General features: G+C 35.1%; 1 protein-coding gene and 1 non-coding gene across 2 annotated transcripts; one reads left to right on the top strand and one right to left on the bottom strand.

Annotated features, from left to right (window-relative positions):
• Positions 1-61,534: 61,534 nt before the first annotated feature.
• On the bottom strand, positions 61,535-179,679 carry LOC128576737 (interleukin-1 receptor accessory protein-like 1). Its single transcript, XM_053578980.1, has 5 exons — positions 179,526-179,679; positions 173,973-174,252; positions 67,305-67,491; positions 64,522-64,675; positions 61,535-61,551 (listed from the first exon to the last, which is right to left on the bottom strand). The coding sequence occupies exons 1-5, from the start codon at positions 179,677-179,679 to the stop codon at positions 61,535-61,537; spliced, it is 792 nt and encodes a 263-aa protein (XP_053434955.1).
• Positions 179,680-246,560: 66,881 nt separating this feature from the next.
• Positions 246,561-246,691, top strand: LOC128578823 (small nucleolar RNA SNORA3/SNORA45 family). The gene has a single exon (XR_008377928.1). It is a non-coding gene; the product is annotated as a small nucleolar RNA SNORA3/SNORA45 family (small nucleolar RNA).
• Positions 246,692-288,358: the final 41,667 nt, after the last annotated feature.

Below are 288,358 nucleotides of genomic sequence, written 5' to 3'. Positions count from 1 at the left end.
ATACAGGATACCTGGATGAATTTTAATTCTATGAGATAGTGCTACATACCTCATTGCTAAACATCACCACAGTCACCTTGGAAGTATTCCCCTTGGGAAGCTATGCATCAGCACCTAGGCCACCCTTCAGTGCAATTTTGGAACTCTTTCTGTGGAATGGCCATCCATCAGAACTGTAGTCATACTAGGTCTGACAATTAAGTTCAAAAACTTGTCATTGTGTGCTTATGCTGGCAGCACTATACGAACAACTTGGTAAGGTTTCATAACCTTTGTATTTCAGTGTCTCACAGCTGTGTTCATGTCAACAGGTGGTGGCATCTTGCTGAGTGGCATTCATTATTATTCTGTGTTTTTGTGTTCCATCCAATGATAGCTCTGATGGTTGTTCCAGAAAAAGAGTTCCAAAATTGCTCTGAAGAATGGACTAGGCGCTGGTGTTGGTACATAGCTTCCCAAGGGGAGTACTTCCAAGGTGACAACAGTGATATTCAGCAATGAAGTATGTAGCCCTTTTTCTAGGATGAGCTCATTAACCTAATTGTCAGATCTCATATATTTAAAAAAATAATTTTTTTAATGTAAGCACATCGAAAATATTTCATGAGCATACTAAAACAATCTGAAATTCAAATTTATCTACACATCCCACTGTCTCCACTGCTTTTTAACACTGTAATGGAAGTCTTAGCCACCACAATCAGGCAGGAGAAGGCAATCAAGGGGATCCAAATAGGACCAGAGGAGATCAAACTGTCACTCTTGGCAGACAATAGGATTATATATCTGGAAAACCCCAGGGAATCACCTACAAAACTCCTAGAAGTGATCAAGGAATATAGTAACGTCTCAGGATACAAAATTAACACTCATAAATCTGTAGCCTTTATATACACCAACAATAGTCAAGGGGAAAAAACAATCAAGGATTCTATTCCCTTTACAATAGTGCCAAAGAAGATGAAATATCTGGGAGTGTATCTAACTAAGAACGTGAAAGATCTCTATTAAAGAGAACTATGAAACTCCGAGAAAAGAAATAGCTGAAGATGTTAACAAATGGAAAAATATACCATGTTCATGGCTGGGAAGAATCAACATTGTTAATAATTGCTATACTACCTAAAGCAATTTACAGATTTAACGCGATCCCTATTAAAGTACCTCTCTCATATTTTAAAGACCTGGAAAAATTAGTACTTCGTTTTATATGGAAACAGAAAAAACCTTGAATAGCCAAGACATTACTCAGAAATAAAAACAAATCGGGAGGAATCACACTTCCAGACTTCAGACTATCCTATAAATCGATAGTGATCAAAACAGCATGGTACTGGCACAAAAATAGAGAGGTAGATGTATGGAACAGAATTGAAGACCCAGACACCCAGACATTAACATCATTTGATTTTTGATAAGCCTATTAAAAATATAAATTGGGGAAAAGATTCCCTATTCAATAAATGGTGCTGGATGAATTGGCCGGCAACTTGTAGAAGACTGAAACTGGACCCACACCTTTCTCCTCTAATAAAAATTGACTCTCACTCGTTAAAGGACTTAAACTTAAGACATGAAACTATAGAAATTCTTAGAGAGAGTGCAGGGGAAACGCTTGAAAAAATTGGCCTGAGAGAATACTTTATGAGGAGGATGCCCCAGGCAATTGAAGCAACATCAAAAATACATTACTGGGATCTGATCAGATTTAAAAGCTTCTGCACTGCCAAGAACACGCTAAGTAAAGTGAATAGACAGCCCTCAGAATGGGAGAGGATTTTTGCAAGCTATATTTCTGACAAAGGTCTAATAACCAGAATCCACAGAGAACTCAAACTTATTACTAAAAAAAAAACATGTGATCCCATTTGATTGTGGGCAAGAGACATGAACAGAAGCTTCTCTGAAGAAGACAGGCACATGGTCTACAGACACATGAAAAAATGCTCATCATCTTTAAGCATCAGAGAAATGCAAACCTAAACTACTCTGAGATACCATCTAACTCCAGTAAGAGTAGCCCACATCACAAAATCCCAAAACAACAGATGTTGGCGTGGATGTGGAGAAAAGGGAACACTTCTGTGCTGCTGGTGGGAATGCAAGTTAGTACGTTCCTTCTGGAAGGAAGTTTGGAGAACACACAGGGATCTGAATGTAGACCTGCCGTTTGATCCTGCAATTCCTCTACTAGGTGTATACCCAAAGGACCAAAAATCATTTGGCAATAAAGATATTTGCACCAGATTGTTCATTGCAGCTCAATGCATAATTGCCAAGACATGGAAGAAGCCCAAGTGCCCATCGACCCATAAATGGATTAATAAATTGTGGTATATGTATACCATGGAATATTATGCAGCAGTAAAATAATGGAGACTTTACCTCTTTTATGTTTACATGGATGGAACTGGAAAATATTCTTCTTAGTAAAGTATCTCAGGAATGGAAAAAAAAGTATCCAATGTACTCAGCACTACTGTGAAACCAATTTATAATAAATCACACTTGCATATGAAAAATGAAACACAACTTTAGCCTAGGAGGAAGGAGGGAAGGGGAGGGCGAGGGATGGGGAGGGGCTGGGAGGGATAGTAGGGGATAGTAGGGGGACCACAACTATGGAGCACATTGAAAGTACAAGTTGGTTCTATCATGTGTAGAACACAAATGTCCTAATGCTATAATTGGGTAAATGAGGTGAAAGCTATGTTGATTAGTACGATGTAAGCACTCCGATTTGTACAAATAATCAACACACTGAAAATGGCATAAATACATTTATGATCTATGTAAAAAAGACTTAATAAAAAAATAAAAATAAATAAATAAAATATTGTAGAAGAAAATCTTGTGTTATATAAAAATAAAAGTTGCTGGAATTCATAAAAAAAATAAACAAACATCTCGTATTTTTTAAATTAATCTAGAAACCTCAGCTATGTCCCATCAGTAATTATGTGGTAACTGTGGCTGAGAGATATGTGTATATGCAGAAAAATTCATTTATAAGCCTGGATAAACATCATATGGATCTCAAATCATGATCACCTAGGGAGCATTTTTAAAAGCACCAAAAGCAGGACCTACCACTAGAACAATTAAATAATAGTGTTAATAGATATTTTTAAAAACTCCACAGATGCTTCCAAAACAGTTGAGTTTAAGAACTATTGAATTAAAAGGAAAACAACTTCTGGGCTGCGCCTGTGGCTCAAAGGGGTAGGGCACCGGCCCCATATGCTGGAGGTGGCCGGTTCAAACCCAGCCCCAGCCAAAAACTGGAAAAAGAAAAAAAGGAAAACAACTTCTGTCATCAGTTGTCCTTAGTTGTGGCTGTCCATTAGAATAATCTCAGAACTTCAAACAATTCCAATGCCCAGTCTGTAACCAGATCCATTAAATCAGAATCCATAGGGGAGGGACTCAGACATAAGTTGGTTACTAAAACTCCCCAGGTGATTCTGATGTACAACCAAGTTTGGAAACTGCTAGTTTATAGCTATTAAACTTTTCATATTCTCAGAAGACACACCAAAGCATTTGAAAATGTAGGAGGGAGGAGGAGGGAGATGGGAGGGGAGAGCTTTGATGGAGGGAGGGTAAACAGTGGGACCACACCTGTGGAGCATATTGCAAGGGTACAAGTCAAATCTACTAAGTATAGAATATAAATGTCTTAACACAATAATTAAGTAAATGAGGTAGGATATATTAACTAGTTCGATATAAGCATTCCAAATTGTATATAAAATCAGCACATTGTATCCCTTAAATGCATTAATGTATACATGATCTATGTGTATATGACTTAATAAAAAAAGGCAAAATAAAATATTAAGAGAGTAGCATATACATTTATCAATGATTGCATAGGCTACAATATAAAATTTTGATTACCTAAATTTCCAAAAATATTCCTTGTTACTTTTATACTCTAACTGGATTTTTTTCACTTTTGTCAACAACAGAGTACTGTAAAGAAGGTTGAAAAAGTGTACAATTTAGTAGTATTCTTTGCATTATTCTGCAGCAATTCCTGAGACACTACCAGCATTAAGAATATGTAGTGCTAAAAAAAAAATTCTTTATGTTATGTCTTTGTTGTACAACACATGGGAGCACAATTTACATAGAATATAATGTGAATGGTTTTGACATTCACAAAACTTTGACTAGAGTTTTGATACTTGGTGACAATGCATTGCTCCACTAACAAGTTCCTCTGAAGGCAAAGACTGTTACTTCGGCTTTTTTAGATTTATGGGAGATAGGTTGAACATGTGCTCCTAATAGAAATTCAATCTTTATTTAAATAGAGAAATGAAAAATCAAATATCCAAAATAAATATGGATCTAATATCCAAATTTCAGAGTGATAATAGTTTTAATATTACAAGAACATCAAAGACATGCTCAATATTTTGTGAGACAAGGATCAGAGAAAGAAATGGTGTGGTACTTCTTGGAAAATTGGAGTTAAATATCAGATAAGTTTGTAGTTATTTGGAGGTTGGACTGGCCTGGACATCTGAGAAGACTTACAGGGCTGGAAGTTGACCCTGGCTGTTGGCTGAAATGCCTACATGGAAGCCCCTCAACATCTCAGGATAATTTCTATTTGGTGACTGGTTTCTCCCAGAACATGTCTCCCAAGAGAACCAGGTAGAAGGTAAATGACCTTTTGTAATCCACTCTTGGAAGTCACATAGCATCACCTCAGACTTATTTTGTTCATGGGAACAACTACAAGACTTACTCATATTCTATCTCTTAATGAGATGTGTGTCAAAGTGTTTGGGAGCCTTGATTATAATTAATGTTAATATTTAATTTCAGCTTTTTTTGTTTTTAGAGACAGAGTCTCACTTTGTTGCCCTCGGTAGAGTGCTGTGATGTCACAGCTCACAGCAACCTCCAGCTCCTGGGTTTGGCAATTCTCTTGCCTCAGCCTCCTGAGAAGCTAGAACTACAGGCGCCCGCCACAACACCTGGCTATTTTGTTGTTGTTGCAGTTTGGCCAGGGCCAGTTTTGAACCCACCACCTTCGGTATATGGGGCCAGTGCCCTAATCACTGAGCCACAGGCGCTGCCCTAATTTAAGCTTTTCAATATGTTTAGCTAAAATTTTATCCAAAATATGTAATTAACTTATTCTCAAGCAAAACACCTTTAAACCTTTTTTTTAAAGCCCCAGGTAAACTCAGAAACAAGGGACCAAAAACACAACTTGTTTAAAACCCTGACTTACTTTAAACCTACATATATAGGACTACTCTAATATCTATAAAATCGGCTGCCCCTACTTAAGTTTGCTTCCGCAGTATATACCAAGAGTAAATGGCAAAGAGAGATACTGCAGAGTTAAAATATCATATCATCTTTCAAAGGCATTTAATCTTCTGAAATTCACCAGCATTTCACATGATAATTTCTCTATCTTTTCCCTAAATCTATATCATCCAGTATCGTACACACTAAGAGGCTATTTGCTTATCCCTTTTGGATGAATAATGTGAGTATTTCTTTTTCGTAAAGCATGCAGCATTCCTTTAGTGTTTCTTGAGTGAATCTCTGTATGCGTATGACATAAAATAAAGTAGTGATCATTTGATTTACCTCTAAAACATCTTTTTCTCTGTACAGCCCAAATCTGTAGGTAAAATTTTAAACACCAGTAAAATGAAGCACACAGATTTCCAAAAACACTGCCTTAATCCACGTGACTGAATCTTTTATTTCATCCAGGTCATGTATAGTGGTGTGAGATGTCAAACTTAATATTAAATGTCAAGCTCCAATATAGCCTTCTCTTTATTCCCAAGGGAAAGATCTTTAATTTACCTCTGGACTGTTAGATCAATTGTCCCCAAAATACCAACAGACACATATACACATGACAGTAACGAAACCATTCATTTTCTCTGTACTGGGGAATCTCCTGTGAGACGATTCCAGTCCATCAATCACATCACTAAGGAAGAGTTTTGAGGCCAAACTAACTATGAGGAGAGAGACAGAAGGGAAGGCAGTCAATATCCATTGTGGCTGGTCTTCAGCAGCTGGGTGTGCCTCAGCTGGCCTGGAACTGTCAACCAAAACTGCAATTACTGACCTTGCTAGAGGCTGTGGCTCCCTGGAGGCAGCAGGGGAGAGAGAAAATGATGGATGCTCATGGTGTTTTCCACAAACAGAAGGAATAATTATGAAGTATTCATGCTGTCACAGACCACAGTGCCAGGCCTCAAGAGGATCATAAGATTAAAATCATAAGATTTGGGAATGAAAATAGGTTCAGTGAAAGTTCACTTCAAGTTCTCATTAAAATTTTTATAAGAGAGAGGGAAAAGCACATGGCTTTATCACAGAGCAATTATAACTTATAAGTCAGTGAGAATGCTGGTGACAAGCAGTATGAAAGAACTCCCCAAGCAATATTTTATTTCATGGAGTTGTTTTTCCCTTCAAAAATGACTATGAATATAGTTTCACCGTAAAAATTTCCCTTTTGTTGGTCATAAAGAGAACCATACAATTTCACAATATGTATGCCTGTGGAAAAAAAATCTTTACTTATGTGTACTAATTCTATAATGTGTCAATTTTATATTTTAGATATTATAAAATCTTGGTGATAGGACTTTGTAAAAAATGGCCCTTTTATATAAAAATCACCTTTTAAATGAAAATAGTTCATCCTATAACAATACTATATGATTATCACAACTTTTCTATTGCACATAATAAAATTCAACCATTTTTAACTGTTCCATTCAATGAGTTTATATAAATGTATACATTTTTGCAACCATATAAATTTATACATTTGGGCAACCATCATCACACTCCAGTATTAGAACCTTTGCATCACCCCAAAGCTTCCTCAAACCAATTTGTAGCCAATCCTTGTTCACACCACTAGGACCCAGGCACCCATTGATTTGGTCTCTGTCTCTAGTTTTGTCCTTTCTCGAAATTTTATATAAATTAAGCCATAGAATATCTGCTCTTGTGTGTCTGCATTCTTTCACCCAGTGTAATGACTTTTATATTCATTTATGTTCTTGCATATATCTGTAGTTTATTACTTTTTTGTGGGGTAGAATTCCATTGTGTGCCTGTATTATATTTGTTTATCCATATACTAGTTGGACATTTGGACAGTTTTCAGTCTGGGGCTACTCTGACTACTGCTACTTAGAATGTTAAATTATAAGTGTTTATATAGATATATGTTTTCATTTCTCTTGGGTAAATATCTAGGTGTGGAGTTACTAGATTTTATATTTTCATATATATACACACAAACATGTATATGTATACATATATACACATATGTGCATATATAGTGTGTGTATATACACACAGTGCATGTTTACATGTAGTTAGATATGTATATAGTGTTTATATATGTCTATGTATACATGTATATACTGTTATGTATGTATATATGCATATATAGTGTTATATATGTATTTAGTGTATTTACTATTTATATACACGTATAAACATTCTATAGATTACGTATATACACTATATAGTATATCTATAGTATGTTTATTCTTTATATATACATATATAAGCACGCTATGCATACATACATATATACATTTCTAGTGTTTTATAAATAGTATATCTAAAGTATGTTTATTCTGTTTGAAATGCTGCAAAATTATTTTCCAATGTGACTGTATCAATTTACATTCACAGTAGCAACGTGTGATAATTTTAGTTTCTCTCCCCCTTTGCCAATATTTAATATTGTCTTTTGGATTTTAGCCATTCTAGTGGGTGCAATGTGGATCTCAATGTGGTTTTAATTTGCATTTCCCTAATGACTAATGATGTTGAACAACTTTTCATGTGATTGTTAGCCATTTGTATATCTTCTTTGATGAAGTGTCTGTTCAAATATTTAGCTTATTTTTTTAAATGTGGTTTTCTCCCTATTAATGCATTTTCTATGTTTTACATAAAAGTCATTTATCTGATCTATATTTTGCAAATACTTTCCCCAAGTCTGTGGCATGATTTTCCTTAATGATACATCTTAAAGAAACAAGTGTTTGATTTTTATAAAGTTTAATTTGTCAATATTAGATTGCTCACACATTTGTGTCATATTTTAGAAATCTTGGCCCACTCCAAGGTCATGGAAATTATCTCATCTTTTTTTCTAGACACTTCAGAGTTTTAGCTCTCATATCTAGTGTTTTTGTGAAGATTTATTTCTGTGTCATAGGCAGGGCTGATATTTCTAGCTGGGAGGCAAGCAGTTATTTATGTTTGACAACTGTTTTGATGGGTGGATGACCAGGTTATACCAACTGTGAACTGTTTTGTGTATGACTTCTAATTGAATATAGTAATCTTAACAGACAAGTCATACACTGGTATTAGTATACACATAAGTGGAAGTTGCTTAAATGTCTTAATCTATTCTTATTCTACAGATTTTTAAAAAAGAGCTAAAGTATGTTATAACTCAGCATTCAGGTCTGCAGTGTGGGTAGTTTCTTAAAAGAGGCTGGAGTGAATAGAAGTAAGAATTGGTATTTATTTGATATAGTGGGACACAATCGTTGTGGGGAAAACTTACCCAACCACAGGTCTAACTGTTAAGATCAATATAATAGGTCAATACAATGGGACACAGCAAATATGAATGTCTCTAGTGCTATATGAGGCAAAACCCCAAGATGCAGTAGGCTGCGGGTGAGAAGATATAAACTAATAATGTCAGGCAAACTAATTCTGATGCTTAGAAATCCATGAACATGGCAAATACTACTACAAGATAGCAAGGCTTGAAATGCTGGGCCCTAGGAAATCTAAGTAGGATTACTCTGGGAGTAGTAACTTAGCAAGAAAACAAGATTCATAGAAGACAGGGTTTTTTTTTGGTTAACAGTTTTCTAGAAATAGGAACTAGGCAGCCTCAGTTAAAGGCATTGGCACATATGATAGGACCAGGACTTGTGAATAATTTAGATTCTCAGGTGTTAATCATTAAAATGTTAAACACAAAGAAAGATAAATGTGGCACGATCTCACTTATGTATAGATCAAATATTCAAAAGTTTAACTCATATAGTAGATAGTAAAATAGTGGTTACCGGGACCTAAGGGGAGAGGGCAGAAATATGTTGGTCTAAGGACACAAAATTTCAATTAGGTAGAAGTAAGAAGTTCAAGACATATATTGTACAAGACGATGATTATAATCAATAGCAATGAATTGTATTCTTAAAATTGCTAAGACAGAACATCTTCGTATGTATTCTCATCATAAAACAAGAAGTATATAAGGCAATGCTTATGTTAATTAGCTAGACTTACACATTCCACATTGTATGCATCATTTCAAAACATCATGTTGCACACAATAATTCTATACAATTTTTGTCAATTTAAAAATAATTAATTTTAAAAATTCACCTCAATAGCCCCTTATTTCCAAATTCTCTTGCCCAAGTAAGCTGAGCCTTCATTATGTGCTTTCCAAGCTATTAACAATACTCTACTAATCTGTTCCCTTGTTTACAGTCCTTCATTTTTCCAATTTATTCTGTACACTATCCCTAGCAGGACTGTCTTTCAGAGTACTTTCTACCAAATCCCTCAGTGATATGAACTACTGAATGGTCTACCATTGCCTATCAAATTAGGTACAAATTCCTCATCCGAGCACCTAAAACTTGAAAAATGAGCAAACCTACATTCCTGCCTCCCCTAGATTTGCTCCTCTGCAGAGAGCCTACATTTCTGCCATAACAAAATGCTTGATATTCATAAAACATCTACGTCTTAAATTATGCACATTCCCTCCAGAAATCCCACCATAATCTAAGCTTATTGCAACTCTCCCAGCCTTCGAGAATGACCCTATACTCTCCCTCTTCAATGAAATACTTTCTCATTGCCCCAAATTGACACCTTATCTTGTTCCTTTGAATCTTTATGTTGTCTAGACAGTGTTCTGCAAACTATGGCCCACAGGCCAAATATACCCCATCCTGTTTTATTGGAACACAGCTATGCTCATTCTTTTACTTAGTATTCCTGGCTGCCTTCTTGTTACAGTGGCCTAACTGTGAGTAGTTATCACAGAGATCACATGGCCCACAAAACCAAAAACTTTTACTATCTATCTCCTTACAAAGTTTTTTGACCCCTGATCTAGACCATACTGATAAGGAAAAGATTAGTTATTATATCTGAATATCCTAATAAAAAGAAAACACTTAAAATACCAATTTTTTGTAATATAATTTCACCCTCATATAATTACCACCTATAGTATGCTTCAATATTGTTTGACATGTTCCAAGGGCCCGTTTGAATTCTGTGAGTAACATGACTGCCCAAGTAGAGTTATACGCACTCTTGTAACAATCTGGCAGTGATCCAGACTTTAGGAGCCTATGTTAATTATTTCAATGGAAGTGAGTTAATTACCTAACTTACTGCAACAAAATATCCATAGTATATGAGTGAACTTTTCAGAATAGAGGCAAATAAAACTTGGTATAAATTGCATAATAAAATTGTATTTTAATGGAATGGCTTGGGTTCAGGATTCTTCCATACAACAGTGTTTCAGTGCAATTTCAAGTATTATTAGAAATATATATTATTATGTGTAGTGATAAGAATATTCATGTAAACATTCTTTCATTCTTCTTTCTTAACCAAAATGAGTCAAGAAAAGTTCAATTAAAAGTGGGTGGAATTAAAGCCTTGCAAATATTGAGGCCTCTTTAAGAGATGAGCCCCCTTTTCAATCCCCTGACCAGGAGTGGCATGTTTTGCTGCTGTTGTTACTGTATTCTCTGCATCTAGCACAGATCACAGCATGTAGTAGATGTTCAATAAATGTCTTTTTACAAATGACTAAATTATCTATTTCTTATATTTCTATTTTGCTTCTCACTTGTTAATCATTAAACTGTTATAGGCAAAGAGCCTATTACAGGTTAATTCCTGTTGAAACACTTCCATGCAAACAATTTTTCTTCAACCAAAGTCTTAGCCCATATCCAATTGCATGTTATCCAAATGAACAGCATCAATGTAAGTTTTCCAAGCAGTTAGAAATAACCACCACTCTCCCCCTCATCTCTCTGCGCCCCCAACCCTGAAAACTTGTCCTGGCTTGCACAATGATCATAGTTCAAATAACTGTTTATCTCTTTCATTTCCTAAAGCTGGGATTTGAACGAGGAAGATGTCCTACCATCTCAAAAATGTGCAACAAAACATTTTAATGAAATCCAACTTAAAGTATAAGATGTTATAAGGTGTGACATCTTATGATGTCAGGCTTATGAATAAACACTTTCTTCTGTTTGGGGCATATGAAACAAATTTTATTGTGAATTTTTTAAACTTTTGCTAAAAAGAAAAGAAATATTTTGGTTGGCTGTTTTCTATTAATTTCTTCAAAGTGAGTAAATGCCAATTTTTACAGTCATCTATTGCTCTTAAAAGAAATTAATACATTTTATTTTCTGTCTAATCTATAATTTTGGAAGGCTCATGATCACCCAGTAAGTTGTACTAACAGATTCTTGTAGACATACTTTCATCAGTGATATGAATAAATAAATAAGGAAAGAGTGACGACTCAGGATTTTCTTTAACTTTCTTCCTCTCATAATTTTCACATTTTCAATTAAATTGAAAGGAGAAATAAAATTACTTTTAAATAGGAAATTAAATTAAAAAGCCTATGGCAATGCAATAGAACTGTTTTTTTTTTCTTAATTAAAAAGACAAATGCAATGCAATATAAAAATGTAAGGGCTTCAAGTGTGAACTCACTTTATGTTATATCCATGATAACATTTTGGATAACTACTCCATTAAATTAATATTTGGATTTTTTTTTATAATTACTCTTATTTAGATTTCCAGGGTAGAGACAATTTAAAATATCCACCCCTAAATACCACAGAACTTACACATTTATTTTGGTGCTAAAGAGTGAAGCCTTTCAAGATAAAAGTTCCTCTGTCATAATAATTAACGATTAGCTCTCCTTTTTCTTTTAGAAAAAGTCATTGAAATGTTTATTATAATCTCACTAAGTTGGAAAAAAATCTTCTGCTTTAAAGATTTCAAGTATAGCTTAAAGCTTAAAAAAGAGATGCTTTCAGTTATTCAAGACATAACTGCTGAAACTGTGGGTTAAAACAAGAACGAAGAAAATTTATTAAAAGGGAAAAGTCTCTGTAAAACATTTTATTAAAAATTATTCCAGCTAAAAAAAAAATCTATAAAAAATGTCATTAGCTGCAGTCATATCTAAGCAGCCATTGCCATGTGTAAATTGGATGCTGTGTGGCTTTTCAGTGAACAGAAGCACGTGTTCTGTGCAGTGTACTTCAGATATCAGGATGTAGGCTTTTTTTTCCTGCCTTCTGCTTCCACACCAAAAAGAGAGAACTATCAGATGCCTGCTTTCGCCTACAAGTGTCCATCTATGATGCATAAAAAGTTGTTTTTACTTTAAAGGGCAAATTTGAAAAGTTTTGTTTTGTTTTGTTTAGGTAGGAGACTCCTCGCGTATTGTCACGTGTTTGGTGTGGGTATCTCTCATTGATGGTCTTATCGTGTTTATCATATTCTTTTCTTCCTCATGGTTTTGTTGATTTGTGAAAAATGTACCTACTTCATTCTCCCATCTTCCTTTTTCTTCAGAATTTTTTCCTGTGGATTCTTGGCTACCATTCTGGTTTCTCTCCCACTCTTGAACTTTTGCTGCTATGATTGTGCTTAAATTGCCACTTGTCTGTTTAGTTTTTAACTTCTACTTTGCTCTGGTAAGTGATACACCCATGGCCCTAATTTAAAAATACTCACCTCATTCTCAACCAACAAACCAATTTGCTGGGCTATTTTAAGGGTCACCCAAGGATTGGCCAATTCCCATGTCTGTTCCATAGTCTCTCTGCTTTCCCAAACTATCAGCTCCAAGTTTAACTCGGCTATATTGTAACTCGGGTATACATAATACAATTTGAGGACTTTTCAGAGAGTACACAGACATGGATATATTTAAGGGACTCAATTTCCAAATTGTTAGCTTCCAGATGTGTATAAAACTGATCTGTTAATATGCCTATGATCAGCCGCTCCTCTTTCCTAACTTCTCTTTTCTTGCTTTCAAGAAGAAAAGACATACCTCACTATGGCAAATCTTATCAAAGCACATTGCTCCAGGGAGCATAAACTTCCAGGGCATCAAACAAAAGAACCATTTAATAATGCATTGGTCATTTGGGGTAGTTCATACAGGGCATAGTAAAGAAAATATTGAAAGAACCCTTAATTTCCTCTGTGTAGCAAACTCAGGGCAAGGCTCTGTGTTTTTTCTTACCTTAGGACATATCCCATATGTCAAACGAATTATACCCAGGTTCAAAGTCTGAACAAAAGTATATTTAGAGCACATATATGATGCAAAGGAATGTGTATTTTTTACAACTGTTTAAATGTACAATGAAATGATTTATATTAAAATATGGGAAAGGGCACATAATTTTTCAGAAGTCCTTTAGAATTATATGAGAAAAATGTAAAGACTACTAGACCTTCTCAATCATAATTGCACAATAGAATCATTTGGGTTCCTTTAAAAAAGTACCTATGTTTGGGCACTTCTGGGGAATCTCTACAGGCAAGGGGCTGGATCTAGTAATAAAATTTCCTAAAATTTCCCCCTGGTGATGATAACGTACAGCTAGAGCTGAGAGCGGTTGGACTGTGATCTGCTACTGAGGATGATCATACACTCATTTTAAGGTCAGTAATCCTATTATTTCCCTCGGTGCAATGTTGTGGTGATAGTAATTGGTAATGGTTATTTCTTTCATAACTGCTTACTAGTGTTGCAAGTACACTACAAACACAATAACCAAAAATCCAATTAATTATGCTTTCTTTGGAAGTTTTTTCCTGGTTAATGACATCCTGGAATATGATCATATAGTCATAAATAAACGTAAACCAAAAGTACATTTTTCTTCACAGATAGACATGGAAAGTAAAAGTATCTTTTGTTTCCTCCCTTTAAGGTAATAGTCATAAAAAATTAATAGTCATAAGACAATATTAAGTAAGGATAGACCATCCTTACAGCATTTAGAGTGCACTCACCATCCCATTATGTGAGAAGGAAACACAATCTCCTTCTCTTGTATAAATTCTCAGAAAGACACTTTCAAAGACAAATTCTGAGACCCATTTTGGGGTGTGTCATGGTAGGTTTTTGTTTATAACTGCTCCTTCCTCTTAATAGGTGCTTTTTTTTTTTGAGACAGAGTCTCACTACGTCACCCTTGGTAGAGTGCTGTGGCGTCACAGCTCATAGCAACCTCAAACTCTTGGGCTTAAGCGATTCTCTTGCCTCAGCCTCCCAAGTAGCTGGGACTACAGGCGCCCGCCACAATGCCCAGCTATTTTTTGTGGCAGTTGTCACTGTTGTTTAGCTGGTCCGGGCTGGGCTCGAACCCACCAGCCTTGATGTATGTGGCTGGCTCTGTAACCACTGTGCTACAGGCACCGAGCCTTAATAGGTGCTTTTTGAGCACCCACCATAGCATTGTCCTAGGTATTTGCTGAAATATAAAGCTTAATCCTGTCATTCAAAAATATTATTGAGCACCTACACTGAGCCTGACATTGTTCTAAGCACTTGTGATACAAGTAAGAATGAAGCGAACAAAAATCCATGCCCTCACTGGGCTGAAAAAGGTGGTCCCTACCCTAAAGAATTTTAAAACTGGGCCAAGCTTGGTGGCTCGCACCTGTAATCCTAGCACTCTGGGAGGCCAAAGTGGGTGGATTTCTTGAGCTCAGGAGTTCCAGACCAGCCTGAGAAAGAGTGAGACCTCATCTCTACTAAAAATAGAAAAACCAGCTGGGTCTCATGGCACACACCTATAGTCCCCAAATACTTGGGAGGCTGAGCAAGAAAATCGTTTGAGTGCAAGAGTTAGAGGTTACTGTGAGCTGTGATACTGTAGAACTCTACCTAAAGGTGACGGAGTGAGACTCTGTCTCAAAAAAAAAAAAAAAAATAGAACTTTAAAACCAAATGTTAACAAAGCTAGACCATTTCTGAGGAAAAATACATATCATTTGTTGCATTGCTAGATAGAATTTCTGAAATTGACAAGTCACAAAACCTCCTCCCCAAGTTATCTTCTAATAAATTAAAGATAAATATACTCCCTCAAGGCTTGGCACCTGTAGCTCAAGTGGCTAAGGTGTCAGCCACATGCACCAGAGCTGGAGGGTTCAAATCCAGCCCGGGCCTGCCAAACAACAATGACAACTACAACCAAAAAATAGCCAGGCGTTGTGGTGGGTGCCTGTGGTCCCAGCTACTTGGGAGGCTGAGGCAAGAGAATCACTTAAGCCCAAGAGTTTGAGGTTGCTGTGAGCTGTGATGCCACAGCATTCTACCCAGGGCGACAGCTTGAGGCTTTGTCTCAAGAGAAAAAAAAAAAAAAAAAAAAAATATATATATATATATATATATATATATATACATACTCCCTGGAAATAATTTCAAGGAAACTGCCACCCCAAAGAGACGTTTTCCCACTGACCTGCTGCAATATGTTACCCACACATGTAATGCAATGAAATGAGCACATTTTCCACCCACAATTTCCTGCCTACACCTAACTGAGAGTTAGCTCAAAATAATCTGAAAACTACAGAGAAAGAATTGGGTAAGTTAGGCACATTCTTAAGTAAAGCACATTCTATGCATACACTACAAATAATTTGATATTCAGAAAAGCAAATATAACGCTGCTTTATTTATAATGATAGCTTTTTGTAGTTTAGAAATGGTAGACATCAGACATGCAGTGCAATTTGTTATCTTGATTTCAAAATGCCTAGGTTTTATTTACTTACTCGATAGTTCTTATTTTGTTATTTTGTCTTTGACTAACTGAAAAACATTTCCCATGGCAAGTATTTCTCTTTTCCTTTTCCAAACATTAATCAAGATCGTGACATGCATACAGGCCTTAAAACAAATGCTACATTGAAACCTATACTCTGCTCTTATTAAAATAAACTATAAGACTAGTGGGAAGATCATACTCATTAGGTTTATTTTCTTGTCTATTTTTAAAATTAATTTTCTATTTTGTTTGAGAGCCAAATCTCTTTTGTTCTGAGTAGTGACAAGCAAAAATGGGAACTGTTTTCAATGTGGGCCTCTGTTTGACAAGTCATTGTTAACAGCTATGTGTTCCAGGGTATGTAATAGAATAAAAAATGTAGAGCCACACGTAGCATGTATATGAGTGTGTACATGTATATACACAGATAGATGGATAAAAAATTCAAATTCCTAAATAAGAACAAATGACTCCTTAGAGATTATTACATAAAACAATTCAATTCAACATCCCCAATTACTATAAAATTACCAATTAAAATGCCTTTTAAAAATATGCTACAGTTATTTTCTTTTCTATTAGGCATAAGAAGACTCAATCATTTTCTGTCTTGCATCTAAATAAATTTCTCCTATCCTTTTTTCACTTGGTTCCTTTGAACTTGACTGTTCCTGACCAATTTTAGTGTCACTGTGACTCCATAAGGACTGACCCCTACCATCTAACTTGCTATTATACACCAATACTGGCACTTTAGGTAAGCCAAATCACATATAGGAAATTGAAATAAATATTCTGCAATTATTTTCCAAGTTTATTTGACATAATTCAGGACCTATTTTATGAGAATTGTTCAGAGATTCTATTTAAGGCAACAAAAAGCATGAATATATTTGAAGCAGTTTTGGATATGAAAATGCCACTTCATTTTAACAACTTACACCTGAATTAAACAATAATGGGAAGAGTTGTATTTTTATGAAGTATAAAATACATAAATGTTCAATTTTTTTAAAAGGTTGCAATTTGACATGAATGCATTTATCTAAAGGCTTAAAATTATGCCCACACCCATTATTATTGCTTGCTAATAGAAAGTATACCTCTATATGTAAAACATGAATATATTTTATATGAGGGCTCATCAAACCGTGGCCTGTGGGCAAAAATCTACCTCTTTTCCTATGGAACACAGCTATACTCATTTGATTATGTATTGTATGTGAGTGTTTTCCGGCATCAGCAGAGATGAGTAGCTGTGATAGAAACCACATGGCCTCTAAAAGCCTAAAATATTTCTTCTCCAGCCCTTTGCAGATAGCTGAAATTGCGTGCATATGTGTAGACACATGTCCACTCTTCTTTTAGAATCTTAAGAGATGTCAGCACACTGCTGCCATTTCATCATGTATTAGATAGTAAACTATTAAGATATTTTTTACTCTAACACTAGCTAAATGTTTTTAATTGATAACATATCTTTCTATCACAGTAAAATAGACTTTGGCAAGGCCTCATGACAAAGCAAAAAATTGGGAATTTTCCTTTCTACTTTCACACTTCCTATCCAGTTTGCATTTCCAGAGTCATTAAGATTATGATAGCAAAACTGATGATATTATCAAGGAAGGAGAATTAGAAAAGCTAAAAGTAATATTGATTGTCAAGTGAATTTCCTAGTTTTGTTCCCCCTTTGTGTTCATTTTTAATTTCTTTCCCCTTTGTTATTGTAGTCAATTAAATGTTTTTTCAATACAACACTGAAACACGATTACGTTTTTTATAAAATAAGATTAGTTTATTCCTCCTTTTTTATTCTGTGGAGGTGTGTATGTTTGTATGCATGCATATGCATAAGTTACTCTTGTTTAAAATAAGCTTTCTTTATTTGTCAACACTGCAAATTGTTTCTTCATTGTTAGGGGGAGATTCCTGGAAGAAAAAAGATGCATTATTAGTAGGACTTTGCCCACAGTGTCCAATATAGATTTAACAAGACTTTTATACTGTCTATATACACTGTTACAAGGGCTATGGGAGTCTACAAAATGACCACCTAGTGGGCATGCTTAAAATAATCAGATTAAAATTATTCCTCTTAGTTACACCTCTAGAACAAAATACCCATCCACACCTCATAGTAAGAGTAGTAAATTGGTATTGTATGTATTATTATTTTTTATGCTCTCTCTCCTTTCCTCTCACTCTTTCATTCTCAGCTAAACACATTCACATGCTCATACTTATAAATATCTGCTACCTCATCCTCATAACCTGCTAGTACTCTACTTGGACACTGAGAATGGGTTATAAGTATTCTTCATAGGAATCTGGCTTCAAATCTTGCCCTCTTTTCAACCCCCCAGTCCCATAGCCATTGATCTCGGGTAAGTATTTTACCCATCTCTGATGTTGTCTCTTTATCTATAAAATGGTAAGAATAGTGCCTATCATTGGATTGTTTCAAATATTAACTAAGATAATATCTGTTGTTATGGACTGAAAATGTTCCCTCAAAATTCATATTGAAGTACTAACTCCCAATGTGATGGTTTTTTGAAGGTATGGTCTTTGGGGGAAAATTAGGTTTACATGAGGCATGCCCTCATGATGGGATTAGCACCCTTTCAGTGGACAAAGAGAAACTAGAGCCCTCCTTCTCTACCATGTGAGGACAAAGAAGGCAGTTGTTCACAAGCAGGGAAACTGACTCTCATCAGGAAATGAATCTGCCAACACCTTGATCTTGAACTTCCTAGTCTCCAAAACTGTGAGAAATAAATCTTCATTGTTTAAGTCACCCAGTCTATGGCATTTTTTTTTTTTTTTTTTTTTTGTAGCAGCCCTAGGTAAGATATCTGTAAATGACAAGCTCTACACTTACTATGTAGTACTGGGGGACAAATGTTAGTAGTCCTCCTTGCCTTTGAGAAATGAAATACCTGAAACAGCTTTTAAAAGTCTTTGTCAACCACCTGGTATATATTTTGCTTCTCTTTTGCATTTACTTTCGAGACTCTAATTCTCTATTAGGTTTGTCAAAGAGTCTCAGTACATATTAGTATATGCGTATGTTTAAAATTATTCAAATCACATTCTTCACATTTTTGACTGTTCCAATCAATAGATTTATATTGACTAGTGATAAAATTGATAGTCCTTACTATACTCAACCCCACTGCGAACAAAGAATCAAGAAGCATTTTTTTTTTCTGGGAAGAAGGTCTAAAACAATTTAGTATTTAGGAATAATTTTGCCTTAGGATTATTTTTGAGCTTTGGACATGGGGACTGTGGGTACATTTAAATAGCAGTGAATTTTACGGCGCTAATAGTTCAGGCTTTCTCACCCTTCTCCAACTCTAATTTTACCCCTGTCACAATCTATTTATTTCAGAGGAATTTTTCTAAATCAAGTGTTTAGGCAAAATCTCAGCGGTTCCCTGTAACCAACAGGGAAAACTTTTAAATCTCTCCCATGACCTAGTGTTACTCAAATTCTCTAGTATTGACTTCTGAGAATCTTGGCTTGAACCAACACTAGCCCATTACTAAACTTCAAATGCATTTGAAGTTACCCATCAGCATGCTTGCTTATGCAGTTTCCCCTGCCCAGACCATGTTTTTTTGCCCTTTCCATTTATGAAACATTTTTTAAATGTTTCTGAAAGTCCTGCCAATTCAAGTACATACTGGATATTCTCTTTTATTAATGAATATCTTTCTTATTTATACCACCAATCTTTGCTCTTAGTATTCATTCATTTATTCTCCAAATGAGTACTGCGTGACTTTTCTATGCCAGACACCTAATCTCTTACAACAACATATAATATACACTATGGTTTCTATCACTGAGAATTGAGAAAAGAGTAAGTCAACAATTATATTGCAGGGTGTAACAAAATTGTGTTATTAGAGATAAAAGGAGAAATTTCTCTGAATAAAACTGTTTGAAATTTGGAAATTGTAAGTTAAAATAGGAGATAAGGGCTCTTGCTAATAATTGCTATAATAAACTTCCTGAGACAAGATACCTGCCTTATGTTGAATCCTGCAGTAAAATAAGTAATTCAAAAGCAAAGCTCTCTGACCTACAAACATTGTTCATTCTTTAATAATGGTCCTTACATGCTTATTTATTCTTGATGCATAATTACAAAGATATCTTATCATGAAAGGTGTTTCTAGGACAATTATAATATACATATAAGCTGTAAATTTCATGTAAAAATGCTGAAATTTGTGTCCCTAATTTTGAGGAAATAAATTATTTTGCTTCATTTTAGAAAGCAATTAAACATTATATTTTTAAGAAAATATAAGCTGCATATAATTGTATCAATATGAAAGTGTAAAAGGCAGCCTTACATTAAAAACAAATCAACTCAAAATTCAGCTTTTGTAGGCAAGATGAAACCTCTGTTATTAGGGGAGTAAAAGGGTTTCAATACTGGAATAATCAAAATCCAGGTACATTAATTAAAATCCAGGGAATCTAACAGGAGGCATAATTTGACAAAATAGCAAATATGCGCAAGGACAAATGGAACATACTTTTTAAGATAAATGATGTTTTAAACTTTCTTAGTTGATCTGACAACTTAAACTGAGAGTCCATAGTAAGAACAATGAAAAGGTAAATATTCATTCAAAATAAGATGATATGGAACCTAATTGTTTTTAAAATGTATACATGTATAGTCTAAAATTCACCGTCATGTTGCTGAACATTTAACAGCTTTTTTTTTTTTTTTTTAAGCTAGGGGAGTGGTTTGTGTCATTTACCAGGCTCTTGCAAGCTGGTAAAAGTCAGCTTCAGCACACTACTGATTTAAATGTTCTGAGGCCATTTTAAATGAGATCCAATATTTTTTCTTAAGAAAATGGCTTTATCGTCAAAGTGTAACTGGTTTTTCCCAGACATACTATGTGTACCATTACTTATATGATGCTAAATGGTGATTGATATGTTCACTTCCATAAACTGTCAGCACTTATAAATCCTAAAAAGCATTCCAAGTTTCACCTCATAGAAAGAAAACTGCTACCTGAATTCAAGATATGTGTTGTTCCTTCGCCATGAGACTGTATTGGCTATATTTAACCAAGTATTAGGAAATATCAGAAGTGAAGCTAGTTTTTATTTCTACATGATTAATAAATATAGCACATATTAGTCCTTTTCCCCCTTAAATTTGGTTTTATTAGTTTCTAAACAGAATAGTCTGCTTTGTCTGATATATCCTAATTTCATAGTATATGCAGCATGACTTATTAAAAATAAATTATAAACATGTCTATCAAAAGTTTGTGGGTTTGGGCAGCACCTGTGGCTCAAAGGAGTGGGGCACTGGCCCCATATGCCAGAGGTGGCGGGTTCAAACTATAAAAAAAAAAAAAAGTTTGTGAGTTTTGCTTTTTTTTTTTTTTTTTTAATCACAGATGCAATACAGTGGTGAGTATTGCAAAAATGAAGTACACACTCATCAGGGAGGCTTTTAATATTTCACAGTTCTTCAAGGTTTGACCTCATTGCTCCTTTTGTTTTTCAAGATAAGCCTTTATTTTGTGGAGTCAAAAATTTCAAAGTAAGTTTTTAATTAAAAAAGTACACAGGCAAAAATGTCTTAAGAAGCACTGGGTAATATATTATAAATTTTGGACAACTATACTGTTTTCCTATTATCTCAAACTAAAAGTAGTACTTACTCAACTGACAGTGACTTCTACTTCAATTTTCTTTCAATTGAAACAGTTTTCCATGATAGTAATATATGAGAATTATTAAAAAGTTCTCAAAGATTTTCCAATTCATTTTAGAATTAATCAGTAATACCTCAAAAACTAACTTCAATACAGGAATGTACTCAAGATAAAAAATCTCCTTTGAAAGCAAATGAGTACTACCCTTTTTAAACTCAGAACTCAAACCCTTTAGGACAGATGTTCTCAGGGCTCATCTGACTGAAACAGGACCAGAATAACTGAAATATTTCATTCGAATGAACTTACATAGCTATTATTAACATACAGAGGTCAATTACTGTCTACTTCCTTGTAGATTTCTCTGGTACCAACTACCTCTGAGAAATAGCAACATATCTCTATATGCAATTCTATTTTAAAAAATAAGGGCATTTCTGTATACTATATAAAACTCCTAACTTAGAAACAGCAAAGGCTTGACCCTGCTGGTGAAAAGGGAGCTAATGGTTAGGTCAGCAGGATTCCAAAAGAGATAATGGTGTCCTACTGGTAAGTAAAACATAAAGCAGCTCCAGAAAGTCAGCAATTGATTTTCTGCTCACTAGTGGGATAACCTTCTCTCCCTAAGAAGGAATCTAAGCAGAGTGAAGACTGGAATGTTCACTTTCGGAAAGACTACCAAGCCTTTTAAAACCAAGGTGTACCTTTTAGTGCACAGGAAGAAGTATGGCATCCTGCTGACTTCATAGAGAACTATGTTTCATCGATTTGTCCAATTCTAATACAGTAGCACCTCTGTAAATTGACCACCCACGGGAATATAACAAACTAGTCAATATATGGAGGCGGTCAAGTTAAGGAAGTAGGCCTATTGTACTGATACATACATGTAGTACGTGTCTGGTCTATAAAAATTCAGTCAAATTACAGGAGGTGGCCAATGTAGTGAGGTGGTTCTACTGTATTTGTATCTTAGGACTATTCCAGAAGATAGAGGTTCACATGACTATGTTTAAATGAGTTGTCCATTTTCGCACAGCAAAACATTAGCTACTGAGAATTTACTGATTCTGCTTTACCCCTTATAAAATCACAAAGTGGGCACTATCTGTGCAATTTTCAAGCAAAACCAAAAAAATATATAACATCAGCCCACTAGGGCCACTAAGAAGAAAGGGAAGCTAGAGTACATTCCCATGTTTCCAGCACTGACTTCATTAGTCTTAATTAGTGACGGTATTTTTTATTTTTTTTTTCTGTAATGTAGGTTCTTTCATTCTGTAATACCGAACTGCTATCAGGGACAATGGTATTCAGTCACTGTTATCTAGTCTGAATTCGATTACATTCAAAGGACTGACTGTAGACAGGGTATGTGCTTTGTACTTATACACCTTTCCTCAAACTATTTCCATAACTCTCTTGTTCATATCATTAAAATTATTAGTAAAATAAACTGCATTGATATAAATAAAGTATAACACCCTTCTGACCTCACTGTGTCAGCAATATTCTAGAACTGCGTGCATTCACAACCCTAGCTGGGGAAATGCTTGTCCACATTGTCTTTCATTCTAAATAGCTGTGTTCTACATTATAACAGCTCACTTCCCTAGATTAGTGTGACAGATTTTTCAAAAGGCCATAAATTATTTCATCTTCGTATACCTGTCTCTGTTCAGTGTGATGGTGCAACTTCTAACATAAGGTAAAATCTACTTCCCCATCACTTGAATTTGGGTTTGGCCATCTAACTTGCTTTGGTCAATGGGACATGAACAAAAGGAAGGCAAGGACAGACATAAAAAGTACTTGTGTATTTGGGATGGCTCTCTCTTGCTTTTTCTGTTACCCCTTTTGTCAATATATAAATGAGTCTGGGAGAGCTTTGAGGGTGCGGGAACATAGGAACGAGCCCAGCTGACCTCAGGCAGACCACAGATAAGCCTTTCTAGCTAAGCCAATCCCAAAGTGATGACCCTCCTAAACTGTTAGCAACTGAACAATTATTTTTTAAGTTACTATATTGGGGGTGGGTAGTTGCTACATACAAAAGACTATTCTGGTTTAGTCAGAGGAAAGGACTTAACTTAAGGAGTGAAAGGTATTTATACACAAGCCTGTGACACATCTGTGGCCTGTCCTCCAAAAACAAGTAATATTTATCAGTTCCTTTTTGGCTTTATGAACAAAGAGTAACAAAGGGAAGTTTCCAGGCTATGATGAAAAATAGAGGAGAAAGATCACCTCGTTTGGTTGTGGTGGTCATTATGTGGTCATTTGTCAGGAGACAAAAAGTTTTGAATAAGAGAGAATGTTGCGAGAAGAAATATCCTGTTGAGTATTGAATAAGTCATCAATTTATTAAATGTTCAGTAAGTTAATATTGAATTGGTTGTGACTACTGAAACTGAGAGAGAAGGAGGCAGGCATAGAGAGAGACAGAGACAGAGCACATTCAGTTCTATTCTGAATGAGGCGCATTACACTTTGGTTCCTATGCAAGGATTTCTATATGATTCCAGTAAGGATTTTTTTTTTTTTCAGAGTCTTACTCTGTTGCCCCAGGATAGAGTGCACTGGCATCAGCTTAGTTCACAGTAACCTCAAACTCTGGATTCAAGCAATCCTCTACTAAGGATTCTTAATCTTTAGGTTGTAAAGAACAAAATCCTGCTAAGCTCTACTCATATTTAATATAAAGGCAGAGATAGCTCTTTGCAATCATATAGTCCAGTAGAATAAACAGTAATTAGACAAATAAAAATAGCATGCTAGAAAATGGAAATAGAATGAAAAAATATTTGCATATTTTATTATTTTACTTGTTAAATGTTAAAATTAATCACTATTTTAAGTGTAAATTTTATTTGTTTTAAAATAAGTAAAGACAGCAGATTGCTCTAGGTGGAGTTGAAACACATTCTTCTTAGTATCTCAAGAATGGAAAAAAAATATCCAGTGTCCTCAATACTAATATGAAACCAATATATAAACAATTACATACTCATATGAATGATAAAACGCAAATATAGTATAGCAAGGGGACAGGGTGAGGAGGGAGAAGTAAGGGAGAAGGGGAGAGGGAGAGTAGTGGGAGGAGGACGGCATTTGGCGGGATCTCACCTAATGTACACAATTTCAGGATATTCAGCATGCCTCCTGGGTGAGGGGCTCTTCTACAACTTAAACTTTACCTTGGAAGTGAGAACAATGTTACCTAAAAATTTATACCCTCAAATTATGAAATAAAAAAATGCAAACTAAATAAAATAAGTAAAAACAAAACTGGATAAATATAGTCAATATGTTAATAGTTAAACATTGCATTTTACAAAGCAGGATTTACCTATAGATTAGTTAATGAATTAATCAATTAGCTAATTAGAATCAATACTAATTTTCTGAATTTAATAATTGTACTATGATTAAATTATTAAAATATAGAGAAGGCATACAAAGGGTACCCAGAAACTCTATGTTACATTTTTGAAACTTTTTTTCTAAGTTGAAAATTATTTCAATATGAAGATATTAAAAATACAAAAAATATTAGAATAAGGGCATTTATGTATGTGTCAAAAACTGTACATGAGAATCTTTCCATTTTCACAATAAAGTAAATAATAATAGTTGGCATCAGCAAACTAGAAAATTTGAGAATTTTATAGATAGAAGAAGCAGGTTGGATCATTTGAAGAAACAGTGTTGAGAAAAAATCCATGCTAAACAGAAAGAGGAGAGGTCTGCTGCATAGAAATGAGCTATTCTTCCCAGCAGATCTTTGAAGATCCTCCAAGACTAGCATCAATGAGCATAGGGACACAATTGTGAAGCAGTAATCACATTAATTCATTAATCAGGGCTTCCCAAACATTTCTGCAATCTTACTATAATCGCCTTAGACCTTTTGAGACATTCTATTGGATTTCAAAGCCATGTCTAGGCACAATTGGAGAGAGTATGAAGGTGAAATTAAATTTCTTCCAAGGATCGTGTGTCACCCACTTACTTCTTTTGGCCTAGGCACTGGGAAGTAAGAATTTGAAGCAGGTAGGTGTGGTGGTACTATGAAGCAGACAATAACTAAAACTACTAACATAATTAATAATAAAACATTAAAACTCTGGAAACAAGTCATTGATGTTAATTCTTCCTTCCCAGCTTGGTCTGGTAACAGGATTTTAAGTTAAAGGATAGGAAAAAAAAATTATAATGGAGATTTTGACTTAGGAGTCAGAATTAATTAATTAGTAAATCAAAATACAATGAGTTCATTTGGGTTACTTAACTTAGGGAAAAGGGACAGAATGCAAAAAAAGGGAGGGGAGATGGTGCAACATGAAGCTATCCTAGCAAATATTTTATGTAGGTACTTGGGCATATGGGATAGGTTCTTTAGAAGAAAGGGGAAGTGAAAGATATTCAGGGTCAGGGAGGCGCCTGTGGCTCAGTCGGTAAGGCGCAGGCCCCATATACCTAGGGTGGCGGGTTCCAACCTGGCCCCTGCTGAACTGCAACCAAAAAATAGCTGGGCGTTGTGGCGGGCGCCTGTAGTCCCAGCTACTCGGGAGGCTGAGGCAAGAGAATCGCTTAAGCCCAGGAGTTGGAGGTTGCTGTGAGCTGTATGATGCCATGGCACTCTACCAAGGGCCATAAAGTGAAACTCTGTCTCTAAAATAAATAAATAAATAAATAAAATAAAAAAAAAGAAAGATATGCAGGGTCAGTACTGAAGTTGCAAAAGTAGATAATTGTGAAAGGAGAAAGGAGAAAGGACAGAGGAGGAAAATCAACATTGAATAAAGATGAAGAAAAAAGAAGCATAACACAGACATCAGCAGAGAGAATGTTTCAGCTATAGCAACTGATCCCACTTAATGCCAACCTCCCTACATATTACTTAATGCAATACTCCAGGGAATCAGAAGGCATTAAAAAAGAGAAAATTAGAAAAAAAATAATAACTTTAAGGTCTATTTACTGCCAGTATTTCAACTATTTCCCTTTCCTGCAACCGACAAAAGTTAAATAGCAATAAGCATGTTCTAAATTGTTTTCTTCATTGATTTTCTTTAGTAAAATTTGCTCCTTTTTATTGGACAAATATTGGAAAGGCTCTAATTGAATTCTAATTTAGCTGCTTTTATTTTGTTCCAGCAATTATTTCAAATGTCATTCACATGAATGCTTACAAACATAAATAATTTTTTAAACTGTTCTTAATTTCTCTTGATCTTGACCCAAGGAAAATATTAATGAGGTGGTCTTTCTTTTCTGGATTATTGGTTTGAATTCAAATAAATCTGACAAGAAGTGATTGACTCTCATGACTAGCTCCTTCTGTGCTAAATAGTCTGTGTTAATGTCTTAGTGGCCCCAGATCAACTCTTGGCAAACAAATGTTCATATCATTAAAAGTACTACTTCACCTGCAACCCAATTAGTATCCTGAATGGGCTCTGAACAACCACTGTCATTCTACCTAAAGGTAAGGATGGTTCTGTCATCCTGTGAATACACAAAATATCAGTTTCTACGTGCCTGCTGCAAATTTAAATTAAAAATTCTGTCCCAGGGTTCTTTCTCATTATATTTGTGTTGTATTGTTAACAACTATTGTGTCCCCCTAAATAAATTTGTGACTTGAAAAATCTAGAACATATATCATCTAGTAGGATTCTGTGATAATTATCTAAGAGGCACCAAATAATTTATAAATTCCTGATTCACAAAATCTTTTGGAAATTTTGAAAAGTTAATGACAAATGCAAATGTTTTCTTAAATACACACACATTAAATTTATGTGATTGAGCCCTATTTAAGTCTTTGTATTTAGTTTTGTGGATTTACAAAGGATTCCATAAAAATCCTCTGAATAAAATGCCTATCTATAGTTCAAAATGAAAAAAAAATCAGAGAATATAGCCTGAATTTAAAAATATATTACCTTTGATGCAGTATGAAGTTCTTAAGAATATTCTCGTTATATACTAAAGCCTTGTCTTCAGATTCTCCAAAATATAATGTGTAAGACAACTGTATGTCAAGGAAAACATTCTTTGTAGTTTGCTATCCAAATAAGGATTTTTATGTGGAGGGTTAATTCTTCTATGGGGAGTTAATTTTCATTTTCCTGACCCCTGTGTAAAGTAGAAAGTACTAAAGATTTGAAAAGTCAGAGGAATACTGAATCATTGCTTCCAGTTCTTCACTACTTCATTGTAGTAAATACCTATGACTTTTAACATGCAATTTTGAATTGCCTCCTACTGGAATAGGAAGAATATACACATATAACACATTAGCTTTAGACTTTACTATGACTGGCTTCAGACAATGGAAGATAAGTAAAAGTGAGACTGTGTCTTTAAGAGATATTCCAAGTTTTTGCCAGCTCTCCTGGAGCTTAAACCCTTTGCTATGAGAAAAATATGGTCCAGATAGCTATTGCTCTCTTGGCATGGATCCCAAAACTAAGACATAAAATATTTTTTAATCTCAAAATCTAGAATCCGGCATAGCCCATGGAAGCACCACTGACAAGATCAGTTAAAACACAGCCAAACTCTAGACCTTTGACCATGAAATAAATGATCAGTATTGAAAACCTCTGAGCTTTGAGTTGTTTGTTATGCAGAATTATCACTGTTGTCTGCCTGATTAAGTGAATTTTTCCTGGAAATTTTAGCAGACCATAAGAGAGACACATGTGGTAACAGGAATAAAGGTAACAAGATGAGAGTTTCAAGCAGTTCAACAAATCCCATTAGGCACCAACTACATACAGGTCCAGATTCTTTAGGAACTGGTGATCTAAATCTAGGGACTGGGTACCATATCAAAAATCAACTGCATTTATTCATTATAATCTACCTAAAGACATCAGAAAACCTATTATTTTTAAGTTTCCATGGAATGTATACCTAGAATGGCCAGAAAACAAACCTGAACATATATAAAATAATTAAAATGATACAAAGGATGTTCTTTGACCACAATAGAGTCATACTCAAAATCAATAACAGAAAGATGATAGGAAAATCTCCAAATATTTGGAGATTAAACAACTAGTTAATAGGTTGGGTACAGTGGCTCATGCCTAGAATCCTAGAACTGTGGGAGGCCTAGTAATGGGAGCATTGCTTAAGGCCTTGAATTAGAGAATAGTCTCAGCAACATAGCACGACTACATCTATACAAAAACCACAAAAATTAGCCAGGTGTGTTGGCACACACCTGTAGTCCCAGCTACCTGGGAGGCTGAGGCAGGAGGATAGCTTGAGCCCAAGAGTTGGAGGTTGCAGTGAGCTATGATGACAGTATGGCATTCTAACTCCCCCTGTCACAAACAAATAAACAAAACCTTATTAAATAATTGATGAGTAAAAAAGAGTTTTAAGAAAACTGAATGGAAATAAAAGCACAATATAACAACATTTGTGAGATACAATGAAGGTTAATACTAAGAGGAAATTTGATAGCACTAGATGCATGTTAGAAAAGAAGAAAAACTTCAAATCAACGTTCTAAGCTTCCACCTCAAAAACTTAGTAAGAGAATAGCAAAAAAAGCGAAGAAAGCTGAATGAAGGAAATAATAAGAAAAGAGAGTAGAAATAAATGAAATTAAAAAAAGAAAAGCAACAAAGAAAGTGAATGAGCTGTTTCTTGGAAAGATAATAACACTGACAAACTGCTAGTAAGACTGACACTGCAAAAAAAGGTATAAATTACCAATATCAAGAAGCAAACAAGCATCATCACTATAGACCCTGCAGACATCAAAGGAAAATAAGGGAGTAACATAATTCTACACATATTCATTTTGACAACTTAGATGAAATGGACCTATTCTACCAAAAATGCAAACAGCCACAACTCACCCAATATGAAATTAGTTATTTGAATAGCCCTACAACTATTAAGGAAACTGAATAGATAATTAAAATACTTCCAAAGAGGCCAAGCGCAGTGGCCTCTCTGAGAGGCTGAGGTGAGTGGATTGCCTGAGCTCAGACATTCGAGACCAACCTGAGTAAGAGTGGGACCCCCATCTCTACTATAAATAGAAAATCTAGTTGGGCTAGTGGTACATGTCTGTAGTCCTAGGTACTCGGGAGGCTGAGGCAAGAGGATCTCTTGAACCCAAGAGTTTGAGCTCGCTGTAAGCTATGATGCCATAGCACTCTGCCCAGGGTGACAGAGGAAGACCCTGTCTCAAAATTAAATAAAATACTCCCCCCAAAAGAAATCTCCATGACCAGATGTTTTTACTGAAAAATTCTACCAAACACTGAATGAAGAATTAGCAGCAATTCTATACAATCCCTTTTTCACAAAATTTATACATTGTTGATGGGACTGCAAACTAGTACAACCTCTATGGAAAGTAGTATGGAGTTACCTCAAAGAACTAAAAGTAGACCTACCACTTGAGCCAGCAATCCACTACTTGAAATTTACCCAAAAGAAAAAACAATATATAAAAAGACACTTACACTCAAATGTTTATAGCAGCACAATTTACAATTGCAAAGATGTGGAAAGAACCGAATCTCATCAACTTATGAGTGGATTAATAAAATGTAGTATATGCATACCATGGAGTACTACTCAGCCATAAAAAATGGTGACCTACTATCTTTTGTAACAACTTGGATAAAGTTAGAGCCCATTCTACTAAGTAAAATATTGCCAAGAATGGAAAAACAAATACTATATGTACTCAATATTAAATTGGAAGTAGTTGGTCAACACTTAAGTGCACATATGGAAGAACCCCAAATGCAAATAAATAGACACAGAAAGGGGAGGTTCAGGGAAAGGTGATAAGTGACTGCTAATGGGTATGAGGTTTCTTGTTAAGACAATGAAAATGTTCTAAAATTAACTGTGATGATGTTTGAACACCTCGATGAATGTACTAAAAATCATTGAATTGTACACTTTAAGTGGGTGAATTGTGTGGCATCTGAATTATATCTCAAAAAGGTTGTTTTGTAATAAAATAGTAGAGGTTAGAATGTTTTACAATTAATTTTATGAAGTTAGTCTTAACCTGATAGCAAACATCTCTCATTAGCATACACAAACATCTTTAACAAAATATTAACAAATTGAATTAAGCTAACAAAATATTAACAAATACAATTAAGAATTTTACACCAGGACAAGGTAGAGTTTCTTTTCGGGATGAAAGGCTGGTTAAGTATTTGAAAATTAATCACTGTAATCCACCAAATTAATAGGCTAAAGAAGAAAAATTACATGACTATTATCAATTGATACAGAAAAGGAATTTAACAAAATTCAACACCCATTCACAAGTATTGTTAGAAAAATAAAAATAAAGGGATAGAGGAACACATCTAAACATGATAATGAGCACCTATAAAAAACCTACAGCTAACACGATATTTAACAGTGAATAAAATGAATGCTTTCTTCCTAAATTCACGATTAAGAGAAGGATGTCTATTCTTACCACTCTTATTCAACATAGTAATGAAAGATCTAGCCAGTGCAGTAAGGCAAGAAAAGGAAAAAAAAAAAAACATATAGGTGGGAAAGAAGGTAATAAAACTCTATCTGCAAATAACATGACTATAATGTGCTAAAAGACACTCGTCCACATTAGAACTGTGTCCTAACTTTTCACTATTTCAATGTAACTTAGTATCAGTTATAATGATTAATAGCTATGTATTGTTAAACTGAATGTAATGACTGAATCTAGAATCATGAAATTTAAAACATTCTAATTTGGGGGTAGAGAGGCATCCCAGCATTTATAAAAAGGCCCACAAATAAAATACTTTCTGTTCATGTAAGACTAAAGAGAAAATAATTCTGTTATTCACACTTACTTGAAAATTTTGCATTTGCAGAGAGATTTTAATATCTTTAGATGTATCTTAAAATGTCACTGTTAAATGGTCTGCTTGCTGCTTGGAGGAATTTTTGTCCAAGTTGCACAGCTACCTTGCTATCATGCAAGGTATTGAAAATTGAAAGCAAGAATATCCCACAAAGTATAACATCCACACATATACGCTTTATTAAAACAGTCGAACATAAAGGCACTTTTCTTGCTTTATTTTTTGCCAGACCTTGTGAAGACAAATATAAAGGTAATTTTAAATAACAGCATACTAAAACAACATTATATCTAGAGTCGCCTTGGGACCTTTTGGAATAATCTGTATATTTACCTTTTTTAACTCTCTAATCTATGATTTGCCTTCAGTCATTCCAGGAAATTTTAATTTCACTGTTGTGTAGCTCCCATACAAGTGAAACAGAAATGGAGGAACATGGGAATTATTATAAGATATTTGTAGTTTTTGCATTTTTTTCACTCAGAAGTCCTCAAAGCTTTGGTGAATACTGGTTAAGCCATGACTGCTGGCTAGATAATTTAAAATATGGGCAACATCATTGTACTCAGTGAAATCAAAGCCACATTTGCAAATTTGCAAAATGCCCCGGTAGAATTCCTAAGAAAATAAGATGTTCAATTTGTTATTACAAGTAAACTATTTTGAAAAAAGGGTTTTGAAAAGTGATTAAATCTCTATAATAAAACCGAAATGAAAGAAGTGATTTCTATTCATCAGTAAGACAAATCAAAACATAACACTGTTACAAGGACTTTCATTCTCCCTCTTCCCCGTATTGTTTTAATTAGTTTTACTTTCTTTTCTTATCTTGCCTGTATGGGAGCAAAATGTTTTATAAAAAATATTTAATTTAATGACTATGACTTCTAATAGAGTTAATGGCATTACTAGATGTGTTTAGCTCACCTTGAAAGAATGGTTTTTATATTGGTATTATGGAAATATTTTTAAACCAGAAGCTGTGTTTTTCTCCTAATGGAAGTTCATGTCAAGAAAGGTTATAAATAAATGCAATCTTTTCCCCTTTTCTGAGAACTTTTGACACTAGTAAACCTAGTCAAAAGCCAAAGTGGCCATTCCATTAGCATAAAAATCTATTAGTACAATTCTTTTAAAACTACTTTTGCAAACTCAGTAAGGACAGATCTTCAAAGGTTGAAATACTCTGCTATAAATAGTCACTTAGGTTAAAGTTTAGTATACACAGTCATATCCTCAACTTTATCAGAAAGATTTTTCTTTCATAAATGTAAAGCAGAACCATCACCAACTTTCGGTAGTACGACAAAGACAGATAGCATGTTTCAAAATAGTTTAAATAATTTTGATATTACCAATTCCATTTATAAAACTGTAAAGGCATTTATAAATTGAGCAATTTAAAACAAACGTGCAATGAAATGTCACACTCACTAGGACACCCACAATGATAATGGAACAGAAAGAAAATTAAGACAGCAAGAAATGTTGGCTAACATGTAGAAAAACTGAAACCCTATAGTTTGTGGTGTTTGAGTGTAAAACGGTGCAGCTGCTGTAGAAAGCAATTTGGTATTTCTTCAAGAAGTGAAACAGAATTACCTTATGATCTAGCAATTCCACTCCTAGGTATATACTCAACTGAACTTAAAACATGTTCGCAGTTAAATCTTGCATAATAATTGTTTACAGCAGCAGTTATTCACATTAGCCAAAAGTGAAAACAACATAAACTTTCATCAATTTAATAAAATGTGGTACATCCTTATAGTGGAATATTATTCAGTCATGAAAGGAAATGGAACACTGATCCATGCCGCAGAATGGACAAACCTTAGAAACATTATGCTGATGAGATAAGCTAATAAAAAAGTACCATCTGTTATATAATGCTGTTTACATGAAATACTCAGAATAGGCAATCCACAGTTACAGAAAGTAGATTAGTTGTCCGGAAATGGGATAAAGGGCAGGCTGAGGGGAATTGGAAGGTTTGGGGCTTATTTTTAGAGTAATGGAAATGTTCTGGAATTAGACATTGGTGATGGTTGTACTACACTGAGAGTATGCTAAAATGTACCAAATTGTACACTTTACAATAGTTAAAATGGTGTTTTATGTTAAGTGAATTCTATCTGAATAAGAATTATGCATTGCGAATCTAATGCATAAAACTATAATTGATAAGTATTTTTCAAAGCAAACTCTATAAGGTTTAACAAAATATTGTCAAATTATATAGATGTTTCTACATCAAAATCATCAAATCTAAAGTATAATTATTGGCTTTCATTTTTCTTTCTAATATAGACTTTTCCAAGTTATTGAGTAAAATGTTGCTATTTATATGAACAAAGCATTAAAATACTTCAGTAACAGCTTCCCTGAACAAATCTAGAGAACTAGGCAATAGATAGCATAAAACAATGTGCCAACTATGAAAACAGGTACTGTTCACATGATCAGCACTTAAAAATATTTGGAATGAGCCTAATCGGAACTAGGGCGAACTATTATCTGATGTGCTCAGACCATCCTTGTTATCTCCTTGATCCGTTCTTTCTATAAAATCTCTTCTTTTAAAGATGTACCTCTTCATGGAAGCATGTTATATTTTTCTCAGCCTAATGGTACTTTACCAAAGAGATAAAGGCAAAAAGAAATCAAACAAATATTTCAGTTCAAAGTCTATAGAGCAGAAGTAACAGAAGTGAAGGGAACTGAGAAAACATAAATTTCAGTATGAAAAGAAAACATTAGCATGTTAGCGCTCTTCTTAAATAAAAGGGAATTAGCTGATCTATGATAATTAAGGATCTGTAATTATTTCAGATGCTTTTCCAAAATGCCTATGCATAAATTATGAAATTTATTTTATAAATCATAACACATATACTAATAATAAGCTTATATTAACGTATCTACAGTCATCATAATCTTTAATTATATATACTAAGTCAATTCATAAGGAAGCAAAAATAATTTGTGAAATGAATGGGCACAGAGTCCTGTAAAATTCCCAAAGGCTATACAAAAGAGTGATTATGGTACACAATGATTGTATTCTGAGCAATGTATTTAATAAGGAAGGCAAAGAAAAAAACGTAGAAAAAATGGCTACAAGTTACAAGATCAGGGAAAACCTTCCTTTGAAAAATATGCAAATAGTCAATATTCTTATTAAGAATCTCAACCCAATTAGTTATCAAAGAATAAAAAAGTAAAACAATACCAGAGTTCACTTCGTTTCTGCCAAAGATTAAACAAATTGATAATGCCCTGTGTTGTAAATAGGCATTCTCATGCAGGATATGAAAGAATGTAAATTAGCAAAGCCTTTTGAGAAGATAGTTTGGAAATTTTTAGAAAAACAAATTAAATGGATGTATCTCTTGAGACCCAGAAATTTCATTTTGAAAAATTATTTCTAAAAATATTACATCAAATTCACAACTATGATATGGCATGATGTTCACCATGGCATTATTTGAAATACAAATAGAAGACCGTATATCACAGGAAATAAGTTAAATTATAGCACATAGTGAAAATGGATGATTTCTATTCATATTAATATAGAAACATTTCTACACTATGTTAGGAAAACACAAGAACAAATTAAAGAGAGTACATAAAATATGGTTAACCAGATACTTAAAAGGACATTTGTCTAAAGATGAATAGCAGTCACCTCTGCGGTGTGGGATTTTAGATGATTTGTACTTCAAGTTTTAATCCATGCATTTTCAGAGAAGCAATGTCATCCTAATAGTGCAAAAATTGGTTTTCAGGCCAGGGGTAAACACATCTTAAAAATTACGGTGGTTTATGGAACCCCAAGGGGCCAAAGTACATGAACAAATATACCATATATTTGTGGTATTAAAGTCTCATGGGGGGGGTGAATAGAAAAACCATCTAAAAGGCTCCTTAAAGGAGCAATAATGACTTTTAAAAGGTTCAGAAACACTGCTCTAATCTATGGTTTACAGTGTTTGAATTTTTTACATGAGCATATTTGTTTAATTACACAAACACACACACACACAATTTTCAATTTGAGAAACAAACAAATCTTTCTTCATTTTGAGAAGAAGAGAAGCAGAAGACTTGCTATTACATTTTAAGAGTATTTCCATCATGAATGATGAAAGTAGGAAGAAAAGTGGTGTGGCTTGAAAGGGTAAGGCAAGCGATGGCAAGTAACCAAGGCATTGCTACATCTTAGTTTAAGTCTTAATTAGAATGTTCATTCAAACCACTTTAAAAATCTTTTGCCCTTAATCCAGATTCTTTTACTCTGTACAGTAAATTGCGGGTCTAAATAATGTCTTGAAAAACTACACTAGATAGAGTTACATAGTCAAGAAATATTTTATTAAAGACTCAAAATAGGTGTGAGAGACAGAACTTTTGGGAGGCCTTTTAAATGCTGGGTGAGTTAGTGAAAAATTATTAGAGTTAGTGAAAAATAATTAAAATTATTATTGCCTCAATGTGATTAGGCAATCTGGGTTTGCTAATTGTTCCTTATCTATTAAAGTTAGGTTCCTAACTTCGTAGGAGGGGCACTATCTTGCTTGATGTTTACATTTCAAAGGGGTGGCTCCTAGAGGCTGGGGAAAGGAAGACTTTACAATGGCAAGTACTCTAAAGTAAATACTTTAAGAAAAGAAAGGTGGGGGGGGGCTATAATCAGGAAGAAAGTACCGAAATTTATTCAAACTGAGGATAACGTTGAGATTGCTTAACATTGAGCATTTCTGTAAACGGCTTTCATCCATTATTCACCTAAGTTATCTTGCGGTTTACTAAATTTTGTTGTTGTTTATTGTTGTTCTGTGGCTAACAATGCAATGCTCCTCATGACTTCCAAAGGGAGCAGTAAAGTTTTCATCTGTTATGAATAAAATGAATTGTAAAACTTTCTATAATTTTTAAAGAGTGACACAGGATACTGTTGAATAAAAACTTCAAGTAAAAAACATTTTATTCCTTTAATAAATAGCATTATATGGGTATTTAAAAAATCTCCTTCTGATTGCCACTAATGATAATTTGCTGTGGTAGCATTGAACATAATATTCCTTATTAGGAAGACTTCGTTTTTCCTTTTTTCATCTGCCAAACCCTCCTCTACTCTTTCTAAAAAGAGAAGAATAATGTTAGTAAAGAGAAAAAAAAAGCAGATAATTTGAGAGACTTTAAAATATTTTCTCCTATTTAAGCATAGAATGTGTGAATTAGAATTTTATTAAAGTTTTAGACATATACTTAGACAATGTGAACCAAAATATCAAGAGAAAAATAATAATATACTCTCTTGATTACAAATAGACAATTGAATAAATGTGTGCTGATAATTCTAGCTAGTGTGTTCACCACTAAGTACCTTGGGAGAGGGTGAAGTACTGATTAACATGTGTATAGCAGCATAAGAAATCTACTGGACCAAAAGGAACCCATTAACATAGCTTAAAGATCCTTAGGGTTCCATGTAGTTCTTAGCTTACTACAGCCATTTAGTTTCAATATCCTATATGCCTTTTTATTAGCATGGCCTTTCCTTAAAAAAAGGAAAATAGGACTATTTTGAAATAAGAATTGCTGTGGTAGAGAACGTTCACATCAGACTTCATACACTGTAAAGTTTGAACACTCAAATGGAAAACTGCTGAAAACTGCACTTGGAGATTCAGGACGCTGCATCACCATATGCTCTGCTGCCTTTGTGATTTTGAAGGCAGCAGAAAAACTGCATTGTGTTATGCGGCAGACTGAATCATAATGAAGCACCACTGCTGTGTTTGTGGCTTCCAGAAAAGTTAACAACAAACTCTATGTCAGATAATTAGAAATAGGGATCATGCAGATATGTCTTTTAATTTGCTAGACTTCACACCTCTGGTGTAATCATTCTATTCTCTTGGTATTTGGGAGATGTTATATTTACTGTGAAATGTATAGTATATCTCATATATTAATAATAGATAAATTTACACATTTACCAAGAGTTTATCTTCTGATCTCTTTTACACCTTAGCTGTTTTATTAAAAGAAATGAAAATATAGGTTTGTGTGTATACCCAGACATACAGATGTAAAGTGCATATATATAGATACAAGGTATACATTAGATTTATACACACACATACATATAACACACATACATATAACATATACCACTCATGTCTATTAGGTAAATACAGACCACATCAATATTACATATATAACATACATACGTATATACACACATATATATAAATATAATGTCATATATTTTACATTAAAAACCAAGCTAACTGGTTATTTTTCTTTTATTGTATCTTTGGTAAATAAAGAAACTCAAAGCCTAACAAAGATGTTTATGTACTAATAGTACAATTATCCTGTAGTTTTTAGAAGTCTGGGGATACATTTTCTCCTACAAGCAGCATTTTCCCTGAGGGTTTTGTCTGCTCAGAAACCCCTTTAAACTTAATGGAGGAGAGTAATATCTATTCTGTCATAAGGCCTGTGCACCTAGTAGGAAAATTTTTTGATGAAATGTTTTTACCAGTTTCTACCTTGGATGGGGTGAACTATGCCAGAGCACCTGTTCTTCGAGATTCTGTCTACATGTAGTAGGTGAGACAAGGTCTGGGAATATAGGTGGCAGTAAGGGGACCACAAGGAGTTTGTGTTAGTTTCATTTTTTCATTTTCACAGTCCACGTAGCTATAAACATTTGGAAGAAATTACTATACGTCGTCTTTGCCTGGAGTCCCAGGCATATGTGCATTTCAAAAAAATATTACACAAGCCTGCGCCTCAACACACGCATGTACATTGGAGGCATTCAAAACAAGTTTCTACTTAATAGTTTTAAAATTTTTATCTTATTTTATGTTATTTTATTTTTTTTTGAGACAAGGTCTCACTTTTGCCCGGGCTAGAATACAGTGGTGTGATCATAGCTCACAGTAACCTCGAACTCCTGGCCTATAGCAATCTTCCAGCCTGGCCTCCCCAAGGGAGCCCAAGGCTGGTACTCAATATGTTAAAAGCCAAGTCTTAGTATAAACAAATGACTGACATAAGGTTCGCCTCCATTTCTGAGGAACACTGAGATAAACACTTGCTGAGCATTACAACACTGAAGAGGAGTCTAGAGATATGGTAGGGATTCTCTAATAAATAGTCTGATGGAGTCTGGAGAGGTGAGATCTGGAGGAGGAACAGAGTAACTGATGACTGAAGAAGAGAATAGGAGTTTTTCTTCATCTCTCCACCCTCTTTGTTTTTCATTTTCATAGGTACTATAGTTGAAAATGCCTCAAGGGTTGACTCCAGGGCATAAAAGGAAAAGATGATTAAGAGGTGCCAGCTGATCCAGAAACCAGTGAACTTTGAAGCAACCAGAAAGATTAAAAAAAAAAAAGAGAGAGAATACAAAGCTACAGAAGGCAGGAAGAAATACAACAAGAGCCTTCTTAAATGGCTGTCTGTAAGCACTGTTTGTATTTCAAAATTAAATTGTATTGCTAAGACTCTACGGCTATTTAAATTGATTCAGTAGCTATTAATTTAAGCCCTAATATAAGTGCAGCTGTGAGGTTCCTGCCCACAGGTCTAGTACAGCAGACGCACGGCTACTCACTACATTGTTTGGGGACAGGCAGCAGGACTGGCATCACCCTGAACCAGAATCCGCATTCTAACAAGATCTCCATGTAATTCCAATTTGCACTGAAGTTTGAGAAACACTTCTTTAAATACATCACTATAAAAGTGTTTGAAACAGAATGCACCCTGACATTATGAGAGCACAAAGGGGGGAAGCACTTAATTTGAGGGTTAAGAGAAGACTTCACCTTGGAGTTGTAAATTAGAATTGAAGAACACTTTGGAGTTAATCAAGTGAATTTGTGTGGTGAGTCTGGATAGGATACGGTGTAGCAAATATTCGGTATACACTCAAGAAAGTTCAGTTTGGGGGAGTTAAAGTCTAATAAAACAAAAGAGATGGATGATGGTACCAGGGGTGGTGGGAGTGGGGGCTGACAACTGATGGTTTCGTAAACCAACTAAGGATTTGGAACTTTATCCTTTGGATAATGTGGAGTGAGTCACTAATGAGTTTTAAGCATCTGATTTCCACAGTGTGGAGAATAGTTTTAAAGCGGGTAAGGTAGATGTAGAAAGATACATTAATCTTGGTCCATGGGATTGAATTTCTTCGGGTCTAGGATTGTGTAAAATAGTATCTTAATTGTATTGGTTTCAAAAATACATAACATGTCAGTATAGTCCTTACATAGTCTTGGAAAGTTTTTACTCATCTTTTGCTCTACAGTAGAAAGACTTTATTAAATATTAGTTGTCATTTAGGTGATTACTTTTTTCTAGTAGCATGAACTGCAGAAAGAGATCGTTACTTGCTCTTTTCTTCTGAGCATCAAGGCAGCAGCAAATAATAGCCACAGCTGCACAAAAGGCCATAGTTTAATCAGTTCAGTTTTAAGACAAGTTTTCCAGTATTCTACACAATCCCTGCTACAAACTTTTAAAGTTAATCTGCTTTAAAAGTCACTATAAGGCTGGGTGCAGTGGCTCACACCTGTAATCCCAGCATTCTGGGAGGCAGAAACAGGATGACTACTGCTTGAGCTCAGCTCAAGACCAGCCTGAGCAAGAGCGAGGCCCCATCCCTACTAAAAATAGAAAAATTAGCTGGGCTTCTTGGCAGGTGCCTGCAGTTCCAGCTTCTCGGGAGGCTGAAGCACGAGGATTGCTTGAGCTGAACAGTCTGAGATTGCTAAGATCTAGGCTGACACCATGGCACTCTAGCCTGGGTAAAAGAGTGAAACTCTGTCTCAAAAATAAATAAATAAATAAAAAACACATACAAACCAGAACATAAAATTGTTGCCAGTTCCCCCATATGTTTAAAGCTTTTGCTGAGGTAAATGAACACTCCACCACTATCTCCCAGACCCACTCCAACCTTTCTGGCTTTAAAATAACTTTTACTTCAATCTAGGTTTGAATCGTTGGATGGCTGTCCCTTTCCATATATCCTTGCTTCTGGATTCTCCATAAGGGAACCATCTTTGTTTTTCTGCCTCAGTCTTTCCTCTATTACTTCTTTGTTGACTTATTTGACCCCTGATCATTTCAACACATATTTCAGTCAGAAACACTCAAACTCAGCTCAAGCTCCATGGAGCCCACAAACACATGGAGCAAATAGGTCAAGACCTTAGTAATCTTGCCATGTTCCACACAAATGAAAAATACCAGAAAATGTTTCTTAGTATTTTCAGTATCAGGATTCCTTATACTAGGGAAATGAAATGCAAATCATTTTTTTAAAGTTTTCCAAAATCCATTGTCAAAGCTGCCATCTTGTGCTCTCAAATAAAATGTAAATTTTATTTTGGCCAGGTGCTATGGCTCATCCCTCTAATCCTAGCACTCTGGGAAGCCAATGTCAGTGGATTGATTGAGCTTGGGAGCTGGAGACCAGCCTGAGCAAGAGCAAGACCCCATCTCTACTAAAAATAAAAAAATTAGCAGGGCTTCTTGGAAGCACCTGTAGTCCCAGCTACTTGGGAGGCTGAAGCAGAAAGATTGCTTAAGCCCAAGAGTTTGAGGTTGCTATGAGCTATGATGATGCCATGGCACTCTAGCCTGGGTGACAGAGCGAGACTCTCTCTTTCAAAAATAAATAAATAAATAAACAAACAAAATAAATAAATAAATAAATAGAACTGTAAATTAAAGTTTAATGAAGGACACAAAAATATTTCCAAATTTATAATCAAAAAATTTACATGCAAATTCAATGAAAAGTAAACTATAGTTCTAATTTTCAGTAGTATTTTTTAGCATACAAAGTCATATTGAAATCTTGAGTTTAACTACGCACTGAAGAAAAAGGTTTCATTGTCATCACAATCATCACTAATCATTGTAGTTACATAAAATAGTAGCTATATATACCTTTTACATAGTTGGCACAGATCAATTCATTTAATCTTCACAATTATTCTATGAAAAAGGTATGATTCCCCTCACTTTTCAGAAGAAGAAACTAAGTCAAAAAGTATAATTTTGTCCCGAATGTTAGGTAGACCTGCTATTGAGTAGTCTTGAAAATTTGAATAATTGATTCGGAGTGGAATGGTTCAGAGTACTTCTTACTTTGTTTTGCTTTGTAGAGATGGGGGTGTCCCCCTGTTATTCAGGCTGTTCTCAAACTCTTAGGCTCAAGGGATTCTCCCACCCTGGTCTCCCAAAGTGCTGGGATTACAGGTGTGAGCCACCACACCCAGCCTAGAGGACTTTTAAAGTCAGAGAGGTTTGGGTTCAAAACTTGGCTCTCAGGCATGAGGTACAAGTGCTTGGGCAAAGTGATTAACTTCTCAGAACTTTAATTTGGGCATCTATAAAACAGAAACCATATCCTCTACTAATAGGTTCTCAGGAAGGTGACATAGGATGTGAAAGTGCCTACCGTCAGTCCAGGGTCATACAATGGACTCAATAAAGGTTAATTGCTTTTAGTATTATATTACGTATCCAGTCAAATCTCTGTTGGTTAGAGCAATCAGTGTTTCTTGATAAACCATGTTTTCTAGATGGTTTACTTAGTTCAATTCTTTAAATGTCAAATAGTTCCGAATGTTTTCAAGAAAATTTACAACTGTAATAGTGTTAAGGTTGACCATGATCTTCACCCCCTCCCCATTTCATAGAGTGAGAAAGTAGACACGCAGTGTGGCTTCTATACTGACTGGCTCAGTGGTTTTATCCCCTGCCTCTATAACCTTTCCTGTTATCCATCACTCTCTTCTGTTAAGCTCCACTGGCTGCTACTGTTTCCACAGCACTGCATCCAAACCAGGACTCTCTGATTTTCTAAGTTATTTTGTCCTATCATTTCTCTCTCATGTGTACTTGTTGGAGTGAATTTCTTTTTTTCTTTTTTGGAAAGTGGAAAATGCATGCCTGTCCTCTTTCTTATTTAAGCAATTTAATCTGGTCTCACTTGGGGGATGAAAGGAAAGTTTGAAGTCATGAAAAGAGGCTAGACCAGTTGTTGGGAGACATGGGCTTCATAAGTTAGAGCCCTAGTTATACTTCTTATTAGCAATGTGATCATGTTACTTAGCCTCTGAGGATTCGTATTCTTTGTCCATAAAATAGGGAGAATAATTGTACTTGCATCATTGGATTGTTATGAGGTTGGATGAGCTGGTAGTTGTAGCATGCTTAGAAATGGACCTGGCAGTTAAAAAAGGCTATTATTATTATTTATTAGTGCATCCTTTTCTAATCTCCACATCTGAGGTAAATGAATCCCTTCCCATGAACGTCTCACTCCTTAGAATGTCTTCACTGATCTCTCTTCCCACACCCTGAACTTTACCCAAACCCCAAGATGCTGAAAAAGAGTGAAAGTTAAGAAACCTCCCATTCTTTTCTGTTTAGGGAAATGGCTCACTACACAGGACCACCCTGCTTCAAACATGACTTAGATAAGACTCATGGATGTTCACTTTGTTTACCTAAGAATAGGCCTTATACAAGCCCTCAAAGTTTCCGTTCATTTCCTCATAAATAATTGAAGTTTTTTTGTTCGTATTGATCAATCAGAACAAAATACTTCTTAAGGAAAATTTGGGTGAGATTATCTCTTTCCCCCAGACCCCTGGGATTTGGCCCACCTTCAGCCTGAGCCAGCACACAGACCTTCCTTAATGGCTCTTGGGAGACTAGGTTGGCCTGAGAGTTAAAAATTCTCTGCTCCTTTGTCACATTGCCACTCCCTTTCATCCTACTTCCCCGCACCTGGTTCTTTCTTTTTATCCTTGTTTACTCCTTCCTATGGAAAAATCCTTTTTGCCTAACTCATCCTGTGCCTAATTCATCCTTTGATTTCACACAGTGTCCAACATAGTATATGAATAAGAACTTAATGTTTGTAAAGTGAATGAAGACTGGACTTAGTACATTTAACAGAGTCTATCAAATGGAAGCATGTGGTAAAATGCAGTCAACAAACAGGGCACTTTAAGCTATCAGGTCACATATGAGCCACTTTAAACTAGATAATATGTGAAGTATGCTTAGAGTCGCGCACATAGTAGGCATACAATACATGTTAGTAATCATCATCATCATCAGAATTATCTTTTCTTCACATCTGCATTAAAGAGATGCTCACTTACTGGAGAGCACCCAAGTTACATAATCATTATGGCTGAAACTAACCGGGGGATATTAGCTAAATTGTTTTACAGCTTATAAATTTTTTAAAAATTGTAATTTTACCATGGTAATAAAAACTGTGACAAATTCTTGTAGTGTCAGCCACTTGACATGAAAACAGACACATAGCTAATCCATTCTAGCTTTTGGCTTTTCAATTTCTTGTTGTTTTATGTACCAGAGGGAGGAAAAAAAGCATTTATAGAGAGTCGATTACAGGCTAGTACTGTACCGGGTGCCTAAATATAACTCTCATCACAATATGTGGATAAAGGAAATTAACTCTGAAAAGTTACCTTGCCTAGGGAACCACCACAGAAAAAAGAAAACATTATAGTGTAGATTGGAACCCAGGCAGTACTGGCTTTCAGAGATTTTGCTCTTTCAAGAATAGCTTGCTGCCTTACCCAAAACTACAAAGAGATACACCATTCGGGAAACTTGCTAAACTCAGAACAGTGTAAACTTTTAAACATTTGATTGCATGACAAAGTTTCAGCCCTGGAAGGAACTGCAGGGTTCCCTAGCATATTAGTAAAAGTTAAGACATTTGTTTACATCCTGTGCCAGGTTACAAACAGGACTATAACTGAAGTCACCGCACTTTAATTCAGACTCTTTCCACTCAATGGCACTGTCATAACCTCCTATAATCTATAAAATTCTTTACCATCTTTACAGGATTTGAGTTGTTTTTCATATTGCATTATGCGTATTATAGATACACTACATTAAGGAACAGCTTAATGACAATTGCTTCTTTTTCTGTCTCTCTCTCTCCTGCTCTTTTTCTCTCTGTCTCTCTCTCATTAATGCTTAGAAAACCACCCATTCTCCAGAAAACCAGAATTTTTTTTCTTTCCTTTGGCTTTGTCTCCTTCCCTTTCTGCCTTCTTTCCCATATTTTTCTCTGTTGGTCTCTTATTTTGCCTTTGTGTGTCTTCTGCCAGCATTAGTCTTTCAAGCTGCCTGAGTGTGATTATTTAGTTTTTTCCACATTGTAGTTTCTTTGAAGTTTTTGACTTAGAAATACTTTCCTATGTGTTTTATGAATGAATTACAATTATGCATGCTTTTACAAACACTTAAATTGACCATATATGAGGAATATATTTTGTGCTGATTTTAAAAGAAAATCCTGGTGTCAGAATTATTGTGAAGAAAGAACAGTTGTCATAGCTTATTAGGATTATTACATAGTAATTCAAGAATAATGAATATACAAAGACTTTCAAACAAAAAAGTTAACATTTTAAATTATTTTTATGAAGAAACTGAGAGTCCTTAAACAATTACTTATATAGAAGTTCACAATTAAGACCTAAATAAACACTTAGCTGAGTTATGCAAGCATACATTCTTAAAATACATACTGCATTCAATACGTATTCAAAAGTGCTTATCAGTGATCTTTTTTCTACATGCAAATTATTGCTGAAGATACTGGTAAAACCAAAATAGACAAGACAAAGTTTTATCTCAAGTAACTTAGAGGCCAATATAATAGAGTGGGAATCTATCTAATTAGCCAAATAACTGTATAGAAAGCAAAGTGTCCCCCTCCCTCTACCCACTCCCCCTTCCCACTGTGATAAAAATGTGTCAAATGGTTTATGAAGCGAGTGTATGATGCCCCATGATCATATCAATGTATACAGTTATGATTTAATAAAAAAAAAAAAAAAGAAAGCAAAGTGTCAAAAAAAAAAAAAAGAAATTGAATTCTATGAAAGAAGTGACCGTCCAGATGTGGGAGGAAATAGTGAAGGCCGACAGGAGCAAATGGGTTTTTGATCTGCCAAAGAAAGGTGTGTAGACTTTGAACATTTAGAGATCTTGTGAGCGTGTATGGCAGATGGAGAAACAACATAGAAGGAAGCATTGGAGCAGGAAAGTAGCAGCTGTATAGCTTGGTAGTTTCCATTTTAGGCTGTTTGTGACTTGACAATAAACTTCTCTTTTATTCAGATGACTTTGCTTTGGTAAAACTGTGCCACTTAGCATAAGACTAGCTGCCATCCAAGTTAACCCTATGATTTCAGGGGTTTAACATAGTTGAGGTTCATTTCTCTTTCATGAAGCTGTGCTGTCCCCCTGATATGATTTACAGACCTGGGTTCCTTTCAACTGTTACATTCTTGGCATTTTCTGCATTCAGCAATTGATGAAGGAAGAAAGACAGGGAGGAAGTACACCTGCTTCTTCACTCCTTTGCCTCAGAAATGACATTTATTCGCTCACATTCACTGATGAGAACTCATCACACGGCTCTGCTTAGAAGCAAGAGGATCTAGGAATTGAAATTCCTGGCTGAGTGCTGCATCCCAGCAACAACCCTATGCTATGAGAGTGTGCTCTGTCTCATTTACTCACTATGCAACTGCTTGGCAAAGTTCAGAAACACATATAAAATCATGTTATAGACTCCAACTGAAGGTATGCTTAGTATGAAGATGTGGTAGAGCTTCCCCTCTGCTGAGAACTATGACCCTAGAATCCATAGTGAAGAACTGACCACTACTAGTGGAGCACCGCTGAAATACTGTGTAATTATGCTCTAAGACTCTGAATGTTATAACCAGAACGAAGTAGCACAAATTCAAAGAGCAAATTTACTCAGAATCAATGACCGGAGATTATCTAAATGAGAAGCGTATGTCATTCAGTGTATGGAATCTCATTCTTTTGGCTTACCACCTACATATATACATTAATTCTATTACCTTTTTCCAAACTAACTGCCTTCACGATACTCTGCTTTCTCTTCAGATTGCATAAATCTTTCACTTTTTACCAACTGCCTTGTCCTCTGTGTCAGCTTCTTGCCCACCATCCAGAACTTTTTGAGGTAAACATACACCTTACTATCTTATTTCCAATCCACGCTTTGAATAGCACCAGTCCACAAAGCAGCTAGAACTTTTTAACTCCATCATAAACAACAAACACACATATTGTAACTTAAGAGCATATTCATTTATACAATTAGACATTATAAGTAGATTGCATAATTATAAAATTATTGCTATGAGTGTAATTTTATTTTTTACTAAATGTTTATTGAATGATTGTGAGGAAAGAAAAAATATGAAAAGGCAGGTCAACAGTATTGAGTTTATTTAACTCAAAGAGAAATTAGATAAACATAAAACGATCTGATTATATACCCCAAATGAAAAACATCATCCAAACGATTTCATTATATTTGCATTCAGCCTTTTGCTTTAATCTAATTTTAGCAATGTCATAAGCAAGCAGTGAATAATAAATAGCTTACTATCTGTTTGTTGCTCCCATAACATATTGTCTTAAGATTAATGGATATTTTTCACATCTCTTTTATTTCACTCCCTTCATGTTTGGTGGTGACAATCATTATTGATTTTATTATTCCAAAAGACTCATATCATTAACTAGCTCAACAATACCATAGCAACAATATTTATTTGGAAACATTCAGTTTTCAGGTTACATTTTGAACAGGTGACTCATAAAAATTGATGCATAGAAACATGATGCATTGATGCCATCTACAGCGATCACTTCCCTTTAAAGTTTTAAATGTATTTTTACATTTTAAAAAAGATAACACGTGTTTCTGTGTCTTTCTTTCATCCTTAAATTGACAGAGCAAGCTTCAGTTTTAAAATAAAAGCTCAGCATGAGCTTTGTGATCATAGCTGATATAATAAAACCCAAAATCTTTAAGCAAATATTAAAAATTATGAGACTTTGAAGGCAAGTGATAGAAATAGCAGCATTTAATATCATGTTTAGAATATTCTTTAAGGTTTAGTGAATAAAGCAAATGTGTTCTTCAAATGATGGCAGTATGTAAACAAAACATAATCATCTAATGGAACATTAACAATAAGTGCTTATCAAAAGTCCCCAAATTTCTATTGCTGACACCAGAACATAGCAGTGACTACATATAGCACTTCTATTTTTTGTTTTGTTTTGTTTTATTTGCATTTTCTGGCCAGGGCTGGGTTTGAACCCACTACCTCCGGCATATGGGGCTGGTGCCCTATCCCTTTGGGCCACAGGCACCGCCAGAGCAGTTCTATTTTTAAACTAATACCTCTTAAATGTTTTTATTTTTTTATTCTCTGAAAAACACATTGTGATCTATCATTTGAGAACTTTGAGTATCATTTGGATATCTGTAACATTAACAAAGAATCTTTGAAGTTATTTTATATACCAGGAAGTCCTCGTTGATAGGTTGGAGTGGAACTCAATGGTCAACTCAACAGATGATTAAGAAATATGTAGTAAGATCTTCCAATTAAGGCAGAGAGTCAGCTACTTCTTTAAACTGACACAGAATTCATAAAATATCTTTAATTTGCATATTCATGTTGAATTGTCCATTTACAATTCATTGAATTTTTTAGGTCCTCCAGCTGGAACAACAGATGCTAATATAATGACTAAAAGCATTGGTCAAGCATTTTAAGAAATGAAAACATTAAAAAAAAAAAGAAATGAAAATATTAATTCTCTTATGATGCAAAAGTCATATTTTGATATGAATAGAACCGACTTCAATTTCATGCAATTTTCTCAAAAAGTTGTAAAAATTCTTCAAAATATATATGATATCCATGTCAACTGCAAGTTAAGAGTTATCTCAGTTTCATCGTCAAGAAAGAGCCTTCAATATTGTGGAAGAAACCAGTAAAAACTCTGGAATATAATTAATGGACTTTTCATGTTGCAAAAAAATAATAAAAGCTCTTTCAACTAGTTAAAACACTTTTAAAATATCATTTTTTATTTAAAATCTTATTATGTAATTATTAAACTGTCATATCAAAACCTAATGTTTTGATTATTTTAATCACTTTCTATTTTAAAATAATTAAAATATGTTTGAAAAAATGAGTAATAAAACACTTAACATAATGAAAAATCACTAGTTTCGATGACCTTTCTCCAGCTTGTATATGCCTGAACATGCTTCAGATGGGATTCTGTCATATTTTAAAAACTTCCAAAGAAGGCATCATCAGAATTCTTTCCCAGTATAGAGCAATTTTTTTTTTTTTAGAAACCATTGTCAAATGTTAAAATCACAGAGCTATACTTTTAATCTCCTTATTTGTCCACAGTATAAGATGAGATCTGGAGAAAATAAGCATACTGCCATGTACACAGCAGACAAATTTAAAAAAGAAATTTTGAAATCCTCATCAAATTCATTACCTATCGCATTTTTAATGCAGTCACTGCTAGTTGCTCTGCCATTATTCTAAATTCTTCCAATTATTAATGTCTTATTATGGCACATTACGGTTTTTTAAAATCCAAGTAATAGTAATATTCTCAGTCCCTTTAACCTTTCCTATTTTCTAAGTTTCTAATTATCAGCATGCTTTTATGTTCTCACTGCCCCTTTTAATTTGGTGTCTAGAAAAGAAGAAAAATAAAACTGGGACTCCATTAAGAATAAGATACAAAGTGAATATACTAAGAAAGCAGCTTGTGGTTTTAGTTTTTTTCCTTGGTCCTGTATACGGTAAGCTGTTAGAGTTCAGTTTATTAATAAAACCCCCCATAGTGAAGTAGCAGCATGATTATACTACTTTTGAAATGATTCAATTGTTGGTTCTATGTATAATTATTAATTAAAAAATAAAATAATAGGAATTTATTCAAACTAAAATATTGGGATGATATAATATGACTAAGTCCAGTAGGAACCTACTGCTTAAACAAATCGCTTTTGTTTTATTTATCCCAAGTGACAAATTTCTTGCCACTAAATGGCAACAATAAAATTAGGACTATAACAGCTGTGTATAAAATGGGTTTGATGATTCTCTATCCAAGACAAATATATACAGGGTATCCATAAAGTTTGTGTGCAATTTAAAATAGACAACTATTTTCTACATTTATTGAGAGAATAATATGGTCTTTGTTTTTGCTTCTGTTAATATAGTGAATTAGGTTTATGGATTTGTGCATGTTAAATCAGCCTTGCATCCCTGGGATAAATAGACAATTATTTTACATTGCACACAAACTTTATGGACGCCCTGTATATGTATATTTGTATATGTATATATGTTAAATATATACATACACACCTATATGGGTATCATCATACTAAAACTCTAATGTAGAGAACCATTAAGACATTTATCTCACCCAATACCACATAAATTTTAAATAGGTTTTAGTGTTGACATTATATGCTAAGTTTGGTCTTCATATTTTAAAGAGTTTTCATGGAATAAGGTACCAAACGCTTTTAGCACTGAGGATATAGCCACCTTTATTAATATTGCTCAGAAACTTAATTGCTTTAAAATATATTGGAATCTTTCCTCAAGATTCTAGATCCTATTATATCACCTTCTTTTGCTCTTAACAGTTTTACTGTTAGAAGTGTGGTCATCTATTCTCACCAGAAATGCATCATTCTAGAGTACATTTTCGATCTTTAATTTAATGAGACTGACAAGATGGAGAATGGTGGGCAATAGAGTTCTCTTTAGCTTGTTTTGCTAATCCTTCCACACCAGAAATCTGTACTGAGATAGGTGCAATGTTGAGTTCTCGGTCAATTTTGCTGATGTCAAAACTAAAAACAGTTAATATAAAGTGTGACATAATGGCTTGAGCTTTTTAAGTTTTACGGAAAAATCAATGCCTGTCAAACTGGAGAGCCAACATGAACTAGGGAAAAGATGATCCTTTAAAAAGAAATCTTTGATGTGATAATTTTTAAAAAATGCTCCCAACTATTAAGAGTAACCATTTATTTTCAAAGGGGCTTTTTTTCTGGTGGCAAAATATATGACACACAATATACCCTTTTAACCAATTTTAAGTGCACAATTCAATGGCATTAAGTATATTCACAAGGTTATACAACTATCACAACTACCCATTTCCAGGACATTTTTTATCAACCCAAACTGAAATTCTGTACCCATTAAGCAATAACTCCATGATCCCCTGTCCTCCAACCCCTCATAACCTCTATTCTTTCTATCTCATGTAAGTCCATTCAGATGGGTCTTTGGAATTTGAACCACAAAAAGAGAAGCAGGTTTCTAAAGTAGCCAATAACACTATTGCAAAAAAACTATAGAAAAATGTATAGCCTGATTACTGGGAGAAAAGAATGATCATAGCCAATAAGATATATATATATATAAGAACATATTACCTTATATATAAACACATACACATATATGTGTATGCGTGCATATGTGTATATACATATATCATCAAATCGAAAGTAAAAATACATATATTCATTTTTAGTTCATTTATAGACATGAACTTCATTTGTTAGTAGACTGCATACAAATAAGACATTTTGAGATTTCTCCACACATAGACCATTATGCAGCGATCATGAATATTAATCAATGAGTTGTATTGATGATAATAAATGTCATTCGAAAGGCTGGATTAAGATGATAAATATTAACAATATATTACTTAAAACAAACTAAAGATGCACAAATCAGACCAAATCATGGCAGTTGCCACTTCCATTTGCATGTTCCTTTGTAGTCTGCTTTTGCCACTCCTGAACTAATTTGCTCATCACCATAGCACTGTTGAATGACTATTCACAGTCCCAATACTAACACTTAATGGAGCCAGATTGACTCAGTTAAGATCTTTTAGCGCAGGCATGGCAGATCCATCAATGGAACTCTACCTTAGATTCTTAATCTTTTACTAACACTTTTTGAGCCTGAGATCACATTTCATATTCTAGAGTGGTGCTACACAACAGAAATATAAGGGGAGCCACGTTTATCACAGTAGTAGCCATATTTAAAAATGTGAAAAGAGGTAAAATCAATGTTGTAATATATGTTATTTAACTGACTATTATCATTTCAACATTTAATCAATATAACAATTTACTAAAGAGATAATTTGCATTATTTTTTTCTAAATCTTTAAAATCTAGCACATTTTTAAAATGTAGTAGCACATCTGCCTCCAGTCTAGAAAAATTTGAAGTACTTAATAGGCACATTTTGCTGGTGGCTACTGTATGGGATAGTCCAGTTCTAGACATTTTACTTGTTTCTCTAATTAACTAAACCAATCACTCTATTAAAGAGAATTTGTTGGACAGTTCTTCTACATTTGAGTTTGTTAGATAATTAGAAGCAGGAAAATACAAATAAAACAACATAAGTTCATTAGAAATAATGATGATGATTTGTATTTAGAAGTATAAATACATGCCCAAAATGTACTTCAGTGTTTCTCTTTGGTGAATGAAGAAAATAATGCCTATAAATCATCATTCACAGTACCTGTCAGGTAGTTAGCAGACCCCAAAAACAAAGGAGTGATTTTCCTAACAATGAGATGGGTATAAAGTTAACTAGGCTATAGGCAATTCGGCTCTAACACCTGGGTCAGGCAAGAAAGGTGACTATGTCATTTCTAAGAGACCAGCAATCCGGGGCATTGTGCCAGCAGGGTTATCATAATGAAAACCATCTCAGTAGGCTTGAAAGGTAGTGCTGTCAAACAAAAGCAGCAAAAAATTAAAGACCAGTTCTTGCTGATGAACTATGTCAGGCAACAAAATAACACCAATAGTATGGCCAGAAAATTCAATCAAATCAAAATGCATTTACCCCTGGAGTAAAAAGTGCTGCTGACCAAGTGTTCTCCTTAATGTTTTTGTTCTCACACTTACATCAAAAAACAACAGGATTGTTTTAGAATTTTAATGCCACCTATCATTTTAGATATAGCTAATTTATAATCTGTATTAATGCATTCTAGTATCTGGCATTTTTAGAGATATAACATAGTTGTTTTTGTTTTTGTTTAATGCTATTTTGACTCAGTTTTTAAATGATGTCTTTTACCCAGGACTCAGTTGCCTGGCTGGAAGGCAGTCAGTTCTCCTTCCTGAGCAGTGTATTAAGCCAGTACCATTATGAGGGTTTTGGGAAGGGGGGGGTGCTATGCACCCACCCATGCTGTCTGGGCTCAGAAATCAGATAACTAGGGATAATACCTATGCCTTTGAGCCTGTGAAATTGTTGAAATTAGCCAATTCTCAGGGAGCTGAAGTAAATTTAGCTAGCCTCAATCCACTTGTTATATGTAAACCAGTCCCTAAACATCCTGTTATCCTGTCCCTTAGTACAATCCCAGGCTTGTCCCTGCCTGACAGCCTTCTTTTGTTTGGAGCTGTAAGTAACAAAGAGTTCTGCCTTTCATCTATTTCAGTGTCAGTGCTTGTGCCCCACATCAAAAGCATCTTTACATCTTGTAAGACAGGGTTCCTAGCCTGCTTTGTATTTCATCCCCAGACACTTTCTCAGGGGCAATAATGTCCCTTTTAGTCTTGCAGTCTTCAGTGGGGTTTCATGCCTAGGAATCTTGTGCAGTGTTTGTTATAATTTTATTCCTCTAGAAGTTTTGCTTTATATTGCTCAAGGATAATGCCAGATTAGTTATATTTTAATGTTAATTTTTTACTTAAGGGTTTTTAGGCAACATAAGTGGGATAAATTCAAACACCTAAACCTACAAAAGTATAGATTACTGGATCTTTTAAAAAATGAAGTTCTTAGATCTGGGCAGACCCTCTGGCTTGTCTTCCTCCCATACCTGTGGTCGTATTTTTTCTAGTTCATTTTCATGGTAGCCCTTCGAAAATCTTTCCTTTAAGTAGGACCCTGAGTTACAACACTCCACCCTTTGAGGCCCAAGTCCTACTCTCATTTCCCCATGTAACCATTAATATACAAGGCCTTGGTTGCTGATAATGACCATCGGAGCACATCTCTGACCTTCCCTACCCCATGGTGGCCTCAGAGATGGGTTTCTTTTAATAGTTTTAATTTTTGTTCCTTTTTTTCCCCTTTTGGCCCATGCCATACATATTTTTAAACTTTCTTGCAAGCTCAACTAATCATTTAAAAAGGCATTTCTATTTTATTTCATTCAGCATTTTTAGGTATTTCAGAGCAGAGAATGGAGGTATTTAACCACATTTCATACAGTATATGCCCAACGATTTTTAAATTCAAAGGTCCATAAGAAGTGGGAATTGAAAAAACATGGATTATTTTCAAGTGCAATTTATGAAATCTAGAAGAATATCAGATACTCAGCAAGCATTAGAAAAATTTTCAAGACTGAGTAAATTGAGGTTATGGAGATTAACTAAGTCATTATAAGTAAGAATTTAGAAGAGATTCTGTCACATAGTAAACACTCAGTAGGTGTTAAATAGTTTTATTATTAATATCTATTATTGTTTATATTAATGAGTATCATCTACATACATGATGTCTTCTTTTCCCTATGGCTAAAAATGGTACATCTCAACCTTCCTATGGTTATGTTTTAAATTGTGTGCTTTCTCTTTAAGAATGAAAACATCAGCTTGGCACCCATAGCTCAGCAGTTAGGGTGCCACCACAAGCACCAGGGCTGGTGGGTTCAAAACTGGCCCCAGACTCCTAAACAAACAAACGAACAACAACAACAAAAAAATGGCCAGACATTGTGGTGGGTGCCTGCAGTCTCAGCTACAAGGGAGGCTGAGGCAAGAGAATCTCTTGAGCCCAAGAGTTTGAGGTTGCTGTGAGCTGTGACGCCATAGCACTCTACCGAGGACAACATAGTAAGACTCTATCTCAAAAAGAAAAAAGAGTGAAAACATCATGCTTTTTATTCAAAGTTATCACATCTTAACATTAAATGATTACTTGATTCATACAGATTTCGATGACCCATTCAATATACTGAGAGATTAAAACAATACATTAAGGTAATTAATGTCAGTTGTTTCATATGAGTTATTAGAAATTACTTATGAGAGAGGTTTTCTGCTTTATGGCTTGAACTCCAAATCAACATTACATAGCCAAATTGACTAAACTCAGTTTCATCATATTAATGAACTTACTCTTTTAATTCAAAAGTTTGAATTAATATAAATGATCTATGAGTTACAAATTATGACAGATATTTACTCATAAAAACAGCTAAGACTGCAATATGCTTCAATTTATCAAAATCAATATACATGATGGTTGTTGGGGGCCTAGATCCTGGTATATTAGCAAACATACAAAGTAAAGTCTGGAAAGATCTGCCCCTGTTATCAATTTCATCAATTTCTACTAGGCTATAGTCAGTAAAAAGTACACGTGAATCCATGAAGTAATTTAACAAAAATAGTTTTATTTAACAGAAGATAAATTATACTATTTTTTTAAGAAATAGAAAAAAAAAATGGAAGCAATCACTCCACCCCCAGGCCAGACCACAAATACACCATTCCATTACATCAGTGGCAGAATAATTAAAGGTCTCAGTAAAATGTGTTTCAGTTGAACTTAAAAGATAAATCTTTCATAGCGATCAGTAAAAGCTAATATGAAAACTACAATCCCTTGCTATTAATTATACAGTGGAGTAAATCATAGACCGAAGTTCAGGGAATTAAATTTTATTCCTAAATTTGTCACTATGATTCTTTGTAACCTTGATAAAGCCACTTAACCTTTCTTTGCCTCAGCTTCCTCATCCATAAAAAGAAGAGGAAGATATACCTTCTCAGAGCATAAATTCAGCCTCCGGTTGACTGGAAAGTAGTTTAAATATACTGTTGTACTAACTCTGTTAAAAATGTTATACCAAGTATCAAAATGCTACTAAAACTTATCATATCTTTGTAGCAATTGCCTCATGCTTTCTGCCTTTTTTTTTTTTTTTAAGTAAGTTTTCCTTTCCTCACTGTTCTTGCTGACTCTCACATTTAGTCGGGAAAATATTTCCTGAGATAACTTTCACAATCCATTCCCTTACCATTAATTCATTCTATGATCCAGCCCTAGAAATTAAATGGATTTTTAACTGATCTGGCTCATTTCCAAAATTTCTGATGGAAATATGGTTGTTACTTTGTATTAGATCTTTCTTTTTCAAATTTTAGAAAAATGTTCTGTTCAGAAGGGGATGTAAGCATTAAACAGAAAAAAGTGAATATCATGTATTTTAATCAATATTTCTTTTTTTGTTTGTCTGTTTTTCAGTTTTTGGTCAGGGCTGGGTTTGAACCCACCACCTACAGCATATGGGGCCAGTGCCCTACTCCTTTGAGCCTCAGACGCTGCCCAAAGAATATACTTACTGTGCTTTTTTTTTTTTTTTTTTTTGCAGTGTTTGGCCGGGACGGGTTTGAACCCACCACCTCCAGCATATGGGGCCAGCGCCCTACTCCTTTGAGCCACAGGCGCTGCCCTTTTAATCAATAATTCTAAAAAAGGTATAACTCTTTCCTTTTTTCTTAGACCTAACAAATCCAAAAATGTGTACCATTACAAATGTCTATGTTTTTTTTCTCTGTATAGTTTGTATTTTAGGAAAAGACATAGTTCACATTTAAGAAGAGTCTACTTTATTTTTGAATTACTAGGTCATTTATTGACCACATCTAGGTGTCACTTTTCTTCATACCACATTCCCACAAATAATCTGGCAGAGGGCTAGGATTATAGTAATAGGATGTAAGTTAGAGTTGAGTTCAAGGAACCCTAAGATACAGCAACTGATATCAATACAAACTTGAATGTTTTCACATTTTTATTTAGCAATATTAAAGTACAGAATTTTTTTATAAAATCCAAACCAGAATTTTATGAGTATCAAATGAGATTTTATAATCTTTAAGAAATAATAAAGTTTAGAAGTAGTGGACATTTGCTGTTTATATTCCCTTTTATGTTCCCTAGAATACTTTTTACTTCTTTTGGCACCTCCACTTTCCTTTGCAATACCATTCCTCTTCTCCTCTCAGTCCATTTGGTTGGAGTAGGCTCATGACCCAAACCAGCCTAAAGATTCCTAGGAAATTCAAATATATTTATACTCTGAACAAGGAAATCGACTCTTAGGTAAAAATTTTAAAGAAATGTCTGCTTATATGCTCAAGGAAGTATATGTGTCTGCCTGCGCGTGTGTGTACACATAAGATGGTTAATGGCAATGTTACTCACATTAACACAAAGTTAAAATAATCCCAAATGCCTATCAACAAAATGTGAGATTTCTATATAACAGAATATTATAGCATAAGAATAATGAATAAACTGCAGATAAATTGAATAACATGCATGAATATTTAAAACAAAATTTGGAGTTGGAAAAGCCAGATGTAATAGAATACACAGTGTGTGCCTTCAAATTTAGAAGCTTCAAAAATAGATAAAATTTAGCTGTATTGCTTGGGCATGCAATATTAGCCAATAAAACTCTTTAAAAGACAAGAATACAAGTACCATAAATCATGTACATAGCCATTAATGGGAAAGAAGGGGTTTATAATCGTAAGAGCACACAGGGGACATCTGTGGTGCCAGTGCTGTTCTATTTATTCACTAGTTGTGTTATTTTGATAACATGCTAAGTAACTCTGGGTTCATATGTTATACACTCTGTTATATTTCACTATTAAAAGAAACAAGTGAAGAAATATGGGCTAGATTTCAGATTTCTTATTACAATAAAAAACTCTACCTGAAGAGGAGTGAATGAAACATTTTGGTAAAAAATAGAAAATGAGCGTGTAATAGCATGTTACACAGGTTATATGTAGTATAGTTCCTTTTGTGTACAGCATTTTAGATAATAATTTCAATCCAAATAGAAATATCTTCCAATAAAAATCTAGACTTTTGTCAAGAAAAAGAAGCTAATAAAACATCTTGACAGACTGTAATGCCATGTTAAAAACTAACATCAAGCATCTTAGGAAAATTCAGTGCTGAATTTGTATCTAAACGTTTGACCAAAGCTAGGAATTTGAATTAACAAGTAATATAAAGAAGGTGAAGGGCGGTGCCTGTGGCTCAAAGGAGTAGGGTGCCAGCCCCAAATGCCAGAGATGGCGGGTTCAAACCCAGCCCCTGGTCAAAAACTGCAAAAAAAAAAAAAAAAGGTGAAGTTATTTGACTTAAAGTTCAACAGAAATCAGCAATATAACAGAGCAAATGAAAAAGTTCATATAATACTCAATGGTATTAATAAAAGTAGAATGTGAGATCTGGATTGAGGGTATCATCATAAACCAATTTCTCTATTTTTTGATTTTTTCTTTTTGAGACATAGTCTCACTTTGTCACCCTTGGTAAAGTGCTGTGGTGTCATAGCTCACAGCAACCTCAAACTCTTTAAGTGATTCTCTTGCCTCAGCCTCCTGAGTAGATGGGACTACACGTGCCCTCCAGGACGCCCGGCTGTATTTTTTTTTTTTTAGACACGAGGTCTCACTCTGGCTCAGGCTGGTCTTGAACCTGGGCCTCCCAGAATGCTAGGATTACAGACATGAGCCACCACACCGGCCAATTTTTCTATTTTTAAAGGGTCAAGAGTGTTATTGTACCTATTGTAAATACAATCTAAAGGCAATGAATTTAAACTGGATTATGTCAATGACACTGAATTAATACATCTGACAATGCGCATCTGTTGAGTGACTATTATAAGTCAGGCCTTATGCTAGATCCTTATTAAGTTTGGGAACTCCAAATTGAAAATGACATTGCCACTTTTTGGTTGCAGCTTCTACACGTAAATAACTTAGGAGGCATTACTCTGTTGCTATAAGTAAAAGCTAAAAAAATAAAAATAAAATAAAACAACAACCCAAACTAAAGTCTTTTGAGAACAGGTTTTAAGGAAAACTATAACCACACAATTTTGAGAGCAGGAGAATCTAGAAAGTCATAGCTAATGTTGCTTACTTGGAGCAGAAGCCACTAGAACCATAAACTCCGTCTGTAATCATCAGGATCAGACTCAGTCAGACATAACAGAGATGTTGGAATTATCTGAAGGAATTTCAAATAACTACATTTAACGTATTAAGTACTCTAATGGGAAAAATAGATAACATGGTAGAATAGCTGGATATTGTAAGTAGAGAGATTGAAATATTGAAATTCTTAAAAAGGCTCAAAAGAAAATCCTAGTAATTAAAAATATTGTAACAGAAATGAAGAATGCCTTTGATAGGCTTAACAGGACCATGGACATAGTCCAGGATAGAATCAGTGAACTTGAAAATAGGTCAGTAAAAACTTCAACAACTGAAAAGCAAAGAGTAAAAAGAATGATAAAAATAGAACATCCAAGAACTATAGGATAATTTCAAAGGCATAATATATGTATAATTGTAATACCAAAAGTAGAAGAAAGAAGTAGAAGAAGCTCTATTTAGGATAGAAGAAAGAATTATTTGAAATAATAATGTCCATTGTGTTCAAAATTAATGACAGACATCAAACCAGAAATCCAGGAAGCTCCAAAAACACCCCAAGCAGGATAAATACCAAAGTCAGTATCCCTGGGCATACCATGTTCAAACTACATAAAACCACAGAGAAACCTTGAAAAAATACAGAGAAAATATTGTATCTATAGAGGAAAAATAAATGATAAGAATCAGAGTGAACCTCTCATCAAAAACCATGTAAGCAATAAAAGAGTGGAGTGAAATATTAAACATGGTGAAAGAAAAAAATCAAGGATTTTATAGCCTCCAAAATTATCCCCTTCAAAGAAAGAAAAATAAAGGTATTCTCTGATAAGTAAAAAATGAAAAAAATCATCACAACTAGACCTTTACTGCAAATAATAATAATAATAATAATGTTAAAAAGAAATTCTTAAGCTTTAGGAAAACATATAGGATAGAAATTTGGCTCTCTATAAAGAGTACCAGAAAAGAAGTGGGAATGGGGATAAAATGAAATATCTCATTTCTCTTATTCCAAATAGATCTAAAAGATAAATATTTATTTAAAATAATATTATAAGAGTATCAATGTAGTGGGTGAGTATAGCAAATGAATAAGTGAACTTAATGACAGCAATGTCACAAAGGATGGGAGGGAGGAACTAGGAGTACTGTGTAGTAAGGCACCTATAATCCAGAGTGACTTTTGAATATGGACTGAGATTAGTTAAGAAAATATTGGAATATCCAGGGATACCACTTAAAAAATGTAAAAAGAAGAAAAATTTGTATAAAATGAAGGAGATAAAATGGGAGTATATAAAATGGCCAATTGAAATAAAAGAAAGAAGGAAAGAATGGAGGAAATGCATATTGCTAAGTGAAAAAAGCTATTTTGAAAAGGGTAAATACTATGTGCTTTCAATTATTTGACATTCTGGAAAAAGCAAAACTAAAGTTACAGTAAAAAGATCAGTGGCTTCCAGGGATTCAGGAAAGAGGAAGGAGGACTAAATTGGTGAAGCACTGAGTCTTTGTTAGGGTAATGAAACTATTCTACGTGATACTATAATTGTATGCATTTTTTAAAACACCTAGAACTTTACAGCACAAAGAGAACCTTAGTGCATGCACATTTTTAAAGATATCATTCAGAAGGTCTAAGAATATCAGGATGAAATTCAGACAGTGATAAAACAATTTATATTACAAATGTGAGACAATCTTACTAAAGGAAGTCAGGGAAGAGGTACTGATCTAAGGAACTTTGGAAATGACTGGAGTCTGTAAAGCTAAAGGCTAAAGGAACTGTACATAAGCACTGTACTCTAACTGACAAAGTTGTTCCTCACAGGAGTTCAGGTTAACAAATTCTAACATCCCTGTACAAGCACATTGGAAGTAAACAATGAAGTGAATGGATGATAGATGATGGGAACCAGTTTTCTCACTATTGGATTGGCAGGTTACACATCACATAAACAAGGAAGAGGGTAGGATGATCCGTATAGTAATTAATTAGAATTGGAAACATTGGTATTAACTCATGTTTAATTTAATATAAATACAGATGGTTACATATGGAAATATTTAGAGAGATGTGTGTGTATACTAATCTACATATATAGGTTTTTTTCTTACTCTCTCATCTGAAAGGGCTTAGAAACAACTATACCCCAGTAGCAATGAGTACACTCACCATGCAGATCTTAGTTTCTAGTATAATTATTCAATAAAAGAAACATGGACTCTTTAAAAAAATATATCTGATTTAACGACTGGGGCTTGAAATATACAAGATGAGCCTGGAGGATTTTGTAGGGAAAGATAAGGAAAGGCTCACATGCTCACACACTCCCACAAAAACGCACATAAAATGATGGGAGTATGTCAAAGGAACAAAGGAGTCAACTAAAACAACTACCAATGTTCAAAGCTGGGATAATTTCAGCAACAAAATAAATTATCTGGATTTTAAATCTAAGTATAAGATAAATATCCATGAATCCATACTGATAAACAATTGAACAAGTAGATAAATGTGGGAGAATAGACACTTGTACATTTCATGTAAAAGAATATTAAATAATTTATGTAGCTACTCTACTCTCAAAGAGGTGGAGTATCTAGAGTAAATTCTACCCAAGAAGTACAGTAGACAAAAAGTTGGTAGGGTGGAAGAATTTTATAGCAGAAAATAAACCTGCCAGACACTACTCAGGTGCTCAAATCTACAGGGATAAACCATGTTGATAGTAAGATATGCTATGATGTTGCCCTCCGTGATATTCCAAGAACATAATAACCTTAGTCTAATCACAGCAAAACAAACAAACAAACAAACAAACAAAAACTGTCAAATCCAAAATCCTAAATATAGGACATTCTATAAAATACCTACAAAGCACACTTCAAAATCCTAAAGGTCATCAAAAATAAAAAAAAGTGAAATAGTCACAGCCAAGAACAGCCTAAGGATACCTAAACCTAAATGTTATGTTCTATTCTGGATGCAGTCCTGGAACAGAAAAGGGACATGAGGTTACACATCACATAAACAAGGAATTGTAAAGTGTAAAGAAGATCTGAATAAACTATTGGCTTTAGTTAATAATAAATACTGTATCAAACTTAGTTGATTAATTACAACAAATGTACCATATTAATTTCAGTTGCTAGTAATAGGGGAAGTGGATGTGGCTATATGGGATATCTACTATCATGCATTTTTTCTAAAATCAAAATGTTTATGCTGATTTTTTTCTAAAATCAAATGTTTATGTAAAAAATAAATAAGGCATTGGCCTTGGCTTTAAGTAGAATACATTCTTGTGGAAAAATAAGAGTATCGACAAATAGTTAAAATGAAATGTGGTAAGTGCAGCAAGTGGGATGCTAAATGTGCTGTGGAAGCATGAAGGACTGTGCACCTTCAAAAAGAAGGTAATATTTTAATTGTGACTTGAAGAAAGAATAAGAATCAGCCCTTGACAATAGAAAAGAAAAAGCATTCCAGAGGGAGACACCATGAGTAAGGGTTCAGACGGAGGACACTGAAGGAGAACAATGAAAATTCAATTTGGCTGAGGCTTATAAAAGATGATGAAGGCTAGAGATGATGCTGAGAAATCTTCAAATTTTAAAAATAAAAAAAATTGAAATACCAAAAGTGCCAGGTAGGTTTATTATTCTTTTCATTGTGATCTGTTTTCCTGAACTAGTACTTCGCTTCATTAGGCACATACCTGTTCAGTAATGGAAGGATACCCCATAAAAATTCACAATATTGTCTGCACATTTAGCCATTTCATTTAGCCAGAAGTATTCTTTTTTGCATATAGGATTTATTTTATTTTTATTTTTATTATTTTTAAAGAGACATTACAACAAACATCGAAATATTTGTTTATTATCAGTTATTCTATTCCACTAAAACTAAATGATACTAAAACTAATGATTTGCATAATATTTACATTAAATACAATATGATAATAATCTGTAAAAACTAAGATACCAACCAATGATTCATTATCACTCGGAAACTGCTCACCTTTTTGCTTTACTGAGGGATATAATTTGGGTTCTAGGAACTGTTCTATTATTTGGCCACAGTGGAAGTAAACGTGCCATAGGATCACACCATTTAAAGCGATATATCCTCTCAATAGACTTGTAGTTAATACCTAAAATACATTTAAGTTCATAGTTTTTCACTACAGGACATTCAGTTCTCTATTCACCCAAAATTTCATATATAGTCAAGCTGTGCTTTAAATTTATATGCCCAAATCGGTGTCTCAGGTAAGGATACCTAAGATAGAAATATTCTTGATAATCAATTAAATGAAACATTTCACTAAAATTTTCACTAACTCCCTCTTGGATATCAAGACTTTATTATTTTTCTCTTCATATGATGGAAGGAAGATACTTTTGGACAAATGAATCTGGGAAAGTATAGTAACCCTGCAAAGCATCTAGGAGAAAAGAGCTCTATTTTTGGTTCTTTGAGATAGCCTTATATAAGTTGTTTTAGCAATTGCGACTCTGTGTCTAGTTTCCATGGGATTGTGCTCCAATTGGCTCATGTTATTAATAATTGCTTAGAATACTAGTATTTCTAGAAAGGGGAAAGATGTGTTTACTTAGAATTAGTTCCATACTCCAAAGAATAACAACTAGAAATACATTCTATTTTTTGTTCAGAATAGTTTTCCATTATATTTTTAAATTCCTTTGTTTCAATAGCTACTGCTTAGAAAAGTTATGCCACTATAGAGTGAAAGTGCTGAATCCCAGCACTAGACCACTAGGGAGGTCAATACAGATTGAGTTCAAAAATTGAATAATAAATGAAAAAGAAATTTCAATGTTTACCATTTAGAAACCCAAATACAGATAGATGTATTAAAAGAAATTGATTATTATAAGATATAGATGACAATCGCAAAATACTTTTCATATACAGGAAAACTATTTTTAATGAATCAATGAACAAATAAAAATATGTTTAATTTAAATAGTTACTGTCCTTTTTATGCTTTTCTATACATGTTTCACAAATGTAATTATACAAAAAAGTCACCAAGAAGAATCTCTCTCCAAAAGAATATGAAAATGATGTTTTTAACTTCCTAATGTTGCTCTTATTTTCCTTCCCTTTTTCTCATGGAACCACTTTTAGAGAAGTAAATTATAAAGGAAAGAAAGGTATGAATATAATTTTTACATGATCTAAAATTGTGCACATTTACATATAATTCTCATTTTGTAAATCGATCTCATACATATTACCTTACCTCATTTGATCCTTGTAAAAACTGTATGAAATAAACAAGACAAAGTTTATCATTGCCATTTTCTACATGAGGAAGCTAAGATTCTGTAGGTTATGGTCATTCCTCCAAAGGCATGTGACTAGGGAGTTGTAGATTCATGATTATTGATAGGATTCTTGTTCTCCTGAGTCCTTCCACCTTAGCCACTACATATGGAAATGACTCAATAATTATTTAGTTATCGAAGTACCTAAAGTTATTTTATTTCAAGGTTATGAAAATATGTCAGACTCATAGAGCGATAAATGAATAAAAGAGACAAATGATTTTTTTAATTTGGAGTAAGACAGAAAGAGAGGTAGGATTTCATATATTCCATTTCATCACTCTAGAAAATGTTTCCAAACCTGATTCCAGTATAAAAATACATATAAACATAATTTTGGGAAATTATAAACTCATTATCTCAAGTACTTTCAAAAGCTAACATTTCTATAATTTCCTAAACATTCTCTTTAGCCTTTAAAATGTATTTTAGTGGAAAATGATTTAAAAGCAGGGAGAAATAAATCTCACCTGTACCTATAGCAATCCACTTAGCCTTTGGGTAAGTACTTCTTTCATTGTAGAGATTTAAAAAACAATATGAAGCACAAAAACTTAAATAGTAGTTTCGTAACTTGCAAATGAAATAAAGAAGACTGTTTACCTGTAACAGTTAATTCAGTAGTTCTTCTCACAACAAAACCTCCATATTTTAACTCACAGGTATAGTTTCCAATGTCATCTTCTCTGACTTCTCTTATGAGCAAGGTATCTCTTTTGAATACAATACTTGGTCTCCACGTTTTTGTTCTACATTCCTACATAAAGAACATAACATTTTGGTAGTACATACAGTAACTAAAACATAAAGGAAAGTATTTTAAATAAATAAACCAAAAGATATTGAAGTTATCTTAAAAGGAGAACAAAATTGGAATTAATGCTAAAGTATTCCATTCCTTCTTCAAATCTCTGTGAATCGCCTCAATTTAAAAAGAGCTATTCTTAGACAAAGTCACTTTACTTATACGATCAGTGTCTCTATGCAAGACATATATTGGTTTATTAGATATAAGAATAGAAATGTATAAGTAAATATAAGACTACTCCTATTACCATTTTTAGAATGAAAATATTTCACATTTAATAATAAGAAATTAACCAAAATGCATTAATGTATACATATCTATGTGTTTATGATTTAATAAAAAATAAATTAACCATATTGAAATTGACAATACAAAATACAAAATATATCATTGTAATGGAAAAAAGATTAGTTCTACAAAGGAGAATGCTTCTATTTCAATATTTAAAACATCTAATGTGGCATTTAGTAAAAAAAAAAAAAAATCTATTCATAGCACGTGCATTCTAAAATCCATGAAAGAAACAGTCAACATTTATATGCAAGTCTTTATAGTCTCATAAATACCTGTTTTCATTGTTGATAGACCTACCAAATTATGGTATCTGAATTAAGCTTTGGATTACAACGATGTTGGCTCAGGAGATTTCTGTTTTTGCCAAAACAGAAGTTCATTTTCTCCAGCCAGATTTGAAATCAATGGAATGAGGATAAAATAGCTTAAAATCCTTTGACACTTTTCAGAGGTAATATTATTTCTAAAAAATTGCCTTGCCAAATCAAATTTTTGTAGACTATCATTTTATGTGGCTCAATGCCTTTGTGTAATTGAGGGACAATTATCCAGTTATTTCAGACCAAAATATACATCGCCATATTATTTGTATGAATTGTTATAATTGTATAAATTGTACACTGAATGTATAAAATCTATGTTTAGCCAGACTCATTATTTTATAGTATTCTACTTTTGAAACAGCCTTAAATTTCAGCTATTTCTAGAGGCTAAGCCTTAATTATGGAAAAAATAATCTGAAATGTTGTAAGTCTCCCAAATTTTACATATATTGCATCTCCACCACTACTCTACTAGTTTGTATAGCTTAAAGTCAAAATGGCAGCAACATGATTAAGAAAAGATCAGCCATCTTTTTTAATTGAGTGCATATGAGTGTATGTAGTCACTCATCTTTCAGTAAATTTTGAGATGCTATTTGCAAAAGGTGAGAAAAAAATACAGAATTCTTAAAATCAGATTTTAGTGAACAAAAAAGAAATTGTACATCTAGAAGTTGAATATTCACATATGAATATTAGAAAAAAAACCTGGGGGAAAGACTTTGGATCAAACTCCTCTAATACCATTCTTCCTTGTAGCAATCATCAGGGCTTACTCAGAATCTGCCTGTGGAAGGCAAGCAAACCACAGAGTATCAAGGATGAGAAATAGTCTAATAAGAAAAGAGAAAAAATAAAATTCATTCCCACAGGAATAGAGACCTGCTGTTTTGAATGCTGTTTCACATTGCCTAGGATAGAAAACCAAGTAAGCAACAAGTAGGAAAACGTTTCAGCAGTTCCCTTGGTGTTCTGAACTCTCCATTTTTATTATCAAAAATCAAAATTAAGTCTTAGGGAAGAACATTGCTGATGTTGGCAAAATCCTTGAAAACTTGTTAAAAGTTAGTTTCTTGTTCCTTTCTTTTTTCTCCTTCTTTTATTTCTAACAGTTTTTAATTCATTAGTGATCAGTCATAAGGGCCTACATTATATATATCAACATTTGTGGATTTAGTTACAAAGTTTCTGGTTTCCTGAAGTCCTATTTCAAGTGAGTAGACAAAGTAAATGTTACATAAGTAATCTTCAAGCCATGAATGAAATAGTCTGAAGGAATATTTATAGCATCTACACTATTTTTTGATACATTCAATAACAAAAAATTATTTTATAGTATGAATGAGCTTAAAATTATGTCAAATATGGAATGTCAGTAAATGTCAATGATATGATGGGAAAGATAAGGGTTGAATTGTTCCATTTAAGTTTAAAATTTCTTTTGGTTTTTGAAGAAAAGTACTTTAACACGGTTTTTATAAAGTTATAAAAATTTCCACAGATACTATTTCTTTAAGATATGTAGGTTTATGTATGAAAAGGTTTAGAATATGGACAAAATTACTTACATTAAACAGAACATTCCATTAAAAGTTATTGTACCCTCTTAACACAGAATTAAATCAATCCTTTTTCTCCTTATTTAGGGATATTTTTGGAATGCTATTATAATATGAAGAACCCTGAAATGAATCAACTCAGACTATAACAGGTTTGAAAAACTGCTCATACAAGCAAAGTATAAATGTTAACACAATAGTGTACTATAATGGACTAATAATACAAATATTATCAAAGCCACTGGATTGAAAACATAATGACAAGAAGAACTTTCTTTAGCATTCTAGGAAGGCACAGCTGAACTACATCACACCCATTTTTTAAGTTTTTAATCCAATTTGCCCCCGAATAAGATGCACATTAATCCATTTATAAGCAATGATATCACCCACAGACCATACCTTATACCAAAGGATTTCAGGTTCTCTGGTTGGTAGTAAAAAATCCTCTATGTCACGGCATGAAATTTCTTTGCTTTTGCTAAGTTCAGCTTTTTCAAAGTACTTCATCTTGGAATTGTAGCAGAGTCCAGTGTCATTTTCACCCACAGTCAGGGAGATGGATACTTTCATACAGTAAGTAGAGTTTCTGTAACAAAGTAGAATAAATATGGTGACCTAGTCTGAATAAAAAATGCAAGTGCTGTGAAGGCACACTACACAGCAAATTTCTGTGTAAAATTCACTCAAAAAAAGAAAAAAAGAAAGAAAGAAAGAGAAGCAAAACTATATTGTTTAACTCATTTTATGGTATCTTGACTTATTCCAGAGGGTTCTCTGTTGTCACCCAACTAAACAATGTTTGCTTTTGTGAACTCAACTGTATATTTATTTTTGTTTGCCAGGAAAAAAAGTTTTGTTTTATATCTAAATTCAGTTTGAGAAATGTTCAATAGCGATTTTTGTACCTAGAAAAAGAGTAGAAAAATAAAGAAAGATGTAGGTCAGGAAAGAAGTCAAGTCTGGGTTTATTCTAAAATTGGCAAACTTAGAAGAGAAGTAGAAAAATGTAACTGACCCATTAATCACAATGAAAGAAAGGAATAATACTTCTCACTCAAAGTACCAGTTATCTTTGTAAGAAGAGAAGTTATGGACAAATCAGAGCAGAAAATGTTCTTGGATAAAAGTATTGCAAAGTTACTATCTTTACTGACCCCTGTCTGTTTTGGGTTGGTACCTGGAGTTCAGCTTATCACAGAGAGGCATTCTACATAAGGGCAATCCTATCTTGATCAATTCTACAGAATGAGGTCATTAAATCATCATCTCATTTTTTCCTTTGCTGGTTTCTAAATCAAGTTTACAACTTGGAATAAGTGGGAATATAAGTAATGTTCAGAGATCTTTTGGAAAAGTTGGCATCAAATGAAGTTTTTGTGTAAATTCAAGTCTCCGAACATTCAGTGAACACTAATATTGTGTCAGGCATAGTGCCAGCCAGTGGAAATAAAGAGAGGAATAATATTTTGGATTCGAAATTTGATAGAGAACTTCTCATTTGGTAAGTGCCTAATATGGGTTTAGATATTTGCCCTCTCCAAATCTCATGTTGAAATTTGATCCCCAGTGTTGGAGGTGTGGCTAGTGGGAGGCAATTATGTCATGGGGACAGATGCCTCATGAATGGCTTGGTTTTCCCCCTTGACTCTTCTTTTTGAATGAGTTCTTGCTGTAGTAGTACATGCAAGAGCAGGCTGTTTAAGAGGGGAGGAGGGAGGGTGATTGGTGGGATCTTACCTGAAGTGCACAATGTGAGGGTGCTCAGCTTGCCTCTTGGGTACAGGGCTCAACTACAACTTGAACTTTACCTTAGAATTGAAAACAATGTAACCTAAACATTTGCACCTTCATATTAATCTGAAATAGAAAACAAGCTTTGTACTTCTCTCTTGCTCCTTCTCTAGCCATGAGACACACCTGTCCCCCTTGTCTTCCAGCATGATTAGAAACTCCCTAAAGCCCCTCACCAGAAGCAGATGCCATACCCATACTTCTTGTATAGTGTGTAGACTCATGAGTCAAGTAAACCTCTTTTCTTTATAAATTATCCAGCTACAAGTATTTCCTTATAGTAATGTAAATGGTTTAAGACAGTGGCCAACTGCTTATTCATGTACATGGCCATCATATTCCTGTAGTTTAATCTCACTGCTTACTATCTACGCAAGATCAAGAAATTTATGTAACCTCCCTGGGTCTCAAGTGGGGTGTAGGGGCAACACTTGGATAAGTATTAAAGAGGCTACTGAATAGAAATTTGCTTGGCCTGTCATCAGTGCTCAGTGATCTTGATTCCCCTTTGCATCTGTGCACACAGACTGCAGCCCCCAAGTACTTTGCCTTAGTCAGAGAAGACTCTTTGGCATATAAGCAGCTCCCTTATTTAAATTCTTGCTTTCGTTTAATGCTAAAATGACGCAATGAGAATAACCAAAAAATATCTAGGGTGACTACACAGCTTTCTATTGGATAAAAAAGAATATTTACACAAATTAGAAGGTTTATTGAATAAGGATATCTTTGGCTTCCTATAATACCTAGCCCACAAGGGGATAAAAAATACTTAATAGGCGAAACCATTAACCATTAAGCAAACTCAACTGGAAGTCTAGAAAAAAGTCATGATAGTATGTGTTCAAGAATTTTGCTAGAATAAGACACATTTCCTGTCCTGAACCCCTCACAATCTAGGCAAAGAGATACACAAAGAAGTAAACAGTTCAAATTCAAAATGATAATTACTACAAAGATATATGAACTACCACAGTCACGCCAAAGTAAGAAACCAGGAGGCTTCATAAATGGCAACATGATAAAAATGTGTCAAATGGCTTATGAAGCGAGTGTATGATGCCCCATGATCATATCAATGTATACAGTTATGATTTAATAAAAAAAAAATTAAAAAAAAGAATGAATAAAAATTTGGGATGTTTTTTCTTTGTGTTTTTGAAAGACAAGCAGGCAAAGGAAGGGATTTGGCAATTTAGAGAAGATTTATTTCAGGGAATATTATGTACAAAAGCTAGAAAGTATGGCACGACTTGGCGTGTTTAAGATACCACAAATAACGTGAAGTTGCTGGATTATAAGGTAGTTAAAAAGGAGCTGAGGTTGGAGAGGTGTACAGAGTCTAGCATCCTTTCAAAGCCACTTCAAAAAGTTGGGCTTTGTGTTGAGGAATGTTGAAATTTGGATCTTGAAAAGATTTTTTCTGATAGTAATGAGAAAAATGGATTACACTGTAAAAAAGACAAAATGCAGTGAGACAAATTAGAAAACAATTACATTCATTCTGGAAAAAAAAAGACAGGCATCAATAAAGGCAATGCACATTGGGATAAAAACGAGTGATCATGTGCAAAACATATGTAAAATATTGAATCAATGTAACAGTGAGCAAGCAAAGGAAAGAGAGAGGCATTCAAGATGATGAAAAATTTTTCTCAATTGAGTATATGAAAGGTAGAGTCAATCTTTCAGCATGAAAAATACTGAAAAAGAAATAGGTTTGAGAAAAAAGCGAGTATGTTACATTTTACCTTGAGCTTCGCACCCACATGAAAAAGATTTCTCTCTTTGGGGTTGCCAGCAATACTGCTCATGCATTATTTATTAATTTTATTCCAACACAGACTAGATCATGCTCTTTCTAGGCTCATTGTAAGATAATTTTTTTCCCAGAAAAACATATTAATCATAGTTAAGCTCTTACCTATCTCAGGTAAGACACACATTCTAATGTGTCTTAAGAAAATATTTAGGTTTTAGAATATCACATATTTGTAGAAGACATTAGAATTAAAAGATAAACAGAGACCTTTCTAAGAAGTAAATCAGCACGTTCTAATTTTGAGCCTTCCACATAAGCTGCATACTTTTGTTTATCTGTTGTACCACACCTCTTTGTGTCAAATAGCAGACATTATATGACACACACACACAGAGGCAAGGTTGAGTTAAGAGCAAGAACTCCAAAGCCCAACTGCAGGGTGTCAAGATAAAGTTGCTTGCCTTTTTGTTGGCTTCCATTTCCTTATTTGTAAAAAGAGAGAATAATAGTAAAGACCTCCAAGGCTGCTATGGAAATCAAATAAGTTAAAACACATAAAGATCTTAGAACAGTGCCCATCTTGCAGTGAGCACTCAGTAAGTGTTAGATCTTATTATTGGCACTGCAGCTCTCTTGTTTATATTTCTAGTTTGCCATAGACCTACACAGGATTTCTTCAGCAGGTAAATTAAAAAATAGCACCATGATGATTTCAATTCTTTGATGTCTAATTAGTTTGAAGCATAAACATCCAGATAAACCCTTACACTTTTCATTTGGGATATCTGAGTGGGCTGGACAAGGCTAACCAAAATGGAAGAAAATATAGACTCCACCCCCCAGTCATCTCCTCTTCCTCTTCTGTAAAGACAACTGACCTCTAATCCTCCGAAAGTATTCTAGATAAGCATACTTAGGTGTTCTTATTTTCCCAACTTTTATTCCCCAGCTCTGTGAGGTGAGTGATGATTTACAACTGTCTGGTAATGTCTAGAATTCCAGACTCCCCAGGATAGCACTATTTTCAAGTTACTTTCCATGTTTTAATACTTGTTTACCATTTCTGTTCATCAGGAGGTGATTTTAAAAAGCTAAAAATAAAGTAGCATCCAACAAACACTATAGTCCTATTTACTGAGAAGAGCTAATAGGAAAGAAGCAACGTTTGACACATTAATAAACTTATGATCCCCCCAAGGAAAATTTACACACCCTTAAAGCAAAGAGTGCACTCTGCCATCATCAAACTTGAGCATGACTGCTATGGCATTCTGCTGTCAGGGAAATAGTGCAGAATAGGGTAGCTGGGTAAGGAAAATCTTCCTACAAGACTTATTGCGAAACTTGGTAAATGTAGAATGTAAATGTTTTGGCACAGTAACTGAGATAACACCGGAAAGGCTATGTTAACCACTGTGATAAAAATGTATCAAATGGTTTATGAAGCGAGTGTATGATGCCCCATGATCATATCAATGTATACAGCTATGATGTAATAAAAAAAAAAATACTATGGCAAAGTCATGAGAACATATTTACCTCGGCTATTGTTGTTTATGCAGATGGGCTGGAGTCTAGGCAAGAACTTAAACCATAACTACGAGTATCAGTGTTTATAAAACGTCTAGAGAGATAGGACATACATGTATGCAGAATTTTTATAACTCAAGAGTCAACACCCAATTGTTATTTCCAAGGAAGAAAGAGTATTAGTATGGACTTAAAAAAAAATACATAGATGTAGTTTTCTCTGGCAAGGGTAAGTCTGTGGTCCACACTAGGTACACACAGTGTAGTGTACAAATAACTCAAGAGTTACTTCTTTCAAAGTCTGAACATTATAGCAGAGGAACCCAATGCCTAAAACAAGTCAACGAGTTGTCTAAGTTCTATCTATTATAATTACTGGAAGAAATGGGATTAGAATGCACAGATCCTAATTTATAATTCATTGGTATCTTCTACATGCTACTAGAGATAATTAGTGCTAATACATAGAAACTATATATAGATGTATATTTAGTATTGTTTAAAACAAAAGAAAGTTATCTATCTATAGTCTCTGGTTTTATCTTATTTTATAGTCTAAATGAATGTATTATGAAGAAACTCAGAATATGATCTAACTTTATATTTAAAAAAAATAAGTCCTTAAATTCTCGCAAATCTAATAAGAGTTAAAAGGGAGCAAATGGCAGGTTTTAATGAAATACCATGGTTTCTTTATCTTTTCCTACTAGAGAAATCATGGACTTCTAAAGCACTGGCTTTGAGTCTTGTGTTACAAAGAAGAAAAAAATTTAACCTAAATCCAGGACAAATATTCCGAATCTACAAATATTTTTGGACATAATTAAGAAACCAATATGTGACAAAAAGAAAATTTTAAATAATTACTCTAATACAGACTCTGGAAGTCAGTGCAGCGCACAGAAATCCTCCACATGTTTCTCAGCAGTGTGCTACTTTGAAATAGAGGATAATTCTGAATCATAATGCCCAGGAACTATCAGCAATTTAAAAATTCATTTTTTAAAGGATGACTACATAGCTACATAGCATAACTGCAGATCAAGGTGTGGAAATTTGGGTAGTACAGGCAGGAAGTAAGAAAAGTATGTGGGAAGGGAAATTTTATATATATCTTATTAGCTGATAAAGTACATTAAAAACCATGTTATGTGATACCTTAGTATAGCAGAGTTTTAATTATTCTGTAATTATGTCCTCTATGCATAATAATGTGTAATATTCAGTGTCTTCTCTCTTACTATAACAGAATTACCAGTAACACAATTGTGAGATATATTTTCTAATTGCATCAGTAAATAATTGACCTGTATATTTTGTTAATTCTCGGGTCCCTAGGGGAAATAATATTTCCATAATGTTTAGGAACCTTTCCCCATTTCATGAAATGCTGTGGAAGACAGTCAGGGATTTGATCAATGTTTTTAAAGGATTAAGTTATTCCTTAATAACTAAGGATGTTTTACATGGTCTATTGTAACCTTAATTGAGCATTTTTCAAGTTGCAATCTTTTTGTAAAAACAAAAGTACATTACATTTTTGAAGTGTCATAAGCCTTTGGCATTGAAAAGCAGCACAGAGGGGCCGCAGATCTGAAAGCCCAGTTCCTGCAGACCTGAGCAGAACTGAACTTTCTGGAAGGCAGCTTCTCAACCAGGCATTTGACCATAGCGTCTGATCATTAGTTGTGAAAATAAACTGTTGGGAATCAAAAATGTCAAGGTTAGGTTGTGGAGGGAGCATCTTAGAATTTGTTAGGCCTTAGATATACTTTGATAGTTTATTTCTAACCTTAAAGACACCAACTTTTCCTTTTTTATTGTTCTATCAGTGTTTATGGTAATGCCTGAAGCTACACACGTGGCCCCTCTCTTATATCTTATCTTTCTTAAACACACTCTGCTTGTAGCTGCTGACACTAAATGTGAGATTTGTTTGGATTAGTTTTTCTATTCAGAAGAGCTCTGAGGACCTATTGATTTAACTGTGGTAGAAATCAGCCCTTGGTAAAAAGATTAGAAAGAGATCATCGAACAGATGCTGACACCTAAAAACATTGGTTTATTGCCTTCCCGCTTCAAAATATTTTCTTTTAAATTTTATTTAACTGGTTAATTTAACTCCCTCTACAGTCTTTTGCTACCAATAGATTCAAAGTAATTATCTTCCCCTTTTTTGGTAAAAAGTGATCAATATAATATTACTATTTTTATTGTTCTAGTTTAATATTCCTGCAATATTAGAGTTGAGGAAGCTCCAGTATATGAAATTCTAGTCGGGTATTTCTCTGTCTGAGTTGTTCTTCACCATGAGCACTTTCAAACTTCACCTCTGTACACTCCAAGAGTGAGGAAGAGGAAAAGAGGGAAAGAGAATAAGAGTCATGTCATCGAAGGAAACTCAGGTTCAGACATGGGTTTAAGGTCATACACATTGCAATTTTTTTCTTTCGGGGAAGGCTATGGCTGACCTCTTTGATCTTTATCCACTTTATCTTTTGTATTTCCTTCATAAGAATCATAATTTGTAATTGTTTAATACTTATTTTGCTGTGTCTGCTGTTAATAGATATGTGTCTTATAAACTACATGCTGTTTGAATTCTTATAGGTCCCATTTTCAAAAATTAAGGTAAAATTTACATAATGTAATATTAAGCATTAACCATTTTAAAGTTTACGATTAAGTAGTATTTAGCACACTCACATGATGTGCTACCATCACCTCTGTCTAGTCCTAAGGATATTTTTATCATCCCCAAAGGAAGCCTAATGCCTATTAGAATCACTCTCCATTCCCTCCCCGTGCGGTCCCTACTGATTCTGGGTATTTCATATAAATGTAATCATACAGATGTGGCATTTCGTGTCTGGGTTCTTTCACTCAGCATAATGTTTTCAAAGTTCATCCATGCTGTAATATGCTTCAGTACTTCATTTCTTTCTTTTGGCTGAATATTAGCCTCATGTATGGACATACCACAGTTCATTAATTCAACCAGAAACTGACAGACATTTGAGGCTGCTTCCACATTTTAAATATTGTGAATAATATGAATATTCATGTACAAATATTTACTTGGGTTCCTGCTTTCAAATCTTTAGGATATCTATTTAGGATTTGAATTGCTAGGTGATATGCTTTTTCTATGTTTAACTTTTTGAGGAACTGGGAACATCTTTTTTTTTTTTTTTTTTTTCTTAATCTCTCAAGCTCTTTTTCTCCCTTTCTGAACACTCCAGTTTCTGCTAAAACATGGATAATAATCCATTACAATAGTTTATTCATTGGCAGCCAACTGACTGAGGCTAAAGACTTCAAAGACCTAATGATAGCCCCAAATGCCTAGTATTTGCCAGGTATTTAGTAGGTATTCTCAATAAATAAAAATTAAATAAATGAATGAATGACTGCAAAGGTCTGATTACATTTTTTCTTTAATCTCTAAACAATTCCCACTTAAATCCCGCTAAACTAGTTTCTTTTTTTCTCTCTTTCATTTTATGGTTCTCTGAAATAATAACAGTTCTTGACAGCAGATGCAGCAAACAGATGTTTCTTCTAGGCCTGGCAGAAAGTTAAAAAAGAGCTGTAAAGAAACTTTTGGCAGCAAATAGCTCCACACAATCACCTGACGATACCCTTGTTTTATCCTGCACACAACAGATCTTCTAATAATCACAGTTGACATTTTTTATGTGAAAGACAAGGGAAAGGAGGATCGATGTGTGAATCACATCTGTGTAAGCTGCAAATCACTTTCTGCTCTCTAAGCTTTATACAGACATCTTTTTCTAGGGTGGTCGTAATAGTTCCTGCACTATTCATCTTGCAAATGAAGGAAGACATCTTCCAGGCTGTTATGAGGAAGAAGAGACATACAGTGCCAATGCTCAGCTAATCCTGAATGCCACCCCTCATTTAATAGTGAAAATTCCAGAGAAAACGCCAATAGAGTAAAACAAAGTTTTATTGCTCATTAAAGAAGAAAAAAAATGACCAAAGTCCGCTGAAATGTTATGTGTTCACAAATATATTTTTAGAGTTAGATTACTAACTGAAATAAATTGAAATAAATCAAATTTGAACAAGGTCAGAAAATAGTCCCATAATTAGTTTCCTCTTTCTACTAATATTTCTCTATTTAAAAAAATATCATAATGGTATATGCTTTATTCAGTTTTACTTTGCAGGTTAATATTTCCGAAGAATAGCCATGTTTTCCTTGACTTCAAAAGATAAAAATATAAATAGTAAATACAATAAACGGTGAAGATGGTAGATTATAAAGGACATTTATAGCATGTGCCTGATTATATGTAAATGCATCTATTCCATAAAATTAATAGAATCATGTATCTCTACACTCTGGGGACTGAGATACTTTTAAAGATAGAATCTTTACTAAAACTCATGATAAAAATTGCGTGTAAAAAGTGACCTCTTTGAGGTAGGCACATTTAGAAAGTGGTCCCAAATTCTTTAGACAAAGAGGAACCAAAATAGCCTATTCGCATCTGAAAAAATAAAAGATGCCTTACCTGTAAAAGGTCCAGGAGAAATGGAAATGCAAGAAAGAAGTGCCCCCTGAAGAAGAGAATTGTAGCCACCTTCCTCAAATTACACGTTCACAGCACCAGTTTGGTGCTCAAATTGGAAGGCAGCTCATGAGATCTGGCTTGACTTCCCACCACTTCCTAATTTTATAATTTTCAAATCTTTCACCTCCTTTCACATCCTTGTCTCTCATTTCATCCTATGTATATTAAGCATATTGCCCTTAGACTTCTAATAAAAACCCATGATATTTTATACAAACAAAATCAAACCAAAAGACAACATTAAGCCCAGCAGGGAACACACAAAGTAATGTAAGAATAAATACATAATATCATTTATTAAAAATGAATACAAGTATTACTTTTTGAGGATTTAAAATTCATTCATTTAGATAACATATTTATTGAGTGATGACTAGGTACCTAACCTGGCTGGGGATAAAGCAGTGAATAAGCAAAGTACTTTATCTGCTGTTTTTTGTTTGTTTGTTTTTGTTTTTAAAGACAGGGTCTTACCCTTTTGCCCAGGCTAAAGTGCAGTGGCAACCTCAGACTCCTGGGCTCAAGTGATCTTTGCTCTTTAGTCTCCTGTGTAGCTGGGACTATATGGACATGCCACCACACCTAACTAATTTTTCTGTTTTTGATAGAGATGAGGTCTTGCTCTTGCTCAAGCTGGTCTCCAATTCTTAGCCTCAAGCAATCCTCTGGCCTTGGCCTCCCAAAATTCTGGGATTACAGAGGTGAATTATGCCCAATGAAAAGTACCCGCTTTATGGAGTTTATATTCTACTCAGAGGAGACTCAGGGAGGAAGGGAACACAGTGCAAAAAGGCTTATGCAATACCACTTCACACCCACTGGGATGGTTATTTAAAAAAAAGGAGGAGGAGTGACAAGTGTTAGCAAGGAGTAGAGAAATTGGAACACTTGTGTATTGCTGGTGGAAGATAAAATGGTGTGGCCACATTGGAAAACAGTTTGGCAGTTCCTCAAAATGTTAAATTGAGAATATTCAACAATTCCACTCCTGGGTATATACCCAAAAGCAGTGAAAGCAGGGACTCAGATAGTTTTCAACAATGTTCATAGCAGCATTATTCACAATAATCAAAAGGTGGAAACACTCAAACGTTCATCAACATACAAAAAGATTGAAAAATGTGGTTTATACATATATTAGAATGTTATTCAGCCTTAAAAAAATAATGAAATTCTGATACAAGCTATAAAATGGATGAACCTTGACGGCATTTTGCTATGGATAAGCCAGTAACAAAAAAGCACATATTATATTATTCCATTTATATGAGGTACTGAGGATAGGCAAATTCATAAACATGGAACATACAGCACAGTTTACAAAGGGCTTGTGGGATGAAGAAATGGGAAGTTCATATGTAATGGGTACAAAATTTCTGTTTTGGGTGATGGACAGTGGTGAAGGATTGCATGCATGAGCGCGCACACACACACAACATTGCAAACATAATCACTGCCACTAAGTTTTATACTTAAAATGGTTAAAATGGTCAATTGCATGTTATATATATTTCATCACAATAAATACATTGAGTTGTATACTTTAAACAGGTAAATTATATAGCATGTGAATTACCGTATTTTGCCATGTATAATGCATACCTTTTTGCCCAAATTTTTGAGGGAAAAATAAGGATGCATATTATACATGTATAGTACTAAATCTGTATCTATATATATGTTTTTAATTCTTTTATTTATACTCATGATTTAAAAACATAACTCTAGAAAGCAATTATAGTATCCGTATGCAAAATAATTCCCTGGACCATGGTAATTACTTTTGTTGAACTTAAGATGAACTTGCAAGGAAAGCATTTTCAGCCAAGGAAGAGCGGCATATTTCTCTTCATACACTTTAGGTGGGAGCTAGCAATCTAGCTGATTTTTTTTTTTTTTTTTTTTTTTGCAGTTTTTGGCTGGGGCTGGGCTTGAACCTGCTACCTCCAGCACATGGGGCTGGTGCCCTACTCCTTTGAGCCACAGGCGCCGCCCCTCTAGCTGATATTTTTCACAAAAGTTATTGGACAATCCCTTGGAAAATTTCAAAGTGGTTTTCCTACACTGCAAGCTTTAAGATTACAGTTATTAAGCATGTTAAAGAACATGGCAACAGATCCAGGAGACACTTTGGACCTCCTTTCACAGAGTGTCATCAGATTGTGGAAGCAACAGGAAGGAAAGCTTCTTCAGATGCCAAAACAAAAGAAGGCAATGTGAGAGAAACCTCCAAAGTGGCTGGAGGTGGCACACAGGAGCTAAAGACCTGCCCCTAGAGCAGCAGCAAACTGGGATCTCTGTTTTAGCCAATATGATACAAAAAGATAGTAAAAGGATTGCGTGTGCGTGCTCACACACCACACACACACACACACACACACACACACACAAATTGAATTCTCAGGGATACCTACGTGGTACTTTAACTCTATGAAGGGAGAAGGTCTGAGCATGAGGATATGAACAAATCTCGCTCCCAAATTCCCAGCAGCCTATGAGAATCAAGTATCAAGTTTTGAAATTTCATTGTTTTCAATCTCTAAAAAAGTTACAACTTTGAGCTGTCCTAAAGTACTAATATGGATGAAGCCCCGAACAGAACTGTGAACATCAAAAAAGTAAACACTGTGGCTGTTAAAACTAGTGGATATGAGAAAACTCATTTCACTGTTGTTTTAGCCTTTCGTGAAGATGGGACAAAGCTATCACCTATGATTATCTTTTGTTACATAAAATTTCGTGTACTAGGATATATTGAAAAATAAATGCTAAAATTACTTTATAATACAAAAAACAATAAATTCAAACAATAAAAATTTAAATTAAAAAAATAAAGTTATAGTTTTTTTCCATTATAGCTGTTATTTTAAAAAGCTTTATACGTATTATCTCATTTAATCTCCCTCTATGTAATCTCATTTAACTCTCTCTCAAAATGCCAACTCTATGTGTTATGTCTCCTATATTTACATCTCCTGTTCTGATCTCTAGATTTATGTATCCAGTTTCCTATTTATCACACCTCTTTGAAATCTAAAAAAAATTACTTCAGACCTAACATACTCCACAAATCTTCACATATGCCACCAAATATATTCTTACCTTTGCCTCTTCTATCTCACTGACTGCCACACCACCCACCCAATTGTTCAAGCAAAATAGCTAGAAGCCCTTGAAGACACATCATAGGCTTACCCCAATGGAACTAACATGGAATGAATGAGAGGATTCCAAAAACTCAATAAGTAAGATAAATATTTCAATACAACATTAGGAAACCAAATTAATGCAAAACAGCCATAAAGAACAATAAAGGCTCATAATCTTTTAGTACACCACTCTATTTATACTTATCCTATCAGTTATCACTAATTGATTTTTTCTGGTCTTCCTTCTTTATATATGTATATTTTTTTCTCTCCCATAACGGTGTTAGTGCCATGAGAAAAAGAGTATTTTTCTTTTTTTCCTTTGAGACAAAGTCTTGCTCTGGTGCCCAGGATAGTGTGTAATGGCATTATCATAGTTCACAGCAACCTCAAAATTCTAGGCTTAAGAAACAATCCCTCCCGCATCAGCCTCCCAAAGTAGCTGGGACTATAGGCACACACCCCCACACATGCCAGGCCAATTTTTCTCTTTTTGGTAGAGACTAGGTTTTGCCATGTTGCTCAGGTTGGTCTCAAACTCCTGGCCTCAAGCAATCCTCTACCTTGGCCTTCAAAAGTCCTAGGATTACAGGCAAAAGCCATTACTCAGAGCCTTTGAAGCAGGGGGTCTTACCTGCCTTCCTTGTTCACTACTTTATCCCAGACATAGTTTCTCCATTTCCCAGGTTCTCCTCGCAAATGGCTTCACAGTTGGATTTTTTTCAAAAGAAGATCTATTTTTTTCAGTTTCTAGGGTCTGGTAACATCCCTTCTTTTCTGTTTCCCTCCATATGTAGAGTCAGTAGTGACTTCCTGATGTTGCTAACGTCTGGGCCATTTCAGCTCTTCTAGCATATTAATATCCCATTTCCTATATTGAAATCCCCATACTGAACTATCTGGAATGAATTTGCTTAGGTTCTGGCTTACAATAGTTTAGGAAACAAATGTCTGAGTGTTTAATCCACACTATTCATAATTCCTAAAGATAAAATAAAAATATAAACAAGTTATACAGTTGTATATTTGGAAATGTTACAAGTAACAATTGTTAAACATAGAAAATGTAATAAATTAAGGTACTTTTATAATCTTCCTATGATGAAGACTTTTTTTTTTTTTTGAGACAGAGTCTCAGTTTGTTGCCTTTGGTACAGTGCCATGGCATCATAACTCACAGCAACCTCAACCTCTTGGGCTCAAGAGATTCTCTTGCCTCAGCCTCCCAAGTAGCTGGGACTACAGGTGCCCACGACAATGCCCAACTATTTTTAGAGATGAAGTCTTCCTCTGGGTCAGGCTGGTCTTGAACCTGTGAGCTCAGGCAATCCACCCACCTCACCCTCCCAGACTGCTAGGATTTCAGGCATGAGCCACTGCGCCCAGCCGAAAGCCTATTATTTATAAGTGTAAAACCAGGGAAAAAAGGGAAAAGAGGAAAAATGGAGGATTAAACTGTGAATTATTTTGATTTAAACACAGAATTATATTTTTTTGAGGGAAACTTTTATTCTATATGGTTTAGGCACATTTCATAGTTGATTTTTCTCCTATTCCTTTCTATATAATTTTAATATCAGTTCAAGTCCATTGTAATTTTTAGATATTTCATACTAAAAAGTCATCAATCCAAATTACCTCCTATTTATTAACATTAAAAAGGGTTTAAATACCAGCAATCTATTTATTACCAAAAAATAGGTCATTTTCAGAAAAGAAAATAGTCTAATGACTTTTTTCTTTAAAAAAATAAACATGAGGGCAGCACCTGTGGCTCAAAGGAGTAGGGCGCTGGCCCCATATGCCGGAGGTGGTGGGTTCAAACCCAGCCCCAGCCAAAAACTGCAAAAAAAAAAAAAATGATCAGAATATGACAATCATTTTAAGGATTAATGTCAACAAAGACAATGTAGGAATAAAACACTTTATACTTCAGTTGTCAGAATATAATACCATAGTGTTATTAGATGTATGATTGAAAATATGAGGAATGAAACACAAGTGTATCCAATCTTTATCCAAATGTGGTAAGAAATGCTAGAAGGTGAATTTACATCAGGAGAGGAATTTTTTAGCAAGCTCTGTAACTATGCACAAGTAGTATCTTTTCTGAACTTTCGGAAACCTGATCATGAAATTATAGGGATACTTAAATTCAGTTATTGTGAGAAGTAAATAGTATTGTGATACAAACACACTACATTGTAGTACACAAACTGCTAAATAATATGCATTATTGCTGTTCCTATTATTTGTGGTAATGGATTAACCCCTTAGATTATGGTCACCTTCACTACATTTCTTGCATTTTCTCACTTTCACCCAATTGTTGCATATAATCTTCATTATTCATAATATTTCAACACTGGCTAAATATGAAGTTTTTATCAAGGGCACCACTTTTTAAAAAGCTTAATCTCTTCTCCTCCACACCTAGTAAAAGAGATAAATCATATAGCTCTTCCTGTTTAATCTCCTTATCCTACTGTGAATACAGTCCTCTTTCATTTCTTTCTCCAGATTCAACTTTCTCATTTTTATAGAAAGGTTCAGTATGAATAGAGCACCCTTTCTGAGAGTGAAGGCTCCTACATTTCAAATTCAGTTAATCTTGTCTCTTATTATTGCCAGACAGAGCTGCAGTTGACACAGAGGGATAAAGTAGAAGTCATCCCTAGATGCAGTGGTAGGGAGATAAATAAATAAATAAAATACCAGGAATGAGGGCTTCTCTTTTATTAGCTCTGCTCTCTTTTCTTAGTTTTAGAAATACAAGGACACCAAGGGAATTCTATGACTGGATAGTTAAATATTTGTGGATGTCAACAGCTGTGAACATGGAACAGACATTTTGAAATTCAGTATTTTCAGAAGTATGGGTCATATGAAAAACACTTTTCCCTAGCCAGAGGGGAGGTGGAATAGTTACACAGGAGAATTTGCAACAGTCAGCTGTCCAACTACTTTCCCGTCAATATTATAAGATTACTTCTCATGTTCTTTTCATATTAAACAACTGTGATAAAAAATTGAAAATGGCTTTATTGTATACATGATTTCCAGTTATAATTTCTGCTTCTTCCTTAAAAATCCATTATGATAACAGCAAGTAAAAAGATAGAGAATTCTTATGTAAATAGTAGTCCAACTCAATTACATTCAGTCTTATGATGATGCAAAGTCTTCCCAAGTTGTTCTTCATATGCACATGATAAATATCGCCATGATTAAGTGGACATCTTTTTCTTGATGCTCTCCTAAAGCTCCAATTTATGCAACAGTACCGCAATTATTCCCACTCTCAAAACCCTTCTGTTCACTAGTCAATCAAATACAATTGTAATTGACTACGTTGGTAGCTAATTTGCAAAAGCTATTTATTACATTGCTTCTGGCCTTTTGCTTTCTTTTACTAATATGGATTTATTTGGAATCAAAATTGTACAAAGTATTGCTACACAATTTGACTTTGTAGTTACTGATGTCATTATTTACCATTTATTATATCTATAATGCATAAAGTACATAACATGAGTAAGTCATTAATCTGAATTGTGATTTTGAGTGTGTTACGGTCTCATTTGTCAAATGAAAGTCTACATGGAAGCTTATGTCCTTTTCAAAAATTTCATAATTACATTAGTGATAATATCATTATACATGTTGTATTTACCTGATCCATTATTGCATTATTGAGAGACTTTACACAGAGGTATTGTTTATTTCTATGCCTGAGTGTGTTCTTCATTTCTACCTGTAACTTACCTCTTTCCTTTTACTAATAAAAATATTGCAGAGGTAGTTGAAACTACTGCCTTCACTTATTCAGACCTATCCCTTTTTCTACCACGGTTTACATTTTCTCACCATTATTTCTCAGAAAAGGTTACTACATTATCAATAACCTCTTAGCTTTCAATAGTTATCTGGTTTTAATAGTTTCAATGTTTCAGTAGTTACCAAGCTTGATCACTTTACAACGTTTAATATTATTTACTGCCCATTCTTTTTTTTTTTTTTTTTTTGTAGAGACAGAGTTTCACTTTATGGTTCTCGGTAGAGTGCCGTGGCCTCACACAGCTCACAGCAACCTCCAACTCCTGGGCTTAAGCAATTCTCTTGCCTCAGCCTTCCGAGTAGCTGGAATTACAGGCGCCAGCCACAACACCCGGCTATTTTTTTTTTTTTGGTTGCAGTTTAGCCAGGGCCAGGTTTGAACCTGCCACCCTCGGTATATGGGCTCGGCGCCTTTTACTGCCCATTCTTCTTCAGATTTTCTTAGAAGGCCTTTCCCTAATATTACTGCTGTGCCTCTATTCATTTTCTTCCTTTGCTTTGAAGGCTACAACTTCCTTAGGTTTTTGTCCTTGCTATTCATCTCCTCTGGAGTGCTCTCATGCTACCAAGTGATACTCAGAATGAAGCAGCGCTGCCCTAATCATGGATAACAGTGGTGCGCTGGCAGCATACAAAGCAACAGAGTAAATTCTGCACTTATTTTTTAAAAACTTTAGAAAGTAAAGAGAATTTTAATCAGCATATAGTCCAATGGTAAAAAATTTCCACTGACGGGTGGCACCTGTGGCTCAAAGGAGCAGGGCACCAGCCCTATCTGCCGGAGGTGGCGGATTCAAACTCAGCCCTGGCCAAAAACTGCAAAAAAAAATTTTTTTTCCACTTATGCATCTCACCTACCTGGAGTCAAACCTGGGGGCAAATCATTCCCAGGTTCTTTGTTATCCATAGGAATTGGAACATTTAAAACCATCAATATCAATGTTCGAGAGTGTCTGTTTCCCAATACCATTATACAACATGAAAAGCTATGAAATGTTTTTATCTTTAATAATCTAATAGTCAAAAAAGGGTGGTCTCTTAGAATAAAATTCTGTAATTCCCAGCAACATGGATGACGATGGAAGACATTAAGTGAAATAATACACGTGCATAAAGATAAATATCACATGTTCTCACTCATATGTAGAAGCTACAAAATTGATTTTGTAGAATTAGAGAGTAGAATAGTGGTTATTAGAGGCTAGGAAGGGGAAGGGGAGGCAGGGAACACCAAAGGCTGGTTAATAGATACAAAATACAGTGAGATAGGAGGAATAAGTTCTAGTATTCTACAATACTGTAAAGTGACTATATAATTCACAGCAATTTAATGTATATTTTCAAATAGCTGGAAGAGTGAATTTTGAATTTCCCCAATGCAAATGAAGGTGTTTAAAATGATGGATATACTGATTACCTTGAGTTGATCATTACACAATGTATACTATCTCAAAACATTGTGCTTCATAAATATGTACAATCAGTATGCGTCAAATAAAACAAAGCAAAAAAAGAAAATATTATTTGTGAGGTTGAACATCTTTTTGTACATGTAAATATTATTTGCATTCCTTGATTAATTGTCATTTTGATCTATTTTTCTCTCAAGTTAATTTTCTTATTCTTATTAACTTGTGGGTAGCATTTGAGGCCCAATCCTGAGAAATACTCGAGAAAAGACCTGAGACTAGGTAGATTAGAACACTGGATATTAGAGAATCAAAAACAAAACAAAAAAAAGCACAGAAAGAGCATAGGACCAATGGCAAGCATCTCCTTTTAGGAAAAATGAGGCACTTTTAAGGAGAAATGAGTCCTTTGAAGACTTGGTGGATAATAAGGAAAGGAACTAACTAAAGTTAAAGGATCCTAATGAAGAAGATAGTGCCAAAGAATCAGAAGATAGACCTGTGAAAAGGTATATTATTTGTTTAATATATCACCACCATCAATAGCAACAAAATCTGCATGTCATAAAGGCAACAGAAGAAGGTGGTCTTCAACTATAAATTCAGGTTAAGTCATATAATCTCCCATCCTACTGCCTCAAAAAAAAGGGTCTTCTATTCCTTGTCCAGGAAAAGCAAAAGCCAAAACCTGAATATCAGTTAAGAAGATAAAACCTACTGCAAAAATACATCCCTACACATCCGCATCCACACTTGCATGAAGCAGAACAAGATTATAACTTGACATGCCACAAGGAATTTAATTATTTGGGGGTCCGAAGTCTCTTTTAAATTTTTTTATTCTTTTAAATAAACAAACAATTGCAGATGGGAAAGACACCATAGAAAGACTATTCAAACAACTTAAAGTAAAAAAATAACAAACAACAGGAACATGTACAACAGAAATAACCAAAATTAGGAGAGGCAGGCAATAAATAAAGACTCAATTAAAATAATCCTGTGTCACACAGAATTTCTAAAATGGCCAGCTTATTACAAGCAAGAGTAAATACTGGCTCGATAAAATGGTGCTTCAGGAGGTATTTCTACATCTTCTCTGAAACGGTAGTGGGAGCTATCTTATTATCCACCTTCTCCTGAGCTAAGAGTATTGTCTTCTAACAAGGAAGGAAGGGACGAAGCGGATGAAAAGGAGAGGGAGGAAAGGAAGGAAAGAAACTATAAGAAAATAAATTTCCATTTCATATAATTACAGTTTTAGTTTTGTGTTGTAGTAGCATAGCACAGATGAAGATAGCAGGTCCATGCTATGACCTAAAAAATTCTCAAGCAGGAAATTGTGTAAATATGTGGAAACAGAGAGCCTGTGTCTTGGCTGTACCTTCTGAAGTGGATGTGGACAAATATGCTAAAGGATAAAGGTCTATCAAATTCGATGACTCACAACCAATGATTTGGCCAGCTCATGAAGTAAAAGAATCATGTGAATGAATGTGAAGCCAGCAGTCTGTACCAGAAAATGAAGCTGACCATCATGTAATTGCTTAGTGAGCCACCTTTCTTTGGTAAAATATAGTCACATAAGGAAGCCAGACATGAGAGCCAGGTGTCCCCCATTCCACTTCTCCCCAGATGACCATTCTCATGGTCCCAGGCCCAGATAGCAGACTGATGCTGGGTGGGAGGTCCATCAGTACCAGGAGTTGGTCCAGAGCAAAGCCAGAAGTCCAGACAAGGTGTCACACAACCCCAATGGCTCAGCCAGTCTTAGTCAACTCTCTACAGAGGAAAAATATTAAAAAAATAAAAACAGAGGAGTCTAATCCCACGTCTGTCTGGCCTTCAATATTGGAAAAAGGAACAAAACATCTACCTGCACCTGTCTGATTTCCCTCAAGCTCAGGGAAGAGTTTCTTGGAAACAATTTCCCTCCCCTACAGGCAAGCGGCATTCTTTAGTCCCTCTCTCCTGCCCCTGTCTCTGTCCTTGCCCTTGACCCTGTCAGTGCTCCTGTACCTGTACTTGCCCCTGCCCTTGTCCTTACTCCTGCTCCTTCCCCTCCCCCTGCCCAACCCCTGTCCCTGTTCCCATTCCTGCCCCTGCCCCTGCCCTTGGCCCTGTTCCTGCCTCTGGCTTTGCTCTTGTGGCACCAAGTCTTTTGGGGAAGTCCTCTGTTGCTCTTAGAGGTGTCAACATGCCTCTTCCGGCTGTCTGGTCCCCTGTCAGCTCCTCCAAAGAACTCTAGCCACCCAGGCCATGGCAGACTCCACTGGCCTAAAGATCATTAGACCGGTGGGCCCAAACCATGGAGCCCAGGCTTTCGTGAGTGGTTCAAACCCAGTGCTGGGTTGTGCCACTGGTGCCACAGCTCCTGCAGGAATGAATGCATGGGGACTTCTGTCCTCAAGAGGTCAGCTGCCAAAGGCACAGCCTGCTATACTATTCAGCTTGCTTTTTCAAAAATACTTTGGGTCTTAGGCTCTTTACTTCAGCTTCATGGGGTTCCTTCATTTTAAACACCCAGCAGCAGCAGCAGCAACTGCTTTATCAGTTGATTCTACAAGATCTTCAGCAACCCACGACTTCTCACCCTCCACAGCCAGTGCCACAGGCTTCTTTATAAGGTTCAAGAGTAGTCAAGAACAGGCCTCACCTGCTTAGCAACCTGTTCTCATTGACCTGTTTAGGGTGGGAAGTTTTCTGCAGCCCCAGGCACCTGGGCCTTGGCTGTGATCAGAAAATATTCAATAAAGCCTTCCTCAGCAGAGGTTCCAGTTGCTCTCCTCTGCTTTTCAACAGCCACCACAGCAGCAGATACAACAGTTTAGATCCTTGCACCATCCAGTGGTTGTGCCAACAGCAGCAACACAAATAACTAAGCTTCTTTCAAGTTGTGGACACACAGCATGACACTCAAATTGGTAAAATGACAACCACTCCAAATTCCTGACTCTTGCTTTACTTTTTTTCTCTTAAAAATACCACCACCCCCATGAGAGCACTGAATAAAGAGTTTCTGAGTATTTACTTTATATTTATCTTTTTGAAATTTGTCAATATTTTACTTTGCTAGCTATGCAAATTATGAAGTTTGACAACTAAGTTTGCAAACTAGCCACTGTGCACTAACTTTGGCAGCCACTGTACAAACAACATGGTAACGTTTCATAACCTTGGTGTATCAATGTCTCACAGTAGTGTTCATGTCAACATGTGGCAGTGTCTTGGTGTGTGGCATCCATTATTGTTGTTGCATGTTTTTGTATACTATTGACAGAATATCGGGGCTTGAACTGGAGCAAAAAGCAAGCATTACTAAGTTTCTTTTTAAACTTGCCAAGAGTGAAAGTGAAATCAGAGACATGTTATTCCAAGTTCATGACGATAATACCATGAAGAAAATGGCCGTGGACAAATGGATTAAATGTTTTTCTGAGGGGAGATAAAGTGTCATTGATGAAGAGAGGTCAGAGCAGCTAGTTACAAGCAGAACTGATGGAAACACTGCAAAAATTCAATGAATTGTGTGTCAAAATCATTGGCTGACTATGAGAAGCAAAACAGACAAAGTAAAGATTGATAGAGCAACAGTTACGAACATCATGGGCGGCACCTGTGGCTCAAGGAGTAGGACGCCGGTCCCACATGCCAGAGGTGGCAGGTTCAAATCTAGCCCCAGCCAAAAAACCAAAAAAAAAAAAAAAAGGAACATCGCAACTGAAATTCTTAGCCAACAACTCATGGCTCTTGCATCATGACAATTCACCAGCTCACACAGCACTGTCTTTGAGGAAGTTTTTAGCCAGTAAACAAATAACTATAATGGAATACCCTCCCTACTCACCTGTTCTGGCCTCCAATGACTTTTCTCTTTATCCAAAGTTAAGGTAAATATTAAAAGGAAGACATTTTGATGACATTCAGGACATCAAGGATGACAATAGCTTTGATGGCCATTCCAGAAAAGGAGATCCAAAATTGCATAAAAGGTTGGACTAGGCATTGGTGCATAGGTTCATAAGGGGAGTACTTCAAAGGTGACTGTAATGATATTCAACAATGAGTTTGCAAACTTAATTGTCAAACCTCATATGTACAGAAGCATAAGCCTATGCTTTGTAGATTAAAGAAAAGACATGCTATTAAAAAAAAAAAAATGCCTGGACTGTGATGCCAGTAACCACACTGTCAAAATGCCAGCTTTGCACTTTAGGAACCTTAGGCCTATTTCCTAACTTCTCTGAGTCTCTGTTTCTTCATCTGTAAAATGTAAATAGTAATATCTACTTCTTAAGGTTATTACCAAGAATAATGGAATTAAGATGTTTTAAATATTGATATATAAATATTGGAAAGAAAACACAAGTAATTAAACTGATAATAAACTGTAGAAATAGTATCATATATTAGTACAAATAATATTTTTGTTATGTTGCATAAAAGTCAATCTTACTATCAAGGCCACGAAAAATTAATTTTCAAAAACTACTATGTTAGGCTTTTAAAAATAAGCAAAAGTTGGAATGCCTCAGTATATTATACATAGTTTTCCCTCTGTATCTGTGGTAGACTGGTTCCAGAACCCCCAATGGTTATCAAAATTCTCAGATGGTCAAGTTCCTTATATATAATGGCACAGTATTTGTACATAACCTACACACATCCTCCTGTATGCTTTAAAATAATCTCTACATTATTATAATACCTAATACAATGTAAATACTACGTAAATATTTGTTATAATTTATTAGTTACTGAATACAGACAAGAAGAAAGACTGTACATGTTTAGCACACATGCAATCGTTCTTTTTTTTCTCCAAATATTTTTGATCCACGGTTGGTTGAATCTGCAGATGCAGAACCTCTAGATTCTGTATGGCTGACTGTATAATATATATACACAAATGTACATATATAATCAATATAAATATATGAATAGTAAATATAAATATAGTAATACATACTTATATATGCTTATAAGGATCTATTTATTCTTTTAGTCTTCTATTAATAAACAAAATCCTTTTTACTTGATCCAGAAGCCCTATATGGTAAATTCTTTGTGTCTCACTAAACTGGAAGTGTTAGACACTTACTTTTTATTCTTTAGTAACTGAGGGATGATTTGGATATATGACTCTTAAAATTATTTGCCAGACAATACTTTTCAAATACATTATTCATGGGATGCTTATTATTTTGCAAATACTTCATAATATACAAATGTGCCTCCTGTCTGCCATTCATCTTACTCCTCTCTTCTGTCTCAATTACTTTGTCCTCATCAAACAAGGTAATAATCACAAGAGAAAAAAGGTAAAGTTTCTTAGCTTATAGTGAATGAAAAATGGTAAGTTTAGATGAACTGATGAAACAAATTACAACAGGGAATTCCAGAGGAAAGAATGAAAAATTATGATATTAAAATATCATTAAACACATCTACTAATTAAAAATGATTTCTGCAGCTCCTAAGCAAGTATTTTAGGAAAACAGAGTAAGGTAAGAAACTAAATTTCTAGGTCAAATCCCTTCCTCACCTAAAAAAGCTTGAGTAAATTCATGCACGTGGGTATACATACTTTTAAAATATTCCATGCATGAGTATAAAGATTTGTATTACTCAAAAATGTCATCTTCTTGATTTTCTGGAATGAAGGTTGCTTAAGAAGAAGGAGCTATCACAAATGTCAGAAAAATATACTTGTTAAATAGCTATCATTGTTGAGACACTTTATTTTCATCATAATGATATTTTCTATTTAAACCATCTCCTTGGATGACTAGTAAATACATCTTTCATTTCACATGTCCAAATATGATGACATCCATCCCTTCCTGAGACTATCAGAACCTTTAATGTTTGGTGCTAGAATAATTGAAAACATAATTGAATTAATTATGAAGTAATTTCAAAGAACACAAAACTTATTTGCATACTCTTATCATGCCAAACTACTTCCTTCTACTCTGACTTGTAGATCAGAGGGGTCCTTAGAGAAATCCGCACACTTCCTTCTTAATAGCTAAATGACCACCCAACCTGAAATCATAGTATAATGAAGGTGGAGATAGACTGGGTCCTGACACTAGCAAAGGGATTTATGATAAAATATTTTTATCTGTGTCATTTCTAACCATTTCATACTCATTTGATTAATAGTCATCCCTATATCAATATGCTGTGGGAAATCAAGCTAAAACTCTCTTATTTGGCTATATAAGATCTTTCTTGACCTGGACTTGGTCTATCTCTCTTTCCAGTCTCCTACCACTTCCATACTCATATATGTAAGACTCTGGTTATAGATACTATCTGCACCATGTTTCTCATCTTCATGTGTTGATGCAGACATACCCAGGAGCTCCTTTGACCTTCACTACTTAAAGCACCACACCCCTGGAGTCTATTTCCATAGAATCCTTTATTACCACAATTTAAGCTATTTCATAGGGTTGTCTTGATAATTAAATACAGTACTAAATATAAAGACAACGAATGCTTAAAAATGTGTATTAATATAAATATCTTTTCCAGGCATTTTTATTTTCTCAAACATAGATTGTGTAATTTTACATGCATTTATATGGTATTAGTACTTTAACTTGACTGATTAAAGTTTTACTATATATAAGTAACACACACACACACTCATACACAAAACTCATCTAAACAGAGGGTGCCAAAAAAGGCATACGCATTTTAAAAAAGGAAAAAACTGTATTAAAATTGTAATACTCAAAATATACTGGTAACAAGGCCTCATTCCACATAGCCTACTTCAAATTAGGTGGTTGCAGGAATTTGTATGTTTAACGATAACATGATTTGCCCAAGCAAACAGGGAGAAGGTCAGTAAACACGCAGCGTTTCTGAGTCGTAGTGATGCCAGAAAAGCACGCTGCAAGATGGAGTCTGAGAAGCTAAGCTGAAGCAGTACAGGAAACCTAGTCTGCTGACTTCACCTTCTTCCCTCTTGATTACCTAGTTAAGGTTTCTCCATGATTGTAAGGAGGTGTGTCTCAGGAGACTTGAGGAAGCAGTCACACATAGACAACAGGTATTGTGATATTAGTAAAGCTTACCTTGATGATATGATGTTTTCTTTAATGATTCACTTAGATATTTTGTTAAAGTGATAATTACCTTTCTGTTGTTTAAACGTTTTGCATTGTTAGAATGAAGACTACTTTTATGTTACTTCCTATCAGATAAAGTTACAATTTTCTAGGTTTGTTTCCTTATACTTCCTTATAAAAATTATTAGAATGGTAACTGAGGCAGAACATCCTTTGAGAGACTCCACTGGCTGTTCTCCAGAATTGCTGTCCTTCTTTTTTTTTTTTTCTTTTAAACTTATTTTTTATTTTTTTGTAGAGACAGAGTCTCACTGTACCGCCCTTGGACTTTATCCCTGTCTCTGCATCTGGCTGACAGTGACAGGCAGCCGGACCCTCTTCGTTCAGTAACAGTATGGAGCCTCTGGGTACAGTTGCAGGCACCAGCCAAAATCAGTAGTATCCAGCAACTCTTCAATTTTGTTATTGGTATATATTTTTACAATTATGTATACAATGTGTATACATTTTTTGGCACCTTTTATATATGTGTACACACACAGTCATCCTTTGGTATTTGTGATGAATTAGTTTCAGGATTTCTGGATACTAAAATCCACAGATGCTCAATTCCCTGATATAAAATGGAATGTTATTTACATATAACCCATTCATATCTTCCCATTACATTAAATCATCACTAGATTACTGAAAATGCTTAATACTTAATGTAAATGCTATGTAAATAGTTGTTGTATTGTATTGTTATGGAATAATGTCTAAGTCTGTACATGTTCATTACAATGCAATATGTTTTCAAATATTTTCAATCTGCAGTTGGTTGAATCCACGAATGTGGAACCCAAGAATATAAAGGATTAACTACTTTTTAATCAATATTTGAATACAATTTATTTTAAAGCAGAGGTTAAAATAAAAATTACTTTGTTTATATTTAAGAAACAAAACAAATTAATTACAACATTTTTTTTGAGACAGTCTCACTATGTTGCCCTCTGTAGAGTACTATAGCATCACAGCTCACAGCAACCTCAAACTCTTGGGCTCAAGCAATTCTTTTGCCTCAGTCTCCCAAGTAGCTGGGACTACAGGCGCCTGCCACAATGCCCAGCTACTTTTTAATTTTCTTGATTTCAAAGTAAGAAAATATTTCCTGAAGTCAGAAATAGGTCATTATAATGAAGTATAATAGAAAAGTTTTCTTCAGCAAAAGTCCGAGGCCAAACTGAGGAAAAAGAAGAAGACAAATCACTAAGACACCCCTTTTTACTTCAAATCACTTTCTTCTGAAATTTTTTAGAAGTTTTGAATCCTAGGCATATATTAATCTATGCAAATAAAACAACATTTCAAACATTTCTCTTACTTGGTCTGTTAATATATTATTTGATAATAGTCTGAGGGATTCTTACCAGATTGAGGTACTATGTTTGGGATGATAATGGTGTGGGATACAGGGCATGGTTCAATGGGTGTAGAGTTTTTGTTTTGTAAGATACAAAAGTCTAGGAGAGCTATTGCACAACAATGTGAATAGATTTAATGCAACTGAAACCTGCACTTAAAAATGGTTAAAATGGTAAATTTTACATGTGTTTTTTACCATAATTAAACATTTTAAACAACAACAGAATGGATACGGCACACAGAAGACTTCTTTTTTCAGAGGCCTTCGGGGAAGCTGAGTCACTTGTGCACTCAGCATTGCGGTTAAGAACACACCCTCTAGAGCAGTGATTTTCAACCCATGTGCTTGGGCAGTGCTGCGAGAGGATATTAGTTGTGTCATGAAAATTTCTGAAGAACATTAGTTAAATTATTTTCAACAGAAGCTCAAAGCACAGTAAATGTCTTCTTTTTTTTTACTCCCTTTTTTGATCAACATAATGTAAGCGTGCCATGAAGTTAAATGATAGGTTCAAGTGTGCTGTGAGATAAAAAAGGTTGAAAAACACTGCTCTAGAGCCAAACTGTCTAATTTTGAAACCTGGCTCTGTCACTTATTAATTGGAGAACTATGGGTAAGTCAACCTCCTTGTGGCTCAGTTTTTTCATCTGCAAAGTAGAGGTATTTAATAGAATGTTTTTCACATGGCCGTTAGAAGAATTAAAAACGATAGCATTTTTAAGCTTCAGAGACAGTCCACAAAATAAATTCTCCAAAGTAGCTGCAATGGAAGGGTTAATCTCAACAAACTTAAAGGCTATGTTTTAGATGATCTAACACAGTATGGTCTAGCTGGCAAACAAGAAATTGCTCCTGTGAGAAATAGGGACCATCTGGAAATTGTATGAATTCTCTAATGTGAATGAAGTTTGCATTATTGTTGAGTTATAAAATGATGAGTCATCAGTTTCCTGATGCTGTGGTTACTATAAACAAATGGTCATATTTTGTTTTTGCCTTCCCTTCCTTTCCCTTCCCTCCCCTCCCCTCCCCTCCCCTCCGCTCCTCTCCTCTCTCCTCTCCTTTCCCTTCCTTTCTCTCTTTCTTTCTGCAGTATAAGATGATCTTGTTGACAAAAAGTGGTTTCTAATAGGAACTTCAAATCAAACTCCCTAATGAAGACCTCTGAATTGCAAATTAGGGTGCCCCATACCACACAGGGCATGCCTCATTCCACGTAGCCTACTTCAAAGTTGGTGGTTGCAGGAATTTATATATTTAATAATGATATGGTTCATCCAAACAAACCGGAAATTTGAAGTTCCTATTCCAATGAGTACACAGTATTTCTGAGTAGTATGTGGCTATAGTTGCAGGCAGCAGCCAAAGTTAGCAGTACCCAGCAACTCATCTAGAATGTTTTACTGTAACTATGAAGGTGTTGCCATTCCTTACATTCATTTATTTATTCATGCATTTACAAATATTTATGAAGCATCTTTTATAGGAATGACTATATCAAAGCTGTGAAGATACAGCTATAAATGAGTTATAATATTTTCAAAAGTTATAGACTAGTACATTAAGAAGAAATAAATTTTAACAAAATAGAAAAAGCCCTAGCTTTGCTTTCAAATCAAATTGTATTTATCAAGCACAATTCATGCATTAACCTTTTTAATTTTTTACTATATTTCAAGACTGTATGGCATTTGATGATAATTTTTTAGAAACATTGCAATTTAGGATTTAAAATGGAAATAGCAACAGACCTCCAGATGTAGTAGTGATATAATATCACTTTTTTATCACTTGCCCTCATTTCAGCTTAATAAGCTCTCTTGGCTCTCATATTTCAATGTTTAATCCAAAGCAATTAAACTGATATGCAAATGCCATCTCCATTGCTTTAAGAGTGACACTTAACACACAATTTCATTTTAATAGGCAACTGGAATGTTTGTAGAATGATCAGTTCATTTTTATTTTTAAAATATATGATTTTCTTCCAATGTGTGCTTATAAATAAAATGTCCACACACATATTTTATTTGTTAAATGTCATGTGGATGATTATCTGCCTTGTATACTGATCACGAAGTCCAAACTGAATGATCTTTCTCCTTGAAGGACTGCTGTCCTTTTGCTTAGTCTCTATAGAAATGAATATTTTAGCTAATGAGTTATATCAGCAAAAAGCCCCTATAAGCAGAAAATGAACAAAGCTGTATGTGTGTGTAAGGTAATTTTTAGGATTCAGTTCTAAGTAGAGAACAAAAATGTTTAGTGGAAATGCCAAATATAATTTATGAAAATAGATGCAATTAGTTAAGTGTGTGTATGATAGGTTGGTTGCATTAATGACCCCAGTTCTTCCTTGCTTCCTATATTCACACCCTTTGCCGTCTAACCTTATTCTGGGTACGACCCCAGCATGTGATTTGTTTGGGTTAATGGGATGTTAGAAGTTGTAAAGCAGATGCTGGAAGTTGATTCGGGTAGAGGCTTGAATCAGTACTTATACATTTCTCCTTCTTTCACTACACCTGTACTTTTTTTTGAGAGAGAGAGAGACAGAGTCTCACTTTATCGCCCTTGGTAGAGAGCTGTGGCATCACAGCTCAAAGCAACCTTCAACTCCTGGGCTTAGGTAATTCTCTTGCCTCAGCATCCTATGTAGCTGAGACTACAGGCACCCGCCACAATGCCCGGCTATTTTTTTTTATTGTTGTTGTTGCAATTTGGCTGGGGCTGGATTTGAACCTGCTACCCTCAGTATATGGGGACGGTGTCCTACCCACTGAGCCACAGGCGCTGCCCCAGCACCTGTACTTTTAACATGAGTACATGCCTGAGCTAAACTGTGGAAGATGAAAATCTCACAGAGCTAGATTCTAGACTCCCCAGTCATTCTACCTGTGGCCCTCCTGCCTCAATTGACAACTAGTTGACCTACAAAGAAGAGGTCAGCTATGGTTGGCTACATTTAGGAGGCAGTTATTTCTCATCTCAGAGCCATTTTTTATCACTGTAAGTTGGAAAAAAACACATTCTGTAGGATGGTACATACCACTGTCCTTAAAATTACATTGATTTTCCATTAAGCATTCATTATTTACATACATTCAATAACATCCTTAAAAATTTAGTGACTTTAGAATGATACTCTATTAAGAAAAAAATGTACAGAATTTGAGCATTTCTCCAAAGAAATACTTTACAATTAAAAGGTGAAAAAACATTTCGTAGAAAAATTAATATTAACAATAAACATACATTGATCCTAATAATTCACTCAATAAATATTTATTGAGAAACTGGTGCCAATCTAAACTATAGGGATTAAAAAAAAAAGATATGCTTTTGGACTTTGAATTAAGTGTTTTACTTGGTAAACTCAAATTTTACAATCCTTGATCTGACCAAAAGTATAAATACAAATAGAAAAATTATCATTATGAAATTTGTTTCAACCAAAATAATAAAACTACTAAACAAATGGTATTTGTGCACGAATGAAAGCTAAAATATAAAAGAGTTAAATATATAAATTATGACCAATCTGGATTTAATTTTAACTCTGACCTCTATAATTATTTCCTGACTACTTCATTCCAACTGTGACCTAAGAATCATTTAAGTGAATCTAAAACCCTACAGGTTCATCATGTACTCAAGACACATAGTTAACCAATTCACCAAACCCTGAATTGTCAAAACCCTATTCTTCTGTTGAGAGTGCATTAGTGATTAGAATGTGGGTGCTAAAGCAAAACAGACTGAGTTTAATTCAAAGCTTCACAATTTATTAGCTGCCTAACCTTGGGTTAGTTATTTAAATAAACTCTTTAAGTACCAGCTTATTTATTTAAAAAGTATATTTCAACAGAATTGTGATGATGAAATGAAAAAAATTCACTTAAACTCTTTGAAACAGTGTCTGCCACAAAATGGGCATATAAATGTTAACTCAAGATTTCACAATAATGAAACCACATTGACCAAAATAAGGGGTAAAATGGCTCCCGGCATATCAACAGAATTGGTAGCATCTGAAGTCCCACAGCCCTGGGTTTGAATATTAACTCTGGTACTTGATGGAGTTTCATGAGAAGGGAATGGCAACGGCTTCATCACCCACAAATGTTCAGAAGGATTTAGAAACCAGAGGTTAGAAAATGCCCTATCACCACCTTCTTTAGGCAGAATAAGGCAATCATGAGTTTGAATCCTTATGGGGCTAGAGGAAGGAGCATGTATTTTACTGATATTATCTAACTAGCCTCATAGTTTACACAACAAGAATAGGTCATGTTTATGAGAAGCCTTTAAGTGATAGAAAGAGACCTTGTATAGTTGAGAGGGATCATTATGAAGAGCATCAGAGGAAGTGACCTTGAGTAAAAAGGGAAGATAGACATATATCATTGAAGTAAACTTTTATTAGTGAATGACTGATAGACAAAAAAAAAAATCAAATGACTCATTTTAGGTGAGGGGATCAAATGGATATGTCTGTAATTGGACGGGTCCTTCATGTTGAAATCATTTGACACATGATCCTAGTATGGCTAGACAGTATATGGAAGGCTTTGGAAATTATTCTCACAAGTGGTTAGAAATCACTAATAGTGATGGGCTAATACTACTTTGAGATCAATGACCTGTGATTATTTTATTTTATATTGTATTTTTGGAGGAGTGATGGTGATTAGTGTAGCCAGTTAAAGAGGCTGTGGATTGGCGAAAAGCCCTAGTGACTTGATAATTGGATTCTCATTCTCACTCATGGCTGAAGAAATAAAAGTAAATAGTTTGTTCTAAAACAATCAAAATATATTTTGAAATAAATAAAGCAAATTATAGAAGTGAAAAAAACACGTATATTGATCTATTTAAGCGGAAAAAATCGGAAATGACATGTTTTGATTATGTTAGCTTAGGCTTGCATAGTATGCAATGACATACTACTGAAATAAACTTTTTGAGTGTATTTGCCTACTAGATTGAAGGTCTTTTAATTATATTTCAAAATTGTTAAAGAATAGATTTGAAAATTTTCACAACCAAAAAATGATAAGTAGGAGATGTGATGGATATGTTAATTACTTTGCTTTAATCATTCCACAATGTATACATATATCAATGTGTGTATATATGTATATATGTATATATGTATATATGTACACACACGCAAAATACGTCCATGCTCTTTGGTAAGTACTCAATTAATATTTAAGTACTGAAGTGAAATTGCTTCTCTCTGTGTTAGAGAGAAACTTCGTTCCCATGAGTTCTTCTTGTTTAACTTGTCAGGGCTCAGGAAATGATACCCCAAAGTGTGATGCTTTAGCATGCTGAGTACCTTTTCTTTCTTTCGAGCAGAGTCTCACTGAGTAGACTGGGTAGAAGGCCCCAGCGTCGGCCTAGCTCACAGCAACCTCAGACTCCTGATTTCAGGTAATCCTTCTGCCTCAGCTCCCTGAGTAGCTACAGGCACCCACCACTACACCTGGATCATTTTTCTATTTTTAGTAGAGGTGGGGCATCCCTCTTGCTCAGGCTGGTCTTGAACTCCTGAGCTCAAGCAATCCTCCTGCCTCAGCCTCCCAGAGTGCTAGGACTACAGGCATGAGCCACCAAGCCTGGCCATACTGAGTATGTTGAAGTAAAGGAGATTAGAAGGATTCAGAAACAAAGTCTCTCTTTGATCATCTTCTCTTATGTCTCCCAACCTTCTTTCTCCCGGGAAGGGAAATATGTAACAGAAACAAGAATTCCTCTTCCTCAAGGTGGGTATTAGAAACTAAAACCCCTTCTCCAAAGCAAGCCAAAAAAATCTAGAAAGGTCACTCTTTCCCTTTCCCTTAGAGACCCTTGTTTTAGAAAGGTCCTGCCCTATACCCGAGAAGAAGAAATACTAAGCAGAAAGGCAAAGAAGAATCTGGAAAGGCCTTGCTTACTTTCACCTCTCAGTCTATTACCTGCAGCTCATACCCTTTTGATCAATCACACTTCCTTATGGCTGTCCATTCTTTATCAAGTCTAAGCATAAAAATAGTTTTCCCTGGGTCTCTGTGTCTTCATTTCTGAAGGCTCTCCTCCCACTCAAAATTTCAATTAAATGAGTATGTTGGGCTTGTCACTTGCTCATCTTTTATTATAGAAGTATCTGCCTTGACCCTTAGGATGGGTGAGGATGGGTAGCACACCTTTCTACACCAACAAACTTAATACAAACTTAATGATTTTCCTGCTGCTCAGCACACGACATTCTTAGCTACAGTTAACAAAGGTTTTAGGTCAACAGTTAACTAAAAGAGATTTACAACAGTTTTAATTTACATTTTTGTTGTTATGTGGCCGTTTATTTGAAAGAAATAGGAAACCTTTATTTACACTGCATAATTTTACAAAAATAAGTGAAGTATCTGTCAGTAATGTTTATATTTTTTGCTTTGAAAGTAAATGCAAAGTGAAAATTATTTCATTTGAAAGGTTTATGCTGTGCTCTCATTTAGTTTGCACACGACTTACCCTACCCTATAACTTATACAAAAGTGAGTTATAGCATTAAAAATATTTTAAATAAAAATAGAATTTTGCTATTTATTATTTTAATATTCCATGTGCTACCTGAACATTGCTTGGACAACGATTATTGCCAAAAATTCTCTAATTATGAAAATAATTTGCTGTGGTCAAATTAGAAATAAAAAATAAGTAATATAAACTATCACCAATTCTAAAGCCTATAGGCATTAACAAAATATCTGAAAAGGTTTTTCTAAGGAAACAAGCTTATTACTTTCTAGTAAACATATCACAAGTCCCAAATTCTCATGTAGTAAGTGTTCTCTTGAGGCTAGTTTAGGGGATTGATAATAAACATCAGTTACGAGTATAGACTAGAACACCCTTGGAAAGTGTAGTATTTAACACAGATTACACATTTCAACATTTCTCTCTGGTGAAAACTAGAACTCACACACACTCACACAATCCAATTCCTAAGTGCTGCATGGTTCTTCATAGTGGCATTTACCACATTTAACTATATTTCCTCTCTTGATTTGGATAACTAGTTGCCCCTAAATCCACACAGCCACAAGTAATGCTGTAATGAACCTTCTCCTGATACAGGGTTCTCCCAGTCAGGGCTGCACAGGCACCCCTGTTTTCTAGGCCTAGGGGAGCTCAGATATCAATCTCATCACATTTCCCCATATCTAGGCACTAACAGGCCCTTTCCAGGCCCCACTCTCTGGGCTTCAGCAAGGTCACAAAAAAAGTAGCCTGCTCCATCTCTCATCTGGGCAGTTCCTCCTGGAGGAAGGAGTATACACCCTACTGGCTTGCCTAGGGCAAGGACTACATTCTTTTGCTAATTTTAGGATTATTTTCTGCCCACAGGCCCCCTGGCCAATTAGGACCAGTTCCAGACATACATTTCCCAAAACCTCCCTACCTGCAGGATAGGGAAAGCATTAGATAAGCCACTAGAGTAGACAGAAGGCCCACATGGGCTTGCCACTTGGATTCCCCCCTTCATTGCCCAACATTCTGTTCCCATTATTCCCTGATCTATTTCTTTATCTATCAATGAACTCTAAACTCTATCCTTTCATTTACTTGTGTAGTCTGTGGTTTCAGTTTTCGAACTCAGAGATCAAAGACCAGACACAGAGAAATTGTAGCTAAACTCCCCTCATCGTATCTCCCAAAACATAGGATAAAGTTATTATCTGAAGTTCTTTATCTGCCTAAAATTCAGATCTACCTAGAACAGTGGTTCTCAACCTTCCTAATGCTGCAACCCTTTAATACAGTTCCTCATACTGTGGTGCCAACCATAAAATTATTTTCAGGTAGCAATGAAAATGATCTGAATTTACAAATTAGATTTCCCTGACAGCCAAGTAGAAAGAATGAATTGCTATTTGGGGGCTACAGCTTTATGCTACAAATACTCCTTAGCTGTAATCAGTGAAGCACATTGAAAAGAAAAGCATCTTTAATAAAGTATATTTGACAAAGCTAAAGAAACTGTTGAGAAACAGATTGCCATTTATAATTATATAGCCTACTTGTTCTTCCAAGAACTCTTCACACATTGTGTTCATTCCTTGGGTTATTTTAATGGCATTAGATATTAAGACTGTAGGAAACCAGAGTATGCTACACCAAAATATGACACTTCAGCATTAAAATTATTTTGTCAGGTTCGAGCTAGCATCTGGATTTAAAAAAAAAATTATCTTGAGCTAATTATCTTAAAAAGCAGCAGACACAGGTGAAGCTTTGAAAACAGAGTAAAAGTTATCTTTTTATAAGGTTAAATTTACAGTGGCAAAGGAAATATTCATTTGTAAGGGTGTCTTTGCACCCCCCAGCAGAAAAAACAAGGATAAAAAGAAGATTCTTCAGTGGCTCACACCTGTAAATCCTAGCATTCTGGGAGGCCGAGGCAGGTAGATTGCCTGAGCTCACAGGTTTGAGACAAGCCTGAGCCAGAGCAAAAATAAATAGCCGGGTGTTCTGGTGGCCGCCTGTAGTCTCAGCTACTTGGGACGCTGAGGTAAGAGGATCGCTTGAGCCCGAGAGTTGGTGGTTGCTGTGAGCTATGATGCCACAGTATTCTGCAAAGGGCAACAAAGTCAGAGTCTGTCTTAAAAAAAAAAAAAAAAGATTCCTATTAATAAAGAAGGTAATGACTGCATATCAAATCTTTCTCTTTTTTACTGTACTTTTCCTGGTCACCTCCATAACTCCATTTGTTTTTAGCTGGACTGTACTTAAGCCTGAATTCTAAGCCACTTCTTTGAGATTTACTCATTTCCATGGGTATCTCCCATTTCTACATGAGATATGCACTTAAAAAAAACTCCTGTTTGTATATCTCTTATTAATCCGTCTTTTGTTATAGGGGCCTCGGTGAGGAATTTAGAATGGTAGAGGGAAAATTAGCTTTTCCTCCTCTATCAGGTATATAAGATATATATACAAACAGTTCTAGTCTTACAATGTTTCAAATAACAATTTTTCAACCTTAGGATGGTGGAAAAGCAATACACATTTAGTAGAAATCGTACTCTGAATTTTGAAATTGCTCTTTTACCTGCACTAATGATATTCAGTATGATACTATCTCTTGATGCTGGGCAGCAGCAGCAAGCCACTGCTCCTTGCCAACCACAGGATCACAACCAGAAAGGGAAGCAAGTGATACTGTACACTATAGTGTACTGTAGTCAATAAGGGACACAAGAGATTCAACACTTCATTATAAAATAGGCTTTGTGTTAGATAACTTTGCCTAATTGTAGGGTAATAAAAGTATTCTGAGCCTATTAGGTTAGGCTAGGCTAGGCTACAATGTGCTGTAGGTTAGGTATATTGAATGCATTTTTGACTTAATGAGACTTTAAACTTGAGATGGACTTATTGGGACATAACCACCTTGCAAGTCAAGGAACATCTGTATTATTAAGTAAAATTAGCATTGGATAATTTTTTTTTTAATCCCAAGTCCTGTGAAATCTTTAAAATCATTGTTGGCATTATCATGTGTTTATCTTTCAAAGAAGTGTGGCATACCTTGAGATGGAGCCTCTTGATTCCCATGTATTAAGAAAACAAATAATATCTGAGTAATTGATCGGGTTGGCATGAAGATCACAATTGAAATGAACATCAAATCAAATATAGGTGAAATCTTCATAAGCAACAAAGTTATTTGCCACTTATTTTCTATGAATCTCAGTTTTGCGTGCAAAATGAAAATAATACTCAGAAACCCATACACATTTCCTGAGGATTCAGTGAGAAACTACATGCAAAAACCAATATTGTTAAGCACAGAGGAGATGGATTAGTGATTCAGCTAACAGTGGCTGAGCAATTTTAAAAAAATGGAAAACTTAGAAAATCAAAGATTAAGAATTTATTTTTTTATATGTCATAATCTAGAAATTTTTCAAGTATTTTATCCTCTTTCATATGTAGTTCATTAGCATGTTTCAAGTAAGAGAGAATAGCAGGGGAAGAAAATCTTCTGTGAAAATGACATGGTGGGATTTATACTTTCTTTGATTTCTCCTTACTATCACAACATGAAAAAGTTATAAAATTTCAGTTGTCCTATATTATTAACTTCCTGTTTCTCTATTGTTTTTAGCTATTGTTCTGATGAAAAAAATGTACCAAGGATGTTCTTTTGAGTGTAAAAGATCCTTTGTTATAGATAATATCTGTTAATTAGTTCTAAGAAAAGGGAAAACTACAAATCAGCCCTGATTTATGTGGTGTATAGTGAAATGTTCATTGATTGATTTCTTAAAAATATGAACACATGGTAAAATTCTCTAAGATTAACAAGTTCTCTTGTTCTTCTAGTTCCTTCATCATTCTTTCCTGTCTTACCTACTTTAATCAGCTTATTTCTCAAAACCCCTTCCTGGCTTCATTTAATTCTCTGAAAATCTAAATGGTTTGGTCTATCTTATCAATAATGCTCTGTATCTCTCCATGAGTATCTTGCTTTAAATCTTTTATTTCATCCAATTTCTCAAGTCCTCAATAACAAGACATGCACCCATTCCTAGATTTCATAACAAAATAATCTTGAGGGTATTTGTTTAAAGATTATTTTTTGCAAATTTCCTAGCACATTCATGAGAATTAACTATCTAAACATGTTGGAGAATGCTATAATTATCCAAATGAAAAAAACAGAAGCAAACAAAGTTAAAGTGGAGATGAGAAGTAAAGCTGCCAGTAGCAAGAAAGTAAGGTCAGAGAATGAGAATCATGCCAAGAATTTTGAAATATTAAATAGAAAATTTGGCTGAGAAATCTCCTACCTAAGAAATGCCAGAGAACTTGCATTTCTAGTAGTATGGCAAGCTAGGCTATTTGGACCAACCCACCACTGAAAATAAGTAAAAATACTGGGTTAAATTTTTTTCCATAAATTATCAAATAGCTCACAAGATAGGAACTCCTAAGCCAAAATCTAAGTAAAACCAGAGCTCAAAGAGTTAAGTGGCCCACTGAAGTCATTTCTCCTGAGGGCATGTACTGATCCTGGTAATATCTTGGTAATTCCAGGAGCCTAAACATAGGTTTAATGGTAGCTCTGGGCTGAAGAGATGGAGATTGGGGAGAGGGGACTCGGTCAAATCCCAATTAGAGAGAGCCTCTACTCAGTAAAGCTTAGGGCTACATCCTTAAGAAAAGTAATGAAACATGACTAAATTTGACCCTCTCCACCTCTTACATATCCTGAAGGTAGACTTACAGCACAAATTCTTATTACTTGGATAGTCCCCAAAACCTCAAGCTATGAATTTCATTTAATTTATAGTGATCCCAGAGTGGTTATACCTTAGGCATCTGCCAAGGCTAATGGAAATCCTCTCTATAAGAGTTCCCTTCATCTTAGGCCTCAGAGAAATCACCACAAATAATATGCTAAGGGAAATGAGCAGCTCATTGAAATCAAAATAGAACAAAACAACTTAGCACAAAAGGAAATAACATGCCTAGAGTAAGAATCATCAGAAAGAGCAGAGAGCAACTATTATTCTCTGTAATACTAGTATAGGAGTTATCAGCCAGCAATTTTTAAAACAAACAGGTTAAATAAATAAGCATAAAGCTTATATAGATATTTCTACAAAATTAGCTAACTTGAAAATAAAATCATTTGAGCTTCCAGAAAGGGTACATGTGAAACTTACTAAATATAGAATGTAAATGTCTCAACATAATAACTAAGAAAATGCCAGGAAGGCTATGTTAACCAGTGTGATGAAAACATGTCAAATGGTCTATAAAACCAGGGTATGGTGCCCCATGACTGCATTAATGTACACAGCTATGATTTAATAATAAATAAATACATTAAATTAAATTAAAACCTCAATGGATAAATTTAATCGCATATTAAACACAGCTGATGAGAACAATTAGTGGAAGGGGGTTAGTGAAATAGGAGAAGGCCCACCATCTTTCTGGCATTCTTCTTTACTCAGAGTGAGCCAGGACAAATGGGTAATAGAATACTCTTTATAGAGGGATGGATTCTGAAGGTTGCAGATGATGATGGTAGGTCAGCTTTGATAAGACCACAAAAGTATAAACATCAACGCCATGGAGTTCTAGACTACATCCTTGGCCTTGATCACCCTCAAGATGAGTAAGTACTGCTGCTTATATAAAGGATGAAAAGAACACAGAGCAAATCAAAATCTACTTTTAGAAAAAAAAATTTTAAATGCTCACCATATACATTAAATGTTTTTTCTCAAGCATTTAATTATATCATTTCTTTCAGTATGAAAATGAATGCAAAGTACATAAAGTGATATTTTTATACTGTAATCAGACTTTCATCGAAAAATAACAACCAAGCACTAACTGTATACCAACCAAGGTTTTAAGTGTTTTATGCACATCATCTCCTTAACCCTCACAATATGCTAGGAAGGAAGCATTAATAGCCTCATTTTACACCTAAAAATAGATTTAGAAAGGATACAGAAATTGTAAATGGTAAAAGTGGATTTGATCCTGGGTATGATGATCCGACACCCCAATCCTTCAACACCTAAAACGGTGTTATTTTACATAAATAAATTGAGAACAAAACAACAGTGTCATCTTATTTAAAAAACAAAACAAAACACTTTTTTTTTTAACATTTATACCACTTAAATAAATCTCCCACAAATTTCTTAACAGACTTTTGGCAATGTATTAGCCAACTGGAAGAATTCTGCTATATTGATGACACTGCCTTTAAATATGTTCTTTACCATTCTACATTGTAAATGTTGTCTTAGAGGGAGATGTTTTTAAAGGTAACCTGATAAAATTAATTGATACGAGTTCTAAATGACCATGCAGGGAGAGTACTGGTTAACTACTGTATGTCTGGTATGTCTTAACTCATCTATTGGTTTCTGGAAACTGCAATTTTAATTGAAATGATAGAATGAAGCCAATCTTACCATAGGCTAATTGATATAAACAAGAGTTAAGTTCTCATGGCATTTTTCTGGTCACAAAATATCACCAAGCTTCTAAATAAAGGCTAAAACACTTCTAACATTAAACCTTGAAATACACACAAGCTATACATATAGTTTTAAAATATTAATTAAAAAGTAAGGTAATTATTATTATTATTATTTGAGACAGAGTCTCACTATGTTGCCCTCAGTAGAGTGCCGTGGCATCACAGATCACAGCAACCTCCAACTCTTGGGCTTAAGCGATTCTCTTGCCTCAGCATCCCAAGTAGCTGGGACTAGAGGCGCCAGCCACAATGCCTGGCTATTTTTTGTTGCAGTTGTCATTGTTGTTTTAGCAGGCCCGGGCCAGGTTCCAACCCTCCAGCCTCGGTGTATGTGGCTGGCACCATAACCACTGTGCTACGGGCGCGGAGCCTAAAATGGTAATTATTTACCTGCTTATTCCAGTTCACGGTTGCGGGTGGCCGGAGCCTCTTCCAACAGCTCACAGCACCACTGGGACCATTAAGTTCATACCAAATGAACTTAATGTGCACAGCTTTGGGATGCACAGAGAAACCAGAGTATCTGAAGAAAACCCATCATACAGGGGTGAACATGCAAACTCTATGCAGTGACCTCTCCTGGGAATCAATTTTTTTCTCATCAATGTTATATCTCATTGAGCTAAATGATTTTATTCAAGGACCTCATGTATAGTAAGATGAACTATAACAGCAAATATGGGAAAGCCTCTACTCAGTTACACAGTCAGTGTGGCAGAAGATTAACAGACACGAACGGCAGTATGTAGACTATGAGCCAACTGGGTTATGTCTTCAAATTAATTTTAGCTAAAAATAAAAAAAAATAGATATATTCACACACATACACACACATATATCTTTTAAATCACAATATCTAGAACAAGGGAGGCACTAGTCTTGTTCTTCTCAATATTATTTAGAATAAAGACAGTGATGAGACTAGAAACTCTCACATGAACCACTGTGTCAATAGATGTTTAGCCTATAAAAGAATACAGGAAGGAGGAGAGGTGACATAGGTGGACATGTGCCTTCAGGAATCTGTCTATAGGGAGATGCTATTGATTATTGTCAGGGATTTTTAATTCAACTTTGAAGATTAGATTCATTGAGCTATGTAAGTTGTTTTGTGTTTTCTATGAATTCATCTATGTCTAGGAAAACCCTAGCAAAGATTACAGTAAAAGAAGGCATAAAGATATTATATTGCCTCTGAGCAGCATTCACACTCCCTGCATTAGTAGAAAAGTAGGCTAAATAGGAACTTCATAGCTTTCTTAAAATATCAGAACAGTTCTTGTAAGAAAGAAGAACTTCAAATGCTCTGGGGTAGGGTCCCAAGATGTATAACTACACTCAAAGGAAAAGAACTTCGGAGAGCTCAGAATAAAGAGACATTTCTAATTGAATAATGCAAAACAGAAATGCCCATTTCAGGACGTCATAGACTCAAAGTTCAAATATAGGATAGATAACAATTTGGCAGATATGGGGAAAAGGGTTGCAACTCAAGCAAGATGAGTCATTGCATTAATGAACTACAAAGTCCCTCCTTTCCTATCCTAAGACTATTTTACACTAAAACTTCCAAATATTTTTCTCTTTATCTCTCTCAGGAGTTTCCAATCTCATTTTCAAATGCTTGTTTGAAATAGTCACCCTCAAAATTCTTCCAGCAATCTTAAATCCATTGAGTTAAAGACCAGAATACATCATCTGCCCAATCTCTTGTTTCTATTCTGATACCACATTATCCTAGTCATCCAAGCAGGAAAGCAGTCATTACAGGCCCCTCCTTTCCCTCCTCAGTCAGTTGCTAAATTATGTGGATTCTGCTCTACACAATGTTTCTCACACCCACCCTTTCCTTTCTAGTTCATTCTCACTATCTTAGTCAAAGCCTTCACTATTTCTCACTTAGGCCACTTGTTAACAAGCTGTTAACTTGTTATCCCTCCTTCTGATCTCACCTCCATTCTATTTATCTAATATATGACAGATGAATCAATTTTTCTCCAAAGTGGGTTTGATTACACATCTTCCTCTTCAAAAATCATTACCTCATTTGGAATTAAGCACATCCTCCTCACATTGGGATATGATCTAAAAGCTACATTGAACTGTTCATTTTCTCTCTCACTACAATCACAGGTTCAACATCTATGTCTGCCAAAGGTTTTTTGGTTTTTTTTTATCCTTGAATTTACTATCTCTTTATCTTAGGTAATATTAAACCCTGGCCTGGAGTGCCCCTGTCTGATTTACACCTTTATGGTAAATCTCTTTACAGGTACTACCTAATTCCTCTAAGATAGCGGTTCTCAACCTGTGGGTCGTGACCCACAGGAACTGTATTAAAGGGCCGCAGCATTAGGAAGGTTGAGAACCACAGCTCTAAGACATCTTCACATGTGTGGTCACTCTCACACTCTTTTATAGACCTTTGTTTTATGTTTTCTTTAGGCCACAATATAATTCACTTTGTATTATAAGTAGAGTAGTCCCCTTTACCCACAGTGTAGGTTTCTGTGGTTTCAGTTACCCTTGGTCAACTGAGTAACATGATGACATTTTGCACCATCTTGCTCTGTCCTGCAAAGGATGTGAATCATCCCTTTGCCCAGCAGATCCATGCTGTGCCACTGCTTGTTGATGCTACTCATTAGTCATTTAGTAGCAGTTTTAGTGATCAGATTGACTGACTATCTTATGGCAGTGCTTCTGTTCCAGTAGCTCTTATTTTATTTAACAACAGCCCCAAATCACAAGAGTAGTGATGCTGGCAATTCAGCATCAAGAATGCTAACAAGAGGGCGGTGCCTGTGGTTCAGTGGGTAGGGCGCAGGGTCCCATATACCGAGGGTGGCGGGTTCAAACCCAGCCCCGGCCAAACTGCAACAACAACAAAAAAAAATAGCCAGGCGTTGTGGCAGGTGCCTGTAGTCCCAGCTCCTCGGGAGGCTGAGGCAAGAGAATCGCCTAAGCCCTGGAGTTGGAGGTTGCTGTGAGCTGTGTGACACCACGGCACTCTACTGAGGGTGATAGAGTGAGACTCTGTCTCTACAAAAAAAAAAAAAAAAGGAACACCAAAAAGAAGCCAGAAAGTGTTTCCTTTAAGTGGAAAAGGTGAAAGCTCTCAACTTAGTAAGGAAAGAAAAAAATTGTATGCTGAGGTTGTTAAGATCTATGGTAAGAAAGAATTTTCTATTTGTGACACTGTGAAGAAGGAAAAAGAAATTCATCCTACTTCTGCTACTGCATCTCAAAATGCAAGTTACAGCCATAGTGAGTTATAAGTTCTTAATCAGGATGTGTGGACTAACACCAGATTCCTAAGCCCCTCAAACAAATAGAACAGATCTTCTTTGGCTGAAGAGACACCAGAAAAGCTTTTTAAAATAAGACGCCTGTCCCTGGTGAGGTGGATGGAGGTTGGTCAAGTCTCAGTATGAGCCCTTCCTTGTTGACTTTTTACCAGAATTCCTTCTTGATAGTTAAGCAGAAATTAGTCTGGAAAAGTAATAAATGGATAACTCATTTCTCCACTGACTTCAACTAATCATCTGTGGCCAGACTGCCCTTCCCATCTGAGGTTTCCCATGACAGCTGACCAGTTTCCCAATGCATTCTCTCATGAAAAGTAACTACAGTTCCCGGGAGTGATTCTGGCCAGGTAGTGGAGGCTGTGCATTGACTGCCTTCATGTCCGCTGCTTCACCATTGCAGGTATAGGGTCTAATTGTAATTCATTTAAATGTTAAGCATCCACTCCAAAGTGAATTTGACACATAGGTAACATACATACTAGCTTACTAGCATGTGTGTACCCTCCCTTATGAATATTCATACTCCTCCTGTAATCTGTTAAATACTTGGCTAACCCATTCAGCTTACATTCCCTTCTCACCTTTCCTCCTTCGAAGCACCTGCTTTTTGGTTTTATCCGGAGGTTCTGCTTCCTGCCTACAGGTTGTGATACCCCCTTTTAGAAATATATTTCTCTTTTCTAAATTTATAGATTTTATAACCTCAGTCGACAGATGGAAAAGGAATTAAATTTGTGGGTGGAAGACATGATCAAAGACATGGGCCAATTGACATAATAGGGTGTGGTACTATCCACCGTTTTAGGCATCCACTGAGGGTCTTGGAACCTATGGGGCACTAAGATATTTACATACCCAGAAGAATTTGCCCTATTAGACTTCAAAAGTCTTGGGCACAAGTAGTGTCTACTTATCATTAATGCTCTGTAGCATCTGGCACAGTGTATATAAGTGTTCGATAAGTATGGAATAGACCAATTAATACAGCCATTTTTCACCGTATACATTTCACTCTTGACTTTAAGCTGGTATTCTCATAAAAATGTGACAATTAATCATATAATCCATGATCATCACTACCACTGGAGAAACTTGTCAAAGTGTCTTTCTTTGTCAAAGGTGAGGATTTAGCATACCCTGAGGAAAGTAATTCACAAAATCCATTAACTCTCTGGGTCAAGAGGATATATCACATTTGCAAATCAATTCTCTGCTTGAAACACCCTTCTTGGTGGACATTAATTTTTAGTTTTATTTAACAAGGACAAATACGTATATAATGTCTACTATGCTCAGGCATTGCTCTACCTGCTTTACTAAATAAATCATTTAATTTTATCATGAAGTTTGATATGTAAACTCTTTTATTTCAGGGATGATGCTAGAAGTATATATTATGGTGTGTGCTTAGCCACACCTGCTTTTTAAGTGAAACTGCTCCCATTGAAAGCACAGGTTTAAGCTTGCTGAAGTCAGCCAAGGATTCCCCTCAACTCTTACCCTCTAGTTTTCTCCACAGACACTCCTACACTGATGGCAAGTGAGGTGAACTAGACACTATGGAGGAAACAGTATGTATTGTTTGACCCCTAAAAACTGATCCCTAAAAATGTCCACATGCTAATCCCAAGGATTTTTTTATTATTATTAAATCATAGCTGTGTACATTAATGCAATCCTGGGGCATCATGAACTGGTTTTATATACAATTTGAAACATTTTCATCAAACTAGTTAACATAGCCTTCCTGGAATTTTCTTAGTTATTGTGTTAAGACATTTATATTCTACATTTAGTAAGTTTCACATGTACCCTTGTAAGATGCAGTGTAGGTGTGGTCCCACCAATTACCTTCCCTGCACCCATCCTCTCCCATCCCCTCCTCTCCCTTTCCCCATATTCTTAGGTTATAACTGGGTTATAGCTTTCATATGAAAGCCATAAATTAGTTTCATAGTAGGGATGAGTACATTGGATACTTTTTCTTCCATTCTTGAGATACTTTGCTAAGAAGAATATGTTCCAGCTCCATCCATGTAAACATGAAAGAGGTAAAGTCTCCATCTTTCTTTAAGGCTGCATAATATTCCATGGTGTACACATAACACAATTTATTAATCCATTCGTGGGTGGATGGGCACTTCCTCCATGATTTAACAATTATGAATTAATCCTCAGACTTTTTTAATGGCAAGAGGGACATCGCTGATGTGATTAAATTAAAGATCTTGATGTGGGAAGGTTATCCAGGTTTATAAGGTAAGCCCAAGGTTATCATAAGGGTGCTTAAAAGGGAAAGAGAGAGGCATTACATTATTACTATTACTAATGCCACCTGTGGGAGGGTTTAACACAAGCACAAAAGAGAAAAAATGGGTCTGTTATTGGAGCCTTTTGGGCTTTAAATCAAAGAAGTGACTGGCCTTAATAAGCAAAAAAGAATATATTTTGGTGGTAACTCAGAGAAAGAAACTTTTCTTTTTAGAGGAAATATATTAAAGAGCATAAGAAAAACAGATGTAAAACGCTTGCTAATTACCTAAGTAAGCTAATAATATTCTTGATTGAATCATATTTGTAAGGTGATTTAATAATTTAAAGAAAGAATCTTATATTATGCATGTATATACACACACATATTCCTCTACACACCAATTGCTACCATAGACCAGTCACAAAATAAATGCTAGATGGATTATATATCAACTTGCTTTCTTTAAAAAAAGATATAAATGTACTAGAGTTAAAATTTTAAAATTAGCTTTCTTAAATACTAAACAGCAAAGAAAAAAACATGAAGACAAGATTGATGCACTTACAAAAAATTAAAAAATTTTAACAACCTTAGCAAAATAAAAAAAGATAAACAACACACATTAAGAAAATATCTGTGATTCATGAAATCCATAAAGAATTAAAATGACTGATTTAATAAAATAGAAACCAGTGCAAAAGAAAACAAATCAGAAAATGGTCAAAGGTTATCAACAGGTATTTCAAAGAGAAGAAAGACAAAATAGCCAGTAATAATATGAAAAACTGAACTCACCAGAAATCAGAGAAACACATATTAAAACATGTCAATAGCATTTTCTCTCCTCAGCTCTTCTAAAAAATAAGGGGTCTGTGAACTTTTATATGCTACTGGTGGAAAAATAAATTGGTACCGACATTTGGAAGGCAATTTGGCAGTATCTATTAAAATTAATGATGCCTGTACCCTATGACTATCAGTTCCACTTCTTAGTGTTTATCCCTAAAAAATACTCGCATATGTGTACAATGAGGCATAATTATGAATTATAACTAAAGCATTCTTTGTGGTGGGAAACACTTGGACAGTCCTAAATATCAACAGGGGAACAATTTAATAAAATTTTTGTGTAATATAATTGTGAAATATTCTTCCATCAGTTAAAAAGAATGAGTTCACCTGTACTTACTGAGAAGGGAATATCTTCAAGATGTATTATATAAAAATGATCTACGAAAAAACTCTATGAAATTTTTATAAAAGATATCTGATTGATTTTGTCCTAGTCTTAGAACATGGTGACTTCCAGAGAAGTTGGCAAAAAGAGCAAACAATGGACAAGGGAGACTAGAATGTTCTATGTGCATGTTTTATTTTTTATTAATAGGAATAGATTTGTGTATTACTTCTCTAAAATTAACAGTACATGAAATTCATAAGTACTTTTAAAAAGGAAAGAAAAGGATGGCAAATATCTATGTTGAATGAATAGCTAGATGAATAAATTGATTATTGAGGCTTGTAAAATTTTCCTTTTATATGAACAAAAATATATTTCATGTTTATGATGACAAAATTTAATCCCACAGATAAAAATATGGACTTGGGTATGGCCAAAAAGTCACTAAAATTAACAACTAAATTTTATTACTTTTTAAAACATTCAAGGATATATCATTTTTCTGTTTCAATTTATTCTTACTCATTTACATTGATTTGCTGTTCTAGTTGAAATGAAACGATCAGGTCAACCACAAAAGACTGAGCAAAATCTTACATTGGTGAAATTTTATGAGTAGATTTACGACTTGCTTTTGGGAACAACGGAAAGTAATGCATGCTACTGAATAATGAAAACATGAGCATAAAAACTGACTATTTTCATATGCATGGAAAAGCTTTGAAAATGTCTTCATGCAGAGTATGGTAATAAATGTCAATTTTCATACTGTACTTGGCATCTTGTTCATTTGCATTAACCTACTTTTGGTACATCCCTAATGCTGCATTCCTCCTTTGCTCTTCTATCTGTGTGGGGGGTGGGGGGAGGGAGAGAGAGAATGAGAGAGAGAGGAGACAGGGAGAACGAGACAGAGACACTAATGTGTGGCAAGCAGAATGGAAATCTAATTAAAAAGAGTTCCTCACTAATGCTTGTCAAGAAAGCTTAGTCTTTGATTAAATGAATATTATTTACACAGAGAAACATAGACAGCCACACAGGTTTTACGATATAAAACAATATAAGTCAATATTTGCTCATACAAAAATCATCAAGTTGACTAGCACTATGCAGATTTCCTTCTCTTGAAACTGATCATAGAATGCTTTTAACTATATCTCTATCACATAAGGTTATTTCATACTTTCAGAAAACCAGGTATTAAATAAAATCAATCAAAGAGTTTCTACTATGTGTTTGGTTCTGTAGAATGATGAGCAATAAATAATACAAGTGTAGAATATAGCCTTATCTAATTTTTGAGTTATTCTTTGGGGGCAAAGGAAAAGGCTCACCTATGTTTTCCAAAAGAAAGGGGGACCTCTGGGCTAGAACAAAAAGCAGGGACCCATTAGACCTGTACCACTTTTCAGTCCCTGCCCCATCTGTTCAAGACTCACATAGCATCTCAGTTTTTTTCCTGTGGGACTCACTGGGAAAAAATATAAAAAATTAATAGAAGAAAGTAAAAGTATCTGAAATCACACCATGGGAGAAAAATTATTATTTATAACATTATTTATAACTTGGCTATTTATTTTCCAGATTTTTTCAGCAAGCTCTTTTTTTTCTTTTCTAAGTCAGGAAAATAATTAAAGCTCTTTCATTTTAAGTAGTAAACCCAGGGAGGGGGCAAATCAAAAAGTATATTGTTTTGATTATCCAAGTAACTAATATGTTTTGCAGACAGTTTAGAATTTGTCATCTCTACTAGGCACTGAAGGAGACCCCCACAAGTAATGAGGGCTGATCTATCCAAGAGAGCTTTTTCAGTCTTCATCTATCTGAAATTCATTCCAGAAACAAAAAGGCTTCATTCTTCATTAACACTGAGACCTGTGACCCCACGATGGTGCCCTGATTATACTGCTTCTTTGCCATGGCATATTCCACTTGGTTTGTGTCTCTTTAACAATGTTTACTTAAAGAGAAACATATTACTACCATCATTATTTTAAGCTGCATACTAGCATAATTAGACAATTCAGTTGATACCAGCCTACAAGAAGTCATGTTTACAATTTAAAAACTGACAAATAATTAGAAAATCAACCAAGTTAGGCTTTACATTGTTATGTATGTCCACCCTGTTCTACATTGTCCTCTGCTACGTCCACCCTTTGTTGTGACAGAGGACGGTGAAGGCAAAGCTGCCCGAATGCATCACTAATGGCCAGACGCAAATGCACTTGTTCAATGGTTCATCTGGGGAAAAAGTTCCATTCTTGACATCTTTCTTCCAATTATATTTGGCTTCATTTTATCCTGTGTTCTTATTGCTATGTGGACTTATTAATTAAATTGGAAAAAAATATGACACTATTACTAGTCTCTTTCAGATATTTACTTGTTATCTATTTACTCTCCTTCCCAAACAAGAATCCAATATTAATGGGAGCAAAAGCCTTATTTTTAATTCACTATTCAATCTATGCTTAGCAGAGTTCAGGAGCATAGTAAGTTCTTAATAAGTATATTTGAAAGAATGACTTACTCTGGCTCCCAGGTTTAAGCTATGATTAGTTTTCTGCCTCAGTTTATCCTAAAGCCATCATAAAAACACAAATATTGGAGCAACTGTGGTATATCAGTACACATTTTTCATTTAAGCTTATTTTCACCTTTGAAATTGTTCTCAACATGCTCAGTATTTTCATTCACATATCAGCAAATTCCATGCTCCAGTTCCCTCATTAGTCTATCTTCTTCACATAATTGGAAGTGTTCCTTGTATTAAAATAACTTTTTCCCCTTCTCATACTCTTCTTTTCAAAATCCTCATTGGCTTGTCATTGCCCTTCAAAAATCAACCTTTTTCATTTTCACCTTCAAGTTTAATCATCATTACTCTCAACTATTAGCATCTACAACATTGAATTGTTCCCTCCATTTTACTCAAGTACATAACCTATTTTGTGTTCTATAAAAACTATCCTTTTTATACACCAAATAAGTGTTCTAGGTAGCTATTATCTCTGTATCCATCTGTCGTGTAATTTTAATAAAATAATCAACAGATTATATATTCCACATTATCACATTTCATTCTCTCATAAGTAGATATCAGCAAGCAACATGAATAGCCCCACCTTTGAGTGATGGTTGCAAGGGTGCCTTGGACATACTGCATTTATTTTCTGGAAGTGGATGGTCACATATGTTAAGATGAAGTCTATACTGGTGTATTAATAATGAATTACTGAAACTTCTCTGAAGAAGACAGGCGCATGGCCTTCAGACATATGAAAAAATGCTCATCATCTTTAATCATCAGAGAAAAGCAAATCAAAACTACCTACTTTGAGATACCATCTAACTCCAGAGAGACTAGCCTACATCACAAAATCACAAGACCAGAGATGTTGGTGCGGATGTGGAGAAAAGGGAACACTTTTGCACTGCTGGTGGGAATGCAAATTAATACATTCCTTTTGGAAAGAGATATGGAGAACACTTAGAGATCTAAAAATAGATCCGCCATTCAATCCTGTAATCCCTCTACTGGGCATATACCCAGAAGACCAAAAATCACATCGTAACAAAGATAGTTGTACCAGAATATTTATTGCAGCCCTATTCATAATTGCTAAGTCATGGAAAAAGCCCAAGTGCCCATCAATCCACGAATGGATTAATGAATTGTGGTACATGTACACCATGGAATATTATGCAGCCTTAAAGAAAGATGGAGACTTTACCTCTTTCATGTTTACATGGATGGAGCTGGAACATATTCTTCTTAGTAAAGTGTCTCAAGAATGGAAGAAAAAGTACCCAATGTGCTCACCCTTATTATGAAACTAATGTAGGACCTCCACATGAAAGCTATTAACCCAGTTACAACCTAAGAATAGGGAGAAGGGGGAAAGGGAGGGGAGGGAGGGGGGAGGTAGGTGGAGGGAGGGGGATTAATGGGATTACACCTGTGGTGCATCTTACAAGGGTATATGTGAATCTTAGTAAATGTGGAATGTAAAGGTCTTAGCAAAATAACTAAGAAAATGCCAGGAAAGCTATGTTAACTAGTGTGATGAAAATGTGTCAAACGGTCTATGAACCAAGTGTATGGTGCCCCATGATTATACTAATGTACACAGCTATGATTTAATAAAAAAATAAATTAAAAAAATAAATAAATAAAATAAAATTACAAAAAAAAAATAATGAATTACTCCAAAAGGGCTGCAACCTCCAATTTCTGACATAATTTTCTAGGCTGTTACATTCTATCATGCCAGGAATACAGGAGTAGTCGTAAGCTAAGGATGCTAATGGCAATAATTAGTGGACACTTGAGTATTTTATGTTTTGTTTTTTTGTTGTTATTTGGTTTGGTTTTTAGCTAGGACTATAGGCATGTGCTAATGTGCCTGGCTAGTTTTCTATTACTATTTTTTTGTAGAGCTGGAGTCCTGCTATTGCCTAGGCTGGTTTCAAATTCCTGGCCTCAAGTGATCCTCCCACTTTGACTTCCCAAAGTGCTAGGGTAACAGGGATAAGCCTCCATGCTTGGCCCTGAATATTCCCTTACCTAGGTTTAATTCAGAATAGAATAAACCCATTGGCCAGAGAACATCTCTATCTTTGACTGGATTTCTAAAGTATAGTAAAATATGTATTACTATGCAATATTACTATTTTTAAGAACATTAGATGTTCATTTCTATTTTATATGAAAGAAAGGACAGATTCAATGGCTGATGTGGCAGCTGCACCATATCTTCAGAGCAGCTCCTTTCGGCTTTCTACTCTGTCATCCTTGTATTATAATGTTACTATGTTGCTTAGATCTAGAGCTCTCACCATAATTACTGTATTTAAGGATGGAAGAAGTGAAAGGGGAAAGGGCAAAAAAGGGTGCTCGCTAGCTGAACCAGCTCCCTGTAAGGAAACTGCTTTAGGAAGCACTATTCGAGGATTCATAGCCATCTTTGGCCAGACCAGTGTTACATGACCAAATCTAGGAGCAAGAAGGGAAGAGGAATGCAATTTTCTTTTAAGTTGGTCAATGCTATCCCAAATAAAAGTAGGCTTTTACTATAAAAATAAACTAAGTACTGACACATGCTAATTCAGTTCTAAAATAAAAAGTTAATTTTTAATAAAGGGTATTTCTCAAAATTTCTTAACTTTTTCCTCACTTTTGAATTCCTTTTTCTGAATCCTGAAGTATTTTTATGAAGGGTAAGCTATTATTTATATAATATGCCAAATATATAGAATGTCTAGCATGTGCTAAGTATTAGGTTAGGTTCCTCATTATGTAATGTATTACTTAATCTTCACCACAATCTTGTATATTATCCTAAGTTTACAGTGAGGGAATCAATGCTCAGCAAAGTGATGTAACTTGCACATAATCAAAATATAAAAGAATCACAATGATCTGCTTTCCATACTTTTTCAGTATGCCCAGTTGTCTCCCTTGTCCAATTCTTCTCACGGGGTCATTAACATAGAGAGATGCAGTATTTTACTATGTGAGTGCTTGCGCATGCGTGCACCCGCATTTATACCATATATGCCTGGGAGAAGAGAGCACAGTTTTCAGTACATGTGCTTCAGGTGAGCTGGCCCTAGCCCTTGTTTTAGTGGTGGGCACATGGCCCAAGACTGGCCCGTCAGAGTACTTACTATATCTCCATGGGCCCCAGGGTTGATTCAGACCTGTGATCAAAAGTAAAACCAAACAAAAACCTGGAGCTTTCTAAAATGGGTGGGACCCAGGATCATGGAAGTCTAAGGCTTCCAGAGGCCATTTTCCTCACCAGAAGGATGAGACTTACTGAAGAATGAAGTCACCAGAGCACCAGTGGGAGAAGAACAGTTAAGAGATAGAGAGACAGAGCCAGAGACAGGATGAGGATGAGGAAAGATAGAAACAGACTAAATACTGATATTACGAGCTTGTGGATTTAACTCTACCCAAGGGCAGTGACAATCCTACTGCCAGAATGCTCTGTTACTGAGTCAGTATATTTCTTTGAGCTATTTTCAGTTAGATTTCTGTTAGTCATCTCTCAGAGCATTTTTTTTATTAAGTCATATATACATAGATTATGAATACATTTATACCTTTGTGGGATTCAGTATGTTGATTTCTTGTACAAATTGGAGTGTTTACATCCTACTTATTAACGTAGCCTTTACCTCCTTTACTTAATCACAGTGTTAAAACATTTGTGTTCAATACTTGATAGACTTAACTTGTACCCCTGCAATATGCTCCATAGGTGTGGTCGCACCATTAACCCTCCCTCTATTGAGCCACCCCCCTCTCTTCCCATCCCCCTCCCCTTCCCTCCTTCATCCTGGGCTATAGTTGTAATTCATCTCTCATATGAAAGTGTGAGTGATTATAAATTGATTTTATAGTAGTACTGAATACATTGGATATTTTTATTTCCATTCCTGAGGTACTTTACTAAGAAGAATATTTTCCAGCTCTATCCATGTAAACATAAAAGAAGTAAAGTCTCCATCTTTTTTTAATACTGCATAGTATTCCATGGTATACATATACCATAATTTATTAATCCATTCATGGGTTGATGGGCACTTGGGCTTCTTCCAAGACTTGGCAATTATGAATTGAGCTGCAATGAACAATCTGATGCAAATATCTTTGTTGCCAAGTGATGTTTGGCTTTTTGGACATACAGCTAGTAAAGGAATTACAAGATTGAATGGCAGGTCTACATTTAGATCCCTGAGTGTTCTCCAAATTTCTTTCCAAAAGGAATGTACTAGCTTGCATTCCCAGCAGCAAGAAAACCAAGACATGAACCCAGACACTTATCATTATTTGATCTTTGATAAGCCTATCAAAAATATAAATAAATTGGGGGAAAGATTTCCTATTTGACAAATGGTGCTGGATGAATTGGCTGGTGACTTGTAGAAGACTAAAACAGGACCCACACCTTTCTCCTCTAACAAAAATTGACTGTCACTGGTTAAAAGACTTAAGAGATGAAACTATCTCAGAGCATTTTAATGCAGAAAATGTGTGTAAAAAAACAATATTTTTAACAGTACAAGCTTTTTCTTTAGCCAATTGCCTAAAATTAAAAGAAAATATTTAACATTTTAGGTAAACAAAGTTTTAATAACATCTACAGAATTCTCTTAGAAATGTAAAGAATCAAAACCCCTTTTTAATACTTTTAGATTTATTATAAATAGAACAGTCTATGTTCAAATGCATTTGGCTAAGCAGTATATGTACATGTGTGCATGTGTGCATTCTATTTCCCATATAATACTAAAAGTACAAATTTCCTAAATAAATTAAATTCATATGCCTCTCGTGTACTTTATAGTTAACTCTGCCAACAATTTATTCATACAACTAGGGACTCATTTATTCAAGAACTTAAGAATGGAAATTGTGCCAATTCCTAAACCCAAAATGAAAAAAGAAGACTTATTAAGATACGGTCTCTCTGTCTTAAAATGCGCAGTCCAGAGAAAGAAACATATCAAAAAAAAAAAAAAAAACACCTAATTTTAATATAGTATAGATATAATAAACACTTGTTAATTATTGTCTATGTATTAGGCACTGTTTTAATCACTTTGTGTGTGATATCTTATTTAATACAGAAAAATGTCCTATGATTCATATGTCATTATCATGACTCCCATTTTTCAGATGAAAACATTGACGTGAATGGAGGTCAGGTACTTCCTCCCAATGTCACAAACACAATGAGCATGAACTCAAGGGTCATTTTTTTTTTTAGTCAGTGTTATATTTCCTTACCCTATTAATTTTGATTTAAAGTTGAGAATAACTAATTTTTTTTTCTTTTTAAATAAAAAAGCAAAAATATATGCTCTTTTATCTCTTTGATAATGCTTTAGGATAAAATAGCCATAGCTTAAAATTTAAGTTGACAGGGTAGTGTTCAATTTGATTTTTTGTTTTTTTAATTGTTATTTTAACTTTAAAAACCTATATATACTAGTCTATATTTTGATAGAAACACTGAAATATATATATTTATTTATACGTGCATTTTTTTAAGTAAGCAAATTTTCTCAGTTATCTTTTAAGGCAATGCAGTAAAATTTTCAAAGGCATTTTATAGTAAAAGTTCATGTTTGCAGTGTGGGGGGTCAAAACACAATACCTCAAAGTATGACACCATTGTACACTGAGTACTTTGAACTGAAGCAGATTGGAAGGCCTCAGAAGTAAGGTCTATTTGACCTTCTCCCACCTTTCTGTCTCCAGCTCTTCTTTTTCTCCAAAAATATGTCATAGAAACCAGAATTTCTCTCCAATACTACCCCCAGGCAGGTTCTGAAAACTAGAACTCTCCCACAAAGGGAGCCATAAAAAGGTAGTCATGTCACTCTGTGATATTCTCCCTTCTCCCCTGAAAACTCTCATGTGACAGGTATCTTGTCCTATACTCAGATGAAGGAAGGCCAAGAAGAAAGGCCAAGAAGAATCTGAACAAACAGGGCTTGCTGGGTTTCCCCTTCAGACTACTACCATTCGATCACACCATTTTATCCAATCCAAAAAAATTTTATCCAATTACATTTCTACATGGCTGTCCATTTTTCATTGAACCTAAGCATAATAGTTTTCTCTCAGTCTTCGGGTGTTCCTTTTTGAAGACTCCCATGTTATATAAAACTTTGATGAAATAAATTTGTTATGCTCTTCTCTTACTAATCTATCTTCTGTTATAGAAGTATTGGTCATTACCCTTGTGATGGGTAAGGAAAAAGTATTACACTTTTTTGTACCTACAACAGTTGGCATTTTACATTTTCGACTATTTATATTCTTATGTGCATCTTTAAAAACAAAAGGAGACAAAGTTATTCACAGTTAAGACCAAAAAGCAGAATGATTATGCATACACACACACACACACATATACATATATATGTATATATATATATATATATATATATATATACACACACATGAATATTAGGGATTGGTTACGGAGGTCAAGTGTATTAATAAATTACAGCTATGATTCAGATACATTTTCGTGAACAGGCAAAATGTCTGTAGCTATCATGTAATTATTTTCACATATGCATGTGCCTTTAAATACAATGGAATCAAAAAGACTCTTAACCATATATCCTTTTTATTAACTGGTGTTTTTGAAAAGTTAAATTAACATTGAAATTTTTCTAACAAACTCAACATTTATAATTTAAATATACTTAGCAATATAGGCAAAGAATGAAGTTGAAAAATAGCTGTCACAAAGTTCTTTGTCCTTTGTTCTGTAAGAGGTGCAAAGAGTCAAGCCCCTCGGGCTAAGTCCATCAGTTTAGAATGCATAATCAAACATTATGATTGCCTTATTTCTTCTGATAAGTTGTTGTTCTAACAGATTTCAAACTTCTGGATTCCAGATATGTAACAGAATAAAATTTCTATTGTTGTAATCCATAAGATTTGTGGTAATTTGATGCAATAGCCTCAAGAAACTAGTAAAAATGGAAGGTTTACTTTTACCTCTTTGAGGCTTCTCCATACTACTTTCCAAAGAGGCTCTATTAGTTTACAGTCCCACCAACAGTGTAAAAGCATTCCCTTCTTTCCCTACCCTCGCCAGCATCTCCAACTTTGGGACTTTGTGATGTGTGCTTTGTCTTCTTGGGAAAAGTTTCTGTTCATGTCTCTTGCCCATTGGTAAATGGGATTGTTTGGTGTCTTTAGTTGAATAATTTAAGTTATCTGTAGATTCTGGTTATCAGCCCTTTGTCAGATTTGTAATATGCGAATATCTTCTCCCCTTCTGAAGGTGGTTGTTTGCTTTAATGGTTGTATCCTTAGCTATGCAGAAGCTTTTTAGTTTAGTTAAGTACTAATTATTTATTTTTGTTGTTACAAATGCAAATGGAATCTTCTTCATAAAATCTTTCCCCAGACCAAAATCAAGAATTTCCCCCAAGCTTTCCTCTAGGATTTTTATTTTTTCATGTCTTAAATTTAAATCTTTTATCCATCGTGAGTCAATTTTGTAAGTAGTGAGAGGTGTAGGTCCAGTTTCAATTTTTTACATGTGGTTATCCAGTTCTCCCAGAATATGTTCGAATAGGGATTCTTTTCCCCATTGTATGATTTTGTTTGGTTTATTGAAGATCAGATATCACAATCACATTATTAAGTATCCACGCAGAGGAAAAAAAATTACCATAAGGACATCTGTACTAGAATGTTTATTGTAGCTCAATTCACAATCAACAAGATATGGAATCAATCCAAGTGCCCATCAACCCATGAATGGATTAATAAACTGGTATATGTATACTATGGAATACTAAGCAACCATAAAAAGATGGAAACTTTATATCTTTTGTATTAACCTGGATGGAGTTAAAGAATATTAGTAAAGTATACAAGAATAGAAAAACAAGTATCCAACGTACTCAATACTAATATGAAACCAGGAGATGAACAACTACAGGCCTACACAAAAGAAAAACACAATTAAATTCGAAAGGGGGATGGGGGAGTAGGAAAGGAGGATTGGTATGCTCTCACCTAAAATGCATAATGTAAAGGTACATGGCACACTTTCTGGATGGATGAAAGGCTCAACTACAACTTTGACTTTACCTAACAAATGCAAACAATGTAACCTAATTGTACCCTCTTAATCTGATATAAGAAAAAAAGTAGTACAGTATAACATTCTATAATGGTTGGGTATACTTCATAGCTACCTAAAGGTTAAAGAGTTGTTTAATTTAATTAATTCAATATTAGTTGAGTACCTACTATAAGCAAGTCTTACCCTTTAAATCTATGCGAATATTTTTGTGATTTAGTGCTTTTAGGAATTCTCCATGTCATCTTCTATTTCAAAAGACCTTAGACTAGTATGTAATCTGTCATATTTCATACTACTTGGTTTATTTTTCTCATTTTTCTTATTCTATTAATGATTTCGTATAAATATGAAAAGTAACAATCATGGTAATATAATAAACATATTATACATGAAATCAGAAGTAATATACTGTGCTAATTTATTTACATGTGTAATTTTTTATGATTATGATAACAGCCCTCTGACATAAGTACTATTATTGTCCTCATTTTCCTGGGGATGAAGTTAAACCTTCAAGAAGTCGAGTCACTTTCCTAAAGTTGTAACTCTAATAATCTTGGTGTTCTGATTTCAAAGCCTATGTCACACTTAACCACTAAGACAAATCACACATGTAAAAAAATAACTCTCACATTTGTGTGGACGAAAAAAGAATATATATGAAATAAGATGTGAAAATCGAATTTGGAACTAGGCACCACATTACAACAGATGAGAAATACTAGTGTTACAAATCACTAAATAGAGATTTTTAAAGGAAATGTGTAAGCATCTGTTCCTCCCTTTTGAACTCTTTACTGACTTCCAGATTTTAAATGGTTCAGGAAAGTGCAGAGAGAAAATTTTGTGCATATATTACTTTGGAAAGAGCTGTTGTGTGTCTCCTTGAGGAATAATTGAGGGCTCTCATCCATTATCTCCAGTCAAGTGAAGGAGTCTTCTACGGGACCTCATTGAAATCTATTGAATATATTCTTTGCAGTTGGGTGACATAGAGGAATGTGGCTCATTTCATACCCAATAGAAGCAAAGTAGTTACCACAAAAGAATAAACGAGGCTATGTTCCAAAACTTTGAGGCAAGGGATGTGTGTTTCCTATGCAGTGGTTGTCTCTAATACCTGTTTGTCCAGAACAGTCCTATTTTCCGCCTGTTGTCCATTGTAACTGTCATTAGTATCCCCCTTTCACAAAAGTGTTTCAGTTTAGATGATAAATTATATGGCCACTCTAAGCACAGAACACACTGAAAATAGAGCCATCGTTGTGTTAACTTGGGTTGTATCCATTGGCCACCTACAAGAGTCCAAGAACCTCAGCAGTGAGAAACTGGTGGTGAAGCCTAGATCTTTAGAAGAGAAGGAAAGAGTAACAAGTTTTCACATAGAGTAAAAATGGGCCAGATGCTTGATATGTCTGTGCTTTTTGCTGTAATATTCCTGACTGCAGCAGCCTACGCTGGGGGAGGAGACACAATTTAACAAAAAATCAATGCTGCTACCTCGGACTAGACATTCCAGTACTGATTTAATACTTATTAGTTACAGTGACCAGAGGTGTCTCTATTAATCCACATGCAATCAGGGAAGAGATTACCCTCACTATATAAATCTAAAGGAATGTTTGGAAGCAAAACTGAAATTACATTTGATTATGTCCCAGATGTTGCTTGTCAAAATCTTGATTACATATACAATTTTTAACCAGCTTTATTGAGATATAATTCACACACTGTATCATTCATCCATTTAAAGTGTACGAGTTAATGTTTTAATATATTCATGGAGTTATGCAACTACCACTATCATATAATTTTAGAGCATCTCATCCCCTCAAAAGAAAGCTCCTAGCCATTAGCAGTCATGCTGTTTTTTTCTTTTCCTGAATCACTACTACTACTATCACCCTCTGTACCATCACAGTACTACAGCCCACTAGTACTGCCAATATCAGCCCTAGGAAACCACTTTTTTTTTTTTTTGTAGAGACAGAGTCTCACTTTGTCACCCTCAGTAGAGTGCCGTGGCATCGCACTGCTCACAGCAACCTCCAACTCCTGGGCTTAGGTGATTCTCCCTCAGCCTCCCGAGTAGCTGGGACTATAGGCACCCGCCACAACACCCGGCTATTTTTTTGTTGCAGTTTGGCCAGGGCGGGTTTGAACCCGCCACCCTCGGTATATGGGGCCAGTGCCCCACCCACTGAGCCACAGTGCCACCTGGAAACCACTATTTTAATTTCTGTCTCTATAGGTTTGTCTATTCTAAACATTTCATGTAAGTGGAACCATACACTATGTGATCTTTGTGATTGCCTTCTTTAAATTAGCACAGTGCTTTCCAGGTCAACCATGTTGTACCGTGTATCAGTAGTTCACTGTTTTTTAATTGTGGAGTAGTACCCCGTTGAATGTATAGACATTTTGTGTTTTTTTTTTTTTTTTTGAATCTTGTACCATGATCATGTACTATCTCTTCAAAACATAAATAAGATAAAAAATAGGCTGAAATAACAATCATTGATAACATAAGGTCCATAAATACTAAGCAGGTTAACTGATTGAGAAATTTATATGTGAGATGAAACACAAAATGCTTTACATCATGTTATGCTTTTTATATCACAGTTTAAAGCTATTTCATACATTATACAATGAGAAATAATCAGCTCACTAAAGTATCAACCTGTTTAATAGTAAATAATTCTACAGTCATCTAAATGTAAGTGATAAGGGAGAAAAGAATACAAGTTTAAGAGAAAGACAAAACATTAAAAAATATGGCAATATAAATAAAATCATAGAAATAACTTCTTTGAATAAGGTGTGTTGAGAAATGAACAGAGCTTTTCTCCCCATGATGATATTATTAAAATGTCAAGTCAAATTTATTGAATTATACCATTCATAGACTTATCTATGCTCCTTCTCAATCTACTTGTATTATCTATTTGTTGCAGTCTGAACTTCTTTTGGGGATAAGTAGTTTCATGAAGTTGTTCACTGGCTCCATTACAGTCTACGTTCTTTTCTTTCCAATTATTGGATTTCTTATAGGTATTTATCTAAGAATTGGAGAATATGCCTATATCCACCTACCTCAAGACTATATTTATTACTTTATTTTAAATTCTCTGAAATTCCTTTTAATTCATACAGTGTGTATAATAGGGAGAGACACTAAACACGAAATAACCATAAAATTTTAGGTTATCTACTTATGTAGGCCTTTTCATCGGCCTGACTCATCCATTTGCCATTTTCTCCATTATTTTTACTTTATAACACCTTTTTGTTGCTGAAGTCCAGACCTACCTAGGTCATTTCAATAGATCCAAAATAATCAACCTAGAGCATCTGACCACATAACCTATACAGAGTAATCATAGAGAAAATTTCTCCATATACAGTAGATTCATTTGGTTCTTTCATGTCATCTCTGGTCATCTGGAGCCATGGTAAAGTGTGGCTTCCACAGTATCTTCAGAGACTTAGGTTTCATACCTAAAAAAACACCTAGCAGAACAGTGACCTAAATTGTTTTGAGGCATTAAATTTTAGAGTGGTTTATTATTCAGGAAAAGCTAACTGATACCAATCCTTTGAACATAAAATATGCTGAATTTGGAAAATGTGTACCACTGTGAAAGACTACATGCAATAAACATATGAGAAAGAAATGCCACGAACTCATTGTCTGTTATTTTTTTCTATTATGAAGACTCATTTTTTTATTATTTTCATAATATAATTGGAAAATTAGAGGGTTCAGAAAACAATTTTTAAAGGTTAGAACATTAATCAAAAAGCCTTATTTAAAAACAAATGACTAAATTGACTTCTATTGCTTATAGTTTGATTTATGCCTCTACTTTTTCAAACTTTCAGATTGTGAAACATAATTCTTATAATAAAAATCATACTTTGCTCCAAACCCTCTAATTTTCCAATTATATTAGGGTTTTTTTTGGGGGGGGGGTTATTGCAATTTTCAGATTTCTATTTGTTTCTTTTTTTTTTTATTAAATCATAGCTGTGTACATTAATGAGATCATGGGGCACCATACACTGGTTTTATAGACCGTTTGACACATTTTCATCACACTGGTTAACATAGCCTTCCTGGCATTTTCTTAGTTATTGTGTTAAGACATTTACATTCTAGATTTACTAAGTTTCACATATACCCTTGTAAGATGCACCGCAGGTGTAATCCCACCAATCCTCCTCCCTGTGCCCACCTCCACCCTCCCTCCCCTCCCTTTCCCCCTTCCCCCTATTCTTAGGTTATAACTGGATTATAGCTTCCATGTGAAAGCCATAAATTAGTTTCATATTAGGGCTCAGTACATTGGATACTTTTTCTTCCATTCTTGAGATACTTTACTAAGAAGAATATGTTCCAGCTCCATCCACGTAAACATGAAAGAGGTAAAGTCTCCATCTTTCTTTAAGGCTGCGTAATATTCCATGGTGTACATATACCACGATTTATTAATCCACTTGTGGATCCATGGGCACTTGGGCTTTTTCCATGAATTAGCAATTATAAATTGGGCTGCAATAAACATTCTGGTACAAACATCTTTGTTATAATGTGATTTTTGGTCTTCTGGGTACATACCTAGTAGAGGAATTATAGGATTGAATGGCAGGTGTACTTTTAGATCTTTAAGTGTTCTCCGAATATCTTTCCAAAAGGAATGTATTAATTTGCATTCCCACCAGCAGTGTAGAAGTGTTCCCTTTTCTCCACATCTCTGGTCTTGGGATTTTATGATATGGGCTGATCTTACTGGAGTTAGATGATATCTCAAAGTAGTTTTGATTTGCATTTTTTCAGAGAAGTTTTTGTTTGAGTCTCTTGCTCATTTATAAGTCTATAGATTATAATTATCAGCCCTTTGTCAGATTCATAGCATGCAAATATCGTCTCCCATTTCAAAGGTTGTCTGTTTGCTTTAGTTGTTACACTTAGCTGTGCAAAAACTTTTTAGCTTGATCATGTCCCATTTATTTACTTTTGGTATTGCTGTGATTACCAAGAGGGTCTTCTTCATAAAATCTTTTTCCAGGCCAATTTTGTCAAGAGTTGTCCCCACACTTTCTTCTAGAATTTTAAGTTTCATGTATTAAATTTAAATCTTTTATCCAGCAAGAGTTAATTTTTGTCACTCGTGAGAGGTGCAGGTCCAATTTCAGTCTTCTACATGTGGCTAACCATTTCTCTCAACATCATTTTTTAAATAGGGATCATTTCCCCGGTGATTTTTTTGGTTTGTTTTATCAAAGATCAGATGGTAATATGCAGCTGGGTTCATGTCTAGATACTCCATTCTATTCCATAGATCAATATCTCCTTTTTTGTGTGTGTGCCAGTATCATGATGTTTTGATCACTATTGACTTGTAGTATAATCTGAAGTCTGGTCACACGATGCCTCCAAATTTGTTTTTATTTCTTAAAATTTTATTGCCTATTTACTTTTTTTTCTGGTTCCATATGAAACAAGGTACTATTTTTTCAAGTTTTTTAAAGTGTGATGTTGGTGCTTTGACAGGGTGTGCATTAAGTCTGTAGATTACTTTGGGTAGTATGAACATTTTAACAATGTTGATTCTTCCCAGCCATGAGCGTGGTATGTTCTTCCATTTGTTAACATCTTCTGCTATTTCTTGTCTTAGGATTTCATAGTTCTCTTTATAGAGATCCTTTACATTCTTTGTTAGATATATTCCTAGATATTTCATCTTCTTTGAAGCTACTGTTAAAGGTATTGTGTCTTTGATTTGATTCTCAGCTTGACTTTTACTGGAATATATGAAGGCCACTGGTTCACGGATATTGATTTTGTATCCTGAGACATTACTATATTTCTAGAGTATGTCTAAGAGCTTTGTAGTTGAGTGCCTGGAGTTTTCCAGATATAAGATCATATCATCCACAAAGAGCGAGAGTTTGACCTCCTATGTCACCATCCGAATACCCTTGAACTCCTTCACCTGATTGATTGCATTGACTAGGACTTCCAGCACAATATTGAATAATAGTGCTGATAGTGAGCATCCTTGTCTGGTTCCAGTTCTAAGTGGAAATGCTTTTACATTCACTCCACTCAATATGGTATTATTGGCTGTGGGTTTATAGTAGATGGCCTTTATCAGTTTAAGAAATGTGCCACCTATGCCTATTTTCTTAAGTGTTCTTTCCAGAAAAGGAAGTTGAATTTTGTCAAATGCCTTTTCTGCATCAGTTGAGAGAATTATATGGTCTTTGCTATTTATTTTATTTATGTGGTGAATTACATTTTTGGATTTACATATGTTGAACCAACCTTGCATCCCTGGGATAAAACCCACTTAATCATTATGTATAATTTTTTTTTTTTTGAGACAGATTCTCACTTTGTCACCCTTGGTAGAGCGCCATGGTGTCATAGCTCACAGCAACCTCAAATTCCTGGGGTTAAGCAGTTCTCTTGCCTCAGCCTCCCAAGCATCTGGGTCTACAGGTGACCACCACAATGCCCAGGTATTTTTAGATATGAGGTCTCACTCTGGTTCAGGCTGGTCTCAAACCTGTGAGCTCAGGCAATCCACCCACCATGGCTGAGATTACAGGCGTGAGCCACCACATCCTGCCATGATGTATAATTTTTTAATGTGTAGCTGTATTCTGATTGTTAGGATCTCATTGAATATTTTTACATCGATATTCATTAATGATATTGGACTATAGTGTTCCTTTTTTTGTTGGGTCCTTACCTGGTTTTGGAATCAGGGTGATATTTGCTTCACAGAATGTGTTGGGGATGTTTTGGAATAGGTTATGCAATATAGGTACCAGTTCCTTTTTGAAAGGTTGGTAGAATTCTGGTGTGAAACCATCTGGTCCAGGGATTCTCTTTTTTGGGAAAGATTTTGTATCATTGATGCAATTTAGTGCATGATATAGGTCTATTCAAAATTTCTAACTCTTTCCAGTTGAGTTTGGAAAGGTGATGTGCTTCCAGGTATTGGTCCATTTCCTCTGCATTTTCATATTTCTAGGTTATATCTCTATTTATATTTGTTCCTTCCTTTTCTAGACAAGTGTCTGTCTCATAATTAATACAAATATCTTTTCTACAACCCTCCCTAAAATATGCACAAAGAGCAATTGCTAAAAAAAAAAAAAAATCAAGTGGCATCTTAAAGAATGATGGGTTATGGGTGGCACCTGTGGCTCAAAAGGGTAAGGTGCTGGCCTCATATGCCGGAGGTGGCAGGTTCAAACCCAGCCCCAGCCAAAAAAAAAAGAATCCTGGGTTATTAAATCAAGCCCACATTTAATAAATTATTGCCTCAATTTATTACTACTTCATAAAGTAAAAATGTGATATACTCTAACCCAGATTTGCAAAACAAACATCTTTTCAATAATCCTAAACTATTTGTGCTGAAAGAAAATATGACTGTTGAGAACATACACCACCATACACATGTACACATACTTGTATTTTTCAAAAATTTGCTGAAATAACAATGAAAAGGAATCACAGTTATAACTGTGTTTATAAATATCTGTCTATGTACTTCACTGTTAGAGACTTGTTTATTTATATTAAAGATTGGCTTCCTTTTAGCAGTTGTAAACTTCTTTAAAGTGATGTCAGCACTCTAGCTAGAAGTGAGGGCTCCTACTAATAGTTCTCTTAGGAAACAACATGTAACCAATCTCTGCTTCTCTGGAATCTCTCAAACCACTTCTTGAAAGAAAACATTTTGTTCTATCTGTGGGCAAAATTCTCTAATAATCTTTTAGAAATACAGAAAATATTTTTTGTTAGTTATTGCACATATTGGTTAAAAGAATGAAGATCACCCTGACTTTGGTCTTTCGTCACTCTTCGTAATTCTCCACTCTGAGTATAATCAAAACCTCTTAGAAATTCTTTGCCTTCACATCTGGAAATCTTAAAGATTTATTACTTCAAACCAACATTTAAGAAAAATCATACATAAAACCAACATTGTGGCTTTTGTAAACATTATGAAGTTTTAATCATAAATATATTCAATTCTTATTTTTATAAGAATAGGGATGTCTAATTTTTTTAGTAATCAATAATATTAATGACAGTTATTATAATAATGAGTTATGCAACATGAAATGGATAATATTAATTTCCTTTTTACATGATTATGAGGTGTTGAACATGCTCAAACATGCTCAAGCAGTCTACTACTTAAACAAATAATAATCTTCATTCTTATAAGGCTATTTTGGAAGATGTTTTGGTTCAGATTCTTTTGTGTGATTTTTCTCATATAAACCAAAGTGAGTTCATTGATACAGGTTTTTATGATATTCTTTTTTTTTTCAGAAATATGTTTTTATTTTCCATTTGGACCTGAATATAATTAATATGTAAAACAATGGTCTTGAACTTACCTATTTGTTGGTCTTATATGTCAAGAAAAATTTGATAGAAATTATCTATCATTTCCCCATAAAAATTGATATATGCACATGAAAACGAAAATTTGCATGCAACTTTAGGATATTTTGTGACCTCTGAATTCTCTATGGGTTCTTAAACCAAAGGTTAAGATTCCCTGATATAAGGTTTTAAAAATAAACACCATTAATTATGTGGCATGTCAATGTGACTTTGCACTTGACACCAAAATTATTTTTAAATACAAAATACATGTCTTCCTTTCTTCTGCATTCTCCTGACTCCCCTGTTATCCCAGTTATGAGGCTACAAGTATACAGCAACAGTTAGTCCTTTCTAATTATAACAAATTCCCAGCAGGGGGCAATTTTAAGAAACCATTCATTGACTAGTCCCTAAATGAGTGCATTAGAAAAACAAAGTACATTAAAGTAAAATGAAAGTGACACGAACTTTGTGAGAACCCTTAAAATCAGCAATGAAAGGAATTTTTCCATTATCTATTTCTTTATCAGGAGCCATTAAATGAGATAACATCAAAATAGCATTCATATCAACTTCATAATGCAATGAATGGGAGAACCCATTGAGCTTTACGTTGAAGTTCTTTGTTGTTTATAACTACTTTATTAATTATCAAAAAAGAGGCACATGTACCAAAAAAGTGTCATTTAGAAAATTATATTTAGATTAATATGAGATACATACATATAAAATACCATATGTACATGTGTATCCATGTGTCTCTCTATATATGAAATATATGTGAAATATATATGGCATATGGAATATGTATGTGGAAAAAGGTAACATAATATAAAAATCTTTTATTATCACTTAAAAGTTGACATTTGTTCTATTTATTGGCTATAAAAGGTGGCAAAATCCTAAGAGAGGTTAATCTAAAAACAATTGCATTATCAAAATAATTGTTGCTCTATAAATATGAATATTTCCCTGAAAATATTTTTTTAAGTGGGAAAATTCTTGAACATGTTTTACTGGCTCTTGGAAAGTTTCATCTTTGCATATTTTGCCACCAAATTTAGAAAAAGTGAGCAGCATAACATTATCACTTATGGTATCACAGTTATTTCTGTCATATTATGATTAGCCCTGATTGAAATGACATTTCCAACATGTACCAAAATTGTGAAAATGGTAATTACATTCTGCATTTATATGAGTTTATTCTTTTAGCCTACCAATTTATTATACAAGTTTCATAGGCATCTTTCTGTAAAATAAAACAAACATTGAACTCTCTGCATGCTTAGATTATCGTTGTTATTTTGTACTAATACCCTTTTACTTTCTGCCTGCCAATAATTATTAGAGATAGGCAAGTTTATTCTAACAGAAACAAAGAGAAAACACCCCATCAAATTCATGTCAAGTAGTTTTGTATTAAAATGTTTTCCTTCTTTCAAAATAATGGGCAAAAATTATGCATTCAGCATGCATAACTCTTGCTTCTGTAATCCTATATTACGTTGTACTTTCCCACAAATTAGGGTGATGACTATGTGGTTCAAATTAGTCAAGCAATCTCTTCCTGAAAAACATTCAGGCACAAAGAATTTTTCTTGAGATACATTTTCAAAATAATGCCAAAATTCCTTATGGTAGTTACATGCTGTGTCTATATAAACTATGAAGTAAATTTCAGGCATTTATTGTACATTTTCTATGACCTAAGCACAGTGCTAGGTTAACAAGATTTAGTTTATCAGATAATTGGGTGCTGGTGGCTAACTCAATTGCCCTATTTGACTGTCATTTCCTCATTATTTAAATAAATAAAATATTAATATTCCTTATTTCTTAAGTTTGTTTTCTCAAATAAGGCACTGCCTGTAACTGGGGGTCATTAAATAAGAGAGATTAAATAAATATCATACATATTATTGTTACCTAACAGAATTATAGGGAGACTAAAAAGAGAGAACATATGGAAAAAATTGAACAAAATCTTTACAATACCATGCGAATGCAAGTGGCATCATTATTATAGAATAAATTCACACATGCATACACGTGATTGCTGTTGAGGCTAAAAGATTTCTCCATCTTCCCAGAAGACATATTGTATTTAGTGTACAATCATGTCCTCTTTCATGTACATATTACTCACTTCTGCCTAAATATTCACTTCTGTTCCTCAGGGTACAAACAAATCAACAAATATATAGCATGAAATCAGAAGCATCAATTTGGTACATTTTATTTTTATTTCTGATTTAAATTTCTTATCATTCTTTCATGTATCAGTAGATGTTATTCTAAACAAGCCATTATGTACAAAAATATTTTCTAAATGACATTTATCTATAAACCATATTCTCTAAAATAAAATAACAAGGAAAGCAAAAGGTGGCTAATTTCCTAGATGATTTACTAGAAAACATTGGTCCCTCGACCTTTGAGACATTAAAGAAAATCCCAAAAAACAAACTTGATTTCACTGTCACGTTAACATTTCTGTCTTTGACAAAATGCAATATATATATTCACGTTTTCTGGCATTTTTCAAGTTGCCGGTAATAGCCAGAAGCCATGTTATACTTTTCCTTAACTTAGAGTCAGGGTTCCAGCAATTGTGACACAGGAGCCCAAAATATGTGGGGGAAATTGAACAACTCCTCCTCCAATTATGATTAGAGTCATCAGTCCTGCCTACTTATTCTTCTCACTTTCTAATTCAATGTCATGAATAAAAATATACACACTTGGGCTTTCTGCCTGCCTTTAATTGTTATTCTCATAATATGTTCCAGGATCTTTGGCCATGGGGCAGGAGGGAAGTTTTGCTGACCTTGAGATCATCTCCAGAATAGACTACTTTTGCTTTTTTAAATGTTCACTAGAGATAGTTCATAAATACTGTCATTTCCTTTGGTTATGGGATGCTCATTATAGCACATTTCTCAATTCAAAAGGAAGATCTACTCTAACAAAGACCAATACTTGGAAGAGTAGAGGAAATATTGTGGAACTGAGAAAGCAGTCAGGGAATGGCCTGATGGCACTGGGGCAATATACAAAGGAAGAAAGAAGCAGACAGTTAAAAATTTTAAGAAAGAAAAGTGAGGGACCACACAGCTGTGCCTGGGGCTGTGAAAGAAGAAATGGCTCAGGAAGCAGCCATGACTTATTGGGAAGCTCCTTACATACAACGCTTTGAGACTTGTTATCTATATCTCTACCCCATATGCACTGCTTCGTGCCCCTGTAGCTATAAACCCTTGGACTGTTCTTTGCGCTCTCTGTTCTTTATCCCAATGCTTTAGCACATCCCAACATCTACTTCTGTCTTTTGAGTCCATCCCATCTCATGTTCCCTGCTCCTAGCCTTAACCTATGACTCCAACATCAATAGAAATATCTGAAGAGTCTCTTTCATTGTCTGCTGGAAACCAAGCCCTAGCTAAGCAGAAATGACTGAAAACACACTGTCCTAGTTCATCCTCTCACTTCTCCTAAAACTACCTCTGTAACTTCTCTTGACTTCCTGTTTCCATAATCACACACATGAACTTTAAGAATATTATATATGTACACCATGGAATACTATGCAGCTATAAAAAGATGGTGACTTCACATCTTTCATGTTTACATGGATGGAGCTGGAACATATTCTTCTTAGTAAAGTATGTCAAGAATGGAAAAAAAAGTGTATCCAATGTATTCAATACTACTATGAAATCAGTATTTAATTACCCACACATTCATTGGAATGGTAGAACATAACTATAGTCCAGAAAGAAGGAGGAAAGAGGAAAGAGAGGGGAGGGGCGAGGGAAGGCCGGGAGGAAGGAGGGTACTTGGGGGGATCCAACCTAATGTGCATAATGCAATAATACATTTCTCAACTATTAAGAATAGAGTATGAATGTTTTTACCACAACAAATAAGGAAGGAAGGAGATGGTTGTTAATCAGTTAGATGTAAGCATTCCACATTGTATATCAAATCAGCACATTGTACCCCATAAGTGCATTAATGTACACAGTTATGATTTAATAAAGAATTTAAAAAATGGAAAGAAAAGAATATTGTTTAAATGACACACACTGGGCTTGTCACTATTGGTACTGACTTGTAACTGTTTACTGAAGGCAGATTTATATCCTGCTCATATTAAAATCACTAGTGGAACTTTAAACAAAGCATACACTCACAAATATTTAAACATATGGATTCCCAGGCTCCACCCCACATCAATTAAATCAGAATCTTTGGGAGGTTTGAGCAGGACAGGGGTTAATTTTAAAAGTCTTTTCATGTGATCCCAGTGTACAAAAATATTTGAGAACTACTAGACTGCATAAGAAAATGTCTTCATACAATAACTAAGAAAATGCCATGAAGGCTATATTAAATAGTTTGATGAAAATATTTCAGATTGTATATGAAATCAGCACATTGTACCTCTTGATTGCACTAATGTACACATCTATAATTTAATAATAAAAAATAAATAAATAAAAAGATGGAAGTGCAGGGTGGGGGAACTCTTGAGTTCTCTGGTTGGAATTAACTCATGTTTGTTGTAAACATTGAAATCTGTTTTTTATATATATATATATAATTCTTTCAATTTTTATTATAATTTCTTATCCAGACTTCTCTTCTGATGATCCATCTGAACTTTTTTGTGTGAGCACACTGATTTCTCTCCATATCTGGAACCCAGCATGGAGATAAATAGCTCCTAGCCTTTCATACACTTTTTCCTTAGCTTAGAATGATCTTTTGGCCTTGGCTGTCTCATAGAAGCAAATAAGACCTTCTTAAGGTGTTGGTCTTCTATCCTTCAAGGCCCAGGTCAAACATCAGTTTCACTAGGACAGGTTTTTAGACCTTTCAAAATCCCCTGAGCTACTTTGGCATGTCATTCCATTTCTTACTGGAGCACTCTCTGTGTTATAGGGTAATGTGTCTAAAAGTATACAAGTTGTTGAGTGTGTGGCTCTTTCATACATATTTGGTGGATGTCTTAGGATGAGAGAATGAAAAACTGGGTTGAGGCCAGATGTAATGGTTCATGCCTATAATCCTAGCAGGTTAGGAGGCTGAGGCATAAATAACTGCTTGGAGCTAGGAGTTTGAGACAAACTTGAACGAAAGTGAAACCCTGTCTCTACAAAGGAAAAAAAAACAGAAAAATTAGTGGAGCATGGTGACATGTGCCTGTAGTTCTAGTTCCTCAGGAGCCTGAGGCAGAAGGATTGCTTGACCCCAGGAGTTTAAGATTGAGCTATAATGATGCCACTACACTCTACCCAGGCAACAGAGTGAGACTGTCTCAAAAAAGAAAAAAAAAAATGGATTGATATCTTAGGAACAGTTAATTTAAAAAAAGAAGATACTTAATATTCACTGAACTTTTACTAATACTCACTTAGCATCCTGCTAAGAACTTCATACATATTATTTTACTGAATTCTCAAAACCACCAAAAGAAAAAGGTGCCACCGGAATCCCCATTTTATAACTAGGGAAATTCAGAGAGGCTGCCACACAGATAGCTTAATTATCAAGACTCCTAGATCAATATGACTTTATTCTTTGTTCTAGGAACTCTTTTTCTAGGAAATAATGTTGCAAACTAATATATAGCTTCATTGGACATTTCTGGAAATATATTTATATCAATTATACAATGATCAACCAGCTCTGCCTCAAGATAGTCCATTATTTATTGGGGGGAAGCTTCCTTTTCTGAACAATGGATTACTTAATTTGATAAAACATTTAACTTATTCAACAGTTATTTATTTATTAAGACTTATTCCAAAATCCTAGACTCCCTTAGGCTACCAGTCTTGTCTATTACAACTTAGATTTTACCCAATTTCATTCAATCTAATCTCTGCATTCAAAACCACTTGAACCCAAACCCCCTCAAAATTCTATAAATATCTGCCCTCAAACTCTATCATCTGAGAACCAAATAAAACCCTCTCAAGGTGTTGGTCTCCTTTACTGCACTAAGTAATAAACTCAGCTTTGTTTGATCAACAGGTTATATTGGTGGTTATTTTAAGAAGGTAGCAATTGACAATAATTAATGGCCCTCACTTCCAGAGCCAGGAATGAATCCTTTGCTAGATCTGAGTTCATATAAATATCCTACACTGTCTCAGTCAATCAAACAAGTTTGTGAGATTCCCAGCAGTCTTACAGCACCTGTGTTTTATTTTTTTTTTTTTTTTTTTTTTTTTATTGTTGGGGATTCATTGAGGGTACAATAAGTCAGTTATACTGATTGCAATTGTTAGGTATAGTCCCTCTTGCAATCATGTCTTGCCCCCATAAAGTGTGACACACACTAAGGCCCCACCCTCCTCCCTCCATCCCTCTTTCTGCTTCCCCCCCCCATAAACTTAATTGTCATTAATTGTCCTCATATCAAGATTGAGTACATAGGATTCATGCTTCTCCATTCTTGTGATGCTTTACTAAGAATAATGTCTTCCACTTCCATCCAGGTTAATACGAAGGATGTAAAGTCTCCATTTTTTTTAATAGCTGAATAGTATTCCATGGTATACATATACCACAGCTTGTTAATCCATTCCTGGGTTGGTGGGCATTTAGGCTGTTTCCACATTTTGGCAATGGTAAATTGAGCTGCCATAAACAGTCTAGTACAAGTGTCCTTATGATAAAAGGATTTTTTTCCTTCTGGGTAGATGCCCAGTAATGGGATTGCAGGATCGAATGGGAGGTCTAGGTTGAGTGCTTTGAGGTTTCTCCATACTTCCTTCCAGAAAGGTTGTACTAGTTTGCAGTCCCACCAGCAGTGTAAAAGTGTTCCCTTCTCTCCACATCCACGCCAGCATCTGCAGTTTTGAGATTTTGTGATGTGGGCCATTCTCACTGGGGTTAGATGATATCTGAGGGTTGTTTTGATTTGCATTTCTCTAATATATAGAGATGATGAACATTTTTTCATATGTTTGTTAGCCATTCGTCTGTCATCTTTAGAGAAAGTTCTATTCATGTCTCTTGCCCATTGATATAAGGGATTGTTGGCTTTTTTCATGTGGATTAATTTGAGTTCTCTATAGATCCTGGTTATCAAGCTTTTGTCTGATTGAAAATATGCAAATATCCTTTCCCATTGTGTAGGTTGTCTCTTTGCTTTGGTTATTGTGTCCTTAGCTGTACAGAAGCTTTTCAGTTTAATGAAGTCCCATTTGTTTATTTTTGATGTTGTTGCAATTGCCATGGCAGTCTTCTTCATGAAGTCTTCCCCCAGGCCAATATCTTCCAGTGTTTTTCCTATGCTTTCTTTGAGGATTTTTATTGTTTCATGCCTTAAATTTAAGTCCTTTATCCATCTTGAATCAATTTTTGTGAGTGGGGAAAGGTGTGGGTCCAGTTTCAGTCTTTTACATGTAGACATCCAGTTCTCCCAACACCATTTATTGAATAGGGAGTCTTTCCCCCAAGGTAAGTTCTTGTTTGGTTTATCAAAGATTAGGTGGTTGTAAGATGTTAGTTTCATTTCTTGGTGTTCAATTCGATTCCAAGTGTCTATGTCTCTGTTTTTGTGCCAGTACCATGCTGTCTTGAGCACTATGGCTTTGTAGTACAGACTAAAATCTGGTATGCTGACGCCCCCAGCTTTATTTTTGTTACTAAGAACTGCCTTAGCTATACGGGGTTTTTTCCGGTTCCATACAAAACGCAGAATCATTTTTTCCAAATCTTGAAAGTACGATGTAGGTACTTTGATAGGAATGGCATTGAATAGGTAGATAGCTTTGGGAAGTATAGACATTTTAACAATGTTGATTCTTCCCATCCATGAGCATGGTATGTTCTTCCATTTGTTAATATCCTCTGCTATTTCCTTTCTGAGGATTTCATAGTTTTCTTTATAGAGGTCCTTCACCTCCTTCGTTAGGTATATTCCTAGGTATTTCATTTTCTTTGAAACTATGGTGAAGGGAGTTGTGTCCTTAATTAGCTTCTCATCTTGACTGTTATTGGTGTATACAAAGGCTACTGACTTGTGGACATTGATTTTATATCCTGAAACATTACTGTATTTTTTGATGACTTCTAGGAGTCTTGTGGTTGAGTCTTTGGGGTTCTCTAAGTATAAGATCATGTCGTCAGCAAAGAGGGAGAGTTTGACCTCCTCTGCTCCCATTTGGATTCCCTTTATTTCCTTGTCTTGCCTAATTGTATTGGCTAGAACTTCCAGCACTACGTTGAATAGTAAAGGTGACAGAGGACAACCTTGTCTGGTTCCAGTTCTAAGAGGAAAAGCTTTCAGTTTTACTCCATTCAGTAAAATATTGGCTGTGGGTTTGTCATAGATAGCTTCAATCAGTTTTAGAAATGTGCCACCTATGCCTATACTCTTCAGAGTTCTAATTAGAAAAGGATGCTGGATTTTATCAAATGCTTTTTCTGCATCTATTGAGAGGATCATGTGATCTTTATTTTTGCCTCTGTTAATATGGTGGATAACGTTTATAGACTTGCGTATGTTAAACCAGCCTTGCATCCCTGGGATGAAGCCTACTTGATCATGATGAATGACTTTTTTGATGATAAGCTGTAATCTATTGGCTAGGATTTTGTTGAGAATTTTTGCGTCTATGTTCATGAGTGAGATTGGTCTGAAATTCTCCTTTTTGTTTGGGTCTTTTCCTGGTTTTGGTATCAGGGTGATGTTTGCTTCATAGAATGTGTTGGGGAAGATTCCTTCTTCCTCAGTTTTTTGGAATAATTTCTGCAGTACAGGAATAAGCTCTTCCTTGAAGGTTTGATAGAATTCTGGAGTGAAGCCATCTGGACCAGGGCATTTTTTAGTTGGAAGCTTTTTTATTGTTTCTTTGATCTCAGTGCTTGAAATTGGTCTGTTCAGGAGGTCTATTTCTTCCTGGCTAAGTCTAGGGAGAGGGTGTGATTCCAGATATTGATCCATTTCCTTCACATTGTCAAATTTCTGGGCATAGAGTTTCTGGTAGTATTCAGAGATGATCTCTTGTATCTCTGTGGGATCAGTTGTTATTTCCCCTTTATCGTTTCTGATTGAGGTTATTAGAGATTTTACTTTTCTATTTCTAGTTAGTCTGGCTAATGGTTTATCTATTTTATTTATTTTTTCAAAAAACCAACTCCTTGTTTCATTAATTTTCTGAATGATTCTTTTGTTTTCAATTTCATTGATCTCTGATTTGATTTTGGATATTTCTTTTCTTCTACTGAGTTTAGGCTTAGATTGTTCTTCTTTTTCCAATTCCATAAGATCTCTTGTGAGATTGTTGATGTGCTCTCTTTCTGTTTTTCGAATGTAGGCATCTAAAGCGATGAATTTTCCTCTCAAAGCTGCTTTTGCAGTATCCCACAGGTTTTGGTAGCTTGTGTCTTCATTGTTGTTATGCTCAAGGAAGTTAATGATTTCCTGTTTTATTTCTTCCTTCACCCATCTGTTATTCAACAGAAGATTGTTTAATTTCCATGCCTTTGGGTGGGCTTGAGCATTTTTGTTAGAGTTGAGTTCCACCTTTAGTGCCTTATGGTCTGAAAAGATACAAGGTAAAATTTCAATTCTTCTGATTCTGTTGATATTTGTTTTGTGTCCCAGGATATGATCAATTTTGGAGAATGTTCCATGGGGTGATGAGAAGAATGTATATTCTTTATCTTTGGGGTGGAGTGTTCTATATGCATCTATCAAGCATAGTTGTTCTAGGGTCTCATTTAAATCTCTTACATCTTTGTTTAATTTCTGTTTAGAGGATCTGTCCAGCTCTGTAAGAGGTGTGTTAAAGTCCCCTGTTATGATGGTATTATCAGATATCATATTGCTCAGACTGAGTAAGGTCTGCTTCAGGAATCTGGGAGCATTTAAATTGGGTGCATAAATATTTAGAATTGAAATGTCTTCTTGTTGTAGTTTTCCCTTGACCAATATAAAGTGACCATCTTTGTCTTTTTTGACTTTAGTTGCTTTAAATCCACATGTATCTGAAAATAAGATTGCAACTCCTCTTTTCTTCTGAATTCCGTTTGCCTGAAAAATTGTCTTCCAACCCTTGACTCGGAGCTTTAATTTGTCTTTTGAGGCCAGGTGTGTTTCTTGCAGACAGCAAATGGATGGCTTGTGTTTTTTAATCCAGTCAGCCAATCTATGTCTCTTCAGTGGGGAATTCAAGCCATTAACATTTATTGAGATAATTGATAAGTGTGGTAGTATTCTATTCGTCTTATTTGGTGAGAGTCCATTGCTTAATTTTATCTTTTGCATCAGTGTGGAGGTTAGGTTTTGTCCTTTGATTTCTGAGTTCTTACTTTGCTGCTGATCCATTGTGGTGGTCAGTGTGCAGAACAGGTTGAAGTATTTCCTGTAGAGCTGGTCTTGTTGTGGCGAATTTCCTCAATGTTTGTATATCCGTAAATGATTTGATTTCTCCGTCAATTCTGAAGCTTAGCTTAGCAGGGTACAGAATTCTGGGCTGAAAATTGTTCTGTTTAAGTAGATTAAAGGTAGATGACCATTGTCTTCTTGCTTGGAAAGTTTCATTAGAGAAGTCTGCGGTAACTCTGATGGATTTGCCCCTGTAGGTCAACTGGCGCTTACTCCTGGCAGCTTGCAGAATCTTTTCTTTTGTCTTGACTTTGGACAGGTTCATCACAATGTGTCTTGGAGAAGCTCGGTTAGAGTTGAGGCGACCTGGGGTCCGATATCCCTCTGAAAGCAGTGTGTCAGACTCTTTGGTGATGTTTGGGAAATTTTCTTTTATAATATTCTCTAGTATGGCTTCCATTCCTCTGGGGCATTCTTCTTCCCCTTCTGGAATTCCTATAACTCGTATGTTGGAACGCTTCATAAAGTCCCATAATTCTGACAGTGAACGTTCTGCTTTCTCTCTCTTCTTTTCTGCCTCTTTTACTGTCTGAGTTATCTCAAGAACTTTGTCTTCTACCTCTGAAATTCTTTCTTCTGCATGGTCTAACCTGTTGCTGATACTTTCCATTGTATCTTTAAGTTCCCTAATTGACTGTTTCAGTTCCTTCAGGTCTGCTATATCCTTTTTATATTCTTCATATCGTTCATCTCTTATTTGATTCTGTTTTTGGATTTCCTTTTGGTTATTTTCCACTTTATTAGCAATTTCCTTCATTGTTTCCATCATTTCTTTCATTGTTTTCAACATGTGTATTCTAAATTCCCTTTCTGTCATTCCTAACATTTCTATACTGGTGGAATCATCTGCAGTAGCTACCTCATGGTCCCTTGGTGGGGTTGTTCTAGACTGGTTCTTCACGTTGCCTGGAGTTTTCTGCTGATTCTTCCTCATGAGTGATTTCTTTTATCTGTTTCCTTGCCCTAATTTTCCTTTCACTTCCTCTTGCTCTTTAAGTTCTTATGCCTGTGGACTAAGGGTTATAGGACCAGAAGGGTGAGAAGGTTGAAGAGCAAAAAAAGGGGATGAAAGAAAGGAGGACCGAGTGATAAGAAAAAAAGAAAGATAGAGAAAGGAGAGGGGGTGGGTATAAGGAATATTGACAAAAAGAAGAGAGGCACAGAAAGAGGGAGACAGGGCAATATAGGTGTACAGTAGGGTACTTTGACACAACCTTAAAAAAACCCCACCTTCTGGGGGTGCCCAGTTGCGTGGTTCCCTTGAGGTCAGCAGCTCTTGGCTAACCTGATCAGACACAGTACCCCACCTCCACCAAGTAGAGAGGAAAGACAAAAATGCTATAAATCAAACCAAAAGAAGCAAACAGAAAACTTTACGGGGATAAAATTGGGTGAAAAACCAAATTATATCGGTAGAAACACTAGCAAAAATGAAGTTGAAGTTATTAAAAAAGGCAGCAATGGGAAATTATAATTAAACTAGGAAAATTGAGAAAGAAAAAGGGATCTGTGTGGAAAAGATTGAAATTAAAAAAACAAAAGAACATCAGCAACGTCAAAATAAACAAACAAAAAAAACAACCAAACCAAAAAAAAAAAAAAGAAGAAAAAAATACACAACCAAAAACAAAGCAGTTTGTATATGTTATTGAATATTGTCTGGGCAACACGTGGTCTTCTGGGGTATGAGATGTTAGTCACAGTTCTGATACGACTGGAGGCTGCTGATTTCTCAAACCCCAGCAGGTAGACACCCTAAATCTCTCTTCAGCCTACTTAAAAGGCACTTTGAACTTGTAAACTTGCTGAGCAGAAGCTTTCCCAGCTTTCTCACTGGAATCGCTGCTGAAGTGGCTATGCACTTACTCAGTGTGCCAAAACCGATCTCACTCTGCCCCTGAGGGTTAGGGCTGCAAGGCGGCTCAGACCCCACCCTTAGGCTACTTGGTTGCTGGGTTACCAGCTCCCACCCGTTTCTAGCTCTGCGACCCTGAGGGCAGAGCTTGCCGGGGCAGATCACTGACAATGGATCCGTGTGACCCACCGCCAAACACTATCAGCTCCGTCTGGCTCAGCGGCTCAGACTGGGGCCCTAGACAACGGCCAAAGTTCTCCGTACTCCCGCTCAGGCCTTCCCCAAGGCAGTTCAACTCAGTGCCAAGTCCAAGGACATCAAAACAGTTCACAGGTAAGGCCTTTCTGGTTTGCAGTCTCGCTGCTACTGAACTTACAGTTGTGGGCGGGTTTAGATGGATTGAACACACGCGACCACTTGCCGGCTTTCCACTGTTTTAGTCCTCCTCTTGGGGTCCAGAAGTCTCTCGCTGACTCCCTGTATTTTCATAGGAGTGATGATAGGCAGTTCCCACCAGCCAGAGATGCCTGGAGTCCTATCTCCCCAGACTCACGGTGCCCAGATGCAAGGAAGCTGTTACTCGGCTGCCATCTTGCTCCGCCTCCCCCTGTGTTTTATTTATATTTTATTAGATATAGGGTTTCATCCTGTTGCCCAGGACGGAGTGCAATGGGGCAATCAGCTCACTGCAGCTACTAACTCCTGGGCTCAGGTCATTCTGCCGCCTCAGCTTTCTGTGTAGCTGGGAGTACAGGTGTGCACCACCACAAACAGCTAGTTTTCATACTATTTTTTGTAAACATGGGATCTCACTACATTATCCAGACTTGTCTCAAACTCCTGGCCTCAAGTGATCCTCCCACCTTGACTTCCCAAAGTGCTGGGATTGCAGGCATGAGCCACTGTTCCTGGAAGGCAGCACCTGTGTTTTTAATTTGTGGTAGCATTGTTCCCTAACCCTAGGTTCTTTTTGAGAAAATAATATCTACAAGATTGTTTTAAATGTGTATTGATATGTGAAAAATGCAAGGCTTTTTTTTCTTTTCTTTTTTTCAGAGACAGAGTCTTATTTTGTTGCACTTGGTAGAGTGCTGTGGCATCATAGCTCACAGCAACCTCCAACTCGTACTCAAATGATTCTCTTGCCACAGCCTCCAGAGTGGCTGGGATTACAGACACCTGCCACAAAATGGCCGGCTATTTTTCAAGATGAGGTCTTGCTCTGGCTCAGGCTGGTCTCCAACCTGTGAACTCAGGCAATCCACCTGCCTTGGCCTCCCAAGTGCTATGATTACAGGCATAAGCCACGGCTCCCGGCCTAAAAAGAAAGGTTTTGATGTGAAGGATAAACTTCCTTTGCAGTTTGAAAGAACAAAGGCTGAGGGCAGGGTTTGTGGAGCAGATTAGTGTGTTAGGAATGCGGAATTCTTAGTAACAAACATTTATAGGACTTTTATACATCTGCTGCAGTATACCTCCCTTTCTTAATCTTACCATTTTTAAGGCTTCCTGGACAGAGAATTATTTCCTAAAATAATAGCTAACATTTATTGGGTGTTTACCATGTGCTAGACAATGTTCTAGTATCTTTAGCACTTAGATTGGAGAATTAAATGTGGACTGGATCTTATAGGGAATACTAAACTACTCTGCTTGGCTACGGAATTTATCTTGAAAACTGAGAGACCTATTAAGAGTTTTATCTGGGGAAAGATTCTAAGATGAGATTTATATCTTGGACTACCAGTTACTTTGCTGAGAACAGATTAGACAGACAAGAGGGTATGGGGAAATCAGCTGACAGTTGCTGAACTGGGAAAAGACATAGAGCAGGCATGTGTGAGTGCATAAGAGAATGTGTGTGCGCGTATGTGTATGTGTTTTATTGAGGACTAAAACATGGCAAGCCTATTCCTGCTCTCCCATCAAAATTTTGAGGGCTATTTTAAGAACACTGTGGGTTGTACAGAAAAATGTACACTTCTCTGATTAATATTTGTATTAGATCATTTAATCTCTGGACTATTAGCATTAAAGTAAGAATAGCCTCTGTTTCTGTGGTGATGGTGGGAGTGCGAAGGGATTTGAACAGGGAGAGTAGTTGGGGTGGCAGCAAGGAAGTACAAAATGTTAAGGCTGTGTAATTTTCAAACCTATCTGCAAATACAAGATTTATTCCTTTGATTTAAAGGTATAAATAAGCAACCCACAAGAATATGAGCATGAGTTGTGATTCAAGGACTTAGATCAAGTAAGACAGGTAAAGTAGGGAGAGAAGTAAGAGGAATAAGAATGAAAGGAAGCCCTCTTTTTGCAGTTTTTTTTTTTTTTTTTGGCTGGGGCTGGGTTTGAATCCACCACCTCTGGTATATGGGGCCAGCACCCTACTCCTTTGAGCCATAGGCACCGCCCAAGGGAGCCCTCTTTTTAACCAGATATTGTCCTACTTGTCCTCCTGTCTCCCTCTGGAATGTTTCCCCGTGATGAATTTTGATTATGTGCCCACCTCTATATTCCCGTAGTCCTTTGTGTTTCTTGGAATTTATTAGCCTACATTCAATTATCTTTTTATTAATCTGCCTGTCCCATTAGAAATAACTCAACAAATAAACAAGACTGTATCTTACCAGTGCCTAGCACACAGCTCAGTAGATGTCAGTTGAATGGATATATATATGAACAAGTGAATAAAATATGGAATAATGTGTAAATGGCCTGAAATATTGTATTGTTTTTATTGTTGACATATGATTTTTGAAAAATGTACCCTAATGATTTTTCTCACAATATAAAAAGAGATTTCTTGAACAACTATATTTGGGAAATGCTAGGTTTGGCAAAGTTTTATTCTTTAACAAATATATATATATTTCCTTTGTTTTCAAAGGATCTAGAGTTGTATTGTTCAGTATTATAGCCACTAGAAACATATGGCTATACAAATTAATTTCTATGAAAAGAAATTTAAAAGTCAGTTATTTGGTGCAGTAGCCACATCCTAAAGTGCTTAATAGCCACATGTAGCTTTTGGCTACTATACTGGACAACACAGACACAGAAGATTTCCATCATCACACACAAGTTCTACTGGATAGTATTGCTTGCCTTGATCTATCTTTGGAAAGCCTGGTAGAGTACATTGCTCTTGAGATTTCTCTATATGGGAATTTTTAGACTACATATTGTAATGAAACTCCATCATGTTTTTTTACTGTTTGGTTTATATTGATTGCATTAATGCTGAAAAGAAAGCAGGTAGTTGATTTTCAAATTTAATATTCATTTATTGAATACCTATTATGTACAGAATGTCTTTTATATTTGAAATTTGTTAAGAGTTGTTAACCACAAGATAAAAATAATCAAAGCAAAAATCTTTAAGTAACATATTCCAGCTATTTTAAAAACTATTATATACTGTTTAGATTTCTACTTTTGGTAATTTCTAACTGTGAAGGGTCTTTCTACAAAGCAATTTGGCATACTCCATTTTAATCCAATCACTTGGATACTCCTAGAAATTTCATGGGGAAAAATAGCAATTTAGGAAATGGATACTAGATGTTTTAGGTCATTTTCTCGGACAATGAAAAAATAAACCTAGGATAACATCAAAGACAAGGACTTGTATATATTTAAATAAATAGGAGTACCTGGACAAATTTAAATCTATCAAGTTAAATATTTCTCCTGCCAATACAGAATTAAATGCTCCAAGCTCCATTTATGTCTGAAATAGAATTCAAGTGAATTTTGGAGTTTATAAAGACAATTTAAGAAAAGGATTAGAAGCTACTTTAAAAATAAACTTTTTATTCTCTGACTCTTCTGTGTTCTCCTAAATGTAAAAGATTTAGAGGGAGCTAGAAGGTAACAAAGTTGGTCCTAAAAGAACACCAGAGAATAGTCTATAAAATCAGTGAAATTGACCAAGATGGCCTTTAACAAACCCCTCAGCTTGACTCAACTTTAGATAGCTTTCTTTTCTTTTTTTTTTTTTTTTACTGTTGGGGATTCATTGAGGGTACAATAAGCCAGGTTACACTGATTGCATTTGTTAGGTAAAGTCCCTCTTGCAATCATGTCTTGCCCCCAGAAGGTGTGGCATGCACCAAGGCCCCCAAGGCCCCGCCCCTCTCCCTCCTTCCCTCTCTCTGCTTTTCCTCCCCCCCATAACCTTAATTTTTTACTATGAGCCCCCTACCTTCCTTTTCTGACAGCATTTAGTTTACAAAACTTTCAGTTGTAAATTTATTTTCTGCACCTTTGGTATGGAAATTTTCTACAACTCAAGAGTTTCTTTTGCAAACACCTGGGAGCCATCCCTTTGAAATCTAAACATCAAGAAAGATAATGTCCCTAACTACCAGTCTCTGTGGTAGGTTAGGAAATTAATTTGGATAAACACCAATTGGCAAATACACATGTCCTAACCACACTGAGCAAGCTTTTCCTTAACATCTTCCAATACTCTTCCTTTAACTCACCCCAGTGCTTAAAACCTCCCCTGACTTTTGTTTCAATGGAGTATACTATCTGGCTCCTATTGCAATAGTCTTAACCCATATTGCAATGGTCTTGAAGAAAATGTTCCTTGCCATTTTTATCAAGTGTCTGGTACAGTAGCTCTTTGGCTAAAGAAAATGTGACAGAATAAGATTGCAAAAGTACAAAATTGACTAATGTTCCATAGTAGAATACAACTGCATGCAACCTTTGTTGTTTTCTTCTAAGGAGAATTTGTACCCCTTTCAAAAATATATATAGTAGAACCTCTGTAAGTTGACCATCCAAGGGACTATGACCACTGGTTAACATATGTAGGTGGTCATCATAAGCAACTAGGCCTAGTGTACTGATTCGTGCATATCTGGTCTATGAAAATTAGGTCAGTTTAAAGAGGTGGGCAATGTAGGGAGGTGGTTAACATCTCACTTTCCAGATTCTGGGATAGTAGTAACCTTCATCATGTATTTTGCTAATGCTATTTTGAAGTAACTCAATTAATACTCTTAAGGTTTCAGAAACTTCTTGTTAAATACTAGTCAAGCAATTTCAGTGAATTTTATTTTATTTTTCTATAATGTTTGGAAGGTCATGACTTTATTTCCTCTGGAATTTTTATGATAGAATATATGTAATAATTTAGTTACTTGTCTTTTTTCATTGATTTCTAGATTTTATCAATTCTAAGATGTACATTTTGCTTATACTTTATCATCTCTAAAACTGGGGATGTCTTGTATAATTGCTGTGTTAAGAAAGCCCTGTGTCATAGTTTATTGGTACAGATATTGACTGTGTCTCTTTCAGTATCTGGTATCTTATATTCAGTGAAAAATGTAAGGGCCTAGAGAGAATTTAGGAAGGTTTATATCAAGGGGGAAAACGTACAAATGGTGACAAATCTTTCCATTTATCAAAATAAACTTCTGCAATTATGTCCAATTATTTCAAGCATACACAATGACCCAAATTTTACCCTTATGCATTTCCCTTTTATACTATGTATGGTGCTATCTTAGTTCTAAATCACACTTTCTACAGTTTTCCTTAGTTTATGCTATTATGTTTTTATATTTCTTATCTTGTTTCATCTCCTTACTTCATCAAAATATATTTATATTCGTAAAGTTGTTTATACATTTCATAATTATTTTTTGTAAGTATTTTATTTATTTACTTTTTTGAGACTAAGTCTCACTCTATTCCCTGGGATTGAGTACAGTGGTGCCATTGTAGCTAAAGGCAGCCAAGAACTTCTGGGCTCAAATAATCTTGCCTCCGCCTCTCAAGTGGCTAAGTAGCTGAGAGTATAGGTATGCCACCGTACTCAGCTAGTTTTGTTTTTCCTTTATGAGCTGACATCTCCCTATGTTGTCCAAGCATGAGGGCTTAAGCGATCCTCCCAACTTGGCTTCCCAGAGTGCTAGGATTACAGATGTGAGCCACTGGGATCAGGGCTTCATAACTATCTTAATCATAATTTTATTCATAAATAAAATACTGAATACTTTCAAAGGCAATAAATTCATGATTTCTCAAACTTTAGCAACAAATAAAGAAGAAAAAGCAGTGGAATAAACTGCTCAATTAGTATTTGATAAGGTATTTCTGAAACTTTCAGAGTTAATTGAGTTACATCAAAAGAACGTTAGAAAATATACGCAAGGTATCACTAATTCAGACTATACTTAGGAAAAGAGTTCACCAGATGAAGAGGGTAGGATCAAGATTACAGATAGATCAAACAACATAGACACCAGCACAACAGTCTCAAACAACTTAAAGTAGTTCTGTATTGCTGATGTGAAAGATGAGTAGAGGAAAGTAACTTGAGGGGACACTAAAGTAGTAGTTACAGGGAAAAAGACAAAGAATCTTTGTGCTTTAACAGAGTTTAAATATTGTCCTGAAATCTTGAAGAGTTTGAAGGATTTTTTTTTTTTTTTTTTTTTTTTTTTTGCAGTTTTGGCCGGGGCCGGGCTTTAACCAACCCACCCATCCCTTCCCCCTCCACTGGTATATGGGGCTGGCATCCTACTCCTTGAGCCACAGGTGCCACCCAGTTTGAAGGATTTTTAAATGGAGAATAATAAGTTAAGATTTCTAAACAGTGAAGAATAAAAATGTATAAAAGCTGGATTGGAGGCACTTAAACATATGAGGATTAATGTTAGATTAGACTAAAAAGTAGTAGTGGATACTGAGAATCTGTTCTTGTTCACCACCAAGCCAGAATTAAAGAAAAAAAAATTACATGGATTCTATGGTCTGTGGGTCTGCCATTACCCCAACCTAGCGAGTCATCCTCTTCAAAGAGATAGTGAGGTTAAACTCATGATGTCGGTCATCCTTATTTTCACAAATCAATGCCAAAATTATAACCATCCCTACTTCCAAAACACACACCTTCCCTGTGTTAGTATATCTGTAATATTCTGTTATTCATTCATTCATTTATTCATATCCAGCAGCTATACACATGCCATGTTTCAATTATTTCATGGTACCCTTTGGTACAATATTTCCACACTCACACAACTGCTGCATATCCTCCACATCCCCTGTTCTTCCTGGCATTCACCCAATAAAACCTGGCTCCCTCTGTGATTATCACGTCCCCTGAAGCCATCCCAGGTGATGCCTATTAATTTCCTCACACTTTGTGCATTTCAGAGATAGGAGCTGGGGGTGGTGTTCTTCCTTCCTATTAGGGCTCTTAAATAATAACTCTTCCACTCTCTTCTGGAAAATTTTGCCCTTTTGAAATGTATGCCAGTTGGTTCTATAATGTTTTGATCTCTCAGCTCATTTGCAGCTTCCTTCAAGGAAGGCTTTGTTTGATTACCTGGCTTACAGATTTCCTCCTCATCCCAAGCTCCACCACCATCCCTGGTGTCTTCAATATGTATAAGAACAACCAATCATAACACCATGTATGTTCATTAGGACAGACTAGATTATAAGCAACCCCCAAATTCTAGTGGCTTTTTAATAGCAAAAGGTTCATTTTTCATTCAAGCTATACGTATACCATGGGTTGGTTGAGGTTTATGGTCTATTGTTTCCATACACCAAGACCAAAGTTTGAGTTCACTTAAATCACCCCAAACTCAGATAAGCCTGTCTTGATTTCCTAAATCACCATGTCAATCATACTTGATTATAACACATAATCATGTCTCTTTTCTTTTTAAAACTTTTTTTACTTTTTTTTATTAATTTAAATCATAGCTGTGTACATTAATGCAATCATGGGGCACCATACATTGGTTTTATAAACAGTTTGACACATTTTCATTAGACTGGTTAACATAGCCTTCCTGGCATTTTCTTAGTTATTGTGTTAAGACAATTTTACATGTATTTTTTTGTAATTTTTCATTGGGTTTCTTGCTTATTTCACTGAGTCCTATGTAGACAGAGGCTATATTTGTTTTTACTTACTTTAGGTTCATCAACAATAACCAAAGTTGGCATGCAATCAGCATGAAGTAAATATTTATTGAATCAAGTAATGGGTAGAGGGATGAATAGATGAATGGCAAATACATTAATTGTACACACACATATATTGAACAGTAGAAGGTTTTACAAATGGGGTAATAAACTATAGTCATTAAATGTGAGCTGCCTATGGGAAATCTAATAGGTGACCAGTAGGCAGGCTAAAGTTTGCGAGAGAGTTAGGATTTGGAAATATAAATTGGCAAATTAACAGAATATGAGTAGACATTGATTTAAAAGTTGTAAGTTATTATATGACAGATTGATTACATTGAGGGTCCCAATTTACCGCCCCTTTGTATCTATGCTACCAGTGTGATGTGAGTTTGCAGCTCCTCCCAAGAAATAGAGTCTGTTTTTCTTACCTCTTGAAGATGGGCTGACTTTGTAACTTATTTTTGCCAAAAGAATGTGGCTAAGTTTTAGATGGTGTGGCAGTTCTGAGCCTAGACATCAAGAGGCTTTACATCATTATATTGTCTTATATTGTTTTTCTTGGAACCCAGGCCTTCCAGATGAAAATAAAAGACAAACAAAAAAGCCCAAGAGTTACTCTGTGAAGGCTTAGAGACCATCAGGAGAACCCACTTTTAGCAACTGCAGCCATACTAGACTAGCCTATATACAGATAACCACAAAACATGCAAGAGATTCCAGGCAAAATGAATAGAATTGATCCACTGTAAACAGTAGATGCATGAGATAGCCCAGCTGATCTATAGGTTCATGATCAATATATGCTTATTGTTTTAACCTACTGCCTTTTGGAGTGGTTTGTCATACAACCATTGCTAAATGACACATCATGTTAAGAGATAAAATGCTACGAAAATAAAATTGTGAACTGATCTAAATTTTTCTAAGTTTCTATAATCTTCTTAAGTGTAGACAATTTCAAACATATGCAAAAGTAAAGAACAAACACTACATAGCTCTCATATATCATCATCCAACATTTATCAACATGTTGCTGATTTAATTTCATTTATATCCCTACTCATAACCCCAACACCACCTAGATTCTTTCGAAGGAAATTCGTGATATTATATATCTCATTTTTCAAAGCCATTTTAACTACATGTTTTAGAAAAGACAACTTGAACTCCTTGAGGAAGAAAATAACCTAATGCTCTGCTAGAGGCTTGTTAAAGTGATTAAAAGATATTTTAAAACAATTTCATTAAAATGAACTTTTATATAAGCTTGAACTTCAAAGGGCCAGAAAAGAAAGAGAGAGATGAAAAAGAAATCTTTTCCTGACTGATAAAGGGGCAGCATTGGCCTTATATATTTGCATGTGGGGATCACAAATTCTTTTCTTGATAATCAGAAAAGAGTTGCCCCTCAAGCAAAGAGAAGGGAGAATAACTTAACACTAATATGACTTCTGGGTGAAACTCAAGCCTTTCTTGAGACAAAGAAAAAGTAAAAAGTTATTTTCCGTAAGATAATTAGCAGACATATTGGAGGAGATGGGGCAGGGATATATTTCAATACCACGTTCCAATGACCTGAAAATTTTCTCACAATCAAGCATCCCATAAGTGTGTGCCTATGGAAGAGGAGGAGCTCTTGTTGGTGTAGACAAAGGAAAGGCTTACTGATGTAGAAATAAAATTAGACATTTAACCATTTTCCTCATATATTCTCCCCTAAAAATATGATTTTATTATATATATATACATATATATATATATATTTTTTTTGAGACAGAGTCTCACTCTGTCTTCCTGTGTAGAATGCTGTGGTGTCATTGCTCACAGCAGCCTCAAACTCCTGGATTCAAGTGATTCTTTTGCCAGAGCCTCCTAAGTAGCTGGGACTACAGGCACCTGCCACAACACCCAGCTAGTTTTTGTGGAGACGGGGGTCTCACTTTTGCTCAGGCTGGTCTTGAACTCCTGAGCTCAAGCTACACACCCGCCTCAGACTCCCAGAGTGCTAAGATTATAGGCGTGAGCCACCATCCTGGGTCTACAAATATGAAATAGAGTTTAAGTGATTTAGTTGATTGAAATGTTTTAACAAAGACACCTTTTGGTGGTGAAAAAATTGTGTATGAACTATGAAGTACAGATTAACAAACCACTACTTACTTAGTGGCAGCTGTCCAAAATATAGGTGTGGTAAAAATGAAAATTTCTTTAACTAGATTCACTCATAGTAATAATAAACAAATTGATAGGACCTACAGCCAAAATATTTGATTCAATTTCTATTTTTTTTTTTTATTGTTGGGGATTCATTGAGGGTACAATAAGCCAGGTTACACTGATTGCAATTGTTAGGTAAAGTCCCTCTTGCAATCATGTCTTGACCCCATAAAGTGTGACAATTTCTATTTTAAAGTTAAAATTTTGTACAAAGCTTACTGATATTTTGGTTTATGTAACCTGTACAAAAACGTTTGATGTTTATTCCCACTTTTTATAAAAGGCTCTGAGACATTAACAGTATCATCTAAGATTCACACTGTTAGAAATCTGAAGATCTAGGAACCATGTCTTCTGGATGTTAGCCAGTTTTTATTCTGCTAAATCATAATATTTCTCTCAGCCAAAAGGCCAACAGGCAATAAAATCATAATACTTTTCTATACAGGTTTCACATTTGTACTAAAACCTTTTGGTTGTTAAAACACACATTCACACCCACATTTTACAGTATCATCATCTGTCTACTCTCTGGGAAGTCATCTTTGATGATTCATCCCTTATTCAAATCATGGCCAAATCCTATTAAATGAATGACCTAGTGGCTTTCTTGGCTTTCTGTGGATTCCTACTATCATGGCCTAAGTCCAGAACCTCAGTGCCTCCCATTTAGTTGCTGATGATGCCAGTACCCTACCAGTAGTATAAAGGATGATTTCTACAAACAGCTGATACCCTCAATCTGATGGCTTTCATCTGACCTTAAGACATCTACTTGATTGAAGTTTTTCATTGTCTCCTTGTACCATTTAGTGTAATGTTTTACCTCTTTAGTTTTGAATCCAAGACCATGAACTGATCCCTTCCTACATATATAGCCATAACCTAGAATAATTCAAATCATGGGCATTTTGCTACAGTCAGGGACAATTAGAAGGCATATTTAGATTCCAGTCCTATATTATTTCCTCAGTTAGGATCTACCATGAACCTCCTTTTCCATTTATCTAAGTTTAATCCCCATATCATAACTCAGTGCTTGTATCTCCAAGAAGCCTCTCCTGATTTTTATTCTGAATTATATGCCTCATCTATGTACCCATTACACTATATTCTTTCCTCTCTCATAACCTCTGTTGCATCACACATTAATTATTGATAGATTGATTTAATTTTTCCCTCAAAAAACTATAAGATGCTTGAGAAAGAGGTTAACTGACTCTTGACCATCACTTGGCCAACAACATTTTTTAAATCGTTGTCTAAATGACTGAATATCTACAATAATTTTCTCATTTTCTCTATAATATTTAGGCCATCCTGGATTACCATCTCCATTTAACAAACAACAACAACAAAAAAATCATACACTAGAGGCTGAGATTCTGTTCTAAGGTACTTTCCAAATCTGTCCACAAACTTCCTGGTTATACATAAGGAAAAGAGGCATATTTGACTCACAGACAGAAACCTTTCTAGTTTCTGTCTCTTACCATGTACCATTTTACACTTGTCACTCTAGCCATATATATCTGTTGCTCTTCCCTTCTTAAAATCCCTTTCCCAAATCACCATGGCTGGCCTTGAGTCATCTCCACTGTGTAAAATAAAATATCTTTTCCATTTCTCTATCAAGAAATATCTATCCCATGCAGCCTCAATGCTCCCTGTTCTGTGTAACCATCCCTGAGTCTCTCTGGCTGCCATAGCACTTTGTCACATAATCTCCAACAGCATTTACCATACGCTGACACAAATAATCTTTTTCTGAGTCTGTTTTCTCTGGTTGATCATGGCATCTTTAGGCCAATTTATGTTTTGTCTATTTTTCTTTCTACCTGAAGAACAAAGTATAGACTTAATGTATAGTGGATATTCAATAAATCTTTGTTGAAAGTACAAAAAAAAAAACAGAAAAGAACAATATTTCAGTTGAATTATATATATTAAAATATATGTGTATTTACATATATGCCCATAGATTATTATATTGTTTAAATAATATAAATGTTGGATACTTATAAATATAAACACTATCAGTAAATCAACTTTAAAGAAAATGATAGATACCCTGCAGAAAATAATATTTTTATGTAAGCAACAGAAAAGTATTTGGAGCAATGAACATAAATCTTCCCTAATAGGAAAGTAATCCCAAAGGTAACAATAGAAACATGTAATGACAAAAATATATTGAGTCCTTTATTGTGTAAGGGCACCTTTAAAAACCATAATTCTTTTAAGATCAGAGGTCTAGTTACTGCTCAGAGTAAACAAGTCTACAGCTTCACATTGAAACAAAAGAGGGAATTCAGAGCATCCAGTTTTATAGCATCCTTAGACCAGTGAAGCCACAAACAACTCTTGCTGATGAGAAAATTATGGCAATTACAAAAATTGTCAAGGGAAAAGTATGACAATATATACAAATTTCAAGGCTTGACTTTAAGATCAGAAATTAATATTCATGATAAACATCAGAATCAAGGACATAGAGCTTTGCACTCTAGAGTTAAAGGTCTTAAACTCTAATTTTAGAGTAGTCATTAAATACTGTTTAGACAAACAAAAATGTTATTTCCTCCAGGGGGGCTATTAGGGTAAAGAGAGAGCTGTCATATTCCCCTAATTAATGAAAACAACATTCAGAGATCAAGAAGTTTGATATTTTCACATCTTTACTTTGTAAGCTAAAGCCTTTGAACAGACATCCACAGCAGCAATTTTCATTAGAAATACAATTACTTGAAAACTCCAATTTAGGAACTAGAACATTTTTATTCTTTTGGACAAGCTATCTACATGGGGCTTCTATACCATGTCAACAAGGTTCACACACAGGCTGTTGCTCTGCACACTACTGGTTTCCTTAATTAAGAACTTATCAGAAGGTTGACTAATCTGCCTTATTCCTTCATTTGAAGATCACAGCGGTGGAATCTTGCAGGCACTCTGCTATGGCTTCACTATCTATGACTGCATCTGTAAATTTAATTTAGCTCAAGAAGTAAATGGGTTTTTTTTCAAGTAACTAAATAGTACATCTGTCAGATTTGACTTATCTCTTATGTTCATTCTTCTAATATTTTGGAAGGAGGTCTATACCTTTATTTTCATTCCCTTTCAATCATCAACTCTTAAGACTCTACTATGTGCTGGGCTGGGCACTGTGTTAGGTGCTAGATGTCTACCATCAAGAGACTCTACAAGATGTTTGATTATATGAAGTGCCATGTTCCTGAATTTGTATGGGATATAATTATTTAAAAAGTATCACTGTCTTAGTCTATTTTGTGTTGCTATAAAGGAATATCTGAACCTGGTTATATATAAAGAAAAGAGGCTTATTTGACTCACAGATTCTGGCTGTACAAAAAACATGGCACCAGCATCTGCTTCTGGTAAGGCCCTCGGTTTCCATTTATAGAGGAAGGCAAAGGGGTGCAGGTGTGTGCAGAGACCACATGGCAAGAGGAAGCAAAAGAGAGCCAGATGGGGAAGGTGCCAGGCTCTTTTTTACAACCTGTACCTATGGAAACTAATAAAGTGAAAACTCACTTGCCACCAATGGAGGGCATTAATTTTTTCATGAGGGATCCACCCACATGACCAAAAGACCTCCATCAGGCCCCTCTAACAACAGGGTCAAATTTCAACATGAGATTTGGAGGAGAGGATAAACATCTAAACCATCACTATCACCCGAATACAGGCAGTCCCCGAGTTAGAAACATCTGATTGGTGTGTGACTCGCAGTTACGAACGGGGGCTATTACAGGTAATAGTTAAATGTACCCATTCTGACATACATACAAATTCAACTTAAGAACAAACCTATAGACACTATCTCCTTCATAACCCAAGGACTGCTTGGGTAAATTTTCACACTTAATGTAGATAAGAATCAGTTGTGTGTATATTTAACCATCCTTGTTTCCCCAGAAAGTCTAGTTCAATAGATATGTGGTAGGATCCAGGAATCTTTCTGTTGGTTTATTTTATAAGGTGGCACCTCAGTGATTTTTAATATAATTATAAACAAGACCCTAATCTGAGGAACACTGGGCAGCAGTTTTTATTTTTTTTTAGGTCACATTTCCCATAAATTAACTTTAAAAAAACCCTTTATTTAAAGTTAAATAAACCTTTTATTTAAAGTAAATTTAATTTAGCTGAAGAGGTAAATGGTTTTTTTTTTTCAAGTAACTACAGAGTACATCTGTCACATTTGACACATCTTTTATGTTCAATCTTCTAATATTTTGGAAGGAGGTCTATACCTTGATTTTCATTCCCTTTCAATCATCAACTCTTCATTCCCTTTCAATCAACACACATCAACAAAAATGTGTGTTTTTTGTAAGGTTAAAGAAGTTATTTGCTAACAGCCAAGAGAAAATACTATATATTATATAAAGTGAAATAAAATGAAAATTGACTAAGTGAAATAAATATTTCATGGCATGATTTGATAAAATAGGATTTGAATGTTCTTTCTTTGGATAACACTCATCAAATATGAAAGAAAAGTAAAATTTATTCCTGAGTCCTATAAAACATTCCACTTAACACTGAAAGGATCCACTATCGCTACTGTTTACCGCTTTGGTTATTCTGTATTAAGAATATACCAACTTGGATTAAGCTTTAAAAGTATCAGAAATTCCTATAAAATTGGAGAGGAAGATTACTGAGTTTAAGGAGCCTTAGTTTTTTAAATTAATATTTCAGACTGTCCCTTTTTTTGGTACTCTAAGTCCTTTTTACACCCTGGGACAATGTACAATGCTACAATTTTGGAGGGAAGGGAAGTGTGCCCCTTTTTTGTAAAGTGGGAGAAGTGCTATTGTGAGTTTTCAGGCAATTTCAGACAAGAGTACGTGTATAGAAGTTGAGGTTCTTGAGATGAATTTCCTTCAATACTACTCTTGTGGCATTAACCTTTAGAAATTTTTTCTGCAACTCAAGAAGTACTCAGATTTCAGTTGGGACAGTACAGCCTTCAAAGGTGAGCCTATATACCAAGTGGGCTAGGTCAGCCTATTATCTGATGTTAAGGCAGCCTGTTCTTTTCCTTCTTAAAAGTCAAGATTCAAGCAATTACTATTTCAAAGGCTCTTTTCTATAATAGACTTCCTAGTCTGGCTTAATTCTATCCTGGCTTAATTCACTGCTGTGCTTGCACTATCTAGTCCGATGGCTCCTGTCGAGTAGATATTTAAAAATCTACTGGAATTAATTAAATGTGTACAACATCAAAATTTCACAGACAATTTAATAACATCAACTTAGATACAACTATTAATAATTCTAAAAACTTCTACAGTAACAGAAATAGTATCCTTATTTAATGTAAATTAATTGCTGGCTTATCTTTTAGTGGAGTAGAGTCAAGACCAGAAAGAAAACCTAACTTTCAATGTCTAGGGTAGATGGGGTAAAAATTTGTTGTAAGATTATTGTAATCATTCTTTTAATAAAATATCCACTGAAAATAAGTTAAAGTGATAATTATATAAAATTTTGCTAATTGAAATAGAGGAAGCTCTGCCTGAATTATTGAATAAACAATTAAAATATTTTAAGTAAATGCATTTTTGTAAGTGCATTGATTACAGAATCAGGAGATCCAGCTTGATTTGCAGTATTTCTGAACATTAGCTTTGGGTTTCTAGACAGCTTCTACTTAATCTCTCCAGACCTCCTTTGCTGCTGCTGTTCTTATTCTTGTTGTTGTTCATTTATAAGATGAGGGTACCCTTATAGTGAAATCTAAAATCTTTCCACATTTACATTTCATGATTATAGGAAAAGAAGAACTATTTGGGAGAATTTCTACTCAAAGAAATAGCTACAAAATGGCTACAAATGGCTTGTAATGACCATTTCAAAACAAAGACTAATATCCACATTTAACTATTCACACCCTGTAATCCTAGCACTCATGGAGACTGAGGCAGAGGAATCCCTTGATTTAAAAGCTCCAGACCAGCCTGAGAAAGAGCAAGACCCCATCTGTACTAAAAATAGGAAAAAAATAGTGGTGTGCACGTGTAGTCCCAGCTACTCGGGAGTCTGAGGCAGGAGGATCACTTGAACCCAGGAGTTTGAGGTTGCTGTGAGCTAGACTAACACCAGGGTACTCTAGCCTGGTCAACGGAGTGAGATTCTGTCTCAAAAAATTAAAATTCAGTTTTTCAGTTGTACTATGAACATGGAGTGACCTTGGGAATGTCAGCCACATACTAAGAATGGCAGAGCACAAAGCCTTGAGCCTTGCAAAATCTTGAGATTATCATAAAAGTCTAGGAACTGTATAAATACTTAACATGATAGAATAAACTGTCTTGCTTAAGCCACTTTTCTATAACATGAAGACTAACTAATTCAACCTGATGTGTTATTGCTTTGAAATCATGCTTTTTTTTTTTGTTTCTTTGTTTCTTTTTGGCATTAAGATAATATAAAACATTTTCCTGAAATCATTGGACCAGAGTTCAAGTATTCAAATATAACTCACTTACTCCATAACCATGACTCTTTTATAGGACTGTCTCTTATGACCTTCATGGGAGAAAATGGATAGTTTCAAATCTATAATTGTAAGATATAAAAAAATCAGTAAAATGCTTATTCAATGACCTCATTTAAGTTTTTATTTTATAACCTCACATTCTGCATCATGAAGCAGTTACTAAATGGAGATCTGCCTGAAAGCCATAAATGTCAGTGTAAAACCAGCATAAATCTAGGCCAGAACAAACTGATGAGCAAAGTCAAACTGGTTCTTCACCTAGGATTTAAAGAAGATAAATTATAAGGAAGTTGTATGTTTCCCATCATAGTTACCTGACTATTTCTTGGGCAATATGAAATTATCTGGAAACCAGAGTTAGAAACATTTGAAAGTACAAGGATTTTTGCCAGCTAATTCTTCTTCAGGAGTTTCAGTTAAGGAATTCTATAAGTGGTTTCAAGTGTGACTAAAAGTTGAGAAGAGGGAATAGTTACTGAGGGCAGGACATACATGTATGTGTTGGGGGTTGGTGTGGTGGTATGGAGAATATTACCAGTTTTAATCCTTTTAAAAATGTTAAAGAAGGGAAGCTGTGAAACATGAGGATATTTTACAAGAATATGCATTACTCATTCAACAAATATGTATTAATGGACTGCTTCCATGTTTAAAACAAAAAGAGGATATTAAGTCATCTCAGTATATGTGGAGGGACACTTCTTGGCTGTTAGAAAAATACTCGTTTTTCCTACTCAATGTCTGTCCTTTTTCTTCCTCGGTGTAGCAGATGTTTTCAGCATCCCACCCAGAATTTCTTCACCAGCTGTTGTACTCATACCCCAGCTGCTGTGGGTGTGTTGAGTGGTCAAGGCTCACATCTGTACCCTTATAGAATTATCTTAGCATGCAAGAGCCACCTGGATAGAGATGCATGAGACATTCAGGCTTACTTTAAGGCAGGATAAATTCTGTAATGTACTTCATGCTCCAGCCCTCCCTGTGGGGTCAGGCTGAGGCTAAACGTTTGAAAACACATCTTTGCCTGCCTGCTTCCCCTGAAAGTTTATCTCAAGAGTACTCCCTGAATGAATCACTTGCCGAAGAATTCCTGTCTTGGGCTTTTCATTTAGGGATATCAATTTAAATCCTTAGTAATAGCCGTATTTTTTATCAGGCCCATGGGTACTAATTACAAAAATTACATATCCAAGCCACCACTACAGCTTGGTATGACTATGCAAACAAGTTCTGGCCTGTGAGATATAAGCAGGAGTTATGTAAGTAACTTTTGAGACTTGTTCTTAAGGGTAGAGGATTATGTTCATTGTTGCTCTCATTTAACATTTTCCTGCTTATTATAGCATGAATATGAGGTTAGAAGTCCATCTTTTTTTTTTTTTTTTTTTTTGAGACAGAGTTTCACTCAGTTGCCCAGGGGTTAAGTGCCATTGCATCATAGCTCCCAACAACCTCAAACTCTTGGGTTTAAGTGATCCTCTTGCCTCGGCCTCCCAGGTAGCCTCTCTCTTGCTCAGGCTGGTCTCAAACTCCTGAACTCAAGCAATCCACGGGCCTCAGCCTCCCAGAATGCTGGGATTACAGATGTGAGCCACCACACCCAGCCCTTAGAGTTCCATCTTGAAAAATAAGGATGAGGACCATGTCCTATAGAGGGCAGAACTGGAAATACAGAAGAAAACTGAGATTTAGACAATTAGGCTGCTGACATATGATCTCTGAAATGCTTACCTTTACATTTTTCCTTGACAAACCTCTTTTCATGTTTAGGACACTTATTTCTATGATTCTTATTATATACAATAGGCTGTCCCTGAACTGTGACAACTGATCAAAAGATTTTTCTCTTTTCTCATCTCAATTATAGAATATATATGATCAGAGATGCAAAGATGCAAAGTTACATGAGGGAAAGACTAACAAGTAGAACATCAGAGAAAGTACTCCAAACCTCTTCCTTTATTCATTCAAATGCTGAATGAGAGAGCAATGATGGGGTAACTATTTAAATGTTTCCCAATTTAATAGCTTAAAATCTAGTTGATTTTATTTCTTAAGATCCACTGTTTTTCAAAAATGAGTTGTGTATGGAAAAGCCTTAGGATATACCTCTTGCTGTCTCTTTTCCTTTTACTTGTTTCCCACAGCATTGTCCAATCAAACTCAAAATATATTCATTTGCATACCATCCCTGATGAATTTTTTTCCTTCCAATAATGATCCTGAAGCTATTTTCTTTGTTGAACCTACCATTAATATTCCAGCCGTAGTCTCTCCATCACCTACACCTCAATTGTTGTAAAATCTTGTTTTCCATTTCTAGTTTCTCTAAACATTCATGCAATTGCTTCAAGATATTTTGAGAAAAATTGCTTTTGGTTTTCCATTCCCTGCTTGACACTTGCCTGGCATTTAAGTCTTAATATTTTTTAAAAAACTATTCTTTATAGTCATCTTTATAATTATCATTTAGAAAATTTCGTTTTCCAACAAAATTCATTTACTTTATCAGGAATAGACTGTGGTTTTCTCTTTGTTAATAACAACCACAGTTGCTACTGCTGTTTAACTATTTGCAGTTTGCAAGGCATTGTCTAGATCAGGGGTCAGCACACTATGGCCCATAGCCCAAATTAATCATACCACCTGTTTCTATAAATACAGTTTTATTGAAACACAGCCATGGTCTTTCATTTGTCTTTGTATGGATGTTATCTCACCACAATGGTAGAGTTGAATAGTTGTAATAAAGACTATATGACTGGGTGGCGCCTATGGCTCAAAGGAGTAGGGTGCCGGCCCCATATATTGGAGGTGGCAGGTTCAAACCCAGCCCCGGCCAAAAATTGTAAAAAAAAAAAAAAAAAAGAACAACTATACGACCTGCAAAATCTAAACCCTCTATAAAAAAGTTTGCCAATCCTTGGTGTAGACAAGGATTTAATTTTTCTTGCACTAGACCTCCTGAACCATTCATAACAGAGAAATATTTCTTAATTACACTTCCCTAGCCACGAGTTTAGCCTCTAAAGCACTGATCAAATCACGGGTCTCTTTTTGTCTTCCCAGTGTTCATTGAGATTGTTATTCATATCTTTTACTTGGGAACCACGCACAAAATTAGATTTAGAAAGAGCTTTGGATAGTCTTAGTTTCATATTGAATTTTTTCACTTATCCCAAATTATGCTGATCAGGAGCTCTTACTTGATTAGGACTATTTACTTTCTCTTCACGTACTGCATGAACATTAGCAGTTAATATTTTGTTCCAGAATAGTTTTTAGAAATAAAGAGAAAATAACAATCACAGTACAAAAGCATAGCCACCAGTAAAGTCATGCTGGATTGTAAGAAGTGACCTTTATCACTTGTTTTGAATTTAAATTTTTGTTTTGAATTTAAATATTTCCTTAAATATTTAATTTAAATATTGTTTTGAATTTAAATATTTCCTTAAATATTTAATTTAAATATTGTTTTGAATTTAAATATTTCCTCAATTACCAATTATGTCATGTGACAGGCTCTTAGTAATGTTTCCAAAACACGAAAAATGTACATGTTATACCCATGATTGAAAAAGGCCCATATAAATTCATTTTGCATAAAATGTAACAAAAAGAAAGACTATGTAAAATCTCAGAATTAAACATTATATGTCCAATTCTTTTGCAAAGGTATATTTTTCAGTAGCCTACCTACATCATATTAATTTGATACTTCCTGGAGAAAATTTATGTCTCTGTTCTAGACATGATACAATTGATTACAAAGAGTTCTCAAATCTATCTCTCTTATAGGACTTGGAAAGATTAGACAAAGCTTTTCTTAATCCAGTGATCTAAGAAACTACCCCATCATCACTCCAGCAGAATTTATTTCATCTTTGTAGCTAAAAAAATAGCCTGTTATATTGAAGACATGTATTTCCTAGATGGTAAAGAAAATCAGTAAATCAAAGAGGTGACCCCACAGCTTTTTGGCTTTTACTTCCATAAGTTGAATTAAAACAAAACAAAACAAACAAACAAACAAAAACTCAGAAGGATATCAATCTGGCTAATTATTGCCCTGTTAAAAGATAGTTTGGGCCTTCAGAAAATGCTTTCATGTCTCAGACATTGAAAGACAGTTAAAGTTACATTCTTTTCTAGGAAGATCTACCACTTCATTACCATCTCCAGGCATTAACCAGAATTATGCAACTGGAAAATCTCATTGAAGCCCATTAGGGCAAGAAAGATGTTTTCACCAAAAAGGTATAGGAAGAATGCCCAATGTAAAGTACTGCAATTTCAGTTTTCCATCCATAGGAGATTCTACATCCAGATTTCACATCTTATTTTAAAGGCTTTCACTTGTGTACGAGTTTTTTGTTTTTAAAGAGACTAGCTTAAATAGGTTTAATTGGATTTTATAGCCTATAAATTATAGCTGATATTATCAAGGGTATACTATGGTTTCAATTAAGAGAGATAGTTTAGAAATTAGAAAATCAAGATTATGAAACTATACCAGGTCCTTGAAATACATATGCATATGATCATTAAAATTTCTGAGTAGGATATAAAACATTTATATGGACACCGATTGCCCTGGAAAAATTATAGAGATTCCATGGGGCACAAATGTTTAAGACTTTCTAAAATGATGCTGACATTAAATATCCTTTGATTCCAGAATAACTTGATTATTAAATAATAATCACATAAAATATTAATAAATATGAATATTATATTCTATTATATAGATTAAAATAAATTACTTAAATTTTTTACACTATGGTTATAGCAGTTACTTGTTTGGGTCCGTTAGGACATAACGATTTATTACTTTCTACTTATATCTGGTTATAGTGAAGGTATATTCTGTTAAAAGACAGAAAACTGTCTTTGGAAATATCAAAAATCATGATGTAGGATAAGCAGTTAATAATTTGGGTTAGTTTCAGACAGGGGATATCATAAGAAATAGAATTATTTTCCCATGGAACCAAAAAATTGTGTATTTTTGTCTACAATAGTATTTTCCTATCCAGAGGAAGGAAACACTCTGAGGAACACTAAACCCATCTCTCATTATATTGTTAAATAAGTATTTATTGAGTGCTTTCTCATTGACAAATACCTGGCATTGATTTGGATGGGGAGAAATGTCTATAGTAATGTGTTTGGTATAAGGCATCTCTATCATCCAGAGAAAGTATCTAAGAAGGTCTAGAAGGCAAATACTAAGACTAGTAGCTAGGAAGGTCTATGACACATACCCTAAAACTAGGCAAAAGATGTCTAAGAATCTATGGTGTATTGTCCTCCAGAACCTTGACTTGAACACCAAAGTAGGGAAGCATGGTGGGCCTGGTTTATAAAATGGATTACAATGTAATATGTAGAAGCCTTACATAATTTTAAGGAATCACACTATGTTATACTAAAAGGGGCAGATACAGTTCAAGTTGAATAAAAGCTGCTGGGCCATTAACTTTCTCTAGATAAGAAAAAGATGGACCCAATTAAGTGGACTGGGTCCTACTTAAGAAGCTGGTGGTATGTGCCCAGCTGGATGTTAGAATTGCTGTGGGCCAGTGACTGCTTTGTATGTCCCAGCCACACACTTTCCATTTCAAATAGGATTACTTAGTTTAGTTATGTTATCCCTGTCTCACCATTATATATCTTGGCTGTTGGAGAGCTAGATAATACGTCCTTTTATTCACAGAGCTTTGAATCAAGAAGTGCCACTTCTGAGCAGTTGCACTCAGGGAACTAAGGATGATGAAGCTCATTCATACCTAGGACTGATTTATATAAATAAAATCATGAACTTCTAATCAGATCCTGATGCCACCATAGGATAAGACCTTGAAACTCTCAGGAATTGTGTCAGTGTATGTTGCATGTGTAAGGACATGAATTACAGTATAAAAGCCAAAAATCAGACTCTGTTAGACTGTTACTACTTTGGCCCCACCAATGAACCATGCCTCACAGAATTCAAGCCTTTGTAAAGTTGCCTCTCATGTTATCTCTAAACTTGGTTCATGGGACAGTAGTAAGCATGATGCAAGGAGATGCTTGATAAGTATGTATACATTCTGAGTTGCCACACAATAAGATAGGCTATCCTGCTGGAAAGACCATGTGACGAGAGATAGGCCATTAAAATTCTCAGAGGAACAGGCTCAGCAAACCCTGCATTACAGCTGATTACAGACACAAGTGACTACAGGCAAGATCACCAGAAGAACCTTTCAAGTAAGTCTAGCCCACATTGCAGAATTTAAGAGCAAATAAAATGGTGGTTGTTTTAAGCCACTAGTTTGAGTGTTTTCTGCTTACCTTAGGTAACTGAAAAAATTGTCTTTGGAGCAATTTAAGAAAAAGTCAACTGAAAATAAACATAACCTAGATTTTCTTCAAGAAATAAATATGTATTATTCAGGTAGGCAATGAGAAAAATGAATTTCAAATGAAGGAACATGGAGTGAAAAAAATAGTAAAAAATCATGCCTTAATCTATAAAAGAAAGGCGGAAGAGTGAGAACGCAGCACCCTGCCATGCCATTTCTTAAGTTCTTAGTTCTTTCTGCCCTTTTCAGAGACTTTTTTTTTGAGAGAGAGTCTCAAACTCTGTTGGCCAGGCTAGAGTGCCATGGTGTCAGCCTAGCTCACAGCAACCTCAAACTCCTGGGTGGGTTCAAGCTCCTTCCTCAACCTCCTGAGTAGCTGGGACTATGGGTGTCCACTAGAACACCTAGATAATTTGTATATTTTTAGTAGAGACAGGGTCTCACTCTTGGTCAGGCTGGTTTGGAACTCCTGAGCTCAAGTGATCCTCCTGCCTCAGCCCCCAGAGTGCTATGATTACAGGTGTCAGCCACCACACCAGGCCAAGAGACATCTTATGCTTATTTGTTATGTCCAAGCTTTTTAGTTATAAGAGTTACAAGATCTGGGAAGAATGGGGCTATTTAATCTTGGCAGAACACCATTGAATTCTAAACTTCTCATAGTATCTATAGCAATTTATTACATATCTATTTTCCCTTATATAAACTACTTTAGCACAAAAACTTTTACATAGTGATCAGTAGATGTTTGTTAAATGGATGAATAAATAGATTTCACTAAGTACTTTTTGATAGATGTCAAATATATGCTTTCAGTGAGAAAAAAAGATTTTTGGTCTCTAAAGAAAATATCAAGTTAGGCAAAGGAACTATATACTAGATAGAACACATTATAAACATGTCATTTGAAAAAATTTGTTTTTAAATATTAACACACAAAATTAATCACATTTCTATATAGTAGTAATGTACATGTTGAAATTAAAATTGAAATGGCAATATCATTTACAAACACTCCATAGAAAATGAACTACTTAGATATAAATTTAACAAAAAGTGCACATGATTTATATGCTAAAAATTACGAAATTCTGATGAAAGAAGTCAAAGAAGGTAATCCTAAATAAATAGAAATGCATACTGTATTCATAGATTGAAAGACGCAACACAGCAAAAGCCAGACCCTGTCTCTACTAAAACCAGAAAAATTAGCTCCGTGTTGTACTGGACACCTATAGTCTGAGCTACTGAGAAGGCTGAGGCAGGAGGATGGTTTGACCCCACTCAGGACTTTGAGGTTGCTGTGAGCTAGGCTGACACCATGGCACTCTAGCCTGGCCAACAAGTGAGACTCCATCTCAAAAAAAAAAAAAAAGAAAAGAAAGAAAGGAAGAAAGAAGAAGGAAGAAGGAAGACGGAAGACGACGAAGAAGTCTCTGAAAGGGGCATAAAGACCTCAAAACTTACCAATTCTCAGCTTAATGAAATTGTTATCAAAATTCCAGCATATTTTTGTGGACGTAGACAAGCTTATGCTAGAATTTACATGGAAAATTGCAGGTCCTACAATAACTAAGACAATCTTGGAAAGGAAGGATAAAGGAGGACTCATTCTACTTGACATTTAGGCCTACCATACAGTTACACTAACCAATAGAGTTTGGTCTTGGCAAAGGGATACCAAAGACGCAGAATAGGGAATACAGACATTAATCCACTCAAACATGCCCAGTCGATTCTGAATAAAGACAAAGACAATTCAATGAAGGTTGCATAGCTTTTTCAATAAATGGTGCTAGAGTAAGTGGATATCCAATCCCTAAAAACTAAATTTCAACCCAAGTAAACCTTACACTTTATAAAAATTTGAGTATTACGTCAAAATGAATCACACACTTAAATGTAAAATAATCAAACTTTTGGCAATTTTTTTAGCTTTAAAAATTGAAGAAAAAGAAAATATCTTTAACAACTAGAGTTGGATAAGAGTTTTTATATTTCACACCAAAACCATAATCCATAAACAGAAACTTTATGAATTAAATCTCATCAGAATTAAATATGTTTGCTCTGCAAAAGACCCTATTAGGAGGATTGAAAGACAGGCTATAGTCTGGTAGAGAGTATTTGCAAATCACATATGCAAAAGAGTACTACCCTGTTTCCCCCAAAATAAGACAGTGTCTTATTTTAAAGTGTGCTCCCAAAGATGTGCTAGGTCTTATTTTCAGGGGACGTCTTATCTTTCCTGTAAGTAGGTCTTATTTTCGGAGGATGTCTTATTTTCGGGAAAACAGGGTAGTATTTAGAACATACGAAGAATTCTCAATACTCAACAGAAAGGACATAAATAATCCAATTATAAAATGGATAAAACATAAATATTTTACTGAAAATAATAGAGATCGCAAATTAGCCCATGAAATATGTTGATTATTATTAGCCATTAGGAAAATGCAAATTAAAACCAGAATGAGTTATCACAATACACCTACCAGAATGTCTACAATTAAAAATAGTGACAATACCAAGTGCTGCAAAGATTAAGAGAAACTGGGCCACTCATGTATTACTGGTGGGAATGTAAAACAAGTACAGATACTTTGGAAACTACTTTGGCAGATTCTTATAAAACTAAACACATAACCATTCAACTCACATTCACTCACACGTTTATGCCAGAAAAATGAAAACTTATATTCCACAAAAGATTGTATATGAATGTTCATAGGACCTTTATACTTAATATCCCCAAACTGAATCAATCCCATATGCCCTTCTGTATGTGAATAAACACTGTGATATGTCCATACCATGAAATACTACTTAATAATAAAAATGAACAGGCTATGAATATGTGCAACAGCTTGGATGGATTTCAAAGGAATCATATTGAATGAAGAATTCTATTCCATAAGGTTATATGCTGTATGATTCCAGTATGTTGCATGGATTAATTGACAAAATTATAAATATGAACTAAATATAAGTAATAGATTAGTGGTTGTCAGGAATTGGATAAAAGTAGATGTACCAGTAAAAGGAAAACAGGAGAAATCCTTGTGGTGATGGCACTGTTTTGTATCTTAACTGTATCGATGTCAATACCCTGATTATGATATTATATTACAGTTTTTCAAAATGTTACCATTGAGCAAACTGGGGAAAGAGTATATGGAATTTCTCTATATTATTTCTTGCACCTAAATAGTAACCTGTAGTTATCTCAAAAATACAATTTTAATTAAAAAATAGCATACCAAATAACTTAGTATTCAACAATTTGGGGAATTTGGATTGCTTATATGTGCACCAGATAGCTGTTCATGTGAAACTGCTACTGGGCATAACTCTGAAAAGGGGAATTAAAAAGTTGGAGGTCAAGTATCTACGAAAATTTTATTTTTCATAGAGTAGACTTTTTTTTTAATAGGGACAGATTCTCACTTTATCACCCTTGGTAGAGTGCCGTAGTGTCACAGCTCACAGCAACCTCTAACTCCTGGGCTTAGGTGTTTCTCTTGCCTCAGCCTCCTGAGTAACTGTGACTACAGGCGCCCTCCACAATGCCCGGCTATATTTTTGTTGCAGTTTGGCTGGGGCTGGGTTTGAACCCGCCACCCTTGGTATATGGGGCCGGTGCCCTACTCACTGAGTCACAGGCGCCACCCAGAATAAACTTGTTTTTATACATGACCATAAAAAAAAAAAAAAAACATAGAAATTGTTGCACAGCTCTCCTTCATTCTCTTTTTCTTTTAAAAAATTTTTAAAATAGATTTAGGGTACAAGTGCAGTTTTGTTACACAGGTATAGTATGTAGTTGTTGAGTCTGGGCTGATGGCATAACCATCACCCAAATAGTGTACATTTTACCTGTTAAGTAGTTTTCATTCACTTTTTCATGTAAAAAATAAAATATAAATTCTAAAAGTAAAAAGAAAAACTGAATAAAAGTCCAAGTATTATGGTGAAAGAACTATGTGATGTTCTTCTGTCCAAAATAGATAGTAAGGAAAGGGAGTAAAAGAAGGTCTTATTTATTATAATGATAGTGATCTTAGGTGTTTCCATTATTTATCCCATTTAATTGCACATATTTAGATATGAATGGAAATTAGCCGAATAGGTAAGGCTTGCTAAACAATTTCATTGACAAATTAATACCCAGAACACTTATCAGAAAGACTAGAACCTTAGAATTGAAGCTAACATTTTCAAACTTTTAAAATTTGTTGCAAGTAGATTATTTAAAAACTCATGGTGACAGTTTTGTGGCCTGATAGCTAACAATGTGCCAAAATGTCAGTGACTCAACTAACAGCCCTTGGGCTCCCTTCACGTCAACACCAACTCACGCTATTTCAAATACTGTTTATAAAGATTTTGAGTACCCCTTTCCAAATTGGAAAAGGAAACCATGGCAACACTAGCTTCAAATCAATTGGCATATTTGAATTTCAGTGACAAAAGTATCTCTTTCTGGAGTGCATCACTTTCTCTAGAATGCCATTTGACACAAATGAAACTTTACAGTGTTTGTCTTTTGGTTTCACCTGCCATTAAATTGTAGACATATCAACATATGGCAAATTTCATCATTCTGGAAACTTTTCAACCTTTAATTCATTATTGTAACTATAAATTTAGATGCACTTTAATGCAATTTCTCAGAGCAATGGATCACATTGGATATTTATACACGCAAAGAATTGCAACCTCAGTGTTTTCAAAATTCAGATTACTAATGTGAACACATTATTTTCACATCAACAATAAGTGATGATAAAGTTAGACTAAGGACATTCAACTCAATTCTAATCTAATTTGAATGCGAGGACACACATTTTCCTATCTTGAAGAATCACCTCCCATATGCATGAACAATCAGAAATAACGATTTTTTAAAAATAAATATAGCAGATATGAAATTAAAATCAAATTACTATTGGTCAAGTGAGAATGCTGGTCCACAAAGTCCTTTTTAACTGTACCAGTATGATAATCATTTATCCATGCCTCTATAAAGCCTTTATTTATATTAAGAGTTATGTTTAAACATAAAAGGATTAGTAGGGAAAGAATAAAGAGTTGCCAAAGGAATGATCTATTTGTTCTTTCAAAATCCATTAGCCATCTTTCCCAAGTACTATGCTTTCCTTATATTCATTTATATTTTCTAACATTAACTGTAACATAATATATGGTGTCAGTGTTAAAAGGATACATTTCTGTTTAACTTTTACATGACTTTGAACTATTTTACTTGTCCTAACACACCTGTAGCCGTGGATCACCATAAAGGCAATTCTTACAGGTGTCATGATTCTTATAATGGGGGAGTGATGGGTACTGATCAGAATTTCAAAAGTATTAGTCTAATTTTTATTTGAAAAAGATAGTAGGTGATTCTAAGACACCTACTTTTGATTTTTTTTTAATTTTTCTGAATAAGCTGAAATACAGAAAACCAAAAAATAGGTTTAAACATACCCTCTATGTGCCTATAACCTGCTTTGCTAATGTTCTAATAGTCAGTGACATCCATGACCATTCCTGAAGGATGTGATTGATAGTCCATGAAGGGGAAAATGCTTAAACTGAGATTTTTAACTGCTAATGTATTACAGGGATATTGTTTCGATGCATTATCATTAAACAAACTAAGTATGTCACTCCCCAGGATGACAAAGATATGTAGATATACAATGAGTTTCCTTGAGGACAAAGGCAAATAATTTGTTATTAACTTTAGTATTGGTCCTGAAAGGTTAGGGAGAATTTTTGTGTTGACCCAGTAGATTTTAGTTAACAAAATGATCTTGAGTACAAACTTTGTATTCCCCAATGTGGCGATGCTGTCTTCCTCTTTCTGTGCACATACACACATTACCTAAATCATCTTTGCAGATGTTCGTGAACCAGAGGTATCTATGCTCTATCTGTCTGTGAAGGGCAATAACAAAATGTTACAACCCATTTAGCAATAAACTATGCATATTTTCTGCAAGTCTTTGCTTACATTTTATTTGCAACATTTCACCTCTTCTATAAATTTTATTTCATAGTCGTTAGTAATTTCTGGTAACATAAGTAGATACCCAGATGGTATCTCTTTTCTCCATAAGCTAGAAATAATATCTCAACATAAACTCCAATTCCATCTTTTTTATGATTTAGATTCTAAATTCTAGAAAGCAGCAACCCAATGCAAATATTGAGACAATGCTTTTAGGCAAAAGAGATAGCAACAAAATTTAAGGATGGGAAAGCACGTGATTTCTTTGATTCAGCAGTAATAGAAACAAAAGGATACCTGATGACACAGGCATAGAGGCCACTGTCCTGTAGCAATGTTGGCCGGAACCAAATGGAGTCTTCTTCTTTGCTCATTCTGCTTCCATCAAAGGCTATTGGTTCTTCAAAGTCTCCAGGGCCAGAACTTTTGTACCACATCAAACTGAGTCCAGCACTTTGGGCAAGGGAGTAATTGGCTCTGATATAACCATAAAAGAGTGCGCATTTGATTCGAACAGGCTCTCCCACCAAAACTTGATATTTCTTGATATCAACAGACCAATCAGTGCATCCATCAGCTATCATAAAAGAAAAGAGAGAGAAAAATCATTAGAGAAAAATTCAGCAATTAGTTCATTCATTCAACAAATATTTACTGAGTATTGATATTTACTGAGTATCGATATTTTATTCTAGGCACAGAAGATAAAGCAATGAATCAAACTGACAATGACCTTGAAAAGTAGTATACCCTGCTAACAAACAATGTACTCTTCACTTACTCAAGTTGTGCTGGTATTTATTATTAGTTTACATCCATGTGTTTGCTATTGATCTATTGCTTCTTAGTTCTAAATATACCTTTCTACCTTTCTGAGCCTTTGAAATATATTTTTTTTTTGTCTTTGCTTCCTGGCACTGAAGCTTTGCCATTAGAGGGTACTGGACAGACAATGCAGACATTGCAGGAGGAAAGAGTTTTGATTCCTAGTTCCAGCATGCTCACTTGGCAAGTTTACACAGTATGTGAGGCTTCAGCACCTGGCTTCTGCAGTGCATGGCAGCCAGCAGCTTGGTGATGTTTATAGCAGAGCCTCAGGTAAGACGTTTTGTTCCCAAGAACAGCTTTCCCAGGAATCTTAGAGAGAAGATCTCTGTTAACTTTCAGAGGACAGATTTTTAACTAGTTCTGCTAGTGTGGCAACTCAGTGACTTCTACCATTCAGTAAGTCATGGCTCTACCTTCCCAATAAGGTTTGGATCTCTGTTTTGAAAATGAAAAGATAGGGACTTTTTCTTGGATGGTCTATCTCAGTCCTAGGGGTAATGGCAGCCACTCTTCTATTCTTTCGGTTTCTCTTGTCCTATGGACTGAATGTTTGTAACTCCCCTTTCCCAATTCATATGTTGAAGCACTAACCCCCAATATGAAGGTATTTGGAGATAAGGCCTTTGGGAAGTTATTTGGTTTAGATGAGGAAGTAAGGGTAAGGCCCTCCTGAAAGGATTAATCTCTTTGTCTTCTTTTCTTTCTCTGTAAGAAAACATCAGCAAGTAAATTGTCCTTCCATGAAGAGACACCAGAGAGCTTCTTCGTTCTCTCTCTCTCCTTGTGCTCACAAAGAGGAGGTTAAGTGAGCAACACAGAAAGAAGGTAGCCATCTCAAAGCCAGGAAGACAGCCATCGCCAGAAATTAAATTGGCTGGTACCTTGATCTTAGACTTCCCAGCCACCAGAATTATAGGGAATAAATAGCTGTTGTTTTATCTACCTAATCTATGGGATTTTGTTATGGCAATCCCAAGCAGATGAATACATTTTTCTTCCATACTAGCCAATCTCTTCATCACTATAATCCCCTGTTGCACTTAATTCTTTGTATAAACTTTCCCTGTTCAAATTACTATGGTTTTTCTCTCTGATTGGATTCAAAGTGACAAAATTAGGAATAAATGTTTTAGAGCCATAAAAGATAGAAAGGAATAAAACAAAAGTGAGTTGAGCTCTGGTAGGGGATTTTTCATGGCCAGAGATAAAGATAGATAGTCACTTTGCTCTAACTTTTGGGTACATCAGGGGAAATATAAAGACGAAATCATGGTCGGAAATGGGGAGGACAGATGCAGGGTACAGTTGGGTTTCCTGTGTTTCCTGGAAGCACCATCTTCCAAATGGCATCTCGTTACCATTTTTTATCACTCCCCTCCCTGTACACAAACACACACACCCCGACAAGAACAAGTCCCCACAGGGAAGGTATGTCAACGTTCTCATCATCACAGAGAAGCTGTGGATTTGTTGTAAGAGAAGGAAGCTGCTTAATAAATTTGGCATCACTCAGAGTATACAAATTTTAAGCAAAAGGGTAAAGACAGGAGAAAAAAAAAAAAGAACTTCTGACACTAGTAACATCTGAATATCGCGAACAGGGTTAAACTCACTACAAATTCAAAAGATTGAAACCTAAAGGCCCCAAGACCCCAATGCATAAGACAGAATTTAAGAGAAGAAATTTGATCTAGAAAGACAAGATGGAAGACATATAGCAAAGAAGATACATAAGAACATAAGGAATTAATGATTTACATTTGTTATTTTAAAATTATATCTAATATCCAACAAACACTTAACTATGTGCCAACGAGTTTAGAAATTTTCTCTTACCCTTCACAGAAACATCCACTAAGTCTCCTGCATTTGCTATTCTCTCTTCTTGGAAACTTTTTTACCAACCAACTGTACAGCTTCCTCTCTCCTTGCCTCCAAATATCACCTCTTCAAAAAGGCCCTTTCCAATTTCCTTGTATGAAACACTGCCTTCCCAATTCCTGGCCACTTGAATGAGAGACTACTTTAACATTTTTCTTTGGTATTATTTGCTGCTATCTGATGCTGCCTGTATCCATTGCATTAGTTTTCTGTCTCTCCAACAGATGAAACCCCTGAGGTCAAGGACTTAGTCCTTCTCCTACATTCCTTTAGACTCATTGCTTACAACTGTGCCTACTAACCAGTTCAACACACATTTATTAAATGAATAAATAATATTTATTCTATGAATAAATACATAAGAAATTAAACAATGAATAACCAAACAATATAGTTGAAGAAACTCCATTTACTCAGTTACATTTGAACCTAGCATTACTTCTCCCTATCACCTCATATTCTGTTTCTCAGTAAAGGTGCCTGTTTCACAGCATTCTTTGATTTAGTTAGTTTCAATTACAAAGTTTCGTTCTATGATTTTTATGAAAGGGTTGTATTGAGATACAACATGTGCTGAAAGCTTGAACAGCATCAATGTCTGATTATTGCTTTCACGCCTCTCAGAGACTGCTCCAGAGCCAACATACAACATTAAATAGGATGAAAGAATTACATAGAGACATCAGGGTTATGTAACACTTATCTAAACTATTTTGTACATTTGGGCCATCACATAAAAAAAAATTCTAGTGAGATTTTATTTTAAACAGTTATATTTCGTGATAAGCATGAAATTATTTTGTTTTACCACAATATGAATTATAATGTTAGAATCAAGTTATTGTAAGTGAGGCTGTCAAAAAGGATATTGCTGCCAGTGAAAAAAGGTTGAAACACCTTCACGTAGCTTTATGAAGAATAAGATCAAATTATTCAATGTCTCATAAGATTTGTAAGATAAAGCAAAATACTTGAAGGTAAACACAAAAAATATTTAGTCTAGGAAGTTCTAAAAAGTTAGCAACAAATTAAATCAAGAGAACAGAGGGAGAGTTGTGTTGGGAATAAATACAGATATTAGTGCACACTTTCAGAATATGCTAAGAAAAATGTTGGAAGAAAACCATAAATATTCTTGAAAATTAGAGTTATCCGTACCTAATTATGGGGGGGGGGGAGAAAGTTGCAAAAGGTTCAGAGTCACATGTCAAGGAAAATCCTGAGGTGGCACCTTGAATATCAGAGACACTTTGTGATTTTTTTGTTTTTGAGACAGAGTCTCACTTTGTTGCACTCGGTAGAGTGCTGTAGCATCATAGCTCACAGCAACCTCACACTCCTGGGCTCAAGCAATCCTCTTGCCTCAGCCTCCTGAGAGGCCGGGACGACAGGTGCATGCCATCAAGCCGAGCTAGTTTTTCTGCTTTTAATAAAGATGGGGTCTTGCTCTTGGGAGATCAGCCTGAACTGGTCTCAAACTCCTGAACTCAAGCACTCCTCCGGCCTTGGCATCCCAGAATTCTAGGACTACAGGCCTGAACCGCCACACCTGACCCCTATTTTCCTTGGTTAACACTTTGGCTCATTTGTGCACATTGCACCCCCTCCCACTGTGCATACTACAGTTTTTTTCCTAAACCAGTTAAAAACAAATTAGAGAAATTAATGACTTATCCTTAAATACGTCAGTATTCATTTTCTTATGAATAAACAGGTTTTCTTTATATGAGCACAAAGGTTTTTTTTTACCTTATGTAGTGGGATATCACAGATCTTAAGAGGATATGTAATAATTTAAATGCTAAGTCTTGATAAACAGAGTTGCTAGTGTACAGTTTTTTTCTTACTACCACACACAAACTATTTTGGCTTGGGAGCAATCATTCCAGAAACCGATTTCTAGACATTGTCAATTTCATTATGTTAATTTTTATTACACATTTATGAATTATGTGTAATTTTATTATGTAACTTTTATTATTATTATTTTTAAAATTATCATCAAGTAATTGAGTAGACTGGCAGAATTTTATCTGTTTTTCTCTCTTTCGGAATAAAATACCCTTCTAAAAGTTGCTCTCAGAAATTGTGCTATTAGCATTCTCCTTCCTTGATGAGAGAATTTTAGAACTCAGGTTGAATACTCTGGGCAGTACATACTCTTTCACAGCCAACGGGAGTTTATGAAGCCATAAAATTATGCTGGGGGTGGGAGTAGGAAGCACCATGTTCATTCTTGTCACCCCCTCATAAAGTTCTGGGAGCTTATGTGAAGACAGATAGAATTAAGATTCAGAAATCATTCCTCTACAGAGAGTTCATACTGATGTACCATTTCATGAACAAAAGCTACATCCACTGGATAATGTCAATATATTAAAATGAGATTAGGAAAAGTACTTTTAATTAAGTCTCTATTACTACATGTGTAAGAGCTCAAAATATTTCCATGATAATAAGATCAAAGGTTAATTCTTAAAAATAAAAGTCTAATCACAGAACTTATGCGTATTGCATTCTAATATAAAAGTAAAATACTTTACTCAAAAAGGATAAATTATATCATTTTGAAGTACAGGTTGAGCATCCCTAACCCGAGAATCCAAAATCCAAGATACTCCCAAATTTGAAACTTTTAAAGTGCCAACATGAAGCCACAAAAAGAAAATTCTACACCTGACTTCATGTGTTGGGTCACAGTCAAAACACAGATTGTACAACACAGAGTTTATTCAGTGTTCGCAGTTATTATTATTCCAAACAGAACAATAAAATTAACTTCAGGCTCTGTGTATAATGTGTATGTGAATCATAAATGAACTTCATGTTCAGAGTTAGGTCCCATCTCCAAAATATCTCTTTATGTACTCTATCTGCAAATATTCCACAATTGGAAAATATCTAAAATCCTAAACACTTCTGGTTCCAAGCATTTTGAAAGAGGAATACACCACCTGTATCCACTTGTGTCGGTATACTGGAGTGATAGTGAAATAATTAAGACACCTATGATAGTGCAATATATGCCACACCCTGCTACCTTTTACTAAGAAGCTGGTGTATCCATTCTCCAGTAGCATGCCATCGCCTCTTAAACATTACTCTCGATTATTGACAAGATCCACTTTCTGGGAAACTTACATCCCCTGGCATGTGACCCACTGTCAATAACTGACTGATGTGGGTATACAAAAGACTGGTTCCTTTGCCTCAAGTGGGGACAACTATGGTGCAGTTGAAGCTCCAGAGCTCCTCTGGAGGTGATGTCAAACCTAGAGTTTCCATGAGACCTCATCCTCATTCAGCTTTTCTCCCTTTTTGCCCTGCTTCCTTCCCTCCTTCCCTTACAGGTTTGTCCTGAGGAGTACTCCCTCAATCATGAGCATCCAAAACCCTGTCTTGGACTCAGTTCTGAAAAGATGACTTAACACAGATTTATATATTCATATAGTGAGGGCCAGCTTCATTCAAATTTATTTCCTAGGAGTTGGAGATATCAAGGCATCCAAGACACAGAAATTAAAAGCACAACATGGAAATGTAATGATAAAGCAATGTAGGAGCATGCTCTATGAAAGAAAAATGTTTGCGATATCTATTAAAATTTTTTAAGTTAGCTATACAAACAATGGGCTGACAGATCCCAATTTGGAGGTGAATACAAAAGCACAGGAATAAAGGTAGCATAGTTTTGCAAGAACGACCAATGGTTTTTTGTGGTAGAAACAAGTTTAAGCCGGCAATAGCAAGAAGGGGACAAACAAAGATGATTGTGGAGGTTCCTTTAGGACATGTAAAAAATGTTTGGCTTCTTTGGGACAGTTCAGGCAATATTGAAGGGTTTCAATCTGGAGGGGTGGAGGCAGTCTAATTGTTTTAAATATGCTACCCTAGGTGGAATTTTAGCTAAGGATATAAAGGCTTTAGCCTAAGTATGGCAGTGGTGGTAGAAAAGGAGCAAATGGGGTGGATAAGAGAAAGAGTTAAAAAGTAAATTGGTAGGAGTGACTGATTGAATGAATACACGTGGAGAGAGAGGGGAATAACATTAGTTTACTCTGCAACTCATATCTTTGGTCATTGACTAAAATATCTTTCTCAGTCAACTAGAAAACCGGCAACACCATGTCTATCAAGTGGTCGTGTCTTTGAAATGTTTTTAGAACTTTTCAATTTTAAGTTTTGGGCAATGGAATGACATTAAAAAAAGTCAGCAGTTCTAAAATACACATACTTTTTTTTCCTTTTTTATTTATTTATTTTTTTTGAGGCAGTCTCTCACTTTGTTTCCCGGGGTAGAGTGCTGTGACATCACAGATCACAGCAACCTCCAACTCCTGGGCTTAGGCGATTCTCTTGCCGCAGCCTCCCAAGCAGCTGGGACTACAGGCACCTGCCACGATGCCAGGCTATTTATTTTTTTTTTTTTTTTGCACTTTTTGGTCGGGGCTGGGTTCGAACCTGTCCCCCTCAGTATATAGGGCCGGTGCCCTACTCACTGAGCCACAGGCACCGCCTTGCACATATTTTTTTCCTCTTTTGAAATTGTATTGATCAAAAAATAAGTATCTGGCATATTGATATCATTTGATTCTACCCCTAGTGTGCTTGGAAGTACCAAACTAGAGACAAGATTGTAGCTAGGGAGTATAGGGCATGCACCTAAAGTATTGCAGATACTGAACCAAAGGCTGAGGCGAGATCCGAAACCGGTGAATTCTGCACTTTATCTGCACTGGCTGTGCTATTTCCAAATAGGAAGTCTGCAATTGAAAGTCACTGATGCTGGAATCCTTTCAAGGAGAAAGCGCGGAGATGCCCACAAATTATCAACAGCAGTGATAGCAGCAAAGCATCCAATGGATCATCCATGATCCATTTACCCCAGACCATATTCAGCTGGGGTAAAATGTTTCCATAGTCTCTCCTTTCAGTATTTATGCAGTGTAGCAACTTCAAAAGAGCTCTTTCAAATATTTTGGAGAGATTTATGTGGGTGGTAAGAATTGATGTTACTCAAGAGGCCCTGCCAATTATCAGGAACCTAGTTTCTAGACACCTCTGTATCTGAGAAAGCCCAGAAGTTATCATGTATCAGCCTCTCAATCTAGGTCATCTCCAGGTGTGTGCAAGCCTTGGTTAGCTGTTATCATATTTTTTCTAAGATAGGGCTCCCTCTTAATCAGGGGATAGCTGGTCCCAAGGTAAATAGGATCCTGGTAGTATCACTGACCTTCCATCCTATTTTAGTCTCTGAATTCTAGCAAGTATTCCTGACAGTAGTACACAAAAATCCGTGCATTGCATAGCATGCACTTGGTGAGGATTTGCCTTTTAAAGCATTGGTTTTCTAATGATAAAAAGACCAAAGAGAAACTACAGGAGAGTGAAAAGAATAAAATAGTCATTTATAATCTATCCTTTTGTTTATTCAGTTTTTCTCAGTTGAGATCATATATAACATTTTTGCATCATGACTTTTGTACTTCACATCCAGTAATAATTGAATAATATCCCATATTAGTGCTACGTTACTATTTATTTAAATCTTCTGATGTTTGTTAATTAACTTTTAAGTTTGTCCACAGGGTTGACTGTCCTAAAACAATTCTGTGATGAAACAACTTTATATACGAGGTTCCACAGCCTTCCCCTCCAAAAATAAAACAAAAGGTATTTCCTTGAGATAGAATTCCAGAAGTGGAATTACTGGATCAAATAATGCATTTTGAGGCTTTATACATATTTTAAAATAAATTTTCTAAAGCTGATAGCCTTTCACAATAGCTGTCTATGGAAGCGCCTATCTTGCTACATATGCTGACATTTTAATTCATGCACTATTTATTAATAAGAATTAAGCACCAAGTACAAATTGCACATTTTTTCTCTCAAATCATGAAAATATAGCACTAGAATCAATATCACTTGTCTGATAACTGAATGGCAAAACTTTTCAGCAATCGTTTTATTCAAATCTCTGCAGTGGTTCTCAACCTTCCTAATGTCATGATGTATTTTCATTATTACAAAGGGGTTGCGACCCACAGCTTGAGAACCACCGTGTTACAGGTTTCATTATGTGTATTATGCTTTGTTTGAGAACTCAAGGTACATAAGGTACATAATTAAATCCTTTCACCTTGGTATTGTTTTTTCAATGCAAGATTGTGTTAACATGAGCTTTGCACTTCTTTTGGCCCCACTATGCAGAGAAAACTCTTACAGGTGAGAAAACCAGTTGTGCTTGTATCTGCCATAAAGACAAAATAAGGCAGCTAAGTTCCCTGAGACATGATAAAAAGATCAGCTGCCTGACTTGAAACACTCCTTTTGCTCTGACTTAGGAGCCTCCCACATTCCTGGTGCCTCTTTTTCTCATCTGTAATGTCCCTGGCCTATTAGAAACCACATCAGTGTTTTTTCTTTGTCCTTTCCCACTGCTGTTGTTACCTTTCCTTGTACTGGGCCACAGCAGGAGGGACTCGTCCCTCTCTGAAATACTGTTTAGAGTTAGGGCCAGTGACAGGATTCCCCCATAGCAAGCAAATAAGGATGCTGACCCAGCTCTTGCCTATATCATCTAGTAAGGGAAGGGAAGTCATCATTGTGAACAACACGTGTTTATGCAAAGCACGCTTCAGATCAGTTTTCTGAGCCAATAGTTCATTGGTTGTGAGGTCACCAGAAATGCCACAATATTCCTGAGGCTCTGGGTCCAGAGCAACTAGGGACATGATTTTTTTTTAGTTTCCTAGGGCTAATGTAAGAAAATATCACACTCTCAGTGGCTTAAAACAACATAAATTTATTCCCTCATAGTTCTGGGGACTAGAAGTCTGAAATCAAGGTGTCAGTAGGATTGGTCCTTTATGGGACTTCTGAAGGGGAATCTCTTCCATGTCTTTTTCCTAGCTTCTAGTGACAGTTGGAAATCCTTGGTTTTCCTTGGCTTGTGGACATAATACTACATCAACCTCTGCCTCCATTTTCACATGGCCTTCTAGTATGTCTCTATGTCTATGCTCTTCTGCTGTTATAAAGATAGCAACCATATTGGTTCTGGGCCCACTCTACTCTAGTAATGACCTCATTTTAACTTACCTAATGTATTTGCAAAAATCCTACTTCCCAATAAGGTCACAATTCTGAGGTTCCAATAATTTGTGGGGAGGCATTAAACCAATACATATTTGAATCCAGGTTAGGTAGAGGATAGACATTTCTGGATCATCAAATAGGCTGGTAAAATTGAGACTGGCATGTACTCCATATGAAGATATAGAATAAAAAATGGATGAAATTCTTCCAAACATGATTTAACCAAAAGGGGCTCTGGGATCTATGTGTGACTCAGATTCAACACAGTAAACATTATTTGTAATTTTTTTGTGGACATGCCTGTTAATGAAGAGAGATTTAGTAAATGCAGTAATAATACAACAGGGTGTTATATGAACTCTGGACAAACTGGATCCAAATTTAAATCCTAGCCATGCTAAGGCCCAACAAGTCACTTAAGCTCTCAGGGTCTTAATTTCTGCATTTTGAAAAATCTCCCTTGTAGGGTTATCTGGAGTTGATGAAATAAAAGTTTTCCTATGCCTTGGGCTGGGGCTAGGGCTTGGGCTTAGGCTTGTGCCTGTTGCATGCCCCTGACCATAGAGAGAGTAAGGGATGGCAGACAGTGAGCAGTCAGGGCCCTGAAGAAAAACAAGCTCTTCTCAGAAAAATTTGTCAGAAAAACAGCACGATAGTAAACTTGGACTGTTTACAGTCTGTGATGCAATTGTACTATCTAGACTCAACAGACAGAGTAGGGGGTCTTCAATCACCCTAGGCTAAGCTTCACAACAATGATGACATCCTAAACTGACCTGGAAGGCTTGTTTAAGCTCACCAATCACTTTTCCTTGTGAAATCTTCTGGCTTTGCCTGCTCTTGGCCTGGAAAATATTCTTCACAAGGGTTGCTCTTCCTTGTATGCAATTATATATAAGAATTTTCTCTGACCCATTCTTTAACAATTAATCTGAAGGCCACATCCTTCTGTATGGGATCATATAATTCCTGCCTTGCCTTAAGTAAATTCAGCTTAAGACTCATCTTTGAATCTTTATTTTTCTTTTCTCAATGTTTAGAAGTGACTTGAGAAAATGCCTAACACAGTACCTGGAATATAGTAGATTCTCTCTTTGCCATTCCTACACTGAACAGGAGGAGGAAAAACTCCACTATTTGAGCAAACACAAACAGATGCTATAAGAAAACCCAGATTCTCATTTTTTTCTTATTAGTCTGGGTATAAAGGATTGATACTGATATACACATATGTACCTTGATACAAATAGTGTATGTTTTTAGAGTAAAATAATACCAATTTACCTTAAAGATTGTTTTGTTTTGGTTATTTATCTTGTGTTTTCTATATATACTTTTATTAGCATGTATCATATTGAATCACTATTTGCTTATGTGTATTTCATTTATCGGTGGACTGAGAGGACTTTAAGAACTAGGACTTTACCGTATCTCTCTCTCTATCTATCTCTAGCTGTATATTTCTACCTCTGCCTCGCTCCCTCTGTCTCTCTCTATCTCTATCATCTTTCTCTAACTCTATCTTTATCTCTAACTCTACCTCCTCTATCTCTATCTCTATCTTTATGTCTCTCTCTACCTTTCTCCCTGTCTAACATCTGTACAACTAAATTTCATCTAACTCTAATTATATATCTACAGCTACTTCCACAGCTGTATCTTTTTGCTTTACTGCTGTTGGAGAATAATAGGAAATCAATAAATGTATACTGAATAAATGTGTAACTATCTGTTCATTTAAATTGGTATTGATGATCTATACCTTGAGGGTCAGCACAGTCACTCAGAACTACTTTTTCTAGGTGTTTTTACTCCTATTACTTTAGAAAAATTAGGAATATGCATTTTGCCTTTTTATATTGTAAAATAATACAATTTTCTGACTCAGAGCAGTTTGATTTCACAGAAAAATATACTTCAGAAAGCAATAAGTCATTGTTAATCTATTAAACATAGTGTGATGTTTTAAATTCATTATGCTTATTATTATGCTATCTATTTAGTTCACATATATCTCCACAAAGCCTTATAAAACTGATAAAAATATGTACATACATATTGCCAGCTTCAGGCACGTTAGACCTTTGGGACACTCTCTGGACACTGAATTAAATATCAACATGATGAGCAAGAGACAAAAAAAAAAAAAATACTGATTAAATTTAATTCTGTTTCTTTGGCTACCTGCCCTGCAAACAGATCCTTTAAAGAGAGAGTAACAGGGGTCAAGGCACAGATTTACTTCTATTGGTTTTATTTTAGAGCATATAGAAGAACAGAATTATATTTTTAAAATTGCAAGTTATGAAAGTCTTTAAATTTTATAACAATCCCAATGGGCAATCATTTGCATTAATGACTACAGGAAATAATCATGTGTTAGAGCTCAAGTTATATTCTGGAGTGATTCCGCATGTTACAGACCACATGCTACATGCAGGCCTCTTTTCTACAACAAAGATTACCGAGATTAGTCCTGCCTTTTGAGAGATACTGTTTTAGCAGGGACAGAGATGTCAACAACTATAATACACATAAAACAAGAACTGGAAATTCCAAGAGTACAGGGAGCATTGATAAGGAAAGACAGCGCAAGAGGTTGGTTCTATTTCTCAACCCAGAACTGATTTCCATTTTTCAAATGAACTAATAAAGCACGACGTATGACTGGGAAGATCAAAAAGGATTTAAGAAAGAAATGTAACTTAAAATATGCATTTGTTCAAAACTTGACAATTAGGAAGAGAAAAATCCTAAGTCAATGGGCTAGCCTGGTTAATAGGATAGTAAGTAGTAATAGTGATAATGATGGTGACAGTGACAGTGATAGTGATACCCTGTTTTCCCGAAAATAAGACAGTGTCTTATTTTAAGGTGTGCTCCCAAAGATGCGCTAGGTCTTATTTTCAGGGGACGTCTTATCTTTCCTGTAAGTAGGTCTTATTTTCGGGAAAACAGGGTATTAACAGTAATAATAAAGGGTAAGGTTCAAAAATGGTGGAGTAGGTTGGGGAAGAAAAGAGGTAACTACGGTGAAAATAAGATCAGAAAGAGGGGTTTATCAAGACCTCGTGCCAAAAAACATGAACTTAATTCTGTAGCCACACAGTTTTCAAATTTTAGTGCATAGTAAAATCGCCTGTAGACCTTATTTTAAAACCCAGCAATTTGGGCTTCCCCTTAGAGCTGCACATTCAGAAGGTCTGGGTTGGGACCTAAGAATCTGCATTTTTGAAAAGTTCCCTGGTGCTGCTCCTGGTCCTGGAATGACACATGTTTTCCTTTGTTTTGTTTTTTTTTTTCCACAGGTGGTAATCCCAAACGGGATGACACATTGAAGGCCACTGCTCTAATCAAGTAGGCAGTGGGAAATACCTCCAAAGGAAGTGATATTATCTGATCTACATTTTAGAAAGATCATTTTTGTAACAATATCAAGAATGGATTGGAAGGACATAGCTGGGAGCAAAGAGACCACTTAGAAGGTTCTTAAAATAGTGGAGGTAGAAAAATGAAGTGGTGAAAGATATGAAAAGGAAATGTGGGGAAGAACATAGAGTCAGAATCAAGAGGATACAAAGATTGATCAGAGGGGGAGATGAGGGAAAAGGAGGAGTCAAGGGTGACTCTGGGGTTTCAAAGCAGGATTACAGAGAAGACTGTGATAACATTCATAGAAATAAGGAGAAGCAGCAGGTTCATGGTGGAAGATGACAAATATGGCTGGGATTGAAGTCTATCTTGGTAGCTTACTCCACATTTTTTGTCTTTATTATAGGGTATTTTTTTCAGCAGAACATTATTGCTTGCACTGTCTGGTCTGTTCAACAAAAGCACTTGTGTGTATCCTTTTCATAATTTTGAGCTCTGCTGGTCATTTGAGTTCCCTGGAGTTAGACAAAAATTCAAGGGATATGAGAATTAAGTCTGTTGTGTATTTTAATATGCATATGCTTTCATATGAATAATATCATACAGATTAATTGCCTGTTTGATTAACTTCTTACAGAGATTGTGGGGGAAAATTAGACACACACAGCTTGTGCGTTGCTCCTTCAAGTGAATTTCTAAGTGAGAATTTTTAAAAAAGGTTAGAACTGTTTTTGAAGTGATGCCAGGTTTATTTTTATCACAGAAGAGTTCTCATAAAAATATATAATAAGCTGTACTCATATTAGCTTTACATACAACTTTTTTGGCATTCACCTACATTCATATGTAATTGGGTAATCATATATCTATTATGCTAAGGATCTATCAACATGCTGCATTTTGTTCAGGGTACTAGAAAAAATGTATCCGAGTATCTACTTCAGAACCTTTGTGTTTTTTCATTTTACTTATAGATATAAAAATAACAGTACTATTTTATTTTTGAAGTACTTCCTTTACATAGTACTTTCATAAACACTCTCAGACTTGAGCAGGAAAAAAGAGGGTGATAACTTCAGAAAACACATGAGTCTTTGGGGGAGGATCTTTTCATTTGGCTTTTTTTCTAGCTTTATTGAAGTATAATTGACAAATTAAAATTATAAATATATATATATACACATACGTATATTTAAGGTGTACAACATGATGTTTTGAAATACACGTGCATTGTGAAATGATTGATGGAAAGTATAGAAGGTTGCCTTGAACTTTAAACTCTGCTTCCCAAAAGTGTTACTGTTATGCTCTCAGGCTTTCTTTCTTTCTTTTTTATTAAGTCATTTGTACATAGATCATGAATACATTTATGCCATTATGGGATTCAGTGTGTTGATTATTTGTACAAATTGGAGTGCTTACATCCTCCTAATCAACATAGCCTTCACCTCATTTACCCAATTACAGCATTAAGACATTTGTGTTCTACACCTGATAGAACCAACTTGTACTTGCAATATGCTGCATAGGTGTGGTTCCCCCTACTAACCCTCCCTCTGTCAACCCACCGCCTTCCCTTTCCCTCCCCCTCCCCTTCCCTCCTTCATCCTAGGCTATAGTTGTGTTTCATTTTTCATATGCAACTGTGAGTGATTATAGATCGGTTTCACAGTAGTACTGAGTACATTGGATATTTTTTTCCATTCCTGAGATACTTTACTAAGAAGAATATTTTCCAGCTCCATCCATGTAAACATAAAAGAAGTAAAGTCTCCATTTTTTTTATGCTGCATAGTATCGATGGCATACATATACCACAATTTATTAATCCATTCATTAGTCGAGGCGTTCTTTAAATAATCATAAGTAGCCATCTATGTGTGAACAGCAGAAAATTATATTGATTTGGAAATTGTTGTTTTGGGTTTTATTTTCCCTTACCCTTAACAGTTTAGCCTCTGGGTGTGAGACAAATTCATAGACATTTTAGAAGGTGGATAAATTTGAGGGGAAGTACTTATGTGAAAAACTGTAGTGGACAGTTTTTAATATAATCATCTATTAAATTCAAAGCAAATTTAAGCTCCCTCAGTGTTACTTAGCAATGAAAAGATCCTCAAGTTCTGCTTTAAGTGAGATTATCTTTATAGTCTGTTTATTAATACTGATTAAACTCAAAACTAAAGGAATCTTCCAGCCTAGCAGATGCTACCTCATTTGAACTTTATTGCAGTTAATTATTATTATCTACCTAAGAATTTAAATTCTCAGTGAGTGAAGACATGTATTTTATATGGTTAACTAATAAATATCTTTAAAGAAGGTCATAGTTCATGTAGCTATCATTTCTTTGGCTGCTTTACCAAAAAGCTGTAGCTGAATTCCTTGATCTATAAGTCAAAGCCTTAGTAGTGATTCCATGACCCTTTCCTTTAATATGTTTCAGACAACAGGAAATATTTGAATTTTAAGAGGAAGTAATGATTTTATAGCACTTAATCTGTGCCACTTCTGGGGGAAGGCATTATGAATTCATTCTTTATTTCAACAAATATTTATGAGGTACCTACTATATCCTAGACACTGCTCTGGCTGGGCTAAGACATTTGGTATATATTTATTGCATAGCATGTTAGCAGAGTTCCCTTCCTTTATTCTAAACTTGTAGTTTACTTTGTTCCCAATGTATTGTCATGGGGCAGATGAGAATATCTGTCTCAAACTTTATTTATTTTTTTCTTCTTTTTTTATTTTTATTAAATCATAGCTGTGTACATTAATATGATCATGGGGCACCATACACTTGGTTCATAGATCGTTTAACTAAGAAAATGCTATGAAAGCTATGCTAACTAGTGTGATGAAAATGTGTCTAAAACTTTAATTTATTTTTTCAATGTATTACACATGGATATTTTCAAAACTAAAGAAGGTTGTGTGGTGGGTTGTTCTTAGTGATCACAGGGAGTGGTGTGTATGGATATATGTGTATATACATATATATTTCTCTTTTATTGTTTCTTAGGTTTCAAAGGGAAGTTCTTATTTTCATGGTTGACAGAAAGGGCCATGCTAGCCCATGCAGAGATCCGACTGGGTATCATGCAATTATGAAAAATAAATATTTATTCTGAAATGTATAATGTCTGTACATTCTCTTTATTTCAATTACTATGCCGTGAAATAGTCAATCACATATTCTTTTATTCCATAAATTGGAAAATATAAAATAATTAAATAGCTTTGAAATTTCAGAACTTCATTCAACAGAGTAGCTGTAGTCCCTGATCTCTATTTTAATATGCTGCCAGTGATTGTAAGTCATAATAGCACCATATGGGCTGGATGAATGTTATTCACTCAGTTGTTTCCTTGAATGGCTTTGGGGCATGAAGTAAACTCTACTACATCACTGTCCTCATAATGAGATTGCTCCGCTGTATAAACAAGTTGCCCACAGGACCTACCTGCTGATAGGACCCAGCGAACCAAATATTGAACACTTCACAGAGGCTCCTCCCTGCCATTCTTCAGTATTGCATGCATCATTTTCAAGAGAAAATTTGATGCAAAGAAGTAGAAAATTGAGCTACTGACTCCTAGGTCTGTTGCTACAACCTGTCTTAGTAACAAAACCTCCCAATTCAATTTCTGGGTTCTGTGAGATAACAGAAGTTTCAAAGTTCCCGATAAAACTGTGGAAATATAAATTCTTATTCTACCTGACCAGTTTCTTTATGGTATTCAGTGAAATCAGTCTGCCCAAGGAAACCACTAAAACAAAGCATGAAGTTAATGCAGGGTGGTACATTTGCTGGAAATATTCACTGAAAAAAATTGACTCATGCAGAAAATGGATAGTTTTTTATTCCAGTGTTTAAAAGATGACAGTTTTGCTTTAAAAACATTTTTCCCACTATTACAGTAAGGACACATTTAAGAGAAAAAATAACACAGCTCAGAAACAATACTTTGGTACATGTACTTGTCATATGTGGGGATATTAGAAGAGCAAGTTTGGTTGAGTGATATATGTGTTTTGTGTGTGGGCATACGTGTTGTTTTTACTACAAACATCAGTGATATATTGTTAATAATCTCACAGTATTGTAATTTTCTTTCATAAACTCTACACCAAATGGTATCAAAGGCACGTTCTTTATAGTCAATGGTTCATGTACCTCACTGTCATAATGGGAATACAATGCCATAAGTGCTTTAATAAAATCATGAATATGTTAACTTTTACTAGGAGAGTTAAAAACAGAAGTCCTTCCTGGGAACATACAAAGGATGGGGCTTTGAGATTACGAATTCAAAGATGAAAATTCCAAGAAGTAAAAGCAAGTTAACAGTGAGTAGTGAAATGATAAAAGTCTTATCTTATAAAAGAGTGGTTTAGATAGAGGATAGTGTTTGTGGGCCCAAGATAGAAAGCGATAGCGGGTAAAGTTTGAAAGGGAAGTAAATTTGTTTGTGTTCCTATGCTCAGACCAGCCATGACTGATTGCTACAAAGACAGCCGTCTAACCAAGGGAACGGGATTCCTAAACAGGCAAATAAAATAATCCATGTCTTGATTTCATAAGAAAAGAGCTCACCCAATGAGCCTCCTCTTGGAGTAGAAACAAAAGGTATAAACTAGATTTAGGACAATAGAAGCTGCAATGACCATGTATAACCCGGAGTTATAAGGGAAGAGTAACTATGAATAAGTAAAAAAGCTAGTCCTAGGGAGAGAAGAGTGAAGGTATGCACAGAGAGAAGTTTATAAATCAAGAAACTCATAAGGAAAGATCCAGAGATCAAAGCAAGTCCCTAGAATTTAATTATTGACTGTCTTTTACGTTTGAACTTGAATCATATGCATCCTTATCATAAAACACTTTTTAAAGTAATTTCGATGGGCTCAAAACTTTATACCTAAAAGAAGAGCCTAATTAAATATTTTCATAATTGGGATCATACCTTAAGAATCAGAATTTCATGTTTTGCATTTTCCATTAATACTACATAATGTACACTTTTCTTTATATATTATTTGAAAAAGTTAGTTATGTATATATTCACTAAAATGCAACATAATATTAGATATTTAAGTTATTTTTACTTTCATTATAATGCATAGCATCATGATCAATGTCATTTTATATACAATGTCTGAATTTATGATTTTGCCTTCAGCTTGAATATTAAGATAGAGATTACTGGGTCAAAGGGTAACTCGTTCTGCCAAATTGCTTCCACAGAGTTTGTGCCAATTGGTATTTCTGTAGGCAATACATGAGAGTATCCATTTCACACCATCAGTAAATTATATTTCTGAATCATTACATTCTCTTTTATTCATTATCCATTATACTCTTTCCACATCTGCTTATAAATCCACAAAGAACAATCTGCCCCCCCCCCAAAAAAAAAAGTGGCCCTAATAATATTTTCTCATTGGTACACTTTTCCTTCAATTTCCAAGTTCACAGTAGTGACACTGAAATCTACCTATTTGTAAGGCCTAAATTCAGTGAGTTCTTACTAGTAGTGGTCACCAATGGGAGGGGGCTTGCTTATGCACATATTGCCTTACTCTGTATGCTTTATCTGAATCTGTCAGGGCATAACTGGTGATCCTTTCTTTTCTTTTTTTTTTTTTTAGAGGCAGAGTCTCACTTTATCACCCTCAGTAGATTGTCGTGGCATCACAGCTCACAGCTACCTCCAACTCCTGGGCTCAAGCAATTTTCTTGTCTCAGCCTCCTGAGTAGCTGGGACTACAGGCGCCCGCCACAACATCCAGCTATTTTTTGTTACAGTTTGGTCAGGGCCGGGTTCGAACCCGCCACCCTCGGTATATGGGGCCAGCACTCTACCCACTGAGCCACAGGCGCCCCCCAACTGGTAATCTCTTCTAACACAAATCACTTTTGTTGCTAATGAAAACATTTTCAAATCTATTATGCTTCATTAGCATAAAATGACAATTTTAAACCCTTAAAAATATTTTACACAGAAGTAAAAATACAAAAATAATTCCATGTTCTCTCTTTTCCTGAGCCTGATCAAATAATAGATTCATGCAAAACATAATCAAAATTAAATTATAAATTTAATTGCCATAAAATAATGGCAAAATATTTGTATTACATTCACAATTCATATTACATTATATCCATAATATAAGTAGATCCTTATCTTAAATTATAAAATTCATATGTTATTGCAAATGCAAAAATATGTCACTGACTATTTTCAATTTAGCCACAGGAAAACATGCCATGTATATATGTATGTGTCTCCTCATTTAAATGTATACTTATGAGGTAATAGTCTATATCAAATTCAACAGTATTACTTCAAACATTTAACATTGAGAATAGAATTATGTGGCAAAATCATGATAAACACATTTTCTTTTTTTTTTTTTTTGTAGAGACAGAGTCTCACTGTACCGCCCTCGGGTAGAGTGCTGTGGCATCATAGCTCACAGCAACCTCTAACTCTTGGGCTTACGCGATTCTCTTGCCTCAGCCTCCCGAGCAGCTGGGACTACAGGCGCCCACCACAACGCCTGGCTATTTTTTTTTTGCAGTTTGGCCGGGGCTGAGTTTGAACCCGCCACCCTCAGCATATGGGGCCGGCGCCCTACTCACTGAGCCACAGGTGCCACCATAAACACATTTTCTAACTGGTTTCTACATCATGGCTTCTAGCCCTAGACTGGCCAAACCTCTACAATTAAAAAAGAAAACAAGAAAACAACACACACGAGTAAATCCATACATAAACTTTCTCTTTCAACTTCTAACTCCTAAAGTTGAAATTTGCTTTATGCTAAATTTAGCAGTTGTTTATATTCCTATATTTTTCCTTAGAATTAACCTTAGGACTTTTACACACCATTCATTTCTATTCCTTTCTATTCCTTTCTTGTTGAGGGTAACTCAGAAAGATGAACTGATTGGGGTCCATTTTGTGTGCCAGAGATTTGAGTTCAATGGTATGTTCAAATAGGCTTTGAATTTTTCTGAGAAGAAAGAAGCAGTAATTACCCAATGTTTCTGACGGATCACTCCCAGCTCCCTTGCACCTCTGCACAGGCATGTAGGGTGAGGATACCAGAATTAACAAGTTGACTGAGCTTGCGGTCAGAGGGTACAACTGGGGTCAGTCTGAGAGTGGACCCTAAACAAGGACTACAAAACCTTGACATCCTCATGAGAAGTTCATAACTTCAGAACTTCAGTTTCGATAATTCATGTCCATTAATGGCCTTTCATTAAGGAACAACCTTTTAAATTAACTGACAGTATGTGAAGCACAAACAAACAGAAAATTCTTTAATGGACTGTGTTGTCCTTCAGACATTAGGCATTCTCTTTAGTATGTTCACATACTAAATAGTTGTCTATTTCAAACTCAGAATTCTGTAATCAAGAAAAACCAATGAAACCAAAAGCTGTTTTTTTGGTAAAGATCAATTTGGTCCAATAATTATCTAGACTGGTTTGTATTTTATAAACAAGCACATGGAGAGTAATTGATAACCCAGTTTCTTGAAATAGTTGTCTATTTCAAATTGCACACTAACTTTATGGCCACCCTGTATATTAGTTGCTTATGTTTATTTCACATTCACACACAGACACACATTTTATTGCAATTTTGAATTGATTCTTTTTTAAAACTATATTTTAAACAAATAAAACAAATGGGAGTAAATAATATTTTTAAAATATTAAATCTAGCAACAATAACATTGTATCCCCATGAAATTTGTATGTGTGTGTATGTATGCGCACACGTGTGTGTGTGTTTACATGTTCCAAAGGAGATAAGAAAATATACACATTCAAAACTTGGTTCTATGATACATATTTTCCCTGTGTATGTAAGGAATGTGGTACATTCCATTATAACATTCTGCCTAGACAATCAATTTGAATGTGATATATATCCAGATTATGTTCTCTGATTTATAAGCACAGTTTTACACTCTATTCAATTTCTATACTGTGGAAAGTCCATAATACAATTATCATCTTTCTCTAGGGTTCTACTTTGCCAATGAACTATTATGAAACAAAGGAGCAAATGCCAAATGGAACAACAGAAAATTAAAATATCAACATCCCCAAATAAATGCAACATTTTGGTGCCAATACAACCAACACAAACTGACTGAATTTAAGGAAAGATAGTCTTTTCATATCTAGCATGACCAAATGTGTAATATATCCTAAAAATTACTGCATGGTAGTTCATTTCTAATTGAAGAGTTTGGCTTTCCAGATACATATTCACGCGTGGTTATTTAAATTTTTTCTGAATAATTAAAAACCATGCAACTTCGACTCATGTTAAATGCATTTTAAATAATAGGCAGAAACAGAATTCTACAGTCAAGAAAAATCAATGAAACCAAAAGCTGTTTTATGGTAAAGATCAGTTTGGTCCAATAATTATCTAGACTGGTTTGTATTTTATAAACAAGTACGTGGAGAGTAATTGATAACCTAGTTTCTGAAAACACAACTTATATTTTTTCAATGTTTAGGTCACTGTTAAAATGCACAGTGAAAATACATTTATGCTTAAAATTATAAATTTATATAAAATAAGTATTATATTAACTATAATATAATCACACTCTTTTTAGGAGTCTGTTACAAAGTAGCTACTGGAGGCAAAACAAAACAAGATTCTCTGAATCTTTCCTTGTTACTTCCTCCCAATTTTGAAAATGCTTACTTAGAGATGGAACTTAGACACTTCCCCTCAGTACTTCACTACCAAAAGGCAGTGAGAATTTAGGTACACAGTAAGGTCAGCACACATATTTCAGAGACTGTGGGGGGAACATGCCTTCCTAGAATTCATAAAACAAGGAAATCCCAAGTTTTGCCTCTTTTCAAATAAAGTAAGCTTAGCAAAAAAAGACATGCTCTTGAATATAGTACATTTGGGGGCCAATTTGTGTTGAGAATATCAACACAAAATAGCATAATATACCATAAGCACTAATATACCATGAGCAAAAGATGAAAAGGAAACTCTATCACCTGCAAGAATGTATGTAAAGAAAGAATATATGTAGTATATAGTATGTGTATGTATGTCTAAAGTAAATTAAGCCATGTATTGATTACTTTAAAAGACTTTAGAAAAGCTAAATGGCACATATGTCCACGCCTCTCCAATTGGGAAAGAAGGGAGACTATATCAAAACGTTTTAAATTTAGAAATCTATAACTTTTAAAGGGAAGAATACACGGCCCGCTTAACCTTGCTTTATGTGAGAAAGAAAGGGAGAGAGAGAGAGAGGAAGAGAGTCCCTATTTACCATGATTTGATGCTCGCACATTATATGCTTGTATCCAAATACCACATGTACTCCATAACAATGTATAACTATTTTATAATACTTGAAAATAAAAATAAAAAGTACTATAAAGAACATACAAATCTACTGACCAAAAAAAAGGGGGGGGATTAAGGAATTAATACTTGTAAGCCAATTCTAGGGTAGTTTTAATAGAAACCAAGTATTTAGCCCCTGGACTACTTCTTATCCCTCCTTCTCCAGGGTCTTTTCTATCCTAAGCTTAACAGGGATGGTTGGATGTGATAAGAAGACTTAATGCTTTCTCACTTCAGGTGGAACCACAAACTTGACTTAGCCTTGTAACATAAGCCTATGATTGGACTAGGGATTCTTTTATTTCAGTTCTGTATTTTGCTCAGCATGCCTGGATATATTGAAGGACAGTCAGAGTCAAAGCAGACAAATATTTAGGGGTAATCAAGCTTTGTGTTCTGCATTTTCCCCTCATTACCATAAGAGAATATTTTCAGTATCTTTACTGAGACTTATGTTAAAGACAACAGAGATACAAACACTTCTGCTTCAACCTCTTCGTGGTAACTGAGTATTAATTTATTTGCTACTGCTATTTTCCTAGTTGGTTCACCAAAACTATTTTATTTGGAGGAAAATAATTAGCTAAGATAATTAATAGCAAAGTCCAATAATCAGTCTTTCATTCCTTTTTAATTGCCTTCCTTCCACATCTATAAAGAATAAAACATAATGTCTTCCTTCAAAGAACTTACTCTCTAACAGGAGGGATAAACACATAAATAACTATAATACAATGATTTCCTTCTATATTTTGGAATCACTGATAGCAGAGGAAGAGACAACGGCCTCTATCTAATGTTGCATTATGTTCCTGAGCATCTGATAAGAGAAAATAACATCTCTAAAGTGATGCTAAATTACTCATCAGAAAGGGTTATATTTATAGTCATTCAATCTTTTGCTAACTAGTATTTAATTCACTTTAATATAAGACTTAGACGGAGTATTAACTTATTTGCTACTGGAGTAAATGTGAAATTCACTTTTGGAAAAAAGTGAATCTGGGTTATATTTCTGACTGCTCTGTTAAACCTATTGCATTTTGCATTTTTAAATAGCTAACTTTACAGCTAAAATATTAATGAAGGAAGAAGAAACGTGGATTGTTTTCCAGAAACTCAAGCAGATGGGAAAAGATTTTACCTCTAATAATCAACATTATGGAAGTAAAAATATTAAAATTATTTTATTTTTTGCCTACTAGTAATCTAAGGAATGACACAATACAGTAGAAATTGGGGTGAAAATAACACATTCATCCAGTGAAGAGGTAATTACCTACTTTTTGTATCATAAATTTTATTCATTTAATAAATACTGAAGGAATAGCTATTAGAAAGCAACAATAGAACTAAAATGTATTGAGAACCTATACTGTATAAAGCCATATATGAATAATTTCATTTATTCCTTAAATAACCTATATGGTAGGTATTATTATTATTATACCCATCTTATATTTTTATTAAAGGACAGCAGTTAATACATGTCAGAGACAGGACAAAAACCCAAACAGTTCGATGCACTGTACTTCAAATGTGTCTGGCAATATATAATTAGTATTAGCATATAAAGTAGGAACAAAACGGACATGCTAGTGACCTTCATGGATATATCTCACTGCAAAGAAAGATATTTCAACAAGTAAGCAACACATGTGTATTTAATATTATATACTGCAAAAAGGGCACCAAAAAAGGAACACCAGTATTCAAGAGAACAATATCTACTTTAGACTGGGGGCATCTGGGAAGGCCTCCCTAGAAATGGAACTTTAAAATTGACCCCTGAAGAATAATACGAAACCAGACATGGAAAGTGCAGGAAGAAAAGGCATTTCAAACAGATGAATAGCTTGTACAAAACAGTTTGCCTGCTCCCAGTTAGCTGGGAGTTAATGATCACTTAGAGAGGTGTGAAGTATGTACATCATATTAAAAATATGGATTTTATTCTTTTTTTTTTTTTTTTTTAGATAGAGCCTCATTATGTCATCCTCGGTAGAGTGCTGTGACTTCACAGCTCACAGCCACCTCCAACTCTTGGGCTCAAGCAATTCTCTTGCTTTAGCCTCCCAAGTAGCTGGGACTACAGGTGCCTACCACAATGCATGGCTATTTTTTTGTTGCAGTTGTCATTGTTGTTTAGCTGGCCCGGGCTGGGTTTGAACCCGCCAGACTGGGTGTATGTGGGTTATAACCACTGTGCTACAGGCGCCAAGCCAAAATATGGATTTAATTGTAAGTGTAATGAAATAGAAAGGCTGAAACTTAATGATGGAGTAGAAGAGCAAACACCAAGAGTAAAGGAGAGGAAGAAAAGCTCAACTAGGTTTCTGAGTTGAGCAACAGGGTAGATAATGGTACCATTTACTGACTTGAGAAGGTCTGAGGGGGAAATATGTCTCCAAGGACATTTAAGAATTTAGCCTAGGTGGGCAGCGCCTGTGGCTCAAGGAGTAGGGCGCCAGTCCCATATGCCGGAGGTGGCGGGTTCAAACCCAGCCCCGGCCAAAAACCACAAAAAAAAAAAAAAAAAGAATTTAGCCTAGGCCATGGAATCAGTTCCAACTTTTTTGGAAAGTTAGATTGAAACGTTTATGAAGAACCTGAGGGTTTTAAAATTTTTTTGCTTATAATTTATCTCCAATAAATAATTCAAATATTGATGATGTTATCTGCGTGTAGATGGTTATAGTCAGCAAATGAAAACAATCAGAAAGGCAGCAATGGGGAATAGAGTGACACACGTTGCAGCCATTAAAATCATACCTAGGAAGTCCTGTTTCAAATGGGAAAAAATGTTAAGGGATTGATTAAGAATAACAGTTTAATGTTTCCCCTATGATTTTCTTGGACAAAATGCCTTAAAAGCAATGATTATTTAGTTGTTATATTCATTATATATGTTAATTATATTATTTTAATCTTTGATCTTAATTTCTCTGTCTTCCGTAATTTAATTTGGTAAAGTAAATTACTTTCAACATATAAATCCTAATCAGAATGAATTGGGACAAAGAGGTGGAAAATAAGGAAAGTCTCTGTATTAATTTTAACTGTCACCAAAGTAACGGCATCTATGTCCCAAGAGTTACATCCTGCAGAAATATTCAAGAAAATCCTGAATAGTCCTGGCACAGTGGCTCACACCTGTAATCCTAGCACTCTGGGAGGCTGAGGTGGGTGGATTGCTAGATAGAGCTTTGGAGTTAGAGACCAGCCTGAGCAAGAGCAAGACCCCGTCTCTACTAAAAATAGAAAAAAAAAAAAAAAAAAAGAGATGGGCATTGTGGTGGGTGCCTGTAGTCTGAGCTACTTGGGAGATTGAGGCAAGAAAATCGCTTGAGCCCAGGAGTTTGAGGTTGCTGTGACCTGTGATGATCCCATGGCACTCTACCCAGGGTGACGGAGTGAGACTCTTAAGAAAGAAAGAAAGAAAAAGGAAGGAAGGGAGGCAGGGAGGGAGGTGAGGAGGGAGGCAGGGAAGGAGACAAGGAGAGCTAAATAACTTTTAAGGGAAGAAGATCAAAGCTATGTCTCCCAGGTTTTTGGAGTTCTAATAGTCACAGAACTAAAAAAAAAATAATGTATGTGTGTGGGAGCAAGGTAAGTTACATAAGCTTGCTACCTTTATATAACCCAGTAAATGTTTTTAAACAAAACAAAAAAAAAAGCAGGAATACAAATGCCATCCACTGTCATTATCTTTTAAACAAAATGGCATGTTAACAGCAAAAGTGAATAAGAAACAATCTCAGGATAAAAATCTCAGGCCTTTCCATTTAGTTTTATGTTAAAAATCATAACTATTCTTCTTACATTGCCAAGAAACAATCTTTAAAATTCAGATTTCTATTAAAAACAAGTAGCAGTCAGAGTGCTGTTGTGTTTGGGAAATACTACATGGATTTCTCTAGGGATTCTTTTCGGCACCAATGATGATATGACCCGTATCATACTTCCTGGGAATATGCCATATGCAAGCAGTTTGTAAAGCATTCACATTCCTTCACAATGTCATTTACTCATCAAAATGAATAGGCAATTTTATACCTTCCATTTTCCAGATGGAGAAACCAGGGTTTCAAAGGTCACTATTTTCAAGAGCATAAAAGATCACAGATCTGCCTGATTTGAAAATGTATATCCTTAACTCCCAGTCTGTGACTTCTTCTTGTTTTAATAAAAATGTAAGTCTAGTGGAAACAGAACATTACATAATATTTTCTTTTCCTTGCATTTGTTCGAGTTTTTGTATAATGGGCACAACGATGATACTTTTAGACCTTAATATCTCTGATTTAATTCAGTTTTGCTTCTTTTCTTTGCTATGATCCAGGCTGCTGTTTTCATAGAACAAATAGCAAAATAATTCTCCAAGTGGAACATCCCATAATAAGCCTTACAAAACTAAATTTTTAAAATAGTGCATTCAGTTGTAATTACAGCTTACTCAAAAACATGTATTTCAGTTCAGCACTTAATCAATATTTTACTGGCCCCATTTATTAAAATTCCTCTAATGGGAAATGAAACAAGCAAAATGACCCATGATACTATGTATAGGTTATATTTCATAAGACGATGTAACCTCAATTTACTGTTTATTTCCCATGGTAATAGAGGCAATCTCAAGTTTTTGACTGTATTTTACTGTACTTCATAAGAGAATTTCTAAGAGTAATACAATTTTAAAATTCGATTCCCTAATTATAAGTTTATCTAGAATCAATTAGATTTTAAAATCATGACCAATCTTATACATTTTCTTCACATTTCTGTGATACAGATTTCTTTAAGCTAAAGAGAACAACATTTAAGAGTTTTAAACTCTGTTAAAATCTGGGGCAACAGGAATATCTAAATGTAAAGTAAGCATCTAAGTTATATATTTTTTTTTTTTTATTATTTTTTTTTTTTTTTGTAGAGACAGAGTCTCACTTTATGGCCCTCGGTAGAGTGCCGTGGCGTCACACGGCTCACAGCAACCTCCAACTCCTGGGCTTAAGCGATTCTCTTGCCTCAGCCTCCCGAGCAGCTGGGACTACAGGCGCCCGCCACAACGCCCGGCTATTTTTTGGTTGCAGTTCAGCCGGGGCCGGGTTTGAACCCACCACCCTCGGTATATGGGGCCGGCGCCTTACGGACTGAGCCACAGGCGCCGCCCAGCATCTAAGTTATAAATACCAGTGGCTTAAAGAAGCAAAATATTTATTTCATAGTATATAAAATATATTGTTTCTGTCCTGGCTTTGCCTATCAAGTCCAGTTATGGAGAATCTTAATGCATACCTTTACCTCAAACCAATATGTTTTCACTCAGAACAAAAACTTATTGATCATTCAATATAGAAAAAAGCAGAAATAATTTTCAAATTAAATTCAGAAAGTATGGTATCGTTGGGAAAATGAAACTTCAAACAGAATTCACTATTATGAAGTAGATTTGAGCTGTACTTTTTGTTAGAAATAGAAAAGGCTTACGCCTTAAACCCCTTGAAGAGCTGCCAAATTAGGGTCACAGAAGTCTGAGCTTAGAGCTGATAGCAAGGGAAATCCAATTTGAGTCTGACAAAGAGACGCTAAGGTCTGATATGTGTAAACCTTATGAAGTGGGGGATGGAGGAGGGGAGAAACCAATTATTTGATATTTGCCGTCAGTATATTGCCAGTGGTCTTATGATATCAAGTAACTGCTAAGTTTGCATCCCTGAATTAATTAAGTTCCACTGAAGAACTTAAAACAGCATTTGTAACGTGACCAGCAGACCTAGTTGAATAAAAATATGTCACTTGCACACCTGACATCCACTAACACTACATAATAGGAAGGAAACCCAAAGGGCATCGCCAGAATTGTGCCCACATGTGTTTATTATTTCTTCTTAATATAGACCATAAATGCTAATAGCGTCTCTGTGGGAGAATGTTGTAACAATTAGAGTGCTTGATTGGAGACAGGGCATATAGATTTAAGAACAACTTAGGTTCTAGAAAAAATAAATAAATAACTTTGGCTTTATTTTATTTGCGTACTTAAGTAAAGGTTGTAGCGATCCCTGAGTAGTAAAAATCAAATACCCAAGGGACAAAGTGGGCCCCAGCCTATGTGAGTTAGCTAAACAAAGTTGTGTAAAATGAATTAGAACTTCAAGGACATTACTGAGATTTCAAACTGAAGCACCACACAGAAGAAGCTAAAAGTAATATAATCTTAATTCTTGGGGTAATACTTTAGCCTTCTTTTCTTTCTGAAGTGAAAATTAATTCAAGCTGTTCTTTACCTAATAGGATTCATTATTGGTCACTATTTTTTGAAAGTAAAAACGTGGTGCACAAAGAAAAGTCTTCCTCAGGCGATCCCATGTACGTTTTCTGTCACCTGCTGTAAGTCATGTGTATTCAGTATTACTAAGAGAAAATAATTTTTTCCTAAATCTGCTCTTCTGCGTAAAGTGCTACCATTGAAAAGTGACATAGGACACGAGAACTATACCAAAATTGACCCTCCAGTGATCTGGGAAAACCCCAGTTCAAGGACTGAATTTAAATGCTGGGTATAATAAAGGCTTTCACAAGTGTTGTCAAAGGCATTTCTGTTCTATCAGAACAACTGAAGGATACATTGCTTTCTGGAAATATTTCTATCCTTCTCCGTCACCATTAAGCATATGACTCCCAAAATAAATTCCCCTGGGACTAAATTTCCTTCTAAAAATTACAGCCAGAGAAGTTATAACAGCATGTTATCATAAAATAAACCATGACGCTCTCTACAAAGGAATAGTAAGTCAGCATTCTAGCAGTGAAAACTTGGCAGCAAAAAACATATCCCCTGAGGAATTGTGTGAGAAATTCTGATGGTATTAAAACATGCCGCATGACATATGGTATATATTTTTAACACATATAATAGGAGAAATAAATTGGAGAAAGCATCTAAGCATTAATCCCCTAACTCCCACATCTCGTCCCATCCGTTAGGGATTTATCTCTTTCAGTTTGTCATGGTGATGTAAGCATGAAAGGATTTTTCCTACCTTCTGGAATTCAACTTCAGAAAGGGAAATAAAATGTCACTATTATTTATCTGCATCGTTTAAGATGCTGCTTTTGTACAGAACGGAGAGATGTAAATAGATAAATGCAACAACTTCAACAGACAAGCAGTTGAACTGAAACCAGTTTTACTAATATTTTTTATTGGTGCTAATGTCTTTCCACGCACTCAAATGATGTAGTGCATCAGGGAAGACTTTGCCAAAGAAACAAACAAAAAATTACTTCTGGATCCATCAGTGCTAAACATTATAAACAGATAAACTGCGAAAGTTTCAGAAACATATTGTGCTTGCTCTTCTAAAAGGAGGACAAAGAGAAAATAAATCAATGTGTTTTGTTTCCTATTTTTTCAATGTTTTCTGTGAGCTATATACCCATTGTTTTATATAAGCTATAAAATAATACCATTTACACAATGTCGAAAAATGTACCTGCCTGTTCTGAATTTCTTACTTTCCTTTTTCATTCAATTGATTACTTGCACTAGTGGGAGGAGGTAAGAAAACAGGGTTATTCTCCCACTTTATCATAATGAATAAAAATGTACCATGTATCAACATACAGCAGATTTATATTACATGTGTGGACAATAAGTCACTCATTCTGTCTAAGGCAGTGGTTCTCAACCTTCCTAATGCCGCGACCCTTTAGTCCAGTTCCTCATGTTGTGGTGACTCCCAACCATAAAATTATTTTCATTGCAACAAAATTTATGGTTGGGGGTCACCACATGAGGAACTGTATTAAAGGGTCATGGCATTAGGCAGGTTGAGAACCACTGCTCTAAGGCCTCCTCAATGTAAAACATGAATTTTAAAAGTATCCTCCTTATACAATTGTTTTCAGGACTAAATGAGGTAAGCCAAGAACATACTTATCCTAATTCCCAGTATATTATAAGTTACCAATAACTGTTAAGTATCATCACCATCATTATCATCAATAGCACCACTACCACCAGCACCGTCATCACTATCATCATCATCATTTATTTACATAAATAAAGTCCTGTGAAACTGAGCATGATCTGAGGGCTTAGCCTTGGATAAATGTGGTGATCACACTGAAATATGTGTGACCAAACTATCAGACTACTTATAGTAACTCTGTGAGATAGGCATCACCTTCATTTTATAGGTGGAAAAACTGAGGCATTAGAATAAGAGGGGTAGACAGAATTTAGTGAAATTAGCAATTTCTTGCTGACACTGAGTCCTGCCCTGGGGGCTCTGTCTTGCCTTTTATATTCTCTGTTAGGAATGTCAGAATAATACAGTATTTTAAAAAGTAGTCACAACAAAAGTATTGTCACTTTTGATTGATTTATTTGCATCCTTTGTATACCTGATATTATTAATGTTTCTTTAATCATATGTGGTTTTATTGTAAGCATCCAGGAGTCCTTTTTGAAAAGGGGAAGGAAATTAAATAATAAATCAAATAAAATTTTCAGGAGTATTTTGCTGGCCTGTATTGTAATATGTAGAAACTTATTAAAGGCTATTAGAAGCCATGAAAATAACTAGGAGTTTATATAAGGAATTGTATAGCATTAATATTAGGGTAGATAGGATGGGAGTCATGTGAGAGCCTTCAAAGGCCATGAATCAGTTTCTGGGCAAGTATGATTCAACTAGGTGATTAAAAGGATCAGGAACAAGAGGGAGGAGACAGCATTCAAAATAATAATTATTTTTTTTTTGGCAGTTTTTTGTCCAGGGCTGGGTTTCAACCCATCACCCTCGGCATATAGGGCCAGCACCTTACTCCTTGAGCCACAGGAGCCACCCCATTCAAAATAATTTTATTGCCTCTCCTAATAGGGGGAATAATAGAATTCTGTTCCAAAGTAGGAAATCTGGAACTGAAGGAAATGCTTTTAGAAGAACAAACAGAATGAGTGTTCTTTAACACACACACATACACACACATGCACACATGCTGAAATATCTTAGTTATTAAAACCTCAGAAAGTTCACTTTACTTCTTAAAAAAAAACAGCATTCTAACAATAAAAATCTCTCTAATAATGCTTTTTATCTAATGACACAATCTCAGAAGGCATTAGGATCTTGCCTTTTAAAAACTCAGGTTCACTTAAGAAATAAGGAGTAACACAAACTAAAAATGTGAGTATTTTCATTATTATTCTTCCTGTGAGGATCAAAAATGAAAAGCAGCTAAGGCAGACATGCATCAACAGATACACTGTTATTTTTAAGAACAGTTTCTAGGTGCAATTTTTTTCCTAAAACATGGTGTTTGAGATTAAAATATCAATTGCATCTTTTGTGGTTTCACAGCAGCATAATCTCTCGACTCCTGTCACTGTCAAGCTGCCAACATCAATTTTATATTTATTTCAAGGTGACTTTGGAATATTTCTGTCTTATATAAGATTATTCTGCTTCTTTTCAAGTGTTCTGACTAATTCTCTGTTCTCATTATACTAGTAGTTTACCATATAAATGCATATATCTAGAACTGAAATGTATCTTTTTTCCATGAATGTAACCTCATGACCCTCCTAAAATTTTTAAAATACTTAAAAATTGCTGTTTCTCTCTTTCCTTTCTGCTGTCCGCTCTTCTCTTTCTTTCTCTGTCTTCTCCCCCCACAAACACATAACACACACATACATGGATAGACACATTTACACATGTATATTCCATTTTGCAATGTATATGACAATAGTTGCATATAAGATGCCTCTTAATAGGATATCATATTCAGAAATATAAATTGTACCATGGAAAGATCAAATGTTAAAAGATTATGGGATTTGTTCTATTTCTTCCTTTGCTTACTAAGAGGATCCCAATATTTTTTTTTCAAGAAATATTTTTAATATAAGAAGACACTGTTCAGATTTATTTATTTCTTTATTTAGATTCATTTATTTTTTCACTTGTTGAATTTCTTTTTCTGCAGTGTCTCTGTGCTCATGGTAAACTCTGGATCTCCCCATTTATGTCCTTTTATTGTATAGCCAGTTGAAGTTCAATTATAGCCAGTTGAAGTTCAATTATACTTTCCCACTATAGATGAGATTTTCTCAACTTATTTACCTGGCCAGTCAATAACAAATCCAATTGCTTGATCTGTAAACATCTCTAAATGTGATTTTCATTGATATCAGACACTCAGTGGAGTCTTTTCACCCATTAACTTTTCACCTAAATGCTTACCACTTTTCAGGTCTCCAAAGGCATTTACCCCACTAAAGCCACAGATTCGCCTTCGGTCCCTGATAAAGGTGTTAGTTGCTCACATCTGGATTTTTCCACTCATTTCTTTCAAAGGTCTCTTGACAGGGTCTGCCTACTATAATTGCTAGAAAATGATGTATCCCAAGTTTCTAATTTTACCAAACACTTTAATATTGACCACTTAGCTCTCAACGCTTTTAAGTAATAGGATCATGTCAATCCACTCGGTGCTCTCAGTTTCCTCATGTGTAAAATAGCAATAATAATGACACCAACCTAATGGAGTGGTGCCAATTAAATGAGGATTTTGTGTAAAATTCTTAGATTCATTCTTACCACACAGTAAACTCTATAAATGTTAGTTATTATTATTTCAGGCCCGCCAATGTGTTTCCATAGGTTACTTATCAGTCATTATCATGCATGTACATTACTTAGATTTGTCTTCTGTCCTTTGTTATCTTAGCCTTAACTCTTCTACCCTGCATTTCTCTTTTACTGTTGTATAACTTTATACTAATTTTAATCTTTTTACATAACTCATTAGAATATGATGTTAAAAAAATTGTTGAAATCTCACTACCTCATCATCAATGACCGATTTTCATCAAAAAGGCAGTATTTTCCTCTTATCCATTTCTTTATATAATTCACAGTTTTCTATGTTTCTTCTCAGTTTTACCCACTTTTATAAACATTAGGTAACTAGAAATGTTAGTTCACTTATTGTTTCTCAAAGAGGTAAATACTCAAATGATAGACTATGATGCACATTATTTTTTTTAATTGAACTAAAGTAATGATTAGTTGGTACTAGTAGATATAATTTATTTCTGGAGAGTGCAGTGTATTTTAACCTGAAGTGTTACAGGACATGAGAAATTATTTACCAGTTCAATAAACTGCAGTAATCCAAAATGAGAGTGTGCAAAAGTACATATAAATGAGGAAGTTGTGCTAAAGAGATAATTGATATTCTAAGTGAAGTAAGTTTCTTCCTGGTATGTGAAAAATTTAACATGTGATTTCTATTTAAAAAGCACTGGATTTGTCTACTTGAATCTTAGGATCAAAATAAAAACATATTCGTGTGTATAAGGCAAGTCATGAAAATTCAAGTTTGGTAGTAACTTAAAAATTGCATAAGATTTTATAATTATGTATAACCTTGTATAAAACTGGATAAAATTACAGTGTATCAAGTATGGAAAATGATTACTATTATTTTTTTGAACAGAGTTTCACTTTGTTGCCCTCGGTAGAGTGCTGTGATGTCACAGCTCACAGCAACCTCAAACTCTTGGGCTTACGCGATTCTCTTGCCTCAGCCTCCCAAGTAGCTGGGACTATAGATGCCCACCATAATGCCTGGCTATTTTTTAGAGACTGGGTCTCACTCTGGCTCAGGCTGGTCTCGAACTCGTGAGCTCAGTCAGTCCTACCTGCCTTGTTTTCCCAAGAGCTGGGATTACAGGTGTGAGCCACCATGCCCGGCCTAAGTATGGAAAATTATTTAATAAAACCTGAAAAACCAAAATGATAATAAATAAAAAGAAAGAAGAGGCATTTGTTTGGCTGACGAGCAATAATTATTTTGTATTCTATTTTAATTCCCCTAAATAACTGGTATTCATGTTTTTAAAATCCATGTTATTCCCCTAAATAACATGGATTTTAAAAAATTATATAACTACAAGTAAAAATATTTTATTCCCTTTATACCCTGGCTATCAGGAAACTCAGAGAGAAATCTGGTGTTCAGCTACAGAAACCAAATTAGCATTCCTTATGTATACTATTTTTGCTTCATTCTTTTCTGAATGGCTCTAATTTCTATTATACACAATTATTTTGTAATTCTATTTTAATTCCTCTAAATAATTGGTATACTGCATGGATTTTAAAAAATTATATAAACACAAGTAAAAATATTTTATTTCCCTTTATGCCCTGGCCATCAGGAAACTCAGAGAGAAATCTGGTGTTCAACTACAGAAACCAAATAGGCTTTCCTGTATACTATTCTTGTTTCCATCTTTTCTCAACGGCTCTAATTTCTATTATACATTTAATTTAACTACCATATGCTATTTTTTAAAAATCCATTCCCAAATGTTTCCAGATTCACCAAAGTCCTACTTAACTCATTCCACTTCCATCCTGTCTCTCTCAACACAAATTCTAGAATTTTCTAGAATTCTAGCAATTCACATTCTACAATTTTCTCCCAATTCACATCACTCTTGATGTTCCTTCAACACAAAACATGCTTTCACTTCACTTTTGCATTTTCTGTGTTCTGCCTATAATTCTCTTTCCCTCAAATGGCTACGTATCTTTGCCCCTTTGCTATCTTTATATTCTCTCAAAATTCAACTTATCAGAGAGGTCATCATTGACATCTTACAATGTAATATGTAACCTATATCTACATAGGCATATATCTATTTTGAGAAACACAAAAATCAACAAACAAAATCTGCATGGACCAAAACAAATGAAGCCTTCCCAGCAACACCAATAAGCCAAGCAAGGTGAAACTTGCACGGGTGAGTCAGAAAGGACACTGTCAACTATTTTTCTTCAAAGTGAAGTAATAAACCATAACGTAGGCTGTCTCAAAACTTTCATAATAAAATACATATAGATACAGATAAAGATATATATAAATGCAACTGCCTTTCCACATACATGGTCTGCTCTTGTCCCTGGTATATTATTTTTCTTTATAACGTTTTTCACTACCTGAACTACAAGCCCCTTTACAGTTAGGACTTCATTTTGTGTTCACTGGTTTGTTTTGCTCCACTCTATTAGCAGTGCCTTGGACACAGAAGACACCAAATATTTGTTTTTTGTTTTTTTTTGGCCGGGGCTGGGTTTGAACCCGCCACCTCCGGCATATGGGACCGGCGCCCTACTCTTTGAGCCACAGGCGCCGCCCACCAAATATTTGTTGAATGTAAGAATAATTAAATCAATAAACAATAGATACAAAATATAGACAAACATATGATACGCACTGACGAATTATTGTAGGAAAAATGTTGTAAATTCAAAAATAGCAAATGCCATACTGTCTTGTCTTTCAAGATACCAAATAACATCAAGCTAGTTACAAAACAAAGGTTATAAAGTTCAATTTAACTTTGTCTCCTCCCCAATTCAGCTTAATTTAAATTCCTTTCCAATTTTACTTTCCTGAACTTTGAATCATTCCAGAAAAGAAATGATCCAAAATAAATGTTTCCTGTTTTAGAATTAGCATGGTTGTTAGGAAAAAGAATGCATTTCTCACAAGTAATATGGGACTGAGGTGGCTCAAACCAAGCCAAATGCCAAGGTAAAATGAAGTGATTTTCATTAAAAGTTTTTTTTTGTCTGATGGGGGATTTTGGAGTCCTAAGATTTTGTAATAACATTATCTGTTACAGGAGATTAGGCAAACAAGAGCCAATTAAACTTCTGGATAATAGCCAAGGTACTACAGCCTACAGAAATAGGAATTCACATGAAAGCATCAAAGGAAGTTCCTGGTTTTTATGAACACTCTTCTTTTTCCTAATGGATTCTTATTTTTAATAATAAATGAAGATAAATAAATCTTACTATTTTGGACATTATGCAGCAAAAGTAATAAGAGAACAATACTTTAAAAGAGACCTGAAGGAAAAAGGAAATGGCCTCTGTTGTTATTTCCAAATGCTAAAAGGGAATGAGAGGCCTTAAAAGACTGGTACTTTCAGCACTCAGTAAACTGTCCTTCTGAAAACTTCACAAGCCTTACTTAGTTCCGTGGTTTAACGTTTTCTTCATTTTTCTGAAAGCTGGGAAAAATAGATCAGGATAGCCCATCCTACTCTCATTCATTAACTTGCATATCACCAGGATGCCCATTAAATAAATACCTTTAATTATTTTGCTAAACTTTTTGTTGTTGTTGTTGTTCCTATTTCTCAGTTGTGATTTTCTTTCTTAACTCCTGTTAGGATTTCTTTTTCCTTAAGTGGCATGCAGAATGTAAGCATCAAGTGTGGTAGTAAGGAAATGAAGTCCAATGAAAAAGAAGGTGATTTTCCCAGTAAACAAGGTGTAGTTTGAGGTACATTAAAGAAAGAATTGAATTTAATCACAACCGAGCTTACCTATGTCAGCTAATACATAATTTTCTAAATTATTACATTGAAAATCAATTAAAGACTTCAAGTAAAGAAATATATAAAATGATGTGTACCAATTAGAAAAAAACATTTTGATTAAAATTGGGTAATAACTGAAAATTCTTTGATCTTCCTTATACCATTTATTTCACTGTTTTGGCAATTGGTATCTTAAGTTATACATACTTTTCAAACATATCTCTTAGCATTAATGAAAAAAATTAGGCCATTGGGGCCTGCTAATTATACTAAAATGTTCTCTTGTATTCTATAAGATTTTGACTTGTTCTCTACTCTTTTCATACTCTGAAACCCATTTTCACTGTTGTAATCTATAATTGCTATAAGTAATATATATTTTGATCTTCATTGTTCTGAATACAGAATGTGAGTCAGATTCATATATTGCTTAATAATTGGAAAATGGTTAAATAACTGAGACTCTGATGTAAAAAATTTTAAAAGGTAACATAGCATGCTGTCAGAGTTAATGGGATGTAAATGAAATATTGTACTGGATTATTGCATTTCTGGGTCGCAACATCCTCTTCATGATCATTTAAGAATATTAATCAGGCAAAAACTATCAAATAGCTCAGTTTGATGTCAAAATATCTGTGAAACTTTTCCTTCCTCCTGTTTTGTGTTCACTATTATCCGATTCCTAATACAACAAAAATAATTCCATCTCAATGCATCGTTTTATTTCCAGACAAATTAATTCTTACAACATATATTTTCCTCTAATCCTTTTAGTTTTTACTTTTCATTAGCAAACTATATATTAAGATGTAAACTGTAAAATGTATGAAAGCATATAAATTGAAAAGTAAATCTTTGTCTCACTCCAATCTCCCAAGACAATGAGTCCCCCCCCACCCCAAAAGGCAACCTTTCAATCAAGCCACAGACATTCTATGACCAACAGTGTGTGTGCAGGTATGGGCATATGAATATTCTGTTCCCCAAGCAAGAGCATAGTAAACCCATTGTTTTGAATCCTCTTTTTTGAGATCTTTCCATAATAATCCATATAGAATAGTCTCTTTCTTGTGTGGATGAAATATAACTTTCCTGACCAGTCCTCCACTGATTCCTATTTAAGTAATTTCCAATCTTATGCAAATAAAAAAACAATGAGAATACACACACACACACACACACACACACACACACACACACACACCATGATGAGACAAGTGAATGTATCTGCAAAGCAAATTCAAGAGTTGCTCAGAGTATGTGTCATTTTGTTTTTGATAGGTACTGCTAAATAAGCTCTAATAAAACAGGCTTATTATTAATTAAACTCACATCAGCAGTGTATGATCACCGAATTCTCTACACCCCTGCTATTTTTTCACTTAACCCAATGAGTAATATTTTAATACTTATTTAAATTTATTTTTATTACAAAAGAGGTTGAAAATATTTTCATGTATTTCAAAGCCCATTCCATTTCCTTTTCTCTGAATGGTCTATTAACATCAATCACACGAACATTTTTGTATTGAGTTATCAGTGTTTTCTGATTGATTTGTAAAAGACTTTTATATGATTTTCATATTATCTTGTCTATGATATGAGTTGCATGCAACTTTCAATTTATTTTGTTTCACTTTTTCTTTTTAATTTAGAGACAATTTGAAGTATCCAGAACATTTTTCAGACATAACCTTGGTGCTTCTCTATATAAAATTATCTACAGTATAAAGTACCATCCCCAAGTTAGAAAGTGTCAAGAACCCTTGACAAGAACAGGTACAGCCTTGCTTCTCCTGTTTTTAATCTCTTCTTGTCAGTTCTGCCACCAAATGATTGTTATCCTTTTCATGATATCTAAATTAGACTCCAAAGAGGATATTCTAAAACTCTTCACTTTATTATATAAAAGAACTTTATTTTATATTCTCCCAAAGATTCAGGTTTTTATCAAGCTTATCTTTTGCCACTATTGACTTTGTTTTGTAATTTTTCTTTGTTCTTTATTTATCTCTCCATTTTAATTCAGTACAGCACTCTAGTATCTTTGGTGTCTATATGACATATCCCATGGCGGGTGAGTATAATATCATTTTTTCTTTTCTTTTCTTTTTTTTTTTTTTTGTCGTTTTGGGCCGGGGCTGGGTTTGAACCCGCCACCTCCGGCATATGGGACCGGCACCCTACTCCTTGAGCCACAGATGCTGCCCATTTTTTCTTAAATTAATAGGATCCTATTGATTTTTTTCACATGTATACATTCAAAATAAAGTAAATGAATAAATAAACCATTTGTAGAAGCCCCTTTGTTTTATAATTACATTCTAATATCCAGTATATCTTATGGTATAGATTTTGATTAATTTTAAGATAACTATACATGTTTTTAGAAAAATAAGTTATAGTTAGTAAATGTCAAGAACTAACTAATAAAACTGCAAAGTTGATTGGTGTCTTCCACGTAAAACAGGATATATAAATTCAACTGAAATATGAATATATCATTGGTTGTTAATTTGTTCTTTCCTCTTTGATCTATGAAATTATTTCTTTCCACAAACTGGGGTAGAGGCCTTGTGTTTCATTTTATGTTCAAAATAAACAGCTTGTCAGATTAAGTATATGTTTGCTGCTGAGTGAACAATAAGTGTAAATGTACACACATGTATTTACACATCGCCCTCCCCTCATCCCAAGGCCAAACTCTCAGAGCTTTCAAACTCTGGGAAAACCCTTAGACTTCAAAACAATTGTGATTACAAAAGGAGAGGCTGCAAACCTTTCCTCATTGTAAGAAAGAAGCATCCCTGTCAATGCAAGTGATAAGCCAACAACATAAAAGAGAGAACCGTAACAATTTTACCCAATAAACTGTGATAATTTGATTTCCCACTTGAAAGGAAATATATTCTCTGATGGGTTAGTAATCTATACATAAAGCAGGTTTAAAAAAAAATTGAGTAGCAACAGGAGGTAGCAGAAATAAAATGGTAGGAAAATTGAGAAATGAGACAAAAAAATCATAGCAATCATTCAGAACAGCCACACTGGCTGTTATGAGAATGGCCTTATCAGATGTCCAGGCAGAATGGTGATAATTTGCAAGTATTACTAGGAGGGTGATGATGAAAGGTAGTTCAAATATCAGGGGTAGAGTGGGTAAAGAGTCTACTTGGCTTATATCTGTAATCCTAAAGACTTGGGAGGCCGAGGCAGGAGGATTGCTTGAGGCCAAGAGTTTGAGATCAGTCTGGGCATCATAGTAAGACCCTATTTTCAAAAATTCTTTTAAAAAATTAGCCAGGCTTAGTGGCATGCAGCTGTCATCCTAACTACTCAGGAGGCTATGGTAAGAGGATCTTTCGAGCCCAAGAGTCGGACATCACAGTGAGCTATGATCATACCACTGTACTCTGGCCTAGGCAATAGAGTGAGACCCTGTCTTTAAAAAAAAAGAGTCCCCTGTACCTCCCTCATCACTGTGACCCCTAAAGGCATAAGACTTTTCTACTCTTTGTGAGAATAGAGTTCGGGTTCTGGTAAGTGCAGGGATGAGGTGAGGGAGATGTGGCAGGAGGCTAGTTAAGTACTTGCATTTGGTTCCATTGTTCTTGAGGTACTGACCACTAGAAGCATCTTACACAAGGTCACATTCCTAACAAAAGGGAAGAGATGCTAATAAGTCTGATTCTCTTCTTGTACTTACACTAGAACCCCAGATCATAATAACTAACACGCAAAAGTACTATTGTGAACAATTACCAAGAGAGAAAAGGAAATTTATATTTGAATTATTTTATATTTTAAGACAGGTATATGCCTTTGAAGAATTCTATGTGGGCTAAAATGCATATGAAGGTGTTCTTGTTGTGGTATCTGAGGACTGCCAGGTCTGATTCATCTGTTAAAGATGAAAGTGTCAGTGGTTCGAGGAACCTCAGTAATTGGAATACTTGGGCAACTCATTTGGTATGGAGTCTGGAGAGTGAAATTTTATTGCTTGCATACATGGAGTGAACAGAACACATATTCCTCCCTATGTAAAGTGTGGTCACAATTGCATATCAATAATCATTGAACAGTTTTGCAAATATGTTTATTTGCTGACTGCTGACTGTTAAACTTGCTTGACTTCTGAAATTTTATGCCAATTTTGATTTAGGGATGGAGAATGAGAAGCTTAATATTTAAAAGACATAACATAAAATTTTCAAATCATTACTGAGGTGAGCTGAATGCTCTTGAATACAGTAATTCTCCCATCAAAATGCTATTAACATCTAAAGAAATTCTTTTCTATGAATTTAAAAATGCCGAGAACCAATGTCTTTTCTTTTTCTAAATAGTTGCTTTGCGACTCAAGTTTTAAGGATCTAAAAGGCTCTATGTAAAATTGCTTTCTAATTTATTTCGCTTTCTGTGTCAAAGATTCACCAGATAGATCCCTGAGATGTCATATTTCAGTGCAAAGTCACTCTTGCATTGGTTTCTATGGCAGCCATTTAAAAAAATTTTAATGTAGTTATCAACTTTCTATTCCAGTATTGACTGCAAGCATCAATGTCAGGAAAACTGTATTTGTCTTGACAAGTCTCCATCTGAACATAATAACATATACAGTTATACCCCTAAGCTGTAAGTCACCATAACACTAGAAACAAATAGATAATAAGGATACACGTGGAATTACACAACGTTTATGTGTGTGGGGAGAGAGAGAATGGAGAGGGGAGAGGAGAGGAGAAAACTGTTACATAATTCAAGGCCCTTAATGCAATCCTTTCTCTTTGCAGGGGTGTTACTCAAAAGGCATAAAAATCTAAAACTACGTCATTATTGGTGAAAGGGAAGAAACTCAGTCCACTTCCTAAATGAGTGACGGATTCAAAAACTCCAGATCCTAGGGGAGTGGATTTTCATAGGCAGATGAAAGAAACATTAGAAAAATGGGAGATAAAGTAGAAGAGCATCAGGAAATGGAAAAAGTAATCATTGTTTTTAAAATTATTATCATATATTTAGAAGTTATTTGCATATAGTTGTTTCCATTCATCCCATTTTTCCTAAGAATGTAGATGTTGGCTAAGGTATGGTAAAGCTGGTCTAGATACAGGAGGAGAAAAAGTACCTTGAAAGGAAAAATTTATAATACTCACATGTCTCAAAGAGTTGGGTGACCACATGCCACACAAGGACATGGCTGAACATGTGAGAAGAAAAGAAAGTACAAAAGCCTGTGGGCAAAAGCCTTTATGGGGGTCCAGTGTGGTATCATGATCGGTGCCAGGGAATTCCATCAAAATGTTGGAAAACAAACCCAAGAAGGGGGAGAGAGGAAAGCCAGTGGTTGAGGTTATTGTCAAGGGTATTTCATCTGGTTTTCAGTGTGGGCTCAGAATTAGGGCAGTGAGAAAGATGTGAAAGCACCAAAGCATGGACTCAAAATGGAGGGTTCATATCACACTCCTAAATACTTTGCAATAATTTGGTCTTAAATTTCATTGGTGGTCAAAGATAATAGAAAGGCCAGAGATGAATGCTAGGATTTATCTTCATTACCACATATGCGGAGATGATGAAACCCCCAGGAACCTGTAAAATCCATGCAAGAAGACACCACAATAAATTCTGGCCATGAATTCAGAAGTAACAGCCTCTGGCTGGGCATGGAGAGGAGCACTGCATGCTCTTTCCTTACAGTCGGGGTTACTCAATTCAGAGCAGAGTAGCAGAAATAAAATGAGGTTTTCATTCACACAGACTTTGATGTGAATACCAACTCTACAACTTCGTTTGTAACTAAGGATAGTCATTTATCTACTCGAGCCTCAATTTCTTCACCTATGAAATGGAGAAATGTGACTTCTCTTAAGGGATTCTGCTGAAAATTATGAGATAATATATGTAATGTTCCTAGCACAAATCCTGGCCCATATTAAATATGTATTATCTAAGAATTTTTATTATTAATGCTATTTATTATACTGTGAGCTATATCATTTTATCATGCATGTTAGCATTTTGAATTATATTACTCTTTGTATCCTTTCAAATACCTAGTAAAATCCTGTATAGATGATAAACGCTTAATTACTACACATTGAATGAATGCATGAGGTCTTTGTTAAAAAGTGAAATACTTATTAAAGATCTAAGCAATACAGTGGGTCATCTCATATGATTGCAATCATGAAAGAATCCAGGTCCAACCAGGTAGTTTAGCTTTTCTTGTACCATTTAAGTTCAGAGGTATCACAGCACAATTGGGCACAATGGATTTGGAGCCAAACAGTATAGGTACAAATCCCATCTTTGATATTTATTAAAAGTGAGAAGTGGAGCATAGGTACCCCTCCTGTAAAACAGGAGTAGATATAGAACTATCTCATAGGATTCTTGGGATGACTAAATGAGATAATACTAAACTGAGTTAAGCATCTAGTATGTTTGGCACATAGGAGGTATGGCTGAAATATTAACTATTACTAAATAATTAATGAGTGGTATTAATATTGTTAATAGTTAACCAAAAAATCCTCTTCAATACTGTATTTAATCAGTGGCAACTGAAGTATAAAAAAGGTAGAGATAAATAGTGGATCTGGTCTCAATCCTGACTCTGTAACTAATTGGCTGCTTGACCTTGAATTAATTATGAGGCCTCTCTGTTTGCCTGTCTGCTGTGCCAGTTAAAGGTGGGTGTGGGATAGATTTTGTTTGTGGTCCATCCTGTCTCCATTATAATGCATTCTCTGAATTTTACTGCATTTTATGGGATCATTTATCTTCCACTGGGAGTACAGCTTCAATTCTAAAAGAGAAGTCTAAAAAAGAAGTTGGAAAAAAAAAATCTTATACAGAGAACTTAACTTTGCTGTCAACTTTCTAGTATCAAGTCTATTCCATACACAATAAGGCAGACTATAGTAAAACATCTTGATGCTATTTCTTTTTAAGGCCCCTTCACATTTGCCATTGCCATTGGAATTGAACTCAGAAAACAGTAAAGGAGCAAGGAGATGTGCCAAAGAGCCCTTTTCGGCTCGCAGCATTTCAGTGAGCTGTTTTCAACAACTCCAGTAGCAAGATCTTTGTTATATCACATCTCCCTGCTGTATTTTCTTTTCGGCTCCCACCTCCCTCCTTTCTTCCACAAGCCACCACAGATGATGTGAAGCATGTGGTGACTATGTAAAACTGGGATTATAACACAACATCACGGAAGCTGTGAATGATGTAGTACTTCCACAGTCATTGCACCTCAATTCATTTTTAAATTAGACAAATGAGACCAAAAAGCTGTCCCTTGACTTGTTCAAAAAGACATAATAATTATAACAATTAGATGTAAAGTCAAAACCAGAAACAAAGTTTCTTATGTCCTAATCCACCATTTTTACCACTGTATAACTGTGCATTTGCATGAAGAACTGCCTATTGAGTTCAGCCCCAAAAGAGTTCCCTAAATTCATTTCTTACTCATTATATAGTATGCTTGCCTTAAGAATATGGCCCTATATCTTATAACTCTGACAATTCCAGTTTCCATAGGAATCATGCAAACTATTACAACTCTTAACCCCAAAATGTAAAATGTTCCTATACTATACACAAATTTTCATGGGTACTCACTCTATGAAATAACGCTGAGTTAAATCTGGATAAAAAGAGCTGAGAGTTTATTCATAATTTCTTTATTTAGAAATTTAGAATTGGGCCTGAAAGAAATAGTACTATTTAGCAGAATATTTAAAAATAAATGTTTTCTTCATTTGCAGAACATAGTGTGCAGGGGACATTAGTAATGGTTAGAAGCTCATAGGAAAAAGTTTTGAGATGTTAGCAATTTTCTGTCTTTACTCCTTTTAGAATCTAGAGTAACATTCTGAATTTGCTCCAAGTATTAGTGTCACAGAACATTATTTTTGGTTAAGGAAAATTCCGTGATATTAATCATGGAATTTGAATTATAAATCATATATGTATTGAAATAGTCATTTAAATATAATTTAAATTATAAATTATATATGTATTTATTTTTATAAACAATTTCTAGACCTCAATTTGATTCAAAGTATGCACTGTATAACCAGGTTGATTTCCCTTCATTTTATACGTAAAAACCTAGTGCCAATGAAAAGTACTTAAACTACTTTACTGATGCTTGTTGAAAATAAGGCAAACTTAGGTAAAATATATTTATATACCCACATACCACTTTGTGGAGGGCAGAACAATTCCCTCTACCTTGCCTCATTCATGTCCTAATCCTCAGAACCCGAGGATATGTTAGGTTACACAGCAAAGGGGAATGAAGGATGCAGATGGAATTAATGTTGTTTGTTAGCAGATCTTCAAAAAAAAAAAGAAGAGTAGCCTGGATTACCCAGATGGATCCAATTTAATCATAAGCTTCCTCGAGTGGAAAAAGGTGGCAAAACAGAGTCAGAGAGGAGGATGTGATGACTGGATGATGGTCAGAAAGATATAATGTTGCTTGCTTCAAAGACTGAGGAAGGAGGCCATAAGCCATGGGAATGTGGGCTGCCTCTGGAAGTTGGATTAGGCAAGGAAATGGATTGTTCCTTAGAGCACCCAGAAAGAAATGTAGCTCTGCTGATACTTTAATCAGGAATACCTGTCAATATGGTGATAAATGTATGTTGTTTTAAGCCACTAAGTTTTTGGTAATTTGTACCTGTAGCAATAGAAGCCTAGTGCACACAACTTTTTTTTTATATATAACTTTCCATTTGATTAACTGGAAATCAAATGTGATGTGATATTCAAGAAGGTCTTTATGTAAAAAATATCGATTATATTTTTTTAAAGTAATATAAATTAGTTATAACAATTTGCCATCACATAATAAAGCAGGACTTACGAAAAGGAAAATAACGATTCCACATTCTGCAACAAAGATTAGACTACTCAAGATAAATTCCAGATTGATTAGTATCAATGAGTCAGACCATAATTTTAACACAGACCATGAATTAAAATGCTTTACTATCAATATTTCCATTTTTCTTCTCTTGGAAAGCATATAATATGGTATATATGTATATAAAGCTTCTTTTTAAAGGTTTTCATTTTTTAAAGAAAACTTTTTAAAATATAGAGAAATGTGAAAATGATAGTTTAAATTCAGATTTCTTAAAATTCTTTCAAAATCAGAATTTGGAATACTAATTCAGTAGATATTAGGAGGTCATTAATAAAGAAAAAAGGTGATTATCCATTTTGTTGTTTTGTCTTGAAAATAGTTATTGGCCATGTCATAATAAGACTCTACTATTAAAAGCAACCACATCAGCCTCTCGCATATGTGACATTTTGTTCTCCAGATTACACAGGCTTACCTCTACGCTCTACAGTTGACAGTGCACCTACCAACAACACTCCGGAGTGGCACCTGTGGCTCAGTGAGTAGGGCGCTGACCTCACATACCGAGGGTGGTGGGCTCAAACCCAGCCCCAGCCAAACTGCAACAAAAAAATAGCTGGGTGTTGTGGCACGCATCTGTAGTCCCAGCTACTCGGGAGGCTGAGGCAAGAGAATCGCCTAAACCTAGGAGTTGGAGGTTGCTGTGAGCTGTGATGCCACAGCACTCTACCAAGGGTGATAAAGTGAGACTGTCTCTAAAAAAAAAACAAAAACAAAAAACAACACTCCAGGTAACTTTAGGTTCAGAATAGACAATTGAAAGTCACCAAAATATCACTAAAATGATGTTTCTAACTCTCCAAAACACAATATTGGGTGTGGGCCAAATACTCAAATACCTATTGACCAAATTGGGTATTGGTGATCTATAATGGATAGAAAGAAATCAAAGCAAGTTAGGAGCAAAGATACCATATGAGTGAGTGGTTGTTGTCATGTAGGTCAAGTGGGTGATTCTAAGATTCAGATCTAATTCAGTAAATAGCAGTGGAAGAACGGACTTAAGAAATGGCATAGAGAAACAAGTTACACAATTGTGAGATTGAGGCAAAGTAATGCCACATGATGACAAAAACCTATCAACATGACTCTATTTTTAATAGGCCTGTGGAGCCAAATTATAATAATCAATAGATGGTGAAGAAAGAACAAATAAAAACTCTGGAAAATATGATTAAACATATTGAAAACATTGTATTATTTAAAACCATCAACCCAAACCATCCACTTTCATTTCTTGAACACCCGCTGCATGGTGTAACAATTCCAGGTGATATTTAGACAGTCAGATAATCTCCCTTCTCCCACATATGAGGAAACATTAGCAGAGAGGAAAGAAAGGCCATTTATAAACTCTGTAATCATCATTCAGCTTGAGAATAACAGAAGCAGGTGTGTAGGTCTTTCTCTAATACTCATGAGCAATAGGGATCTACCATACTGAGAAAACACAGCTTGCTGCCAAATCTGGGGCACTGTGCAGTTGCACTCTTCTTCATTCTCAACAATAAGGAAGGCTCCACCTCATAGAGATTGAGTTCATTCAGCTGTTCTCATTTCTTTTCCTCCACAGTCTCCCCATAAATTTCTATTGTGTCGACATGCAGAGAATTGATTACATTCTTTTCCAGTCTATCTTTGAACTTGCAATCAAATTATTCTATGCAATTAAATATGCATGAATATTTTCCTCTTTCATAATACCTCTTCTCCCCCCACATTTCTGTCATCTCCAGCCCCACCCTCTCCATACTTCTTCCAATGCTAGTTTAGAATGTCATCCACTTAATGTGTATACTGTTTGAAGCAGCATTGGCCAATGCCAGTCTAACACACCTGTTTCACAATAACTAACAACTGTAAAACATGGAAGTCTGAGGTGATGTCTATAAAGATGTTACCAGGCAAAGTGGTAGCATCCCAGGCCCTTAGAATGCAAATACTAGTGGCCCAAAATGAGAATCTATTTTAAGTGGGTAAAACAAAATTTGAACTCAGGGAATATACATTAATAAAATTATTTATCAATTTGTATATATTTGTATAATTGGTATATTTGAAGCACAGAGTGAGACATCCTATTGCATAACTACACAAACTGAGGTAACTGGGGTCCCATTTTGACATATCAGGGTATATTCAGATCAAGGCTTTCAGTATTTCATGGCTAAGTACACTATGCTTACAGCTGTTTAATGATTGGGTGTTGTATCTAATTAATGCTCCTTCTCATTAGAAGGGTGTCTACGAACTTAAGTGCAAAAGGAATAAATACTTTTTCTGCAAGACTGACAGGCTTCTATCTGGTAGGGCTACTGGTGGTTTATTAAAGCAGCAATTCTAAATTAGGTTATGCCGGTTTTGACAGTTTCTGCAAACTGACATTTTCATTTGCTTAGTTTCTTGGAACAACCCATCATGCAGATATATTACTCGTTGAAAACTCATAAAAACTCTGGTTTTCTCTGGGCTGTGAGCATGAATTTCTAATGAACTTGGCTCTAGGTGAAAGGCAAGTTCTCACTCATTACTGCAAGGAATAGTTTTATTTTACTGAATACCAATTTAACAATATCAGTGTAACACAAATGTCCTTATTTCTAATATTGGATATAAAAGGTATTGAAGTTATGACCTTGAACTGGAAAAAAAATTAATAAAAAGAAGAAATGGAAGCATAAATATCCCAAGAGGGCTAGGTATTTGCCATTTATATATAGAGTTTATCTTTTTTTTTTTTTTCGGTGCAAATCACTGATGGCTACACAAAATATAGTCATTCTAAGCTAACTAGAAGTGAGCTTGATCTTTTTGCTAAAGATCTCACAACATGTTCAGTCCCCCTAATCCAAGACATAATGCTACTTTGACGATATTTATCATATTCTTGTTCCATAGGGTCATAAGGAAGTTATTTAAGACTACAAACTGATGTAGTGCTTGCATATCTTGAAAGAGGGACTACATCCATAAATGTAGCTTTATTTCAAGACTTTTAATTGTTTTTTATGATGAACTGTTAGTATATCTCCATACAAAAGCATGCTTTGTTTGGATATAGCAACTCAAACAGTGGGGAAGTTGGGAAGTTCTCAGTCATTTGTTTTCCGTAAAGAATGGTTGACAAATGATTTGACCAGTATTTCCATTGATGTGTCTGCTTGTTTAATGCTGCTTAAACACATCAATAGAGTACAGATATCTTGCTGCTCAACATTCTGTTCAATGAGGCATTAGGGATGATTCACCAATTGACTTTCAAATGGAAGCTGGTGAAAAGTGGCTGGCTAAAGCATACATATATATAGCCATACCTCTGGGAGACAAGATAGCATCAATTTCAACATCAAAATCAGTTCATCAATTCAAAAGCTGCCTAGCACATGTACCTCCTTATGCTGTAGCATTTGGGGGTATTTTAACTAAATGGGTGATGTAAGAATCACTATATTTGCCTTTTTATGAATTGCATCTATGATCTATTCAATGGGAAAAAAACAGGACTCATTTGATGGAATTTTGTAAGTTGCTTTCTTATTGGCTTTCCTATGTCAATATTTCTTACATGATTTGTTAATTCTCACCATTAAAATACATGTACACTCACAAATGACATGTGAATAGTGCTTGTTATGGACATAACAATCCTGGAAGGCATTTATATATTTACTTATATCATTTTCTGTTTAAGAATAAATTTAGGATAATTTCCCTAAATATAATAAGAAAACGTAAATTAGAAATTAATAAGGGGAAAAAGGAAATACAAGGATGGAGATGGAGACTTAAGTTTGATCTAAAAGCTACTACACACTGTTTCAATTAGAAGCTAATTGAAAGAGGAAAGCCTAGTTAGATAATATATTAATTGTTCAGAAGGAACACAACTATTGCTAATATTAAAAAGAGATAGCCGGGCGTTGTGGCGGGCGCCTGTAGTCCCAGCTACTCGGGAGGCTGAGGCAAGAGAATCGCTTAAGCCCAGGAGTTGGAGGTTGCTGTGAGCTGTGTGAGGCCACGGCACTCTACCGAGGGCCATAAAGTGAGACTCTGTCTCTACAAAAAAAAAAAAAAAAAGAGAAAAAGTTTCCATGTATCCTCATAATGTTATGAAAGACATTCATCATGTTGTTTTTATGTAAGTGGCCACAATGACTAATTTTTAACTGTTGTTAGATGTAACTGGTTTATGGAGAGACAAGACAACTTGAGAGCTACATATTAACATTAGTCTAATTCCAAAAATAACCAAACTGAGGCTGTGAGGAAACTAGTTCAAGGACATACAACAGGGGAGGGGGAGAAATTGAAAAAGTATCTATGTATTTCAGTCTGCATCATGCTGCAAAGGCAAGAGATAGAATAGTAGTGCTACATATGGCTGGAGGACAAGGGGGAAATGAAAATAGTAGAGGGCCTTAAATGTTATAATTATATAACTAACACTGTTGGTCCATTGCATAGGCCAGGCATTGTAAAAATACATTACATACATTGTGTCATTTAACATTCAAAACATTCTTGAGCGGTAAGAATCATCCATGTTATATAAATGGGAAAACTGAGGTTTAGTGAGGTCATACACTTTCTAAGAGATCACAAAGTTAGGAAACATTAGGGGTGGAACTTGAACCCAAGTTTCAAACTCTTGAACTCTAGAATGTATTTGCTAAAGCATTTTATTATATAGTCTTCTTTTTTTTTTTTTTCTATGAGGCCGATGTCTCCATAGGCAACAGAGCCCAGTAAAGATTTGATGTATGTACAGGTGGGTCAATAATATTCATTCATTCAGTCCATGACTCAATATTTATAACATGCATACATATGCTAGCATTCTTCTAACGTACAATATTCTTCTCAGATACATATAATTACAGTATTCTTCTAGAGATATAGTTTTGGGCAAGAAAAATCCCATAATTCGTGGATGTTACATTTTATTCTTTTTTGTAGAAAGATGACTCTGGCTGTAATATGTAGGATAATCACAGAGATGAATGAAATAAGAGAGATGAGTTTGAAGTCTATTGTGATGATTCAAAGCAAAAGATAATGAGGACATGTATTAGTTATCTATCACTGCATAGCAAATAACCACAATTTGTCAGCTTAAAACAACATGAATTTGTTCTTTCAAAGTTTTTGTAAGTCAGGATTCCAAGCTGTGTCCCCTGCTGTGAGTCTTACAAGGTTGCATCAGGGTGGAAGCTGAGCTGCAATCCTTTACGGAGCATTCATTTGTAGATGTAGGTCTCTGTTTTCTTGCTAGTCGTCAACCAGGAACTACTCTTTGCTCTCAGAACTTCATGGGCACATGACCCTCTCACAAAATAGCTATTTAGTTCATCAAGGAGTATTTCCTATCCAGCAGCAGAATCTATCTTCAGGAAGGGCCCAGTTCCTATTTCAGGGTTTTTGACCTGATTAAGTCAGGCCACCAGGAAAAAATCTTCCTTTTTTTTTTTTTTTAAATAAAAGCTCAAAATCAATTGATTTGCAGCTTACATTATATACAGTACTTCCTTCCACTTTTCTGTATAATGTAACCTAGTCATAGGCGTGCCATCCATTCTATTCAATGTCCCATTCAAGGGAGGAGATTACACTGGCTGTATACACCAGGGAGGCAGGAATCATTGTGGGTCCAGATATAGCCTCCCTACCTTCCACAGAACCGGACTTCATAATCGCCATTTTGAAGACTATCTTCAATGAATGATTCCAGACAGACTTTAGAGATAGAACAAACAAAAAATTGGGGAAGGAGAATTAGACATAAAGATTAAAGAAAATTTTTATTCTTGAGAGAAATAGTGTAAAAACCTTGTATTACAATACCTAACACAAGAGTAGTGCAAAGATAACTAATTTGATTTGGAGCATGTTAAGGTGCAAGAAGAATAGCAGGAAGTGATGTCCAGCAGGCATTTGGAAACCTGAACCCTGGAGAGGAGAGGAGAAAACCTGTGAGTTCCCCGAATAGCAGAGTCAGACATGAATGGATGAGATTCCCAGGAATACAGGGGGAGGAGGAAAAGTTAATGCAATGTAAATTGTGATAGAATATCTTCAATTTAATATAAAATGTCAAACTTCTAAAATGTCTCCTTTGACAATACACTTAAATTAAAATTTGCACCTGGAAAAATGAGTATCTTGGTTATCTTACTCTCCTATTAACTAGTTGTTTCCATGTATAACAGCCAAACACTTGCTCAAATGTCTAACACTTCTTTATTGCATTATAAAAGTAACATGCAGGAAATCAAGAGGATGCTTGTTTGAAGAATGGATAGTGGATTGTTGTAAATGCAGTAGCAAGATTTAGATTTTTGGCAATGTCCCAATCAACCCATGGCATTTGTTATAAACCATTAGAAAACCTGAGAGTAGTAAATAAAAAGTATATATATGTATATATTAGATTGTGACTCCCTTCCAATATTATGCATATTATAAGTGTACAAATTACTTTTTAAATCCTAAAATTCCTCTTACATTCAAGTCTAAGCAACATTTAATAGGCATTAAATAATATATTTTACTTACTAGTATATCTTCATGTCCTTAAAAATACATTGTGTTTTTTATCTTATGACAAAACCATGTCTTATTCATCTTTGTATCCATGTTTCATAAAAGGAATTGAATTAAATAAGATCGTTATTTATAAAATGATGAGACATTTTTGAAACAAAAAAGAGCAAAAACATAAAAGCAATAACATTCACCATATATTTAATGTAAATATAAAATCAAATTTATAACCATATGCATACTTAATTACATATATATTTAAATTCTATATTCTGGTAAAACCCATAAGGCAGAGAAAGACCTAAAGACAAGATGCAACAGGTCTATTTACTTAACCACTAGATGGCTCCCTTACAATTCTAACTTGTTATCTTGTTGTTCTAAGGAAAACCCACAATTTGCTCAAAATATACTATGCCCAATCTTAACATTTGTTTCAAATGCCATCCATAGCAGCACTATTGAACCAAATAGAAAAAACTTGAAGCACCTTATGGTAAATCAGAAGAGTTATCATTTGTGCACTGTTATTATTTAGCAGAGTTAGAAAATGACTGCTCTGCAGGATATAGGGCAGCATTTCCAAACATGTGATCAGTGAATTCACTTAGGGGGAGTCACCTACTTATTAACAATGTGAATTTGGGATCTCCATATGCTATCTCCTAGATCAGAACCACCTGGGTCAATGTAAACCAGAACTCTGTATTGTTAACAACTTTTTGCACAAAGTTCAAGATTGCAGACCATGCCCAATATCAATTAAGAGGAAACCCAGGGGACGAATTATCCTGAAATGGATGAGAATTTGATGTAAGTTAGATCAGCCACCAACAGAAACAACCTCAAAGACGAAAGGAAAGATTCAAGAACAACCAACAGACACCACAGGCTTTGTTGTAAATAAAACCAATTTTATGGTTTCACTTGGCACTTAATTTGCCAAAATGTTCAAACTAAAACCAATATACAAGCTTCAGTGAACTCGGCGGGATAACTATTTTTTGTTGGAACCGGTTGCAAACTGCAGAACAATATGGGATAAAAGCATTTGCACGGCTATCCTCTCACCCACAGAGATGATGTTCCTCATTTTGAAGGTCAGGCCATACATCACTGGCCCAATGTCAGGAAACATGCATCGCCTCTGCCTCCGCTGTGCCAGGTCAGGAAGAAAATAAACAAAAGCAACTGCACAGAGCAGATCCCCCCTCAATTGCTCCATCCTCCTCAACCATCCTATCTCAAACACGAAGCCAAAGGGAAGAATTGGGGTAGTAATGATCAAGTCTGTTCCTTAAGACACCGGAAATCCTAATATCTTGCAGAAACAGATTCTATTTGTTTCCTGATAAATGCAGGACAGACTGAACTTGTAATACTAGAATATTTACCATAGCTCTCTTTAAAATGCCACTGGGGGTTGCTTATGTCTATTTCAGACTACCCTGAGTTAAAGGCTTTCGGAGACTCCTGCCACCAAAGGTCTCCTATATAAACCATGGGGCCATCATCACAGAAAATTCTAAATCCCAACGCCAGTCCCACGTGTTGCCTGTGGAGGATCACTTACAAAATACAATGGCTAGGTGAAGAATGGCCTTGCCTATTGCTCAGTCACTTCTCATTAACAATTTACTATGAATCACTTCATCAGATTAGTTTGTGCTCATTTGACGGTTTTAGAGAGAAACTTTGGCAGGCTTAGAGATGCAGCAGAGAATAGAATGTGGGCTTTCCAGCTTCCAGCCGTGTAAAGAACTGTAGGAAGAGATGGGGAGAGGAAGTGGGCTAACAAAAATCCCTGGTTGCTTCTGAGCTAACAGCATAAATATTTTTTTTTTGGTAAAGACCACAGTGATATAGCAACTTCAGTGGCCTCAATAAAGCAAGCAGGCTTGGAAGAAGATTTTGATACTGTGGGAAGCAGAGCCCGGGAAAGTTGAAATCACATCACCTAATTAACAGTGCTAATTTTCCTATAGAATTGAAAATAAAATTTCAAACAGTAATAACCTTCAATATACTCTAAAGCTGCTAATTTGATGGTTCTGTGTAACACAGTCACTTTCACACATATTTTCTCATTTTTAACAGTTGGCCTCATCCTGTTTCCTTAATACAGACTTACAGTGTATAGACATGCTTTAAACCTACTCTTTCAAAGACATTATAGCCAGTAACTTCACAACAAATCAATCTCAGGCAGACTAAATAGGCGAGTTACATGTCCATTAAAAATTTCTTGTGATGGGTTGAGTCATTTAGCACGAAGGCTAAAAGGCTTGGAGCAACAGAACAATGTTATATTCAATGCCACATCAGCCATGGCCATGGATGCTCAGTGAACAGCAGTGTGCTGTGACTGATCATGTACCACACAGTTTGTAAGTACTGAAGATAAGTTCAGCTGAGAAAGAAAGGACGTATGGATTGCCTTTCCTACACTGACATAAAATACCCCAGATCACACTTTTTAAAATATATTCTGGAACACAGGCAGAAGTAGCTAATTAAAAAAAAATTCAATAATTCAGAACATCTTCCTCAACAGGCAGAGCTGTTCCTGGGCTGAGAATTTATGTTGGCATTGCATGCAAGGCATGGACTCTCATGACAGCAGGCAATGTGAATGGAACCAATCTGATTTAGGAACAGATCCAGAAATGTACAGAGGAGGATTACTTCACCACCCTCCTCTCCACACCTCCCATGAGATGAACTTTCATGTTTCCTGTACCAAAAAAGGAAAGTTGCTTTTCTCCTTTCCATAAAGTAGTATAGCAGTTTTAGTAGTGAAATTACATTTGAGAGGGAATGAGTTTTATTCAAAATATTAGACAAATCACAGATACTTTTCCTCAAGTTATACCTAAGAGAGATTTGTTAAAAATTATACAGAATTGGTTAAGAACAATAATTTATTCTACAAAAAATTAAAACTATAATTTTTGGAAGGAATTTTAAGGTTAATGTATTTCCAAAGCTTTTCAATTTTCTAAATCAGCAGAATAAAAAAAAGAACAAAGATGTCAATGTTAACTGGGTCTCCAAATTTTTATTTCACCAAAACAAAAATACAAACAAAACAAAAGCAATGAAAGGGAAATATGACGGTAAAACAGTACACCAACTGAAATATCATAATAAAGAATATACCTTTAAAAGGAAAAATTTGACTTTATGGAAAAAAGTATTGTGCTGTTTACTTTTCTCATTTTGCTTCAAAACTATGCTTAACCTGCTATCTCTGGAACTTGTCCTTAAGTAGGCATTTAGAAACCTCAAGCCAAATACGTGTGACCTCACAGCTCTTAGGAGGGAAGCAAGTAATTGCAACCCATCACTACTGGCCTCCACCCACATCCAGAGTGGGCTTAAAAGTGCCACGGAGTGGGGCAGGGCAAAGAATTTGAAGTTTGGTGATCTTTAGACAAGGCAAGAAGATAGAGAGAAAAGACAGTGATAGTGGGACAAATTAAACCACATCAAAAAAACACAAACAGCAAAACCAGACCACAGAAAACTACAGAACAAAAGATCTAGCTTCTTCAACAAACTCCTTTAAACAAAAGAAAAAGATAAAGGTGGGGGAGAAACTATTGATTTAAAAGAGACTTAAGAGATTTTTTTTTTTTAATGGGAAAAACTATACCACAGTGTTTGGGAATGAATATTTAAGTGATAAAACTATTAAGAAAAGTAATGATGCCATTCCAGAAAAATCACTATAGTGGTCATACTTCTGTGTGTGTGTGTGTGTATGTCTGGAGGCAGTTGCAAGAAGGCACATGGAAAGTTTCTGGAATGGCCTGCAAGGTTCTAGCTTCTGACATCAAGGAGAGTAATAAAGGTGTTCATGAACTGTAAATTTTGTTTTATAAATATTTTCACTATTTTTTTTTAATTGTTAATTTTTGATAACGGTTTACTAGTTAGTTGCCAATTGTTAGTTACCACCTCATTGCCACTTTCTTTTTTTTTTTTTTGTAGAGACAGAGTCTTACTTTATCGCCCTGGGTAGAGTGCCGTGGCCTCACACAGCTCACAGCAACCTCCAACTCCTGGGCTTAAGGCGATTCTCTTGCTTCAGCCTCCCGAGTAGCTGGGACTACAGGTGCCTGCCACAACGCCCAGCTATTTTTTGGTTGCAGTTCAGCCGGGGCCGGGTTTGAACCTGCCACCCTTGGTATATGGGGCTGGCGCCTTACCGACTGAGCCATGGGCGCCGCCCCTATTTTCACTATTTTTACCCATAAAAATATTTTTGTTTTATTCCAGTATTGTATCACCTACAAAAATAAAATATACATATAGAGATATATGAAATATAAACATATATTTTATTTTTATAGGTATAAATATATATTATATACAAATATGTTATAGATTATATATTTAAATATTGTTATATATTTAAAATATTAATACTTGTTATAAATATATGTTAATATATTTTATATATATATATATTTTTTTTTTAAATGAAGACTCTGGAGTCAGACCACCTGATTGAAACCAAAACTCTGCCATTTACTTCTTAAGTAAAATGGAGATATTGATGATATCAATAATGCTTATTCAATAATCCTAATCACAAAGATGAATAGATGTAAAGATTATAGAAACTACTTCCAGATAGAAATTCCTTGGTGTTAACTCTTATTATAGAAAATGCTTATCTATCCAAGAAGATTTTAGCAATATTCTGAATCATAATTTATTATTCATTTTAAAATTTAATTATTTATTCCTGAGAGTGATATTTATTTTATGTCAAAAAATTTTCTCATTTTACAATGAAAATCAATGCAAAATGGAATTCAGTTGATTATTACTTTACATACAAATTTAGTGGAACTTTATTAACCAAGGCAGATTAAAGAAATAGCTCTATATGTTAAAAAGGAGGCTGCCGAATTAAATATCTTAATCTGATTGAATCTCATGTGATTGAAAATTAAAAAATCAGGGATTTTTTTTAATTTTAAAATTTAGATTAGGGTTTGAATGGATTAAAAATTGCATAAATCAAAAGGTATACTTAATAAAACTTAATAAATCACATTCTCCAGAATGGGAAAAAATATTTGCATGCTATACATCTTGTAGAGGGCTAATAACCAGAACCCACAAAGAAGCAAATCCAAAAGAGAAAAATCAAACAACCCTATAAAAATGTGGGCAAAACACATGAACATTAGTTTTTCAAAAAAATGGCCAATAAACATGAAAATATGTTCAGCGTCACTAATCATAAGAAAAAATGCAAATCGAAACCACAGTGAGATATCAATTTACCCCAGTTAGATTGGCTTTTATTGAAAAGTTCCAAAACAATAGATGCTGGTGTGGTTGAAGTGAGAAAGGAACACATACACTGTTGGTGGGACTGACAATTAGTGCAACCTTTCTGAAAACTGTCTAAAGATTCCTCAAAGAACTAAAAGTTAGAACTACCATTTGATTCAACAATCCCACTACTGTGTACTTACCTGACGGAAAAAGGACACTTACACTCAAATGTTTACTGTAGTACAATTCACAATCACAAAGATATGTAATCGACCCAAGTGCCCATCAATTCATGAGTGGATTAATAAAACTGGTATATGCATATCATAGAGTACTACTCATCCATAAAAAATGAATTAATACCTTTTGCAACAATCTGGATGGACCTGCAGCTTATTCTTCTAAGTGAAGTATCGTAAGAATGGAAAGACAAACACAGTATGTATTCACTACTAAATTGGAACGGCACAGATGGAAGTAAAACTCAAGGGAAATCAAGTAGGTGGGAAGGGAGGGCAAAACAAAACCTAATGGGTACAGTGTACACTACTTGGGTGATGGGCACACTTATTAACTTCAACTCAAGTCATACAAAAACAGTCCATGTAACCAGAACATTTGCACTGCGATAATCTTCTGACATTTATAAAAAAGAAGAAATTAAAAAAGTATGACTCTTACACAAGTACAAAATAAACTACAGGTGAAATAAACAAAAAGATGGTAATGAGAAGAACAATGAAGGTGGGTCAGTGTATTTGGGACCTCTGGACTTTCCAATCAATTTTTCTATAAACCCCAAACTGCCCTAAAAATGAAGTCTATATTTTTTTCTGAAAAAAAATCACATTTTTTTTTTTGAGACACTCTCACTTTATTGTCATTGGTAGAGTGCTATGATGTTGTAGCTCACAGCAACCTCAAACGCTTGGACTCAAGTGATCCCCTTGCCTCCGTCTCCCATGTAGCTGGGACTATAGGTGCCCGCCACAATGCCAGGCTCTTTATATCTCGCTCCTGTTCTGGCTAGTCTCCAACTCCTGAGCTCAGGCAATACATCCACCTGGGCCTCCCAAAGGGCTAAGATTACAGGCATGAGCACCTTGCCCAGCCAAAAATCACACTCTGAACTTTTAGCTTTATTTATGAAAAGGAGGCAAAGCTTTCTTAATCCTATTAACTCGGTGATTTATTTTCTTTAGTTTAAATTGTTATGTTTTTTGACCTTTGGATTGTGTTATCATTACATGCTTTTAGTTTTAGCAATTTAAAGCTTGTTTTTCGAGTTCATTCAGACCTTGCTATTTTCTGCATAAAATATGTTAATAAATGGCATTTTAGAATATTGATTATTCTAATAAGAACCCTTTAAATTACCACATTAAATTTAATAGGATAAAAGCCAGTGTCCACGCAGGTGACTCAAATGTCTTGAAACTCCTTTGACTAAAAAAAAAAAAAAAAAGAAAAGAAATCCTGTATTAGGAAAATTAGTTTATAATAATATCCATTGGAGAATTCAATTTTTTAAAAAAGTCCCTGGAACGTTATTATTTTATCTTTAATGATTTTCTACAGTTTTGGCATATTCATTCTATTTTAACTGATAATTAAGAACTTGACTTTGTAGTATTGAATTGTACTTTTTCCATTGTCACTGACTAAAACTGAGTTCAGTTATTTTTTTAGCTATTAAAATGGGGATTATAGAGAATAATTAAAACAAAATATAACAATGAAATTTCTTTTTCACACTATTTTTTTTTTTTTGAGACGGAGTCTCAAGCTGTCACCCTGGGTAGAGTACTGTGGTGTCATAGCTCATAGCAACCTCCAACTTGTGGGCTCAAGTGATTCTCTTGCCCTCAGTTTTTCTATTTGCACTAGACACAGGGTCTCACTTTTGCTCAGGTTGGTCTCAAACTCGTGAGCTCAAGCAATCCACCTGACTTGGCCTCCCAGAGTGCTAGGATAAAAGGCGTGAGCCACCACACCCAGCCTTAACACTATTTTTTATTTTTTATTATTTTTTTTTTTTGTAGAGACAGAGTCTCACTTTATGGCCCTTGGTAGAGTGCCGTGGCCTCACACAGCTCACAGCAACCTCCAACTCCTGGGCTTAAGCGATTCTCTTGCTTCAGCCTCCCGAGTAGCTGGGACCACAGGCGCCCGCCACAACGCCCGGCTATTTTTTGGTTGCAGTTTGGCCGGGGCTGGGTTTGAACCCGCCACCCTCGGTATATGGGGCCGGCGTCCTACCGACTGAGCCACAGGCGCCGCCCGACACTATTTTTTAATAGTGACATGAGTCAAACATCAAATGTCCTGAACCCTGGGACCTACCTTATTCCAAATTTTGTCTCATAGGGAACGACTCTTAGACATTTTTAGTTGGCCTCTAGATAAATGAATAGATACCATTGTAGCTTGTATTGCACACACTTTTTATTATCCACCTAGATAGTCATTGACCATTTTGAATAAACATTTCTATACATAGTACATGCTAAGCTAAAAATAAGTTAAAATAGCTCATCAGTATTAAATATTTTATATACAATAATGCAAGAATACACCTCATGCTACTCAATGTGGTTTACAGACCCACAATATTGATACCACCTGGGAGCTTATTAGAACTTCAAGATGGCCTCAATGTGCCTGTCAGCTTAACTAAACTTTAGATAGGTCTCTTTCTGATTGTTGGCCTGAGCATTCACTTTAGAAAATTCGCAATTGTAAATTCTTTTTCTAATCTTTGGAAATGTAAGATTTATACAACCCAAGAATGTTTTTCTCAAGGATCTGGGAGCCAATCGTGTGAAAGGGAATCATTGAGAATACAGCATCCCTATTTCCCAGTCTCTGTTAGGGAATAGGAGCCCAACTTTGATAAGGGAACATTGGCCAAAAAGGATTGCCTAATCACATGAAACACCCTCTTCCCCACCCTGCCAATGTCTTCTAGTACTTTCCAACTGGCTCACACAGCATTAAAGAGTATTCTCACCTTTTGCTTCAGTAGAGTTGAATCTCTTTCTCCTACTGCAACAGTCTTAAAGTCAACCTTGCCTGTTTAACTAATCTGGTGCAATTTTTATCTTACAAGACTCTCAGCCTCAACTCCAATCAAAATCTGCATCTTAAATACTCTGAACTGATTACCTACACATTATATACAAATGACAAAATTTCATATGCACCTGATCAATTTGTACAAATAAAAAAAAAAAAGTAAAAAAATACGATCTCCAGGTGTTCCCAGTGGCCAAACTTGGGAAGCATTGTTCTGGACTGTAACACTGATCACTCTTTGATGGTATTTAATAGTGAACAGGTCAAACAAAAACAGATATGGAACATGGAAGATAAAATGTTAGATAGCATCAACATCTAACACAGAAGTGTTAGATAAGCAGCACCTAGTTCAATGGAATTATAATAAAACATACATTTCTATTCTAATTACCTGAGTGTGTTGTCTTTAACTGAGTGTTCTTTCTGAGTATAGTCTGAAATAGTTTATGCTCTATTTCTGTCACTTATTGTGTTCCATTTAAAAATTAAGTGAATGCTTTAAGGAAAACATGCATGAAGCAATCCATCACACAATCAGAAAGAGCATGACACTAAGAACGAACAACCCTGGGCACACTAGGTTACTGAAGTTACTGCATTGACTAACTACAAAGGAGAAGACTGAGTTTGCTCGTGCAGTCAACAATCGCACCTTTCCAGTTTTCCGCTCATGTGCAATTATTATTACTATTATTATTATTAAAATAAATCACGTAGGTGTCTTTCATCTGCTCATGAAAAGTTTTAACTTAAATACTCAATCTTTTTTTGTTGTTTAGCAAGCGATATTAAGTTGCATTTATAGTAGACTAAAAATGCTCTTTAGTTATAAATAAAACATAAAATAAAGGCATTTAATTAAAAGTTCCCTAACAGTTCACATTTGTTCTATGACTAAGCCCAGTGAATGTCATAGTGGAATAATGCTTTTTGAAAAGTTATAAAAAATGAAAGTAAATATGATATGACTATACATTGAAATGTATTTTTGTGTGTGTGTGACAGGCAAAATTTACCCCATTGGAGATGCTGTTGCCTGAGACAATGATGAATACTACTATTATAAAGGACTAGAAAGTAAAAAGGACAATATCCTTCTTCATTAGTATTTGAATAAAAGTTATACAACCAAAGACAACTTAATACTCAAGCAAACTTCTGTCTACCTTTAGAAAATTATATATTAAGCTAATTTATAGCTTAATAAAGAGATTTTAAGGGCCAAGGCAAAGGTGTCATCTTTTTTACCCTTCCAGCACATAGTCAGCCTACATGTTTGCGCACATGAACTAAAATGAATTCTTGAAGCCAGTAATTAGAAAATAAATCTCTAAAATTTAAATTTAGTGACTTTTGAAATGCTAATCCTGACAATATAGTTTACATTTCAATACCATCACCTTACTTAATGCTAAAGTATTCTTAAAATCGGCATCTGAAATTATGTCCCTATTTCAGGGTTTTATTTTAGTTCAATTTAATGCAACACATATTAATTGAGTCCCTATTGAATCAATATGGGAGGTTACCATTCCGAAGCAAGGCCAGTTCTAATGGCATTTAAATCTTACAGGGAAAACAAACAATAAAATGCAGGTTATTAATATAACTCGGGGGTTCTCAACACTGAGTGAGGTCAGGAGAGAAATAACCCCCTTTGGCATTTTGGTGATTATGGGCCTCTTCTTGGAATGTTTTTATAGCATAAAATAAAACTATATTGGATTATGAAGAAAAAAATCTGTTGCATGCTACCTTGAAAGACAGTGATCAAAATGTAATAAAATGAATTTGCAACAAAGTAATATATGTAGCTCTTTATTAACATTTCTATGACAAGCGCTTGTGGCAGGCCTCATTTCACAGTAAAAATGAATGCAAATAATATTTGAGAAAGCTAAAACTGTAATATAATAAAAAATGTGAATTATACTAGTTACAAAAATCATATTCTGTTAACCACTAATGATTGTGGCCAGTGTTTATAATTGAAGTAAATACTAAATTTCATTTAGATATAAGAAAAATAGACATAACATGTATATATGTGTATACACATGTATTTTTTTTCTTCTGATAGAGTTCACAGGGGCCAAATGATGAAAAACCCTATAAACCATTTAAAGAATGCTAAAATGACCTCAAGGGAAAAGGGAAGCTACCATTTTTTTTAACTGCTCATCCAAAAGAAAGATCATTCTGGCTATAATATGTAAAAAAGATTACATTGAGTAGGGTTGGGCAGATGTCTGAGTAAAGATAGGGAGAATAAACAAATTTGGTGGAGTGGAATTCAATTTGAGAATGAGAAGTGTAAAGGATGATATCAGCAGTTTCTAATTTGGGTAATGAGAGGGATGATCTTATCCATTCTGTGACCAGAAACCAAAGGAAGGCAATCTGATTTTTGTTTGGGAAGAGGGTTAATGCATGGCACAAATAATGGATTTTCAGCCTAGGTCTAAAACTGCTACAGTTTAAAGGATACCAACCCTGCATATGGTTACCAAGGATGTGAGAAATCATCTTCCTCAGGGCTTCCTTTCATTCAGGGCAAAATCCTTCCACCCTGAGAATATTTTGGTTTTTATCTCAGCATCACATGAGGTCTGACAATTAAGTTCTAAAATTCATCCTGGAAAAACTGCTATGTAACTCATTGCTAAATATCACTTCGGTCACCTTCAAAGTACTTCCTTTAGGAGGCTATATACTGATGCCAAAGCCTAGTCCACCCTTCAGAGCAATTTTGGAACTCTTTTTCTGGAATGGCTATCAGAGCTCTCATCGTATGGCACATAAAAACACACAACAACAATGATAAACACCACTTAACAAAATGCCACATCTCTATACAAACACAGCTGTGTGACACTGATATACCATGGTTAGAATTGTTTGTATACTGCTGCCAACATCAGCACATGGTTTGCAAACTTAATTGTCAGGCCTCATATAATCAGATTTCAGGTATTAGTGCAAGATAGAGATAATCTTTTTGAGAAACACACTTCCACTGCCTGAGCATTACACCTCAATTTTTTTACAATTCACATTAGGCAAGCATCTTTTGAAATAAAAGAGCGATAATATAATTATCATTTTTTTTTCTTTTTTTTATTAAATCATAGCTGTGTACATTAGTATGATCATGGGGCACCATACACTTGGTTCATAGACCGTTTGACACATTTTCATCACACTAGTTAACATACCCTTCCTGGCATTTTCTTAGTTATTTTGCTAAGACATTTACATTCCACATTTACTAAGATTCACATATACCCTTGTAAGATGCACCGCAGGTGTAATCCCATTAATCCCCCTCCCTCCACCTATTTTTTGAACAATTTCTAAATGCAAGGTAGTCAATTGTATGCACTAATGTTTCACTGATTCTTTGAACAAATATTTACCGCACATTAGGTACAAAGAATTGTTCTTGAGGCTTATGATCAGGGAACAAAACAGTCAAAACACTTTGTGTTCATGGTGCTTACAGTTTTTAAACTTTACAAGAATCCTTTGATGCAGATAAAAGTATCACACTTTTATTGATGAAGCTGTCAAGGTTCATAAAAGTTAAGCAAAAATAAGATTTGAACTAAGGTTTGTGGCCTCACCAAGAGTGCTCTTTTTTTTGTATTTTCATGACACATCTTGTTTATATCCTTACTGGTGCAAAACTGAACCCTGAAAAGGTCTAGTCTGCTTGTACCAGGTGAAAATGATGTGTAATATAGCTACACAAAGATTCCTCTGTTCTCATATCTGTTTGCTGAATGTATGTGCAGCTTTTATAATGCATATTTTATAGTTCAAAGAGCTTGAGAAGTATATAGTGTGTATGTACGTTGCTTTTTTTGCCTAATTCTATAATATATGTAATATATTCATCCCTTGCTTTAGAGATTGGGTTTTCAACATAAATGTCCCTCCTACATGATTTCAACCACGTCTTATATACTGGACCTTTGCAGTTACATAAACATGCACTGTCAAGATGGCTTGCTGTACTGAGCATTAGTAGTTTTAGTTAAGTAAATATGAAATCACAAAAACAGTGAAATATACTATCTGGTTTGCCCTTATTTGGTTTATCTTTGGAAGATTTGTTTAGTCAATTTCATGATAAAATTGTAGGTAAGCAACTTAATTATTTTCAATTACATCATTGCATGATGGCTGTGCAAGAAAAATACTAGTAAGTTTTCTACCTTGTTCATCTTTGTCAACTAGTGGTTCTCAATCTAGGTTACATAGCAGAATTATGTATAGAACTTGTTTAAATAAGAAGCAATACTAATACAGAATATCAGGCAGTGAGACCCTGACGTGGGTTTTATTTAAAAGCTCCCTATGTGATTTTAATACGCAATCAGGGTTGAAAAACCTTGATTTATACACTGTATCTTAACCCTTATTTTTCCTACATAGAATTTTAATGCATGACTTTTTTAAAAAAAAAACAAGAACCTCAGAACATCTAAGTATTTGTTATGCTAGATTGTCTGCTCTTCCAATATTTACACAGCTGTTTAATACTCAGAATGATCTACCACTTATTTCCACCACAATTAAACTGAGATCTGACATTTACGATTTTCACGTATCCATAATCAGTTCCCAAATCTCTTTTGCAACTCAGAGTAGCATTCTCACTTCAGTAATGAAGCCATGTTTTGTGGGTTCTCTATATCAGAAAGCATTCGGCATTATTCAAAATTACAATCTGATTATTCTATTTCTCTCCTGTATTCAATTTGGAGAATTCCTCCTTCCGTCCTTTAGAAAATAAGGGGAAGATAAGAGTCTCCAGAAATGGACTAACATTTTGTGCAACTGCTAAAGCTATTTAGATATGTTGGACATGTAAATATCTTTTACTTCAGGCAGGTTTTTAATTGAAGAAAATTAGGCTGTCAAATTGAAATGGTATCACATGGATAGAAAAACATATCAAATAGTCTAAAGCAAAACATAATTGTCTTTAAGATTCAACAGTGTCTAATTTCCAACCAGGTGGGCAGTTTTTATGTATTTTTCAGTTAACTTGGTCATCAATTTACCCATGAAGGATTAGGGAAATGAAAGAACTCTTAACCCAAACTGTGCCTTTCCATTGATTGTCCAGACGTTCCCTCTCTCTATCATCTTGTTCACTGTTGTCAATTTTCATTTCTCTCAAAGACCTCCTATATCAGCACTTTTTATTTTATTTTAAAAGATTACTTTCAATTTCACTGAGTTAATCATGGCTTTCAGGCTACAATTGTCTCAACTTCTACTCAGAGCTAGAGGTAACAGTAACTTTATAGTTCTATGCTTCTGAATCAGAGAGGGTGTTTTTGGAAGAATAGCAAGGAATAAAGCTGGAATAATTGAATGAAGCCAGATCATGAAAGATCTCATGATAAGATAATGAATTGGAACTTCATTTTGAAGAGATGGAGAGCCATTGAAGGCTCTTATGTAGGCAGGCAGGCAAATGCTCTGATTAGATGTCAGATTTTAGAAAGACCACCTGGGCAGCAATTCAGAGGACAGATTAGGAGGCAGGTCAAACTGGAAGTGAGGATTTCTTTTATGAGGCAATAGTTTAGATAAAAAGGGACATAAGGAATATAATTCAAAATGCAACCCAGGTGAGACCTCTGCCATACCTTCCAGTCAAAGGGTACTAGACACAATCCTAGGACCCTGTGAAGCTTTTATGCACAACAAATACCATGCTTACCATAAAAATTTCTTCTCTCTCTCCTTCTTCCTATTATTAACTCTCTCTTTTGCTAAACCACAATCTCTCTAGATGACAGACCCCCCAAGTCCTTTCCCTTTTTATCGCCAGATCCTAGCATAAGGCCTGGCACACTATGAATATTTTAAAAAATTGTAGAATATTCAGATGAATAAATAAGGCAATGATTTGGATGAAGTTTATTATTTGGATGAAGTATAGTGGAATAAATGCTTTATCTAGATTTGAGTCTTGGCTCTCCCAACAGCTAAGTGAGAGACTTCGGTCATTTGACTTATTTTTTAGTTTTCTTATCTGTTAATCAAGGGGTATGGACTAAAATATTTCTAACATATGTCTGACTCTACTAAGTTATGTGACTATTTACAAGGACAATTAATCACATAATAGGCAATTATAAATTATCATAGTTTGACTCAAAAGATTCCATTTCATATCATCAACTGATTGACACCCTTGTCCATTTTAATAAGTTTAAAGTCATTACATGTCCACTCATAAATATTAGTCTTTACTCAAGAAGTATGTGAGTTGACATATAGATGGACTGGCAAATCAATATTTCTTCCACTTGAAAGCCCAGATTGCTAAAAAATCTACTTTTGTCATTAAATGATTATTTTTAAGTAGCTAACCTATAGGAATATCATACTTTTATAGTCTGATACCATTAATATGGCTAAATTCTAAATCATATTTTTCCTTAATATGCCTCAATATTATTTTCCTTGTTTGACATCAACTCTGCTTCTTGAATAAAAGTGAATAAATCAAATTTTAAAGTGAATACACAGTTTTACCTTGTTTTCCTTTTTATTTACTTATTTATTTTTGAGGCACAGTCTCACTTTGTCACCCACAGTAGAATGCCTCAGTCTCTTGGGCTCAAACAGTCCTCTTGCCTAAGCCTCCCAAGTAGCTGGGCTACAGGTGCCCACCACAACAACACTCTTATTTATTTATTTATTTATTTATTTATTTTTGCAGTTTTTGGCCGGGGCTGGGTTTGAACCCACCACCTGCAGCATATGGGGCCGGTGCCCTACTCCTTTGAGCTACAGGCACCACCCAACACTTATATATTTTTAGAGACGGGGTCTTGCTTTTGCTTAGGGTGGTCTCCAACTTGTGAGCTCATGCAATCCACCTGCCTCAGCCTCACAGAGTGCTAGGAATACAGGTGTGAGCTGCCATGCCCAGCTCCTGTTTTCCTTTAATAATTAAACTTTTTGTTTGTGCTATTTTCATCTTCAGGTAATCATCAACATTTTAGGTTTATATTCCTGGATTTTTAATAATCAAGACTATAGTCATATAGGATATAAATATAGGACTTACTTGCTGAACTCTAGTTGCACAGTGAACCCCAAATAGTGTAACTCTGGGATGCTCTAAATATTTCTTAACAAGATTTACTGGAAAGACAGGGTGTTTTTTGTCATGCTTTAGACATATCCTACCTAGCAGATATGTGGAAATAGCTATTTTTTAAAAATGTAGGTTTCCATGTTTTTTCAGAGACGGTGGAAATAAACTAGCATAATCATCTAGCAATGGTAGGAAAGCTAGTGCACTGGTTAAATCAAACATTACAAAATAAAAATTATAGAAAGATGTATCCAGGTTGATATTCATATAAAAACTTGCCATATCAAAGAAGTTTCATTGGACAATAGTTTCATGTACACTCCAGCATAATCATACTCTTACAATATAAAGCAAACAATATATTTATTTTATGTTGTCATGGTACTTGATTAGTAGAGGAGACGAATGAGATTCCTTTTTGTAAAAAGAAAAGCAAATATAATATTTTGATTGATTTTGTCTTTAAAGATTTTAAGTACAAAATTGTGAACTGTAAATAATATTAATCATACTAATTTTCAAACCAGCCTATGGGATATAATGTAACACAAATTTATTTTATGAATCTTAGATTGTCGTTTGTTTTGTTCCCTTTGGTTTTTGAGTCATTTGGCTTCAAGTTTCCCTTATATTCTATTAACTGGCTTGTGCATAATATGTGTATATGTGTGTATGTGATTAAAAAGAGTACATTTTGTTGTATGTGATTTGTGATATCTAAGTTCAAGAGTTCAGTCAATAATTTCAATTTTCATTCAATTTCTTAAAGTACCATTTAAATATTTCCTTCTTTAACATAGGCGTAATTTTTCAGTGCAAAAAAGTCCACGTAAGGCAGATTACTTAAAACTAATATTAATCTGATATCTTCCAGGCCATGTACTACATACAAGGCATCTTACCTGGGGCATCGTGTATAGCTTCAGAAGAACAAAATAAATAAAAACCCAAATACTAAACAGTGATAAAATAAATAGCAAAAGGAGAACTGAAACTACAGTTGTTACAAAGCCCAAGATTCTTTAGCTATAACACATTGCCTCTCAAGCATCGAATATATTATCTGGCAAATATTTAGTGTTTAATAATAGTTTGTTGAATCAAAATCTGTAAGGCATTTACTAGGTATGTAAGGCAGTAATTTTCAAACTATGAGTTGTATCTATGAATGAGTCATGGTATCAATTGATTTGGTATTGACTACCACTTTATCAAAGTAGAGTAAAATAAATAATTCCATCATGCATTACACTTTTGTTAGCATGGGAAGCCCATAATGAGCAACACACATCCTTATATGTCCTTAGTGAGTTTAACAAATTGCAAGGTAAAATGATCCCCTGATAATGAGTAGCTAGTCATGTAGCCAAGGAACTAGGTGAAACTGATCACAGCATGACTACCCTGAGACTGTTCACTCCCCAGACTCTCATGTGAGTTGTTAGTTTCAAAGGTGGTGAGCTCTTGGCCCCAGGTTCCCCAGCTGCAGCACAACTGTGTGTATAGTCACCATTTTGGCCTATTATGGCACTTTAAGCAGAGGAATCAGTACTGCTACTCTGATATTCCTGCTGTTTGCTGCCATTGAAAATATTAAAGAGTCAAGCTCTAACCCACAGAATCTCACTGTCTACTTTCAGGACTACCCAGCTGTGACAAGCTAACCTTGGGCTTGCTTAGTCATCTCCTTGAAGTTTTCCTGCTCCTCCCCATCCTTGATGAGGTTGGAGTTCTTACCTAAGTGTAAGCATTGACTCAGGGAAATTTTGTTTGAGTTGCAGGCATTTGTAGGCTAAGCGCCACACAAATCCAGGATATGTCACTTACATGTGTGGGGCCGTATTGTATATGTGTGAAAATATCAAAACAAGTTTGAAAGATACTGCTTTAAAAAATACAAAAATAAATAAATAAGCATGAAGTCCAATTTAATGGACTAAGAAAATGTGAAGGTGTTATTTAGACCATAAAGTAGGGGGTATTTGTTGAGAGAATTACTGTTTAAGAAAGAAGTGATCATTTTCAATCTGATCTTTGTTGAGAATGTGAGATTTAATCCATCTTTGAGAATGAAAGGCGAGGCCAGGAGATATGTTTTATTGTGATTCAGATAAGGAATAGACCAGATTAGGCTCCAAAGACTTATAGCAGATGTGGAGGAAAGAAACAGGGTAAAAATAAAGTAATAAACCACAATAACAACAACAATAAAATGTCTGAAGCCAGGAAACTAAAATGACAAAAATATTAAAAAACAAAAAGGTGTTTCCTGTCTCTATGATTTTTATGATCTAATTTTCATCCTTCATATCAAGATGCTTTCCCATCAAGAAGAAATAGGGAATCATGGTTAAATTACTCAATTACTATGAGATTTTTGGTTACCATTTCTTCCAGATTTTCAAAGATTATAAGAATATTTTGCCCTGTACCAAATCCCAAATACGTGTTTTCATCTCAATAGCTGTCGTCAAACTGGTCAATATGACCTTCCTCTCACCTTAACCAGTTTGATGTAAGCATTCCAAATTGTATATAAAATTAGTACATTGTACCCTGTAAATACATTAATGTAAATAGTTATGATTTAATAAAAGTAAATAGCTGTCTTATTTATAATGTTCTGACTTTCTATATTTTATGGGATAAGACCATTTTCAAAAAATGTTATCCATTATCTCATCTGTTTATCCTCTATGTTTTATCATCAAAATGACTCATGAGTCAGAACTTATTCATCTAATGGTGCCTTGATGTTTGTATATCCACATTACACAACTTATATCCTTACTTATCTATGAATATGGATACACATAGAAGACAAATAATAAATAATAATACTTCTTTTAAAAATTCCTGACAACCTTCATCATTCATATTTTTAATGATATATACAGGAATATAGAGTTTAAATGGTAGTTTGTTGCTTCATCAAATTGCATAGCTACTGCTTTTAAATCCATTTGCTAATGGAATCACATTCTACTAATGGAATCACAGGCTATCATTTGTACAATGATTAAATGTGCAGACATAATTTACCCACTTACTTGCATTAATTATTCACAATGAATGCAAATTTGGTTAAAATTCTTTAGATAGAGCCACAGTTTAGAACTAATATAATTTATAGTTAAAAGTTAAGTTTAGTTTATAAATGATATAGTGTATTTTCTGTCTTTATCTTCCTTTATGTTTTATTCATACTGTGGAATGATCTTGGGGATCCCAATGAGCCTCTCAGTATCTGTGATACAAAGGATTTACTTATAAAATTTTGGCTCTAATAAAAGATTTATTTTTGAGTGGGAGTGACTTTAGAGTTCACTTACTTTAATTATTTTTTTGTGGAAAATATCAAAAATAGCTAAAAGTAAAAAGAATAGTATATAATAAACCATCATATACCTATCAACCATCATCAATAATTAGGGATTTATTGCCAATTTTTTAATTTCTTCCTTTTACTTCTTCTTTTCTAATTATTTTAAACCAATTCCCAGATCTCATATCAGTTTATTTCTAAATATTTCATTTATTATCCCAAACACCTAACCCTTAACATTTACCAAAATATGGACTCAGCGCCTGTAGCACAGTGGTTACGGTGCCAACCACATACACCGAGGGTGGTGGGTTCTAACCTGGCCCTGGCCACCTAAACAACAACAACCGCAACAAAAAATAGCCATGCATTGTGGTGGGCACCTATAGTCCCAGCTATTGGGAGGCTGAGGCAAGAGAATAGCTTAAGCCCAAGAGTTGGAGGTTGCTGGGAGCTGTGACGCCACAAGCCTAAGAATTGGAGATTGCTGTGAACTGTGAGCTGTGAACTGTGACGCCACGGCACTCTACCAAGGGCGATGTAGTGAGACTCTGTCTCAAAGAAAATTTACCAATATATAATTGTCATATATTGATATTAATATTTTTTCAAAACAATGGAATATCAAACCATAGCCAAATATCTTCTAAGATCTCATTTTTTTAAACATTTTTATTTCTGAATCAAAATCCCTGGGAGGAATGCTGCTTGAATTTTAAATTTGCCTTATTGAGAAGGAGATGTCCAGGCAAAGACATAAGATAAAGGAGGTAAATCTGGCATATCTGGAAGGAGAGACTCCAAAGAATTTTTTATATATATAGCTTTTCTTCCCTTTGCAAGAAGGGAATCTTGCAATTGCAAGATTGGGTATGGATCAATAACAGATTTTGGTCTTTGCTTCACAAGGAGCATTCTGGCTTCTTCACAAAGACTAGGCCATTTGAAGCACAGGTAGGAAGCGCTGATTTTCAGACCACTTGGGAGGCAAGTGCAGTAGTTGAGACAAGAGATCATAATAGTTATGAAGATTAGTAATGGAGATTAGAAGCTGTCTAATTGTAAATATCCTGTTGACCCTTAAGCAACACAGATTTGAACCATACAGGTCCACTTATATGCAGATTTTCTTCTGCCTTTGCAATCTCTCAGACAACACCAAACCTTCCTTTTCTCCCTACTCCACAGCCAACATAACATGATGAGAACAAGGATAAAGACCTTTATGGTGATCCACTTTAATTTAATGATTAGTAAATATATTTCCTCTTCTTTATGATTTTTTTTTTTTTGAGACAAAGTTTCACTCTGTTTCCACAGGTAGAGTACCATGGCATCCTATCTCACAACAACCTTAAAAACCTGGGCTCAAGCGATACTCTTGCCTCAGCTTCCCACAACTGGGAGTCTGGAACTACAAGTGCCCATCACCACGTCCAGTGATTTTTTTCTATTTTTACTGGAGACAGGGATCTTGCTCTTTTTCATGCTGGTCTTGAACTCCTGAGCTCAAGCAATCCACTCACCTCAGCCTCCTAAAGTGTTAAGATTATAGGCATGATGCCGAGACTAGAGTCACATCTCGACACAACTCTTGTCCTGGTGTGCTAGAGTCCTCGAAGAGAATCTGCTGGTCTTGATTCACTGGCAGGGGCAATCAGTGCCCCTGTTAGTGCCCAGATCAGTAACATTCCCTCCCTGGGTTTTAGAAAGTGGGTTGGCAGGAATCTTTTCTTATACCCAGGGGAGTTGGTACCTGCTGTAGAGTATTGTAAATTAAATAAAAAAATAAATAATAGAAAAAAAAAAAAAAAAAGATTATAGGCATGAGTGAAACTTGGTAAACGGTCTGTGAAGCTAGTGAATGATGCCCCATGATCATATCAATGTACACAGCTATGATTTAATTAAAAAAAGAAAAAAAAAGATTATAGGCATGAGCAAATGTGCCCAGCTCCTTATGATTTTCTTTTCTTTTTTTTCTTTTTTTTGCAGTTTTTGGCCGGGGCTGGGTTTGAATCCACCACCACTGGTATATGGGGCCGGCGCCCTACTCTTCTCATGATTTTCTTAATAACATTTTCTTTTCTCTTGCTTGCTTTATTGTAAGATCACAGTATATAATATATGTTAATAGAGTAATACATATTTTGCTATCAATACTACTTCCAGTTATCAGTAAGCTTTCCAGTTAACAGTAGGCTATTAGTAATCAAGTTCTGGGGAAGTCAAAAATTATATCTGAATTTTTGACTGTTCTGGGGGTTGGCACGCCAAACCTCCATTGCTCAAGGGTCAACTGTATCTTAAAGTAACCCTTCTGAGACGGGGTGTGAAAAGAGAGAAGTCAGGATGACACCAAAGCATTTGACCTGAGCAAGCACAGGAAGAAGTTATTATCAATTAAGAAGTCACAGGTGTCAGAGTCATAGAGAGCAAGATTTCAGGTCTGGAAATGTATAAATGATCATGGATGTCTAGTGAGAGACGCTGAGTAAGAAGTTACATATCCAAGTCCAGAAATGAGTAGGAGGGTTTGGGCTACAGATGTAAACTTGAGGGCATCAGTATTTAAGTGTTGTATTTAAGGGTATGAGGATTTTCTGAGACCACAAGTCCATGATTACAGGAAGAGAAGAGCACAGAGACTCAAAGCACCAAGCACAGAGCCCAGGACATGTAAATATATAGAGATCAAGGAAACCAGGATGGTAACAACAATGCCCACCACTATTGCAATGATTCATTGCTTCTAAAATTTGTTTTAAAATTCCTAACTTTTGTTTATTGACATCAAGTCTCAGGTGATTAGAAATTCTATCTCTACACTCTCCCTGCCTTATGGCTATCATATTAGTCCTGGGTTGACCAACTCAGGCTTAACAATTTCTAACTGTACATTTTCCCCCACCACTTCGACCACTTCTCAGGTGTTTTACGTTTCTGCATCAAATATAAGAGATTTTGTTGATCCCTCATGTCATCACAGTGGCAGAAAATTTGGGCAGTGTCAGCATATGTCTTGTTTTACCCATGTTGCTGACAAAATTATTAATAGAGCCAAAAACTTGCCCCAGTTTGAATAATAAATTTTATGGTTACCTATTTAAGGACACTGATGGCCAAGTAAACACCAGCATCACCAAAAGGATGCCATTGATTTTTAAGAAGGTTTATGTCAATAGCATTGAAAAAATAATTTGGGAAGAGATGCTCACTTTAAACAAACTATTTATGGCTGTTTCACTCAATTTTGCTTTTTATCTCAGTCCTCCCCACTGCCTTCCCACAACAGTTCCTAAAATTAATTATATGTACTTAAAAAAGGAGAATGTGAGACATTATTTCATTTAGGATTTGTATGTCTGAGTGTATCTGTGTGTGTATGTGTCTGCGCACATGCATGCACATGCTTGGCAAAGCATCAAAGCTAAAAAATACCCTGCTACATGATACCCTATTTCCCCGAAAATAAGACATCCTCCGAAAATAAGACCTACTTACAGGAAAGATAAGACGTCCCCTGAAAATAAGACATAGCACATCTTTGGGAGCACACCTTAAAATAAGACACTGTCTTATTTTTGGGGAAACAGGGTAGAATACATCTAATCTATCACCCTTTGTCTATTAGAAACAGGTGAATGGGGAAAACAAGGTAAGAGATAGCATAAAAGAAAATAGTGTGTGCACCTATGAGTGCCAAGTTGAGATGTACAATGCATTCAGTGAATACCTGGTATCCATACAGAGCTGAGGAAATATAGTTTCCCTATAGAGTCAAAGAATGGCCGAAGATTTCATTTATAAACAAAATCATTCATCAGTCAGTTGGTGAGTATTTGCTGAGTTCCTGCTATTTACCCAGCATTATTATGAAGAACGAAAGAAATGTGAATCTTAAGCTTCAACTGGAATGAAATTCTATCTTGCAGGCTTGGAAAAAAGACAATCTCAATGACACAGTGGGTGGACCAGTGTCACTCATAATTATTACACACTTCATGATAATATGGCTGAGTACATATTTTTTTTGCAGATGGCTGAAGTCAGACAATTGTCATTTATTTTATTAAGGGAGTAAATGGGCAAAGAATAAAATATATAAACAGATTAAACCATTTAAAATCACATTTAAAAGAAACACATTTGAATATCTCTTACTCAAGAAATACTTGAACATTATCAGATCAATGGGAAGAGTTTCTCTATTCGGAGCTCTTTACCATAAAAATCAGATCTCTGAATTCAGAGTGATGACAAACACTCTTAGAAGAGCCCACAATTTCTATTATATTAACTTCCCAAATTACTCCTATAACAGTAAATCTTCACGATTTACAACATTCATGTCCGACAGGATTAGAAACATCATATTTATTTTCCCCATTTTCATTCTATGTCTTAGTTACACAAGCAAATACTAGGTAAAATTAAATCATTCTATTTAATTGGATGAGTCAAAGAAACAAATCAGAGATAAAAACCAAAGCAAAGCAAAACAAGTCTAATTTGGTTTTGCTAGAGAAAATTGCTTAACTCTAAAAGCATAAGCTAAGTACCAGTTGTACCTAGCAAGATGTGATTAACATAAAATCTTGAAACTTTGGATGTTGATTGACTTTTACCTGCCAGGATTGAAATATAATCACTACTAGCTTAATAATTTCTAGGAATTATAATCTGAACCATTTAAAATGAATGAGACAGAGTCACTTCCTCCACCACAGCTAGGGAAACAAGGAAATAATAAATGAAATATAAAAGGAACCAACCACGTGGATATAGTCGCATAGGAGGTTGGTACTCTGCTGGTGGCAGTGTAGACAGTGGCAGCAATCTCTCCAGCCACCTGTTACTACATAGTCAAATTAAGTATATATATATATATATATATATATACACACACACATACATATACATAAGTATATGTATACACAATATATAGCAATTTGAGATAGCAATGTCACAACTGGCATTTATCCCAGGAAAATTTTCACACAGGTCCATAAACACATATACAAGGATATTCATTACAATGCTATTTATAATTGTGGGGGTTGGAAATAACCTAGGAATCCATCCCAAAGCAATAGGCAAAATTTTCTGGATATACAACCACGGCCCTCATTGCAGACGTGAACAGATGTGTAGTTTTTGTCTGTACAAGAACATCTAGCCAAGGGGTTGCCTATAAAGGAAATGATTGTTTGGGAATTAGCTTTTCCTAATTCTTAAAGGGGTTCAGTATGTATGCACCATAAAGTTAGATATCATAAAGTAGATGTATACCTAGCAATATGGGAAGACCCTTACAAAAAATAAGTGAGAGAAAAGGATGCAAAATGAAAAGTCTACTAAAATATATTTTACATAAACTAAATTTTATGAACAGAAAATAATTCACATTTTCAAAGGATGCCAGTAGTGAAACAGAACAGTCAGGGTGATGAATATGTTCCGAAATGTATCCTTTTTAAAATAAAAATAAGGTGCATCTTTTTAATTTGAAAAAATAAAAAATAAGATGCACCTTAAACACAATGGTTGTATTGGGGAAGAGAGGGGAACTGAATAAAAGAAATATATACATGCAGTCACGTATACAAACATAAAAGAAAGTAATAGAGATTAGGTGTCATGAATTAAATGGCATGGTTACCTTGATGCACTATACCCTATATCAGACCAATGACAAAAATAGACAAGTTTTAGGAAGTTCTATCAACATGGTACCTGGGAAAGAGTTCTGACTAGAAGGTAGGAGCATAATAATCTAATACTAATTTCACTTTTTTTGTGTGTGGTATAGCTTGTGCAAGTTATTGAACATTTCTCGACTTCAATGTTCTCAATTGTCAAATGGAAACAATGATACCTTCTTTGCCCTGAAGCAAGAAGGGAGCCAGGAAATGCTTGCATGTCTACCATGAGATGTCTTAGACACTCCCAAATCTTGTCTGGAGTTTTTAATGTATTTTGCTATACTCTCAGGAGTGCTAATGAAGAAAGATTAGCCACGACTTTTAAATCTGTAATTAAAAATGTTATAAGTCAATAGGTTCTTGCTCTTTATTTCCTAAAGTTCTATTCCTCATTGCCAAATTCATTTTGGGATTTTCAGTTTAGGACTTTTTATGGACTAAGTCTCCTGGAAATTTCATCTTTGGTTCAGAGAGATGTTATTTCATCGGGGAATTGGGAACATATCCATCACCCTGACCGTTCTGTTTCACTACTGGAAAACTAGAATCAGAGCACAATATTTCTAACATAGATCTTACTTGCATGATTATACTCATATCCTGTCTACTCTTTCATAACAGATCCCTATTGTTTACATCAGACATATTTATTTTGTACCAGGCATAAATAAAGGTAAACCTTAATTGTCCACTGAAAGTCAAGTAAATGTCTGTGTTGCAGATATCCAAAGGGTGGGGGGATGTAATTTCTAATTATTTGAAAATAGCTGTGAGATCAGTATTTCAACTATGCATATTTATAATGCCAAGTTTTATATTCTTTTTTTTTTTTGGCCGGGGCTGGGCTTGAACCCGCCACCTCCGGCATATGGGACCGGCGCCCTACACGTTGAGCCACAGGCGCCGCCCCAAGTTTTATATTCTTAAGCTATTTTAACTGTGCATTAAAATTATACTGTCCATGAGTTTATAGAAGGTTTTGCTTTGATAGTAATATTTCCCCTCATTTGTAACATAACATATTAATGGGTCACTATTCTTTTTGGTATAAACCATTACCCTCATATTTACATAAATTTTCAGTCTATATCTAAGCTTCAGCATGAAATAGAGACAAATATGATTAAAGTATACTTTCTCAGATTAGTGAAAACATATATACCTCTGGTGTATTGAATTCTAGGTCAGAATAAATACAATGGTTCTCTTGACAAACCAGCTAGACATCATAGAAAAGAAATTAGGACAATGTAGTTATCCATTGAACTGTTTATTGACATTTCTCAATAGAGCATTAGTCAAATGTAATGAAATATATAGTTCAATAAAATTTAAAATGAGTATTTTTCTTTCTACTATTTGAGGTAGAAAGCAGATATGCTTAGCAAACATGGTCAAAATCCAAAATTTTAACTAACAGAATTTTCACAGTATAGACCCTGAATGATTGCTTTATTCAGCATCATAACCTGGGATATGGCAAAAGGAAAGGCAAGTTTTTATGTTCAGCTAATTCAACCTCAATACTGTATTTTATTATTTAATTTTAATTTATTTGAATTTAATTTTACTCAAAAATTATCTTTGTATTTCTAACTTTATTTAATGAGGTCAGGTGCAGGGGTTTACCCTTGTAATCTCAGCATTCTGGGAGGCCAAGATGGGAGGATTATTCGAAGCCGGAAATTTGAGACCAGCCTGGGATACATAGTGAGATCTTGCTTCTATGAAATTGAAACAAACAAAAAAATACAAAAGAGGCTCACGTCTTTGATCTTCACACTCTGGGAGGCTGAGGAGGGAGGATCTGCCACACCTCTTGGACAATTTTTCAATTTTTAGTAGAGACAGGGTTTCACTTTAGGCTCAAGCTGGTCTTGAACCCCTGAAATCAAGGGCTCCTCATCATCATCCCTTTTTTTGTTTCAATTTCATTTCTTTCTTCTCTGATCCTTATTATTTTATTTTTCCTCCTAATTTGGGATTTGGTTTTCTCTTGTTTTTCTAGTTCTTTGATGCATTGTTAGGTTGTTTATTTGATGCTTTTCTACTTTTGTGATATAGGGACTTATTGCTGTATCTCATAGGTTTTGATAGGTTTTCATTTTTATTTGTTTCAATGAAGTTATTTAGCAATGAGTACCATTCCCTTTTTCAAAAATAAGAACAAGCAAGCTCGGGTGGTGCCTGTGGCTCAAGAAGTAGGGTGCCGGTCCCATAAGCCGGAGGTGGCAGGTTCAAACCTAGCCCTGGCCAAAAACCAAAAAATAAATAAAGAAATAAAGAACAAGCAAGCAAAAATAAATAAAACCATATATCTGGCCCGGGGTGAAAGATAGAGAATATCTGGATTCATGACATTTGAAACTGAGAAAATGTTTTAGATGAGATAGTCTCTGATCCATTAGTAAAATTTGTTATCTATTAGGTTAAAAGAATATGAGACAATTAGAACAAAGTTTCCAGAATCTTATGAGTGACAATTTGTATATAAACTTATCACTACCTTCATCTTATTTTTCCAATAACTATCCCTTTCAATTTGAAACATTTATTATTTTATTTGTTTACCACATGCATCTTTAAAGGAATACATTCATTTGTGGTAATAAAACACAGTACAAATACATATATCCAAGTTTGGACAATTAAGTTCACCAACTCATTCTAGAAAAAATATAATTTCCCTCACTGCTGAATATCACTATGGTCATCTTTGAAGTACTACCCTTGACCATCTAGTGAGGATAGCAATATTCAGGAATGAGGTATGTACCCCTTTTTCTAGGATGAGTTCTTGAACTTAATTGTCCAAACTCATATTTAGGAAAGTTGCAATTCTAAATCCTTTCTCTGACTCTTTGTGATGTACCTTCTGCAATCCAAAAATGGCTTTCTCAAGGACCTAAAACACATCCCTTTAAAGAAAATCCACAAAGTGGAGAAGCAAGGTACAGAATGGAACAAAATATCTGCAAACTCTTCATCCAATAAGGATTAATAACATGAAGATAAAGTTTTTGTCAACAGACACTTGAATGGATAAAGTGTAAGTAGTTAAAGAAAATGTGGTATATATACACATTTGAATATTATTCGGCCACAGAAAAAATGAAATCTTGTCATTTGCCTCAACATGGATGAAGTGGAGGTCATTATGTTAAATACAATAAGCCAGGCACAAAAAGAAAATGTCACATGTTCTCACTCTTACGTAGGAGCTAAAAAAGTGGATTTCCTGGGGATAGGAACATACAGATAGAAAGTAGAATAGTAGTTATCAGATCTGGAAAGGGTAGTGAGGAATGGGAGATGAAGAGAAATTTGTTAAGATTTAGATGGATAGGGAGACAAGATGGCTGACTGAAGCCAGCTTTCCACAGAGGCTCCCATCCAGAAGGGGAGTTAAAGGACAGAAATTTAGCAAGTAATCTGATGGATTAGAGCTGCACTAAGAGAGAAGGTTGAAGAACGCACGAGAAGGTTGAAGAACACACATCAACCCTGCTGAGGCAAGCTGCGACCACAAGGATACAAACAAAAGGTACAAAATCCATCACCAAGCCTATGGCAGTCCCCTCCCTCATGAGAAGAGCTCGGAGTGCCCCACAAACGAGCAGAGTTCAAAGGTCCTCCGACTATGCTCCACAGTAGAGACCCTCTAAAAACTGGACCTACCTCCCCTGGGTGCCACAGCTGGGTGCCACAGCTTTCTCCTGCCAGGCATAAAATAGTATAGAAGTGTATATATTCTCTACCTGCAATTATGAGCTCCCAGCACTCCCCTCCACTCTCACTCTGAGATCTGGAGGCCTATCCCCCAGGAGTCCAGTTTCTTGGGTGATTTCTCGAGGGGTGTAGACAGGGCCTAGACTGCAGCTGGTCAGTACTGATTCTGTGGCATGGGAGTGAGGAGAGGACGGTTGGATGAGAGGGAACCACACCAGAGCGGCGGTGTCCCGAGGTGCAGAGCAGCAGCTGTTTTTGTCAACAATAGGGCTCACTCCAGGATATTCCGAAGCCACATCCTCTGTCTCCCTGGGCAACCAGAGGAGGCTGGGCATCTTCTTAGGTGGCAACCACCGTGGAACAGATCTGGGACAGATATGCAGGCCTGTGAGTAAAGGGTTTGCCTGAGGAGGTACTGGCCTGGGTGGAGTGCGGGGACTAGAAATGCATGTGCAGAGCCGGGAAATTCCCAGGGCTGGGCTGAACCAGAGGACTGCTCTACTGAGCCTAAGACACACCCGGCCCTCAGGGGATTGTCAGCCTATAGACAAAGGAAGGCAGGAGGCTAGAATTGACAGCTAACCGAATACAAACCTGCAGGAGCAAAGACAGGGCCTGTGGCTCAGGCTCTGGGAACTCAAAACAGCTTCTCTTCTGCAGGGGAATTTAGCAGGTACAGAAGCAAATTCCCGCAAAGTTGTTCTGTTCTGTTCTGTCAGTAACATCAATCAGGGGCCGGGCTAGAACTGAGTGAACACCCCCCCCAGCCTCCATCAAGTGCCCAAGGTTGTCAGGCCTCACATTCCCCTGCTGGATAGAGGCAAAGAGCAGCATCCTGGCTGAGCAGAAATAGATTTCCTTGTGATTCAGGCAGGTGCAAACACCTGGAATATCTGTTCACTAGAGGCAACTGGGTCACAGCCCTATGGGGCTATCAGTGACTGGGTGTGACAGAGTGCAAGGTGGGGAAGGAGGCATCAACCTTACCAGACTAATCTATTTGCTGTATGGGTCGTCCTGACTCCATGGAGCACCGGAGCAAGCCATATCTGAGTTGTCACCAGACCCCTGCAATCCAGTTGCCAGAGACATTTTAACTCTCCCACCTAAGGCAGGTACTGACTGAGACAATTGATTTGGACCTTTTGAACTGAGCCGATCATCCAAGGACTATGCAAGTGGTGCCCTGGGTGTGTGGTTGTAGGAAGGTTTGATTTTCCTTTTCCAATTGTTACCTGTTGGGGGTGGGGTGACTTAATTGCTGGTATTTCTCCACAGCTGAGACTTCAACCCAAAGTAACTGTTGCACTAGGGTCGAACAGAGATCAGCTGAAAACAAGACAGAACCACTTAGCCCCACCACACCAAACAGGTCCCCAGTTTCTCAGGCCATAGCACTGTACGGGTCCTCGACAAAGCTCCAGGGGAAAAATCAAACCGTGTAAATCTGTTGTGTCAGTAACATCAATCAGGGGAAAAATCAAAAGATGTAAAACAATCATGGGGCAGAATCAGCAGAAAAACTCTAGTAACATGAATAACCAGAATAGATCAACCCCCCCAAGGAAATATATAGCAGATGTAACTGAAGATCCCATTCATAAACAGCTGGCTGAGATGTCAGAAATTGAATTCAGAATTTGGATTGCAAACAAGATTAACAGAATGGAGGAAAATTTGAAATTAGAAATTCAAGGAGCAATTCAAAAATTGGAATTAGAAATTCAAGGAGAAATTCAAAAGTTGTCCCAAAAATTTAACGAATTTACTAAGACGAATTTAAAGATAAAACCACCAAAGATTTTGACACACTGAAGCAAGAATTTTCAGCCCTCAAAGATATGAAAAATACAGTAGAATCACTCAGTAACAGAGAGGAACAAACAGAAGAAAGGATTTCTGACACTGAAGACAAAACCTTTGAACGCTCCCAAACTCTCAAAGAGGAAGAGAAATGGAGAGAAAAAACGGATTATTATCTCAGAGAGCTCTGGGATAATTCAAAGGCAGCTAATATCCACCCCGATGGAATCCCTGAAAGTGATGAAGTGCTCTCACATGGCACAGAGGCCCTTCTTCATGAAATTAGAAAAGAGAATTTTCCAGACACGGCCAGAGATTCTGAAATTCAGATAACAGCCAGTTTCAGAACCCCAGTACAGCTTAATCCGAAAAAGACATCTCCCAGGCATAACATAATTAACTTCACTAAAGTTAATATGAAGGAGAAAATTCTGAAAGCAGCCAGACCTAAGAAATCCATTACCTACAAAGGGAAGAATATTAGAATGACTGCAGATCTCTCTGCTGAAACTTTTCAAGCCAGAAGAGGGTGGTCATCAACTTTTAATCTCCTAAAACAAAATAACTTTCAAATCCAGATCCTGTATTCACCTAAACTGAGCTTCATTTCTGATGGAGAAATTAAATACTTTAATGACATTCATATCTTGAAGAAATTTGCCATAACCAAACCAGCTCTTCAGGATATTCTCAGACCTATCCTCCATAATGACCCCCCAGCCCAATCCTCTACCACAAAAGTAAACTCACTCAGAAACTTTTGATCAAACTCCAACTTCCACAGTGGTGAAAGGATTAAAAATGTCCACTGGACTTTCAAAAAACTTGATACCCCAAATTTTACCAGATTTATCAATATTCTCCATTAATGTGAACAGCTTAAACTGTCCTCTAAAGAGGCACAGGTTAGCTGACTAGATACAAAAACTCAGGCCAGATATTTGCTGCATATAAAAGTCACATCTTACCTTAAAAGATAAATATAGACTCAGGGTGAAATGATGGTCACCCATATTTCAGGCAAATGGTAATCAGAAAAAAGCAGGTGTTGCAATTCTATTTGCAGACACAATAGGCTTTAAACCAACAAAAGTAAGGAAGGATAAGAATGGTCACTTCATATTTGTTAAGGGTAATTTTCAATATGATGAGATTTCAATTATTAATATTTATGCACCCAACCAGAGTGTACCTCAATTATTAAGAGAGACTCTAACAGACATGAGCAACTTGATTTCTTTCAGCTCCATAATAGTCAGAGATTTCAACACTCCTCTGGCAATGTTAGATAGATCCTCCAATAAGAAGCTGAGCAAAGAAATTTTAGATTTAAACCTAACCATCCAATATTTGGATTTAGCAGACATCTACAGAACATTTCATCCCAACAAAACTGAATACATATACATCTCATCAGCCCACAGAACATACTCCAAATTCGATCACATCTTAGGTCACAAGTCTAACCTCAGTAAATTTAAAGGAATAGAAATTATTCCTTGCATCTTCTTGGACCACCATGGAATAAAAGTTGAACTCAGTAACTAGAGGAATCTGCATACTCATACAAAAACATGGAAGTTAAATAACCTTATGCTGAATGATAGCTGGGTCAGAGATGAGATTAAGAAGGAAATTGCCAAATTTTTGGAAGAAAACGACAATGAAGACACGAATTATCAGAATCTCTGGGATACCACAAGGCAGTCCTAAGAGGGAAATTTATAGCACTGCAAGCCTTCCTCAGGAGAACGGAAAGAGAGGAAGTTAACAACTTAATGGGGCATCTCAAGCAACTGGAAAAGGAAGAACATTCCAACCCCAAACCCAGTAGAAGAAAATAAATAACCAAAATTAGAGCAGAATGAAATGAAATTGAAAACAAAAGAATTATACAACAGATCAATAAATCAAAAAGTTGGTTTTTTGAAAAGGTCAATAAAATAGATAAATCTTTGGCTAACCTAACCAGGAAAAAAGAGCAAAACCTCTAATTTCATCAATCAGAAACGACAGAGACAAAATAACAACAGACTCCTTAGAAATTAAAAAAATCCTTAATGAATATTAGAAGAAACTTTATTCTCAGAAATATGAAAATCTGAAGGAAATTGACCAATACTTGGAAGCACGCCACCTTCCAAGACTTAGCCAGAATCAATTGGAAATGTTGAACAGGCCAATATCAAGTTCTGAAATAGCATTAACCATACAAAATCTCCCTAAAAAGAAAAGCCTGGGACCAGATGGCTTCATGTCAGAATTCTACCAAACCTTTAAAGAGGAACTAGTACCTATATTACTCCTAGAACTAGTACCTATTTACTGTTCCAAAAGGTAGAAAAAGAAGGAAGACTACCTGACAGGTTTAAGCAAACATCACCCTAATCCCCAAACCAGGAAAAGGCCCAACCAGAAAAGAAAATTATAGACCAATATCACTAATGAATATAGATGCAAAAATATTCAACAAGATCCTAACAAACAGAATCCAGCAACACATCAAACAAATTATACACCATGACCAAGTAGGTTTTCTCCCAGAGTCTCAAGGATGGTTCAATATATGTAAATCTATAAGTATAATTCAGCACAAAAAAGACCATATGATTCTTTCATTTGAGGCAGAAAAAGCTTTTGATAATATCCAGCACCCCTTCATGATCAGAACACTTAAGAAAATTGGTATAGAAGGGACATTTCTTAAACTCATAGAGGCCATCTACAGCAAACCCACAGCCAATATCGTATTGAACGGAGTTAAATTGAAATCATTTCCACTCAGATCAGGAACCAGACAAGGCTGCCCATTGTCTCCACTGCTCTTTAACATTGTAATGGAACTTTTAGCCATCGCAATTAGGGAAGAAAAGGCAATCAAGGGTATCCATATATGGTCAGAAGAGATCAAACTTTCGCTCTTCACAGATGATATGATTGTATATCTCGAAAACACTAGGGATTCTACTACAAAACTCTTAGAAGTGATCAAGGAATACACCAATGTTTCAGGTTACAAAATCAACATTCATAAATCGGTAGCCTTTATACATACCAATTATAGTCAAGCTGAAAAAACAGTTAAGGACTATTCCATTCACAGTAGTGCCAAAGAAGATGAAATATTTGGGAGTTTATCTAACAAAGGACGTGAAAGATCTCTATCAAGAGAACTATGAAACTCTAAGAAAAGAAATAGCTGAAAATGTTAACAAATGGAAAAACATACCATGCTCATGGCTGGGAAGAATCAACATCGTTAAAATATCCATACTACCCAAAGCAATATACAATTTTAATGCAATCCCTATTAAAGCTCCACTGTCCCTAAGCCCAGGAGTTGGAGGTTGCTGTGAGCTGTGTGAGGCCATGGCACTCTACTGAGGGCAATAAAGTGAAATTCTGTCTCTACAAAAAAAAAAAAAAAAAAAAAAAAAGCTCCACTGTCATACTTTAAAGATCTTGAAAAAATAATACTTTGGTTTATATGAAATCAGAAAAACCTCAAATAGCCAAGACGTTACTCAGAAATAAAAATGAAGCAGGAGGAGGAATCACACTACCAGAACTCAGACTATACTATAAATCCATAGTGATCAAAACAGCATGGTACTGGCACAAAAACAGAGAAGTAGATGTCTGGAACAGAATAGAGAGCCAAGAGATGAATCAAATACCTTACTGTTATTTGATCTTTGACGAGCCAATTAAAAACATTCAGTGGGGAAAAGATTCCCTATTTAACAAATGGTGCTGGGTGAATTGGCTGGCAACCTGTAGAAGACTGAAACTGGACGCACATCTTTCACCATTAACTAAGATAGACTCTCACTGGATTAAAGATTTTAACTTAAGACATGATAAGATAAAAATACTAGAAGAGGGTCGGCGCCTGTGGCTCAGTCGGTAGGGTGCCGGCCCCATATACCAAGGGTGGTGGGTTCAAACCTGGCCCCGGCCAAAATGCAAAAAAAAAACAGAAAATAGCCGGGCGTTGTGGCGGGCACCTGTAGTCCCAGCTACTTGGGAGGCTGAGGCAAGAGAATCGCTTAAGCCCATGAGTTGGAGGTTACTGTGAGCTGTGTGAGGCCACGGCACTCTACTGAGGGCTATAAAGTGAGACTCTGTCTCTACAAAAAAAAAAAAAATACTAGAAGAGCATGCAGGGAAATCCCTTGAAGAAATCGGTCTGGGCGAGTATTTTATGAGGAGGATCCCCCAGGCAATTGAAGCAGCTTCAAAAATACACTACTGGGACCTCATTAAACTAAAAAGCTTCTTGCACAGCCAAGAACACAGTAAGTAAAGCAAGCAAACAGCCCTCAGAATGGGAGAAGATATTTGCAGGTTATGTCTCTGACAAAGGTTTAATAACCAGAATCCACAGAGAACTCAAACGTATAAGCAAGAAAAGAACAAGTGATCCCATCTCAGGCTGGGCAAGGGATTTGAAGAGAAACTTCTCTCAAAAAGACAGGTACACGACCTACAGACATATGAAAAAATGCTCATCATCTTTAATCATTAGAGAAATGCAAATCAAAACTACTTTGAGATATCATCTACCTCCAGTAAGATTATCCCATATCACAAAATCCCAAGACCAGAGATGTTGGCGTGGATGTGGAGAAAAGGGAACACTTCTACACTGCTTGTGGGGATGCAAATTAATACATTCCTTTTGGACAGATGTTTGGAGAACACTTAGAGATCTAAAAGTAGATCTGCCATTCAATCCTATAATTCCTCTACTAGGTATATACCCAGAAGACCAAAAATCACATCATAACAAAGATATTTGTACCAGAGTGTTTATTGCAGCCCAATTCATAATTGCCATGTAATCGAAAAAGTCCAAGTGCTCATCAATCCATGAATGGATTAATAAATTGTGGTATATGTACACCATGGAATATTATGCAGCCTTAAAGAAAGATGGAGACTTTACCTCTTTCACGTTTACATGGATGGAGCTGGAACATATTCTTATAAGTAAAGTATCTCAAGAATGGAAGTAAAAGTATCCAATGTACTCAGCCCTACTATGAAACTAATTTATGGCTTTCACATGAAAGCTATAACCCAGTTATAACCTAAGAATAGGAGGAAGGGGGAGAGGGAGGGAAGGGAGGGAAAAGATGGGCGGAGGGAGGGTGATTGGTGGGACTACACCTGCGGTGCATCTTACAAGGGTACATGTGAAACTTAGTAAATGTAGAATATAAATGCCTTAACACAATAACTAAAAAAATTCCAGGAATGCTATGTTAACCAGTGTGATGAAAACGTGTCAAACGTTCTATAAAACCAGTGTATGGTGCCCCTGATCTCATTAATATACACAGCTATGATTTAACAAGAAAAAAAATTTAGATGCGTAGAATAAATTATAGTATTTAATAGTACTGTATGCTGGCACTAGTTAATAATATTGTATCATATACAAGGTGTCCATAAAGTTTATGTGTATCTGCATGAACTTTATGGACACCCTGTATTTCAATATGGGTAGACGAATTGAAATTGAAACACAAAGAAATTATGTTTGTTTTGTGTTTCTTTCAATTGAAATTGAAACACAAAGAAATTTGTGTTTCTTTCAAATGTTTCAAATGAAATTGAAATTGAAACAGAAAGAAAGGTAAATGTTTGAGGTAATGGATATTCCAGTTACTCTGCTTTGATGATTATACATTATATACATGTATCAAAATATCACATGTGCCACAAAAATATGTGCAAATATTATATATCAATAAAAAAGAAAGATGGGGCCTCTATCTCCTGGTCTTTGTGGGATGGTAGAAGTATAACTAAAAGGGAGCAATTAGTGAATATAGATGCCCTAATCATATTGAATAAATTTCTCCCCCTACCTAATGTCCTTTAAGTTTCCTTTAGTATTCCCTACCATTTAAAATCCCTCTCACTTTTTGTTTCAGAGGAGCTGACCTCCACTCTGTACTGAAGTCTCTCACCCCTGCTGCAGTAATCTGTCTTGATAATTTTTTTTGTTCTTTTTTTTTGTTTGTTTGTTTTATTAAATCATAGTTGTGTACATTAATATGATCATGGGGCACCATACACTTGATTCATAGACCGTTTATGTGAAACTTAGTAAATGTCTTGATAATTTTAACAAATGTCTGGTGCAAATCTTTTCTCTTTAAGGGGTGGGGAAATTCAAAAAAATAAAATTTAATCCCTCAAACTTCATAAAAAAGAAATCAATAATGACCATAACTAAAGTCAAAATAGTTTAATGAAAATTGAATTGCATATAAATCACCCAATAAAGAAAATTAAAAGTGCTATTTTGACAGTTGTTCATATCTTTCACATATGCATGATTTATTTCTTAAATGTGTTACTGGAATGCAGAACTCTCCAGAGGGATATTTTTTATAATATGACTATTAAAAATTACAAACTTCATAGAAGGTAATATAAATTATCAGTAGACAAATAACAGGTACAATGTCATATTATTACAAATATGTGTTGTAATGACTATAAAAATTGACAATTGACAACATTTCCTAAAATGTATGAAAGTGACTATAGTAAAAATTATAGCTCAAAATACATTTTATTTTAGAAATTAAAAAAAGTTTATAATTATAAAATAGGCAAATAGAAAATACAAAATAATATAAATATAAATTTATTGAATGAAATAACTAAGTCAAAGTTATTGCTATCTTTGTAAAGTAGTTAGTAAAATTCATAAATAAAATTCTAGATTGTGATATTAAATGGGATTCCAGATATAATTATAAACTCTAGCAGTTGGAAACCATCAGATGGAAAGAGACAATATCTTTTTATTTTTATTTTTATTTTTTACCCTTAATCAAATACCATAAATCATGGAATGAAAGAATGAATAACAAATCCTCATTTATGATGAGTAAACTATGATATTGTTTAGTAATACATTATTAATATGGGCTTAATAGTATATCTTACATATTAATATGAATGTAATAGCTTTTATATTAGAGAAAGAAATCACTACAGCTCTGATGTTATATCCTGCTCAGACATGCCATAAAAATGTCAATCTTAACATACACTGAACTTATGATAAAATATTATTATATTAGGAAAAATGGCACTTTACTTTGGTACCCACAAATGTTCCACTGTGGCAGTTTTGTCACCATTTTTCAATGTGGTTTTGAATTGTGAAAAATGACCTATTAAAATTTCAGATGAACCATTTGTAACAGTCATATATTTAAAGATGCTGAATAACATATTATTAGGATGAGTGATCATTCTATAGTTTCAAATTTTATTGTTGCATCATTTTTTGAGTGGAAACTGCTAAGTCCCCAGCTGGAACAAGATGATATTAAATGCAATCTAGTGGGGCCCCTGCCACAGTCAGAGAATGAAACTCAAGTTGAGTATGATACCCTCCATCAAAATAATAACATCCAGGCAATATAAAACACCACAATTTTCTGGGAATGTTTTCTTCCTTATAACATAGATCTGCCATTTCAATTGTTAGCTTTTTTTTTTTTAACAGTCATTTTCTTTCAAGCCTAAGTTTTAAACAAACAACTTAAAACCCAGAACATTATTTATTTACTGTATAGCTTTATAAACTTATATTAATGTAGCAAGAAGCCATATACATATACATACTGAACAAACCATAGACACTTAACGAATATGGAGTAAAAACTAAAGTATAAGTTGCCTTTCATACCATTATTCCTTGCATTTGACTGTATTATGACATCACTTTGATGTCTTTTCTTCTAGTGTTATTGAATGTGCATCTTATTTTATACATTTGTAATTAAAAGTTTTGTGTAATTTTATACCTTAAAGTTTCCATTACTATACTACAAACATTTTTCCATGATGCTATCTGATAGTCACAACCATTTCTTTTAACTTCTAATGGTAATGAATATTTATTGGATGTTCATGAATAACAGTTAAATTAACCACATAATTAATTCTTTAATTATACCCCCAATACATGAAGGCCCCTCTGAGTCTTTTCATGTCTAAGCCACATGTTCCATTTTCTGCATGCATTACTCATAGACATGAATTAGTACCCCATTTTTGTAAAGTTGCTTGTTCCTGAATTTATCCTAAATTCCACATCCCTCTTAAAGAATAAAAGAGAGAATAAAACCCAGTTATCCTAAGTGATAAAATAGTATAAAACAGAATAGCATTACAATTGCACTTGTTCCGTTTTAATGGTTATTAATGTTTAACTCACATAATAACTACCCAGCAATTGTTTTTTTAATGTAGATTCTTAGGTCCTATCCCTAAGAGATTCTTTTTCAGTAGATAATTTGGCTCATCACGGAATCTACAATTAACTTTCCAGATGATTGTGATGCCATCAGCCACTCTTGGAGAAATATTGATCTAGGTAATATTTATATTAAAGTGGCCAACAACTGTCATTGCTTTTTAATAGTCACATCGAACTGATTTCTTACATTGAGCTTACTGGTGCATAAAAACTCTATAATTTTTTTGTTCCAAATCTAGCTGAATCTTCTTTATTCTTTATTTGTACAGTGCATCATTATAGCCCAAAACAGGACTATGTATGTGTCCTTATTAAATATCTTCTTGGTACACTGACACCTCTTTCTAATGTGAGGATATTTTGTAAATCTTTATTCTGTTACTTCACTTTTCATAATATATTTGAAAAGAATGCCTTTTATTTTTATCTAAATCAGATATCAAAATATCGTATACCTAATGAACACATGTATAAGTAAAAATAAATAAAAATAAAAAATAAACATATCGTGTACCACAAGGGCCAAAAGAAAAGGGAAGAAGCATGATCATGACTGTGTTTTACAAATTCCATTGTTCCATCTAGATGTTTTTTATTTCAGAGAAATATACTTTCCTATTTTAGCATTATTATTTATTTCTATAAAGACTAAAATAAAAACATTATCTGTGAAATGTACTTGGGTATAATGTACACAGTATACTTTTCTTGACATATTACAATAATTTGATCCCATTTATTCCCTCCCAAATATGTATTTTAACTTCGTAAGTTTTGCTTCATGTCTACTGATACAATAAATCAAACAAATGCACTGTGATGTCTCAGTTCTAAAATCCTTAAATATTTTACTATGAAAAAATAAACTATTAATCCTCATAATATCATTTGATTCCAAATCAAATCTATCTTGCCGTCAACACACACAAAAAAATTTGTTAAGGGTGGTGCCCATGGCTCAAAGGGGTAGGGTGCCAGCCTCATATGCCAGAGATGGCGGGTTCAAAACCAGCCCTGGCCAAAAACTGCAAAAAAAAAAAAAAAATTGTTAAATACCTACTTCTGTTTGGTTGAATTTACATTTAAAAGGATTTGCATTACTAACATTTCATTTGGAGAAAGTAATGGAACCTAAAGGACAACGAAATCCTCTCCCACCATTGACCATTCAGTAAGTTGTGCAACTCTTCCCATGGATTTCATGAGGGCATTTTTTTTTTCTTGCTTCAATTCTATTTTTTAATTTGTTGCTTCTTCTCTATCTCTGGCTTCACTTACATGAAACCCTCTTGTATTTTATTAACACTAGGATTCTGCTTTCAATATTCTTTTCACATTATACATTCTCTACATTCATAGTTTCAAATAATTAACACAACTTGATATTGAATCCATCTCTAACTTCTTTGTTGAGTTTAGTTCATCTTTTCCATTTCTGACCTATAATATTTAAAGATTTAATTATTGGTTTTTCTTTCTCATTTTAGCTTCCTTGAATCTTTTTTCACGCCATTTCCAGAGTAATTACAGTGGGTATAACTCCTGGAACTCAAGTTTGCTAAAGTTGTAACTTGACTTTTATTTTTCTATAACTAATTCAATCTTTGTTAGCCACCTAAATTTGATACCCTATCTCACTTGGTCCAAACTTTAATCTAAATTGCAAGGGCTTTCAATGGTGCCCTAGTGTTCAGATAGAACTGAGGTTGCTTAGTTATTAAGAAAATAATCTATCCAAACTCGCATCTCAGGAGTTTGGTCTCAGGCTCTTGGGTCCTTGCAACCTGGTTCTGAATCCTTCCATCCTCACCAACATCATCTTCAAGTGTCCTGACAATTAGTGTCTAATCTGTACCACTCTCAGACATATTACAGTCAAGAATTATAGGCAGGAGGTGGGTGAATTGCTTGAGCTCAGGAATTTGAGACAAGCCTGAGCAAGAGTGAGACCCCATCTCTACTAAAAACTAGCCAGGCATTGTGGCAGGTGTCTATAGGCTCAGCTACTCAGGAGACTGAGGCAAGAGGATCTCTTGAGCCCAGGAGTTTGAGGTTGCCATGAGCTATGACACCATGGCACTGGGGCAAAAGAGTGAGAATCCATCTCAAAAAACAAAAAAAAGAAAGAAGGGAAGGGAAAGGAAGGGAAGGGAAGGGAAGGGAGAAAGGGAGAAAGGGAGAAAGAGAGAAAGATGGGCGGCGCCTGTGGCTCAAGGAGTAGGGTGCCAGTCCCATATGCCAGAGGTGGAGGGTTCAAACCCAGCCCTGGCCAAAAATAAAAAAAAACGAAAGAAAAGAAAAGAAAGAGAATTATAGGCAATTAGGTCAGAAAAAATATGGTCCTTTTATTTACGTTTTTATTATTTTTTTTTTAGTAGTATTAGATCATAGCTATGTACATTAATGCGACCACGGGGCACCATGCACTGGTTTTATAAACAGTTCGACACATTTTCATCACACTGGTTAATATAGCATTCCTGGCATTTTCTTAGTTATTGTGTTAAGACAATCATATTCTGCATTCACTAAGTTTCACATGTACCCTTGTAAGATGCACCGCAGGTGTAGTCCCACCAATCACCCTCCCTCTGCCCATCCTTTCCCTCCCTTCCCTCCCTCTCCCCCTTCCTCCTATTCTTAGGTTATAACTGGGTTATAGCTTTCATGTGAAAGCCATAAATTAGTTTCATAGTAGGGCTGAGTACATTGGATACTTTTTCTTCCATTCTTGAGATACTTTACTTATATGTTCCAGCTCCATCCATGTAAACATGAAAGAGGTAAAGTCTCCATCTTTCTTTAAAGCTGCGTAATATTTCATGGTGTACATATACCACAATTTATTGATCCATTCGTGGATCGATGGGCACCTGGGCTTTTTCCATGACTTAGCAATTGTGAATTGGGCTGCAATAAACATTCTGGTACAAATATCTTTGTTATAATGTGATTTTTGGTCTTCTGGGTATATACCTAGTAGAGGAATTATAGGATTGAATGGCAGATCTACTTTTAGATCTCTAAGTGTTCTCCAAACATTTTTCCAAAAGGAATGTATTAATTTGCATTCCCACCAGCAGTGTAGAAGTGTTCCCTTTTCTCCACGTCCACGCCAACATCTCTGGTCTTGGGATTTTGTGATATGGGCTAATCTTACTGGAGTTAGATGGTATCTCAAAGTAGTTTTGATTTGTATTTCTGTGATGATTAAAGATGATGAGCATTTTTTCATATGTCTGTAGGCCGTGAGCCTGTCTTCTTCAGAGAAGTTTCTCTTCAAGTCCCTTGCCCAGCCTGAGATGGGATCACTTGTTCTTATGTTTTATTTATTTATTTATTAATTTCTGGTTAATGTGAGAGTACAAACAACCAAGTCACAATATTTGAATTTGTTAGGCAGAGTACCTCTTGTAATTACATGTCCTGCACTCAAAAGGTGTACCATACACCTCTGCATTGTGCCCATTCAATGGGAGTACCGCAAACCTCTCCTCCCTTCTCTTTTGTTCTCCCTCCCCACAAGTTGACTTGAAATGAGTTTGTCTCCTATGTAGGTGTGAATTCGATTGTCTACTGTCTCTTTCCTAAAAATTTAGACTGAAATACTCTTTTATTATTATTACTTTTTTAATTGTTGGGGATTCATTGAGGGTACAATAAGCCAGGTTACACTGATTGCAATTGTTAGGTAAAGTCCCTCTTGCAATCATGTCTTGCCCCCATAAAGTGTGACACACACCAAGGCCCCACCCCCTTCCCTCCATCCCTCTTTCTGCTTTTCCTCCTCCCCATAACCTTAATTGTCATTAATTGTCCTCATATCAAATTTGAGTACATAGGATTCATGCTTCTCCATTCTTGTGATGCTTTACTAAGAATAATGTCTTCCACTTCCATCCAGGTTAATACGAAGGATGTAAAGTCTCCATTTTTTTTAATAGCTGAATAGTATTCCATGGTATACATTATATACCACAGCTTGTTAATCCATTCCTGGGTTGGTGGGCATTTAGGCTGTTTCCACATTTTGGCGATTGTAAATTGAGCTGCAATAAACAGTCTAGTACAAGTGTCCTTATGATAAAAGGATTTTTTTCCTTCTGGGTAGATGCCCAGTAATGGGATTGCAGGATCAAATGGGAGGTCTAGCTTGAATGCTTTGAGGTTTCTCCATACTTCCTTCCAGAAAGGTTGTACTAGTTTGCAGTCCCACCAGCAGTGTAAAAGTGTTCCCTTCTCTCCACATCCACGCCAACATCTGCAGTTTTGAGATTTTGATGTGAGACATTCTCACTGGGGTTAGATGGTATCTCAGGGTTGTTTTGACTTGCATTTCTCTAATATATAGAGATGATGAACATTTTTTCATGTGTTTGTTAGCCATTCATCTGTCATCTTTAGAGAAGGTTCTATTCATGTCTCTTGCCCATTGATACATGGGATTGTTGGCTTTTTTCATGTGGATTAATTTGAGTTCTCTATAGATCCTAGTTATCAAGCTTTTGTCTGATTGAAAATATGCAAATATCCTTTCCCATTGTGTAGGTTGTCTCTTTGCTTTGGTTATTGTCTCCTTAGCTGTACAGAAGCTTTTCAGTTTAATGAAGTCCCATTTGTTTATTTTTGTTGTTGTTGCAATTGCCATGGCAGTCTTCTTCATGAAGTCTTTCCCCAGGCCAATATCTTCCAGTGCTTTTCCTATGCTTCCAGGATTTTTATTGTTTCATGCCTTAAATTTAAGTCCTTTATCCATTTTGAATCAATTTTTGTGAGTGGGGAAAGGTGTGGGTCCAGTTTCAGTCTTTTACATGTAGACATCCAGTTCTCCCAACACCATTTATTGAATAGGGAGTCTTTCCCCCAGTGTATGTTCTTGTTTGGTTTATCGAAGATTAGGTGGTTGTAAGATGTTAGTTTCATTTCTTGGTTTTCAATTCGATTCCAAGTGTCTATGTCTCTGTTTTTGTGCCAGTACCATGCTGTCTTGAGACACTATGGCTTTGTAGTACAGACTAAAGTCTGATATGCTGATGCCCCCAGGTTTATTTTTATTACTAAGAACTGCCTTAGCTATACGGGGTTTTTTCTGGTTCCATACAAAACGCAGAAACATTTTCTCCAAATCTTGAAAGTACGATGTTGGTATTTTGATAGGAATGGCATTGAATAGGTAGATTGCTTTGGGAAGTATAGACATTTTAACAATGTTGATTCTTCCCGTCCACGAGCAGAAAGAAAATAGCAGAGGATATTAACAAATGAAATACTCTTTTAAATAAAGAAAATATAATATTTATATACCCATTAAACATTATAATTTAAATGATGGCCTTAATTAATTATTTAAAAAATGAGAATGTCACTGACATGCCCTGTGAAACAGAATGTACTAAAAATCAGCAGCCTTTGTATAAATTACTGTCAAGAATGAAGAAAACCCAGGGAATAGATGGAGAGTGTAGAGAATTTTGTGGGCCATTTGTACAACTGGATAGTGATGTATACAACCAAGTCAACCTGCATTTTAATTATAGTTGGGGCTGAAAATTTGGTTTGGAACTGGCAATATAAAATCACATATACTAATTCCTTTTATCTCCCAGAAAGCCTGAGATAAATCCCCAAGCAGAAATCAGATAGGCAACAAAATATGGACAAAATATATATATTTTTGTATATCAAGCCCTGGTTACAAGAAAACAGTTATTTCTTTGGAAATGATTTCTACATTTCTAAGTAAAAAATAAGAATAATAACTTTCAGGCAACCTTCATACTCTATTTCACTCTTTTTTGTTCAACTTTACTTGACAAAATAAAAGTATATTAAGTAACTCAGTTAAATAAAAACTAATTTTGAAGAATTAAAGCATCCTAAAAAAGTATAAATTTAGGTTTTCTCTTTATAGAGAGGGTCCTTTCTAAAGGGCCAAAAAGACTAACGGGAAAGAATGAAGGAATTATTTGGCTCTAAGCTTTACGAATTCAAAAATTCTGTCTAAAGGGGAAAGATGTAGTTGGGCTTGAGCAGGACTGGTATTATTATCAAAGAGCCTGTTCTCATGATCGGGAAAATATACACTAGATGAGAGGTAAGGCAGGATGTAGTATTATTGCTATTTATGGACAATTACACTTTCACAAATAAGGAGTTGGCGTTTAAGGTATAAGTACACATTGCCCCCAAGAGAAGAACCGGCCAGACCTAACTATAAGTCATGGCTCAGCCAAGCAAGTGCCGAGTTCCTCGTAGAGTCCTAGTTAAAATATGAGGAGGAGTGGTGGAGGAAGACTGCAGTGCTAACTAGAAGGGTGTGTCTAATTCCAGGTAATATGGACAAAGCAATCACAATGGGTTAAAGAGAGGCCTTCAATCAGTAACTGTTAAGAGATTATCTTGACCTACAGTTTCTCTACTGTCAGGGGCATAAACCAAAACCATCTGTATGTATAAGATTAAATACTATATAGGAATTTATTGTTGGTGAGTCTAGGTGCATTGACTTAATTGTCCATCATCCATGGCAGCTTTAAGTAGGAAAGCCACATAGCAAAATGTCTTTGCTTTACAAGGATTTGGATTTATCTGCACTTATATTTCAGTTAGTTTCCCAAAGGACATACTACAATATTTTTCTATTATTGAGCTAGCACAAATCTCTTGTAGTTCTTTATTGCTACGGAGAAACATTTTCTAGGTGCCTTACTCAAGGTGTGCAGGCATATTAGGCAGTTCTTCCACTTTACTTAGCCCTTAGTATTCTTCAAAGTGCAAAATATGTCTGCAACCTATATCTTATAATTAAAAAAATCTTAAGAAGTAGAAATTTAAACACTTTGAAAGATATTTAATAACTACTGATCTAGAAACTCCTTGAGTTCATCATGGTGATGGCATAGAATAAATCTAGAATTTTGGCAACTTATTTCATATTATTTTGATGATAGGTAACATTATAAGTATTACTAATGAAAACCTGGTCTGCCATATTATTATGTAGAAACTTCAGCAATCTGCTCAAATGCTTTAGAATATAAATTTCTATAGGAATTGGAAGGTACAGGGATTCACATTTAGAAATTAGTTTAATAAATAAACTGCTGGATAACATCGGCATATTTCCTATATGGGAGTGATAAAATACCTGCTCAAATTTCAGCCTTGGTCCAATTGCCAGAATCCCCTCCACTCAAAGCCGCTTTTTTTTTGGAGGAGAGGGGACCTTCCTGGGTCTCTGGAGAGATGTTGTTGATCCTCTCGTGGGCTTCCACAGCACATTCTCTATGCCTCCCTCAAGGCATTGGCCACTTTTCCCCTGGTACTGCGATCATTTGCGCACATACCTTATCTCTAATTCATAGTCTAGGGTTGATCTCAGAATTCAAGTCTCATTCTTCATTATATCTCTATCTTCACCCCAGTACCTAGGAACCATGTCTTGTATTATATATAGAGGGTCTTCAATAAATATTTGTGGAAAGCATATATTGATTGAATTTCAGGAGAATGAGGTTGATAATAGTGTGTTAAGTGTTAGACTATTTCAAAAGATATTGTGAGATAATCCTTACCAGATAGAAAATGTCCTGGATTTGGAATCAGAGGACTAAAACTAAAATTCATCTTTGCTACTTGCTCATAACATGAGTTGGGGCAAATTAACTCCAACTCAGTTTTTGTACCTAAAAACTGAGGTGAATGTGCAATTTGATCTCCAACCCTGGCAGACCCATTTCTATGGACACAGTGATCAAAGAAATCAATGAAATGCATTCAAATGACATATAAGGAGCATCGCCAAGTTCTCTCTCTGGCAAGGAACTGTGGGGCATATGGTAAAAAAGACATAAAAAACTCCATGCCTGAGAATCCTCTAAATACTGAATATGATGCTAATACTACGTTTATGGACTCTATTATTAAAAGATTACTATAATTTTATATCCAAGTTTTTTATTAGATATCAAAATATTTTAAACAAATTTTTATAGATCAAATCTCATTTTAGGTTATTTTTATTTGAAACATATGTATTTGTTTCTACATCTCTCCAGAAGAGAAATAAATTGCTTGAGGAAAGGGAAATTGTCTTTTTCTCCTCCAAATGCTATGCCACCAGCATCTATAATGGTGTCTAGCACATGATGGGTACACATTAGATATGTATAAATGAATGTACAAGTAAATTTGGATCCCAAAGTCCTCTGTACTTTAAGTAGCCCATGTTTTTAGTACAATATAAGACTGATCTTCTAATAAATTGTAGAAATTCTTTTGTGTTAATAGTAAAAAAAAAATTTGTTAAAAAAAGTCTGTAAAAACAGAGGCACTGGCCTATCCTATTTATGCATATAAATGTTCATGAGAAAATGAAGCATTTATATCATATCATCAGATTTATTTTTCAATAATAATAATCTTTGTCTAATTTATGTATAACATTTCTTTCATAACTTTATTCAAAATATTACAGTGCAATGTTTTTTTTTTAAATTCCCATCAATTTATTTTAATATATTTGACATTAATGATATACCTAATTTCCTAGGTAATTCTCTAATTTTAAACTATCTTATTGTGGAATATAGTTAGCTCTCTTAAAGGAAACAATTAATAACTGGTTAAATGCAAAAAATGCTAAAACATTCAAGAAGTTATCACTTTTTACTTTATATTGTAAAATAACTATAGATAAAGAAAAAGTTGTAACGATAATACGAGGAGATCTCTTGTCCTCTTCATCTAGTTTTCTCCAAAGATAACATATAAATCTGGTAAAATATAAAAACTAGGAAATTGATATTAGTATAGTCAATGGAACTTATTCAGATTTTGACAGTTTTTATATGCATTTATTGGTGTTTGCATGCATATAATTCTTCATGGTCTTATTATATGAGTGTGGTTTTGTAGAACCATTATCACCATTAAGATAAAGACTGTTTCATACCATCAAGAAAAGGTTACCTCCTTGTGCTACACTTTTGTAGTTCCTCTCACAATCAACCTGCCTGCGTCATTTACTACATTGTATTTATAGAAGAGTTCTATATTTTCATTGACTTGTGTTAACCTAAAAATCACAAAATTTATAAATTTTGAAGGAGAGCTTTATTTCTTATAAAGGGTTACAGCCCACCAAGTAGCCATTCCAACAGGTTGGGAAGCATAGCTGTTGACAGAGCCAGAAATAGGCACTGCAAAGGAGAGGAATTTAAGCTGAGTGTGTTGACCAAGCATACATATTTAATAGGTCACAGGAAAATCTATGAATATTCATGAAGATTGTTTTAACCCATGCATACTTAATAAGCATGTGTGTTATATATGTATACTATCCATATTCAGCTCGAGGTGGAAGTTTAACATTTAAATGTATTAGAATTAGGCCCTAGAGGTCCGAAGGCCTTTCAGGACACAAAGGCACTCAAGTGGGCAGCCTCTGAAAACTGGGCAGAACCAGTCACCAGTCCTTGATCAGTGGTCTTCTTATCTAAAGGAAGTTACTGGATCAGTCTCTTGTTCAATCAAAGCCATAGATATGGTTTGTGGAATAGGGGTTGGGGATCAGCATCTGCCAGTGGATGAGCTGAAATTGATTTAATATTATTTGTCTTGAGGCCAGTGCTTGTTTAGCTACTGAGAAAAAAATACCTTGAGAAAGTTAGAACATAGTTTTTTTCTTTAAGTACAGGGGTACATGACTTAAATCTTGCCCGGCCTTAGGTCCTGTTTATTATTTAGTATCTTATTGCCACAAAATATCCTTTCTGTTAGTGTCATAATCCCTTCTTTAATATTAATGCTGGTCAGTTGTTGGATCACAACCCTAAAAGGAAGAGTGGATAATGAAGTGTGTCTGATCTTCCATCTCGTCATGGTCAAGAACTCTGTTTCTAGGGTTTCTCTGGGGTTCCCTTGGACAAGGGGAGGTTAGTCCAGTTGGTGATGGAGCTCAGGATTTTACTTTCAGTTTATACTTATCTTCTGTAAAGAAGAAATGTTTCCCTAGGTTTATGATGCATGTGGGGGGAAGATAGGTAATTGTTTTCTTAAAAGGCTACTTATCTTTTTTCTTCTAAACTTTAAATGAAAGCCATAACATATGCTGTATTTTCTGCAGCAGTTTCTATTGAGAAACATGACTTTATAATTAAATAACAGAAACTTTATGTGGGAGCTTTGAGACAATATTTAATTTAATCACCAGCGATTTTAAAATTTAATAGGGAATACTAATATAATTTGGTAGTTCAATGTACCTATAATTTTCTATTAGTCAATAGTAACACCATTGAGAATTGGAAAAAGTGAACATATAATTCAAAGTAAAAAGTCTAATAATCAATATGATATACTTATAGCAAAAATTATGACAAAGCGAGTCATAAAATACAAAAAAAGTTAGTTATCTTTTGTCATTCAACTTGACTTATAGCTGCACTGTACATGAAGAATGTTCAATAGCATGCTATCTGATACAAATCCTATCATGTAAATGTAGAACACTCAACTAATAATAATAATAATAATATGGATAATATCTAAACTATTCATGAAGATATGTGTAATAGCTATTGTTGTTAAATTTATCCAGCTAATACTCAGATAAATAAAAAGGTCTGGACCTAACCATAATATATTCATATATACATGTCATGTACCCAATAATTTTATGACAACAATCAAGAAAAATTGCTGCATATAGTTTTTGTTTGTTCCAATGTTATGAATTTATAGCAACATCATCTATAATTTTAGTGGAATCACATTTTATTTGGAACATACTATCAATGGAAGTGTAGGGAAATAGCCCTTTTTGCTGCATTTATTATTATTTCAAGCCCAAAACATTAATCTTAAACTGACATTTAGTGCTGAGGATATAATTGTTCCTCAAGTGATAATAGATTGAGTAATTTTATTTTGCTCTCTATTTTATAGTTATTTTAGTGAATTATGAAGGAAAATAATTAACTAGTTAGTGGTAATAAAAAGTTCAGGTAGATGCTTCCCTGTTGAATAATCACTCCATCTAGTAAATGTATTCACTGAAAGAAAACTTTTGGGCCACCAAAACTAAATATTCTTCTGTAGAGAAATATAGAAATACCAAACATTATACATATACAATGCAATTTAAATTTTCAGTTTCAGTTAATGAAGAAGACACATTCTGCCTGCCATGTCTTGTAACTACTCACACACATGAGGGTATGCAGAGAGAAAGAGTTGAAGAAACAGCCTTTGGAGTCAACTGTCCACATGTCTGTGAGTCATTCTTCTTGTAAAGGGGTGGGGAATACTTTCCTCTTCACCCCGAACCAAAAGAAAACCTTCACCTTTCAGTCTGTGGAGAAAAGAGGAGTAGACTGCTGTGTCTGATTTATACCTAAGTAGATGGTTAGCTGGGGGGTTATAGTCCAGCAAAAGAGAGTTTGATGTTACATTCGGGTTGGTCCTGAATTTTCCTGGAGTATGAATGGAACAGAGGTGGGCTACATGTGAAAAAGAGCTGATGTAGTCTTATCTTTCTTATCTTAGGCTTTGACTGAGAGAAATCACTGAGAGGGCCACAGACCTGAGCAGAAAAATGTGAGAAGAAACATCAAGTTCCTGGAGATGAGGGAGGAGGCTGTAGTAAGTTAAAATAGAGGTACCTTTGCCCAGTGAATTAAACAACAGCCAAAAGTTTTCTCCATGGAAGAAGCAGGCCCTTCCTCTGAGGGGCTCTGTGCACCATGACTGTAATATCAGTTTAGTAAACACTCTACTGCTCTTTCTACTTCTTTTTCCTGCCTGCACTTTAATCATGAAGAATACAAAGTTAAAAAGTTGGAGAAAATGGTGTCAAAGTACATAACAAGGAAAGAAAAAAAGAAATCAAACCACATGTTCTTTTTGGACTGTGGGTTTTCAGCTTGCTGTGGGGCCAGCCTCAGAGGGAGGGATATAAGAGGAAACCACTACTTTAAAATAAGTTCAGAGTTTTCATTATTATTGAATACATTGATTACTGAGAAGCGGACCTTTTCTTTTCTGATAGTGACTCAAAAGGTCATGAAATATGCACTAAATTCCATGGAGAACCTGAGGAACAATAACCCAATATGCTTATAAAAAAAAGTAGGCGATTTAAAGGTTGATTTATGGTTATATTATACAAATAGTGCTAGTTTACTTAATTTTTACAATTATTAAACCATTATCCTAATGGTTAATGTACACAATTATTTATATAAATAAGCACAAAGGCAAATACATTAACCTTGTTCAATCACAAATATGTACATATAACTATACATATTACTTTGCAAATATAGTAGAATCTCCATAGTTGACCACCTCCTTAAGTTGATCTAATTTTCACAGACCAGACATGCACCACCTCCTTATTAGTACAGGAAGCCTAGATATTTATGTTAACCATATCTGTATGTTGACCAGTTTGTTACAGTCCCTTGAGTGGTCAACTTACAGAGGTTCTACTGTATATGCAGTCTAGAAAAGGTAATATCAGTACGATCAATTCTAAAATAAGTATGTTTTCATGTCAGTTGATCCATCTCATTTCATTTTCTCCTATTATCCTCCTCAGTTAGAGGAAACAAGTCCTCAATACACCAGTATATAACTGAGTTGGATACAAGATTTTTAAATTAATATTCTTTTATTAAGTTTATAAAGGTCATTATGAGACTTATCATGGTTTCTTCAGGGAAGTAGCCTAACTTAATATTGAATGCACTGGCATAAGCCATAATCAGTACTTAATTGATAAAAGGATTTCCATGAAAATAACTCGAATCTATAGAGGGCAGTACTAATTATAATTCACAATTATGGTTCAATACACATTGGTATCAATTATTAAGATCTATCATCCTTTTCAGGAAAGAATGGTCTTTAGTAACCTCTGTCTTACAGAAATTGTTGACAAGAACATATAAATGGGCAACATCTATAAAATTATTGGTGTATTCCATTATAGTTGCATACCAATGAGGGGGTCAGGGACAGTTTGTTTTCACTTGTCTCTGACCTCTCCTTTGGTTTATGACCATTAACTGTGCTATGTGCTTTACTAGCATTGTCAATTCATCTTCACAACAACCTCAACACCAATGTAAGTTAATACCAATAGAATTCTTCTGTGGCTGGTACCTCAGTGCAAAGAGAATGGTTGCTAGTGAATTAGATTTAGAGAGTAAACCAATCAAATTAATTTTTCTTCTTCTCATTTAGTAATTTTCACAAACGTTTATTATTGTAAATATCACATCTAGCCTCATATTATATCTAATTGTATATGTGCCTACCTTCCCAGCTACACTTTATGTTCTTAAGGGCAGATCTCTTTTCTTACTAACAATAGAAGTAATAGTTAACTTTTTTTTAAGAGAGTCTCAACTTTTGTCGCCCTCGATAGAGTGCTGTGGCATCACAGCTCACAGCAACCTCCAGCTCTTGGCCTTAGCCAATTCTCTTGCCTCATTCTCTCAAGTAGCTGGGACTACAGGCACCCACCACAATACCTGGCTATTTTTGTTGTTGTTGTTGCAGTTTGGCAGGTACTGGGTTCGAACTCACCACCCTTGGTATATGGGGCCAGCACCCTACTCACTGAGCCACAGGAGCTGCCAGTAATAGTTAACATTTATAAAGCACGCATTAAATACCTGTCATTATCCCTCATACTATGCATACATTACCCCACATTAGCAAGTATTAGCCACATGTTAGTGATAAGGAAACTGAGGCTGGTAGAGATTAGATGATTTGTCTAAGATAAAAAAGACAATGAATGATAGGATTCAGACAACATCTTCTGAACTTCAAAATCCATGCTCTTTACCACTTATCTCTTAAACTATTGTCCACCATGACATGCACCTTATACCATTCCTATGACCTTACCCCTGACCTTATACCATGACTAGGTTATAGTATTATTCCTAGTAACTCCCTGTATTGGCAGTATAAGGATCTAGAGTTTTGAAAGTACATTTTGCTATATACAAATTGGATAGATAATTCCAGAGTAGAGATAATAAAATATGAATCACACATTTATTTTCCCATGCATTTTTCAATGATTCAAATAATGTATAAATTTGTATATAGATCATGAGCCTTTAGTGCTAAGCTTTAGAAAAACATTGAGTATGAAAACATACAATGTTTCCCCCCTTATTCTTGCTCTTCCAATATTTAGAGATAGTAATAAAATAATTCTAACTTCTCAAATAGGAGATACTGAAATTAGTGAAAACTTACTGAAAATAATTACTTACTAAAAATAAATTAGAAATTTATTTTATATGGATACGCAATTCTTATGAGAATTAATATCACAAGAAGTATTTATTTGTTAAGATAATAAAGAAACATGAAGGAATAAGAAAAACTGAGGGAAAAAGGAAAAAGTAAAGGAAGCTAATATTTAGATTTCTATGACACTGATTTAAATGTCTTTTAAAATTATTTCATAATACTTTCACAAGAGAACTACAAAGCAAATATTAACATCTTAGAGAAAATGCAAATGAATATAAAAGAGGTTAATTGTCTTGCCCCAAATCATACAGTTAATAGACCTACAGCTTATTATACTTAAGTGTGGTTGAGTCCCAAATCTGGGCCCTTTAAATGACAGCACATTGGAAAATGCACATATACATCTTATATCTTGTTTTCCTTTCATTAATACTGAAGAAGTTTTGTAACCCTTACAAAAGCAGATGTGGCAAACAAAAAACACAGACCGTCTAAACACAATTAAATCCTTAAATGACCAAAGTAGGGGAAAAAACTCTGCAATTTCTCAATTGTCCCTTTTTTGTGCTTCCCAGTTGTATATTAAACTCATTACAATAATAACATCTAACAAGAAATAAGCCTTCAACTTTTAGGAAAGAAAATTATTTTGAAGAAATGATCCAAAATGTTGATTAAACTATTACTTGTTTTAATTCATTTATAATACTAAATGGCTCTTTCAATTTTTAAGAAAATTTTAATTTTGCCATACCTCTCCTTCCCATGCAATCATATTTATTTAAATGTAGTTCTATACTAAATTCTGTTTCACTTCAATAATTTCAGCATTTCCATTTTGAGAAATTATAGATAATTAATTATTCTCTGTCCCTCCAGATGAACTTAAATTATTACAGAAAATGGGATTCAAATTTTTTAATGTGCACTAGGGAAAAAAAAATCACATTGGCAGTAATTATTGGTAATTAAATGCTTTTAAAATTAGGAAGATAAATATAGTCCTATCCTGCCAGTCAAATTCCTCAGAGTAACAAAGGAAGAGACATGCAGAGATTGCTTAAAGGGATGGAAGTTTATCGTAAAGACACAGAGGAACACTCTGTGGAAAGAGAATGATTCCAACCACATGGCTTGAGGAATATTGCATACTCTTGGGGAAGCTGCTTTATTAATAGTTTGGCCAGGAGCTGGGTGGCCCACCCCTTACTTAGCACTTTGCATTTACAAAAAGAGGAATGTACCATGGGAACTGCGTGTAATTGGTTCCATTTGGCACTAACTGATAGAGCAGAGCTCGAGAGTAGCTTAGATTAGTTTTTCTGAGATGGCCAAGTTTCCTTGTGCCTAGTACATGCATGGTTTCTTTCTAGTCTCAGGCTGGTCAATGTCAATAAGCCTGACTGTAGTAGTTAGAGTCTCTTCTAAGGGAGCATACTGGAATCTAAATAACAGCTTTAGCAAAGGAGTATAAGCATAGGCGCGTAAGAGGTAAAATGGGTAGGTTGATTCTATGTACCTAAGAATGCATTTATGCAAATTGAAGACAATCTCCAGGCATCTCTAACATTTTAAGACTTGTAGAGGAACTTTGTCCCAGACTGTCTTTAAAAGATGTTTGCATAGTGAACAGCCTTGGAAGATATAGTGTCTTCCTGCAGAACAATGGGAGGCATACTCACTATCTAGTATAAAAAATTTACCTTTCCTAAACTCAGAGTTCCTCTCCTGTAAATACAGCTCACTGTACAAACAGGTGTCATCTGGTCCTCTTCATGTAGTACGGTGGGAATTGGGGTTTGGGAAATTGCTGTTGTCATGAATAACAAGGTCCTTTGTCTCTGACTCAAGACTCTCTCCTGGGCCAGTATTCATGAACTTGTGATGAGCTATCTTGTTAGCTTTCAACTATGGTTAAATATCAGCCACATCACAATTCTTGGTAAAGTTTGTGAAGATTAGTAAATGTTTTATAGAATATTCATTTACTCTTCAACTTACATGACAAGCACCATGCAAGACCCTTCTAGACCTAGTCTGGAATAGAGTAATAGCTAAATATTTGGTTCCTATATAGAGCAAGTTTCAACTTCTGATTTTATCACTGATGATTAAAACTTTACTTTCTTGCATATGAAATGAATATATTTTAAAGATTTATCTTTCATTATAGATCACATACATAAACACCACATACGGTATTTGTCATATCAATCAGTATTGTAATTATTAGTAGCAGCAGAAATATAAAGACATGACAATAAATCTTAGTACATGCCAGTTTTGAGATGGATTTTCTCTTTAACATAAAACCATGCTAACTTAATGCCACAACTATAGGAACAGCATTGCAAATACAATTGTCTTTCCTCCTCGTCGTCCTTGTATTCTCCCTTTCTTCCCTCTTAGGCTACTGTTGCAAAAGGATATCTTTTATTTTCATCCATGTTTTCTCATCCTAAACTGACCTCTGAATATTTTTACTATTGTAGTTCTTAGCCTTTTTCACATATTGGACTAAAGGATTGTATTCATGGTGTCAAACCGTTTTCTGGCAACCTAACGCTTGATTTCAGCAAAACTGATCATACTGGCCAGACATTCTGTCCAAGTTAGTCACAAAGAAGCCTTATGAGGCCAATTACATCATTTTTCATTCCAGAATTTTTGTTATGTGCTTTCAACTCTGCTGCATGTACCTAGCTGTTTGAATAATTTGTATGATAATCATTCATTTCTGTAGCCTAATTATATTTTGTATGTGCCATAATTTTGTGAAAACAAGAAATTTCTATGTTAATGTGAAAATAATTTTTAGAAGTTTATTATAGACTGTTATGAAAATGTCTGCTAACAATGAGTTTTATTTAGAGATGAAGATAATAAAAATTATAAAACTAATAGCAGGGTGACTGAACTAAAACTATAACTATTTCTTTCTTGTCAGTCATTCGCTAGTGTTTGTCTAGAATACCTCATAATCTCCTTTGTCAAATTAAAATCATTCTTAAATGCTTAAATATAGCCTTTTTTTGCCACCATCACCTTGATAACAAAGCCCAGCTAAAAAATGTCATTTGTCCTATCACCTTGATAACAAAGCCCAGCTAAAAAATGTCATTTGTCCTTTCTTCATACACCTGTCACACATTTGACCTTCTTCAGCAATTAATCATATACTTCCTTAATTAGTTGTAGATTTGTCATATCTCCCTCTGTTATAATGTAAATCACCTCAGTATCAAGGTCTGTAGTTTAATTATGTTTCTGACTTGCAATAGTGGGTAGTCAGCAGCATTCACAGAATGCCTCCTAAGAGCATTATTTTATAAAACAATAAAGCAACAGGGATCCAGAACTAGGAATGATATTTACAACTAATCCCCATTGAGAATTTACTTTGATCTAGTGCTAAGTGCTTTTCCAGTATTTTCATTTGATATTCACAACAATCCCATTTTAGAGTTGTAGAAAGGAAGGCTTAGCATGGGTAAGTAATTTCTCCCAAGTCACACAGCAATTGAGAGTTAAAGTCAGGTTAGAAGCCCATGCCTTTAAGTTCCTCCATGAGAAATCAAGAATATAGGTATCATTAGAGATATAACACCATGCTTATTTTAGAAGAAAGTGCTAAGGAATATTTACAATACATTAAATCCTGTAATTGTGTTAATGATAAATGTAAACTTTTACTTGGTAATTTACTTGACAAAAAGCTTTCCTTACTGCGTTGATACCCAAAAATATAATTTTTAAAATCACAAATTACTCTAGACCATTTAAAAAGTGATACAGAAAGTGACAAAATGACAGGTTTTTAACACTGTGCAATTTACTCCAGGAATGCTTTATGAGATCTTTATGGAATAATAAAAATCACCATGGCTTTGAAAACAACATAATACATGGGATATAGACTAACTAAATTGTCTTCTATGACAAGTCCAGCGTAGTAATAGGAATTGATCTATGCAATTCATTTTGACTTAGAACATTATTTTATTTATATTTTCACGAAGTGTTCGTCAGCAAATTTTGGGGGAAAAAAGAATAGGATTCCAGTCTCAATGTAGAATACATAATTTAAATGGTTCAAGAGGATTCTATAGAAGGCATGCTGTGTGGTACTTTGTAGAAAACAAAGTGGCTTGATAGCAATTTAAAAATAATTTCTTACAGTTCAAATCAAGGTATAATATTCATCAAATGACATCATATGTGTTCAGATGAATATTGATTAATTTAATTCATACATTAAGCCTTAATTAGACACCCTTCTACTCCGAAATAATATATTAGTTGCTGGAAACACAGATACTAGTAAAACATCATTCCTGCCACCTAAACACTCATGGCATAGAAATAGGAAATGGAAGTGCAAACAAGTTATGGTATATATTTTAAAACAGAAGATATATACAGGTTGAAATGCGTGCCTAACACAAAGTTTTGTTGAGCCAGAGTCTTGAAAACAAGCTGTCTTAAAAGCAGGAAAAATGATTTTCTAAAATCATTATTGTGACCAGCACCAGTTACATGCATTAAAGTTTTACAATATGCAATGGGGATAAGGAAGAGAGAGAAGGGTATCTCATCCGGTAGACAAAGCTTGAACAAAGAGGTACATAAAAATAATCTCACATGTATTGAGATTACAGTTTGGAGCATAGTGTATGGGCAGGGAGAGATAAAAGTGTGATGGGAGAGACAGCTGAAAAACTCAAGAAGTAAATCATGAGGAACTTTCTTGGCTAAATTAATGTGCTTACACTTTATTCCATAGAAATTTAGGAGGGCATGAAGATATTTAGGCAATGGGGAGGCTGTGTGAGGGATGGGTGCAGTGGCTCATGCCTGTAATCCTAGCACTTTGGGAGGCTGAGGCAGGAGGATTTCTTGAGGCTTGGAGTTTAAGACCAATCTGTGCAAGATCCTATCTCTATTAAAAATTAAAAAATTATCCTGGCATGGTGGCATATGCCTGCAGTCCCAGCTACTCAGGAGGGTGAAGCAGGAAGATTGCAAGTTGCAGGGAGCTATGACACCACTGCACTTTAACCTGGGCAACAAAGCAAGGCTCTGTTTCAGGGGGAAAAAAAAGTGAAGAGGCTGGATCAGAGGTATGCAAGTGTGAAGAATGAGGAATTTCTAGAAGAATACAGATGGGAAATGAGCAAGGTAAACTGAGGCAGCATCAGCAGGGATAGAAAAGAGGTAAAAGACCAGAGTAGTATACTTCCACAGGGGATATTTTATAAATATTTGACTTCTTTTTTATTGACACATTCTTTGGAAGACAATACTGCATTTAGTGATTGGGGCACGTATTAATCTCCTATTGCTGCTATAACAAGTAACTACAAACTCTGTGGCTTAAAACTATACAAGTTTATTATCATTTATTAATGGAAGCTAGAAGTCTAAAAACGGTGGTGGGGATGCATTCTTTCAGAAAGCACTAAGGAAAAATCTTTCCCACCCCCTTTCCAGCTTCTAGAAGCTGCCTACATTCTTCACCTAATGCTATGCATGACTCAACATCACTTTTGTCATGTGATCTCTGACTTAGATTTTCCTGCTTCCCTCTGATAAAGACCCTGTTTACACTAAACCTACTTGGATAATCCAGGAATCTTCCTATTTCAAGATCATTAACTCAACCGCTCTTGCAAAGTCCCTTTGCCATGTTTTGGCACTGAAAGGACCAAGTTAACTCCATTTTGTTAAAACTAACTCCATTTTTTCTCACAGCCTTCGCTGACCCCACTTTGCCCCACAGCCTTCAATTTGCATCTGCATACCAAAGGTGATAGGCAACCTGCTTCCTCCTCCACCCCCAGCTCCAGTACGTCTGCCCCAAGCGATAATGGCACCCACCCTCTGCCCCAGTAATAGTAAATCTTTACTCTAAGCAATCAGCCCAACTCAAACATTGTTTAGGTCCCTAAGCCCCTATCCCCCTCCCTTTTTCCTTTCTGGATCCTTAAAACTGCTCTTCCCTCTGCGGTCGGGGCTTCTCTGCTCTCCTGCTGCGACAGGAACGGAGAAGCCCAGGCCCAGGTTTGTAAATAAACCACCTCTTGCTTTTGCATCAAACTTGGTTTTCAGGTGATTTATGAGGGGTACCCTGTGATCTGGGCACGACAGTACCATATTCACAGGTTCTGGAGATCAGGACATGGGCATCTTCGGAAAGCAATTATTGTGACCAGCACAAGTTACATTCATTAAAGTTTTACAATATGCAGGCTGTTTCTAAGTGACAAAGGATTCTTCCACAGTTTGCATGCTTTTTGGATGCCTTTTTAGATATTTACACAGGTGAAGAAAAACTACATGTAAACTTATAATTTAACTCCATTTAATATAAACATGTAAAATATTTTTTCAGTTTAATATAATTGATTTTCTAGCAATTCTCCTATGCATAATTCAAGGGAAGATTTTGCTTTGTTTTCTTTGCAATTTTTCAAAAGCTTTTTCACCATTTTAGAAAAATCACATCACCTTAGTTCTGCCACTTTTGCATTAGCGTCACTAGTGCTAGACACCTGTCTGCAAATAAACCAACACAAAACTTGCTTCTTTGGATACTACATAATAGAAAATACCAAGAGCAGGTCTGATTTAAAGCAGGGTACAAGATTCAGTTTCTCTATCTCTATCAGAACTGTTTTTCTGAAAGCTTCTTTACATAGGTGTGATTGATTAAATCACTGGCTTTTGGTAACAAACTCAACTTTCAACTTCTTTTTTCTCCCTAGAGGTGGAGGGTAGGATAAGGCTGAAAATTCTAACTCTCTAATCACATGGTTGGTTCCCCTCCCAACCAGTCCCCATGCTGAAGTGATGTAGGAGCCCCAGACATCAGTTATTTCATTATCACATAAAAGATACTGACCACTTTGGAGATTTCAAGTGTTTTAGGAGTTGTTTACCAGGAAATAGTGATTCAGATTAAATAGATATTTCTCATTAAAAATCATAATATTACAGTGACTTAGAGATCATTTATTATGAATGGTAATTTGCCTAGATGAATTGTAAAGATAAATGTAAATTGTTTTCAGTTACACCTGCTTTAGATTACAATAATTAAAAAGGAATATTTCTGTCAGAATCTGAAAGGGGAACAAAGTTGAATTATCAGATTTATTCAGAGTTCTGTGGATACACAAAACACTATATTATAAATACAAGTACTGAGAACATAGTATTAAACAGCTGAGAATAATTATGATGAACACACAATGTACTAAGTGTTTTTTAAGTGTCATATCATTCATTCTTCAAAAGAAACCTGGGATGAAACTTTTCACTACAAATGAGAAAACTGAGGCTAAAAGAGGTTATTAACTTCCTCCAGGTCACATGTTAGCAACTGGGTTTCTTAAATCCTTTTTGATGCAATTAAAAACTATTTTTATTAAAATTTTATGAAATTTTAAATAATTTACACATTGGAATAATAATACAGTGTTTTCTTAATTAATGACATTTATAGAAATGAAACACAGAGACATAAATGCATTTTTTAATGAATCAACTACCTCCCTTTTGTGTTTTACAGAAACAATTTTATATACACATTTGAGAATATGTGTGTGCACACCCATCTACACACACATATAGATAAAGATACAGTAATCAAAAACTTCACCATAACACTTAAATTCTAAGCAATACAGCAAAGCACAAGAATGGAAATATGTTTGGATTAGTTCATAGGATCAATTAATAGAGCACAAGATTTGGAAAAACAGCCTAATGGCGGTCCCACTGCTCCTCTGAGAAAACTGAAAATAATTTAGTCTCTTCTTGGAAAAGGTAGATAAATAATACTTGAATCTGACTTATCTTAAAGGAATAAAAGAGGATTAAAAATACTTAAAAGTAAACCTTAGATAGATATGCACATTTTCAAGGTGCTACATATACAATATTACCCTTTGTTGCTCAATTTATTTCCTTTTATAAAAAACAAGTTTCTCATCACATTAATAACCGTGCTTATACGTGATATTGACCGTAACAAGGATTATGGAATGAGACTATCAAAAAAAGGCCTTAAATACTAGGATTACTGAGAGAGAGAGAGAGAGAGAGAGAGAGAGAGAGAGAGAGAGAGAGAGAGAGAGAGATTTGTTCTTAATTCAATCAATAAGCCTACAAATGACTTCTTTTCATTACCTTCAAAAATGATGAAACCCTACCCTAGGTCCCTAGTGCTCAAGAGTGGATTACCCAATCTGCTGGTTCTTAAACTGTAGTCCTCAGACTAGCAGCAGTAGCCTCACCTGAAAATCTGTTAGAATACAAATTTATATACACTACTCAATTTTATGAATCAAAAACTTTTGTCTTTTAGCAAGCCCTCTAGGTAATTCCAGTCAACAATGAGTCAGCAATGAGGCAGAAAAATCATTCTCCCTTAATGCAGTCTAACAAAGATCCATTACTCAAAGCCAGTAAGAGAATTTCATTTATGTTTTGGGGTTGTCAAAAAGAAGAATAAATTAAAGGTCACAGAAGAGTCTATTCAAACTCAGCATGGATTCAGTAATAACGTTGATTACCAAACCTTTATTCAGAGTTCCTTTTCTGACTCAGACTTTCCTGCCTCCCTTTTATAAGGACTATTGTGATTGCATTGGGTCTGCCCAGATAATCCAAAATAATCTCCTCATCTCAAATTTTTACCTTAATCGTATCTCCGAAGTCTTTTTTGCCATGTAAAATAACATACCTTTAAGTTCTAGAGAAATAAAAATCTTTGAAGGCTGGCATTATTCTGACTACTACACTAACTATCCTGGAACATACAAAATGAAAAACATGAATTGGCTGGAGAAAGGATTTTTTAAAAACAATATTAACTTAGTTAAACAATGCTATCCTTTCATTAAGCGATTTTTAAGAGTCACATTTTATGTAAATGTATTTATATGCATAGACGGTGACTATTATAAGAAAAGCAAATAAATATATTTCAAATGAAAGTAATCACTCTGCCTTAGAAAAGGACAAAAACATTTTGTGAAAATTTTGCATAAAATAATAATGGAGACAGCAGTAGAATGTTTGGGATAAGTTCGGTATAACTGCAGTGAGAAAAATAGTTCATTAAGAGTATTGTAATTGTGAATGCAATGAAATGATCAGGCAATTCATCGATCTTAAAAATGAGTCAGTAAAACGAGTGATTTAAAGCAAAATAAGTTTGCTCTTTCTTAGAAGAAAGAATGGGCACTCTCAGCTTTATCACTAACAATGCATCTTGGTATTTTCTCCGATGGGCAGAACCGCTTTTCCAGTGGAGCAGAATTCAGCTCACTTGACTGTATAGTCATCTCTCTTTCCAGACAAAGGGAGATGTACACTACTTAACAGAGCCCCAGTCCCTTTGGGGTCCGTCTTCAATTTAGTTATAAAGGAAGTAAGGATACTAAGAAGACAGACGAATCCAGAACCATTTTGTCCAAATCCTCAGAATATAACATTGGGTGATTTTAGAGTCCTGAAATAAAATACTTTCTGGTTTTCCTCAAGT

This window comes from Nycticebus coucang, chromosome X (genome assembly GCF_027406575.1).
Source record: "Nycticebus coucang isolate mNycCou1 chromosome X, mNycCou1.pri, whole genome shotgun sequence".
Lineage (NCBI taxonomy): Eukaryota > Metazoa > Chordata > Mammalia > Primates > Lorisidae > Nycticebus > Nycticebus coucang.
The sequence above is the reverse complement of the archived record's forward strand: the minus strand, read 5'-3'. Positions and strand labels throughout refer to the sequence as shown.

Excerpts from the sequence above, each read along its gene's own strand:
- LOC128576737 (XM_053578980.1), bottom strand. The coding sequence starts at position 179,679 with ATGAGGTCTCATGGAAACTCTAGGTTTGACATCACCTCCAGAGGAGCT. Across the intron at positions 174,253-179,525 it reads TGGGTCACATGCCAGGGGAT|CTGATGGATGCACTGATTGG; the intron begins GTAAGTTTCCCA and ends CTTTTATGATAG. Across the intron at positions 67,492-173,972 it reads CTCTATGCCTGTGTCATCAG|AAACTCTACTTACTGTATGA; the intron begins GTATCCTTTTGT and ends ACTTTGTTACAG.